Raw genomic sequence first — 279,330 nt, forward strand, 5'->3', positions numbered from 1 at the left:
TATGTGTGTTACTAAAACCGTAACATTCTGGGCCTGACCTGTGGTGGTGCAGTGGATAAAGCGTCGACCTGGAAATGCTGAGGTCGCCAGTTCGAAACCCTGGGCTTGCCTGGTCAAGGCACATATGGGAGTTGATGCTTCCTGCTCCTCCCCCACTTCTCTCTCTCTCTCTCTCTCTCTCTCTCTCTCTCTCTCTCTTTCTCTCTCTGTCTCTACCTCTCCTCTCTAAAATGAATAAATAAATAAAAATTTTTTTTAAATGTAACATTCTGTGCAAAAGATACTTCACTTTATCCGTCACCCTTCTATTGACACACTCTATTTCTAGGACTCCATGTCCTCCCACCTGAATCGCTTCACTAATGTTCTAATATGTGCCCCTCCTTCCTTCTCTTTTCCTCGGATCCATGCTGCCCACCCCGTCTGATTTCCCTTCCTGTCCCATGGCACCCAGAGTGTCATCCAGCCACTGAGAAACCTTTCATAGCATGAGAGAAGGAACACAGGTTTTAGAGTCAGGAACACTTGGGTTTCCTCCCTGAACCTCAGTTTCCTCACCTGTGAAATGGGCACAGTAAGACTTGCCTAATTTGTTGTCACTCAAAGTGCACTCATGGACCAGCAGCATCAGCATGGTCTAAGAGCCTGTTAGAAATGCAGAATGTCAGCCCCACCCCCAGACCTGCTGAATCACAATCCACATTTTAACTAGATCCCTAGGAGGTATGTGCACACATTTAAGTTTGCAAAGCTTTGCTTCACAAGATTCTTTTTTTTTTTTAACTTTTTTATTTATTTATTTATTCATTTTAGAGAGGAGAGGGAGAGACAGAGAGAGAGAGAGAGAAGGGGGGGAGGAGCTGGAAGCATCAACTCCCATATGTGCCTTGACCAGGCAAGCCCCAGGGTTTCAAACCGGCGACCTCAGCATTTCCAGGTCGACGCTGTATCCACTGCGCCACCACAGGTCAGGCAAGATTCTTGTTTGGAGTAAATAAAACGTAAAGTTTCTCATACATTATTGACTTAGGTAAAGATCCTTACCCTGTCCTTCTTCACACCCACAGAAAGGTAGAAATGCCACCCCCTCGACATTTGATCATGACGGGCCCTGAGGAGCTGGTTGTTAACAACAGTGCCTGCACTTGGTCCGCACAATCTCCCGTCATCCTCACAGTGACTGCTGGGGTAGAAACTGTTCCAGATGAGGAAGCAAATGCTCAGAGAGGCCCCAAGCTCACCGTTGTCAATGCAGGCTGTGGGATCAAGTCGGACACCCCAGCCCGGTTCTAACCACTACGCCTCTCCTTTTTCATCCGACCCCCTGCCCTTTTTTTTTTTTTTTTTTTTTTAAATTCCTAATCTAGGTATGAAGTCTTTTTTTTTTTTTTAAGATTTTATTTACTCATCATAGAGAGAGAAGAGAGAGAGAGAAGGGGGGAGGAGCAGGAAGCATCAACTCTCATATGCGCCTTGACCAGGCAAGCCCAGGGTTTTGAATCAGCAACCTCAGCGTTTCCAGGTTGATGCTTTATCCACTGCGCCACCACAGGTCAGGCGACCCCCTGCCCTTTAGGGTCCTAGGCTGCTCTCCTAACAGCCACAGCAGCTCCTGCTCTCGTCCATTCACTCGTCCATCCCCGGCTTCCACAGGCTGGGTGAGGCACACCGTCCCATGGGAATGCAGCCCCCCACCCTGCCAGTCCTGGAAACGCTGGACAAACATGCTCCCCAAGCCGACAAGCCAGAACATGAACAAAGAAACTCAGAATGTTACCAACTTGCAAATTTATGGGCAATCTGGTTGCTGGATTTGCATTTTTGGCAAAGTGTCCTTTTGTCCAGTCTGCTTGCTGAAATCACCCCATTCTGATGCTCTCATTCATGAGCGTAACTAGGACAATCACTGGGGCAGTGAATGTGACACAGGGCGGTGACCTTTCTGAAAAGAATGGCCAGTCCTCTCAGCATTACTGAGCGGAATTCCCCGGTAGTGGCTGAAGATCTCAGTACCATTTCTGGAAGCGCCTTCCTGAGCTGCTCAAACTCTCCTCTATATTTGGGAGTTCTAGCCTTTCCTGCACACATTCTCAGTTCCCTCCCAGTGTGGTGGCCTTTCTCCAGGACACCCCAGCCATTTCCTGCCTACTACGGCCACCAGGCGGAGAGGCAGGGGTGGGTTCCGACAATCTCATCATCGTGGGGAGGGATGTTGGGGTCTGGGGCCAGGAGCGGGAAGGAAGCCACACAGCTGAGTAGCTGCTGGAAACTGTCACTGCGGATGCTGCACAAAGAATGGGATCTTATTACTGAAATAACACCAAGGCTTCACATTCATGCAACAACATTATGCAGCGTATTCATTTGTTCTTTATGAAAACAACATACGGGTAACTACCCTAAGAAACGAAAAGCAAGAAATCACACACACTCATATATTATGTCGGGGGGTCCCCAAGACAACCCCCACATTCACAGATTCCCTAAAAGGATTCATATTTTCAGCATGTCGTTGTATTCATGGCTAAGATTTATTCCAGCGGTAGAGTCAGGATACACAGCCTCCCCATAGGGGAAAACTCAGGTGAAGTGTTACCAGCTGAAAGTCACCTCCCCTCCAGATTCATGTGTTGAAGTCCTGCCCCATCATCTGATGGCATTTGGAGTTGGAGTAAGTCAGAAGGGCAGGGATCCCATGATGAGATAGTGTCCTCATGAGAACAGACGACAGCTCCCTGGCTCCTCCATGTGGGGACACAGGGAGAAGGTGACTGTCTACGTGGCAGGAAAAAGGCCTTCACCGAGACCAAACCTGCTGGCACCTTGATCTTGTATTTCCAGCCCCCAGAACGGTGGGAAATAAATGTCTGTTGTTTAAGCCTCTCAGTCTATGGTATTTCCTTATAGCAACCCCGCCGACTGCAACATGGAGTCTAGCAGTGTTTTTCAATGATTATAGACTCTATACTGTATCTTCCTGTAACATCAGGGTAGTTAACTCTCTCACGGACTGGCACGGAGTTTCTGGCTGACTGGCACCTGTCTGCGGACTGGCAGATAAAAACCACTGGCCTGGAGGAATCCATGCCCAGGCTTCCCTTCTCTCTCTCTTCCCTGAGGGGTGATACAGAGCACCCCCTTCCCACAGCAACATGCCAGCAACCTTCCTGCCCAGGAAGCCCATTAGACTCCAGGTCCAGGGTTTTCCTGGGGCCTGGACACATAGGCATCCTCTGCCTGGCATGAACCAAAAATTCCAGGGTCCCATAAGGAAAACAGGTGTTCAGCATAAACCATATTGTTTGTGCAAACAGATTCGGTACAATAATAAAACTTCCTTATCAGTTAGGGAATGCAGGAAACCGTTCAAGTGCCTGGTTCCCAGATGCCAGCCAATGGCCAGCCTTATAAGCAGCCTTCCTAAGGAGAGTGTTGGGCAGATAAAATGTATTATGCTCACTTTGTTAAAGATAACACGAGGAGGCCGTCACCCAGGTGATATTAATGTGTGTTGGGGTGGGCTAAAGGCAGGCAGAATTCTTGTAGCCTGGGGCTTGGTTTTGGGATTAAGCCTTTCCTACCCTTTTTGATGTGGGGTGGTACAATCCAATCATGCCTCAGAAAGTGACTTTGTATTAGAGACTTCCCTACTTTGTATATTGGATTAGAGGTTGTGAAGCTACAGTATAAAGTGGGGGCAAAACGGGAGTTTGTTCTCTTGGTTCCTGGGATGATTAGAGGAGAGAATAGAGCCAGCAGCGGAAGGAGGCCATGTGGAGGAGGCCAGGAAAAGCAGCTAAGATGGCAGAGTGCTGAGTGAGATGCCAGTTTGTGTAGAGTTTGTATCTGGGATAAGGAAGGAGATGGGGAACATCTGGTGAGCTAGAAACCTTTGATTCTAGGAAACTTGGATAAGTCAGTAGCTTTGTGAGCACTGAATGTGACTGGCTTTTGGAGCCCAGTGTATGTTTTTTACTTGCCCGCCGGGTGCAAGCTAGAATTAAAGATGACAGCCCACCAGTTTTTGGCTCCATGGTTTCTTTACCGACTGTCCGAATCCAATGCGAACCTGCATGGGCTGGGCTGCTCTGATGGTGGCTCTGGCCCTGCCGACTGGCTTTACAGAGAGTCTCTCGGGTCACCATGCTAACTCTTTTTTTTTACACCTATACACACACCCATAACCTGCCCCTGCTAGCACGTCCACAAATTGCCCCCTGTCAACCCCATGTGAGATTCTGGAATGGATGGCCTAGGGCAGTGGTCCCCAACCTTTTTGGGCCATGGACCCGTTTAAGGTTAGAAAATATTTTCATGGACCGGCCTTTAGGGTGGGAGGGATAAATGTATCACGTGACCGAGACAAGTGTCAACAGTGAGTCTTAGACGGATGTAACAGAAGGAATCTGGTCATTTTTAAAAAATAAAACATTGTTCAGACTTAAATATAAATAAAACGGAAATAATGTAAGTTATTTATTCTTTCTCTGTGGACCAGTACCAAATGGCCCACGGACCGGTGCTGGTCCACGGCCCGGGGGTTGGGGACCATTGATCTAGAGAACACACAGAGAAGAAGGTGTTAGTATTTCTTAAGAATCAGCATAAAATAACAATGACAATAACTTTTCATTACTACATGCCGGGTAACTTTTTATAATCCTTATGGAAACCCGTGGGATAGTGTTGGGCAGATAAAATGTATTATGCTCACTTTGTTAAAGTGGCGCTGCCCACGTGGAGGCCATTGCCCAGGTGATATTAATATGTGTCTCTGTGGGCAGGCAGAATCCCTGTAGCCTGGGGCTTGGTTTTGGGAGTAAGCCTTTCCCACCCGTTTTGATGTGGGGTGGTACAATCCCATCATGCCTCAGAGAAGTGACTTTGTATTAGAGACTTCCCTATTTTGTATATTGGATTAAAGGTTTGGATTTCTACACTATAAAATGGGGACAGAGCAGGAGCTTGCGCTCTTGGTTCCTGAGATTATCATTAGAGGAGAAAGCAGAGCAGAGAGCAGAAAGAAGCCATGTGGCCAGGAGAAGCAGCCAAGATGGCGGGGTGTTGAGTGAAATGCCAGTTTGTGCAGTTTGATGCTGGAGAAGGAAGGAGATGGGGAACAGAGGTGAATAAGTTTGGTGAGCTAGAAACCTTTGATTCTAGGAAACTCGGATAAGTCAGTAGCTTTGTGAGCACTGAATGTGAGTGGGTTTTGGAGCCCAGTGTGTGTTTTTACTTGCTCGCCGGGTGCAAGCTAGGATTAAAGACTATGGCCCACCAGTTTTTGGCTCCATTGTTTCTTTTCCGACTGTCCGAATCCAATGCGAACCTGCATGGGCCAGGCGGCTGCTGTGATGGTAGCCCTGGCCCTGGCTGCTGGCTTTACAGATAGGAAATATTATTCCCGTGTTACAGCTGAGGAAAACTGAGGATTGGAAAGGATAGGTAACTCACCAAGGTCGCACAGCCCGTAAGTGAGATGCTGTGATTGACATCCAGCCCTCCACCTAGCCTGATCTCCTAACCATGACACTCAGGGCATCACACCGCTCACTTATTTCCTCTCCCAGCTGGATTCACGGGGCCATAAGTTAGGAAAATGCAACAGACACAGTGAAACTGGATGTGAAAGACCCCTCACAATTTCCTTAACATTTAACTCAGTGGATTCCAAAGTATTACAAGACAGCTCTCAACAGGAATTTATTGATGCATGGTGTTGGGCGGATAAAATGTATTATGCTCACTTTGTTAAAGATGGCGCTGCTCACATGGAGGCCGTTGCCCAGGTGATATTAATGTGTGTTAGGGTGGGCTAAAGGCAGGCAGAATCCTTGTAGCCTGGGGTTTGGTTTTGGGATTAAGCCTTTCCCACCCTTTTTGATGTGGGGTGGTACAATCCCATCATGCCCCAGATAAGTGACTTTGTATTAGAGACTTCCCTATTTTGTATATTGGATTAAAGGTTTGGATTTCTACACTATAAAATAGGGGCAGAGCGGGAGTTTGCTCTCTTGGTTCCTGAGATTAGCAGAGAGGAGAGAGCAGAGAGCAGAGAAAGGCCACGTGGAGTAGGCCAGGAGAAGCAGCCAAGATGGCAGAGTGTTGAGTGAGAAGCCAGTTTGTGCAGTTTGTGCAGGGAGAAGGAAGGAGATGGGGAACAGAGGTGAATAAGTCTGGTGAGCTAGAAACCTTTGATTCTAGGATACTCGGATAAGTCAGTAGCTTTGTGAGCACTGAATGTGAGTGGGTTTTGGAGCCCAGTGTATGTTTTTACTTGCCCGCCGGGTGCAAGCTAGGATTAAAGATGTTGGCTCGGCTCATCAGTTTTTGGCTCCTTTGTTTCTTTACCGACTGTCTGAATCCAATGCGAACCTGCATGGGCCAGGTGGCTGCTGTGATAGTAGCCCTGCCTACTGGCTTTACACACAGGCAGGACTGATGGCAACAAAGGGAGTGATATATCACAGGCTTTATAGGTTTGGTATGGTTCTCGTCAGCCAACCCCCCGCCTGCTTCACGCCCCTTCCGTCCCCAACACAGAGCCTGGAATGTGAGATGCTCCCCAGGCAGCCGACCAGCCAGCTATGGGAGCCTCTGTGGACACTGCCGACCTCTCCCGTCCAGTCAAGCCCTGACAGCTGTACTGCCACACACCGATGGGCTTGATCCAATTTGGAGAGTGAGGCGTGATATTTCTTCTTCTGGTAACTGGAAACTTTATAAAGGATTGCATGGGAATCTTTGACCTCACAATGGAGAATGAGAATAGCATTCAGTGAATTGCACAATCAAACATAACAATAAAGATTTTTTAGCCTTCTCCTTTGTTTTGCTGATGAGGCCCTGGGGGTGAAGAGAAAGGTTTTTCTCTTTGTTCTGATTTGGTCCAGGCTCCCTTCCTCCCTCGTAGCACTTGGGTTAGGCCCCTTTGGAGTTCTTGGGCTGCACTGCTCCACCCTGGAGCGTTCCTCCCACTCTGTCTGCACTCGTCCCCGCAGCACCGCCTCCAAAGGAGTTTGCTCCCAGCTCCCACCCCTCCCCAGGGCTCTCTGCACTGGGAATGCCCTTTTCTCTCACTTTCTTCGGTCGTCCTGGACTTCTTCTTTCCTCTAAGTTTTACTGGCCTGTGGCTGGCCCCTTGGATGCAGTTCTAGGAAAAACTGTGAAAAACTTTTCCTTCAAGTGGGAAGGCCACCTTTCCAAACAGTCTGTCTCACACAAGCTTCCTCGGCTGCAGGGCCCCCAAACCCGGAGCCAGGTCCGTGGGCGCACAACCTAGGTAGTGGCACAGGCTGCTGGCTTGAAAGGGGACCCCACTTGGTTTCATGCTCTGCTGTCACCACCTAGAAATTTCTAAAAATGTTTGAACAAGGGGACCCATGGTCTCCTTTCGCACAAAAGCCCCACACATTACTCAGCTGGTTCTGCATAGAGAATGTGGACAGGCACCACTGGGCCAGAAGCTGGGCCTAGAGGACCAAAAAGGAGCTCAGGCTGCGTTGCGCGCTCTCTCTCTCTCTCTCTCTCCCTCTCTCTCTCTCTCTCTCTCTCTCTCTCTTTCTCTTGCTGGCTCTGAGTGAGAGGCAACATGGATGGACCAGCCCCACCCAAGCTCTGACCTCCTCTGCTCCAGAATCAGTCCCGACGACAAGTTCATAGGACAGGGACGCTGGCTGGTCCGGCTTGGATTGGGCATCCAGCTCTGATGCAATCGGTTTCGGCTACAGGCACAGGATCCCTTCGTACCAACACAGCTTCCATATGAAAGCAGAAAACAGAGTCAGCAGTTGGCAACAAAACAAGCCTGCTGAGAAGCTTCCTGTGAAACCCATTCAACCACCCCAGCTGCAGCGGCCTGGCCCCGGGGCGGACTGCTAACCATGTCACCATGTTGTGCTCACTCCCCCGTGAGCCCCCATTCGAAGAAGGGGGTCCTCAAACAGGTTTGGTGATTGATAAATTGACCTTTGACCTTCGGTCCATTTCCAGCCAAGCTATTAATCTGGCGAAAACTCCATCTGCTCTCATCATTTTCTTTTTTTTTTCTGTTTAAAAACAAACCAGACCAACCAAACTAACAAAACCTCACAGAGGCTGGGAGGTGAACAATGCAGATATCAGTGAAAACGGCTGGCCTGGAAAGAAGCTTTGTGCGCACGCGCATGCGTGTACACACACACACACACACACACACACACACACACAATGGAATGTGGATTCTCTAAGACGCTGTGAGCAAGCTATATATCTTTGACCCTTCCAAGTCTGACCCTTAGATACTCAATACAAAGCATTCTCTGGTGGGTAGAGCTCTGTGCAGGACAGATAGCAGCCTCTCCAAAGGAAGCGGATTAGACTCTGGGAAATAAATCTTCTTGGCTTCCTTCCTCTCTGAGCTGATTGCGAGGAAAGTGCTCCCGCAGTCCCCACCGGGAACAAAGACCCTATGTCCGGCGGGGCACCCCACCTGACCTCTCATGCATTATGAATCACGACCTCATGACCATTTCATAAAGCCATCCGCGCTCTGAAACGGCCATGGCCCATGCTCACTGCACACTGCAGGAGCCTTCTTGGGCCCCTTCAAGCTGCTGTCCCCTGACTTATCCCCTTACCAGCCCCAGGGGACTGCCAACCCCCCTGTCGTAAGCTCCAGCTAAGCCTCCTGCTGATGCCGCCCTGACTGACGTCTTTGGCTGCGGGGTCCCTTCTCCAGGAGGCTCTTTGCTTCGCCTTGATGGGCTTACCCTCCCTGCCGGAGGGGCCTGGAACTGCAGGGAGGCTGGTCCCGTAAGGGGAGAATGGGCATGGGCTTTGGGGACAGCCTTCATTCAAATCTGCCCGATGCTCACTTCCCAACTACCACATGGGAGGGTCACTTCCCAGCCTCCTGCCTCCGGCTCCTTTGTCTGCCCAAGCAAGGTGATGACAGTAATGCTGATATCACAGGGGTGGCGAGAGGTTAAGTGTGATCACATGTGTGAAACACTTGGCAGTGAGTGTGGCCACAGTGAGTGCGGGATAAACTCTTAACAGATTAGGCCGGCCACCTAATCTGTGGGCCCAGGATAAAATGAAAATGTGCAGTCTCTCTCTCCTCTCTATCTGACTGTCTGTCTTTCCCTCTCTCAATCTGCCATGGTGGGTTTTTTTTAAAGTTGTCTTTTATTTTTTTGTGGCAGAGACAGAGAGAGTCAGAGAGAGGGACATACAGACAGGAAGGGAGAGAGATGAGAAACATCAATTCTTCCTTGTGGCTCCTTAGTTGTTCATTGATTGCTTTCTCATATGTGCCTTGACTGGGGAGCTGCAGAAGACCAAGTGACTCCTTGCTTGAGCCAGTGACCTTGGACTCTAGCCGGTAAGCTTTGCTCAAACCAGATGAGCTCGCGCTCAAGCTGGCGACCTTGGGATCTTGAACCTGGGTCCTCCGCATCCCAGTCTGATACTCTATCCACTGCGCCACCGCCTGGTCAGGCTGCCCTGGTGTTTTTATTATTTAATGGCATGCTCCCTTGGGCGCAGGGTGTTCCCAGGATGAATGGGTGGTGAGTAGCAGCGGAGGTTGGGGTGAGGGGGTTGGCACAAGAGCAGGTGGTTGCGACCTGCTCTGGGAGGCAGGGAGGCAGGAAGGTAGAAGCACACAGGACCGCCAAGCTCCCGGCGCATGCTCTGTTGTCCCATCACACTTCCCTTGCAAAACACGGGTGTAAAGATAAAATTATGGAGAATTTATTTTTTTGTTTGTTTTAATTTTTTTTTATTTTATTTATTCATTTTTAGAGAAGAGAGAGAGGGGGGAGAGAGAGAGACAGAGAGGGAGAGAGAGGAGAGAGAGACAGAGAGAGAGAAGGGGGGAGGAGCTGGAAGCATCCACTCCCATATGTGCCTTGACCAGGCAAGCCCAGGGTTTCAAACTGGCGACCTCAGCATTTCCAGGTCGACGCTTTATCCACTGCGCAACCACAGGTCAGGCACAAAATTATGGAGAATTTAAAGAGCTATCACAGAGCATTAAATCCCAAGCACAGGCCCACCTGAGCCAAGGGCTGATTGCTGACTGTAGTTATTATTTCGATTTATCCATCACTCTGGTTGTTTGAGTAAAGAAAGTTATTCATTGGATAAACGTTTTCTCACCATTTGGGAATATCAAATATAGCTGAACATAGGCATACACCTCAAGCCAGCAATTCTACTCCTCAGTATACACCCAACAGGAACATGTGCACGTGTCAGAACTTATGCTAGATGTTCTTAGCATAAGCCTCACAATGGAAACTACCCAAATGCCCACAGACAGTAGAATGGTTAAATAAATGTGGTCTATCCATGTAACGGCAACCACATAGAAGAATGAATGACTTGCAACTACATACAGCAAGAGAGCTGGATCTCACAAGCATGATGCTCAATGACAGGAGCCAGACACAAAAGATCACACGCGGTTCATGTATATATAAACGCAGGACCATGAATCGATGCTGGCAGACGTCAGGATGATGCTTACCACTGGAAGACACTCTCAGGGGCCACGAGGTGAGGCTGGGGGGCTGGTAATGTTGGGCTTCCTGATCTCAAGGCTGATCACATGGCTGTGTGCAGTGTGTGAGCAATTTGTTGAGCTGAACACCTGACATGTGTACACTTCACAGTAGAAAGTGAAATATTACAATCGCCTCTCCCAGGGGCTCCCAGTGGGGATGATTTAGGGGGTTAAGAAACTGACTTGGGACTCTCCCCCAGTGTCACACCCAAGTCCTAGGTTTTCTTTGCCTCATGCCTATCCCCTTACACTAGATGTGATTTTTGTGATGCTCAGACTATTTCTTGGAGTCCACAGTGATGAGAGAGTACCAGTATTTATGGTCCCTATTCAAGTTCAACTAACATTGGATGAGCACCTACTGTGTGCCAGTACTAGGGAGACAATGCTAAGGATATCCCTACTCTCAGAGAGCTCAGGATCTCGTGATTGAGAAAACTCCAGGGCTCAGGAACAGCAGGGCCTCGGTTGACACTGAGCATACCTACATGCCAATATTAGGATTCCTGTCACTCAGCTGCTGGGAACTTCTGATTTGTGGTATGGAAAGAGTCACATGAGAGCAAAGTTTAGCTCTTATACTGAAATATAAAATTAGCATGAATAATTTTTGGCAGAACTTACTTTCTCTAAAAGAAAGAGACTTTTGGCAGGACTTACTTTTCTAATTTCTTTTTCTTTCTTTTCTTTTTTTTTTTTTTTACAGTGACAGTGAGATAGTCAGAGAGAGGGATAGATAGGGACAGACAGACAGGAATGGAGAGAAATGAGAAGCATCAATCATTAGTTTTTCGTTGAGACACCTTAGGTGTTCATTGATTGCCTTCTCATATGTGCCTTGACTGCGGGCCTTCAGCAGACTGAGTAACTCCTTGCTCAAGCCAGTGACCCTGGGTCCAAGCTGGTGAGCTTTTGCTCAAACCAGATGAGCCCGCACTCAAGCTGGCAACCTCGGGGTCTTGAACCCGGGTCCTCTGCATCCCAGACCGACACTCTATCCACTGCGCCACTGCCCGGTCAGGCAGGACTTACATTTCTAAAAAGACTCCCTATTCCTGGCCTTGAGGCTGGCCTCCCAGACTGTGGCCTTGGGCTAGCTTTGCAAGGTTGCAGATATTCTCAGAATCTTTCTCCCTAAATTATCCCTATAGATAAGCATTGTAAGAAAGCTTGTTTCACTGCTTTATCCTACTGCTATGCTTCCCCTCCTCCCCATTCCCCAATCAGGATGTAATTTTGTCTTTAAAAGCTAGCCCCAGACCGTGTTCGGGGCCGCATTTGATTTGAACGACTTATGTCTCCGTGTGGTCACGCCGGCTTTAAAGACTCCTTAATTTGGCTTCTTGATTGTGTGGCAGGATGTCTGTTTCTTGCTGTTCCCATACAACAATACTGCTCATTGTAGCATTGTTTAAAATAGTGAAAAATTGAAAACAACTTATGTTCCCAACAGTGGAAAATTGGTCCAAAGAGTGATGGAAAAGCCAAATGAGGGAGAGCTGTGCAGCCACTGGAAATAATGCTGCGAAAACTAGTGAAGGGGCTCAAGGGCTGTGAATGAGCAGAGACTGTGCCCTACGTGCAAGCCAACGAGCTAGCCAGCATGTTCCAAGGCCGCTGGCAGAAGACACAACACTCCTGGGCCAGAGACAAAGGACTTTACTACTCACAGCACAGCAGGCAGTGTGAATTTTAGGTTTGCATCTGTTGCCCTTGCCCCAGATCCCAGGGGGCAATGTGAAGGAGTCCATGTGAATGTCACCAGAGGAAGATTTTTCTTTTTTTTTTTTCTTACAGAGACAGAGAGAGAGTCAGAGAGAGGGATAGATAGGGACAGACAGGAACAGAGAGAGATGAGAAGCATCAATCATTAGTTTTTTGTTGCGACACCTTAGTTGTTCATTGATTGCTTTCTCATATGTGCCTTGACTGTGGGCCTTCAGCAGACCGAGTAACCCCTTGCTCAAGCCAGTGACCTTGGGTCCAAGCTGGTGAGCTGTGCTCAAACCAGATGAGCCCACGCTCAAGCTGGTGACCTCGGGATCTCGAACCTGGGTCCTCCACATCCCAGTCCGATGCTCTATCCACTGTGCCACCGCCTGGTCAGGCCAGAGAATTTAACAGTGGGCGCACCAGGCATATGCCCTGGGCCCTAACTTCTGAAGGGCCCTGCAAAACCCCAACTTTACATTTTTTTTCTTTTTTAAAAATTATTTTTATTTATTCATTTTAGAGAAGAGAGGGAGGGGGGAGGAGCAGGAAGCATCAATTCCCATATGTGCCTTGACCAAGCAGCATAGAGTTTCGAACTGGTGACCTCAGAGTTCCAGGTCAATGCTTGATCTATTGTGCCACCACAGGTCAGGCCACATTTTTTTCTAATGTAGGGGGCCCAATATTTTCTTCTGCGCCTGGGGCCTCAACCAACCTTAACTGCCTCTAGATGTCACACACACAGCATGCTCCTCCCCACGGAGGAACGCTGAGTTTGGGGAACTCACATCTCTTCTGCTGGGCAGCAAGCCTGCCTGACCTTTGTCCTGGAGGGAGGCTCTGTATTACATGAGGCAGAAAGCGAACTTGCCCTTTAGTTTGGAGAAAGACGCCTATCTAACCGCCAAGGCTGTTTGCTATACAAGCATCCTTGAAAAGACTGTCAATTCTTCTGCTATAAGACATACAGAAACCTGAGAGACCCACAGAGGATTGTGTCCCATCAGTGACTTAGAGAGAACTGTTGGGGTCACTGAGAAACAGTTTACAAAACAGCCCCTCTGTTACCATCTTGAGTAAGGGGACACACACATGCATTTACGTAAGTGCTCATACAAGACTGGCAAAATACACCCACAAATGTTCACAAGGGTTGTCTCTAAGTATTCTGAAGTTTCTGTAAGGAACAAGTGTCACTTTTAAAAAGAGAAAAATAGGCCCTGGCCGGTTGGCTCAGCGGTAGAGCGTCGGCCTGGCATGCGGGGGACCCGGGTTCGATTCCCGGCCAGGGCACATAGGAGAAGCGCCCATTTGCTTCTTCACCCCCCCCCTTCCACTCTGTCTCTCTCTTCCCCACCCGCAGCCAAGGCTCCATTGGAGCAAAGATGGCCCGGGCGCTGGGGATGGCTCCTTGGCCTCCGCCCCAGGCGCTAGAGTGGCTCTGGTCGCGACCCAGCGACGCCCCAGAGGGGCAGAGCATCACCCCCTGGTGGGCAGAGCGTCACCCCTGGTGGGCATGCCGGGTGGATCCCGGTCGGGCGCATGCGGGAGTCTGTCTGACTGTCTCTACCCGTTTCCAGCTTCAGGAAAAAAAAAAAAAGAGAAAAATAAAAATAGTTACCGCTGTAGCTAAGAATGAATAGCTAGTCTTTATAACATGTCTGCAAAATGCCAAGCCCTGTTCTAAGCACATTCCCTCTATCACCTCATTTAATTCTCACAGCCACCTAGGAAGGCAGGTGTTGTTTTTTATTCCCGTTTCCCAGATAAAGCAAACTGAGGCCTGGGGAGGGCACAGAATAGGGAATCCGTACAGCCGGGTTCTGAACCTGAGTCGTGTGGCTGCAGACGTCATGCTCCTATAAAACCACTTTCTCATGCACCTCCAATAAAGCCTTATTATCATAAAAGAAAAAAACATGCCAGCCGTTTATTTTTATTTATAGATGTAATAATAAATTTAAAAATAAATAGGACTTGTTTCCTCTCCACCCAGAAAATTAAACAAATCAAAAACCGATCATAGTTGGATAGGAATACTGTGCAATTACATGTAAGTGCTTGTGATTAAGTCAAAGAGGCAAAATATATCATTTATACAGAGCAATATTGCGAATTTGTAGAAAAGAAAATACACAGGAAAAAGCGCTATGACACGATTTGCCGTATTTGTGTTAGGGGCTAAACCAATGATTTTTTTCTTCTCTCCATTTTCTGACTTTATTTTTTTTTTTTAGAGCAAGAGATGCAGAGAGAGAGAGAGAGACAGGAACATCGAGCTGCTCCTGTATGTGCCCTGACCGGGGATCAAATCGGCAACCTCTGTGCTCCAGGATGATGCTTCAACCAACCAAGCTATCCCGCCAGGGCTTAATTTTTTTTATTGATTGATTAATTTTTAGAGAGACAGAGAGAAGAAGGGAGAAAGGGGGAGGGGCAAGGGAAACATCCATGTGTTGTTACACTCAGTCATGCTTTCATTGGTTGCTTCCCATGACTGGGGATTGAACTTTCAACCTTGTTGTTTTGGGACAACGCTCTTTACCAATTGGGATAACCAGCGGGGCCCTGAATTTTCTATAATGTGATTATAGTTCTTTTATAATGAAAAAGTAATATCGGTTCGAAACCCTGGGCTTGCCTGGTCAAGGCACATATGGGAGTTGATGCTTCCAGCTCCTCCCCCCCTTTTCTCTCTCTGTCTCTCCTCTCTCTCTCTCTCTCTCTGTCTCTCCCTCTCCTCTCTAAAATGAATAAATAAAAAAAAATTAAAAATAAAATAAAATTTAAAAAAAATTTCTATAATGAAAAAGTAATAAAAATTTAAGAAGACAAAACACACACGAAGCTAATTGTAGGTAGGCTCTGAGGCTAATAGAGAATGTTAAGTCCCGTCCAGACCAGAGGTTGGAGATGCCGCCAGCCAGCCTAATCTGCCTGCAGAATGTTATCTTGGCTGAATCCTTGTTTAAACAAATATCCATTGTTTTCTGTCACTATAAACTAGGAAGATTTCAGATAAAATTCACCTTTCTCTGGACGCCTGCCTTCTTTTGACCCAGCAATTCCACTTCTGGGATAGAGTGGGTAGGAATGTATTTATGTATTCACCAAAGGCGTATTCTAGAATGTTCATATTCTATTCAGAATAGTCCACACAAGAAGCCACCCCAATGCCCATCATGGTAGAGCAGTTAAACAAATTGTGGTAGGTTCACACCATAAAATTCTGTACAGAAGTTGAGAGTGAATGATTAAAAACTTGTCCCCAAGATGTAATGTGGTGATAAAGAAGTCAGACACCAAAACCATCCTGTAGGTGAACTATTGATACAAACCAGCAAAGCAGGCATCCAGGCTGAGACAGTGGTCACCTCGAGGGATAGGATGGGGGAGGGAGGTCCGGAGACCAGGCACGCTCTGTTTTTTGGGTTGCTGTTTTTTTATTGTGTTTCATTTACAACAACCCATCCAGCTGTACACTTTCTTTTCTTTTTTTAAAATTTATTTATTTCTTTATTCAGTTTAGAGAAGAGAGAGAGAGAGAGAGAGAGAGAGAGAGAGAGAGAGAAGGGGGGCGAGAAGCAGGAAGCATCAACTCCCACACGTGCCCCGACCAGGCAAGCCCAGGGTCTTGAACTGGTGACCTCAGCATTCCAGGTTGACGCCTGATCCACTGCACCACCACAGTTCAGGCCAGCTGTACACTTTCAATGTGAACATCTTTTTAGGCAGGAATGTAACACGTTAATAAAATGATGCTTTATTAACACGACAAAAGTCAGTATGATAAGATTTTAACATTAACAAAAAAATCCAAAATCCTGGTTTCTCTTGAAAAATCCGAATCTCCAGAAACTTGAACCCTCATGGACCGGGAATACTGGCCCCCAGCCTCAGCACAACCTCCCTGTCTGCCGCCCCCACCTCCCTGGCCCTGAGAGAAGCTTGTGTCTGCAGTCTCTCCATTCTGAGAGGAAGTGAGGCTCAGAAGGAGGAAGAGGCCTGCTGGGGGCCACACAGCAATATGGCTGGCAGAGAGGCAGCTGGAGCTTCTGTTCCCAGGCCCTCGGGCCATCACCCCAAGCGTGACACTAACTTCATCTGGGCTGGGAGGAGGAATGTCACACTCAGGTTAAAGCTGATCTTGTTGTGACTGCCGTGAATGGAGACAGCTGGTCCTTGCCCTCTGGGTTCTAAATCCCTTGACTACAGGAAGGGGGCATGGTTTCAAGCCCTGTTGCTCTTGATTTTTCTCTTATGTTTAAAGTAACTGGGGCCCATTGAGAAAGGGTGCCGAATCCTCCACCCAGATGAGGCCTAAATTGAGGGGGACTTTGCCGAGAGCAGGAGCATTGAATAACCTCCCCCAAGACCTGGGAGACTTGTCGGTACTAATACAGGCAGGTGTCCATGGGCAACTCACAGAAACAGGGAAATAGAAAATCTCAGGTCCAACTCCTATGACCTGTGTATCCTCTTATTGAAACCAATTCTATGGGGACAGCAGCTGGAAGCAGACAGGAGGAGCTTAAAATATTCTCCCCTCCCTGATGCCTGAGATTCCACACGGAAGCTTCCATCCCCGCTAGCACTCCTCCTCCCTGGCAGGGCACTGCTCCGCTGTTACCAGCCTGGCCCTGCACTCAGAGGAGGAACAGCGCAGTGCTCCAAGGTGGGGGGCCAGACACCTGCGATCTGGGGGGAGGAAGGACTTGAGAACAGGGCCCAGGGAGCACACTGGTCCCCTCCACAAACGTGTATTGAGCACTTCCCACTCTCAGACAAGGTTCCTGCCCTCCAGAGAGGGCATTGGATAGACATGGGCCTATAACAGAGTGACGGAAAAATGTCCTGGGTACATACACAGGCGCAAAGAAGTTTCAAGTGGCTTAACTTCAGATAATGAAACATCAGTTTCATTATCTGCAAAGAGAGGCTAGTATGAATGCCCACTGAGGAAGACTGCTGTGAGCCTGGATGAGGAAGTCAGGACAGCATAAGCACAGTACCAGGCATGCAGTAGGTGCTCAATAAATGCCAGAGGGAGGAGCTGTTATGGTTGCCCCCAGGGCTGGCCCCAGCCTGGTGGCTCTCAACGACAATCTTATCAGATAAGTATTGTTGGCCTGAACACTGGCAGCTGGCTACACCTTCATCTCCACTTGGTCAATTCAGTCCCCTTGTCTAGAAGCCCCAGGAGGATGAGAACCTCGTCATCTCCCCAGTGCATCCCCAGCACCTAGAACAGTGTCTGCACATGGCTGGCACTCAGTATGTTTTTGGCTTGCACTGAATGAATGAATGAATGAAATGAATGCGCCTTTCAAGTCTAGCTCAAACAGCACCTCTTCTATGAAGCCTCTGATTGCTCCCTCCTCTGGGCTCCTGGAGGCCCTGGATCCCTTACATACCTTCATGCCTCAGAGATCTCTGAGAGCAAGAGCAGTGCTTTCTCACCCACTCAGTGCCTAGCTCTGAGTCTGGCTCAGAATGAACACATGAATGGAATGAGTAATGACTGATAAAGCTGGCGAAGCAGGCAGTGAATGAGGAGGTGAGTGATCAGTGGGTAAACCCGGTGAGAGCCTCTGGCTTGTGGCCACAGGGAAGCCTTGCTTCCTATCTCCTTTCTCCCCCACCCATCATCCACATCTACTTCCGGAGTCATATCTCCCTCTGCCTCCCTCATCTAAGGACATGTGTGATTACACAGGGCCCATGTGGATAATCCAGGGTAATCCACCCCCATGTTAAGAATCTCAATTTAATCACATTGCCAAAGTCCCTCTGGCCATATAAAGTCACAGTCCCAGGTTCCAGAGATTAGGACCCGGACACCTTAGGAGGCCATTATTCAACCTACCACAGATCTTCCCCAAATGCCCCAGATCTTGTATGGCCAACACCTCCTCAGACTCCAGATTTCAGCCTAAAGTTGAACATCCACAGGAATTTGGGGTCGGAGAGTCCTGAGTTTGGCTTCTGGATATTTCTATTAGTTCTCTATTTTTAACTTCCCTGAGCCTCAGTTGGCAGATAGTCCATATAATGTAATGTATGCAGTTAACGCCCATGAAACGCCCAGCATATCCACATGCAGGCATGCAATCAACCCTGGTTGTGGCCCTGTCCTGACTTTCCCCCACAGAACACCCGCAACTGGGCCCTTGCAAACAAACTAGTAGAGCTGGAAGGACTCAGAGAGCATGAGGCATCCGCAGACCTCTTCATCCAGGGCCACTTGGACAGATCTTCCCATTTCCAAGCACTACATAGGGCAGATTTCTAAAGTCTCCTTGTTTTCTATTACATAATGATAAGATCTTGAAGGGACGTGCATAAATCCAAAGTTTAGGTTGAGTTTGAGCTAGCACCTCTATTTAAAAGTCAAAGCCATAATCTGCATCTCAGACATCAAGAAATATTGTCTGAACACGTTGGTCCCCGAGTCCCCTGCTTGTTGGGCACTGCTCTCTTGACACAAGCCCCAGCTTATCCCTGGTGTGAACCTCCACCACTGCGGGAGTGCTTTGGGACCTCTTCTCCCAAGGAATGCACTCTCTTCTCTTATAAATAAATCCAAGACAGCCCATCTGCCATCTGAGCTAACTCTGTTGTCCGCCACACAGCAGCACTATTATTTAGTTCATATTATTTTTTTGTTTTTTTGTTTGTTTGTTTTTAATTTTTTTACAGAGACAGAGAGTCAGAGAGAGGGACAGATAGGGACAGGAATGGAGAGAGATGAGAAGCATCAATCATTAGTTGCGACACCTTAGTGTTCATTGATTGCTTTCTCATGTGCCTTGACCTGGGGGCTACAGCAGACTGAGTAACCCCTTGCTCGAGCCAGCGACCTTGGGTCCAAGCTGGTGAGCTTTGCTCAAACCAGATGAGCCCGCACTCAAGCTGGCGACCTCGGGGTCTCAAAACTGGGTCCTTGGCATCCCAGTCCAACGCTCTATCCACTGTGCCACCGCCTGGTCAGGCTAGTTCATATTTTAAAAGCAATCTACAGTGGCTTTTCTCTTCTCAGCCTTGCCCTAGGCAATATTTATGAAATTGGAGTTTGGATGAGCTATGTGTAGACCAGTGATTCACAGCACAAGGAGTGGATCCACAATGTCGAGGTGGAAAGCCTGGGCCCTCTACAGCTATGTGACTTTGGGCAAGTTATATTTCCTAGGCCTCCATTTCCACATCTGTAGAAGGTGAATAACAATAGCATGTACTACATAGCGTGATTGAAAGAAATAAATGAGTTTGTATACGTGAAGTGCTTAGAACAGCTCTAGGCTGTTTTAACAACTGGTTCTGAGGTGAGCTCTGATTTACAGTATTTGCTGATATCCAGTTTCCCTGGTGTGAATACTGCTATTAGGGTTGGTCTCAGCTACCAATGCAAAGTCACCAAATGTGGAACTGGGAAGAAATGAGTCCAGTTGGCTACTGTAAGTTGTAAGGACCAAGAGAAGATCAAAATGTTAGATTCAGGAAAGTGTGCTGGGATTGCCAGAGTGTAGGAGCAGAGACAGGGAGGTAATGATAGGGACCCTGTAAGGCTGAGAACAAAGGAATACAAACGTTTATATTCCATTGGTTAGAGACCCTTATCAGAAGTTTATGTTTGAAATTCGCCAATGAGCTAGACCCAGCCCCTGTTGCTATGCTGTGTGAGCCCCCCTTAGCGAATAGGTAACTGCCACATCTGCTTCTGTATAATGCTTGCTTACTTAGGATATATAAGGACCTAGCTGTAAGCGCCACGCGCGATTCCCGTTTGTAGCTCCTTGTGGGTATGGTGTCTCCGGACACCGGGGAATTCGCCCCTGCGCAGGTTAAACTGGCCAATAAAGAAACATCTATAGGCCCTGGCTGGTTGGCTCAGTGGTAGAGCGTCAGCCTGGCGTGCAGGGGACCCGGGTTCGATTCCCGGCCAGGGCACATAGGAGAAGCGCCCATTTGCTTCTCCACCCCCCACCCCCTCCTTCCTCTCTGTCTCTCTCTTCCCCTCCCGCAGCTGAGGCTCCATTGGAGCAAAGATGGCCCGGGCGCTGGGGATGACTCCTTGGCCTCTGCCCCAGGCGCTAGAGTGGCTCTGGTCACGGCAGAGCGACGCCCCGGAGGGGCAGAGCATCGCACCCCCTGGTGGGCAGAGCGTCACCCCTGATGGGCGTGCCGGGTGGATCCCGGTCGGGCGCATGCGGGAGTCTGTCTGACTGTCTCTCTCCATTTCCAGCTTCAGGAAAAAAAAAAAGAAAAAGAAAAAAAAAGAAACATCTATACTCCTGAAAGTCTCCGACGTCTGTTCTCATACCTGGTGCATGCTACATAAGTCAGTAGTAATAGCTTTCTCCAGTACATCATTGAGCACAGAGCACCTGGAAGTATTATGTTAGTAAGTTGTTCTTAAAGTGCAGTCCTTGGACCTACAGCATCAGCACCACCTGAGATCTTGCTTCTATAGAAATGAAGATTCTTGGGCCCCACCCAGACCTACTGGATCAGAAATGCTCAATGCTCAGGGTAGGCCTGAGGAATCTGCATTTTGACATGACCTCCAGGTGGTGCCATGAATGCTCAGGTGTCAGAACTGCTGATGGAAAGGCTAGCTTCTGTTATTGTATATTTTAATGCATTCCAATAATACATAGCCATTAACATGACAATTGTTCCTCTCTGTGTCCTGAAGTCTCTGCAAAAATCATCAGTCTCACGTTTGTCAGCTTTTGGGAAGATTGACCTAATCCTAGGGGACACTGAGAGCCATAGAAGCAGAGGGACAGCCTCAGGGCCGCATAGCTTGTCTGAGGCAGAACCAGAACCAGAACCAGTCCCAACACTCCCTCTGTTCTCTGCCCAGGGACCGTGTCTCCAGTGACTGCCTGGGGTTGATCTAACACCATTGGCTTACTGACTTTTTTTTAGTTGGTGAGTGTTGGTCAAATAAGTTTGTAAATATGATATATAGGTTTGCTCGCTTATAGTTTGCATTGGGTGTGGGAGACAGGCTGTAAGCAGGCAGGGTCGTTCTACCCTAAGGCTTATTTCCCACCCTAAGTGACTTTGTATCAGAGACTTCCTTGTTTGAATATTGGATTAAAGGTTTTGATTTCTACACTATAAGATGAGGCAGACCGGGAGCTTGCTCTCTCTTGGTTCCTGAGATTAGCATTAGAGAAGAGAGCAGAGAAAGGCCACATGGAGGAGAGGAGAAGCAGCCAAGATGGTAGAGTGCTGAAGGAGAAGCCAGTTTGTGCAGAGAGGAGATGGGGAACAGAGGTGAATAAGGCTGGTGAGGTACAAACCTTTGATCGTAGGAAAACTCAGATAAGTCAGTAGCTTTGTGAGCACTGAATGAGTGGGTTTTGGAGCCCAGTGTGTATATTACTTGCCTGCTGGGTGCAAGCTAGGATTAAAGATAATGGCCCACCAGTTCTTGGCTTTGTTATTTCATTACCGTCTGTCCAAATCAAATGCGAACCTTCATGGGCCAGGCGGCTGTGATGGTGGCCGTGGCTACTGGCCTTACAGTGGGGTTTGTTGGTTCTCATTAGCCCCCGGGGCGAAGGCAATGTGAGTTCACGTGAGACAGACAGCTTTCATGCGCTACCGCTTCTGGCTCTGTGACCTCAGATGGGTGGGCTGGCCGTTCCCAGCGTGGTTCCTCACCCAGCAGATGGGGACACCTCGCTCGTCCATGACAGGCCATGCCAACACCTGGCACCCGAAGGCTAAGTGGCCAAAAGGTCATCGGAGGGTTGAAATTGGAAACTGTAACCAGAGCCCAGAGCAGCATTTCAAGTTTGGAATAGGAGGATGCCATGAAAATGGCCTCTGGCATTAGCTTTTTCTTTTTTCTTTTTTTTTCTGGCACTAGCTTTTTTAAAAAACTGAAATAAAGTGCAAATCATGAATAATTAAAGAGCTATTGTGTCCTGTTTTTAAGATGGATTCCCAGAGCCCTTGGGGGTATGCAGAGGAGGGTTGTCACTACAGGGTCCCCAAGAGTGGGTTGTCACTACGGGGCCCCAAGGGGAACATTTATTACAAGCATCTGCAGCATCTTCCTCCCGACCTGGTGCCCTTTCCAATCCCCCACCCTCTCTTTCCAGGTTTATTAAAGATTCTTTTTACTTCAGTACAAATAACTGCTGAAGTCACCAGTTTGGCCTTGGGAGAAATCTAAACACAGCCCATCTCAGTTTCCCCAGTTTTTATGTCACAAAGCCTAATCAATGCAAGTTTTGAAAAATTTCCCACATACCCTCACAGGCCTTGTCACACTGCCACTATTTTAGGGCCAGGACAGTAGCCGCATTTACTGAGCACCGACTACGGCCCAGGTGTTCTTCTAGATGCTAGAAATAGAGAAAGGAAGGGAGCAGGGCCGTGGAAAAGCCATCTGAGGGGCAGAGAGAGCTGGAGGCCAGGGCTGGGGCCCTGGGAGCTGCACATGCCTCCTCCTTATTATGGACGGAGGGAGGAAAGGAAGAGGAAAGAGAGAGAGAAAGGGGTGGGAAAGAGGGAGAGTGGGAAAGAGGGGGAGTGGGAAAGAGAGAGAAAAGAAGGCGGCAGGGGAGCAAGGGGTGGAGGAAGAGAAGAATGGATGGAAGAGAGGGAAAAGGGGAGAGAGGAAGAAAAAAAGACAGAAGCATGGACTTTGGAGCCAACAGACTTGGGTGCAAATCTCAGCTCTGCCACTCCCTAGCTTTGTCATTTTAGGCAAGTTAGCGTCGCTTCTCTGAGCCTCAATTTCTTCACTTGTAAAATGGTTCCACAACATGGCATCCCTTATAGAGGAAAATGATGTGAGCTTGTCTCATAGTAGGCCCTCAATTTAAATGGAAGGTCCTCTAGAAAAGGGAGGGTTCTTGCTCCCCTTCCCCAGGCTACCCAACAATTTCTCAGCTCAGCTCCGAGGCTTTAAGGCTGAAGGGCTCTATGGAGACTCAGGGCTAAAGCCTTCCCACACAGAAATGAAATCAGAGATCCTAACTTACTGTGACTGCAGACCTTGGGGCCTAATGACTATTGTCAAGAGCCTTTCAGAAAAATTTCCAAGCAGGAGCCAGGTTTTAAGGCCCCTGAGGGCTTATTAGAGCCCTGGGAGGGCTGCCTTCCCCGCCCAGGACGCTCAAGCAGGTCCCTCCCTGACAGCTGGTGTGCCCCCAGCCTCCCCCTAAAGGCTGGGCCTTGTGTCAGGGTTTTCCCTCTCCCCCTTTCTCTGGGCCCAATAACAGTACATCCCCCAGTGCAATCTCAGCACAATTCACCAGGCTGGGAGGTCAGAACCCTTCCCTGGCATCTGCTTAGGGTGCTCATAAATCCGCTAGATTGATCTCCGCCTGGGACGTCTTCCTGTCAGAGGGGGTGGGAGTGCTCAGCCTACATTGAAAATTGACTAATTTTGTACTTTAAAAGGATTACAACATTAGTAAAAAAAAAAAAAAAAAAAAGCTCATGATTTAACCACTAGTTTAACGACTACATTTTTAAGTCACACAAAGGAAAACTGGTCCGCTCTCACAGGCCTTTTGATGTAATGATGCTGGGAGTCATTTTCAAGACATCTTATTATTTGTACTTTTGCAATATTCCTTAATTAAGGAAGGAAAAGTCAGGCCCCTTAACCCTGAGGAGGAAGACACAAGAAAAATGCAAGGGAAGGGAGCCTGCAGGGGTAGCTGAGTCAACCAATTATGGATTAACTACTTCCTATAGTTCTCTGAAAGGGTGCCTGGGGCCACTTGCTACACAGAGCAAAGAAGATAGAACTTATCTGAAAACCCCTTCCTCTTTTTTTTCTTAAAAGCTTTTAAGAGACAATGTTTATATACCTTAATTTAAAAAATTCTGCCTGACCTGTGGTGGCACAGTGGATAAAGCATGGACCTGGAACACTGAGGTACCAGTTCGAAACCCTGGGCTTGCCTGGTCAAGGTACAGGTGGGAATTGGTGCTTCCTGCTCCTCCCCCCTGTTCTATCTCTTTCCCCTCTCTCTCTAAAAATGAATAAATAAAATCTAAATAAAAAAGAATGAAGGAAAAAAGTATTCCAACACTTATGCTCTGACTCACCCTCCCATCCTGGAGTCATGAGAGTGACGTATTCTCCAGACTAGTGGTTGGCAAACCGAGGCTCACGAGCCACATGTGGCTCTTTGGCCCCTTGAGTGTGGCTCTTCCACAAAATACCACGTGCGGGCGCTACCTCGATAAGGAATGTACCTTCCTATATAGTTTAAGTTTAAAAAATTTGGCTCTCAAAAATTTTTCAATCATTGTACTATTGATATTTGGCTCTGTTGACTAATGAGTTTGCCGACCACTGCACTCTAGATAAAGGGATCACGAGCCCCTTGCATGAGAACCTGTATTCTGTAAAAGGTATATAACCTATAAGAAAATCAACTTTGGGGAGCACGTGTCTTTGGAGCTACTAGTCCCGCATGCTCCGCCGGCTTTTAATCAATTTTCTTTTCCTCTAATAAAGTTATCTGAGTGTCTACCCTCTGTTGGGTCGCTTCCTGCTACATAATAACTCTTTTTTTTTTTTTTTTTGTATTTTTCTGAAGCTGGAAACGGGGAGAGACAGTCAGACAGACTCCCGCATGCGCCCGACCGGGATCCACCCGGCACGCCCACCAGGGGCAACGCTCTGCCCACCAGGGGGCAATGCTCTGCCCCTCCGGGGCGTCGCTCTGTCGCGACCAGAGCCACTCCAGCGCCTGGGGCAGAGGCCAAGGAGCCATCCCCAGCGCCCGGGCCATCTTTGCTCCGATGGAACCTTGGCTGCGGGAGGGGAAGAGAGAGACAGAGAGGAAGGAGGGGGTGGGGGGTGGAGAAGCAAATGGGCGCTTCTCCTATGTGCCCTGGCCGGGAATCGAACCCGGGTCCCCCGCACGCCAGGCCGACGCTCCACCGCTGAGCCAACCGGCCAGGGTCAATAACTCTTGAACTTAGCACTCAGCAAGAGATTCAGGAATCAGAGTCTAGGGGTGTTGCAGTAATACAAGGTTATAGCAATTAAATATATAGAAATATAGAAAAACATGGAATATATATAAAAATTATTAGGATATAATTTTAAAAGCAATTAAGGAAATTAAATAAAGTTATGTTGTCTGGATAGGAATAAATATAGTGTGTACAGATATGATAAACAGACTCTGCTTTCGTGCAGGGCTCAGTTAGTGTGCGTGTGAGGTGACATATAAGATAAGAAGTGGCTTAATGTCATAACTCTGTGGATAGATGTAGACAGGAGGCTTCCCTAGGAACACCTTAAAAGTGGCTTGATGTAACATTTCAGTAGATTAACATAAAAAGGGCTCCCTGAGAGGAACTCCCAAAAAGGTGGTTTGAGATGATAATATTGTAGATTAACACCTGTTAGGAGGAGTTGGCCAGAAAAGGTACTAAAGCTAAGGGGCTCCCCTGTTGTGGTAGTCACCCAGACTCCAAAGGTGAACAGTGAATGGTGAACGGGGACTGTCTCCACGCTGCTCTGACCAAAGACAGCCAGATGGCCAAGAGAAGCACGCTGACGGGGCCTCTTAAGCTGTACCCAGGCATGTCGAAAGGATTTGTGAGTAATTAACTGCCTGTGTGATTCTTGCAACTAACTTGTGTGTGGTCGAGTCTTTCCTCCGGTGGCTGTTGGTGTGGCACTGATAAGCAGAATCCTCATGGCCGCCTCAAGAGTAGTCTCAGCCCTGGCCGGTTGGCTCAGCGGTAGAGCGTCGGCCTAGCGTGCGGAGGACCCGGGTTCGATTCCCGGCCAGGGCACACAGGAGAAGCGCCCATTTGCTTCTCCACCCCTCCGCCGCGCTTTCCTCTCTGTCTCTCTCTTCCCCTCCCGCAGCCAAGGCTCCATTGGAGCAAAGATGGCCCGGGCGCTGGGGATGGCTCTGTGGCCTCTGCCTCAGGCGCTAGAGTGGCTCTGGTTGCAACATGGAGACGCCCAGGATGGGCAGAGCATCGCCCCCTGGTGGGCAGAGCGTCGCCCCCTGGTGGGCGTGCCGGGTGGATCCCGGTCGGGCGCATGCGGGAGTCTGTCTGACTGTCTCTCCCTGTTTCCAGCTTAAGAAAAATGAAAAGAAAAAAAAAAAAAAAAAAGAGTAGTCTCAAAGAGGCTGCCAGCCCTGCTGATAAGCAGGGGGAGTGTCCCACTGCATGGGGAAGGCGAATCAGGGACGCCTGATCAACATAGAGCTTGGGCTCTACTGGGACAAGGGGGAACCTGGAACCACACGCTGACACAAGGAGGGGCCCCATCTGAAGGAGGGGCCCAAATGGCTCAGTGCAGCAGACCACAGTCTGAAGTGAGTTGTCTACACTGGAGGTAAGCAGAGCCCCTGAGACCAGAAGCAGTCTGTGAGTCAAGCCCCAGCTGGTGATGGGAGGTCAGGGCAGGCAGCCAGCAGGGATGGCTATGCTGGGAGGTGGCATGGGTCAGGCTCAATGCAGAAATGATCTAAGTATTTCCAGCAGAAAGCAATTCAGTCCAAAGTGTTAGGTGCTGGCCCTGGCCGGTTGGCTCAGCGGTAGAGCGTCGGCCTGGCATGCTGGGGACCCGGGTTCGATTCCCAGCCAGGGCACATAGGAGAAGCGCCCATTTGCTTCTCCACCCCCCCCCCTCCTTCCTCTCTGTCTCTCTCTTCCCCTCCCGCAGCCAAGGCTCCATTGGAGCAAAGCTGGCCCGGGTGCTGGGGATGGCTCCTTGGCCTCTGCCCCAGGCGCTAGAGTGGCTCTGGTCGCGGCAGAGCGACGCCCCGGAGGGGCAGAGCATCGCCCCCTGGTGGGCAGAGCGTCGCCCCTGGTGGGCGTGCCGGGTGGATCCCGGTCGGGCGCATGCGGGAGTCTGTCTGACTGTCTCTCCCCATTTCCAGCTTCAGAAAAATACAAAAAAAAAAAAGTGTTAGGTGCTTACAACACTGATGGCTGGAGTAGGAACAGCTCCAAGTCCATCTGTGGAAATCAGCCCCAGACACGGCAGAACTGACTCCCCCCCTCCCCCTCCAAGGAGCTGCCACAGCTGGCAAGGCAGAGAACCAGAAAGCTGCTGAGGACCCAGGTTTGAGACCTTGAGGTCACTAGCTTGAATGCAGGCTTACCAGCTTGAGCACAGGTTTGCTGGCTTGAGCATGGGATCATAGATATGACCCCACGGTCACTGGCTTGAGCCCAAAGGTCACTGGCTTCAGGTTTGCTGGCTTGAGCATGGGATCATAGATATGACCCCACGGTCACTGGCTTGAGCCCAAAGGTCACTGGCTTGAGTCCAAGGTCACTGGCTTGAGCGAGGGGTCATTGGCTTGGCTAGAGCCCCCTGGTCAAGGCACATATGAGAAAGCAATCAATGAACAATTAAGGTGCCACAACTATGAGTTGATGACTCTCCTCTTTCTCCCTTCCCTGTCTGTCTGTCCCTGTCTGTCGCTCTGTCTCTAAAAAAGAAAGAAAGAAAGAAAGAAAGAAAGAAAGAAAGAAAGAAAGAAAGAAAGAAAGAAAGAAAGAAAGAAAGAAAGAAAGAAAAGAAAAGATGTTTGCTGAGAGAAAACAGGCCACAGAGAGATGGCTTCCCCTATCCTGCTTTCCAAATCTCACATGAACGCATCTAATTGGCACAACCACATTTGCACCCAGACTCTATTTCTAAAAAAGTATGAGGAAGTAATTCATTTTTAACTTTTCAGCATCAGCAGCACTAGAAAAAGGTGAGAGCATGAATGCTGAGTAGCAAGGGTTATTACCCAGAACGGGGACTACACACCACAGAAGGTCAAGGACCTAGACGGAGTGAGGGGGCTGGGAGACAAGCAGAATCTGGCCCAAGACCCAACAATACATTCATAGTCGTGGCAGCAAGGAGGGCTATACCATGACCCTGGACTAGCTTTCTTGGATGACCTTAGTGGTTCTTCATAGTAATGGGTGTTAATGGCCATTCTGAATTGAATGACAGCCATTCTTAGCCAAGCGCTGTGCTGAGTGCTTCATGCATAATCACGTATCGGGTGTTCTGCAGCAACCTTATAAGGAGGGGACCATTGTTGCTATTATTATTTTTTTTATTTTTTTAAGACTTTATTCAATTTTCAGAGACGAGAGAGGGGAGAAAGAGAGAGAGAGAGAGAGAGAGAGAAGGGGGAAGAGCAGGAAGCATCAACTCCCATATGTGCCTTGACCAGGCAAGCCCAGGGTTTCGAACTGGTGACCTCAGTGTTCCAGGTCGACGCTTTATCCCACTGCGCCACCACAGGTCAGGCTATTATTATTTATAAGGTGATAAAACTGAGGTTCAGAGGGGTTTTGTAACTTGCCCATGGTCACATAGCAAGTGAATGGTAGAGTCCAAATTAGAACCCATTTACTTAACCATGACATGACATCAGCTACCCCTATTCATCTTTGATTTTCTTTTTAAATGAGAAACAAATCGGTGCCTCCCTGAGTGCAGCTTGTTTGGCAGACAGAATATGAATGCATGGGGAGGTAAATAATACAAGGAATCCCTGTACAGGGCTAGCATTCTATCCCAAAGCAAGCCTGCTTACCCTGCTCAACAACTGTAACTACATTCACACTGGAAGTGACGACTCAGAGGGTTAGGGAGTCGGGGTAGGTGGGAGGGTGCTGTTTCTTGGTGGATACTCTGATCATCCTGGAAGCAGTCTACTATATAGGGACCCACAGTTGCCATAGCAACTTCCCATCTGGGCTATTTAAATAAAATAGAGAAAGCATCCTCTGCCTCTTGGCAACTGTGGCTTTGAAGAGTGATTCCTTCTTTCATCCAATAAATATTTTATTTTTTTATTTTAAAATTTATTTATTTTGTGACAGAGACAGAGAGAGGAACAGACAGAGTGGAAGGGAGAGAGATGAGAAGCATCAATTCTTTGTTGCAGCTCCTTAGTTTCTCAGTGATTGCTTAATCATATGTGCCTTGACCGGGGGGCTACAGCAGACCGAGTGACCCCTTGCTCAAGCCTGGGGGCTATAGCAGACTGAGTGACCCCTTGCTCAAGCCAGCAACCTTGGGTTCAAGCTGGTGAGCTTTGCTCAAACCAGATGAGCCCACACTCAAACTGGCGACATCGGGGTCTTGAACCTGGCTCCTCTATGTCCCAGTCCAACGCTCTATCCACTGCGCCACCACCTGGTCAGGCTCAACAAATATTTTAAAGTGTCATCCAGGGGTGGCAAACAAATGCTTAGAGGAACCAGACCATTAACATGTCAAAGGACGGCAGGGAATTATCTAGAGAGCTGGGGGCTGCACAGCCCGGAGTGTACCCCACACAGTCTGTGGGGCAGCCAGGACTCAGTTCCAGCTCCTCCTTGCACTGTAAGAATGTAATCCGTGTGTTTTTGGATCTTCAGATTTGTCCAAAAAATTTGAGAGCTGAATTTTTATGTGAGATCTTTCCATTTTTTAAACATTAGCAACCAAGTTAAAATTTGGGGTGGGGCTTCCAAGTCCTGTTGGGCAGGTCATGAACTGTATATAACTCTGGCGTCAGCAGTCTCTCCTCAGTTCAAGTGAATAGTGTCCCCACAACTGTGCACTGGCAAACTGTGCAGCTGTACACGAGCAGTCCAATCACACTGGGGGGCCAGATCTGGCTATGAGTCCCCAGCTTGCCAAATCAAACTCTAAATATCTAGCCAGAGAGGGTTGGCTAAAATAACAATTGTACAACCACCCAGTCCAAGCCACACAAAAAATGATGACTATAGTAGTCCTCACGGATGTGAAAACTTGTTCATCATATATTGGTGAGCGGAAAGAGTGGGTTACAATAACATGAACACAATATAATCTCAATTTTTTTTTTTTAGAGAGAGACAGAAAGAGAGTCAGAGAGAGGGATAGATAGGGAAAGACAGATAGGAACAGAGAGAGATGAGAAGCATCAATCATTTTTTTTTTTTTTTTCATTTTTCCGAAGCTGGAAACGGGGCGGCAGTCAGACAGACTCCCGCATGCGCCCGACCAGGATCCACCTAGCATGCCAACCAGGGGGCGATGTTCTGCCCCTCTGGGGCGTCGCTCTGTTGCATCCAGAGCCATTCTAGTGCCTGAGGCAAAGGCTACAGAGCCATCCCCAGCGCCCGGGCCATCTTTGCTCCAATGGAGCCTCGGCTGCGGGAGGGGAAGAGAGAGACAGAGAGGAAGGAGAGGGGGAGGGGTGGAGAAGCAGATGGACGCTTCTCCTGTGTGCCCTGGCCGGGAATCGAACCCGGGACTACTGCACGCCAGGCTGACATTCTACCGCTGAGCCAACCGGCCAGGGCAATCATAATTTTTTCATTGTTGCACTTTAGTTGTTCATTGATTGCTTTCTCATATGTGCCTTGACTGTAGGACTATAGCAGATCAAGTAACCCCTTGCTCGAGCCAGCGACCTTGGGTCCAAGCTGATGAGCTTTGCTCAAACCAGATGAACCCACGTTCAAGCTGGTGACCTCAGGGTCTCAAACCTGGGTCCTCCGCATCCCAGTCCGATGCTCTATCCACTGTGCCACCGCCTGGTCAGGCTAATCTCAATTTTTGAAAATAAAATTGTACATGCTGTATTAAAAAGTCTGGAAGGCTTGACCTGGAATGCTGATGTCGCTGGTTCAAAACCCCAGGTTTGGCCCTGGCCGGTTGGCTCAGAGGTAGAGCGTCGGCCTGGCGTGCAGGAGTCCCGGGTTCGATTCCCAGCCAGGGCACACAGGAGAGGTGCCCATTTGCTTCTCCACCCCTCCCCCTCTCCTTCCTCTCTGTCTCTCTCTTCCCCTCCCGCAGCCGAGGCTCCATTGGAGCAAAGATGGCCCGGGTGCTGGGGATGGCTCTGTGGCCTCTGCCTCAGGCGCTAGAATGGCTCTGGATGCAACAGAGCGACGCCCCAGAGGGGCAGAGCATCGCCCCCTGGTGGACGTGCCGGGTGGATCCCGGTCGGGCGCATGCGGGAGTCTGTCTGACTGCCTCCTCATTTCCAGCTTCAGAAAAATGAAAAAACAAAACAAAACAAAAAAAACCCAGGTTTGCCCTGTCAAGGCACACATGAGAAGCAACTACTACGAGTTGATGCCCTCCCTCTCTCTTCTTTCTCTAAAATCAATAAATAAAATGTTTGGGGTTTTTTGTTGTTTTTTTTTTTACAGGATCAGAGAGAGAGAGTCAGAGAGAGGTATAGATAGGGACAGACAGACAGAAACGGAAAAAGATGAAAAGCATCAATCATCAGTTTTTTGTTGCGACACCTTAGTTGTTCATTGATTGCTTTCTCATATGTGCCTTGACTGTAGGACTATAGCAGATCAAGTAACCCCTTGCTCGAGCCAGCGACCTTGGGTCCAAGCTGGCGAGCTTTCTGCTTAAGCCAGATGAGCCCGCACTCAAGCTGGCGACCTCGGGGTCTCGAGCCTGGGTCCTCGGCATCCCATTCCGATGCTCTATCCACTGCGCTACCGCGTGGTCAGGATGTTTGGTTTTTTTGTTTGTTTGTTTGATTTTTTTTTTTTTACAGAGGCAGAGATAGACAGGGACAGACAGACAGGAACGGAGAGAGATGAGAAGCATCAATCATCAGTTTCTCGTTGCGCGTTGCGACTTCTTAGTTGTTCATTGATTGCTTTCTCACATGTGCCTTGACCGCGGGCCTTCAGCAGACCGAGTAACCCCCTGCTGGAGCCAGTGACCTTGGGTCTAAGCTGGTGAGCTCTTTGCTCAAGTCAGATGAGCCCGCGCTCAAGCTGGCGACCTCGGGGTCTCGAACCTGGGTCCTTCCGCATCCCAGTCCGACGCTCTATCCACTGCGCCACCACTTGGTCAGGCAAGATGTTTGGTTTTTTTAAGTGAGAGGGAAAGAAATAGACTCCCACATGCACCCTGATCGAGATCTACCTGGCAACCCCCACCTGGGACCAATGCTCAAATCAACCAACTGAGCCATTGGCTGCAGGAGGGGAAAGGGAGAAAAGGAAGAGAGGAAGGAAGAAGCAGATGGTCACTTTTCATGTGTGCCCTGACCGGGGATTGAACCCTGGATGTTGGCACACCGGGTCAACACTCTATCCACTGAACCAACCAGCCAAGGTCTAACAAATAAAATCTTTAAAAAAAAGTCTGAAAAAAAAAAAAGTCTGAAAGGCTGTACCCCCAAATATGACAATAGTAACCTCTGGAAGGTAGAGTATCACACATCATTTGTATCTTTATCTTCTCTATCTCTGTTCTCTAAATATTTTTATGATGGCAAATAATACGTAGAAAATGAAAAAATGTAAGTCCATTTCTAAAATTCTTCTAAAACGGAGTCAAAGTTTTGTTTTCAGCAAAAGGAGGAGAGTGTGGTCAAAAATAGCGGTCTCCAAACTCAAGCCAGCATCAGCATTGTCCTGAGGGTGTGTTTACACGCAGACTTCAGCCCACCTACAGAGCTTCTGACTCAGGAGCCGGGGCAGGGCTTGTGTAATTTGCCTTTAACCAAGTTCCCAGACGATGCTAATGCAGTCCCGACCAGACACATTAAGAACCACTGGCAAAAAGCCTCATTAGGCTGTACCCTCCATAAAGACCTTCTCATTAGACTATCTAAGAATTGTTTGGTAAACTTGTTAAAAACAGAGATTTGGCCCTGGCTCGTTGGCTCAGTGGATAAAAGAGTGTCAGCCCAGCATGTGGACGTCCTGGGTTCAATCCCTGGTCAGGACACACATAAGAAGTGACCATCTGCTTCTCTTCCCTCTCCTCTCCCCCTTCTCTCTCTCTTCCCCTCTCATAGTTAGTGGTTCGATTGGTCCAAGTGTAGGCCCTGGGTGCTGAGGATAGCTCGGTTGGTCCGAGCGTCAGCCCCAGATGGGGGTTGCTGGGTGGTTCCTAGTCAGGGCGCATGCAGGAGTCTGTCTATCTCCCCTCCTTTCACTTAAAAAAAAAACAGAAGATGGAGATCCTGGGACAATCCCTAAAGATCATGACCCAGTAAAGCTGGGGTGGGGCCCAGGAATTTGCATTTTAGCAACTGTGCCAGGTGGTTTTGCTGTGGGTATTTGAGAAGCAGGGCACTTCTTTGTGGTGCAAGCCCATTTAGGTGGCATCCATTTATTAAGTGAGCGTTCACTGGGCTCCTGTACGCCAGGCACTGTGCCCGGAGCTGTAGGAGCTGGACAGACACCAGAAGCAACAAACTCCCCCCGTGGAAGGCTTCTGAGGAGGCTGATGAGACGGGGTGCAGGGATTACAGGTGGCAGAGGCCAGGGCAGTGGGGGCCCAGGGTGTTAACAAGGGAGACCCCTGGGGGAGGGCGCTGGAAGCATCTGGGGACCTTCTTCCCCTTGATCTTTCAGACCAACAGCTTGGTCCTCAGCAGCGACCAGCCTCATTTAGATTGGCATCTGAATCTCCAAACTCAGAACTCGTGCTACTGAGCAGCACCTCTCCGGTTGGACCTCCACGAGCACACGTCTCTTGTTCCTCAGCTCCCGCCTGACTCTTGCATCAGTTCTACCTCAATGTCATCAGCTCCCGGGCGGCAGTCTGACCCTCCTCCCGGCGGCTGTGGGGTGCACTGTGTGAATTCTTTTGTTGGCCTCTTTCAAAACCGTTACTAAACTTCTAAGCCAACCGGAAAACAGAAAGTAATCGAACAAATTCCCACCTGCCCATTACACAGATGCTCGCATTTTACTGTATATATTTCCTTCAGCTCTCTCCTTTTTTTCCTTCCGCTCTTTTAAACTGAAATGAAATAAACAGATGCAGCTGGAGTCCCGTTCTGACACTACCTTCCCCCTCCCCCCCCCAGAGCTCACCACTCACTCCTATGGCATTGATGTCATTTTGCTCATGTGTATATATTTGTATTATCATATTTTGTTTGAAAATTTAGCTTCAGTATTCTCATTCTGTAACCATCATCGTTTTTGCAAGTTGCCGTTTATACCACCTTTGGGCTTTGGGATTTATCAGAAGAACCGCGGTCTGCCTTGCCTGTGCACACCAGTCACGGCTTTGCACGTCCTCAGCAGTGACAGGAGACATGGAAGTTTCCAGGGGTGAGCCAGCAAGGGAAGCACCATGTCGAGGTCTGCGCTAGTTCTCTTGGATTTACCAGAAATAGCCCGTGGCAGATGGTTAGCCCTCCACTCAAGGGGCCTCTCTCCTCTCTTACTGTCCAGCTGCAGGGGTAGCTCATCCAAACCAGGTCTCCGGTACAAGCAGTCAGAGCCTCCTCCCCAGGCTCACACAGCTGCGGAAGCTGTCCCCTTCCCAAGGAGATCTATGTCTCTGCAGCCAAGCCCTCTGTCATCCCAAACTCCCTGCTGCGATGCGACTCTTGGTCAAGGCGCCGTACGTGGGCTGGGTCCCTAGTGTCTCCAGAGAGTTAAAAGGGAGGTGGGACCAAAGTAATGGGTTCTAGCCCCTGGAGGTGGAGGAGCTAGACAGATGCTCAAGACAGGTGGACAGGTACGCAAGATCACACCTACCCCGGGGGAGAGACTGGGCGCAGCCATAGACGTGGGAGCCAGCTCCCAGCTGGAGGAAGCCGGGCAGCCCCTGGCCTCTTTGCCTAGTTCAGCACAGAACAGGTTTGATCCTGGCTTGAGAGGGTTGTGAGGGTCTGTGTGTGGCTTGGAGAGCCAGGCAGGGCCCCTCCTCCTGCAGTGAGGTCCCACTCACCAGCTGTTGACTGAGCACCCACATGCCAGGCACTGAGGACACGTCCCTGTCCTGGAGAGAGTCATAGTTAGGAGGGGAGGGGAGGGGAGGAGAAGATGCCAGTGAGGGAGGGGAGTTTCCTGGGGCTCCTGGAAAGCATGACCAGCTGGGGGCTGGAAACAACAGAAACATGTTTATGAAGAAAAGGTTCTATGGAAAGTAGCCCACAGGGTGAATGATCATAAACACCTAACCGGGCAGGTCAAGGTGGGTTGTCATGCCCCAGACCTATGACTTCTTTAGTGAAAGGTCTTAAGACACCCCTGTCCATTGTTCTTGTTACATCTAGGTTAACACACCTTTGAAACACTTCTCAAAGGGGGTATTAACCCTCCAGAGAGCACATAATCTTGAAAGCTGTCCTGTAATCCAATCCCTGCCTTGCCTTCTCCGACCTTATGTCCCTCCTTAATTTCAAACTTATAAAAGAAGCCGCAAAACTGTTATTGCCCAGAGCATTTGAGACCTTGCTTCTGGCATATGTCATCACTTTCATTCAAATAAACTCTTATAAAAATTCTCTACAGGTTTGGACATTTCTTACATCAACAAATGTATTCTTTCCCAATTCTGGAGGCTAGAAGTCTAAAACTAAAGTGTTGACAAGGCCAAGCTTCCTTCAGAAGATAGAAGGTCTGGGGAGGACCTACCTGCTTCTTCCAGTTTCTGTGGCTCCAGGTGATCCTGGGCTTGTGGCCTCATCACTTTAGTCTCCGCCTCCACCTCCATGTGGCCTCCATCTCTGGGTGGCCTCTACCCCTCGTGAGTCTGTCTCAAGTCCTTTTGCTTTCTCTTATAAGGGGTCATTAGATTCACGACCACCCCACCTCCACCCCCACCCCTGCCTACGTCCAGGACCATCTCATCTAGAGATCCTCAACTTATTGATATCTACCAAGACCCGATTCCAAATAAGTTCCCATGCACAGGTTTTGGGGCAAGGACATATCTTTTGGAAACCACCAACCAGCCCATTAAATGGGGTATGGGGGAACCTTCTAGAAGAAGCAGGTCAGAGCAGAGACCAGTGTCTAGAGAGTTGAGGGGCCTTCAGGAAAGTGAAGGAGGACGGCCAGATCAGGGGTCCACGGAGGGAAGTGGACCAAGTCCTAGCTGGAGAGAAAAACAGGCCCCCAGGCCCATTAGGAAGTTTAAACATGATCACTGGGCCAGCAAGAGCTGCTGGGGGGGAGGGGGGAGGGGGGATGAGCAAAGGGTGGATAGGGAGCTGCAGTTTGGGATTGAGATTGAAATTCTCTTCTAAATTAGGATGGACTTTTCTGATAGGCAAGAAAAGGCTCGAAATTAAATCATAATCTTGGGAAAAAAGAAGCTCTAAATAGGTTTTTTTCTTTTAGTTTTATGACTTAAGAATTTACATTCAAACAGGAACGGAGTGTTGCAGGCCCCCAGGCTGTGGGGTCCCAGGCTGCTCCAGGGGCTAAAAGCAATGCAGGGCGATGGCCAAGTTTACACGGGCCCTGACTAGGCACTGACTACCCCACGGCAGGATTCCCCTGCTTGACTTTGTGGCAGCTTGCAGCCCAAATGCCTCAGCCTCGTCTCCTCCTGTGTCCCGGAGTCCGGAGGTCCTAGAGGTTTTTGTTCTTTTTTTTGAAGGAGGGGCGGCACTCAAATTATGAGCTAATAAATAAATGCTTGAACCTAGGACTGCCTGGGTTCAAATCCTGGCACAGCTACTTACTAGGTATAAGGGGTAGACTGTATCTCTGTTCACAAACCCCTGCCCCACTGAACTTCAGCCTGGTCACATGACTTACTCTGAGTATACCTCAGAGAGGTCAAACAGTCCTACCTGAGGTCACACAGCCTATAAGTGGGAGAGCTGGGATTTGAACCCTTCCTCGTCACCCTGTGCTGGCATCCAGTGCCAGTCCCCTACCCCAGTGGTCCCCAACCTTTTTTTGGGCCACAGACCGGTTTAATGTCAGAAAATATTTTCACCGACCAGCCTTTAGGATGGGACGGTTAAATGTATCACGTGACTGAGACAAGCGTCAAGAGTGAGTCTTAGACGGATGTAACAGAGGGAATCTGGTCATTTTTTAAAAATAAAACATTGTTCACACTTAAATATAAATAAAATGGAAATAATGTAAGTTATTTATTCTTTCTCTGTAGACTGGTACCAAATGGCCCACGGACCGGCACAGGTCCGCGGCCCGGGGGGTTGGGGACCACTGCCCTACCCCATCCATCAGGGGACAGAGAGCCCTTCCCAAGGCTCATTAAATGTCAGCCTGCTCTGGCAAAACACATCCTTGAGGCATTTGTGTTCCTGACAGGATGACCGCCAAACCCAGAACTATAATGGTGGGCCCATGGGCGGTGGTGCTGACGAAACAGGGATAGAAGGAAAGCCTTGGTGTTTGGCTAGAAGGTGCTCACAGCCCCGCCCCGCCCCAGAACAAGGATGTGCTCTCAAGACTACAGAGAGTAGCCATCACAATGTTAACATAACATCGCGCTGAGGAGTCTGCTCAGCTCATCTTGTTTAGTCCTCATATAAATACATAAGGTAAGGCTATATGGTCTGAATGTATGTGTCGCTTCAAACTCACATGTTGAAATCCTAAAGCTGGGGGGCGGGGGGGAGGAGTGATCAGGTCATGAGGGTGGAGCCCTCGTGAATAGGATTAGTGCCCTTATAAAAGAGACCCCCACAGAGCTTTCTACCCCTTCCACCATGTAAGGACACAGGAAGAAGTCTGTGACATAGGCGAGGGCCCACCCCAACCATGCTGACACCCTGACCTCAGACTCCCAGCCTCGAGAACTATAGGAAATAAATTTCTGCTGCCACCCAGACTATGGTATTTTGTGATAGCAGCGTGACCACAGACAAAGATGTGGCCCTGGCTTACAGAGGAGGAAACTGAGGTTGACCACCTGGCTGGCCACCTCCCGCCCAACTCAGCCTTCACACTGAGCTCCCTCCTGACCCTTGATGAGTCATCTCCTCATGGCGGCCATCTTGCTTCTTGTTTTCACCTCTCTCTGCGGCTCACTGAGAAACAGAACAGGAAGCAGCAGGGATACTATCATGAAGACAACCCGTCCTAGGGGTGGGGACAGCAGGAGGCCTTCCCCCACCAGTGTGGCACCTGGGGCTGGGCCCCCCCTTCCAGCCTCAGATAGTTCCTGGGAGAGTAAACGCCCAGCAGGAGGGCCGGCAAAGTTGAGAAACAGATGCCTCCCCTGGGACCAATGAGCTGGGAACAGCCACGCCCGGAGGACACAGGGATACCCGCTGCAATTACTGGCTTGTTGTACTGTAGATCTCCCCTGGCCCATCCTGAGCCCCTTGCAGCCCCTGAGCATGAGGGCACCCCAGGCCTAACACAGTGCCTGGTCACAGCAAGTGTGGTGCTTTAAAAAGAAGGTCACACACGTCTTGACATTTCCTCCCATTGAGAGGTAAGGTCAATGTCCCCTCTCCCTGACTTTGGGAGCTCATGACCACTTCCCCAGTAGAGTGCAGAGGAAATACTGCCATGTGACTCCAGAGGCTTGGTCAGAAAATGCCACACGGCCTCTCCCTTGTCCTCTGGGACACCAGCCGCCCTATAGAAAATCCATATCCCTGACATTGTCATGCAGATGAGGCCATGTCAGGTGCTCCGACCCATAGGTCAGCTGGCACCCAGACGACTGCAGCATCAGCTGCTGGCCACATGAGTGGACAGCCTGCATTCCAGCCCAGTCGATCTGAATGCAGCCAAATGAGATACCCCAGCTAGCGAGAGCCACCGTGCCGAACACTTCCTGAACTCACTCCTCCTACCCCACAGAAATCAAGGGCAAAATAAAACGGCGGTGGTTTAACACTATCCAGTTTTGGGTAATCTGGAACAGCTGTCAAATGACCATCGAGTCAAATAATTCAGTCTGTCTAAGCAAGGAGACTTTAAGCTCCATCCCGAACCCCTGCTGGCCCTGATGAAGGCCACATTGGGCAGTCAGTCCTTGGAGACAGGAGCAGGTGGAAGCCAGAAAACAGCAGACACCTAGTCAGTGCTAGTTACAGGGGACAGAGATGTTAAAGACAAGTTCTCTCTGCCCTTGAAGACCTCAGGATCCCATCAAATGCCCTCTGCAATCCCAGCAAAGCCCCGAGCTGTAGCTTTTCATTAACACCAAGCTCCCTGACATACAAAGCCAGCTCCACTCCAGGTGTTAGAACCCAGGCCTGGCTGGCAGTGGCCGCAGTGGTCTTCCCCCCAGCAAACATCGCCCTGGAGCCTCTCTCCATAGTCCCCTTGTCCCTCCACCCCCTTTGCCTGTGTCACTCCTCTCTCCCAGTTCTCAGGTGTCACTTCCTTGGGGAAGCCCTCCGCGATGCCTCTGACCAGGCCTAGTCCCTTTGTATTTTTCTTTCACAGAACCTAACTTTTCTTCCAGAGGGGGAACTTATCCTTGTTTGTAATTGTCCCAAGTTCTCTGAATGGAGCTAAAAGCCCATGGGTTTAGCAGCGGGAGACCCAGTGTGGCTCCCTCTGTTCTGGGTGTAGGAAAACTGAGGCATGCAGAACTAACAAGTCCTAGTGGCAGGCATGATGTATTAACTAGTCCTTCCAGGCTCTCTTAGAACCCTGCTTCTTCTTAAGCTTTGCCACCTATCATAGTAGCTAATATTTTTGTTGATTTTGCAGAGGAAACTGAGGCTCAGGGAGGTTAACTAACTTGCCTAAAGCCACACAGCTGTGAGCAGAGTAGCAGGTGTTAGAACCCAGATCTGGCTGGCAGGGGCCACAGGTTGACCTTCAGCTCTGTGCCGTTATAAGGCAGCTTAATCATGGCTTTGCCTCACCTGGTGGGAGTCCTTCCTGCGCTGACTTTGGTTTCTGCCCTGTCCCTGCCCCCTTCCAACCCCACACTCAGCTCCTCCAAACCCAGTTGTTTGAGTCTGAAACTCCTCCGGCCTGATTCTGAGTCCCCACTGGGTCTGGCGTGCTGGAAGTCCAGATTTTATGCTCTAGGACAACCTCAGAAAGGATGTCACAGCCCAGCCAAGGAAGGGTATTCTCTCAGCTTTCCCTGAAGAGAGGGGAGGCTTCTGGCCACTCAGGAAATACCCGAATCCTGCTGTCACATCATCCTCAATTCCAGGGCCTCTCCCCTCCCCTCACAAGCCTCAGCACAGGGGCACCAGGAGACCTAGGTTCGAATCCCAGCTCTGCCTTTTTCTAGCTGGGTAGCCTCAGGAGATAACACATACTTAGTCTCTCTGAGCTTCAGTTTCCAGAAAATGGGCACACAGACAGCACCTATTTCTTAAGGTGGTTGTTAAAAACTAATTTAAGATTCTCAGTATGGCCTGACCAGGCGGTGGCACAGTGGATAGAGCGTTGGACTGGGATGTGGAGGACCCAGGTTCAGGACCCCGAGGTCACCGGCTTGAGCGCGGGCTCATCTGGTTTGACCAAAGCTCACCAGCTTGGACCCAAGGATGCTTCTCATCTCTCTGCGTTCCTGTCTGTCTGTCCCTATCTATCCCTCTCTCTGACTCTCGCTCTGTCTCTGTAAAAAATAAAAAAAATTGGCCCTGGCCGGTTGGCTCAGCGGTAGAGCGTCGGCCTAGTGTGCGGAGGACCCGGGTTCGATTCCCGGCCAGGGCACACAGGAGAAGCGCCCATTTGCTTCTCCACTCCTCCGCTGCGCTTTCCTCTCTGTCTCTCTCTTCCCCTCCCGCAGCCGAGGCTCCATTGGAGCAGAGATGGCCCGGGCACTGGGGATGGCTCTGTGGCCTCTGCCTCAGGCGCTAGAGTGGCTCTGGTCGCAACATGGTGATGCCCAGGATGGGCAGAGCATCGCCCCCTGGTGGGCAGAGCTTTGCCCCTGGTGGGCGTGCCAGGTGGATCCCGGTCGGGCGCATGCGGGAGTCTGTCAGACTGTCTCTCCCTGTTTCCAGCTTCAGAAAAAAAAAAAAAAAAAGATTCTCAGTATGAATGTGCCTAGACCCCCAGTACCTCCATAAATGCCTATTAAATCTGAAGATGACAATGGCTTTTGTTTTTAGAGGAAAGAAGCTCTTTAGAAGACAAATCAGACGAACTTGTTTTTTTGAAAAACAAAAACATTTATTTCTGTAAACTGTTTGAGTGCAGATGTTCTCACAACCCCAATACAGCACAGACTCCTCCCCCCGAATGGAACGAGCAAGGAAAACAGGAAAAAGAACAATATAAAATATGCTCATGAAGAACCAAGCCAATCTCATCTTTCTCTGAAAAACAAAACCAAACAAAAAAACAAAACGCTAATCCTTTGACTGTGGTGCAGACGTAGGATTAAAACCACAGGTGTTCGGTTCCCGGAGGCCAGGCTCCGCTGCGCACACAGCTGAGGCGGCAGAGGGGCGCTCTGGCCTGTGCTGTCCTGACTGCCGGCCGAGGACCTTCCTGAAAGTCAAGAATCAGTTTCCAATTCTACCTGAATTCCTGTTCCACATCCCAGACCTCTCTCCCTAACGTCATCGCTCTGGGAGCCTCTGAAATGAACCCTGAAAGACTCCTGTCAAATCTGGACTGAGACCTCTACCCCCACTCCATGCCATAATGAGACTTCAATCAAAAGGGCGGGAACAGGCTGTTTCAGACCCTGTGGCAAAGCTAATGCCCGGCAACTTTTAAGGCAAATTTTATCTCTTCTCCTTCGGTCTGAGTCAGGCCTAAACTTCTCACCACCGAGCACCATCCATCTCTGTAGCTTAGGCAACATTGAATGAGGTGGGTGAGGGGCCCTGCAGCACATTCTAGGAGGTCTGAGCCTGACATGTGGGGCGAATGCGTGTGCTTGTGAAGGCCGCCATCAATGGTGTGGCTCCCGGCACAGCTGCCTCCATGGCGGTAAGCAGGCGGGCAAGCCAAGGAGAACCAAGATGGCAGCACTGGCCCGGCTCCAGAAGCAACATGAGACCCTGGCGGAGGCCAGGCAGTCTCAGAGAAATGCCAGGAAAAGGGACCACCACAGGAGGTGCCTCCGATCTGAAGATGTGCATGATCTTGGCATCACAATGATTTTTTTCTTCAGAACAAGAAAGAGGGGGACAAAAGGAAAAGAAGGTAAAAGAAAGATGAGCCATGAGCTTTGCAAGATAGGACGTAATAGGACGTGTGAGGGAAGCAGGGGAGGGGAGTTGGGTGACAGGGCGGCGGGTGTTGCCTCTCATTGCGTCTCCTCTCCCTGGTGGGCTGGTGGGCTGGTAGCTGAGGCCGCGGTCCCCTCCACTGGAGAGCAGGCAAATGACTTTGGCAAGGGGCAGGGCGAGGGCTGGGGTTATTCCGTCTGGGCATCGTAATTGGCTCCCCCAGCCTTCTTGAGCTCGTTCTTGATGAAATCTTCCTCCAGCTCCTTCCGATCACTGATCACAAACTCTTTAGCAAAATTCTGCATGAATAAAATAAAACACAGAATTCCCAGTCAGAAGGGACAAGATCTAAGCATTGCTCAGGCAACCCACCAGGAAGTCTTGACACCTAAGATACTAAGAAACGATCAAAATAAAAATTTAGTGACAGAATGGTTAGGCAGAAAAAAAAATATGACTATAGATAATAAAATAGATATAGTCAAGGTATTGTGTAGTCCCAAAACCATGAAGACGAGCCGAGGTCAGATGTGGGTTTGAATCCTAGTCGTCATTTTCTGGCTATGTTACCTTGGACAAGTTTCTTCAATTCTCTGTGCCTCAGTTAACTCATCTGTGAAAAACCACCACCAGGAGAATAATAGGAGATAAAATTGGAAAGGCAGGCTGTTGTGCTGGTAAATGTTTAACACCAGGCTCTCAAAAAGAGAGAGAGGGAGAGAGAAAGGAGAGAAGCCCTGATCTGGCTTTTACCCATTGCCACGGTGTAAATACTCCTATGGTGGTTGATTTCAAGCTCCCAATATGACATCATTGTACATGGAGTTGGGAAGAGACACCTGATTGGCTCTTGCGAGCTAGTAGAAGCTAGCTTCAGGCACCCCTGGTCATAATGGTGCAGGGCTTACAGTCCCAGGTCTGAATGATCAGCCCAGGCACTGAACGCACAAAGTATGGACTGGGCTCTCCAGTCACACTCAGTTACTTGAGGGCAGAGGGTTTGTTTGCATTTACATTATTATTTAACAAACACCATACCATGTGATGGGGCTAAATGCAGTCACTGTGCCCTCTTAGGGTATAAAAGTTTCAACCACAAAGCCCTATAGGCCTGGCACACATGAGGCACTCAGTAAATACTTGTAGCATAAAGCAGTAAAGCAGGTGATCTGGCTTATCAGATAAATCTGAGACATGAGGAATCAACAGTTATTTCAATATGTGAATCATATGACTTCAATAAATAAAAAAAAAATCTCAGAATGGCGACAGATGCAGAAAATTTTCCCAAAATTAAATGACCAAGTCTGAAGGTCAGAAAATCAACCACATAAAAAAACTCCACAATTGGCCCTGGCCGGTTGGCTCAGCGGTAGAGCGTCGGCCTAGCGTGCAGAGGACCCGGCTTCGATTCCCGGCCAGGGCACACAGGAGAAGCGCCCATTTGCTTCTCCACACCTCCGCCGTGCTTTCCTCTCTGTCTCTCTCTTCCCTTCCCACAGCCGAGGCTCCATTGGAGCAAAAATGGCCCGGGCACTGGGGATGGCTCTGTGGCCTCTGCCTCAGGCGCTAGAGTGGCTCTGGTCGCAACATGGCGACGCCCAGGATGGGCAGAGCATCGCCCCCTGGTGGGCAGAGCGTCGCCCCTACCCCTGGTGGGCGTGCCAGGTGGATCCCAGTCGGGCGCATGCGGGAGTCTGTCTGACTGTCTCTCCCTGTTTCCAGCTTCAGAAAAATGAAAAAAAAAAAAAAAAAAAAAAAAAACCACACAAAAAAAAACTCCACAAGGAAATAACATAAACAAGTACCACCATTTATTAAGCACCTATGTGTACCAGATACTGCCATACACTGGATTGGAAAACTTTAATTCTTAAAACCCTTTAAATATGACCCAACAATTCTCCCAGAGATCTACCCAACAGAAATGAAAGCATACATCTGCACCAACACTTATACACAAATATTCCTAGCAGCATTATTGATAAAAGCCAAAAAGTGGGAACAATTCAAATGTCCATCATCAACACATGAATGAATAAGCAAAATATGATCTATCCGCACAACAGAATATTAGTCAGCCATAAAAAGGAATGAGGTCCTGATTCATGCCACAACACAGATGAACCTCAAAACCATTATGCTAAATGAAAGACATTGATATGAACTGTCCATAGAAGGCAAGTCCAGCCTGACCAGGCGGTGGCGCAGTGGATAGAGCGTTGGACTGGAATGCGGAGGACCCAGGTTCGAGACCCCCAAGGTCGCCAGCTTGAGCATGGGCTCATCTGGTTTGAGCAAAGCTCACCAGCTTTGACCCAAGGTCACTGGCTTGAGCAAGGGGTTACTCGGTCTGCTGTAGCCCCCCGGTCAAGGCACATATGAGAAAGCAATCAATGAACAACTAAGGTGTCGCAACAAAAAACTAATGATTGATGCTTCTCATCTCTCTCTGTTCCTGTCTGTCTGTCCCTATCTATCCCTCTCTCTGACTCTCTCTGTGTAAAAAAAAAAAAAAATTAAAAGAAAAAGAAAAGAAGGCAAGTTCACAGAGACAGAAGGTAGAGGAGTGGCTGCCAGTGGAACAGGGAGTAACTGCTAATGGGTCTGGGGTCTTTGAGGGATGATGAAAATGTTTGGGGACAAGAGAGGGGTGGTGGTTGCACAAGGCTGTGAATGTACTAAATGCCACTGAATTGTATATTTTAAGATGGCTGGTTTTATGTTACGTTAAGTTTTACTTCAATTAAAAAAATACAAAAATAAGTCACCATACCTCCAGGAAGAATGACTAAACCAGGAGATCACTCAAGGTCAAGTTTTACAGTATGAACAAAAACTGTTTGCCGTGTTGAGCCACTAAGAATATAAACAGGGAGGGAGAAGGGGGAGGTTAATATTTATCAGGTGACTAGTATGTGGCAGGCACTGCCTCACACATTTTCTCACTTAATCCTCCCTCAGTATATTAGCTTTTTATTTACAAGAAGACTGACGAGGTGGGCTTGGAGAGACTGTATAACTAGACCGGGATGACTAAACATCCTTCCTATTCCCTACTGTGCTGCTCAGGGTCTGTCTATGTCATCAGTACGAGTGGATGTAGGAGTCAGAAAGGAGAACCGAGAATGAATGTGTTTCTCAACCCTGAGCCCAGTGGCATGGGGGAGGGGCAGAGCCTCCAGCTCAAGGTGCCTGTAGAAGGAAGTCCAAAGTCTTGTTGCCTCGTGATAGCTATATATGGCAATCTAAAGCAATAGAACACTCCTGTTTGTGTCTGTTAGCTATTAGAAGACTCAGATTAAGAAGGAAGTTTGATAAGAAATCTACAGCGAGCACAGTCCAACCTAAAAATCCCAAGTATATGAGAAATCAAATTATGGCTAAAATAAGGAACAAAACAGGACAACAGAATTTAATAAAACATAACAATAAATGTTAATGAACAAAATTACCTTTAAAAAATGGCTGTCTCAAACTACAAAAGAAGCAACCTCAAATCCTAAGCCACATACCAGAGACATATTTAAAACCAAAAGATTAGCAAAAAAGTCTTCTATCAAACAAAAGTATATAAAAAAGCAACCTCATCCACTCCCGCTATGGGGACCAACACCCAAAACAGCAGGCAGGAGGGGACGGCCAAGCAGAGACAGTCCCAGTGGGCCTCACAGGCCTCCCCAACACAGGATGCTTAGGCCTCAGAGGCTTCAAAGGTGAGTTGATTCTTCCCCTCAGGGTGTGGACTCTACAAAAAGTCCCTAAAAGGTCTGAGTCAACCTAAAACCCAATTCAAAAAGACCCTCACACTTTTCCGCCTCCAGCAGTCCTGGCAGAGTGGGCCTTGGACTTGACAAGGAAGACGCCAGCACCTTCAGGTGTGGGCTTGATTGTGTGTGTGTGTGTTTTTTTAATTATTTTATTTATTTATTCATTTTAGAGGAGAGAGAGAGAAAGAGAGAGAGAGAGAGAAGGGGGGAGGAGCAGGAAGCATCAACTCCCGTATGTGCCTTGACCGGGCAAGCCCAGGGTTTCGAACCGGCAACCTCAGCAGTCCAAGTCGACGCTTTATCCACTGCGCCATCATAGGTCAGGCAATTGTGTGTTTTTAAAAAGAGGGAGAAACAGGCCCTAGCCCACTAGTTTGCAAGTTTATTCCTAGTCAAGACACATACAAGAATCAACCAATGGAGCCTTGGCCAGTAAGCTCAGTGGACAGAACGTCGGCCCGGCATATGGACGTCCTGGGTTCGATCCCCAGTCAGAGCACACATGAGAAGTGACCATCTGCTTCTCTTTCCCTCTCTCTCCTCCTCTCTCTCTTCCCCTCTCACAGCCAGTGGCTCGATTGGTTTAAGCATCAGCCCTGGGCACTGAGGATAGCTCATCTGGTCCTAGCATCATCTTCAGGCACTAAGGGTAACTTGGTTAATTCAAGCATTGGCCCAAGACAGGGGTTGCCAGGTAGATCACAGATGGGGTGCATGTGGGAGTCTGTCCCTCTATCACCCCCTCTTCTTACTTAAAAAAAAAAAAATCAACGCCCGACTAGGCGGTAGCGCAGTGGATAGAGCATCAAACTGGGATGCAGAGGACCCAGGTTTGAGACCCTGAGGTCGCCAGCTTGAGCACAGGCTCATCTGGTTTGAGCAAGGCTTACCAGCTTGGACCCAAGGTTGCTGGCTCAAGCAAGGGGTTACTTGGTCTGCTGTAGCCCCACGGTCAAGGCACATATGAAAAAGCAATCAATGAACAACTAAGGCGTCGCAACAAAAAACTGATGATTCAATGAACAACTAAGGCGTCGCAAGAAAAAACTGATGATTGATGCTTCTCATCTCTCTCCATTCCTGTCTATCCCTCTCTGTCTGTAAAATAAATAAATAAATAAATAACCAATGAAGGCATAAATAAGTGGAACAACAAATTGGTGTTTTTCTCTATCATTTTTTCCTCTTTTTCTAAAATCAATCAATCAATTAATAAAAAGAGGCAGAAACAAGCAAAAAGGACCCTGTGGGCAGCCAGACCTGAGCCTAGGGTCAAGGCCTGAGACAAGAAGGAGCCTGTAAGGACTTAACCATGTTGAAAACCATAAGAACACGTCTGTGCAATGCACGGCCACCTCCCCACCAAGCTCACACCTCCACATTCTCAGTCACTGTCCCTAGTACTCTCCAGGTGCCACCAGGCAGCTACTGGGGCAGGGAACACTACTCAAGAGGCAATTCCTGCCCTGGCTGGATAGCTTAGTTGGTTAGAGCACTGTCCGGATATGCCAAGGTTGCCGGTTCGATCCCCGATACAGAAACAGATCAATGTTTTTGTCTCTCTCTAAAATCAGCTTTAAAAAAGAGAGAGAGAGAGAGAGAAAAAAGAGGCAATTCCTTCCTATGAAGAACACTGTCAGGTCCCAGGACAGCATCAACACATAGGGAATTTCAAATTTTCTAGTAGCCCCTTTGAGAAAAGCCATAGAGAAACACGTGACATTAATTGTAATAGCATTTTGTCTAACTCCGTATCTTCAAAATGTTGCTATTTTAACGTGATCAATGTACAAAAGCATTAGCAAAATGGTCTGTATACTCTTTCTCCCACAGTAAGTCTTACAAAGCCAGTGGGCACTGCACACATGAGGCACATGGCAGTACAGCACGCCAAACTTCAAGTGCTCAGCAGCCGCACGTGGCCGGTGGCCGTGCAGGGCTGGAGAGAACAGAAGGGAGTCTGAAGGGATACTTGCTCAGCCAAGGAGAATCATTTTTTTTTTCCCCGAAGCTAGAAACGGGGAAGCAGTCAGACAGACTCCTGCATGCGCCCGACCGGGATCCACCCGGCATGCTCACCGGGGGCGATGCTCTGCCCATCTTGGGGTGTCGCTCTGCCGCGACCAGAGCCACTCTAGCGCCTGAGGCAGAGGCCACAGAGCCATCCTCAGCGCCCGGGCAAACCTTGCTCCAGTGGAGCCTTGGCTGCGGGAGGGGAAGAGAGAGACAGAGAGGAAGGGGGGGGGGGGGGAGAAGCAGATGGGCGCTTCTCCTGTGTGCCCTGGCCGAGAATCGAACCCGGGACTCCCGCACGCCAGGCCGACGCTCTACCACTGAGCCAACCGGCCAGGGTCTCAAGGAGAATCATTAATCAAAAAACATTACAGCTGATCGGAGTGGGAGGGGGTACCTTCCAGGGGCTGGAAATGTTCCAGGTCTTGATCTGGGTGGGGGTTTCAAGGGTATGTACAAAAATTCAAAACTTTAAAATTCAAAAATGTATCAATCTGTACACCTAGGATTTGTGTGTTTTCCCCTAGGTAAATTATACCTTGGTTAACAAAAAGAAAGGGGAGGGGATGGAGCTGAAAGAGCCTTTGAAACCCTAACATTCGCCCCCTCATTTGATAGAAAAGCAACAAGAGGATCATAGGAGGGATCAGCTCTCCTCGGGCACACAGCAACCTCAAGGCAGGGGCCGGGGGGTGGGGTGAGGTCCTGGCCTTCATCTCTCTCCTCTGCCACCTGCTTCCTGGGCTGCTCCCGGCTGCCCGGCCCTTCCCTGTCAGCACGTCATAGCTGCCTAAGCCAAATGTCAAACACTGCTAGGCAAAATGTGCCGGTCTGGGGACACTGTTATCTGTGGTTCTAGAAAGATCTTTGTCATGTCCTGGAATGCTTGTGACCCTGGCTAAAAGCTTCCAGGCAGGGGTCTTCCTTTTCTGCCCCAGCGGGACTTGTCAAAGGAAGACTCCTCATCCAGCTAGATATGACCCCCCGACGGTTTGGAAATGAGCACCAATCAAGTTGAGGACATATTTTGTCCCTGTGACTTTTCTCAAGTGCACATATGCTCCTGCTTCAAAAATGTGAGACAGACATCAGTCTGCTTCTGGGGAAGGCAGCAGCTCTAGGAAGGACTGGGGTTAGGAACCAGGGCTCTGCACACAGTTGAGAATCTAGTTGCAAGCCTGGTTTAAAAAGTGCAGAAATATTTTCTTATTCTTTGTTTTAAATCATCTCATTTTTTAAATGATTCGCAACTGCCTGAGTTTAAACGCGAGCGTTAGTCCTACAGCGTTGGGGCCAAATACAAATAAGGACAGCTGTCCATGTGCTTCTCCAGCAGCCTGGCTTACCTGCCCTGAGCCTAGGTCTCCTCATCTGCAAATGGGGACAACAAGAGGACCCACACCCTAGGACTGCTGGGAGGATCTGATGAGTGTGTGAAGGGCTAGGACGCTCTATGCGTGTGCCCAGTGCAGAACAAGTGCTCAAGGGTAATTAGATAACGATCCTAGGTTCACCCTCCTTCTCAAGATTGTTAGGGGAGTTTGAGATGCAAAGGCGTGTTCTGAAACCCTGAGATGAAGGCACAGGGAGTGGCTGGTTCCTCTTCTCTCACCCCACAGTGATTTCTCCATCCTCACCATTTATTTATTTATTTATTTATTTATTTATTTATTTTTGTATTTTTTCCGAAGCTGGAAACGGGGAGGCAGTCAGACAGACTCCCGTATGTGCCCAACCGGGATCCACCCGGCATGCCCACCAGGGGGCGATGCTCTGCCCATCTGGGGCGTTGCTCTGCCGCAATCAGAGCCATTCTAGCGCCTGAGGCAGAGGCCACAGAGCCATCCTCAGCACCCGGGCCAACTTTGTTCCAGTGGAGCCTTGGCTGCGGGAGGGGAAAAGAGAGACAGAGAGGAAGGAGAGGGGGAGGGGTGGAGAAGCAGATGGGCGCTTCTCCTGTGTGCCCTGGCTGGGAATCGAACCCGGGACTCCCACACACCAGGCTGACGCTCTACCACTGAGTCAACCGGCCAGGGACACCATTTATTTTTTAATGAAGGGAAGACTGTGTAATCCTGAGTAACCATGGCGGTGACACCACCATCTCCTTGCCCTTGCAGAGAGATGATGGCAACTCCAGCTGCACACCCGAAAGCTGGGGACAGGGTTAAGTCATGGGAGGACAAGGAAGAGGTCTGCTGGGCAGAACTGTCAGGTCTTCTCCCTGGAACATTATGTCAATGATGGGCTGCTGACCTATGCAGAGAATGGGGGGGGATCTAGGAGGGAAAAAATGAGGGGGGAGTGTTTGACAGTTAAGTCTGTGATGTCAGCAATGCACGTTTCTATAAAGTGGGGCCAGGTAGGAGATGTGACCTTCATTATATCCAAAGACAGTGTGAGCTAATGCAATTCATTCTTCCAGCAAACACATGCTTCTTGCACACCTATTATATGTCAGACACTCCAGTTCTGGGAAGTCAAAATTCCGGTTCTTAGGGGTCACTCTGAAAGCAGAAAAAGAGAAGCAGCGGCTGTAAAATGCCCTGAAGGAAGCAGTCAATGGCTCTGGGCCCTGATTTCCATCTCTGTGAAAGAAGAGGGCTGGACAACGGGTTCTTTCGGCCCTTTTCCCACCAGACCCGTGGACTTGCACCTAGAGCACGTAGGACAAACTTCCAACTTGGACACCAGAATCCAAGGGGCAATGGAGAAAACTAGCATAGAAAAGTCACCTTTGGGATCAGAGTTTGGCTTTCAAAAGGAAAGCTGCATGCTAGCTGCAGGCCCGTCCCAAACCCTTGCAAAAGAACGCAGGAGAGAGACTCCCCGACTGGTGAGAGACAGAGCAGGTGGCAGACAAGATACATGCTGGCCACAATAATGTATCTTTTCCCCAAGTGGGCAAAGATTAATTATAAACCAGAGACCCTGGTGTGCTGAAGAAAAGCACCGGGTCCCCAGCGGCTGGAACACGAGCCAGATGAAAATGCATAGCAGCAAACCCACTGGGCATTCAGCCGTCTACCCCGTCCTACGCCTGCCTCCTACAACTGTTCACAAGTGCTTCAAAGACCAAGGTTTTAAAAATCCTTCCAGTAAGGTGTAATTTACTCAAAAAAAAGAACAGGTTCTTACAATAGGCATGAGTCATCACAGAGAAGCGGAAAACAAACATCAAAATGATGTGGTCTCGTGTTTGACAGGTTCAGTAACAAAGGCATCTGCATCACCATCATAGTTCAGGAGTGATGAGACCCGACCTCACCAAGGAGAGAACGAAGGACAAGAGGGAGGCTCGCAGTCACATTTCTGATGGGCACAGGGATAACTGTCTAATGCATCCCAGTCTGATGCTCTATCCACTGCATCACCGCCTGGTCAGGCGCACCTGGCATTTCTTCTTCCTTAGCTACACCCACTTTGGGGAATTTTTCCCAAAGAAATAATTCAATTGCTTTTTTAAAAATATTACTCATACTCATAGCTGTTTATTGTCAGTAAACACCAGACTGTTTTCACTTTTAACAAAAGTTGAAAAAATGAGTCAGTAGTTACCTACATTGAACACATATACACCGGACACTTATGCACAGTATCTTATTTAATTTTTACAATTCCATGAGTTAGATATTATCATCCCAAATTTTCAGAGAGCTTGGTTAAAATAACCCTGGAGCACAAAGCTGGCCACAGGGCTCTGACTGACCACCCCACCATCTGGCATCTGATTCAACACTCCCCTTGGCCTTGGGACTCGTCCCTCTAAACCTGACTCCCTCATGTCTACCGGGAGTGTGACAGCATGTGGCTCGTGATGAACAAGCCTGGCCCTACACACATTACACCTGGCATCACCCTTCATGGGCTGCTGAGGCACTCTGTATTTGTCTTCAGATGGTTTGTATTTTAAATATATGACACAAGCAACAAAAAGCCCCGCTGCCTGAGCCCAGACTCAGGTGAAATGCACCAACACAAAAAGCCCTTGCTGGTTCTGAGAGCATAAAGGCCTTTCCATGAACCATGGGCTTGAAGAAGCATGAACACAAACAGCTGAAACCTCAGAAGAGCAGTGAGGAGGCAATGAATGGTTTCCAAATGCTGTGCAGCAACTGACGCTTTGCACGGGGGAGCAGCAGCCCGTAAATCTCATTAAACAGAGGTGTGTAGATTCTTCGGCAGACCCAACCAGTGCTCTGCTCTGCTGTCTACTGAAACAAAAGCAGGGCCTTTGGACATTCCAATCAGCCCTCATCATATCCCTCCCTGAGTGTAACTGGCTCTTACAATTTAATTCAACCCAAAGGACATTTATTGAAGATTTACTAGGCTCTGTCCCAGAAATACACAAAGAATAAGACACAGTCTATAGTCTATGTAAAGAGATTCATTTCTTCAGGGTCTATTTAAGCACCTGTTATGGGCCTAGTACATAATAAAATGGCCATGGTCCCTGCCCTCAAGATTACCTTTTAGAGACACCTATTTGAGGCTGGTAGAATGTGGGTAAAGAATTAGGGTTTTAAAGGATGAATAGGAGTTCACCAATTACCAAAATGGGAGAAACCCTTTTCACAGCCATTGCTTTTCTTCAATCCTTCCAACAGCTCTGTGGAAAATTAACAGCCGCTTTTTCATAAGTGAGAACAAATTCTAGATTTAAAATTACTTGCCCAAGGTCCTCAAGCTAACAGCTGCTGGAGCTGGAATATCAACTTGGGCCTCATTCCCCCTAAGCCCATTATCTTTTCTATTTAACACTGTAGGAATATTTATTTATTTATATTTTTTATTATTAAGTGAGAGGCAGGGAGGCAGAGACAGATCCCTGACCAGGATCCACCTAGCAAGCCCCTACCAGACTATGCTTTGCCCATCTGGACCACTGCTCTGTTGCTCAGCAACTAAGCTATTTTAGTGCCTGAGGCAAGGCCATAGAGCTATCCTCAGTGCTGGGAGCCAACTTTGCTCAAACTATTTGAGCCATGGCTGTGGGAGGAGAAGAGAGAAAGATGGGGGGGGGGGCGGTGGAGAAGCCGATGGTCGTTTCTCCTCTGTGCCCTGACTGGGAATTGAACCCAGCACTTCCACACGCCGGGCTAATACTCTACTGCTAAGCCAACCAGCCAGGGTCTGTAGGATTTTTTTAAAGAAGCACTGAGCAATCATGTTTAGTGACCACTTTAAAATTAAAAGTTCAACCACCAAGAAAAATTGAGAATCAGTACATTTCAAAATAAATGTAAAAAAGGCCCTGGCCGGAAAAAAAAAAAAAGGCCCTGGCCAGGTGACTCAATGGATAGAGTGTTGTCTTTCAGTGTTGTGAGTTCGGTCCTCTATCAGGGCACAGATAAGAAGTAATCAATGAGTGCACAACTAAATAGAATAACTGAGTGGAATGAGTTGATGCTTCTCTCTCTCTCCCCCACTTTCCATCTCTCCCGCCCTCAAATCAACAAATAAACAAATAAATGTAAAAAGTATGTTTCCTGCAGAACTTCTCAGAGCCTTTCATGTGCCACATAATTCTATAAAAGTAGAGTTCCCAAAACACATGTGGCCTCAGAACATTTTATTGAGAGCTGGACTTTGAGGGATGTGTAATAAGGTGAGATGATCAAGTTGGCTTCAGGACCAGAAAGTCTGGGCTCCAGGCAGAGCTCTACCATGACCAAGCGCTGGGACCTGGAGCAAATTACTTCAAGTTTCCCATGCCCCAGGCTTCTCATCTATAAAATGGAGACAATGACAGAACTGGCCTTGTTGTAGAGAATAAACGATTTAGTATGTGGCAAGTCCTTAAAAGTGTCAGACACATGGCAGGGATACACTAAAACTATTGATGTTACCATTGGGCACACAAAAGTACCCTCTTAGAGGAGTGTTGGGTACACCTGGCCCTGAGGGGTAGGAGGAGGGCCAGAATTTAAGCTGACCCTGCTCCTGGGGTTTAGAAGCCATCAGAACGCACACTAAACTGATAATTCCACATGTCACTGAACATGGTTCTAAGCACCCTCCCTATATATACTCATTTAATCCCACAACAACCCAAAGAGGCAGATACTCTATTACTCCTGTTTTAGAGCTCAGAGAACTGAGGCTCAGAGAGGAGAAGCAATCTGCCCAAGGCCACCCAGGTAAGTGGTGGGGCTGAACTCTGAGCCCATGCCATCTGGCTCAAAAAACTCCCCTCCAGACCACTGCAACATCCTGGGTTTTTCTATCCGACAAAGTAAAATAAGGTTCCTTTAAAGGTAACATAGTGTCATAAATAAAGCCCATTAAAAAAATGAAAAATTACAGAATATGTTGAAACAATATAATACAGCAAGTCAAAAAAAAAAAAAATACAGCAAGTCAACTTACTTTATAAATGGGGGAACTGAGGCCCAGGAAGAAGAAAGACCTGTTCATGATCAGGCAATGGAACCTTCTTGATTTCAGAGTATCTGCATCGATTCACATGCTCTACATTTCACAAAGCATAAGGATATGGGTATATGACTTCTATTTCAGAAAAAACCAAGGGTGTATTAATAATCTTAAACTAAAAGTCAATCCACTTATTCTTCACATGGAACTAGTGACAAAAGGCAGCTGGGAAAGTGATCCAGTTCCCAAAGCATGGAATCTAGAATGGCTCATCTGGAAGGTCCCTTAGGGGACAAGTCCCTATTAAACAAAGGGGAAACATACAAATATGCCAGAATCAGTATTTTATTATTATTATTATTATTATTATTTATTTTTTTTGTATTTTTCTGAAGTGAGAAGCAGGGATGCAGAGAGACAGACTCCTGGATTCGCCCAACCGGGATCCACCCAGCATACCCACTAGGGGCGATGTTCTGCCCATCTGGGCCGTTGCTCTACTGCAACCGGAGACATTCTAGTGCCTGAGGCGGAGGCCATGGAGCCGTCCTCGGTGCTGAGGCCAACTTTGCTCCAATGGAGCCTTGGCTGCGGGAGGGGAAGAAAGAGACAAAAAGAAAGGAGAGGGAGAAGGGTGGAGAAGCAGATGGGCTCTTCTCCTGTGTGCCCTGGCCGGGAACTGAAACCGGGACTCCCACACACCAGGCCAACGCTCTACCACTGAGCCAACTGGCCAGGGCCAGGATCAGCATGATTTTAATAATTGTCACAAGACATCATTATGGTAGCAAAACTGACTCTTTGTAACTTAAACGGCTATATTTGCATCTGTAGTATTGATATGAGGTCTTGTAATTGCTTCAGATAATAAACCTTTTTAAGTGCACAGGTGGAAATGCAAAAGGTAATGGTTAAAATATTACATTGCACCTGCAGTTCAAGATGCAACCCAGCTCTCCCACTGGAGTGGACATCTGTGCTTTTCATCTACAACCAGCACTCCTTTCTTTTCATTGAAATCATGCCAGAGCTGCCAATCATGAAGCCCCACCTCCCTGTCCCACCGGATGTGCTTGTGGCCTACTCTGGACCAATCAGGGTCATTTTAAAGAAAAGGCTGACACGGGGGGGGGGGGGGGGGACGACACACACACACGACTCTCTTCCCCTTCCCCTGGAATAAAGACCCAGAAGAAGCATCATGCCTGGACCATTTCTCCTGCTGTGCAGAGGCCACCTGAGGCCAAACCCAGAGAAAAGAGATGAAAAGGAAGACAAGGCTTCAGCCTTGGATCCAGCTACACCTAAAGCCAGCAACCCCTGCACTTCCCAGGCTGGAGAGCCAGAGAATTTCCCTTTTTGCTGCAATGCAATTGAGTTTGCAAACAAAATAATTATAACCAATACTCCCAACTGAAGGTTCCCGCCAAAAAAAATCACATTTCCCCAAATCACCCAACTTCACTGGTGCACTGAACCAAACTGAAAAGAGTGCTGGATTCAAAGGAACTCAGCAGGCTGCTAATGGGTACAGGGTTTTCTTTGGGGGCAATGAAAAAGTTCTGGAGCTAGACAATGATGATGACAGCACAACACTTTGTCCTTAATGCCATTGAACTGTATATTTCAAAACGGCTACAATGAGCCATCTTACATTACTGTATTTTATCAATACGGTCTGCAAGATTCAAAACATTGCCCTCATTGGACACATCCTGACAAACATTCTCTCCCTGCTGTTGTTCCCTTTTCTCCTGGCTCCCTCCGAGCTGGCCAACAGAGAGAGTTAACTAAGTGTGGATAGCAGAATTCAGCAGGAGACCTTGGCCAGGGAACGTGCATTCTTCTGCATTTTCCATTCTGCTGCCAAAAGAGAGCCTCCGCCTCGAAAGCTGTTTAGCCATTAAAACTATTTATTGAATACTTATTATGTCCCAGGCATAGTGCTAACACTTTTAAATTTTTTTTTTTTTTTAATATATTTTTTACAGAGAGAGTGAGTGAGAGAGAGGGATAGACAGGGACAGACAGACAGGAACAGAGAGAGATGAGAAGCATCAATCATTAGTTTTTCATTGCGCGTTGCAACACCCTAGTTGTTCATTGATTGCCTTCTCACATGTGCCCTGACTGTGGGCCTTCAGCAAACCGAGCAACCCCTTGCTGGAGCCAGCGACCTTGGGCTCAAGCTGGTGGGCCTTGCTCAAACCAGATGAGCCCGCACTGAAGCTGGCGACCTTGGGGTCTCGAACCTGGGTCCTTCCGCATCCCAGTCCGACGCTCTATCCACTGCGCCACTACCAGGTCAGGCGCATTGTGCTAACACTTTTAGAAGGTACTCTGACAACCCATACTTTTTTTTTCTTCTTTTCCAAGTGAGAGGAGGGGAGATGGAGAGACAGACTCCTGCATGTGACCCAACCAAGATCCATCCAGCAACCCCCATCTGGGGCGAATGCTCTGCCCATCTGGGGCCATGCTTGCAACTGAGCTATTTTTAGCACCTGAGGTGGAGGCTCCACGAAGCCATCCTCGAACCAATTGAGCAATGGCTGCAGGAGAAGAAGAGAGAGAGAGAAAGAGAGAGAGAAAAGGGGGAGGAGGAAGGATGGAAAAGCAGATGGTCACTTCTCCTGTGTGCCCTGACCGGGAATCAATCCTGGAACATCCACATGACAGGCCGATGCTCTACAACTTAACCAACTGACCAGGACACCCCCATACCTTTTTAAAATTATTATCAGCCTATTAATTCTAGAACCCCACCTCCTGAAAATGTACTGTAAAGAAACAATTCATCAGAAGATAGAAAGAAGCTGTGTGTATTAAAATAGTGGTTGAGCCTGACCTGTGGTGGCACAGTGGATAAAGCATCAACCTGGAAACACTGAGGTTGCCGGTTTAAAACCCTGGCTTGCCTGGTCAAGGCATATATGGGAGTTGATGCTTCCTGCTTTTCCCCCTTCTCTCTCTCTCTCTCTCTCTCTCTCTCTCTCTCTCTCCCCCCCTAAAATGAATAATTAAATAAATAAAATAAAATAAAAATTAAAAAAAAAATATTGGTTGAGCCGTGGCCCGACAGCTCGGTTGATTAGAGCCTCATCCCGATACATCAAGGTTGCAGGTTCGATCCCTGGTCAAGGCACATACAGTAACAAATTGATGTTTCTGTCTCTCTCTCTCCTTCCCTTTCTCTCTCTAAAATCAATCAATAAAATAATAATCAAAATAAAATGTTGGCTGAAACATTATTTATAAAAATAAAAGTGGGAAGCAACTCAAGAGGCCAACTTAGTACATTACAGTGCTCTTGTGAAATGGGACAGTCTGCCACCAGAAAAACATACATTACAGAGGTTCTGCAGTCACATAATTTATGAATTTATGTTAAGAAAAAAAAGAAAGAAAGAAAAAGAAAAGCAGCAGCCACCTAGAGCATGATTCACAGCCTGTGACTGCATCAGTGCCCAGGCGGTGAACTTGCCCATAGAGCTGTCGGGAAGATGGAAAGACAGGCCTTGATAATGGGATGACTGGGAGTTTCTATCTTCTTATTTTTTTAAATAAAAGTTTTATTTTGGGATAATTTTTGATTTACAGAAGTTGCAAGAGACAGTACCAAAAGTTCTGTACCCTGCACCGCAATTGCACAGTTATTAACAGCTTGTGTTACTGTGGTGTGCTCATCACAACTAAGGAGCCAGCATGGGCTAACTAAGCTCCAGACTTCTTTCTGACTTCCCCAGTTTCTCCGTTCCGGGATCCAGTCCAGGACAGCACATGGCATACAGCCTGGTTTTGTATGTGTCTTTTTTTAAAAATACAACAACAATTCAATGGCTTTGGTAGATGAACAGATCTGTACAATCACCACCATAGTCCACTGTAGAATATTTTCATCACCTGGAAAAGAAGCCCCCTGCCCATTAGCTATCACACCTCCCTACCAAGGGTTTTTGTTTTGTTTTGTTTTGTTTTGTTTGTTTGGGGTTTTTTTTAACAGAGACAAGAGAGAGTCAGAGAGAGGGATAGATAGGGACAGATAGACGGGAATGGAGAGAGATGAGAAGAATCAATTTTCATTGTGGTATTTTTTTAGTTGTTCATTGATTGCTTTCTCATATGTGCCTTGACCAGGACGGGGGGCCACAGCAGAGCGAGTAGCCCCTTGCTCAAGCCAGCAACCTTGGGCTCAAGCTGGCGACCTTGGAGTCTTGAACCTGGGTCCTCTGCATCTCAGTCCGATGCTCTATCCACTGAGCCACCGCCCGGTCAGGCTCCCTACCATGGGTGTTGAGAAATCTTTTTGCAAAATGGAGAACCCTTTGGTAAGGAGAGAACTCCCTCCCTCAGCTTTCTTCCCTTGGTTTTTCTTTCTGGAATTCAGATTTTCTTTCTTCAGCATGACCCCATGCCCTAGCCCCAACCTTGGAAGTCTCTGATCATGTCAATTTTCATTATGTCCAGGATGGAAAAAAAACAACTTGACTACAGAAACCACTACAAGTAGAAATGTTCAGAAGCTCAGAAACAAAACCAAGCCTTTCCCCCTTCCTTTTCAGTCATACAGGGACTTGGGAATAGGCAACCCAACTACCCAGTGTAGGAGTCTGTGGCATTGCTGATACAGCCTTTGTCATTCTATAGCCACCAAATTATCATAAAGCCCCTGCTGGGCCTCATAAGGTTGACATTTATTCATTCTACAGGTGTTATTGAGTACCTACTGTGTGCCAGGTACTGTTCAGAGAGGGCGTGCAAGAATTCTCCCACTGGGTCCTCATGGCCACCACTGGAAGTCAACAGTGATCATCCACGATCCGAACAGGTAGTAGCTGCCATTTCAGCCATTCCTGCAGCCCCCTACTCCACAAGCCACCTGTCCCAACCTCACTGGTAAACTCTCAGCTGCCATGAGAGTTCTATTAGGTTCTATTAGGTGATGGTCAGGATCACAAACACAGCTGCCTGCCTCCTAGCCCGCACACCGAAAACAATTCTGGTAGCATTTTACCGGTGGCTGTGGAGGTCCAGACACAAAGCACGGCTTGCTTGAAGTCACAGCTAAGTCACAGACTCAGGAGCCAAACTCGGCCCTCTCTGTCCCTATGGATGATGATCCTTTCCGAGTGTGACTCCCAGAGACAGAAGGAACACAAGGCCAATTACCTGCACGACCTCCTTCACCAGGGTCTTGTCTGTGCCAGTTTTGGCTCGCTGCAGCCCACTGACGTTCTCGCCGATCCATGTGATAAGGGCAAACTTGGACCTCTTGCTCATGGCATCGCCGGTGGTGAAGCGTACAAAGGCGAACAATCGGATGTCATCTGCAGCCAACAGCAAAAAAGAAGCCATAGGGCTCAGTTAAAACACCCCAAAATTATGTCTCCGAAGAGGGGCAAAAAGCCATGAGTGCACCCAGAGTGGCATGGCCGGGGCCCAACACTGACCTTGGCCAACATTCTGTTATTTAGCCTACATTCTGATACCAACAACGGCACCCAGGCTTTGATGCCCATTTCACAGACAGGAAACGGAGGCTCAGAGGGGTCACCTGACACTCTAAAGGTCACACAGGTAGTTAGTTGGAAGCCATGCTGGGCTGTGAACACACAGTCTCTCTGGCTACTATACCTACAACCCTCCCATCCCTTATATGGTCAAGGCTTAGGTTCTGGATCTTATTTAGGGAGAAGTTTGTCAACTCTTCTTATCCCTAATCTTTGAGAGCCCACTAGGAACGGGAACGCCAAATGGAGGTGGGAACTGGGCTAGGGGAGGGGTTGGGTGAGGAGGAAGTGGCCCTTATTTTGGCCTGGGATACTGGGCAGGTCGTGCTTACAGCTAGACAATGAAGGATTCTGAATATTCTTCCATTAGGTGTGTTCTGTGTGTTACTGCTTACACATTCATTTTTATTTAAATGGCTCTCGGGGGCTAGTTGGTCCACTGATCTGCATTTACATTTCATTTGATTATCACCGTTTTTGATTACTGTCGCTTCAGGATCTCTTCCGCAGTCCACCATGTTAATTAAGCTTCCCAACCACCGCCACTCTGTGTTACCAAAAGATTCTTGAATTTTTAAAGTGCCATTGCCTGACCTGTGGTGGCGCAGTGGATAAAGCGTCGACTTGGAAATGCTGAGGTCGCCGGTTCGAAATCCTGGGCTTGCCTGGTTAAGGCACATATGGGAGTTGATGCTTCCAGCTCCTCCCCCCTTCTCTCTCTCTGTCTCTCTCTCTCCCTCTCTCTCTCCTCTCTAAAAATGAATGAATAAATAAATAATTAAAAAAAAAAAAAGTTTTAAAGTGCCATGTGTGTGTCTGTGTGGGTGGGTGTGTGTCCTGCTAGGAGAGACTAGGATCACTCCACCTCAGCACTCCTGGCCTTTGGGGCTGGGTCATTCTTTGGGGTGGGGACAGCCCTGTGCACTGTAGGATGTTAAACAGTACACCTGGTCTGCATCTCCTGATTGCCAGTATCACACCTCTTCAACCAAAAATGTGTGTAAGCACTGCCCAGTGTCCCCTGGGAGGCAGAACTGCCCCTAGCTGAGAATGAATTTCTAGACCAGGGGTCTCAAACTCAACTCAGCATGTGGGCTGCAGAGCAAGATCACAGCCGTTCGGTGGGCCGCACTAGGTCTACAAAAGGCAACTGTTACGCAACACTTTTCTCACTGCAGTTGAAAACAAAAAAAAATCAGTACAACAAGCACAATCGTACATGCAGTTTACTCAGTGTCACAAAACGACCAGAAACTGTAGTTCACATCACAACTGCTGTTAACTAAGCTAATATCTAGCTAGGATGCTAGAGAAATGAAAAATACAAGTAGGCCCCTAGGCTTACTTAATTTTATCCAAAATATTTTGAACTTCGTGGATTAGTCTGTGGGCCACACAAAATTGTTCGGCGGGCCGCGAGTTTGAGACCCCTGTTCTAGACAGTTTGTGTCCCCATTTAATCTAGACCTCCTTTGAGTTTTCCACCAAAATTCTGCGCTTTTCATTGACAATCACATATCCTGGCTCTGCTTACTTCTTCAAAGTTCGTATTTTAATTGTGCTTACCAGTGAGCTCTCATTAGCGTCTTTCGCTGGCAAAGGCTGGCACACGGGGATGCCACTGGTTTGGCTTATTCATTTTGTACCAGCTGCTCTGCTCAGCACCGACGCTCTCAATGAATCTTGGGGGTCTTGCTAAAATACAGATTCTGACTCAGCAGATCTAGGATGGGGCCCCGGGGTCTGCACTTCTAACTAGTGCCCAGGTAATGCTGTTGCATTTAAGGTTTTAAAATTTTTTTAAAATTCAAGGTGCCTCCTTTTCTGAGTCTTTCTAGGTGCCTCCATGCTGAATCCCACACATCGTACAGGTTTACACTAAGCCCCACAAGCCCTCTGGGTGTAAAGGAGACACAGTATGGAACTGATCAAGTTCATTGCCTGGTTAGTACCGTTAAGCCTGAGAGAGGACTGTCGGACAACAACTCCGCTGTCTAACAGGGAACCCTGTCCCAGGGAAGCCAAGAAACAGTTCGCAGCAGGCCACAGCCTCCTGATTCACACTCCAGCGTCCAGGCCAGGGGACTCCACGGTGTTTATTTCTTAAAGGAACAGGTCATTATGACCGTTCACACACTGGCACAACAGCTCTCAGGTTATAAACCACAGGTATGCTCTACTCTCCCATTTGGTCTTCACTATGACACTGCAGAGTGGGTGACGGGGAAGTGGTTACTGTCATCACCTTCGTCAACACCCAAATCACCAACTGAGAGATGAGACTCAGAAGGCGTGTGATGTGCCCAAAGTAACGTATTAATGACAAAGCCAGGCTTGAGGCCAAGGATCTAGACAGCGTGGGTGTGTCTGCCCACCCAGCAACAGGAGTCTGGGGGGGTGCCCATCATGGGACCTGAGCAGGGGGGTCAGGAGATGATGAGGCAAGTGGGGACAGAGAAAAGAAAGGATGGTCTGGGGGACACTTCTCAGGCCAAATCAACTAACTTCGTTACCAGCTAGCCATGGGAAGTAAAGGAGTACAGGAGATTCCCACACGGGGGTGAGAGCTCTTGTCTCTCACTCCCAAGGACTCTGACTTAGTCCCCAAACTTAGTCAAAGCCATAGCCGCCTCATCTGTAAAACAGGGTAATCTTTTTGATCTTCCCACTTTTTTTCAAGTAAAAATCATATTATTTTAAAGCAAAAACATGCAGTGGCATTTGGTACATTCACAATATTGTGTGATCATCATCACTAATTTCAGAACATTGGCATCAACCCCTAAAAGAAACCCCATACCCAGGAGCGCTCACTCCATATCCTCCCCCCCCCCCCCTCCATGCCCTAAGCAACACTAATCTGCCTTCTGTCCCTGGGTCTGCCTGTTCTGGACATTTCACACAGCTGGGGTCCTACACTCTGGTCTTCTGTGCCTGACGTTCACTCAGCATGTTTTCAAGGTTCATCCAGATTGTAGCGTGGCCAGTACTTCACTCATTTTACAATTGAATAATATTTCATTGTATGGGTAAACCATAAGCTGTTTATCCATTCATCTTTTGAGGACATTTGGCATGTTTGCAAAGTAGGATGATTTTGTACCACCCTCCTCAGATCATCATGACGATTAAATACGAACGCTGTGAAACCCGCCTGGGTTTCAGGCCTCTAACATGCTAGAATCTCCCCTTGAAGCTGCAGCCACAGGGAGGAGCTGCCAGGTGTGTAGTGAGCACAGGAAATGAAGCTGGTGGGACTGAGGAACTGAAATTCACGCAGCCACGGTGGCTGGTGCAGACAGAGCGTGGGGGTAAGTTGCTGAGCATTTCCCAGCATTCACGGCTGTGTCTGGGAAGCCAGCGCACTGTTTTGAGTAGTGTTATTGGAGGGGAAAAAAGAACCGGCACAAAAGTGTTTAATTAAATTGCAGCCTTGACCTGAGGGGGAGGCGGGGCCACATATCAGATGCCAGGGCAACACAAGCAAAAGATCAGGCAGTCTGTTTCCATGGGAACCACTCTATTTCCCACTTCCACATGGGTCAGCCTTGAGTTTTGGATTCTGTGATGGAATTTGGATTCCAACCACCCCATCTCTGGCCAAAGCCTCCCTTTGGCAAAGTTGCAAATCATATGTCCCAAGTACGAACTAAGGACCTGGCACAAGGTAGGTAAATAAGTCACACCCCCACCGCCAAGGACATGCAGATCCTGGCCTTTGTGGACCTTCCAAAACCTCAAGCCAATGTCATTTCGATTATTATGGCAGGTGAGGCTATTTTCTTGAGTGGCTGTTGGACACTTACCTGACAATAGTTTGACCAACAGGATTGCTGACGTTTTTGAAAACCCAAGAGTCACATTATGCTTAAAAAATGTTTGCTGCTCAAGAGCTGGCCCAACACTGAAAAGTCATCCGAGTCTAAAATGAAGAATCCGTTCTTCTGGGCAACATTGTCATAGCTGCCCATGCAGACCTCTCTCCCCCATTCACCCTGAAGGAGCCTGTGAGGCCATTTTGACCTCAAAGTGGTCTGTGCAAGAGAAAGTTCCAGTTCTTTAACACTGGTTGGGCCACCTCCCCTCTTCTGGACAAACTAGGTAGTTAAGCAAACACACACACACAGCCACGGCATCACATCAGACATGGAAAACATCAAGCCCTTCATTTATCTTCTGCTAATGGTCACTCTCACCCACAGGAAAATGCAAGCATATCAACTGAGAAAGGCTTAGCCACACCTCATCATATACGTATATAGTGCGTATGTGTGTGCCTGTGTATACATGTATATATCTGCACTAACATGGCAAAACTGGCCATGAGATAGCTGATACTTGAGCTTGCTGTCACCCACATGGTGCCACTTGGTCCCTAATGGGACCAATGACACATCTTTTCAGGCTGAGGTTCAGGAGTTGAAGGTGCAGCTCTGGCTGACCCCAGTGGGAGAAGCCCAAACACCCCAGGAGAAGACAGCCTGAGCCCCCTGTCGGAGGCCTCAGCACAGCTGACCTCCACTGAGCACTGGGCCGTTCACCTCAGCCTTCGGTTCAACAGCATCCAAGTTCCAAAGTCCACTAGAAACTCATCCCTGCTTTGTACCAGCTCTGTGACTGTGAATGTCGCCAATCCTCAGTTTCCTCATCTGAAAAATGGGTCACATATCTTATCTCATAAAGTGGTGTGAGGATTAAATGAAAAAAAAAAAAAAAGGGACATGAAAGCCCTGGCTGATGGGATGGTTGTTACTTCTCTATCCCATCTATCCAGTGAGACTGCTCTTGGAGTCTGCAGGGCTCCGAACTGCTGAGCCCAACAGAGCGTGCCCTGGCCTCCACCTTCTTCCACGGCTTCCTATGCCCACCAAACTCATGTTTTCATAGCAGGGGCACTTCTGGGAGGACACAGTCATTTAGTCAGTCGTACCATGAGTATTTCATAAGAGCCTACTATGTGCCAAGCCCAGCTAAGCACTAGGAGGTACAGAAAAGACAACAAGATAACAGAGGCCAGCATTTACTGAGCACTTACAATGTGCTAGGCACCATTCTAAGCACTTACACGTTATCTGCACAGTTCATCTTAACCTCCCTGTGAGGTCAGCACCGCTCATAATCCCATTTTACAGGCAAAGAAACTAAGGCTCAGAGAGGGGAAGTGATGAGGAGCCAGACGACTCTCTCCCTTCCCAATGGAGAACTGGTTGAGTCTAGACCAGCAGTTCTCAAAGTGTGGTCCTCGGACCAGCAATGTCAGCATCACCCAGGGACACATTAGAATGTGAATTCAGAAACTCTGCAACTGGGGCCTGGAAACTGAATTTTAGTGAGTCCCCCAGGGGAATTCTGATGCCCCCAAACCTTGAGGACCACTAACCTAGAAGAGATGAGAAGAGGAAACGATGGGGCGTTGAGCATGGAGAACTTGCTCCACTCCTGGCAGGGCACGGAGGTGAGACAAAAGGTCTTGTGGGCAGAAAAGCTGAAGTGCCCGATGTTCAGCCTCCGCTCCTTCCCTCCCACCTGCGGGCCTTTTATTTTAAGGAAGTGATCATGTAAAAGGGCTTCCTGTGTGGCCCAGCTTCTCAGCAGTATAATTTACAGAATTAGAGGCATCTGAGTGTGGTTTCTGAGTATCTCACCATCAAAGGCCATCAGGACTGTTCCCCCAGAGACTCTCTCGCCACCCAAATCCCACAGCCCAAGAAAGAGCGACTGAACCACGGCCCTGGGTATCAGGGAGTTCTTTCTGTTACCTCTAAAGTGTTTATTGGACGAAGTTTCCTAAATGCATCACAAAAGCCCATGGAGTCTCATTGCAGGGAAGATGGGCACCAATGACAGAGCAAGGTCAGGAGCCTCGTCTTGGAGGACTGTCAACAACACTGTGCACTGCCTCTTGGCCTGCGCAGTGAGCTCCTAGTCCAGGTTGATTGCGATGTTAGGTGTCCTTGAGTTGAAGCTATGGACAGTTTCCCCTTCCTGACCTGTGAGAGTCCTTTGTTCATGAAAAGATAGTCTTCACGTGGCATTAATAAAACTCCACTCAAAATAACTTGCCCTTCAGTCGGTCTATGCATGAAAGGGCTCCTGGACCAGCCCCTCCCAGCAGCCCTAAGGACCCCTCAGGAACCCTACGCAAGGCCCACTTGGTTCAGTGTCTTACTTCTCCCTCTAAGGCTCCTCGCTTTCATTTGCTAAGTAAGTTAACATAGAGCATCAGGTCATCACAGGTAACGTTTTCAGACACTGCCTGGTACAGTGCTCACAAGCGCCGGTGTCATTGTGTTGAGTTCTCTCCCCTGCAGCCCCGTCCTCCCTCCACTTTTCCTCTGACCCTCCCTCCCTCCGTTACCCTACATTTTCCTTCTTTCTCTCCTGTCTTACCACCCTCCTCACTTTCTCCTGCCCCATCTGTGCCTCTTTCTCCCTTCTCTTCCCTCCTCCTGCACCCTCTGTCTAGGGCCAGAAAGGAAGGAAGAATTTAGGACGAGAGGTAAGAAGGCAGGGGGACCAGGGGAGTGATGCTAAACAGTTGTACAAGGGAACGTGGGAAGAAACAATCACACAACGAAAGGAGGTGACCACAAAGCGCAGGAGACGAAGGGTAAGGAGGAAAAGGGGCAGTCAGACTTCTCTGGAATCACCAAGGGCACCAGGACGAACTGCTTCAATATTTTCCCAAAAACTATAAACGGCATATGATCCACGCCACCCGTTCAAGGATTACCTTCTGCCTCCCGCAGACAGACTTGACATTTCCCAAGGCGCAGGGGATTCCTGAGGGGCAGATTCTGCCCAATCCTACCCATTATTCTCACCAGGGTGACCCTGACACAAGATCCACATTGACCGAGGGCCCTTACCTTCTCCCAAACAGGACCTGGCCTTCTCCTCTGCCTGCCCCCAACGCCAGCCCTGGCTACAAAAGGACAAAACCCAAAGGATCTGCAGTGGGCCAAGCAGTGTACACATTTTTTGCATTTTTGCAAATACTTGAAATAATTTTGTTACACACAGAACACATACTGGATATAGAATAATTAGAAGCAAAAATAAGGGTCTCATTACCTAAGTAACCTCTGGAAACATTTTGGTACCTGTCCTTTTGATACTTTTTTTTTTCCTTTTGATACTTTTTAACTAGTTTTATATTTGTCTAGTTCCTGTTCTATCCCACAGTGCCAAGCACATAGTAGGTACTCCAAAAATATCACTGGCCAACAGAAAGAAAAGAGAGAGAAATCATGTCATAATTTCCATCCAACACTGAACTTCAGAGCAAGACAGAGAAGGAAGGAGCACACAGGGAGGAAATTGCCCCAGAGCGCTACAAGACTGCAGCTTGCTCTAAAGCTGACCTGACCTTATATAGACTCCCTAAGAAGTTATGCAAACAAGGTTCATTTCAGTGAGGAGAAAACAACCCACACATCAAAAAGCTGAGCAGTCAGCTTCCACCCAGTGAGCTCCCTGGAGGAGGTATGAAAGGAAATGGGGAAGGACTCTAACATCCTGCCACCCAGGGCAAGGTGACAGCTGGACAGTTGCCACAACCAGCGCTTGCTTCCAGCAGGCTGCGAATGGGGGGAGCCCAGGCAGCGACAGAATGATAGGAGGAGGTCTTAGGAAGCAGAAAATGTCCTCTCAGGGACAAAGAGGACACAGAGGTCTTGTTGGGTGCCACACCTCCCCCCAGGAGGGAACTAAAACCAAAGGGTGAACATGAACGGAGCCGGTACCTCCCTCGAAAGAAGAGCTATCATTATTAAAAAGCGCTGTCTTGCCTGACCAGGTGGTGGCGCAATGGATAGAGCGTCGGACTGGGATGCAGAAGGACCCAGGTTCGAGACCCCGAGGTCGCCAGCTTGAGCGTGGGCTCATCTGGCTTGAACAAAGAGCTCATCAGTTTAGACCCTAGGCCCCTGGCTCCAGCAGGGGGTTACTCGGTCTGCTGAAGGCCCGCGGTCAAGGCACATGTGAGAAAGCAATCAATGAACAACTAAGTCGCAACGAGAAACTGATGATTGATGCTTCTCATCTCTCTCCGTTCCTGTCTGTCTATCTCTGCCTCTGTTTAAAAAAAAAAAAAAAAAGCGCTGTCTTATTTGCTCCCTTTTTCAAAGTGACTTCTATTATTCACCCGGTTGGGTAAAACAACAAAAAACCCTCCTGTCCCATTCAAAAAATTGTTTGAAAATATTAAGCCTGACCAGGCGGTGGTGCAGTGAATAGAGCGTCAGCCTGGGACGCAGAGGACCCAGGTTCGAAACCCCAAGGTTGTGCTGGTTTGAGTGTGTGCTCACCAGCCTGAGCCCAAGGTCCCTGGCTTGAGCAAGGGGTCACTGGTGGCTGGAGCCTCTCAATCAAGGTTCATATGAGAAAGCAATCAATGAACAACCAAGGTGCCACAATGAAGAACTGATGCTTCTCAAGGAAGCATCTCTCTCCCTCTTTGTCCCTTTCTTTGTCTCTTTCTCTCACCAAAAAAAAAAAAAAAAAAGAAAACATTAAAAAGTATAAAAAAATAAAGAAAACATCCCAGAAATAGAAGCCCTGTACACATTTTGGCATGTTCCTTCACGCCAGAGGATAAATGGAGATTTTGTTTACTGACGTGATCTATACTCTAGTGTACATGTGTAAACGTACAATCGGTGTTCAGCTCACACTGCACACGCACTCTGATACTTTGTCCCGCCCACTCCTCAAAGCACAGACTTCCAAAATGATTCCTTTAATTGAATTTACATTACACACAGAATGACCCAGCTTTCCTAGCTTGGCAGAGAACAGCAGAAAATGGAGTAAAGGATAGCCAGAGGAAAAGAAAGATGATTACTCCAGTAGAACCCTCTGGGAATGGGCTGATCTGGATTCCCAAATTATCAGGATAAGCTAGTGGTTTTCCCCCAGTGACGAAGCACCAGACCTTTTTTTTTTTAAATGATGACTTTTACTTCCTTAAATGGAAGTCAGTGTTTTATACTCAACTCCACCTTCTGACTTCAAGATCAGTGGCTGTAATAGTTCCCTGGAGGCTCTGAGTACATCAGTATAGCATCTACAGTGAGACACTCTGGGGTCACTGAAGTAGCCAGGGGCTGATCACTTGAGCACGGAATGCCCCTAGCGTGCACTGCTCTGCATTCTTGCATCAGTTTTGTCTAGTTCTGCTGCCTTTCCATTGCCGTCAGTTAGTCATTTGACACACACTTACTGACAAGCTGTAATCCAGAGACTCTGTTGAATAAAACACAATCCCTTTGCTCAAAAAATATACACACTAGCCTGGAAAAAAAAAAAAAGCATGTGAACACAATGTAGATGGTGCCATAGCAATGAGAGTTATCACAGGATGAGTGAGAACATAAAAACAAGGAGGAAATTAACTCTGCCTGGGGGTTGGTGATCAGGGCAGGTGATGTTTGATATGGGACATGGGGGATGACTTGGAATTCATTCAGCTCCCAGGGAGGGCTCATGTTACTGACTTAAGTGAGACAGATAGAGCTCCACAGACCAAAGCAACAGCCTCTGTGGGCTAGTTGAAATCGCAGGCTTCTACCAGCCCTTCTATTTTTGACTTGCCACGGCCTAGAGCATATAATTAGCTTATTATTACTGTGTGTAAAATAAGAATTCAAAGGCTCAGAACGACTTCCCTGAGGGCTCCACTGGCTTGCTCACCCCTACTCCAGGAAAACAGGAATCCTGCCCCCTACCATCTCTCTGTGTCCACGAAGGTGCACTGCCCATAACTATCGTATATTTCCTGAGTAAATGAAGAGCTTCTGCTCCCCTTTCAATCCCCCAGGCCCACCCCCATCCTGGCTGCATTCAGCTCAGTGGGAGATGTCATTTTATAGGAATAAAAGCCAATCTCCTTCCTGGATTTTAAAAGTGTGGCTTCCACCTATAGAGACAATAGACCCACAGAGATGAGCAGATGTGGACAGATGGGTAACAAATAACTGATTTGAACACATTTGCCCACTAAAAAAAAAGCATGTGGGAAGGGCAAACCAACAACAGGATGTTTCCCAGGGTTAGTGATGCCTGTATCATGTCAGGGTTGTTGACTCTCACACCCACATCGCCAGATTTACTACCCGGAAGAGCAAAGCAAACTCGAACCCTCAGCAGCCTGAGCGAACCAAAAGACAGGGCTCGTGTCCCAGCTGCCTCTTCCCTCTCTGATCCTCAGTCCTCTGGACTGGAGGGCGGCTTCTCCAGCTTGGCCTCAGAGCCCCTGGGTGGTGAGGACAGATACACAGACAGCTATCCATCCCCCGGCTATTAACAACATTCCCAGCCCTTGAGTTTGCCCACACATTTATGGCTGACTCATTTTATTCTATTGATTCACTCATTTATTAACCCACATGAATATCCAAGACAGAACATCCCCTTCTCTTTAAAAGTCCTCATTTCTGACGCAGGGGGTTAAGGCAATGAAAGACATTCTCAGCACCAGCTCCATACCGGGCTGGACTGGGAAGATGAAAACAGCTAAGGGACAGTGCTGTCTGGAGGCCAATACTCATCAAAAGTAGTAGACCTAACAGGGCGGTGGCGCAGTGGATAGAGCGTTGGACTGGGATGCAGAGGACCCAGGTTCGAGACCCTGAGGTCGCCAGCTTGAGTACAGGCTCATCTGGTTTGAGCAAGACTCACCAGCTTGAGCCCAAGGTCGCTGGCTCAAGCAAAGGGTCACTCAGTCTGCTGTAGCCCTGGGTAAAGGCACATATGAGAAAGCAATCAATGAACAACTAAGATGCTGCAATGAGGAACTGATGCTTCTCATCTCTCTCCCTCTCTCTGACTCTGTCACAAAATAAAATCTTCTTTAAAAAATTTTTTTAAGTAGTAGAGAGGTAAAGGTCTCAGAACCAGGGAAGTGGTAAAAAAACGCTAGACAGTGATGATGACAAGCACCATGGTAACTATTATGGAGCAAATGGAGGCAGCGGGGAACATGAGAACGCATGCGATCCAGTCCACGCAGAGCATGCGGTGCAAGGGGGCCCATGGCGTTAGTGGGTGGGCAGGTCTGAAATGAAGGGGAAAGTGACAGAACTAAAAATGCTGACCTAGGAAAGAGCCACAAACAGGACCAAGGTGCAATTCTAGAAGGTCACAGAACAAAAGTAGCGGGAATAAAACACATGCTGCTCAGTAAAACCCAGTGTCCTCACTGTGGCCTGCGAGGCTGGCCATGCTCGGGGTCCTGCCCCCGACCCCACCTCCCTGCACACTGGGGGCCACGGGCCGCCTTGATTTCTGTCCTCTTCCTCACTCCTTCTCTTCTTTACATTTAAAAAATTGAAATATTATTCATATACCATAGAACTCATCTCTTTTGTGAATTGTACCCTTTAGGCAGACAATTCATTGCTTTTTATTATACTCACAAGTTTGTACAACCATCACCCTGTCTAGTTCCAGAACACTTCATTACCCCAAAAGGAGACCTTGTACCCATTAGCTGTCACTCCTCATCCCCTGTCTTCCCCCCCCCCCCCCCCCCCAGCAACCACTAATCTGCTTTTTATCTCCATGGATTTGCTTGTTCTGGAAACTTCAAGTAAACGGAATCCTACAGTGTGTGACCTTTCATGTCTGGCTTCTTTCACTTAGCGCAATGGTTTTGAGGTTCATCCACACTGTAGCATGAATCAGTACTTCATTCTTTTGTACGTCTGAATAATATTCCATTGCATGAATGAACCACATTCTGTCTATCCATTCATCAGTTGGTAGACATTTGGGTGGTTTTCAGTTTGGGGTTATGGTGAAAAATGCCACAGTGAGCATCCGTGTACAGGTTTTTGTATGGACATGTGTTTTCATTTCCCTTGGTTATGTTAACCAAGGTTATGTTAACCTTCTCAGGAACTGACTTGCCACAGTGGCTTGTACCACTTTCCATCCCCACCAGAGGGTTCTGATTCTCTACCTTCTCACCCACACTTGTTATTACAGCCTTTTGGTATGTGGGACGTGGTATCCCACTGGGGATTGATTGGCATCTTCCTGTTATTTGTGACGTTGAGCACCTTTTCATGTGTTTATTGGCCATCTGCAGATCTTCTCTGGAGATACGTCCATTTAAAGTCCTTGACCATTTTTTAGTTGGGCTGTTGTTTTGTTTTTGTTGTTATTGTTCAGCTGTAAGAGCTCTTTATACATTCTGGACACCAGACCATTATCATATATTTGATTTGAGGCCCTTCCTTTTCATTGGGCTTACTCTTCACCGGGATATCCGTATGTCCAGCTCCTTCTCATTCAGGTCTCCCTTTAGTGTCACCTCTTCTTTCTCCCCAGACCAGCCTTGCTAATGGTGGCTTCCCTGCAGTCTGTCTGCAGCCATTGCTTCACTTACTTTCTTTATTGTGATCACCTCCTAAAATGATCTCACTTGACAGCTTGTCTATTATCTGTCCCTGCAGTTCAAACAGAATGTAAAGACTGTGACTTAGATCACTCAACTTCCCCAGGACCCAAAGTTCCTGCCATGTAGTATGTCCTTGGTTTAAATTTGTTGGATGAATGAGTAATTACAAATTGCCAAAGAAGAAAGTAAGTTAGTTTCTGGAATCAAGCACATGGCAGTAGGTTTTGTGAAATCAGGAACAGAGCAAGTGGCATCCAATTCAGGGCTGCAAGAGTTCTCTCAGGGTGTACACAGGCCCTCCTCTGTGGGCAGGGGGCCCGAGGGCATGTGACCGCCTGGGCTCACACAGGGGCTGCCCAGAGCCTGGCTCCTCTCACTCCTCCCCAGAAGCCCCAACGTGACCGAGGGGTCTCTGGCCTGCCTGAGGCTGCAGCTTCCTTCACTTGCAAACCATGAACAATATGCTCCATTCTATAGTCAGTGCAGAGTTACAGCCAAAAAAGGGAAGAAAACTACTTCTGGGTCAGAAGAGATGACCTCCAAGGGACATCCTTTCAGACAAAAGCAGTGAAGTCAGAATTTTACACAGGGAGGCCCTGGCCAGTTGGTTCAGTGGTAGAGCGTCAGCCTGGTGTGTGGATGTCCCGGGTTTGATTCCCGGTCAGGGCACACAGGAGAAGTGTCCATTGTCCATCTGCTTCTCCACACCACCTCCCCTTGCTCCTCTCTTTCTCTCTCTCTCTCTCTTCTCTTCCTCTCCTGCTGCCAAGTCTTGATTAGAGTGAGTTGGCCCCAGGCACTGAGGATGGCTCCATGGCCTCCACTTCAGGTGCTAAAAAGTGGCCCCAGTTGCAACGGGGCAAGGACCCCAGGTGGGCAGAGCATCGCCTCCTAGTGGGCTTGCTGGGTAGCTCCTAGTCAGGGCTCATGCAGGAGTCTGTCTCTGCCTCCCCTCCTCTCACTAAATAAAAAAAATTTTTTAAGGAAATAAATAAATAAGAATTTTACACAGGGAAGGATAAAGGCGTTTGAATTACAGAGTATCGCTCCTCAGAGATCATCAAAGGTTTTCCACTTCAACAAAGGCAGAAAAATGACCTCTGAGCTGTGTATATTCCCACAAATAAGACACCAGCCAGAGGCACAAGCATCCTTAGCGCTCAAAAAAAGAGCTTGTGAAACGTTGTTAGGAGAGTAGATCCTAACAGTTCTCGTCACAAGGAGAAATTATTTTTTCTTTTCTTTTTATTGCATCTAATCAGATGATGAATGTTAGCTGAACCTATTATGGTACTCATTTCACAATACATACATGAAAACTAAATCATCATGCTGGATACCTTAAAGTTATACAATGATATATGTCAATTATTTCTCAATAAAACTGAAAAGGCGAAAAAAAAAAGAGCTTGCCTGTGGTCTTCCCTCCTTGTTTCAAAAGAATTTCAGCAGCACGTGTCAGAAAGCAGCAGGGCGTCAAGAGTGGGGGCCAGGAACACAGGCCCCGGGTGAGGAACACTGCTCAGCCCCCTGTGCAGCCCTGGGCCAGTGCCTTTACGACTCTGAGCCTCGATTTCCCCATCTATGAAATGGAAATAACAACAAGGCCTGCCACACTAGGTCTTGGTGTTAATCATGATTAGATGACTGGAGCTGGCAAAACAGTGGCCCCAAAGATGTCTGCATCCTAATCTGCAGAACCTGTTACTATGTGACCCAACAGTGGCAAAAGGGACTCTGCAGATGTAATTTACAATCTCAACATGAAGAGATGATTCTAGGCCCTGGCTGGTTGGCTCAGCGGTAGAGCGTTGGCCTGGCGTGCGAGGGACCCGGGTTCGATACCCGGCCAGGGCACATAGGAGAAGTGCCCATTTGCTTCTCCACCCCCACCCCCTCCTTCCTCTCTGTCTCTCTCTTCCCCTCCCGCAGCCGAGGCTCCATTGGAGCAAAGATGGCCCGGGCGCTGGTGATGGCTCCTTGGCCTCTGCCCCAGGCGCTAGAGTGGCTCTGGTCGTGGCAGAGCAACACCCCAGAGGGGCAGAGCATCGCCCCTGGTGGGCGTGCCAGGTGGATCCCGGTGGGGCGCATGCGGAAGTTTGACTGACTGTCTCTCCCTGTTTACAGCTTCAGAAAAATACAAAAAAAAAAAAAAAAGAGATGATTCCAGATGCCCCAGGCGGACCCACAAGCATCACTGAAGGGAGAAGAGGGGGGGAGGAACATCAGAACCAGAGAGATGCACTGTGAGAAGGACTCAACCTGCCATTGCAGACCTGGATGACAGAGGAAGGAGCCATGAACCAAGGGATGCAGGCGGCCCTGAGAAACTGAAAAAGGCCATGAAACGGATTTTTCCTTTGAGCCTCCAGAAGGAACCAGCCCTGCTGACACCTTGATGTTTGCCCAGTGAGAATGATTTGGGCTGTTGAACCCCAAAACTATAAGATGATGAAATTATGTTGTTTTAAGCCACTACATGTTTGTGTAAATGTGTTACAGCTGCCATAGGAAATTCATACAATGACATCAGCACAATGCCTCGCACAATAAAGCTTCAGTGCTTACCATTATTTTTTGTTTGTTTGTTTATTTTTTTCAGAGACAGAGAGAGCATCAGAGAGAGGGATAGACAGGGACAGACAGGAACAGAGAATTGATGAGAAGCATCAATCATTAGTATTTTGTTGCGACACCTCAGTTGTTCATTAATTGCTTTCTCATATATATATATGTGTGTGTATGTATGTGTGTGTATATATATATATATATATATATATATATATATATATATATATATATGCCTTAACTGTGGGCCTTCAGCAGACCGAGTAACCCCTTGCTCAAGCCAGTGACCTTGGGTCCACGCTGTTGAGCTTTTGCTCAAACCAGATGAGCCCGCGCTCAAGCTGGCGACCTCGGGGTCTCAAACCTGGGTCCTCCGCATCCCAGTCCGACACTCTATCCACTGCACCACCGCCTGGTCAGGCTTATCATTATTTTTTAAAGTATTATTACCTATTATTGGCAAAACACACAAATACATCGAAGATAAAATAAGAATAAATATACAAGAAAAATAATGAGACAGATGAGCATAAACTAAGTCCAGAGCTAAAACAGGATCTAAAGCAAGTTAATTTCAAAATGCACTGATGAAATATAATCAAAATGCTGAAATCACAGTCCTCCCTTCAGACACAGGCCTCCGGGACCTGTCCCTGCTGAGGCCACTGAGCTGAATCTGAAAAGCCAATCGCATAAAATTAAATCAGTGAGGAATGCAGCCATGCGGAGGCTCTGGGCAGCAGACCAGGGCCAGAGGCGAGTGCGGGTGGGACATCAGTCAGGGAGCTTGGTGCCTACATCAGGGGACTGGAGCTCATCTATATTCACTCATCAATTCCACAAATACCTGGGGAGAAGGCCAGGTACTGTTCTAGGTGCTGACAGTACAGCAGAGAAGCGTACCAGGATTCAGGCCCCACGCCAGGAGCTGACTCTAACAGGGAGATAGATGACAAACAGGTACATGAATGCTCATGTGCATATAACTGGGGGAACTGGTAAGTGCTACAGCCCATGACTTGGAACCTCACAAGAGAGCTACACTGGGGGGGGGGGGGGGAAGAGATTAGGACTGGCTAACCATGAGGGGTGGGATTCTCTACTGAGGATTCTACTACCAGAGTGACAAATCCCTCTTTTCAGGACCTCACCGTGGAACTGAAGAAACGGACAAGCACACAGCAACTGCACAATGTGGTGGCATCACAAAGGCAAGGAAGGCATCTGGGCAGAGGGGACAGTCACACTGGGCTTTGGTGGACACATAGAAGTCCCCAAGAAAGCAAAATGATGAGGGCAGTGCAGGACTGTCCACAAATCTTAAGAAAGGGGGAGGGGAGGGTTGCAGAGTACAGGGGGACAGCTGGGAACCTTGGACACAGATCTGGGTCCAACGTCCAGTTTTTCCACTTCCTGTGCCATCTCAAGCAAGTAACTTTTGATTCTCCAGGGAAACCATCAGATTCCTCGTCAGTAAAGTGGGGATAACTCCTACTTACAGTATCTTTGTCCTCATTCCTTCCACACCCCTCAAGAATGAGAGAAGTTTCGGATGAGGTGATACATGCGAAGCATCCACAAAGTGCCTGGCATTCGGGCATCCATGAGGTCCGAATCCCATGTGTTAGGGACGTGCCTTTGGGGCGGGGTTTAGCTAATGATCATCTGTTGGGAACATTTCCCCACATGTGCTGGAACTGACCTCGAAAGGAGGACACAGCCAAGAGGCTGAAACCCAGAATTAAACCAAAGAGTTTACTAAGGGAACTCATGGGCAGCTTGGGCAGCAGCAAGATGATGGATCTCTACATCCAAAAGGGGATAGGGGCTTGATAGATGTGGCCTCCAGGAAGACAGACAGCTTGTAGCCAATGAGCCTGTGCTTGCTAAGAGCTATATATTCTGGCCCTGGCCAACTGGCTCAGTGGTAGAATGGCCTGGCATGTGGATGTCCCGGGTTCGATTCCTAGTCAGGGCACACAGGAGAGGTGCCCATCTGCTTCTCTACCCCCCTCCCCCTATCATTTCTTCTCTCATCTTCCCCTCCTGCAGCCATGGCTCCATTGGAGCAAAGTTGGCCCCTGGCACTGAGGATAGCTCCATGGCCTCCACCTCAGGTGCTAAAAAATGGTTCCAGTTGCAATGAAGCAAGGGCCCCAGATGGGCAGAGCATCGCCCCTAGTGGGCTTTCTGGGTGGATCCCAGTCGGGGCACATGCAGGAGTCTGTCTCTGCCTCCTCCCTCTCACTAAAATTAAAAAAAAAAAAAAGCCACATATTCCAAAGTCTACCCTTCCCGGGATGACCTGGAAGTCACTGAAAGAAACTTGCTTCTTAAGATGGCTCTGGTTACAGCAAGTACTAGAAACTATTTTGCCTAATAGCATCCCACCATAAGGAGCATCCACGTCATCTCTAAGTGTTTGAACCACATGGGCAAAAGCTACAAAACATTCTTAAGGGGAGAGAAGTTGATGCAACCTGATGTGTAGCTTAGAAAGCCACCTCTAGCCTGGACTGCATGTACACTGGAGTCAGGGAAAGTGCCCAACTTCGCGCTCAGCTTAGGGCTTGGCACACAGTAGGCACTCAACAAATGTCTTGCAGAAGGAAATATCACGAACAGGGGTGGAGCCCTGGGAAACACCCACACTGAAGGGGCATGAAGGGAAAGGAGAACCAGCAGAAGGAAGTGAAAATAAGAGAGATAAGAGACAGACTGAGAACAGAGGGAGCACTGCAGGGCAGAAGCAGAGGGAAGGAAATTCTATTTTCAGTAAGCAGAGGTCACTGACAAATGCTTCAGAGAGGTAAAGTGGAACAAAGACTAAGAAATGGCCACTAAATTTGGCAACCAGAAGATAATTATTCATGGGTAAGCAGGCGGAGATATCTATATGACCCACAAGCAATACTTTCAAAAAGTTTGTGTTAACTCCTAAAGATTTTCAAGAATCAAAAACTCAATTCAATTCAATTAACTGAACACTTTTTCTGAACAAGGGACATTCTACTTGCCAGGAAGATGAACATCTAGCAACCTGCCCCACATGAGATGTGCCCACCAACTCAAAAGCATGCGTAAGTATCACCAAGAGCCAATCCAAAAGAGAGCTCTCACAAGCCCGTGGACTTTATGGCACAAACCATGCAGTGTGACTCAGGACCTCCGGGTAATATGTGTGTGGGAAGAGAAGGCAATGGGAGAATGAATGTTGCAGAAAACTATGAAGGCAATAACTCATTAACCCTTCAGAGTTCTACTTAAAAATCATAGCCCAACAATGTTTCTGGAACAAAGCCAGCACTCCAGCAATATTTGTTAAATGCAAAACCGACAGACTGTTTAGCGCTTTACAATGTTCAAAGCACTGCCACAGATTCAAAGCTTCCTTTTGACCTCATATTTCCTTAGACCCACAAAACAATTTCTCCCCTCCCCTTGTCACTCAAATTTCTGAAATCCATGGGTGTGTGAAACAAGAGGGAAAGAAATTCCAAGTGCAGAACAACATGATACTCAGTGCCAATTGTACATGTGTTGTACTGACACACAGGCAGAGCCGCGAACAGCAAGTCTATCTGCCTCAGACCATGGAATCTCATCCCCCTTCTTCTGGTAGTGGCAAAGATTCTCAACTTGACCAAACTCTAGTCAGGCGCTTTTGAGCTCTTTCAACAGGTTTTAACTTGTGGACTTGTGTATTCATCTCTGCATTATTTATCTGATTTTAGCAACAGTCCTGTTATGCCAGAATCCCCCATATTCCGTATCTGATTGATCATCCTTGATAGCTGAACATGTTCACCATCCTCCACCATTCCTCGGATACTTGATCACCCTGGACTGCCTTTAGCAAGAATATTGTTAGGTTGCTTTAGCCAGAATATCCCTTACCCCTGATATTTCTTCTTGGTAATTTTCCATCTACTGACCCCCACCCTGCTCCTGGACTATAAATTCCCACTTTTCCTTGTTATATTTAGAGTTGAGCCCGATTTTTCTCCCCTACTGCAAAATCTCATTGAAGTGGTCCCAACACCTATCACAACAGTCCCCCTGAATAAAGTCTGCTTACCATTCTTTAACAAGTGTCAGAATAAATCATTTCTCTTTAACAGTAAACACCCCCCGTTTTCCTTATGAACCAGCACACTGCCACTCTCAGTACCTAGTAAGGCTGACCTCATCCTAGAGGGGAATCACCCAGGCCCATGTGAACACATTTTGGTACTCTTCCTGATGTAGCACAGACCAGACAAGGGAGCTGCGAAACAGAAGAGAGTGCAGCCAAGAAGGGCCTTTTTCAACCCCTTTCTAAACATCTATGTTAAATGGCTGAGCAAGCTATCCTGATATAACTTCTTTGTGTGGATCTTACTATCTCCAGTGACAGCCCATTCTAACTTGAAGACAGTTTTTCATCACATGAATCCAAAATCTATCCCTGAAATTTCTAACTGGTCCTCTTCTACCACATGGGGTTGAAGAAGTTCACATCTTCCAAATGACGGTCTTTCAAACATCTGAAGATAACACTCATGTCCCTTTGAGGTGTCACCCCTCCAGGTTAAATATGCCCAATTTCCTCAGTCATCTCACATGAGAGGTTTTGAATTCCTTGCCCAACTGGATTCTTTTCTTTTAGCCTGTTACCAGCTGTCTACCCTGGTGACTATGGCCAAGACTCTTTTAGCTGGAAATGATAAAGAGCTCAATCAAGATGGTTCAAAGAAAAGACAAATTCAATTGGCTGGATCCAAGATTTTAAGCCATGTCATCTGGTCTCCATTCCTCATCTTTGGGTCTGTTCCTGAGTTTTCAGACATGTTCTCTCTCCAAATGGGTCCTGTAAACACCAAGCCTTCACTATGCTCACAGCTCTTAAATCCAGAGAAAGATAAAGGAATTCTTTCCCAACAACTCTATCCAAAGTCTCAAAGATAAATCTGAGTGGCTTGACTCAAGTCACATGGGCCCAACCCTAAACCAATCAGTTAACAGAGGAAATAGCTTACTCTGATTGGCCAGGTCTGGATCATATGCTCTCCCAAGGGGGAGGGGTGGAGTCAGACACACTGGAACTGTATTGGCTGAGCAGGATTACTGTGAAATAGGAGGGAGAAGCTCCCCTAAAGGATGGGATGCTGAATTCACATCTCTCTGTGAGTGATGGTTTGAGCTGAACACTACAGGTTTACCAGAGCACCATAGGAATATCATCTTTACCGAGACGAGACTATCATCTAGCCAACATCACAGGGCATCTACTCCAAATCAAGCTTCATGTTAACAGTACCTTCTATGAATGCATCTTTTCTGGTAACCACCCCACACATCAAATTTATTTCAACTTATAATTGATGTGCAACACTTTCCAAGAAGGTGCTACATCAATAGCCACATTTATTGAGCACTAACTCTATACAACACAAGTTTTATATGTATCATGTCAATTTAACCCTGAGCACCATGTGTAATCATTATCTGCATCATACAAACAAGGAAACAGAGAATCTGGGAGATCTGCCTAAGGTCACACAGCACAAGGACACAAGTCAAGGCAAGATACCCTGGCTCCACCACTGATGCTCATAACAGATTAGCTTTAAAATTTGCACCAACAGAAAACTGGATTCATTCCCAGATGCCTGGATTCTTTCCAAAATAAAACTGCTTACAATGGAGTACTTCGGGATCCATCAATAGAGGAACTGTTAAACAATGTTACATTTATATGAGAGAACATAATGTAGCCACTTTAAATACTGGGCAATGATAATAAAACATCAGCTCCTTGAGGACAGGGGCCTCCTCTGTTTCTACATTTATTCTCAGTGCCTATAAACAGTACCCTCAGAGTAGCCAGTCCTGTTCATCGGAAGGAAGGAGATAAGAAGGGAGGGGAGGGGAAAGGCCTGACCTGTGGTGGCACAGTGGATAAAGTGTCGACCTGGAATGCTGAGGTCTCCGGTTCATAACCCCGGGCTTACCCGGTAAAGGCTCATAAGGGAAGCAACTACTATGAGTTGATATCTCCCGCTTCTCCCCTCTCTCTGTATCTCTGTATCTCTCTCTCACTCAAGGCATATACAGGAAACAACTACTACGAGTTGATGCTTCCCGCTTCTCCTCTCTCTCTCCTCTATCTAAAAATCAAATAACAAAAGAAGAAAACTAATAAAAAAATAAAAACAAAAAAAGAAGGAAGGAGGGAATGAACTAAGAAATGAACAAATGAATGAAGAAATTTCTGCATAGTAAAACTATATATGATTTTTATTCTCTCTTTTTCTTTAGTCTTGGTTTCTAAACATTCTACAGATAACAGGTATTTCATATAAGATGCATAAACAGAACAAGATTTCATAGATAGCTCAAGCCACTGCCCCATCACACGTATGTGATCTGTAAGCCATTTCTGCTTCGATCAGAGAGATCATATACCCAGCTAATCTGGCAGGTTGCCCTTTCCTGCAACCTTTGTCAGCTGAGCCCTAGCTCCTCCTGCCTCCCAGTGGCTCTGCCAGGAAAACCAGAGACCCTCCGGTAGCTTAATAACCATTTCCTCCCCATCAGCTCCACCCTCCCACCTCTCTGGTGCCGTCAGACCACATACACTACTCCAACATTGATTAAATTCCACCAATAAGATAACAACCATAGTAATTAACATTTATGGAGCACTTACTATGTCCTAGGTGCCATGGACTTGCTTCCTTACTCTTCCTAATGACCACATTATAGAAGAAGGATGACCAAGGATGGCCAGGTGGGTAACTGACCTGCTCCAAATCACATGACTGACAAGTACTGAAACCCATGCATCCAATGTAGCTCAAACATTTCATTACTGTGCTAACCATCTCTTACCATGCACCGAGTATCTACTGGATGTGGACCTGGATCAAAGTCTAATGCGTGGTGATCTGATGCCTACTGCATGCAAACCTAGGGCCTAGCACCTACTGTGGACTAACCTAGCGTTGAGTGCCTACTGCGTGCTGAGCTGGGGCACACAGAACAGAAAGCACAATGTCATCATAAATGCTATAAGAGTAAAAACAATGACATAAAGTAATAGTAATAATAGCCAATGTGCATCAGGAGCTTGTGCTCTCATTTTAGGTGTTATATTTCTAGCCCTCCCAGTCACCCTCAGAGGTAGGGACTGTCAGGATCTCCATGTTACAGACCAGAAAACTGAGGCACAGAGTAAGAAATGTCCTTGCCCAAGGCCACACAGTAAGCAAGAGGCAGAGTTCAGATGAGAAGCTAAAGCTTTTCTGATTCCAAAGTATCCTGAAATAAAAAGGGCTCGTACTAGGCTGGGTGGGTGGCTGCATCCTAGATGGATGGAGACAGAGAAGAGGAATTCCAGCTGGGGGAAACCTCCAAAATCAAAGTCCTGAAGACTGGGAATGTTAGAATGTTCGTGTCAGGCTGCAAGTGTACACAAAAGGGTATTGGGAGCTACCAGGCAGGAGATATGGGCGGAGACAAACTGAATGGAATGCCAATCAGATGGCCTATGCTTTAATTCAGTGGGCAGAGGGGAATCACAGAAGGTTAATGAGCAGAGGAGTGACTTGATTAGAGACGCGCATTAGGAAGAGTTAATCTAGTGGTGGGAGGGGAGTTAGAATGAATATAAGACAAGAAAGAGCAAGGGCTAAGAGACTGTTGCAGTAAAAGGGTGGGGGTGAGGGGCAACAGAGTTTTTTTGGTTTGGCCCTCTTCTAGAAGCAGTACCCACCACCATCCCCCACACTCTTCCCCTCCCCCCACTGTCTCCTGGTTTGGGAGTTGGGTGTGGCTGTCCCTCTCCCACTGCAAGAGTGGGCAAGACACAGGTCTAGCCAGCCAGAGTCCCAGGGACTGGTTCAGGATGGGCCAAGGAGAGCCTGTCCATCTGGAGACTTCCAAAATCATTGGCAAAGGGGCTCTCTCTCCCATCGGGATGGCTGTGCCCAGCGCCTGGAAGCTGGGGCAGCTGGTGGCCATCTGTATCATCGCTCAGGGAGGATATACCCTCCTGACCACAGGAAAGGCGATAAAGGAAAAAAGCAGAGCTGGGAGAAGGAGGAGCGGGGGCTGGAGTTTGGGCAGCTTCGCCTGCAGCTAGCACTTCCCCTGGACTTCCCAGCCATGGAAGCTACAAACAGATTTTTTTGTTTAATCTGCATAGGGCTTCTCTCACTGAACCTGAAAGATCTCTGACCACCCACACAGACTTAAGCATGGGGCAGACACAAGAGCAGAGATGGTGACAGAGCAGTTAGTGCGGAAGCGGGGGGGGGGGGGGGGGCAGGCATGCTCATGGATCAGAGGAGCCAGTGCAGGGCCACAGAGGATCCAAATCCTGCCAGCAGAAGGAAAAAGGAGAGGAGGGCCCAGTGCCTTTCCAGATAGGCGACCTTCCAGGAAACAGCTGCAGTGGTCAAAAGGTTGGGTCTGTGGGCCGAGGAGAGATGAGAGAGGGACGCTGGATAGGCAGATTCCATTCTGGAAAATGCTAGGGAAGGACAGGAGAAGGAAGACAGTAGTCAGAGAGGAAAAGGAAGGAGAAGGAGAGTGCTTCAGAGAGGTAATGACATAGGAGGGACTGTCCGGGAGGAGAGAGCCCAGGAGGAAGCCCGCACTTCCATCCCTGCAGCCCCAGTGAGGGAGGCAGAGACCGGGCGCACTTTCCAGACCTCCAAGTCCTCTGTGCACCTTGTGATGTTTGGGAAAAGGAAGCCTGTTCTAGAGGGGACCCTCAGGCCTGTCAGGGTACCTGGCTGGGAATTAAGGCCACAAAGAGCCCTCCCTGCATCATATAAGTGGGCAAACATGTCTTTTTTAACTGCAAACAGTCCCACGAGCCCTAATCAGAACCTGCTGTACCACTGAAGAAGACCTGTGGCTGGAGATGAGAATCTAAACCACTTCCTTAGAGTGATGAGGCCAAAGAGCATGGCCCTGGAGCCAGTTTTGCTGTGTGATCTCGGGAAAGTCACTTAACCTCTCTGGGCCTTGGTTTCCACATCTGTGGAAGGGGAACAATCTCAGTAACAAAGACAAGGCATGCCAAGTGCAGTGACTAATGTATAAAGTTACTAGCTGATGCTCCAATTCTTTTGTCACTGGGTTATGAGGACACAGCAGGGGGAAGGAACTGGCTTTTCCGAGAGGAACAAGTACAGACACAGCACCCATAACTCGCCGATACATTTGCCCAACAGATGGATGGGGAAGGAAGGCAGACTTCCCCAGCCCAAACAGACAGAGCCTTCAGATACCATGGTCCATTCATAAGATCAACAAGCAGCAGGGAAAAAGCATTTTTAGTTCCCCCACCAGACACTCCCCCACTCCCATCCCTGTTCTTGGGGGAAGGGTCAGAGTAGAAAACCACAAAGCCCAAGGGAGGAAGGAAGTGTTCTCTGACCCAAGCAAGCCCTTCCAGCTTTGCAGACCCAATGGCCAGGAGCATCTGTTAGGAATCTATTAACAGCATGGTCTGTCTTCCCCAGGTCACCTTCTCCTACTTGGTGGGGAGAACAATAGCTTCAGAGGCGGAACCCAGTCTGATGAGGGGTGGGATGAGGGATGGCCAGCAGGAGGAAAGAAACTGCTAGTTTACTGTCCCCAAGTTCAGGGAGGAAGAAAGCTGGCCTGTGAGACAAAGCTTCGGAGCTGGCAAGGCAAAAAATACTGCTGAATCTCCTAGCTGTGCACCAAATCAGGGGAAAGTCAAGAGTTTGTGCTTATTCTATTGCAAAAGCATTGACCACAATGGGAAGGATAAAAGTGGTTGAAACAGGGCTCCTGAGTCAGAGGCCTGGGTCCAAATCCTGACACCATCAACTCTTTACAAGGGACCCTGTGCGCCTTATGAAAGTGAGTTGTTAGAGCAGTTTATGCAACTGGTATTTTAAACCACTTCTTTACAAATGCAATGAGTGAATGTCTAGAAACAGCTCTCAGGGAGATATTTTAGTTGGAAAAGCATTTAAAAAAAAAAAAAAATCTAGTACCACCCAGCCCATAGCATTCTCTTCATAAATATTCTTTGAATTAGACTAAATGGAAAATATCATTTGATTACAGAAGCAGTTAAGGGAAGGAACAATCATGCAATGCTTGGCACAATTTTCTGCTTTTATTTAGTTCACAAACGACCATGTACTGTAGTTTGTATAGGCATGGTCCTGAGTGCCTGACAAACATTGACTCACTTATACTCACAACAGCCCTCCAAGATTACAGGCACTGAGAGGTTAAGAAACTTGCCCCAACCCACACAGCTAGGAAATGGGATTCAGACCCACCCACCATGCTGTCTCAGAGTCCCTGCCCTAACCTTCAGGCTGCACTGTCTTTGTCTGAATATATCTGTTTCCAAGTTAGAGACCAGAAGTCAGAGAACACCCGCTCTCCAAACTCAGCTTTAAAGGGTCCTATCACCAATAATGCTGAGCCTCCGCCTCTAATAAGGGGTTCACGGTTATACACACGTGTTCTTTTTTTTTTAATGATTCAACACACACCAGGGAAGTGCACAAAGTTTAAAAATCTTAAGTATTTTGCTTAATGATTTCTTACATATGTATACACCTCTGTATCCTCACACCCCCCAGCCACATTGTTATGCAGAACGTTTCCACCCGCACCCAGAGCCTTTCATGTGCCCCCTCCCTGTCAGTGGCTACTACCCCAAAATGTGGCCATTATTCTGACTTTTCAGACTTCAGATTAGCCTTGCCTCTCTTACAATTTCATATCAATGGAATCACATGGGGAATGCTTTCATATCTGGCTATTTTTCAAATAAAAAACACATACATAACCCACATACTGACAATGATTGTGGCTCTTGCAGTAAGCTCCAGGATTTTTATTCTGACTCAATGACCGATCATCAAAGCGGAAGACGGGAGAGCTGAACACTGGCATTTGGAACCTTGCGAGTTAACTGTAGAAAACCAGTGATCCGCAGGGATCAAAGGAGCTGTCCCGCCTGGAGAGCATACTGCGGAGCAAGGAAGCCAGGAGGTCACCTCTGGTTGCTTTGAACGTCCAAAGCAGGGAAGCCTTTATGAGGCTTTAAAACGCTCAAACCTGGTTTCTCCAGCGCCAGAGGCACCAAAGGTGGCCACAGGCTCCTCCCATTTTAGCCTTTGCCACTCCTCCCCCAGACGTTGACAATTTCCTCAAAGATCAGGAATTCCCCCAAAAGGCTCATCTCCTACCTGTGCACTGTTGGATGAAGTCCTGATATTCCGCTCCCTGCTCGCCGGGGACGATGATGGAACCGTCATATTTAAAAGTCACCCTTGGGATTGGAAGAAGAAAAAACACACACACATCAGCGTTGGTAGCCGCCTGGTGCCGAGCTTCCAGCAGGACAATCTAAAAGATGCTCTGGCTGGGGAGAAGCCAGCGCTGGCTTTCCACGCTGTCCTGGGTTAAGGCTGCGAAAGACAGCACAGCAGGACCCTTAATCCGTCCCGTCTGGAAGACGGCTCAGTGCACCAAGGCCCCTCGCGAGCTCGAGCAGCGGGGCCTGGAGAGCAATGGAAAGTTCCTCACCAGATGACGGCCGAGCCGTCGTCGCGCACCAGGTTGTACGCCTCTCGGCAAGCCTCTTTGTCGATCTTGGTGGCCATCGCCGAGGAGCCTCAGTGGAGACACTCTGTCCAGAGAGACCGAGCGCGCCCCGAGCCGGCCGCAAGGATCGGAGCGCGGCACGGACTCGCGGAAACCTGGTGGAGACGGCGGCGGCGAGAGCGAAGAGAGCTTGAGAGAGTTCCAAGCTCCCAGCACCTCCGCAGCTGCGAGTGCTAAGGAGCGCGCGCCTGGACCAAGGCCGCGCAGCCCCGCCCCCCGGTTACACCGCCCAGATTCCCCTCGTCATTGGCCGCGGGGCCTGGAGGGCGGGGCACCTTTACCCGCTCGCGACCAATCTCAGCCCCGGCGGGTTGCGCAACTCCGCAGTGGCTGCTGAAGAGGGGGGTTTCCTCCTCCCTCTCAATCCTCCCGCCTTCCCTTCTCTCTCCCTCTCTTCCCTTCATCTCTCTCTTCTCCCTCTTCCTCCCGCTCCTCTCCTCCCAATCCCGTGCCCGTTCTCCAACAGCCCAAACCCCTTCCCCCATTTCCTCCTCCCTAACCTCTCTTCCTCCTCCTCTCCCCTTCTCTATTCGCTCTCCCTTCTCCCCCTCCTTGTTTTTTCCCCTTTTTCTTCCCCCCTTTCTCCCCTCCTCTCTCTTTCTAGCTTCTGCCCTTCTCCCCCTACCTGTAGTATTTCCTCCGTCTCCTCTTTCCAGCGTCTTCCTCTCCCCTCCTTCTTTCCTCTCATTATCCCAACCCCCAACTCCTTCCTCCTCCTCTTCCTCCGTTCCTGCTCCCCTCCCTTCTCTTCCCTTCCCTTCCTTCCTCTTCCCTCCCCCACCTTACATCACCCTCGTCTTAATTCCCCCTCTTCCCTCTTCGCTTACTCCCCACCCAGAGCTGCAGAGCTCCACAGGAGACCTACAAGTGGGTGATTTCATGCAACAAACCAAAGGAGACAGCCCCGCCCCCACCCCAGTGTTTGGCTCCGAGATTTCTGGGTGGGGAGGAATTGGAAGGAATTAAGCATTTTAAATAGGAGGGGATAAAAAGTGGATTGCTTCCAAAACGCTGGTGGGATCACTGTTTACTTTGTGTTCTGATTATTTGCATTCAGGTCTTATCTCCCCCTTTGGGTTCCTCTGAGTGCAAGAACTGACTCATTCTGTCTTCCTCATTTCTTTACTGACTCACTCATTCATTCCCTCATCTAGTCCTTCCACAAAGACCAATTAACAGTATCAAGGCAGGTAAAAAGATGTGGACCCTGGAGATCTGCCTCTTGAATTGCATCCAGCACTGCCACTTTCTAACTGTGGGTCCTTGGGCAAGCCTCAAAAACTCTGAGATTACTTTCCTGGAATGAAATAATACAAGCACTGATACTGTAGGTTTGTTGAAATTGAAATATATGTAAACAAATATATTAGATATTTAATAAAGGTCATCGCTGTTGGTTACTAAGTAATTAAAATAAATCCTAAATAGAAACCCAAAAGGTCAGGGACAAGGTCCAATTAATAATAAAATTCTCGCCCCTGGCCAGTAGGCTCCGTAGATAGCGCGTTGGCCTGGCATGCAGACGTCCCAGGTTTGATCCCTGCTCAGGGCACAAACAAGAAGGGACCATCTGCTTCTCTTCCCCTCCCTCTTGCCATTCTCTCTCTCTTCCCCTCTCACAGCCAGTGGCTTGATGGTTCAAGCAAGCGAGTATGGCCCGGAGTACTGAGGAAGCTCTGTTGGAGCTCATCAGCTTCAGGCACTAAAAGTAGTTCAGTTCCAGAGCATTGGCCCTAGATGGAGTTGCCTGGTGGATCTTGGTCAGGACGCATGGGGGAGTCTGCCTCATTATCTCCCCTCCTCTCACCTAAAAAAATAATAATTAAAAATAAAATTCTCAGTGGCAAACAAACCAAAAAGTCAATCAGTAATCAATGGGTGGATGGGACCACATTTCCAAGAAAGTAGGAGCGGGTGTCACTATTTGTGGCTGTTCTAATAATCAAATAGACATAAGACAGTTTAACAAGAGAAAATAATCAAATTTAATATATATATGCATGGTGTTGGTCAAATAAGTTTGTAAATATGATATATATGTTTGTTCGCTTATAGTTTGCATTGGATATGAGGAACAGGCTATAAGCAGGCAGGGTCCTTATAGCCTAAGGCTTAGTTTTAAGACTAAGCTTTTTCCCACACCCTTGACTGTTGCAGGATAGGGGGTGGTACACTCTTATGCGGAATCCCATTTATGCCTCAGATAAGTGGCTTTGTATCAGAGACTTCCTTGTTTGTATATTGGATTAAAGGTTTTGATTTCTATACTATAAAATGGGGCAGAGGAGCCCATGCTGGAGGAGAGCAGAGAAAGCCCACGTGGAGAAGAGGAGAAGCAGCCAAGATGGCGGAGTGCTGAAAGAGAAGCCAGTTTGTGCAAAGTTTGTGCAGGGAGAAGGAGATGGAGAACAGAGGTAAATAAGGCTGGTGAGGTAGATACCTTTGATTCTAGGAAACTCGGATAAGTCAGTGGCTTTGGGAGCCCTGAATGGAAAGGGAAGTGTTTTCCCACTGTGTGTATTTCTTGCCCGCTGGGTGCAAGCTAGGATTAAAGCTAATGGCCCACCAGTTCTTGGCTCCGTTGTTTCATTACTGTCTGTCCGAATCAAATGCGAACCTGCATGGGCCAGGTGGCTGTGATGGTGGCCGTGGCTACTGGCCATACACATGGTAATCCAGCATACATGAGAGAGTCAGACCCTACATGCACAAGAAGTTCAGAGACAGAAAGGTAACATGGGTATATCAGTCATTCTGAGCTAGGGATGAGGCAAGGTGCCTTGGAGCCTTCAAAGGGTTATTGCAGGATGATAAGAAGAGCAGATGCTTGGCAAGTAGAAGTTTGTCCTGCCCTATCCATGGGTCAAAAGAGGTCATCTCTGATAATGGCTTATTATGGTCAAGGCCTTTAGTACAAGTTCTTCTAGGTAGTTAAGGGAGGTACAGAAGGTTTTCTTGAGCCTGAGGCTAGCATTGCCTTTAAAAACAATCTGCATAGCCTGACCAGGCGGTGGCGCAGTGGATAGAGCGTCGGACTGGAATGCGGAGGACCCAGGTTTGAGACCCAGAGGTCTCCAGCTTGAGCGCGGGCTCATCTGGTTTGAGCAAAGCTCACCAGCTTGGACCCAAGCTTGCTGGCTTGAGCAAGGGGTTACTCGGTCTGCTGAAGGCCCATGGTCAAGGCCCATATGAGAAAGCAGTCAATGAACAACTAAGGTGTCGCTTCTCATCTCTCTCCATTCCTGCCTGTCTGTCCCTCTCTGACTCTCTCTCTCTGTCTCTGTCAAAAAAAACAAAAACCAATCTGCATAATACAGAAGCATATCTTGTGAGTACTCCTTCTGACCCTCCACACTGTAAATAAAAAGACAAAAACAAAAAAGTTCCAATCTGATGTAGCCCAGAGCAGTTCCTACCTTGCTCCCTGATAAAGGTAATAGGACAATTGGCCACTGAAAAGAAAACCAAAAATGAATCTGTACATCACACCATTGATAGGATAAATTCCAAAAGGACCAACGATTTAAATGTAAATAATGGAAACTCCAAAAATTCCAGAAGAAAACATGGTAGGTTTACTTTATAAGTATGGAATGGGCAATCTTTCTAACCATGATCAAAACTCAAGGGTCATAACAGAAGATAAATACATTCAAATATTAAAGTCTTTTTCAAGGGAAATAAAATAGTACCTCATGTATAAAGTGTAAAAACAAAAGAGAAAACAATGAAAAGTATTTGCAACTCAAGTCACTAAGAATTAGTCTTGCTGACAAACGGAAAAGCCAACTTAAAGAAAAAGAAAACAAAATGGGCACAGGGTATAACCGGACAGATCAAATGCCCCTTTAACATATGAAAAGATGATCAATATTAACCCCTAATAACCTCTACGTAAAGCCAGTAGCCACAGCCACCATCACAGCCGCCTGGCCTGTGCAGGTTCGCATTTGATTCGGACAGACAATAATGAAACAACGGGGCCAAGAACTGGTGGGCCATTAGCTTTAATCCTAGCTTGCACCCAGCGGGCAAGAAATACACACAGTGGGAAAACACTTTTCTTTCCATTCAGGGTTCCCAAAGCCACTGACTTATCCGAGTTTCCTAGAATCAAAGGTATCTACCTCACCAGCCTTATTCACCTCTGTTCCCCATCTCCTTCTCCCTGCACAAACTTTGCACAAACTGGCTTCTCCTTCAGCACTCCACCATCTTGTGCTTCTCCTCTTCTCCACATGGCCTTTCTCTGCTCTCCTTTCTCTGTTCTCTTCTCTAATGCTAATCTCAGGAATTGAGAGAGAGCAAGCTCCCAGTCTGCCCCATTTTATAGTGTAGAAATCAAAATATACAAACAAGGAAGTCTCTGATACAAAGTCACTTAGGGTGGGAAAGGCTTAATCTTAAAATTAAGCCTTAGGGTATAACAACCCTGCCTACTTACAGCCTGTCCCCCACACCCAATGCAAACTATAAGTGAGCAAACCTATATATCATATTTATAAACTTATTTGACCAACACTTTAATAAAAGAAATTAAAGCAGGACCGAGAACTCTTTAAAAAGAAATTAGCAGGTTGGCAAAAAAATCAAAGTTTGATGAGCCTGCTTTGTTGGTGAGACATTGAAGAACCAGGCCCTCTTTCTTATACATAGCAGGTGGGAATGCAGTTTGGCACAACCCCCTCTGAAAATCGTTTGGCAAAATCTGGCACATTTACCAATATCTGTGCCCTTGGCCAATCAATTTCCCCAAAAGGGTCAGTGATGCCCATCCCTGGCTGGACACTGGAATCTCCAGGAAGCCCTGGACCCACTCTTAGAGATTCTGAAGTCATTGATCTGAGGTGTGGCCTGGGTGTTGGGATTTTTAAAGGCTCCCTAGGTGATTCTCATGTGCAGTTGGGGCTGACAGCCAGTGCTAGAGATACATTCATGTGTGTACAAAACATACTTAATATTATTCTCTGAGCTTTATTTCTAGTAGCAGAAGATTAGGAAACCCTGGATGCCCATCAGTAGGCAGCTGGATAAAGAGAAAACAATACAAGTGTGCCATGGAGAACTATAGAGCTGTAAGAGAGATAATGATGGAGGAGAGAGAGAGAAACTTCTCTATGAACTGATATGAAACGTTCCACAGGATACATCATGAACAAAGGAAAGCAAAGTACAGGACAGGATATTCAGAACACCTTTTGTTGTCACTACCTTTTAGATTAAGTGGAAGAAGGTGTAAATAGATATTTATATTTGTTTGTATGTGCATAAAGACCTTTGGAGAAGCACATAAGAGAAAAAAACAGTTGTACCTGAGGGGGAGGTTAGGTGGGAAGCCAGGCACGGGGAATAAGGGGTGAGGGAGTTTTCACCACATACTATTTTTTTTATTTATTTATTTATTATTTATTTATTTATTTGTATTTTTCTGAAGTTGGAAACGGGGAGGCAGTCCAACTCCCGCATGCACCTGACCGGGATCCACCCAGCATGCCCACCAGGGGGCGATGCTCTGCCCATCTGGGGCGTTGCTCCATTGCAACCAGAGTCATTCTAGCGCCTGAGGCAGAGGCCATGGAGCCATCCTCAGCGCCCGGGCCCACTTTGCTCCAATGGAGCCTTGGCTGTGGGAGGGGAAGAGAGAGACAGAGAAGAAGGAGAGGGGGAAGAGTGGAGAAGCAGATGGGCGCCTCTCCTGTGTGCCCTGGCTGGGAATCGAACCCAGGACTCCTGCACGCCAGGCCGATGCTCTACCACTGAGCCAACTGGCCAGGGCCACTATTTTATTTTTGAACATACAAATGCATTAACTACTGAAAATATTAAATAACAAACAAACAGCTTGATCAGGCGGTGGCGCAGTGGATAGAGCGTTGGATTGGGATGCGGAAGACCCAGGTTCAAGACCCCGAGGTCGCCAGCTTAAGCGTGAGCTCATCTGGTTTGAGCAAAGTTCACCAGCTTGGACCCAAGGTCACTGGCTTGAGCAAGGGGTTACTTGGTCTGCTGAAGGCCCACGGTCAAGGCACATATGAGAAATCAATCAATGAACAACTAAGGTGTCGCAATGAAAAACTGATGATTGATGCTTCTCATCTCTCTCTGTTCCTGTCTGTCTATCGCTATCTATCCCTCTCTCTGACTCTCTCTCTGTCTCTGTAAAAAAAAAAAACAATAAATAAATAACAAACAAACGAACAAAAAAGTGGGCTCACCCTGAATTTGACTCCAAGGTTCAGCATTACTGGGGGAAGAACTTGAATGTATTTCACCTGCAACTGCTGTTCTCCTATTTGTTGTTGCTGTCGCCCTCTGCTGGATTAAAAATGTAAAGGGTTAGGCCCTGGCCGGTTGGCTCAGCTGTTGAGCGTCCACCGGGTGTGTGGAAGTCCCGGGTTCCATTTCCCGTCAGGCACGTAGGAGAAGAGACCATCTGCTTCTTCCCCTTCCCTCCCCCCCCCATCTCTCTCTCCCCCTTACCCTTCTGCAGCTATGGCTTGAATGGTTGGAGCACAGTTGACCCTGGGTACTGAGGATGGCTCCATGGCTTCCTCTCAGGCACTAAAATACGTTGGTTACCACGCATTGGCCCCGACAGGTAGAGCATCGCCTGGTAGAGGGTTTACCAGGTGGATCCCTATTTGGGCGCATGCCTCCCCACCTCTCACTTAATAAAAAAAAAATGTAAAGGATTGGCTTTTGGCTTTAAGAAAACCCTGAGCCTGACCAGGCGGTGGCGTAGTGGATGGAGCTTCGAACTGGGATGCAGAGGACCCAGGTTCGAGACCCCGACATTACCAGCTCGAGTGCGGGCTCATCTGGTTTGAGCAAAAAAGCCTACAAGCTTGAACCCAAGGTGGCTGGGTCCAACAGGGGTCTGCTGAAGGCCCGTGGTCAGGGCACATATGAGAAAGCAATCAATGAACAACTAAGGTGTTGCAATGCGCAATGAAAAACTAATGACTGATGCTTCTCATCTCTCTCTGTTCCTGTCTGTCTGTCTCTGTCTATCCCTCTCTCTGACTCCCTCTCTGTCTCTGTAAAAAATAAATAAATAAATAAATAGATAGATAAATAAATAAATAAATTAAATTAAACAAAACAAAACAAAAAAAACACCTGATTTTGAGCACCCTGAAGTCAACTTGTCTAGTTATGGCAGAAAAATAAGCTGCACATCAGAAAGAAATCCTATGTAAATATTTGCTTAAATTGAGGTTCATGCAATATAAAAAGCGATCAAATCAATTTATTTCTTTAGAAAAGAAATAAAAATATTTGACACTATGTGCTATGGACTGTGTTGAGGATCAGGGGAGTAGCATAAATTTATACATTCATTCATTTCTGGCTCTGGGCCTATTATGTGTCCACGGGGTTTACAAACTCACTTGCCTGTAGGGGGCAGACATACATTACAAATGAGCCAAGATGCATCCTGAAAGAAAAAATTTTTCCCTAGAGGGTGATCCTCTCTGGTCTGCCCCTCTCTGGATGTCAGTTTCTTCTTTAGAACTGACATCTAAAAGCCCTGCTGGATTTCAGCTCTGCCCCAGTTGCCATGCAGGAATCTTAGCATGAAAGTGCTAAGCCTTCCAATGGTCTAAGAAATGCAAACAATCTGGATCTTTTTTTGAGATCTCTTGTTTCTTAAACTTGGGCAATAAAAGTTGCATATAAGAGCTTGCCTGCTTGCAAACTTGAAATAGACAGACACTTTGCTTGCCTTCCTGGGGCTTAAAGCCTAGTGAGGAGACAAGCAGTTACTTTGGTGTGGATACTATATGTTGTTAACAGAAGCAGAACACTCAATTCAAATGGACTTAAACAATATTAGAGGAAAAGTAATGGTAGTAACCATCTCTGTAACCTCCAAGGGTCACTCTCTGTCACTTTTTTTTTCTTTTTTTACAGAGACAGAGAGGGAGTCAGAGAGAGGGATAGACAGGGACAGACAGACAGGAACGGAGAGATGAGAAGCATCAATCATTAGTTTTTCGTTTGCGCGTTGCAACACCTTAATTGTTCATTGATTGCTTTCTCATACGTGTCTTGACCGCGGGCCTTCAGCAGACTGAGTAACCCCTTGCTCGAGCCAGTGACCTTGGGCTCAAGCTGGTGAGCTTTTGCTCAAACCAGATGAGCCCTCGCTCAAGCTTGTGACCTCGAGGTCTCAAACCTGGGTCTTCCGCATCCCAGTCTGACGCTCTATCCACTGAGCCACCACGCGGTCAGGCACATAATCTTTTTTTGTTTGTTTGTTTTCCATAGCACTCCTCACTGTCTGAAGCCATCTTTTTCATTTGTCTCTTTACTCCTATATTGCCTATCCACTTTCAGAACAATGTCAGGTCCATAAAAGCAAGAACAGTGTCCTTCTCACTCACAGTTACATGCCTGTCTTTAACTACAGCACCAGTTCCTTACAGATACAGGTATATGTGGATTGAGGGAGAGAGATGAGTCAAGGAAGGTGATGTTCACATTAAGATAGACATATAGATAAATGGAATGCAATTGAGAATCCATAGATATGCCCTTACATTTAGGGTTAATTGATTTTTGACAAGGGTGCCAAGATAATTTGATGGAAAAAGAATAATCCTTTCAACAAATGGTGCTGGAACAATAATATAGCACATGAAAAAGAATGAAGTTGGACCCTTACCTCATACTGTATACAAAAATTAACTCAAAATAGATCACAGACATTAAGGTAAAAGCTATTCTTAGAAGAAACCAGGCTTGAATCTCTATAACCTTGGAAAATTCTTAGATATAATGCAAAAAGCAGAAGTGACAAAGGGAAAAATATCGGTAAAATGGACGTCAACAAAATGGAACATTTTATGATTTAAAGGCCACCATCAAGATATCAACAAGACAGCACACAAAATGGGGAAAATATTTTAAAATCATATATCTAATAAAGATCTAGCACCAATAATATATTTTCAAAACTCTTACACCCAACAAAAAGACAAATAACCCAATTTTAAAATATGCAAAGGAGTTAAATAGACATTTCTCCAAAGAAGATATACTAATGGCCAATAGGCTTGTGAAAAGATGCTCAACAAGACTAGCCGTTAGGGAAATGCAAGCCACCCCACAATGAGATATCACTTCATACCCGCAAGATAGCTAAAATTAAAAAGACAGACAATAACAAATGGTGAAGATGTGGAAAAATTGGAACCTTATAGACTGCTGGTGATAATGTAATATGGTGTATCCGCTTTGGAAAACAGTTCAGCAGTTCCTCATTATAAATGTAGGGTTATCATATGGCCCAGTAATTCCAATTTTATGGATATACCCAAGAAAAAATGAAAACACATATACACAAAAACTTATCCTTGAATGTTCATAGAAGTATTGTTCATAATAACCAAAGGTGAAAACCTAAATGTCCTTCAGCTGGTGATGGATAAACAAAACATAGTCTATCCATAAAATGGAATATTATATTATTCAGCCATAAAAAGGAATGGCTCTCCTACAATATTCCTAAACCATGAAAACACCATGTTAAGTAAAAGAAGCCAGTTGCAGAAGACCATATAGTATTGGATTCCATTTACAGGTACATGAAAAGTTCAGATAAGCAAATCCATAGAAACAGAAAGTAGGTTAGTGGTTGTCAGGAGCTGTAGGAGGGGAATGTAGAGTAACTGATAATGAGTACGGAGTTTCTTTTGGAGATTGATACAAATGATCTGGAATAAGGTAGTGATGATGGTTACACAAGTTTGTATAAATATGAAAAATCACTGAAATGTACACTTAAAAAATGTTTAATGGCATTTTTAAAAAGAGTGAAGGAAGCCTCCTGGATTTGGGGCCTGAGCAACTGAGGGTAGAAGAGATGAGTCCAGTTTGGGACAGGTGGCATTTGAGCTGCCTGTGGGACATCTGAGTGGAGCTGTCCAGCAGAGCTGCAGGACAGAGACTTTGGTCAGAGATGCAGATCTGGAAGCCATGGTCTGCGGGTGGTGACTAGGCCAGGGGTGTTTGATATGGCCAAGGGAGAATGCTTAGGTAGAAGAAGAGGTCTATGACATAGTCCCAAGGGTCACTAGCACTTAAAGTAAAAGAAACCTAACAAGTAGACAGAGTGAACTTTCCAGAAAGAAAAGAGACCGTATGCGTGACTTGTGGTGGCGCAGGGGGTAAAGTATCGACCTGGAATGCTGAGATCACCAATTGAAAACACTGGGCTTGCCTGGTCAAGGTGTTCACAGAAAGCAACTACTATGAGTTGATGCTTCCCGCCCCTCCCCCCACCTTTCTCTCTCTCTAAAATCAAAAAGTAAAATCTTAAAAAAAAAAAAAAGAGTGAGAAAGAAAGAAAGAAAGAAAGAAAGAAAGAAAGAAAGAAAGAAAGAAAGAAAGAAAGAAAGAAAGGAGGCATCAGGAAAGGGGGGATAATCAGCCTCCCACAAGCTAAGACCACCCCTAGTATATTAGCCAAGGGAAAAGAGAGGGGTCAGCAAGTGGGGAGGAGGAAGAAGTCCACAAGTAAATGTTTAAATCTATATACTATCGACCCAGGAAGTGAACAATGGCCAGAGACGTGTGTGTGAGCACCTGAGCTCCCTGGTAGCATTGCCTGTTGTAAGCCCCACCGTCTGATCAGGTGGGCAAGTTACATAATATATATGGAAGCATGATAATATTATGTATTATTTGTAATAGTAATTTGTGTCATATACATTCTACAGTTAATAGATTATGCAGTATTAGTAACATCTTCCTGTGGATTGTGTTCTGTGTGCCGGGCACCATGTTTTGTCCGTTATTTACCATGACTATCTCAGATAAGTCTCACATCAGCCCTAGGAGAGGCTGTCACTAAACCCTTTACATAAACTGAGGTAGTCTCTAAACCCAGGCAGCCTGACTCAGGGATCTGAGCCTCCTCACCAAGTAGCAGTGTGGAGACCATGATATTTGACCCAGATAGCTCAGCTACCTGAGCTCTGAGACAACTAGAAAAATCAGTGCTGGCTCTTTAAGACCATCATTTTTACCTAGGCTTAATTTCTTTCATTGCAAAAACGTTACAGAAACGTTAAGGTCAGTGTCCTGGTTTCCACATTTTCCTTGGGTCTACAAATGTAAGAGAAAAAAGACAGAAATCCCACCTCAGCTGTAATTAGAGATGGGAATAAAACATAACCCTGAAACTTGCTGTTCTCAGCAAGGTGGTTGTCACTCTGAAGCAGGTGCCTTACACGAAGCAGATATTTATAGAAAATGATATTTATAGCATCGCGCAGAACTCACTGATCGTCAAATCTCTGCAAAGAGGTTCCCAGGAATGTTTGAAAAATGAAGATGCTGAGCCACCGACTGAGGGGATGTAAGACAGGGCTCCTGAATGATCTGTCTCAGGAATTAGGAGTCTCAGAGAGAACTCCATTTGGGTTCCGGAAATTCAGCTGAAAGACACTGGAAGGACTAATGGAACCTGGAGTGTTAGCTGCCGGTGAGTCAGGGCAGTGTGGTTCCAAGTCACTGACCAGGGCAATGTGGTCTCATGGTGACAGATTTGGACAGCAGCTTCCCCAAATCCTGGCTCTGCCAGACCTATCCTGAGCCTCAGTTTCCTCTTCCATGAAATAGCAATGATGGTGAGAGCACATGTAGGAAATGAATGTAGAAGGATATAACAGCTGCCAGTATTTCAGTGCCAGTCCCGCAGATCTATATGCAATCTTACACTGCATTACTAGAGATAGCACACTGCATTAGTGTCCATCGGAAAACAAAAATTATGAAAGTGTGGGCCTGGCCAGTTGGCTCAGTGGTAGAGTGTCAGCCTGGCATGTGGATGTCTCAGGTTCGATTCCCGGTCAGGGCACACAGGAAATGCGCCCATCTGCTTGTCCACCCCTCCCCTTCCCCTTCTCCTTCTTGCTCTCTTTCTCTCTCCTCCTCCTCCCCCAGCCATGGTTCGATTGGTTTGAGCTCATTGGCCCCAGGTGCTGAGAATGGCTCTGTGGAGCCTTCGCCTCAGGCACTTAAAAATAGCTCGGTTACAAGTATGGCCCCAGATGGGCAGAGCATGAGCCCCAGACGAGGGTTGCTGGGTGGATCCCAGTCGAGGCACATGCAGGCGGGAGTCTGTCTCTCTATCTCCTCTCCTCTCACTAAAAGAAATATAGGCCCTGGCTGGTTGGCTCAGCGGTAGAGCATCAGCCTAGCGTGTGGAGGACCCGGGTTCGATTCCCGGCCAGGGCACACAGGAGAAGCGCCCATTTGCTTCTCCACCCCTCTGTCGCGCTTTCCTCTCTGTCTCTCTCTTCCCCTCCCACAGCCAAGGCTCCATTGGAGCAAAGATGGCCCGGGCGCTGGGCATGGCTCTGTGGCCTCTGCCTCAAGCGCTAGAGTGGCTCTGGTCGCAACATGGCGACCTGGTGGGCAGAGCGTCGCCCCTGGTGGGCGTGCCGGTGGATCCCGGTCGGGCGCATGCGGGAGTCTGTCTGACTGTCTCTCCCTGTTTCCAGCTTCAGAAAAATGAAAAAACAAAAAAATAAATATATATACATAATGTAAATTTATTATATATAAATATAATATAAAATATATATAAATATTTTATTTTTTTATTTTTTTATATTTTTTATTTATTCATTTTTAGAGAGGAGAGACAGAGAGAGAGAGAGAGAGAGAGAGAGAGGAGAGACAGAGACAGAGAAGGGGGGAGGAGCTGGAAGCATCAACTCCCATATGTGCCTTGACCAGGCAAGCCCAGGGTTTCGAACCAGCGACCTCAGCATTTCCAGGTTGACGCTTTATCCACTGCGCCACCACAGGTCAGGCTATAAATATTTTAAATATATACATATATATACATATGTAGTTACAGTAGTCAAGTATTTAAACAGGAAGAATTGAATGCAAGATATTGGCAGCACCAAGGAGAAGCAAACTGAGAAGCCAAGCAGGTTAGTGAAGGACCCAGAAGTTAGCCACAGGAGAGACTGGTGACCAATTCCGGGCTGCACAGAGAGAGGAGGGGGGATACCAGAGTCCTGAGACTGGGGTTACCCAGAGGAAGCTGGAGCACAGAGGAGGTGTGGATGCTGCTGGCAATTTGCTCACAGAAGGGTAGATGTACCCCAGCCTTTTCTTCCCTCCCACTTCCAGTCTCTCACCTGTGTGTCTCCCTTTGGCTAAACCCAGTGACAGGAAGCCACTGACCAGGCAGCCTGCAAGGGAGGCCCTCCCCTCACTCCACCCATCCCCACAGTGATTCAGAGTAAAGGAGAGCAAGAGGGAGAAGATCTAACAGGCTCCAGAGCAATGCTAATACTCAAAACTTAGGGAAGAAATAAGAAAAGCTCTATTAGTGAGCTGGTCAAACCACACTTTGAGAATGTATTCTGATGTGACTGGTGGTCATGCTTAAATTAAAGCTGGACCCCGGCCAATCCAGGGCAGTGCTCAGGTCTGGGAGGGGATAACAAGCCACAGATGCATTGTTATCCTGCAGGAGAGAAACTTCAGGAACAACAAAAGAACTGCCTCTCCATTTGGAAGGGGCTCTCTCTTGCAGCCCATAATAGTCTCTTATGGAAACCCCATGAGCAGATCAAAACCAGTGACAGGAAGGCAGAGTTGGAGTCAAAAGAAAGAAGTTCTTTTGATGGACAGGAAATGGGTTCCTCTGTGAGGTAGTGAGTTCCCTGTCACAGCAAAGGAGTCATGAGAGTTAATTCTTTTTTTGTTTGTTTTTGTTTTTTTTACAGAGACAGAGTCAGAGAGAGGGATAGATAGGGACAGATAGACAGGAACGGAGAGAGATGAAAAGCATCAATCATCAGTTTTTTGTTGCGACACCTTAGTTGTTCATTGATTGCTTTCTCATATGTGCTTTGACCGTGGGCCTTCAGCAGACTGAGTAACCCCTTGCTCAAGCCAGCAAGCTTGGGTCCAAGCTGGTGAGCTTTGCTCAAACCAGATGAGCCTGCGCTCAAGCTGGCAACCTCGGGGTCTCGAAACTGGGTCCTCCGCGTCCCAGCCCGACGCTCTATTCACTGCGCCACTGCCTGGTCAGGCAAGAGTTAATTCTTGATCTAGTGACTGTTGCTATTCTGAACTAGTTTCTACTTTTGGTGTGTCAAAAAAGTTTCAGTAACACAGAGGATCTTGGATCGTCTGCTAACCTTTTCAACTGGCTTTGTAAAAAAATTTCTGCCTTATTTCCCTTTAACAGGCTATAAACTCCTCATAGACAGGAATGTGTAGATCTGCCTGACTTTAAGCAAGCACAATATATAAAAATCTTGGTTCTTGGTTTTACTATAAACAACCTCCCCCCAAAATATCTACCACAGAAGTCCTTTAAACAGGCATTTCCCCTAGAACATTTAAAATATTCAGCTCAAAATGGATAAAAGGCTTAAATGTAAGTCATGAAACCATAAGCATCTTAGAAGAAACCATAGGCAGTAAACTCTTTGACATCTCTCGCAGCAATATTTACGATATTTACCGATTTATCTCCACAGGCAAGTGAAATAAAAGACAGGATAAACAAATGGGACTATATCAAACTAACAAGCTTTTGCACAGCTAAAGACAATAAGAACAGAATTAAAAGACAAACTACACAATGGGAGAACATATTTGACAATACGTCTGATAAGGGGTTAATAACCAAAATTTATAAAGAACTTGTAAAACTCAACACCAGAAAGACAAACAATCCAATCAGAAAATGGGCAAAAGTAATGAATAGACACTTCTCCAAAGAGGACATACAGATGGCCAATAGGCATATGAAAAAATGCTCAACATCACTAATCATTAGAGAAATGCAAATTAAAACCACAATGAGATATCACCTCATACCAGTCAGAATGGCGCTTATCAACAAAACAACACAGAATAAGTGCTGGCGAGGATGTGGAGAAAAGGGAACCCTCCTGCACTGCTGGTGGGAATGCAGACTGGTGCAGCCACTGTGGAAAACAGTATGGAGATTCCTCAAAAAATTAAAAATTGAACTGCCTTTTGACCCAGCTATCCCACTTTTAGGAATATACCCCAAGGACACCATAGAACTGCTCCAAAAGGAGAAATGCACCCCCATGTTTATGGCAGCATTGTTCACAATAGCAAAGACCTGGAAACAGCCCAAGTGTCCATCACTGAATGAGTGGATTAAAAAGCTTTGGTACATATATACTATGGAATACTACTCAGCCATAAGAAATGACGGATCATTTACAATAACATGGATGGACCTTGATAACATTATACAGAGTGAAATAAGTAAATCAGAAAAAACTAAGAACTATATGATTCCATACATAGGTGGGACATAAAAATGAGACTCAGAGACATGGACAAGAATGTGATGGTAAGGGGGGGGGAGGGGCACAAAGAAAACCAGATAGAAGGTTATGGAAGACAATTTGACTTTGGGTGAGGTATACAACATAATCAAATGCCAAAATAATCTGGAGATGTTTTCTCTGAACATATGTACCCTGATTTATCAATGTCACCCCATTAAAATTAATAATAAAATAAAATATACATTCAGGTTTATATAAGATTTTTTCTGAGACACTTATTTCATGCAAGAGAAGAGAAACTATTATAGGTCCATAGAGTGGAAGAACTTAATATGGACACTATACAAATAAGAAGACAGAATTGGCCTGACCTGTGGTGGCGCAGTGGATAAAGCGTCGACCTGGAACACTGAGGTCGCCGGTTCGAAACCCTAGGCTTGCCCAGTCAAGGCACATACGGGAGTTGATGCTTCCTGCTCCTCCCCTCCTCCCCCTTCTCTAAAATGAATAAATAAAATAAAAATAAAAAACTTTAAAAAAAAAGAAGACAGAATTGTCTGCAGTATTTGTTAAAGTAAGCATCTCTTTGGCTTTAAGGGACCTATGACAGCAGGTTGCAGTGGATAAAGAAATATTGTTTAAGTTAGTTAACAGAGAATACTCCATTTATTTCAATAAATGTAATAAATTAAAAATTAAATAAGTTTAAAAATCAGTTTCATATTTGAACATTTAATAGAGAAAATGGAAGGAGAAATATAGCAAAGGAAGAGAGAAACTGAAAGAGTAGAAAAGAAAGAAGAGATGAGAACCTCAGAAAGATGAGGGCACTTTCTTTAATTTTTTAAAAATTTTTATTGATTTTTAGAGAGAGAGGAAGGGGAGAGAAAGAAAGAAGTATCAATTGGTTGTTCTACTTATTTATGCATTTATCTATTGATTTTCTTGTTTTAGAGAGAGAAAAAAAGAGGAGAGGAAGGTGGGGAAGAGAGAGATAAGCATCAACTCATAGTTGCTTCACTTTAGTTGTTTACTGATTTCTTCTCATATGAGCCAGTGACTCCTTGCTCAAGCCAGTGACCTTGGGCCCAAGCCAGCAACCTTGGGCTTCAAGCCAGTGACGTGGGGCTCAAGCCAGCAACCTTGGGCTTTAAGCCAGCAAACTTTGGGCTCAAGCCAGTGACCTTGGGATCATGTTGCTCAAGCTGGCGACCCTATGCTCAAACTGGTGATCCTGCGCTCAAGCTAGCAGGCCTGCACTCAAGTCGGTGACCTTGGGGTTTCAAACTGGTGTCCTCAGCATCCCAGGTCGATGCTTAATCCACTGTGCCACCACTGGTCAGACTCATTGGTTGATTCTTCTATGTGCTCACAACCTTGGCATATTGGGATGACACTCTAACTGAGCTAACTGGCCAGGGCCAAGGAAGCTTTCCTATCCTATAAAATCAGGACTTTGGTCAATTAGCTAACTGTGAATCTAACAAGTCAATTATCACAGAAAATTACCTTAAATTCATCCACACCCTACATTCTATGGGCACGGGCTGGCTGAAATAGGCCTTGTGTCTTTCTTCTTGCATAGACCACATCTATAACCTTCCTGCTACAATGTCCCATTTTCTCTTTTTCACATTGGCTGGAGAACTGAAAGATGCTTTCAATCTGGACAAACCCAGAGCTCCTGATTATAGAAAGATGCTGGAGAACAATTCTGCTAACCTATGTGGCTCTCAAGTCCCTTCCACCTAGTCTTCCACAGCGAATTTAATTTCAATTTCCTTATTTACTCATTCCAAGTCTTCCTGAGTGCCATCTTAGTTTTCATAGAGTTAATATTCCTTTTTATCCTCATGTTCCCACAATTTCTGTGACACTTAATTAAATCAATTAATGACAATGATAAGCACAATGTCATCAACAAGTTTGGGAGCAAACACAACTGATTCCAGATAAGCATGTAGGCCAGAGTGGTAAGGGAGGAGGTGAAAGTTCAGCATGCTGGTGTGTTTCACAGAAGAAATGGAACAAGTCTGTTAACATAGTGAGTCCATAAAGTGGAAGTTGGTCAAGAGAGCATCTTACAAAATGTGCTTAGGCCCTGGCCAGTTGGCTCAGTGGTAGAGCGTCAGCCTGGCGTGCGGGAGTCCTGGGTTCAATTCCCGGCGAGGGCACACAGAAGAAGCGCCCATCTGCTTCTCCACCCCTCCCCCTCTCCTTCCTCTCTGTCTCTCTCTTCCCCTCCCGAAGCCAAGGCTCCATTGGAGCAAAGATGGCCCAGGCGCTGGGGATGGCTCCTTGGCCTCTGCCCCAGGCGCTAGAGTGGCTCTGGTCGCAATAGAGCAATGCCCCAGATGGGCAGAGCATTACTCCCTGGTGGGCATGCCGGGTGGATCCCAGTCGGACACATACAGGAGTCTGTCTGACTGCCTCCCCGTTTCCAACTTCAAAAAAAAAAAAAAATACAAAAAAAAAGTGCTTAAAAATTACAATCTGATTGGACATTAGAGATAGAGGTGACTTTTTTGCATTATCTCATTTTGTTCAGTCATCCGTTCATTTTTTTTTCTTTTTCACCCATTCATTCTTTTATTCAATAAATATTCCTTCCTTGACTACACAATGCTAGGCACAGTGCTTGCTGCACATTGGTTGGCAAGGTCAGTGTTACTGTGACTATTTTATTGATGGAAAGATAGGTTCAGCCATTTGTCCACTGACACACGCATGGCAAGTAATAGTAGAGCCAGGCCTCAAACCCAGGGCCCCTGATTATAGACCCTCAGGTGCTTCCTATATGTAATGTTGTGGGTTCAGATTTATCTTTCTCTTGGACCAGAAGTTCAGGTTTTCCGTGTTGACAGTATGAGGTAGAAATAATACAACTAAAAGCCATTTTGGAAAATGACAGCTAAATGGATGGAAAGGCCAATTTCCCTATTGTAAAGGAGCCAGAGTGCTGTGAGCAAACAGGAGCCACATCAGATGAAATTCTTACAAGAATTTAAGTAACAGACTGTTTAGAGAACCAAGTTAGAAGACCCAACAAGACCTACTGGGCCACCCAGGGGCTAGCAAGAACAGAGCTGTCACCACCTTAGACCTAAAGACTAGGAGGCAGGAAAGAGTGTGACTGGAGCCGTGGATGAAAGATTGCAAAGACTCCTTCTTAACTAAACTTTAGTCCGGCTCTACTCAGCCCTCTTCTAGATGAGGTTTCAATCTTGGCTCCATTCTGTCCTGGGCCTGCTGAGCCCAGTTTTAGCAAAGAATCATGCTAAGTACGTTTAGAGAGAATCCCCCCAGCCTTGCTATCCTTGGCCTATCTTTAGCAAGAATCCTAATGAGTCAGTTTAGCAAGGATCTCCCTACCCTTAATGCAGGGGTCTCAAACTCATGGCCCGCGGGCCGCATGCGGCCCGCCGAACAATTTTGTGCGGCCCGCAGACTAATCCACAAAGTTCAAAATATTTTGGATAAAATTAAGTAAGCCTAGGGGATTAGTCTGCGGGCCGCACAAAATTGTTCGGCGGGCCGTGAGTTTGAGACCCCTGCATTAATGTCTCTTCCTAGTGATTTTCCATCCACTAGCCCAGCTGTCTCTGCTATATTCAGAGGTGAGCTCAGATTCTCTCCCTTATTGCAATAGTCATGAATAAAACCTGTCTTGAATCCTTAACAAGTGTCAGAATAATTTCTTTTTAACAGGATCTCCTGGCAGGAGGTGTGTCCATGGAAGGAAGCAGCCACAGTCAGAACCTCAGCCCAAAGCAGGCAGTGTGCAGGGGAAGAAATGCCCCAACCTCTCTCCTTCCACCCTCCAATCTCCTGTTTGCACCTAATAGGCAATCTTAAGGGAGGGACCTCGGATGACGCCATCCACCAAAGTCAGACTTCCAGGACACAGAGCAGGTAAATAATGGATCTGGGAAGCAAGTAAATAGGGAATAACCTGCCCACCCTGCTTGCCAATAGGTGGTATAATTTTTTTTTAATAAAGGCCAACTTTATTTATTTATTTTGTGGCAGAGACAGAGAGAGTCAGCGAGAGGGACAGATAGGGACAGACAGACAGGAAGGGAGAAAGATGAGAAACATCAATTCTTCGTTGCGGTTCCTTAGTTGTTCACTGATTGATTTCTCATATGTGCCTTGACCAGGGTGTTACAGCACACCGAGTAACCCCTTGCTCAAGCCAGCGACCTTGGGCTCAAGCTGGTGAGCCTTGCTCAAACCAGATGAGCCCACGCTCAAGCTGGTGACCTCAGGGTCTCAAACCTGGGTCCTCCACATCCCAGTCCGATGCTCTATTCACTGCACCACTGCCTGGTCAGGCTAGGTGGTATAATTGATAAGAATTCAATTTTCCTTTGCAATGTTCAGAGTTCTCTGAGACTGACCCAAGAGGAACTGGTAGAAGTATGCGGAGGACATGCCAGTAAGGGCAGTATTGGTGCCAACCCACCAAGGCGATCAGAAGGAGTAGGCAGAGGCAGGGAACTGGTAGGCAGACTCAGGCCTGCCAATCCTCTTAAATTCCAGAAGGTGATACCTAGAGCAGAAAAGGGACTTTGCAAGAGACTGAGGTTCAACAAGGGGTGGCAGAGACAACTCCCCAGTTCTCATCCTGATTAGAGAAAGTCCTGGTAAAGGTTAACTATGGGCTTCAATCTGTCAGATAAGAAATGATCACTTGGTGAAGTGCACGCCCTTCATCCCATCTCCCCATCTTCCACTCCTGTTTCTACACCATCAGCAATTCTGCACAGGCCTCACTATTTTGTGCAAAAGCAAAATTATGGGGACCCCCAGCCAGAACCATGTACATTTCACCTTCAGTCCCTGCACTTCTCAGACACTGTGGCATGAAGTACCACAGAGTCTTCTAGGGACTCGCGCATGCACAACCCAGAACTTGGCAGTGGGGTTGACTCCCATGGGCTACTGTTGACCGGTGGGAGTGCAAAAAATAATAAACAAATGTGTCCTCTTTCATCTTCGGGGTGGACATTTGAGATTAATTTCTTGGGCTTCCCAGGAGGTCCCACAGAATCTACCACACAGTCACCCCAGAATAGGACAACTTAGTATATCCCTGGCCAGGCAACCTCTGATTCCCTGTTTCACACCCCCATCCTGCATTCCTACTTCCTGGAATCATATGTATTATGTAACTTGGAAAAGAAAAACACGAAGCTTTCCAGTTGAGCTTGGCCTTCTGGGAACCAACAGCATGGGAATGGCCTGGCCTTCAGTCCTCAGACTCAAAATCCAAGCAAGATTGGTCAACAAATATGTATTCATCCCTGAAATGCTGCCACTTCTGAGTCTGAGGGATTAAAATATGAATAGACTCTGCATTAGTTAGGACTCACTTGTTACAAGTGAGAAAAAGAGAAATCACACCAGCTTAAGCCAACAGTTTGGGGGGGAAAAGATGGGGAATTTACTGACACATGTTTTGTACAGTAGAGGTACAATGGGACCATAGGTTTGACATCATCATTGTCATCTTTTCCCTCAGTCTCTCTCATCTCTCAGTTCTGTTTGTGTTCCTTCTGGCCACAGTCACTTCTTTGCAGATGAGCTACTTCCATGCAAAGAACTTTGAGCTCACCTCTTATGCAGTTATGAGGAAGCCAGACAGGGCCTGAGAAAGCCTGGCTAAGGGTGATCTTAGAGAAAAGAGAGAACTTCTCTCTCCCAGCAACTGTATAAAAATCCCAGGGAACAATTCTGATTGGCCCTTCTTGAATAACGTCCACCCCTGAGCTAATCACTGTAGCCAAGGAATCAGCTACTATGATTGGCTACACATAGGTCATGTGCACATGCTTGTGGGCGGGGTGTGTGGGGTTCTCAGATTGGCAGCTTCAACAGAAGCTTTTGGAAAGGACTTTGGGGAGGAAAAAGTCCCTAAAAGAAGGTGCAGTAGATGTTGTTGGTGTTCTATCCATATTCCTCGGGACTTGCTTCTCCAGCTCTGGGTTGAGGGCTTTATCCTAGATTCACAGAACATGCTTTGCCTACTGGCCCAGCGGGCAGGAAGGGTGAGCTGATTAACCCTGTGAGCAGTTGTCAGCCAGAGACAGAGAGTGAGTCAGAGAGAGGGATAGACAGGGACAGACAGACAGGAATGGAGAGAGATGAGAAGCATCAATCATCAGTTTTTCATTGCAGGCTGCAACACCTTAGTTGTTCATTGATTGCTCTCCCATACGTGCCTTGACCGCGGGCCTTCAGCAGACCGAGCAACCCCTTGCTGGAGCCAGCGACCTTGGGTTCAAGCTGGTGGGCTTTCTGCTCAAACCAGATGAGCCCGCGCTCAAGCTGGCAACCTCGGGGTCTCGAACCTGGATCCTCCGCATCCCAGTCTGACGTTCTATCCACTGTGCCACTGCCTGGTCAGGCGGATTCAAGTAATTTAACAACCAGTTCTCTGCCCTAATGAATGTTTTAAGTATATAAAAAATGATATACCAAAGTGGAGTTTATTATTTCAGGCTTTTAATACTTAAATAAAAACAATAAGAGTCCCTGGCTGGTTGGCTCAACAGTAGAGCATCAGCCCAGTGTATGGAAGCCCCAAGTTCAATTCCCACCCCTCCCATCTCTCTCTCTCTCTTCCCTTCATGCAGCCATGGCTCAAATGGTTCGAGCAAAGTTGGCCTCGGGCACTGAGGATGTCTCCATGGCCTTGGTCTCAGGCGCTAAAATAGTTCAGTTGCCAAGCATCAGAACTGCGGCCAAGCAGGGCAGAGCATTGCCTGGTAGGGGCTTGCCTGGTGGATCCTAGTCTGGGCGCATGTGGTGTGCCTCCCCACCTCTCACTTAAAAAAAAGAAGAAGAACGATAAAAGAGGTACACAAAACTAGATTATGTTATAAGAAAGAGTTTTAAAATATTAAATAATACTCATAATATCTCGGGGGAATTTTGCATGTAACACAAAGCTGAAAAAAATGACTGGCTTGTCGCCCCCCAGTTGTTTGGCACTTCTTTACATTAGATGTTTGTTTACTGAAGTAACAAACGTGAGGAAATTAAAATGCAGTATTTCATCAAAGGTATAGTGAGTTTTATGAAATGAATAAATAAATGTTAGAAGCATGTTCTGTCAAATTTTTTTCACCTATGGACAGAATGAACGCTACTACGGGCGCTTAGAATATGCTGTTGTGCAGATAAATGTTAAAATAGAGTGAGGAATGTAAATCTGTGATTTCCACATTGGGTGGCTGCCCAGGTGCCCACCTTAGAGAGAACCCTGATTACAAGTGCCATTGTAACAACCGGTTCGCTGAACTCAACAAAATATTAGGTATCGGTTATGCCGAACCGGTGCGAACCGCCTGAATCCCACCACTGGCTGGAAAATTTCAGGCATTCTAGGGTAGGAAGTGCCTATATTCACAGAGGGTAGGATCTGGGCGTCACCTGGACAGCTTGTGAATTGCAGGTTCTAGTTAAAAGGGGCATATTGAATGTGACAAAATATTAGAGAGTGAACCTCACCATCCCAAAGTTCATGATGCACTTGCGGAATTTTTAAAAAAGCTACCCTGGGGTGGGTTTGAAATTAATTAATCAATCAATTAATTAAAATAAAGCTGCCCTGTACCAGATACCTAGCTTAGTGCTGTTGGGTTTCTGTCCTCATGGAGGCCATGATCTCCCTTGTTGACCTCATTTCCCACTGCTCCCTGCAGCAGCCCATGTGCCAGCCAGCCTGAGCTCTTCCTGGACCCAAGCTGCTGCTTCACCCCTCCAGGCCTTTGCACACTCTGTTCCCTCTGCCTGAGATCCCCTTTTCTCTCTCATCTGCCTGCTGATTTCCCACTTATCCTTTCAAACACAGCTCAGCTTGACCAGTGGTTGGCACAGTAGATAGTGCCAACCCGGGACACTAAGGTCCCAGGTATGAAACCCCACGGTTGCCAGGTTAAGCGTAGGAAACATCAAAATGATCCCAAGGTCACTGGCTTGAGCCCAAGGTCGCCGACTTGGGCAAGGGGTCACTGGCTCAGCTAGAGTCCCCAGTCAAGGTACATATAAGAATCAATCAATGGGCTCTGGCCGGTTGGCTCAGTGGTAGAGCGTCGGACTGGCATGCAAGGGTCCCGGGTTCGATTCCCAGACAGGGCACACAGGAGAAGCGCCCATCTGCTTCTCCACCCCTCCCCCTCTCCTTCCTCTCTGTCTCTCTCTTCCCCTCCCGCAGCGAGGCTCCATTGGAGCAAGGATGGCCCGGGCGCTGGGGATGGCTCCTTGGCCTCTGCCCCAGGCGCTGGAGTGGCTCTGGTCGCAACAGAGCGACGCCCCGGAGGGGCAGAGCATCGCCCTGGTGGGCAGAGCGTTGCCCCCTGGTGGGCGTGCCGGGTGGATCCTGGTCGGGCACATGCGGGAGTCTGTTTGACTATCTCTCCCCGTTTCCAGCTTCGGAAAAATACAAAAAAAAAAAAAAAAGAATCAATCAATGAACAACTATAGTGCTGCAACTACAAGTTGATGGTTCTCACCTCACTTCTTTCCTGTCTCCCTCTTACAAAACAAACAACAAAACCTCCTCCCCCCACAGCTCAGACACTGCCCCAATAATTATATGTCATAAGCAGATAAGCTTTATTCCAAGGGTGCCAGGGAAGTTGAATGTTTGAAAGATCTTTCAGTTCATAGACTTTTCCATAGCAATAGAGTAAAAGAGAAAAATCTCTGGGAAACTGGAGACATACTTACTACAGCACCTCAGGCACCATGCTAAACTCTCCAAGCAACAACTCATTAAAACCTCCTTACAGCCCTTAGAGATAGGCTCTACTGTAAACCACATTTCACAGAGGAGGAAAGCAAGGCACAGAGAGGCTAGGTAAGTTGCCTCAAATCACACAGCTAGTAAATGGCAGAAGCAAGTGTTACACTCAGACCATTTACACCATGTGTCATTACAAAACACTGCACTTAATGAATGATTGAATGAATGACTGTGACCAACATAACCAAAATGATATAAGATCCAGAGGGGACAGCTCTGCTGAGTCAGGTCAGGCCATTCAAGTCCCCTGCAGTGGGGGAGAAAAGAGGAAGGAGAGGCCATTCAAAGGGTCTGGCTGCCAATGGTGGACAAAGAACCCAGGATGGACACCCCCTCCATGAAGTGGACTGCCAGGGATCCAGTGTTCCTTTCTCCCCTGGGTCTCCACAGCCAAGAGCCAGCCTCCACCCTCCCCCTTATCTCACCATATTGCAATTGCGTGTTCACGTGTTTGCCTCTCCCACTTAAGATGCGGGGCCAGGTTTCACTCCGCCCTTTTTGGCCAGAACTTGTTTGCCCAGCTTTGAAACAATCCATTTTTCGCGAATAAAAGAGAGGGACAGGATTTGAGACTCCAAGAGCCCTGGTGAGAACACGAACGGACCCCAGTCCAGGAGGCAACGAAGTAAGAAGCTAGTTACTGGAACGAGGTCGGAGCAGGACCAACTGCTCAACTGACAAGGTACTGACCGGGCAGTTGCTCTTTCCCTGAAGGAGCAGCAGACCCAGGCCTGGAGTCTGAGCTTCCGCAGCCTCCAGGATTGGAGGAGCCAGGCAGTTCGTGGGGGAACTCAGAGGTAATGTGGAAGAGGGTGATTGGGAGTTCTGAAAGGATGTATCTGCGAGTGCTGCCTGTTGCTCTGTTCCTAGACTCTCACAGGTACTTCTAAGGCTCTGTGGGAAAGTGTGCTGTGATCCATTAGCTATGTCTGTCATGGATATAGGATGGGAAGGGAGAGCATGAATGTTATATGTTTACCATGCTGGATAGAAGGGCTATGGGAGAAGGGAGTTGGGCAGACTGCTATTATTATTACTAGTAATAGCAGCTAGTATCAATTAAGCACCTAAACTGTGCTAGGCACCAATTTAAATGCTTTCCTGATTCACTTCATTTAATTCTCAAACTAATTCTGGGAGATGAGTGCTATGTTCGTCCCTCCTTTCGAAGGTCAGCTCCATGGGGGCCATGATTTTCTTTATCTGCGTAAAGTGCCATATCCCCAGTACCTAAAAGAGTACCTGGCACAGGGAAGGTAGTCAATTAAATATTTGCTGTTGAATAGATTAACTTCCATTTTGCTGATGAGAAACCTGAGGCCCAGAGAGGTAAGTAACTTGCTCGAGGACATGCAACTAGTAAGTGCTACTCTAGGGCAGTGTCTCCTCCGAAACTTTTTGCAACAAGGGACATGGTCTATAACTTCTGCTGTCCAACATGGCAGCCACTAGCGCATGTGGCTATTGAAGACTTAAAATGTGTTGTGGAGGGATGAAAAACTGAACTTTTAATTGCAGGTAATCTCAACTAAGTGGAATCGAAATGGCCACATTGCTGGCAATGCCCATTGGGCACAACACAGTTTTCTAGAGCCTGAGGGTTCGAACACCCTAGGCTGACACTAAATGTGGGATTCAGAGAATAGACAGCCCAGGTTCTGCACAGAGACGCTTCCGTTATAACTCCATCGGGGAGGGCAGGGGGCGTGATCAGTGCATGACTGTACAAGCAACTGTGTTAACGTTCTTCCAGCACAACAGTTCTGGGAAGGCTTTTATCCATCTCATCTAGTTTTACACTTGAGAGTTTGGAAGGTTCCAGAGGCGGACAGGGTTACCTGCTGGTCTTGGATCCCAGCCAAATTTGCAACCTTAAAACCCCAAACACGTCATTTTAACAGTTGGCAAAAGGAGAAGCACGTGGTCAGCTTGGCATGTTGTGCAGGAGTCAGGCTGGCGGTGACGACACCTTAGTTAGGGATCTCAGCAGTAAGGAATGAGCAGTTCTGACCCAATAGGTCCCATGGCAGATAGCTCCAGGTCAAACCATGACGTTCAGAGAGCCTCCTGTACATCCTATACCTGATCCCTGCTCCCCCTCTCTCCTTCTCTGAGCCTCTGTCTGGAGGCTGGTATCTCCCTTTCCCTCTAGTCACAGCGTAATCTTGGGAAAGATTATGTGCCTGAAGTTGATGAACAGGCAAAGGTGTAAATGATGAATAGAAAAGTGTCCATTTCCAAACGATTTCTATTGTAACAGGAAGCAAAGGCTTAAGCCAAAGGACAGCTCTTTAGCTGGAAGAGTGTCAGGCAGCATCAGCGAAAACTTGTATTTATATAGTTTCATGTACCAGGCACTATCAAAAATGTCATCATGTCTTAAGTCATTTTAATTCTCCATCAACACCATGAGAGGAACAAGTGCAACCCCATTTGGAAATGGGGAAACTGAGGTACAACAAAGCTATATAGTTGGTCTAGTTCATACAGCAGGGGAATAGCCAGGCCAGGGCTCAAACCCAGATAGAGCTGGGAAGAAACTATTGGGGAGGAGAAGGAAGGAGGAACCAGCCAGTGCCAATGGAGGGAGGCACTTGTTCTTTCATTTGAGATTAGAGACCAGGGACAGGCACCAGACTCCCACTGTGGCTCTGCCCATTGGCTGATCTGATACTCCCCAGGCATCTGCTGCTTCTTGTCCTCTAGTCTAAACAGTTACAAACTTACAGGAATGAGCGGGCCAAGAGTTCTGCTTATGGACATAATACAGGTTGGCTCCTAGGCCTGCTTGGGTTTTTGTTTTTTTGTGGGGTGTGTGTGTGTGTGTGTGTGTGTGTGTGTGTGTGTGTTTTCTGGGCTGCAATTTTTCTAGATTACTCAGCCTTTGGGAGGGAAGCTGGGCCAAGGACAACGTTTGGTGAGAACAGAGTGTTTAGAGAACAGGCCCCACCTCCTCCCCCCTCCCTTCTCCTCCAGGAGACCGGAGATCCAGGAAACTCCCTGGGGGGAGGGAAGTGTGCAGCTGCAAGTAGCAGTTCTCCTGGTTCCGCCTCTGTTGGTCATGGGAGCCTGGCTGGCAGCTCACTGACATCTCTCCCTGCCACCTTAGTGCCAGCTGCCACCTCCTGGGCACCAGGCAGATCAGAGCCAACTTGGTAGCCTGAAAGAAAAGCAGCCTGCAGCCCTTTGGTGACCCTTCCAGCATACTAGCCAGTTAATGGTTAGCTCTTTGGGTGCTGGCATACAATGGCCTGGGTTCCTCAGGCTGGTTGCTGCACTTCTCAGCTTATGATGTTAGATGTGCCATCTATATTTTATTTTCTTTAAATGTTATTCACTTTAGAGAGAGAAGAGAGACAGAGAGAGAGAGAGAAGGGGGAGGAGCAGGAAGCATCAACTGCCGTATGTGCCTTGACCAGGCAAGCAGAGGGTTTCGAACTGGTGACCTCAGCGTTCCAGGTCAACACTTCATCCACTGCACTATCACAGGTCAGGCCAGCCATCTAATCATTAAAAACCCCAGTTTTCTCATCTGTAAAACAGGGATAATAGCATGGACCCATTAGGTTATGGTAAGGATTCCACAGGTGATCAAGAGAGTATCTGCACGTGGCCGGTGCATTACCCACGATGAACCTAGACCTAGCTTGCCTCAACCCCTTCCCCCCGTTTTTGTGACACACACACACACACACACACACACACACACACACACATATATATCTTTATCTATATGCCTATTTATATTTATCTATTGTTGAGGCTCTTTAAGTATAACTATAAAAGAGAATACATCACATTCACCACACTCTGAATATAACTCTAACACAGGACGATAATTTGTGCACTTCTCTAAGATCCCTGAAAGTGTCTTCTTTCTATCCCTGGCATCTACCGCAGTGCCTGACACATAACAGGAATTCCTTACAAGTCTATTGAGTGAGTTAATAAATGAAGGAGTGCATGAATTTGTGTAACAGTGGAGATTTGTGTGTCAAGATACAGGCATAGAGCAAGATGTAGGAAATGCTTTGTTTGGGGTGGAGAGGGGTCAAGGAAGAGTTGAAGATGGGCAAGTAAGGCTTCAGAGTACAGACGATGTCTGAACAAAGTATTGAAGGATTGGCCCTGGCTGGTTGGCATAGTGGCAGAGTGTCAGCCTGGTGTGTGGATGTCCAGAGTTTGATTTCTGGTCCGGGCACACAGGAGAAGTAACCATCTGCTTCTCCACCCCTCCCACTCCTCTTCTCTCTCTCTCTCTTCTACTCCCATAGCTATGGATCGATTGGTTTGAGTGCATCAGCCCCAGGAGCTGAGGATGGCTCTGTAGACCCTCTGTCTCAGGCACTAAAAACAGCTCGGTTGCGACCATGGCCCTAGATAGGCACTGCATCGGCCCCAGACGGAGATTGCCAAGTGGATCCCAGTCAGGGCATATGCAGGAGTCTGTCTATCTCCCCTCCTCTCACTTGGCAAAGAAGAAAAAAAGTATTGAAGGGTAAATGTATATTTGTCTCCATAGAAAAGAAGAGAGAGATAGGGGACAGCAATCCAGGCAGTAACATCATTTAAAAGATCCTCTAGGTGATTTCAGGGCTAGGCTACTTTTACTCTCACTCCCTTTAATTAAAATACAAACAAACAAACAAAAAGAAAACTTTCTATACTTTTGTTTCTGAACAAACTAATGATATTTAATACAAAACCCAGTCATCAAAGTGAAAAAAAAATCCCATAAATGTAACACTTTTCAGAGAGATGCAGGGTATGAATGGGTAGTGGACTGAACGAGGAATGGGAATGTGAAGGAGCCCAGAGCAGGATGACTCTGCCTTATTGATCCCATTCAAGGATGAAGACACTGAGGCTCGGAGGCAAAGCTCACTTACCCCATGTCAATCTGCCCCTCCTGTAGCCTAGAGACACATAATCCTACCATCATTGCACAAATCCTCATTGCAAAGTAAGTTTGCACCAGATCTACCCACATCCCCAAACCAGAAGGCAGCAAATTACCTTGCTGGGAACCATCTAATGGAGAGGGCCAAGTTGAGTGTTGTGTCTAGAATAGAAGGAGCAAAGAAAGGCCTTGAGGATGTGTGTGGTCATGCTGACTCCCTACCCTTATCTTTTCTCCTTTTTGGCCCGTCTTCAGTGGCCACATCTAGCCATGCTTCATGCAACCCTGAAAGATGCTCTATCAGTGGTTCTCAACCTTTCTAATGCCGTGACCCCGCAATACAGTTCCTCATGTTGCGGTGACCCCAAACCAAAAAATAATTTTGGTGGCTACTTCATAACTGTAATTTTGCTACAGTTATGATTCGGAATGTAAATACCTGATATGCATTATGTATTTTCCGATGGCTTTAGGCGACCCCGCTGGGGTCGTGACCCACAGGTTGAGAACCGCTGCTCTAGATTCTTTCCGGAGAAGACAGGGAATAGAAAAACAGGAAGAAAGAGAAGTTTTTTGTTTGATTTTGTTACAGCTTCACTGAGATATAAATCACATATAACATTCACCCTTTTAAGTTGTACAGTTCAGTGGTTTTTAGTTTATTCACAGAGCTGTGTGATCATCAGTATATACTAATTTCAGAACATTTTCATCGCTTCAAAAAGAAACTCTTATTCTTTAACAGCCACACACACACACCCATTTCCCCCCTTTTCTCCCAGTCCCTGGCAACCACTAATCTACTTTCTGTCTCTATGGATTTGCCTGTTCTGGACCATTCATATACATGGACTCATGCAATGTGTCCCTTTGTATTTGGCTTCTTTCATTAAGCATGTTTCAAGATTCATCTATGCTGTAGCAGGAAATGTTTCACAATGGACAGATTGGTTAGTGAATCATTCCACAACGATTAAATTCATTCACTTCACAAATATTCACTGAGTGCCTACTGTGTGCTAGCCCTGGGGGCTCAGCCAGGCACCCTGCCCTGGAGGGTTTTAGTGGGGCAAAGAGACAATTAGCCAATGAAAAAGGAAATGATTTAGAATATTAGAAGATAGTAGGAGCTAAAACGTGGTACAAAGCTGGAAGTACGGTGAAGAGAGAGTGGATATGACTAAACAGAAGGGATAGCGAAGGCCTCACCCTCGGGAGAACGCAGGGGACTTTCCAGCTAAGACTGAAATGAGGTGAGAGAGCCAAGATAACATCGCGATGCCTCCTCCAGCGCTCAGCTCCTGCACACCTATCCGTTCCCCAGGGCCGAAACCTTGCCTGTCCCGTGCACGTCGTGTCCCCACGCCTGGCACAGTGGGTGACACCGAGTAGGCACTGCGCGCGGGCTGCCAGGGGCAGTCCGGAGGCAGCGCGCCGCCCGCCCCGGGCGCAGGCTCCGCCTCGGCGCCTCCTGAGCCCACCTCCTCCCGGCCGCCGCCATTGGCCGCGCGCGCCTCCGCCCTCGGCCTCGCACTTCCTGGCGGAGCCATGGCTGCGCACCCGGCCGTTCCTGGGGCTCCGGCGTCCGCGCCCCGCCGCCCAGCCTGTCCGGCCCCGCCGCCGGGGGTCTCCGCGCCGCGCCCGTAGCGCACCTACAAGGTGGGCGTCCGCGAGCCCGCCTCCGGCCCGGGAGCGGCCGGGCGCCGCGCGCCGTCGGGATCCGGGGGGCGGGCCTGCCTGGGGAGGACCCCCAGCCCCGGCGAGTGCGACCTCCGCCCGGCCCGCCCGCGGCGTCCCTTTGTGCTGGGGAAAGGTGCGCGGCAGACGGGGGGAGGGGCGCCGCCGCCCCCGGAGGCGGGACAGGTGCGGCCTGTGCGGCCAGCCCGCGCGGCCCAGGTGAGTGTCCCCGCGTCCCGCCGTGGGCGCCGGCCGGGGTTGCGTTCCGACTCCTCCTCCCTCAGCCTCCTCCGCCTCCTCGCGGCGGGCTCGAGCCTGCCGGGCGGCCGTTGTGCCGGCAGTTCCGCCAGGGGGTGCCGGGTCCGAGCGACCTACTGCAGCGTCTCCGGAGACTGGTGAGTGCTGGCAGTCAGCCGTGTCCATCTCTGCAACGTTCAGTCTGCCCGAGCGCTGAGGTCGAGCAGGTTCAGGGTCGAAACCCGGGGAAGAAGCTTGGAGAAGAAGAGGCTTCCTGGGGGCCCTCTCGCCCGGACTTGGCCTCTGTTCCCGTGTTTACAAAAAGATCCTTTAAGCATAACTGGGGATCGCCACTGACCAGTATATGGCCTTGACCCCCTCGTCTGCTTCCAGAAAGCACGGAGGCAGCAGACACCCAGTACTTGTAGAAATCGACCCCAAACCACTTACCCGGAGACAAAAGAGAACCGACACAAGGGGAAACTCTCTCTAGAAATCTTGGCCTAGAAAAGAAAGCTTTTAGCACTCAGGGCAAACAGAGCCTTGGCAGGCTGCCTGGAGTGGTGGAGAGAGAGACCTGCAGCTTTCTTTGATGTGACCTTGGATGAGCCCCTCCTCCCCTGGAGCCTAGGTGTCAGAAATGATGGTGCCACCTGCCTCTAAGGGCGCAGGTGAAACAAGGAAGTCCCGGGAGTGCGGTAGGCACTGCACGAATGTGGTTTCTTTCCCTTCCCTCTCAGAAACACCCCCACCCCTACCCCCAGCTGCTGAGGGTCTGTCAGAAAGGACAAGAGTGGGTATCGCTGGCCATTGTCTCAAAGTTGCTTACTTGTCAAGAAAAGTCTAGTTGTCCCTTCCTTCCCCGAGGGAGCTGGACAGCATAAACTGTGCCCAAAGTTGCTCCTCCCTTGGGAACATTGGAGCCTTCTCCGTGTGTTCCTGATTATCTTGAAATAGTGCTGACTTCTCCTTAACATTTTTGGGGTTTTTTTTAAATTAGCAAAGGCTGTTTGTTCAGTAGGTAACAAATTGACTCTTCTCAACTCACATAGCAGGAAAAAACATTTCTCCTTAAACTCTCAGTCCCAGTGTGTAACTTAAGCCCATACTGCTGACTTAGCCCTTCCTCTGTGTGCCCCCTTTTCTCCTGAGTCCCCCAAAGCCTGGCTCTGTGCTGTCCATGAGGTGCTTGGCATTTCAAAGCTGGAAAAAACCTTAATATCACCTGACACCCCAGCCCATTTCATAGACACCAACATGAGGTGTAAAGAGGTTAAACATATTTGTTTTTGCTGAATGTTCCAGGCAGGGCAAAGGCCCCAGCAGGTTTCCTGCCTATGGGCTTTTTTCTTTTTCTTTTTCTAAAAATGTTTTTAGGGCCAGGCGGAATAGCCTAGGGGTTAAGTGCATGGAAGCTACTTGGTTATAATCCCAACTCTGCCAGCTTCTTCCTGTGTGACGCTGTCTTGTTACTTCCCCTCACTGCTATCAGTTTCCTCCTCCACAAACAGGAAATAACAGTGCTGGTCTCCTGGGGTTGTTGTGGGGATTCAATCGGGAAAGCACTTACACCAGTACCTGTGTCTAGAACGTGTTCTATACGTGATAGTCATCCCTGCACCACATCCTTAACTTCATCACGGTGTTTTTTAGAAGTATGACACTCTCAAAGGCTGGAACACGTTCAGTACAGCATCACAATAAAGGGCTCAGGTTTGATTCCCAGCTGTTAACTAGCTTTGTGACCATTAACTCAATATCCTCATTGCTTCATATGAAGTGATAAAATATCCCCTAATTTTTGTGAACAGTATAGGATAAGTGACAGCAGCCTCGCCAAGTGGTTGTGGGGGTTACATAAGATAGAACATGTAAACAAATCCCTTAGCTTGATTCCAGGGTCATCATCAGGGCTCTGAAATGATAACCCTTGTCTTTATAACCTTGGTCTGTCCAGAAGGCTCAGGTGAAATCAAGTATCCGACGGTAGGTGTTTGTAGGAGGTAGGCTAAAAGACATGGTGTTGTCAGATTTTACATGCTAAAAGAACGTTTGTTAAATGTGCTCTCAGATTCTAATAACCTGAGTTTTTCAACTCATAGCATAAGAGGTCTTTGTAGTACTCTGCTTTCTTTCCCCCTGTCCTCCATGTGACTGCTTTCACCCTGGTTGTCATTGTTCCAGCAGAGCCTGCAATTAATGAATGACTAGAGTCATTACTATTACTGTGTGCTCAGAAACCCTGTTCTTGTTGTAGGACTGTGACCTCTTTTATGATGGAGGGAAGCCGGCCTACACGAGTGTCTCGACCCTACAAGATCAGCGAATCTTCAAAGGTTTGTGAATGGTCACTTACCACCTGTACAAATTGCCAAGGAAGTGTGATATTTTTGTTATGAGCTTATTCTTAGTGTACAGACTGGTCTTCTGTTCTTGGTGGTGGTGTTAATTTACTTAGAGGTACCCTGAGCCAGGAGTGGAAGAATCGTAAAATGAGAGAGAGATGGGAGCATGAGGGATGTTAGAGACACAACTCAACTCATTTATTCTGTACCTGTGTCCTGAGGTGGGTGGAACAGAATAAAAGCCATGGGAATGTCATTCCCTACGTGGAGGCTCAAACACTCCAAGGACAAGTTTATTGAGAAGCCAGCACTGACTTTCGAGTGGGGGCAGCACGTTGCATAACTAGATGTTAAAGGCCCAGGGTCTTCCCCCCATCATGACTCTCTGGGGCACTAGGAGTAAGTGAAGGTGGCTTCCCAGGGCTGGGCTACCAACCTGTGTCACACTGGTTATATCAAAATCGTTCTGGAAAAAGATGAGGATGTCTCATTAGAAATTCATATCTGGGCCCTGGCTGGTGGCTCAATGAATAGAGAGTTGGTCCAGCATATGGATGTCCCAGGTTCGATTCCCAACCAGGGCACACAGGAGAAGTGACCATCTACTTCTCTCCCTTCCCTCTCCCCCTTCTCTCTCTCTTCCTCTCCCACAGCCAGTGGCTTGATTGGTTTGAGTGTGGCCTTGGGCACTCTGGATGGTTTAATTGGTCAGAGTGCATCAGCCTCAGGCACTAAAAACAGCTCAGTTGATTCAAGCGTCACCCCCAGACAGAAGTTGTCAGATGGATCCCAGTCAGGGCACATGTAGGAGTCTGCCTCACTATCTCCCCTCCTCTCACCTAAAAAAAAAGAAATGCATATTTGACCCCACCCCAGACCTGCTCAATTAAAATCTGAGAGCTGGACCTGGGAATCTATAGCTTCATCAAACTCCTCCAGGGACTGGGAGCAGCCCCTGTCGCCACAGCTGCTATAAGTAGAGATTGAGGGACCAATTTTAGGGATAGTCCTGCATATACCTGCCTCTTTATACATATCAATAACACCCTCTTTTATTTAAGAGTGGCCCTTTTTTGAAAATAAATTTTATGGTTACCTTTGATGATCATTTTCAGTGAAGCCAATATTTTTCCCAAAGGAACGGAATTGTTTCTTGGGGTATGGGAAGAATTTGACTCCTTTTATGATTAAAGCACAGCTATGCTTATAGTACATGTGTGAATAAACAGCATATCGGTGGTGTTTACATTTCATGGTGGCTATTAGAAAAAAATATCTTAAAAGTATGTAGATTGAAAAAAAGATTGAGGAAAGACTGCATTAAGGTAAAGGGAGTTGTGAGCAGACTGTAGATTTGAGGATAAAATGAGAGGAAGAGGCTCTACAGATGTGCATGAAAGAAAAGCGGGGTATAATTTTCAGGAGAGGTTGGTTCTCCTGGGAAATGGTCTCCTGTTTCCATTTGCATTTGCTGCGAGGGCTCTGCCAAGCCTGGCTTTATCTGCTGTGAAAACCCAGAAAGGTCTCACTGCTGTCTCAAAGGGGCTTTGTCTCAGAGCTTGGCTGCGGAGACAGTGTAGCTTTCTAAGTCTGATAGCGCTAGAAATCTTTGTTCCTTAAAGCCAGATTCTGAGTTGCTTTCTTTCTGAATTGAAGCTTTTAGGTATAGAACTCTCTATCCCTTGGTTGATTGTATTTATGTTCCTAACTATAAGTGTCCCTTGATTTTTTTTTTTGTTACAGTATGTATATTTATTTATTTTAATGAATTTATTGGGGTGACATTGGTTAATAAAATTATATAGGTTTCAGGTGTATAAGTCTATAATACATCATCGGTATATTGTATTGTGTCTTCACCACCCCAAGTCAAGTCTCCTTCCATCACCATTTATTGATTTTCTAAATATTAACACACTCATGTAGCCTGTGCCCAGATTTAAAAGAAAATTACCAAACTCTTCCACTCCCTACATTTCCACTCTCCCAACTTCCAGCACTGCAGGCCTACCTGCCCTTGAACTTTCTGTAAATGAATCAGAGGGTAGGTGCTCTTATGTGCCTGGCTCCTTTCACTCAGCCTTGTGCATTTGAGATGCGCCTAGTTGCTCTGTGTAGCGGTAGATTATTCTCAGTGCAGTGCAGTGTCCTATTGTGTGGTGACCACTGTTCGTTTATCTACTTTAAAATGTGTCGATCCATTTTGATGCTGAGTTCTGTTTTAACGTGAAAAACTCCATTCCTGTGGTCTCTGTTCAGTGTTAGTGCCTGAGTATCTGTTTTTTCACGCACCTTGCCTTGCCTCTGATAAAAGCACTGACCTAGGAAAAGACGGCATAAACCCTGCTAAGCCATCAGGCAGTGTTGGGGATCAGGGCTTCGAAATTGTATGAAATGCTGTGACTCTGTTGCTACTGTGTCTTTAAAATTGGGAAAACATGTTTGCCCGGTTTTTTTTTTAAAGTTTTCATCACTACAGCTACGCTAAAATAACCAGAAATGACTGTATTGGATCCCCAGGTACGGAATTAAGAGTGCTCCTTAGCAGGAAGGCCCAGTTTTAGCAGCAGTGCTGCCCTTTTCCCTGTCTGGCTCACGGGAGCAGATGGTTCCCCCTGGCAGCTGTCATCCGGGGCCTTCCCTGATCCCTGCCCCTTGGGGCTATTTCCCTTTCTAGGCAGCAGCCTGGGGTCATGTGTACCCCCATTTAAGTGAGGAGTCCCAGCAACCCCACCAGCTTAGAGACAACCAAGGGCCCAGGGTGGGCAGACAGACCCACCTGGTGCCCCTCACGTGCTTCTCTGGGGACACTGATTACAAGAGGGCCTGCTGCTGCCGTGCTTTTTAATTTCCTTTCTTCAGTCCACACCCGAGAGGGGCCCCAAGCCAGCATGTGTCGGAGCCTACTAGACCATTCCTGCTTAATTAGAAGCCTAAACCAGGCCAGCCTGGCTCTCTCTGCTACTAACCGGAATAAATGGAGCTGTTCATGTATGGGACCTGGGGGAAACCATCCTGTAACATAAGAACAGTGGAGTCTGGCTCTCTAAACTTGGATGGGAAGGAAGCTTCCCATATCTGTCTGGTGTCTTATCAGAATGTGAGGTTGTGCCGTGCTTGTCATGGAGATAGAACAATTGATGTCAGAGTTAGCCCGCGGAGGCAGGCCCACAGGGAAATAAAGTATCTCAATTGCAAAATGTGTCGGAGGCAGTAAGGAGCAGATTTGGGGTGGGGGGGGGAGAAAGAAATGAAACCCACTGCTGTAGGACACAGGTTGATAAATAACACGCCACAATTTGGGGGCCTGTAAGCCAGTCGCACAGCTGCTCATACCTACTAAGTCCTCAGTCCAGCTTCCTTTCCACCACCTTCTCCTCTCAGGTTTAGTGCCCAGCCAGCCCTTTCCCTCAGTCACCCTCAAATCAACCAGCTCCCTAGTTGATATATATATATTTTTTGTATTTTTCTAAAGTTGGAAATGGGGAGGCAGTCAGACAGACTCCCGTATGCGCCCAACTGGGATCCACCTGGCATGCCCACCAGGGGGCAATGCTCTGCCCATCTGGGGCATTGCTCCATTGCAGCTGGACCCATTCTAGCACCTGAGGCAGAGGCCACAGAGCCATCCTCAGCGCCCGGAGCAACTTTGCTCTAATGGAGCCTCGGCTGTGGGAGGGGAAGAGAGAGACAGAGAGGAAGGAGAGGGGGAGGGGTGGAGAAGCAGATGGGCACTTCTCCTGTGTGTCCTGGCCAGGAATTGAACCCGGGGACTCCTGCACGCCAGGCTGACGCTCTACCACTGAGCCAACCGGCCAGGGCCCCTAGTTGATATTTCTGAGGGCCTGTTTTTTCCTATATTGAATTTTCATGTTTTTATAGTGAGGATATAAGGAAGTGTGCAGCATCCTGAAAGCCCAAAGCATAATTATTAGTCCTCCAAGGATTTAGAAACTGTTGTCTAGGTCTGACATATTTTCATATCCTCAAAAGCACAGGGCAGGCCTGACCAGGCAGTGGCGCAGTGGATAAAGCGTCAGACTGGGATGCGGAGGACCCAGGTTTGAGACCCCGAGGTCGCCAGCTTGAGCATGGGTTTTTCTGGTTTGAGCAAAGCTCACCAGCTTGGACCCAAGGTTGCCAGCTCGAGCAAAGGGTTACTCGGTCTGCTGTAGCCCCACAGTCAAGGCACATGTGAGAAAGCAGTCAATGAACAACTAAGGTGTCACAACGAAAAACTAATGATTGATGCTTCTCATCTCTCTCCGTTCCTGTCTGTCTGTTCCTATCTATCCCTCTCTCTGACTCTCTCTCTGTCTCTGTTAAAAAAAAAAAAAAAAGCACACGGCAGACATATAGCACTCAATAAATGTCTGCCAACCTGAATTTATAGAATTAGTTTATATTCATTATTCAAATTAATTGATATGTTATTTCCAGGGTAACATGGTGATTGCCGGTTTGGGTTCTAAAATAGACCTAGGTTCAAATCTCAGCCTTGTTGCTGTCACTGTGAGGCTTTGGGCGAGTTTCTTAGTCTCTCTGACCTTAGCTTTCCTGATCTGGAAAATGAAGTTTATAATAGATATTTCCTTGGAGAGTTTTCATGATGTTCAAATGAGAGTACATATCAGGTGCACTACGCAGTGCAGGTTATGTATAAGCCCCTAGGAAAAGATAGTGTTTCTGCATTTTACATATAGTATATCTCTTTTAACCCTGGCAATGGCTGGTGGAGCCGTGTTTCTGGAAGTAGGATCTCCAGAGCACCACAATTTGGGTCACTAGAAATGAGGGTGTCTGTAGCATGACCGTGTGCCTTTCTAAGACACAAGAGAAAACTGTATTGCTCAGCCCAGAGCCTCGGTGATCACAACAGCTTCCCTCGGGCAGGCTCTTTGCCATGACTGTCTCATTAACCTTCTTTCCGCTCCATCCCCGAACCTAAATGGAGAATATTCTCATCCTCACTTGTGAGATGAGCAAATAGAGGTTCAGTGCCTCCTGGTGGCTCCACCAAGCCCACACAGCTGAGCAGTTGCAGACCTGGAAGCAAACTTTGATCCTGTCTGGCTTTAGAGGCTGCTTCTGGGGCCTCTTCTCCATCCTGACAGGACAGCAGTTTTTCAAATCTATTTGTTCATGACCCACAGGAAGGAAGGAAGGAAGAGAGGAAAGGAAGAAAGAAAACTTTTAGGAATTTTATTTATGAAGAAGGAAAAGAGAGATGAGGGAGAGAGGAAAGAAAGAAGGAAGATTCATTTTAGGAACTTTATAAAGGGGAGAAGGAAGGAAGGATATATACAATACATACACACACACACACACACAAGCACCCTTATTTTCTGCAATGCGCTCTACTTTATTTTCCATTCTCTTTTAGTCTGTTGTATTTATTTTTTTTATTCATTTTAGAGAGGATAGAGAGAGAGAGAGAGAGAAAGGGGAGAAGGAGCAGGAAGCATCAACTCCCATATGTACCTTTACCAGGCAAGCCCAGGGTTTCGAACCTGCAACCTCAGCGTTCCAGGTCAACACTTTACCACTGCACCACCGCAGGTCAGGCCCACTCCGTTGTATTTAAATTGCTGGTCGTGTCCCATTAGATTTACTCCTGCAGCTGTGCTGGGAGGGGCAGGTTGATACACTTCCCCTCTCTGGGCCCGGGAGCGAGCGGAGCCCTGACCCGCGCTCTCCCATAGGTGTACCACTGGGCCGACCACTCAACCACAGTGCTGCAGCGGCTCAATGAGCAGCGTCTGCGTGGCCTCTTCTGCGACATTGTCCTGGTCGCCGACGAGCAGCGTGTGCCAGCTCACCGCAACCTGCTGGCCGTGTGCAGCGACTACTTCAATTCCATGTTCACCCTGGGCATGCGTGAAGCCTTCCAGAAGGAGGTAGAGCTGATTGGTGCCTCCTACATTGGCCTCAAGGCCGTGGTGGACTTCTTGTATGGCGGGGAGTTGGCGCTGGATGGTGGCAACATTGACTACATCCTGGAGACGGCGCACCTGCTGCAGATCTGGACGGTGGTGGATTTCTGCTGCGAGTACCTGGAGCAGGAGGTGAGCGAGGACAACTACCTGTACCTGCAGGAGCTGGCCTCCATCTACAGCCTCAAGCGGTTGGATGCCTTCATCGACGGCTTCATCCTGAGCCACTTCGGCACGCTGTCCTTCACGCCCGACTTCCTGCAGAACATCTCCATGCAGAAGCTGTGCGTGTACCTGAGCAGCAGCGAGGTGCAGCGGGAATGCGAGCACGACCTGCTGCAGGCTGCCCTGCAGTGGCTGACGCAGCAGCCCGAGCGCGAGGCCCACGCCTACCAGGTGCTGGAGCACATCCACTTCCCACTCATCCCCAAGAACGACCTGTTGCACCGCGTGAAGCCAGCCGTGTGCTCACTGCTTCCCAGGGAGGCCAACTGCGAGGGCTTCATCGAGGAGGCCGTGCGCTACCACAACAACCTGGCGGCCCAGCCGGTCATGCAGAACAAGCGCACAGCGCTCCGCACCAATGAGGAGCGCCTGCTGTTTGTGGGTGGCGAGGTCTCCGAGCGGTGTCTGGAGCTCAGTGACGACACCTGCTACCTGGACGCCAAGAGCGAGCAGTGGGTCAAGGAGACACCCTTGCCAGCCCGGCGGAGCCACCACTGTGTTGCCGTGCTGGGGGGGTTCATCTTCATCGCTGGCGGCAGCTTCTCGCGGGACAATGGAGGGGACGCAGCGTCTAATCTTCTTTATAGGTATGACCCCCGCTGTAAACAGTGGATCAAGGTGAGATTAAAGCCAGATTCTTTCTTTACTCTTGAGGACTTTTGATCTCTCTAACCTAGCTTTGACTGCCCCTCCCTTCTCCCTGGCCTCAGCCAGTTCCTGCTTCTGAACAAGGTGTGATGATAATGTGAGGAGCCACCTAATTTCTACCCTCCCCTGTGCCCACACCGTGGCTGGGGAGAATGAGGGCTGACCTTTTACAGGGTCCGTCTAGAACTTTTTGCAGCAATAGAAACATTTTACACTTGCGCTGTCTGACATAGTGGCCACCAGCAATATATGGCAACTGACCTCTTGAAATAAAGGACTGAATTTTCTATTTGATTTCACATTAACTAATTTACATTTGTGTGGCCATGTGAGGCTAGTGGCTGCCATATTGGATAGTGCCAGTCTAAAGATTGGACCCTTTGTTCAAATACTCCTCCCTGTGGCTCAGAGTCTTGGCCAGGCTCCTCTTTTAGAAAGGTTTGGAACTGTTTACGGAGGCCATGAAGGTTCATCATACCTTTGGCAGGTGTGGTGGCTAATTCCGGGAAGAGCATGGGTCTTGGTGTCAGACCTGAGTTCACATCCCAGTTTGGCTAAAACCTAGCTGGAAATTTCAGACCGGTTCCTTGCCCTGTCCAAATTTCAGCTTCTCCCTCTGGAAATTGGCCTTCCAGGGTCAAAGGTTGTAGCTCATGTTGATTGGCAGTGCCCGGCAGAGGGAAGTATTCCTTTCCTCCCACAGACACCGCTCTAGACCACATCCACAAAAATCAGCCTCAGTCTTTGTACTCAGACCTCAGTGATTTTACTTCAGTTGGTGTTTTTGTGAGCTCAAAACTTAGAATGGATGCTGGTGATTTTATTTTATTCTCAAATATAGAAAACCACCCACCAATGTATAAGTACAGTCACTAGAAAGAGGCTCCCAGCTTTGGAGCCTGTCCTCAAAGCAGTGGCAGCCTGAATGTATGGTCTCATACGAGACTGTGTTGATTTGTGTGCTCTGCTTGGATTACTTAAAAAAAAAAGTTGGGTCTTTGGCTTTTTAATTTCCTGTTGAGTGCCACTGTCTGTCTATTAACACAGATGGCAGTCAGCATTAATTAAAATGTTATCTGATGGGGAGGTAAGAGGAAAGATGAATATTTATTTCAAGAAATCACTAAATCAATAATTATGAACTGTGTGTCCAGCAGAACTCAAGTACACGAGGCTGGCCACATGGCTAAACAAGTTTGGGGGGCCATGTTTTTCAAACCCTTCTTGGGGATTGCAACATCTCATGGATCCTTGAGGACTCTGAGAAGTCCTTTCTAAGGAACCCTTCTTCCTTCAAGTTTGATCCCTTCCCCCAAACTCACTTGGCCACTGCCTCACCTTTCTGGGCTGAATGATCCGTGGAACACTTTTGGGAAGTGATTCTAGATGTTGACACTGTCCAGGATTTGGGGAAGGGAAGGTACAGGTGTCTTGCCTCCGCAGGTGGCCTCCATGAACCAGCGCCGTGTGGATTTCTACCTTGCCTCCATTGAAGACATGCTGGTGGCCGTTGGTGGCCGGAATGAGAATGGCGCTCTCTCTTCAGTAGAGACTTACAGTCCCAAGACCGACTCCTGGTCCTATGTGGCCGGCTTGCCAAGGTGATTAGGGGTTTTGTGGTAGACTCTTCAGATGTGACGACTTTTGGATTACAGTTCAGTCCACCTCATTTTCTGGATTTTTTTGGCCTTTAATTCCAGGGAAAATCTTCTGGCTTATAAATAACAGTGGGTGTACCACAAGGGGCAGAGGGCGTGGTGGCAATGAATCAGGGCTCCTGTTCTAGGCCGTCCAAGTGCCAGTGTCAGACATCCCCGTTTCTGAGTCTGTTCACTTCCTGAGTTGCAGTGTGTAAGTCTCTACCATTACAGAACCATACAGAATGGTTTCCCTGCCCTAAGAGCCCCGTGCTCCACTCCTTCATCCCTTCCCTCTTCCTCCTGACATTTTACTGTCCCTATAGGCCTGACTTTCCCAGAATACCTTGTGATTGGAATTGTACTTTGTTTCATTCCCCATTTGTCATATAATTTGATCACATGCATATGTGTGCCTCAGTAGCATGTTGTTGCTGTTTTCAGTCCTTATGAGAAGGATAGCAGTCTTGTGATTATGCCCACTTCTTAGGTAGGGAAATGGAGAGGGGACAGAGCTGGGAATTCTTGCCCAGGCACTCTGACTAACAAGCTCTCTGTAAACCCACCCTGCTCTGCCACTTCCTGTGCAGCGACAGCTGCTGTCTATGAAATATTCATAGGGTGCCCACTCCCAGCATTATTCCTTCAAATCTTCATGAGCCCCTAAGAGGACAGGTTGTGGCCATTTGGCCGAAGAAGAGACTAAGACCTCTCAGCCCATAGAGCTCAGGGCAGCACTGAGCTCCCTCTCTGTCTCTTTATCCATCTGTTCATCTCTTCACAGGTTCACGTATGGCCACGCAGGCACCATCTACAAAGACTTCGTGTACATCTCAGGGGGCCACGACTACCAGATTGGCCCCTACCGCAAGAACCTGCTCTGCTACGACCACCGGACGGACGTGTGGGAGGAGCGCCGGCCCATGATCACAGCACGGGGCTGGCACAGCATGTGCAGCCTGGAGGACCGTATCTACTCCATTGGGGGCAGCGACGACAGCGTGGAGTCCATGGAGCGCTTCGACGTGCTAGGGGTCGAGGCCTACAGCCCTCAATGCAACCAGTGGACCCGCGTGGCCCCACTGCTGCATGCCAACAGCGAGTCGGGTGTGGCCGTGTGGGAGGGCCGCATTTACATCCTGGGTGGCTACAGCTGGGAGAACACGGCCTTCTCCAAGACGGTCCAGGTGTACGACCGTGAGAAGGACAAATGGAGCAAAGGCACCGACCTGCCCAAGGCCATCGCTGGAGTGTCCGCCTGCGTTTGTGCCCTGAAGCCACAGCTCGAGGACAAGAAAAAAAAGGGCAAGGCCAAGAGGCACCAGGACCGGGGCCAGTGACCCCACCTGTGCCTGCTGGGACCTCATCCCCGCCACCGCCACCTCCCAGAGTGTAGACCAGCAGCAACTTCATAGAACCCTGGAACCATTATGTACCACTTAGTAGCTTTTTTTTACTTTTATGATTCTTGATATTTCTATGATACCGTAACTGATTAAATATTCTACATAACTTTACATATTATCTTGCTTGATAATTAAACCTGGGCCCAGTCAGGAAATACCCCCTTATGTCTATGCAGGGCTTCTCTCCACGTTACAGATCTTTGGGGGTGCTCCCAACCACCCCTCTGAGAGTAGATAGGGCAGGGTTTACATAGACATTTTTGTAGTAAAACTAAAGGCTTCAGCGGGACGTTTCGGATCCTCTAGTCTGAACCTCCCCAAATGTGGCTGGGGTTTTTTAAAATGCAGATTCCTGGGCCCCACCTCAGAATGATCGGGTCTGAAACTACCAGGAGTGGTGGGTGGAGTGACTGGGAACTGTTTTAACCAGTTCCTGGAATGATTGAAAATCAGCCACGGTTGGGAGCCCGTAGCAAGGTCACGTGCATTTGTTTTTGTAAGTGGGGACAGGGATCCCAAGAGGGTGAGAGAGTGACCAAGGGTCACCAACTCACTGGACAATAGGTGAGACCTGGGACTTCTCACGAGGGAGGTGTCCCTCCTGGGATTTTCTTCTCAGGTGACTGTCGTTTCTGAATAACTCAGTTTTCCTGGCTGGTAATCTCCCTGAATTCTAAAAGGGTATCTAGGTAATCAGGGAAGAAGTGGGGAGGGATGGGGTGGATGACGTTCTTTATAAACATTATTCTGTACTTTGTGCTTTTTAAACTTTTTCTTTTTTCTGGCACCCACTATTTCTGATGTCCTGAGCCCCATAGATACATTTATTTTTCAGAAAATAAAGAGGGAGCACCTTAGAATTTGCTGTTGTCCTCTGTGACTACAGCTCCTAGAGGCATTGAGAGCTTTTACATGAGTAAGCGCACATTAATCCATAAGAAGGTTGTGGAGTGTCTCCCCAGCTCACCAACCCAGTGACAGACCCTGGTCCCAGCCATTTGCTGCTAAGTAGTTTTGTGCTACTGGGCAAATTCTTTAAAAAGTCTAGAGCTGTTTCCTCACTTATTACATGACAGGGTTAGATGAAGTAATGGCCAGGCTCCTCCCAAGGGTTAATCTCTTCCAGTCTATATAAGCTATTAAAATAGTCAGCACTTCCTTTTGAGATATGTGACCACTCTGCATTGATTTCTACAGTTACTAGACCATCAAGAGTATGTGCCCTTTAAGGAAGGTTTGAGACTGCTACCCAAGACACTGTGTAACTCAAGGTATGGTGGGAGGAAAGGAATGGGATCAGTTTTAATCATGAGCCAAAGGAGGTATTAATAATCTTTACCTTGGCAGAAATCTGATTGCAGAGATGAGAAAATATCAAGATATATTGTTAATATTAGAATAAGAATCTGTTAACTTTTATTATATTTTTGTCTCCTAACTGCATGTTCTTTCCTTTCCTTTCCTTTGAAGTTTACGGTGATTTTGATAGCAACCAGGAGAGCTGAGAGTGGGCGCTGAAAGCTTCAGTACCCAGATCATTGCCCTCTATTGTTAGCTGGGCAAGCAGTCTGCATCATTAGTTAATTCCTTGTATATGGGACTCCCTAGACGTCTGAGAAGTTCTGCGAGGCATACAAACAGACCAAAAAACGACACTGTTCTTGTGGCTTGACAACCCTTCTGTGTATTAAAGGCTCTGAGAAGTCCTGCATTAACTGGTAACTTTCCATCAACCAGCATCTCCAAACTTTGCTGAGCCTAAAACCCCTTCTGACTCATACCTAGTCTCAGCCCCGCCACAAAACACGTTTTGCAGAACTTCTCTCAACTTTGGGATAGTTTAACCCTACTTCCTATTCCAGGAAAGGGTTCATTTCTTGAAGATGCTTTACAAAGCACAGAATCAATGATCTCTTCTCCCCTGCTCAGCCCAAGTCATAAAGAGGTGGTCTACCAGAATCCAGGGACAGGTGGGGAAGAGCTCATAGAAAAACTATTTGTGTTTTGGGGAGACAGATGACTCTGACCTTGGGGAGAGGACAGCCATCCATTTCTAGCCTAAGCCAGCCATTTTATTTTTTACTCCCAGGACATGTCCCAGGATGCAGGCCTCTGGCCTCTGCTCTGACTTGTGCCTTGGTTACTTCTTACAGTGTCTCACCCCTAATATTTTGTGATGTTTCTCCTGCAAAGAAGGCAGTTTGTAACCTACACGGCTTAGAAACTACTACTACTGAGGTTGAGGGGACATTTCTCTAAAGGTAGACTTGATAAATAAGTTTCTTCTTGTGGACCAACTTCAAATAATTGGTGGTGGCTCTGCTTATACTAAGAAAGATTTTTCAAGCTCATTGTGGTCAGTGGTGGAAAAGAGAGTCATGGCCAATGGGCCTGAGCATGGGAGAGTGGAGTGGCAGGGCCCGTGGCTGGTTTCTGCTGTCCATGTTTCAGGGTGGAAGTCGCTCTGCTGTGCAGTCCGACTAAGAATGAAAGAAAATGGTCTTTAACTCAGTTTGGCAGATGTACTTAGGCAGGTGGCCATTTGAACTACAAAATCTTGAAAGTGTTGGCAACATTTGCAAACTCTTAAGTGCTCCAAGCTGAACTTTGAGAATATCTGAATCTTTTTATTATTTTTTTTCTTATCTTTCAGTATAAGCATGGTGAGCTTCTACTCAGGTTTTGTTTTTTTTTCTCACTTTTAAAGAACTAGAGTGTTAACTTCATCTTTGTTGTAGGCTTTGAGTTTGATCCTCGTCCAAGTTGGAACCCTGTTTGCTTAAGACGTAAATGGAATTGTGGAAGAGGATAGGAAAGCTGGAGAAACTCTGGTTTCTTCTGGTGATCTTTCTGCTGTTGAAGACGTACAGTGATTGTCTGTCTCGGCAGCTTGCCTGTATGGATGGCTCAATCAGTATTTTTAACATTCTGCCATTTTAGATAGATCTTGACCTGGGCAGAAAAACCTCATGTGTGTATTATATTCTGAATGTTCCTCCCCTTGCCCCCGACTGAAAAGGCGGCCTGACCTCATGGTGACTTAATAGAAACCCCGGAAGCCAACACTAAGGGCTGTTCAGTTTTGGGTGCAAACCCAAATGCCAAAAGAAAGTAATGTCCCTCCCCTGAGGTCCAAGGTCACACTCTGAGTTCAGGTGAGGTCACCTGTGATTCACAGTATCTGGCTCCAAGTCCAGGAGTGACCTTTGGGTGATTTGAGCAATGTGTGATGGGAGAAGACCTCCCTGACCCCAGCCCCCTTGCAGAGTTAGCGGCCTGTCTCTACCCTGGTCCTCCACGGCATGCGGCTTGGCCAGCTCTGGTCTGAGCGGCATCTCACAGGCTTTTAGCTCTTGGAGTTTTTGTCTAGAATCTCAGACCACGGATCCCTAACCTGGAGTGGCAGTTCCAGCTGTGGTCTGGGTAGCCTCGCTGTCCCTGCAGATTCTGAGTGTCCTCAGAGGGCAGGGTCAGTGTCCTGGCCTCCGGGACAAACCTCTGGAACACAGGGCAACTCCACGGGTACTTGGAGACCTGCCAAGTGCGTCTGCCAAGCCTGGCAGTTTTTCAAGTTTTTTGAAATGTTTTGATACTTTTTGATACCATTTGCTAATAACCATTTTGTAGGTTGCCTGCCAGGGTTTTCCACCTCACCCCCTATCCCCACCCCCTCGAGCTTGCACTAGACAGCACGTGTCCTCTGGTCAGTGCCAGGATATCGCCCACCTGATGTGGCTTTGTCTTGGATCATGCTCTTCTCTGTGGCTGTGATCTGATACAACTCCTGAATTTTGTAAGTTCACCCATGAGCATGACCGCGACCATCTTAGGCCCCCAACTGAGCAAGAGGGCACTGATTTGCCAAGTGGACACTCTCACTCCCTTAAAACGTCTCACACTTCTTCCAAAACTCCTACCTCAGCAGTGTACAGAGTTGAGAAGATACCTGAGGACAGACCCATAGGTCACCTTTCTCACACGGGTCATTGCTCAACCCAGGGCGTGGCTGGGGTCCTGGTCCACTCTCGTCCATCCATTCTTTTAAAGAAATTTTAACATGACATCCACAAAGTCTGTAACAGTGAACCATCCTGCACTTTATAGAATTATTGCCCTCAGCATTGGAGGTTATTAATTTCTTTGTGGGTTGTTTGTTTGTTTGTTTGTTTGTTTGTTTAAACATGGATAGAATTTGTGGCTTTTGAGGATGTTTTAGGGATTTCAAGAAATTGTCTTTTGGTTGCCTTAGTTAAAAGCGTTAAATGAATGTACAAATTTGGGGGAGGGCAGCAGGGATAAACCCTTGCAGGTCAGCTTTCTTTGAGAAAAAGAATACCCTTTCATAATTACTTGAAGCCACCTTTACAGGTTTCCTGGCTATTGAAAGATGAATAAAGTCCTTAGGATCAATTGAAGTTAATCATTACCACCAGTCTTCTGTCAGAATTAGTAAGATATCTAACAAGTAATTCATTGGGTATGTTCCAGCTACTAATGTTACCAAAATCTGTAATTGTATGCTTGTATTTTAATTTGCTGCTTTTGTATTTGTAACTTTATGACATTTGGAGCTTTTCTGTGTCATTTCTTTTTAATCAATTTCCTGCACGTTGATTTTTTTTTTTCTTTAATTCCATACAGAGTATTCAATTCTTGAAACACATTAAAATGATTTGCCTGCTCGGGTATGGCTTATTTTATCATTACATTCCAAGTCTTGTGTGGTTATTGTAATGCTCTTCAGTCCTATTTTCTCTGCCCACCCCCACCCCCCCAAAAAAGAGCCTTGTATGTTGAGCCCAAATATAATTTGGAAATTAACCAGACTGTCTTTATGTGTTGTGGGATGCTGGGACATTTCAATTCTGCTTTCATTGTGCTTCTAATTACTGTATTTTGCCAGAAATTTCATTCAGATCCTTGATTGCAGCACTAAGTCCTGTGACCTGAAATGAAAGTATTTGCTTAAATTTGTGTCCATTTGGGGTAATTTGACTAGAAAAGAAAACTAGAAGCCAGGGAAATATAGCTTATGACAAACTATTTATTATCTTTATCTAGAAAGATACAATATTATCTCTATAAGGACAGAGTTCACTTATCTCCCTTAGGGTCCAAGAAGAAGAAGGTAGTGCCGCTGCCCTGCTGTGGTTTTGCAAGGCTGCAGACAAGCCCAGTCCCCCTTGGGCACCGATAGCAACTCAGCATTGGAAGGATGGTGCAAGGTCCTGGCCGGGCCCATCAAACCCGGAAACTGGATTAGAATTTGCCTCTGAGCCAATGAGCTGCCCCAAACAGGACAGTGATTGTCAGATGCTAAAGTTACTGGGATTCTTTCATTTCAACCTCAGAGTAATCTTAGGTTTGCTATGATCCCCACCTTTGGGATGAAGAATCCAAGGCTTGGGTTAATGATCTTACCCAAGCTGAATGACCTTACCTATCCAGCTGGTCCGTGCTAGAATTGGTCTGGGTTCTCTTGAAGGCAGAACCTTAGCCAGGGACTTGAAGGCAGGTCTTTTTTGGGGAGGTGGCTCCCAGGAAGCCAGAGTGAGACAAGGAAGGAGGAAAAGCTGATAAGGTGCTTTATCTATTGTCAAGTAGTGAATCAACCCCAAGTAGGTTTAAAACCTAATAACTAGGTCCTGGCCGGTCATCTCGGTTGGAGTGTCATCCTGAAAGACGACAAAGTTGAAGGTTCGATTCCTGGTCAGGGCATACATGGGAAGCAACCAATGAATGCACAACTAAGTGGAACAAGAGATGAATGCTTCCCTTTCCCCTCCTCTGTCTCTCTATTCCTTTCTCTGTCTTTCCAAAAATATAAATCAATAAATAAAAAAATTAAGCCCTGGCCAGATGGCTCGGTTGGTTAAGCATTATCCTGAAGCGCCAAGGTTGCCGATTCAAACTCAAGGCACATACAGAAACAGCTCAATGTTCCTGTCTCTCTGTCTCCCTACCTCTCTAAAATTTTTTTTTAATTAAAAGAAACAACTATTTTTTTATTTTTTATTTATATTTTAGTGAGAGAGAGAGGAAGGTAGAGAAATGAAAGGTATCAGCTCATAGTTGTGGCACTTGTTGTTCATTGATTGCTTCTCATATGTGCCTTGACTGGGGGGGCTCCAGCTGAGCCAGTGACCTTGGGCTCAAGTCAGTGACCATTGGCATCATGTCTATGAACACGCACTCAAGTCAGCAATTCCACACTCAAGCCAGATGAACCCGCGCTCAAGCTGTCGACCTCAAGGTTTCAAACCTGAGACCTCAGTGTTCCAGGTTGACACTATCTGCTTCACCATCACCTGGTTAGGCAACACCTAACATTTTTGCTGACAAATCTGAGGGTTGACTGGGTCATCTAAGCAGCTCTCAGTGAGTTTCTTGTACACTCGGATGGTGGCTCCTGGAGGCTCACTGCCAGATGGGGCCTGGGTGGGGGACTGAAACAGCTGGGGTGCCTCAGCATCCCTCTGTCCCTCACTGTCAATCTCCCTCTCTCTGTCTCCCCCCCACCCCTCTGGCTGCTTTGGTCTCTCTCACGTGGTGGCCTCACCCAAACTTCTTATGCTCCTCCTCCCAGAGCGAGTGTCCCAAATGGGTATAGCAACAGCCACATGGCTTTTTCCAACGCAGCCTGGGAAGTCATGGCGTGTCCCTTTGCTACATTCCACTCCTTGAGGCCATCACAAAGGCCCCCCAAGTTTAGGGTGAGGGAGACACAGATGGTATCTCTTGCTGGGGGAGTGTCAACACATTGAGGCAGCAGGTGTGTGCCTATGTCTTCTGCCAGAGGCAGGAGAGGCGGCACTTACTGGGCTCTGTCTCTTTGGACAGGGTTCTCCCAGAAGCCCGGATGCCCTCTATCCCTGGGCTGCTCAGTGCCCCACCAGCTATCTAGTGTCTGAGGGGCCTAGGGGTGTATGACAGAAGGATGCTGGCAGGCCAGCTGAGCCTGCCCAGAACCGCCACCATGGCTGTGGCTAGAATCGGGAAGACAGTGGGCCTGTATTGGACACCAGAGGCACCTACTATGTGTGGATCTGGATTTTAAAAACAAGTGTGTCAGCTCAGACCCTTCTCTGTCAACTACTGAAAAACGACAACCCTTTAAAGTGCCCACGTGGGGTTCTGTGACCCAGAACAACCCCCTAGGATGGAAATATGTGAGCTGAAGGGTTAACCAAGGGAGTCCTTAACTTTCACTGAACCGTCAGTAAGGATTGCTGTCCCCTAACTCAGAGATGGCAGAGAGGCAGCCGGTACAAGACAGGTAAGTCTGCATGGGGCTAGGCTCTGCAGAGAGGACCAAAAGAGAGGGCATCTCTTCAGAGCCCCACACAGACAGGGTCCTCACCACATGGCAGCTGAGGCCAGGGCCATTGTCTCAAAGACGCGACCATATCCTTGAATTAAGACCAGCTCATATAACACCTCCGTGGAGTTTGCCAAGTTTATGTTCACGACGGTGACACATATTCACCAGCTAGCAGGGCCAAGCAAGTACTGCTGCAAGTGCGGTGATATGGTGGTGACAAGGAAGCAAGGTGTCTGCCTGTGGGCTGACTCCTCACAGGGAGAAACAGACCCACACACACAGGAGGTAGGTAGGGATAGGTAATATGAATGGATTAAAACCCACTGAGCTGTACATTTTAAATGGATAACTTTTATGTATGTGAATTGTATCTCAACAAAGTTTTTTTCTTTTTCCCTTCTTTTTCAAGTGAAAGGAGGGGAGCTAAAGAGACAGACTCCTGCATGTGTCCCAACCAGGATCCAGCCAGCAACCCCTCTCTGGGGCCAATGCTTTGCCCATCTGGGGCCATGCTCACAACCAAGCTATTTCTTAGCACCTGAGGTAGAGCCATCCTCAACGTCCATGACCAGTGTGCTCAAAGCAATCAAGCCATGGTTGTGGGAGAAGAAGAGAGAGAGAGAGAGAGAGAGAGAAAGAAAGAAAGAAAGAAAGAAAGAAAGAAAGAAAGAAAGAAAGAAAGAAAGAAAGAGGGAGGGAGACGGGTGGAGAAACAGATGGTTGCTTCTCCTGTGTACCCTAACCAGGAATCGAACCTGGGACAGCCACATACTGGGCTGATACTTTACCACTGAGCCAACCGGCCAGGGCCCAAAGCTTTTTTCTTTTTTAAAGCTCCGTGTAGAGAGTGTGCACGGCAGGTGAGAGGAACAAAAGGCACTGGGGGAGAGAGAATGTGGTGAGAAATGAGAGCTGGGGACAAATCACAGAGGGAAGGAACCTGAGTCCCATTTCCAACATCAAAGGAAAGTGTGGCTGTTGCATAGAAAGGGAAGTGAACAGAAAGGAAAAAGGAAGGAGGCCCTCTTGTCAAGAGGCATCAGGAGACCTCTGCCTTCATCTGTGCCTGGATGATGCTGGCCTGGGCCACAGACTTCCCTGATAAATTCCTCTAGAGAACAGACCACAGCTGCGCCAGTTAAAACTACACCCAGACTTGGTGGCTTAACACAACAATTTAACTATATATGTAGGTGAGACCCAGCTAGGAGATTCTACTGCTCCAGCTAGGGTCTCCTGGGAGTATAGCTTCAGTCAAATGCTTACTTTGGAGAGAAGGCTGGCCTCAGCAGGAACCAACTGGACACCTGACCTTTCCCCATGGTGGTCGCAGAGAAGTCTGAGGAGTTTTCACCTGGCAGCTCAGGGCAACCTGAGAGAATGGTCCAAGAGACAGAAAGTAAAAGCTGCCTATGTCCTACTTCTAAACCTTAACGTACAGTAGCATGTACTCTGTGTGTGTAGTCTATGAATTTTAATAATAAACGTCCAGCACTGGATGAATAGATGAACAAAATGTGATCCATCCATACAATGGAATATTACTAAGCCATGAGGAGGAACAAAGCACTGAGACATTATAATATGGAAGAAACTTGAAGACAGTATGCTAAGTCAAAGAAGCTAGATACATAGGATGACATATTGTATACTTCCATTTATTTATGTATTTATTTATTTATGGGAAGGGTGATATGATAGTAAGACAGACTCCCACATGCACCCCAACTGGGAGCCACCCACAACCCCTGTCTGGAGCCAATGCTCGAATCAACTGAGCTATTTTTAGCACCTGAGGCGGATGCGCTCAGACCATCCAAGCTATACTCAGAGCCCTGGGCTGATGCTTGAACCAATTGAGCCACTGGCTATAGGAGGGGTAGAGGGAGAAAAGGGGGAGAGGAAAGGGGAGAGAAGCAGATGGTCACTCGTCTTGTGTGTCCTGCCTGGGAATTGAACCCAGGACATCCATACACTGGTCTGATGCTCTATCCAATGAGCCAATGGGCCAGGCCTGTATACTTCCATTTATACACAATGTCCAGAATAGGCAAATATATAGAAATACAATGTAGATTAGTGGTTGCTTAGGGTGGGGTAGGGATAAGAAGGGGTAGAGAGCAATAGCTAAAGGGTATGGGGTTTCTCTTTATGATGATGAAATGTCCTAAACCTGACTGTGGTTATGGTTGCACATATCTGTGACTATACAAAAAAATGATGGAATTGCACATTTTAAATGGGTGAATTGTATGTCATGTGAATTATATCTCAACAAAGCTGTTTAAAATATTACAGCAATAATACACCCCATTCTCTGAGTTCTGTGTGTTGGTCTCCCAGATAGCTAAAGGCTGAGAGCCAGGACCTCCCTACCTGGGTTCTAAAATTGGGGACAACATGGTGAGAATAGAGAGGCAGCATTCATTTTGGGCTGCTGCTGGAGCAATTCTATGTGTGCAGACCTTGGGGGATCCTCCAGGGGCGCTCTGAGCAGTGGTCCTCAAAAGGCGGTTCCAGAAAGAGCAGCATAACCATCACAGGGAACTTGGTAGACATGCAGGCCCCACCCCAGATCTGCTGAATCTGCTGAGCGGTCCCAGAGCAATGCATGTTTTTACAAGCCTTCCTGGTGAGTCTAAAGCAGGGGTCCCCAAACTTTTTACACAGGGGGCCAATTCACTGTCCCTCAGACTGTTGGAGGGCTGGACTATAAAAAAAACTATGAACAAATCCCTATGCACACTGCGCATATCTTATTTTAAAGTAAAAAAAAACAAAACAGGGACAAATACAATATTTAAAATAAAGAACAAGTAAATTTATTTTATTTTTTTTTTTAATTTTTTTTAATTTTTATTTATTTATTCATTTTTTTAGAGCAGAGAGAGAGAGAGAGAGAAAGGGGGGAGGAGCAGAAAGCATCAACTCCCATATGTGCCTTGACCAGGCAAGCCCAGGGTTTTGAACCGGTGACCTCAGCATTCCAGGTCGACGCTTTATCCACTGCGCCACCGCAGGTCAGGCAAGAACAAGTAAATTTAAATCAACAAACTGACCAGTATTTCAATGGGAACTATGGGCCTGCTTTTGGCTAATGAGATGGTCAATATGCTCTTCTCACTGACCACCAATGAAAGAGGTGCCCCTTCCGGAAGTGCAGCGGGGGCCGGATAAATGGCCTCAAGGGGCCGCATGCGGCCCACAGGCCATAGTTTGGGGATCCCTGGTCTAAAGCATGCTCCATTGGAAACTCCTGCCCGCTAGGAGGCTCTGTCTCCATCCTCCACCCACAGACCTCCCTGGGCTATGAGTCTCTTATCAAATCACCAACAGCTCTGCCAGGTTTGCACTGGCCAAAACCTGTTGGTTCAACACAATCTATGGGGAGCCAAAGCTTCCAGCTTGAAAAGGCTTGGAAGGGTCTTGGAGCAAATCTCTGCAGGGGCCACATACCTGCTGCTTCCCAGAGAAAGTGAACTGTGTCTGTGGACTTCCTGTTGACAGGGCAGGAAGCCCTGAGGCGTGACCCAACCCTTTGAATGGTCTCCAACGTCCGTTGTCCACTGGTTCGCCAACTTCGTGCTCTGCTCAATGGAATCATTTCACTAGGCAACCCACAATAGTGACTCATCCTCCCGGGAGTCAGGCCCAACCCCTGCAGTCATCTAAAGGTGCTAAAAATATGTGATTCCTATATGCAGTTCCAAACTTCTAAGTATGCCGATGCTGTGGGCCTTTTTGGTTCCAGACTGAGATTTTTAAAAAAAGAAAGCGGACTGAGACCTGCTTTCCAATCCAATGTTCATAACTAATAGCCTCAATCAACGTTCACTCAGTGTCTCCTGAATTCAGAACGGGAACCAGATCACATTTCTGTGATGTGGACAGAGCATGGATTGTGGGTCAGGAACCTGGATTTTAGCATTGGCTTTGCTGCATGCTACCTGGGCAAGGTACCTCATATCTTAAATGTTTCCTTCTTTCTTTCTTTTTTTTTGAAATAACACTTTTTATTGTTTTTGTTTTGTTTTAGAGAGAGAGAAAGAGAGAGACATTGATTTGTTTTTCCACTTATTTATGCATTTATTGATTGATTCTAGTATGTACCCTGATCGGGGATGGAACTCCCAAACTTGGCATCTCAGGATAATGCTCCTACCAACTGAGTTATCTGGTCAGGGCCTTCGATCTGTTTCTTAAGCTATGGAATGAGATGGTTGGAGACTAAAGGTGTGACCTGCAGAACCTTTGTCTCCTAAGCAGCTCCTAAAGGTCAGACTAGATGTTCACCACATTGACTCTGCAGGCCATGTTTTCTCTCCTGGAGACCTACATGAGGGTACATGTTTGTATATTATAACCTCTGAAAATCCCATCAAAGATGCCTATCTCAGCCCTGGCCGGTTGGCTCAGTGGTAGAGCGTCGGCCTGGCGTGCGGGAGTCCGGGGTTCGATTCCCGGCCAGGGCACACAGGAGAGGCACCCATCTGCTTCTCCACCCCTCCCCCTCTCCTTCCTCTCTGTCTCTCTCTTCCCCTCCCGCAGCCGAGGCTCCATTGGAGCAAAGTTTGCCCGGGCACTGAGGATGGCTCTGTGGCCTCTGCCTCAGGCGCTAGAATAGCTCTGATTGCGGCAGAGTGACGCCCCAGATGGGCAGAGTGATGCCCCAGATGGGCAGAGCATCGCCCCCTGGTGGGCGTGCCGGGTGGATCCCGGTCGGGTGCATGCGGGAGTCTGTCTGACTGCCTCCCGTTTCCAACTTAGGAAAAATACAAACACACACACACACACACACACACACACACACAAGATGCCTATCTCACTTTGCTTAAATTTATATTTCCCAAACTTGTGTTCCCCTGGCACGTCCCCCCTTGCCCTCTATTAATATTTATAACTAGAGACTGTGTGAGACACAGTGGCATATAGGAAATGGGCAGCTAAAAGATTTGTGTCCAGTCAGAGATTCAGTAATTGTCCCACCATGCACAGGGAAAGATGCCATGATGATATCAAAGAAGATGGTCTGCTGACTTTTTAGGATATATTCTCCACGGAGAACAGTGGCTTGATGTGGTTACTGTGTTTTAAGGTCTGGCTTTCAAATTTTCAGATCAAGCTTCTGGCCAGGTGGCTTAATGGATAAAGCATCAACCCAGCACACCAGAGGTCATGGGTTTAACCCCCAGTCAGAGCATGTAGGAGAAACAATAAGTACACAACTAAATGGAACAACTAAGTGGAACAACAAGTTGATGCTTCTCTGTCTCTCTCTTTCTCCCTTCCTCTTTCTCTCTCCCTTTCTCTCCAATCAATGAAGAAATTTAAACATTTTTGAAGAACAAAAATGTTGATTTAGTTAATGCATCTGTGATGTTTAATTTTGTGTGTCAATGTGGCTGGGTCACAGTGCCCAGACATTTGGTCAAACATTACCCTGGGTGTTTCTGTGAAAGTGTTTTTTTGGATTAACATTTAAATTGGTATTTTGAGTAAAACAGATTGTCCTCTATCATGTGAGTGGGCCTCATCCAATCCAATAGAACAAAGACTAAACTCCCCTGAGCAAAAGGGAATTCTCCAGCAAATGGCATTCAGACTTGAAGCACATCAGCTCTGCCTGGGTTGTCCAGGTTACTGGCCCATCCTGCAAATTTGGGGCTTACTAGCATCTATAATAGCATAAGCCAATTCCTTAAAATCTCCATATCTCTCTCTCTCTCTCTCTCTCTCTCTCACACTCACACACACACACACACACACACACACACACACACACACATGCGTACACACACACCCTGACTAATAAGGCATCCACAAGAGAACAGACTCACGGACTTACCACAAAAGCCAGACTCTGAAAGACAGCATTCAGAGGAACTTCTCCCAATGGGCAGACCGTGGCTGATATGGCTGGTCATCCACTTTATGGGGAAAGAAAAGTAGGCTAAGGTAAGAATGTGTATAGAGTCATGGACAGTGACAACTGGCTGGACTGGTTGGTCAGAGACCTGGAAGAAAAAGATGACTGGGGACAAACAGGACTGGAGAAGAGACATGTAGGTGGGTGTATGCAGGTGGATACAGAGCGTGTAGATCTTTGATCACATGTAGTATTCACTAGGGAGCATTCACATCACAAGAGGCATTAAGCAACTGAATAAACAGAATGACTTTGCCAGTAGATGTCAGCCAGTCTGTCCTTGGCCACCCCAGTGCTGGCACATGGGCACATAAACAGTGTAGTCATGGCGGCAGGGACAGAGACTCCACATGGGCTTTGCTCACCAAGGTTTATCCAGCTGCTGCCACTGCCAATGACACAGACCAATGTTGAGCTCCCAATATGGCACCATCCATCAAGGAGACCCACCTAGCTCTTGATGACCAGTTGGTCACCTTAGAACCCCTTCCACCCTGGAAAGCTCAGCAATTGATCTTGACTGAAATTGACAATATTCCGGGTGTTAGTTTTCCTTTCCTTCCACAGGGTCAGACTATATATTCACCACATTGGTCTATTCTCGGACTTGAACTTATACCATAGGCTCTCGTGGGTCTCCAGCTTGCAGATGGCACACAGTGGACCTTCTCAGCCTCCATAATCACATGAGCCAATTTCTTATAATAAACCATTTTATGTTTATTTCTATTTATATCCTATTAGTTCTGTTTATCTGGAGAACCCTGATTAACACAATGCAATGTGATAACTTAAAATGTGGAGAAGACCTTGGGCATGAAGATGTTTATTAATATTCTTCTTTTTATTTATTTTTTAAGCAAGAGAGAGAGGGACAGACAGACAGGAAGGGAGAGAGATGAGAAGAATCAACTCATAGTTGTGGTACTCTAGTTGTTTATTGATTGCTTTCTCATATGTGCCTTGACCAAGGGGTTTCAGCTGAGCCAGTGACCTCTTGCTCAAGCCAGCAACCTTGGACTTCAAGCCAACAACCAAGGGATTATGTCTATGAACCAATTCTCAGGCCGGTGACCCTGTGTTCTAATCCAGATGAGATTAGTCAAACTGGCAACCTCAGGGTTTCGAACTTGGTTTCTCAACATCCCAGGCTAATTCTCTATCCACTGTGCCACTGCCTGGTCAGGCTTTTTTTTTTTTTTTTTATAGAGACAGAGAGAGTCAGAGAGAGGGACAGCTAGGGACAGACAGACTGGAAGGGAGAGAGATGAGAAGCATCAATTCTTTGTTGTGGCTCTTTGTTGCAGCTCCTTAGTTGTTCATTGATTGCTTTCTTGTATGTGCTTTGATGTGGGGGCTACAGCAGAGCAAGTGACCCCTTGCTCAAGCCAGGGACCTTGGGCTTGATCAAGCCAGCAACCTTTGAGCTCAAGCCAGTGACAATGGGGTTATGTCGATGATCCCACACTCAAGCCAGCGACCTGCGCTCAAGCTGGTGAGCTGCATTCAAGCTGGATGAGCCAGCGCTCAAGCCTGAGACCTCAGAGTTTTGAACCTGGGTCCTCTGTGTCCCAGTCCAATACTCTATCCACTGTACCACCACCTGATCAGGCTAAATATTCTTAAGAATGAACAGTTAGAAATAATTTATAGCCCTGGCTGGGTAGCTCTATTGGTTAGAGCATTATCCCCATACTACAAGGTTGTGGGTTTAATCCCTGGCCAGGGCACATACAAGACTCAGCCAGTGAGTGCATAAATACATAGAACAACAAATCAATTTTTTAAAAAATAAGAGGCTCTGGCCAGTTTTCTCAGTGGTTAGAGTATTGGCCCAGTGTATGGACGTCCCAGGTTAAATTCCAGTCAGGACACAAAACAGAAATGACCATCTGCTTCTCTCCCCCTTCTCTCCCTATTTCCCTCCCACAGCAGCAGTGGCTCAATTGGTCTGAGTGGGTCAGCCTCAGGTGCTAAAAATAGCTTTGTTGATTCGAACATTGGTTCAAAATGGGGGTTGCCAAATGGATCCTGTTGGGGCACATGCAGAAGTCTGTCTCACTATCTCCCCTCTTCTCACTTAAAAAAAAAGAAGCTATAATTTACTCTTAAAAAAATTATATACATGAAACATGCACAGGACAGAATATTGTGCAATCACTTAAAATAACATTTATGAGTTTTTATTTTTAATCAAATGGAAAAATACTGGCATTAATGTCATAGGAAAAACCAAAATACAAAATCAGATATCCAATAATAATAGTAATAATAATAACACTCTCATTTTCTGAGTAGTAACTAAGTGCCAGGCACTGTCTTGGGTGTTTTATATGCATCATTGAACTAAATGAAAGTCTATTACTGTATATATATATGCTTGGAGATTATACTCCAAAAAGCCAACAGTGTTTTGTCTTTGAAGAAAAATGAGTATTTTCTCCTTTCTTCTTTGCTTTATCACATTGAACTTTTATTGTCTTTATAATTGGAAAGAATTAAAATAAACTAGATTTTTAAAAGTAGGATGGAGCCTGAGTCTCCTGCCTCTGACCCTTCATTCAGTTTGTTTGAGATCATGGTACTAATGGAGGTAGCCCATGACAGGCGGGTTGCCTCCTCCCTCTCCTAGAAGGCTACCATCCCCAGAATCTGCAGATGAAGTTAAATTCAAAATTATTGTACAACTAATGTATCAGTAGTGCTAACAGCAGCAGCAGCAGCAGCATCTTACATGCAAATCACTTTAATTGTAGAGCACACACAGCATAGTAATTACCTATCAAATGGTAATTAAGCTTTTATTATTTTTTTAACTTTCGTTAACAAAAACATCATCAATTAGAAAGAAATAATTCATGTCACAAACGAGTTGGTCCAAACTGTTTGTCTGTTTGGAGGTCCTGGAATGATCATCATCAGCTCAGCCCTTATGAAACACTTACCATGTACCAGGCATCGTGAGATGCGCTTTACATTTGATGTCTCAATATGCAAACCTCGCTGCTGTGCAGGAAGTTTGTCTTGTCATCATAAGATTACATATGGGGAAACAGACTGAGAAAAATTAAATCACAAGTTGAGGGGGCAAAGCTAGAATTCATGCTTAGTAGCATTTAACTTGGGAGCAGGAGATCTGAATCACCGTGCTACGTCACTGGTTCACAAAGGTGTGTTCGATGACAACGAAGAGAAAGACAAGATGTACTCTGTGCCTCCAAACAAGCGCTGCCATTCTCGTAGCTTGTGTTTCTCTCTGTCATCAGATTGAGAGTAACCAGAGAGGCTCTATGTGTAGTTAAACACTTCCTCCTGGACTGTCCCATCTACCCAGTCCAACGAATCAGAAATACGGCATTAGGTTAACATTGCCTCGATCTCACCTTTTATCAATACATCAGTTAACAAATTTTGTTCTCTCAAAACCTTTGTGTTCTTTCTCTGGTTCACCAGCTCCTCTGCCACATCCTATTCAGGATGGCTTCATTTGGGAAGTCTATGAGTTTTCTTTAGTTTCAGGCATGGCTGTATTCAGGAGTCTGCAAATTGCCTCCAGCTTGGGATTCAGCTACAGGCTGTTAACTAGTGACAAGTCCTCCTGTCTGTGCCCCTCCAGCCTCTCCACCTTCCCACCTCACCTCCCCTCGTTTCCATGCTAATGCATGTAATTATCCCAAATGGGAACACCAAATGGCCTTTGAGGTCACACCAGACTACTACAGCATTGTCCTGGAGTCTGCCCAAGGGTCATCTGACTCTCAAAGGAACTGGGATCCTGACCTGTGGTGGTTCAGTGGATAAAACGTTGATCTGGAATGCTGAGGTCTCCTGTTTGCAACCCTCAACTTGCTCAGCAAGGCACATGTGAGAAACAACTACTATGAGTTGATGCTTCCTGCTTCTCTCCCTGCCTTTCTCTCTCTAAAATCAAGAAATAAAAATATTTTTTAAAAAATGGCACTGGAAAACCATAAGGGGATGCTACGAGGAAACCGAGGCTTCCAGCACTGAACTTACCCAAGTTCACCGACTGCTGAGTGCAGGAGCTGGGATCTGGGCATGGACCTCTGAGACTTCCAAGTCCACTTTGTGGATTCTGATCGCATCCATGTTAACAAGCTCAGCAGTGGTAGGAGATTTCAAACAATAAAAATGTTGTGCCAGACTGCTGGAGTCATGGATTATTTTTTCAAAATCTCTTGACTTCTGTTATAATCAACCTTGCATTTAAAGTAATAAAGATACTTGTTTTTGTAGGCTAAAGGTGATTGAAAGAATGCTTCCTCCTCCTTCCCTCCCCTGCCCTAGCTGTCTGTCTGGAAGAAAAGAAAAACCTACATTAAATGAAAATCAATGAAAGATAAGAAATTCTTGGGTGAATGGGGAAGGGAAGGGTTGTAGGGGTGATTAGATTAAGAAAAATGAAAGAGCATTAAGTAGCGATGTTGCCACTTTAACTCATTAATAATGTGAATGCATTGCAGTTAATGGATTGTTTTATGTGGCTTAAATTGTTGTCACATTCATCATCCCAGTTGGTCTTGGAATCTCTCTTATGAAGCAGGAAGGACACACTGGATTTTCCCCATTATATAGGAGCCAAGTGACAGAAAATCTGAATCTTCCAAAGTCTAGAGTGATTTGGAATTAAAAATGAATTAAAAAGGCAATCAAGCCTGACCTGTGGTGATGCAGTGGATGGGGCGTCAACCTGGATGCGCGTCAACCAGCGTCGCCGGTTCGGAGTCCTGGTCTTGCCTGGTCAGGGCACATGTGGGAGTTGATGCTTCCAGCTCCTCCCCCTTTCTCTCTCTCTCTATCTCCTCTCTAAAATGAATAAATAAAATCTTAAAAAAAATGCAATCCAGACCCATGATACTTCTCAAGTTGCCAGTTATAAAAACAGATATGTAAAGTACAGCACAGGGAATATAGTCAATAATATTGTAATAATTATGTATGGTGTCAGATGGGTACTAATCTTACTTGGGTAATCGCTTCATCATGTATAATAAATGTTTAATCACTATGTTGTATACCTGAAACTAATACATTAAATGTCAACTGTAATTGAAAAATAAATTTAAGACTGACCTGTGGTGGCACAGTGGATAGCGTGTTGGCCTAGAATGCTGAAGTCACTGGTTCGAGGCTCTGGGCATGCCTGGTCAAGGCACATACAAGAAGTAACTACGAGTTGGTGCTTTCTGCTCCTCCTAACCCCACCTTTCTCTCTCTCTCTCTCTCTCTCTCTCTCTCTCTCTAATCAACAAATAAAATCTTAAAAAAGAAAAGAGAAGAAAATCCCTGACTGGTTGCCTTAGCAGTAGAGCATCAACCTTTTGTGTGGAAGTCCTGTGTTTGATTCCTGGTCAGGACACACAGAAGAAGCGATCATCTGCTTCTCCATCCCTCCCCTTCTCTCTCTCTCTCTCTCTCTCTCTCTCTCTCTCTCTCTCCTCTCTCTCTCTTCTCCTCCTGCAGCCATAGCTCAAATGGTTTGAGCAAGTTCCACCCCAGCGCTGAGGATGGCTCCATGGCCTTGCCTCCGGTGCTAAAATAGCTTGGTTGCCAAGCAACAGAGCAGCAGCCCCATATGTGCAGAGTATCACCCCATAGAGGGCTTGCTGGGTGGATCTGGTCAGGGCATATACGGGAGTATGTCTCTGCCTCCTTGCTTCTCACTTAATTAAAAAAATAACCTGACCTGTGGTGGCGCAGTGGATAAAGCGTCAACCTGGAAATGCTGAGGTCGCTGGTTCGAAACCTTGGGCTTGTCTGGTCAAGGCACATATGGGAGTTGATGCTTCCAGCTCGTCCCCCCTTCTCTCTGTCTCTCTCTCCTCTCTAAAACTGAATAAATAAAATAAAAAAATAAAAAAATTTGCCTGACCTGTGGTGGCACAGTGGATAAAGCGTCGACCTGGAAATGCTGAGGTCGCCGGTTCGAAACCCTGGGCTTGCCTGGTCAAGGCACATATGGGAGTTGATGCTTCCTTCTCCTCCCCACCTCCTCTCTCTCTGTCTCTCTGTCTCTCTCTCTCTCCCTCTCTCTCCCCTCTCTAAAATGAATAAATAAAAAAATTAAAAAATAATAATAATGATAATAATAAAATACAAATAAATTTTAAAAAATTTTAAACCAATAGAACTTCTTACACTTTCTTTACTCCCTTTCTTTAGTAATTCCCCCCCTCCCCCCCGGCCAAGGTTCTTTTAGATGGTGGTGTCTCCATGCTGGTGTGCTGGCTGGGGACAGTGCCAGACCCTGGGAAGGGCAGAGACAAGGAAATAAATGCAATGTACAACTGAGAAACTACATTATACAGATGTTTTACTTAAGAAGAGACTTCATATATATGAGTTCTGCAACCAAAAATAAAAGAGAGCAAGAGGACAAGAGGAAATAAAAGGATGAGCAAGCCCACTCACCATGCTATTCATGAGAGGATGGATCACAGTGAGACTAACACAAGAGGCAGCCATCTGCATTCCTCCTGTCTGTTCCCTTCCCTCGCAGGCCAGATTGCTAGGCTGAGTTTGATGTTTCTGTTCATCAATAAACAGATTTCAGATAACATGCCCTGCAGAGCAAGCTATAATTTAGGGCTCAAGTGGACAACCTGAGATTTGACTTGGCTCTGGATGAAAACACCCTTTGTGTTGTTTTTATCACGTGAACAGAGACAGAGTCACACAAGGAAGAATTCCATGTGACAATGGAGGCAGAAATCAAAGTGATAAAACTATGAGCTGAGAAACGCCATGGATTGCCAGTAACATCAACAGTTGGAGAGAGGCATGGAATAGGTTCCCCCTCAGAGCTTCCAGAAGAGCGGACAGCTTGGCTTCAGATCTCTGGCCTCCAGAGCTGTGAGATAATAACTGTCCATTGTCTTAAGCCCCCCAGTTTGTGGCCATTTGTCACAGCAGCCCCAGAACACTCATACAGTGGGCTACTAGGCAGGATCTCCCCTGGGACACATGGGACTTCTCTGTTCAAGGATTCCCAGATTCCCAGACAGCCATGCTGAAACTTTGAAAGACTGCTGTATCTAAAGATTCTTCCTATCCAGCCTTTCCTTCCTTCTCCTTATCTGTCTTCCACAAGGGACAGCCCTATACCCTACTCCTGAGGCTCTAACAATTTCCTACCTGGGCAGGAAGGAATTGCTTCTCAGAGGACCTGAACTAACACTCCCAAATCTCAGATTCAATGGTTGTCAAGATCTTGCCATGTTTTCTTCACCTATTCTTTTTTTCTTTCTTTTTTCCCCTTCAAATATTTTTAAAGCAAATCCCATACAGCATGTCATTTCACCTTTATGGATTTCAGCGTACATCTCTTTTTTTTTGTATTTTTCTGAAGCTGGAAACTGGGAGGCAGTCAGACAGACTCCCGTATGCGCCCGACCGGGATCCACCCGGCATGCCCACCAGGGGGCGATGCTCTGCCCATCTGGGGCGTTGCTCTGTTGCAACCAGAGCCATTCTAGCGCCTGAGGCGGAAGCCACAGAGCCGTCCTCAGCACCCGGGCCAACTTTGCTCCAATGGAGCCTTGGCTGTGGGAGGGGAAGAGAGAGACAGAGAGGAAGGAGAGGGGGAGGGGTGGAGAAGCAGATGGGCGCTTCTCCTGTGTGCCCTGGCCGGGAATCAAACCCGGGACTCCTGCACGCCAGGCCGACACTCTACCACTGAGCTAACCGGCCAGGGCCAGCATACATCTCTTAAGACAAAAAATGGTATTTGCTAGCATCACCACAATGCTGCTAGCATGCTTGACACATTTACTGGTAAGTAATTCCTTGGTATCTTCCAGGCCCTACTGAGACTCCCAGATTGTCTCAAAAGTGTCTTTTTATGGTACTGGTTTGATTGAATTTCCAAGTAAGATTCTAACTCTGCATTTGGCAAACCTATTTTTTTTTTTTTTTAGGTGAGAGAAGGGGAGATAGTGAGGCAGACTCCTGTATGCACCCCAACCAAAATCCACCTGGCAACCCTGTCTAAGGCCAATGCTTGAGTACCAAGCTATTTTTAACACCTGAGGCCAATGTACTTGAAACAACTGAGCTATCCTCAGCGCCCAAGGCCATTTTTTCATCAATCAAGCCACTGGCTGGGGCAGGGGAAAAGGAAGAGAAGGGGAAGAGGGAAGAAGGAAGAAACAGATGGATGCCTCTCCTTTGTGCCCTGACTGGGAATTGAACCTGGGAGGTCCATATGCCAGGTCAATATTCTATCCACTGAGCCACCGACCAGGGCTGACAAATCTATTTTTAAAAACCCAATCTGTCTTATATATAAGAGATGCAACATTCACCAAGTCATGATTTAGGCTATCTTCTTTCAGTTTTCTCAGCCCTAAAATGTGGAAACCAATAGTCTCCACCTTATGGGTTTTGTGAGAGTTCAGGGAGGTCATTCGTTCATTCATTCATTCTTTCATTCAACAACTATTTACTGAGTGGCTGCCAAATGTCTGAAACTGTCAAAGGTGCTGGGAAAATATCAGTGAAAAAAGCCAAGTACCTGGCTTCATGGGCTTAGAATCTGCTGGAGGAGACAGGCAATGTCTACATAAGATAACTATACCATAGACCAGTGGTTCTCAAAGTGTGTGCCAGAGTGCACTGGTGTGCCCTAGAAGATTTCCAGGTGTGCCCAATGGTATTCCAGAGAAATATGTGCCTGTTGGGGACCAAAATACCAACAGGGTTTTTGGAGTTTAGATTTTGGGGGGACAGAAGTGTGGGGAATTGGCTGTAAGCTGACAGTCTGCCCGACCCCCCACCTCACTTTCCTGATTAGGTTGCAAAAGGCTGTTAAGCTGTGGTGCTGGATTGTTCACACTACCCCCCCGCCATGTTCCCCGGAAAGACTGGAGGCAAGTTTCTTCTATCCTTTGTTTGGTGTAAAGTTAAGATGATATTATGGTGGGAGTTTTCTGCACTCAACACAATTAAAAGTAAAAAGAGGAATTCTTCAATGTATTGACGAGTAAATGAGAGTTTGCCTTTCAAATATATGCCCAAACATTGAAGAAATCGCTAGGACACATTGGGCTCATGTTTCTCATAAACACAAGAATGAAACAACTTAACACATTCGCACTGGGACCTGCCGAATTTACTAAATCTTACTAAGAATATATCTATATATATAAAAAGATAACTTTTTTGTCGTTCTTTAATTTTTTAACCCCTCTTTTTTATGAATTCTATAAAGCATAACAAAAAATGTAACATAAAAATGTTTTTTAATGTCAGAATAAATTTAATTTTGTCATTTTTATTTCATTTAATTACCATAAAAGCACACTTGGACTTTATAATTTTTTCTTTAATATTTGACTTAATTATTATAACATATTTCTCAGAAATTTGTATATAGTGCGCTTACAATTATTTGTAGGATTTTAAATGCATTCCGACTTCAAAAAGTTTGAGAACCACAGCCATGACCATCAGCTTGGGATATGTTCCACAGAGGAAAATAAAGCAGATAATAAGAGGAATGTGGCGGGCAGTCATAATAGACAGAGTGGTCAAGGAAATCCTTCTAGAAGAGGTGGCCATCAGAGGCCTGGGTGGGCATAGGGGACAGAAAGCCTTAGGCAGATGGAAGGGCACCTGCAGAGTGAGGTAGGAGCCTGCCAAGTGCCTTAAAGCTGTCACTCTCAAACTTCTTCGTGTGGGGTCTCCACATATTTTTTTTTTCCCCCACATATTTTTTTTTCAAAATTATTACTCACACCCGCCCTGGCCAGTTGCTCAATGGATAGAGCATCGGTCCAGCATGCAGATGTCCTGGGTTCAGTCCTCAGTCAGGGCACACATGAGAGGTAACCATTTGCTTCTTTTCTCCTCCCTCTCTTCTCTCTCTCTTTCCCTTTCTCAGCCAGTGGCTCTATTGGTGCAGGAGTCTCCAAACTTTTTACACAAGGGGCCAGTTCACTGTCCCTCAGATGGTTGGAGGACCGCCACATACAATGCTCCTCTCACTGACCACCAAAGAAAGAGGTGCCCCTTCTGGAAGTGTGGCGGGGGGCCGGATAAATGGCCTCAGGGGGCCACATGTGGCCCGCGGGCCGTAGTTTGGGGATGCCTGGTAGAGCATAAGCCCGGGCACTGAGGATAGCTTGGTTGTTTTGAGTGTAAGTCTCAGGTTCTAAAAATAGCTCAGTTGATTTGAGTATCGCCCCAGATGGGGGTTGCTGGGTAGATCCTGGTTGGGGTGCATGTGGGTATCTGTCTCTCTAGCTCCCTTCCTCTCACTTAAAAACAAATTACGTATTACTGATACCCAAAAGCTTTTGTTTTTGTGAGATATCTACTGTTACTTCCCATTTAGGAAGGAAAACTGAGACATTTAGAAAATATGCATGACAATTTATTAATCATAAACTCATTGTACATCAAGATATATAAAGCATTTTTAACGAAAAATAACTATTTTCCAAAACAAAAAGTACTTGGTGAGAAGAGTTGCATTGTTAATATTATTATGATTTTTGTAAAGCTCTTGAATGTCTGGAAAACATTTTCCTACTGGCTACTGAATCCAGTCTATAGTGATATGTTGTTTTGACTGAAATAAATGATGAAAATCCAGACTCACACAGATAATACAGTTGGGAAAAGGAGGGATAGTTTCCTAAAAGTGTATTCCTCAGGAGGAATGGCTTTTTAAGATAATTGTGGATATTTTTCTTAGTTGCTGTGCCAAAAGAAGATCAATTTCTTAAGAAAAAATTGCAAAGTGGAGTGTAACATTGTATGAGTGAACTTTTTGTACTCTTTTCCATCAAAATCCATTGGTCTACCTTTTATGTTGAATGGACTTTTTACTCATACATGATTTTATAACATCCTACATCAGTCATTTGGAAAATATTTATTCACTAAGTTATGCGTATCTTCCAAATGTTGAAACATTGCATTACTCATTTTTTTTTTTTAGTGTGTGGGGGGGTGGGAGGCGGACAGACAGACTCCCGCATGTGCCCAATTGGGATCCACCTGGCATGCCCAGCAGGGGGTGATGCTCGGCCCATCTGGTGCACCCTCTGCTGCAACCAAAGCCATTTCTAGCGCCTGAGGCACCTGAGGCGGAGGCCATGGAGCCATCCTCAGCGCCCGGCCAACTTTGCTCCAATGGAGCCTTGGCTGCAGAAGGGGAAGAGAGAGACAGAGATCAAGGAGAGGAGAAAAGGTGGAGACACAGATGGGCGCTTCATCTGTTTGCCCTGGCTGGGAATCAAACCCGGGACTTCCACACGCTGGGCTGACACTCTACCACTGAGCCAACTGGCCAGGGCCTCAATTACTCACTTAAAAAAAAATTTATTAGTTACAATTACCACCAATCTCATCAGAAATTTTATTTTATTTTTTATTTTTATTTTTTTTTCATTTTTCTGAAGCTGGAAACAGGGAGAGATAGTCAGACAGACTCCCGCATGCGCCCGACCGGGATCCACCCGGCACGCCCACCAGGGGCGATGCTCTGCCCACCAGGGGGCGGTGCTCTGCCCATCCTGGGCGTCGCCATGTTGCGACCAGAGCCACTCTAGCGCCTGAGGCAGAGGCCACAGAGCCATGCCCAGCGCCCGGGCCATCTTTGCTCCAATGGAGCCTTGGCAGCAGGAGGGGAAGAGAGAGACAGAGAGGAAAGCGCGGCGGAGGGGTGGAGAAGCAAATGGGCGCTTCTCCTGTGTGCCCTGGCCGGGAATCGAACCCGGGTCCTCCGCACGCTAGGCCGACGCTCTACCGCTGAGCCAACCGGCCAGGGCTCATCAGAAATTTTAAATATTGGGAGGCTGCCCGGATCACAGTGGTGGAGATGAGTTTTTCAAAATTCTAATTTTTTTTTGAAAGCTTAAATTTTATCATGGACAAGTAAATCTTGTCAAATGCACTGAGCCCTTTTTGTTCAAACATTACCTTCCTTACAGGAGTCTGGGAATAATAATGATAAATTCCACCATTTAGTAAGCTCTTGTTGTATGTTTGACTGCTTGCTAAGTTATTTGCATACGTTATCTTGGTATTATACTTATTTTTGCTACATCTCTGCCAGGTATCTTTTCTCCATTTTATAGATGAGGAAATTGAGATCCATCGAGGTTAAGTAGTGGCCCAAAGTCACACAACAGTGGTATTCCTCTATACTACCAAAATTCTAGCAAAGAATTTTTCAGGTAGGACAGGCCTAATTGAAACATTATGCCTTCTTGGGGGTAGGAATCAACTCCTGCTTGTCATTGATTTAGATGGGGGAAATATGGATCCCTTCTGACAAAGACATCTCATCAAGACTTAACTCAAATGTTACCTTCTTGGGGAAATTTACACCCTCCCTGTGCCATAATGAAAACACTGTTACCACTTCTTGAATGGTAGTTAAAAAGTGTTCATAAAAAACTAAGAACTATATGATTCTATACATAGGTGGGACATAAAAATGAGACTCAGAGACATGGACAAGAGTGTGGTGGTTAGGAGGAGGGAGGAGAAGGAAGGGGTTGGGGGAGGGGAGGGGCACAAAGAAAACCAGTTAGAAGGTGAGGGAAGACAATTGGACTTTGGGTAATGGGAATGCAGCATAATCAAATGTCAAAATAACCTAGAGATGTTTTCTCTGAACATATGTACCCTGATTTATCAATTTCACCCCATTAAAATTAATAATAAAAAATAAAAAGGAAAAAAAAGTGTCAGGCGCAGTATTCCACATGCTAGACCCATAACTTCATTTCCTCTTGGCAACATGCTTGCAACAGTAGGAGGTATTAACCCTATACTAATTTCCTATGGCTGCTGTAACAGATGGCTACAAATTCCCTGGCTTAAACCAAAAACAAATTATTTATTTTACAGATCTGTAGGCCCCTGAGATTCACAATGTTCCTTCTGGAAGCTCTAGGAGAAAACCTGTTTTATTGCCTTTTCTAGATTCTAGAGGCTGTTTGCATTCCTTGGCCCTTCCCTCCATCTTCAAAGCCAGCAGCAGAGCATTTTCTTTTCTTTCTTTCTTTCTTTCTTTTTTTTTTTTTACAGAGACAGAGAGGGATAGACAGGGACAGACAGACAGGAACGGAGAGATGAGAAGCATCAATCATTAGTTTTTCGTTGCCCCATTGCAACACCTTAATTGTTCATTGATTGCCTTCTCATACATGCCTTGACCACGGGCCTTCAGCAGACCGAGTAACCCCTTGCTGGAGCCAGTGATCCTGGGCTCAAGCTGGTGAGCTTTTGCTCAAACCAGATGAGCCCTCGCTCAAGCTGGCGACCTCGGGGTCTCGAACCTGGGTCTTCCGCATCCCAGTCTGACGCTCTATCCACTGCGCCACCGCCCGGTCAGGCCGGCAGAGCATTTTCATCTCTCTCTCTCTCTTTTCCCTTCTCCTCCCTCTCTTTCTTTTCCTCTCTCTCTCCCATCTGTTTCTGTTGTCATATCTTCTTGTCTGATTGACTCTCTTGCCTCCCTCTTATAAGGAACATTCTCTCACATGAGCACAATATCATTATAACACTATGAAAATTACCAATAATTCAGTAAAATTATCTATATCCAAGCCATACTTAATTTTCTACAACTGTCAAAGAATAGTTACTAAACATACACACACACACACACACACACACACACTGGGGTCCATTTAAGATTCACATATTGTATTTGATTGTCTTTTTAGCTCTTCTGTTTTAGGACAACCTCGCTCCTGACATATTTTTCATAGTGTCTTTTTTTTTAAGATAAGGTGACCAACTTTTTTACAATGAAAAGGACAATAATAAATTGAAAACAATATCATAAATAAAAGAAACATTTTATTCATTGCAACCATAATACACTATAATATGATAAATGCATAATAAAACATTTGTAATATTTTATATTATAATTATGCTTACATGCCTATTAATTTTAAATAATAATTGTAAGAAAAAGTACTCATTTAGATACAAATACGTCACATCACATGCAATGGATCGACTGCATTGATCGAATACAGACTTTTACAGATTAGTCTTCCAATATCAAAAAGGAGGACGTGTAGGAGGACACTTTTCGAGGGAGGATAGAATGTACAAAAGAAGGACTGTCCTCCCTAAAGGAGGATGAATGGTCACCTTATTTAAGACCAGGCTTCATGTCCTATAGAACGAAGGAATAAGTCTTTCGATTGATCTCTGTGGCTTAGCACAGGGTCTGGCAATATTAGGCTCTCTGTAGGTGTTTGTTCATAATGGTTATGAATAATAATCACAGTAGCTAATTTTCACTGAGGGCTTGCTCTCTTCGCCAGTGTGTCCACACTCATCTAATTTGATCCTCACAGAAATCTTAGAAGACATTTTATTAGTTTCATTCATAGATAAGGAAACCAAAAGCTTAGGAAAGAGAAGTAGCTTGCCTGAAATCACTCGGCAAGACACAGGACCAAACTAGATGGTAAACTGCATAATCAGAAAGGGGGCTCACTGTTTCTTGAACCAATGACCCCAAAGCGGGTCTGTTTGGATACATGCAGTACGTGTGTAATAGGTAACACTGAGTGTGCTTACTCTTTGCCAGGCCCCAAGAGCGTTTGTTTGTTTTTTAATATTCTCCAATTACCTAGCAAAAGGCATGGCACAGTTAGCTGTCAATTGTGGAATGAATGAAAAGTGAAGAAGTGAATAAATGGATGAAAATGTGATCGCCATAAACCAGGGGACATGTCCGGGTCTTCCGCGCTCATTTCGGAGACCCTAGGGTTCGGGAGTCCAGGGCCGATCTCAGGCTGCAGCTCCCGGGCACCGGACGTCCCAAGTCCCGCCCATCATCTAGGTGGCCTCCCGCCAGGTGAGAAGCCCAAGCCAGCGGGCTGCTTTGGCGTCTTGATCTCTGTCCCCTGCCCTTTCCCCTTCCTGTACTGCGGCGGCACTCCGAAGACTCCTTGTTCTCTCCCAACAGGCCCGCATCCGCCCAAGAGCCGCGGGCTCAGAGTCCACCAAGCGCCAGCTCCCGCCGCGCACGCCCACCTGTCGGCCGCGCAAGCGCATTCCGCTCCCGGCGCGCCCGGCCTCCCCGCGCCCCGCGGTGCGCGGTCAGTGCGCAGGCGCGGCGGCCGATGCGAGTGTGTATGTGCGGGCGAGAAGATGGCGGCGGCGGGGGAGACGGCGTGAGGAGTCGGACGAGCAACGAGGCTCTCATTGAAACGGGCCAACATGGCCCTTCGTGGCCCACAGGTAGCTGCTGGCTCGTGCCTTCGGCAAGAAGGGACCCCGAGCCGCGGGCGGGTGGGTGGGCACTGGGGCGGGAGGCGGGCAGGCGCCCGCACCCCGGCCCCGAGCGAGCGTGTGGGAGTGGGGGAGGGCGCCGGGACACGCTGCCCGGGACTAGGCCCCAGCCTCCCGCCGCTTCCGCGCCTCGGCCGCCCGCAGTCGCGGTCTGCCCGGCGCTGGAGCCCGCTGGCCCCCTGTCTCGAGGAAGCGGCGGAGAGGGGATGCTGGGGTCCGCTTGGAGAGGGTGTGGAGGGCGCGAAGGGGTTAATCTCCCGGGCTGGACCGCGCCGACTGTGGAAATGGGACTCTTGTCGCCCGAAGAGGCAGCCTGGGGGTTTCGGGGGGCTCTTCGGGGCAGCAGAGCCATCCAAGCACTCCGGAGCCTCTCTGTCCGGAGCGAGCCACTAGGATTTGGGGGTGCCTCATCTCCCCCATGTCTCCATAGGTTGCTCTCTCAGCTTGAAATGACCACAGAGGGTTGTTTGGTTTTCTGTATTTTAGACTGAAGTCGTTAAGGAGCAGCCTTAGGTTACTGTTGCAAAGAAAACTCGAAATAAGTCGCTACGGTCATGCTTTCACTTGCATTTGAGTGACATTTTTGCACGAATCCATCACAGCCTGGCTGACACTAATGCACTGTGTCACAACGGTATCCAAAGCTTGGGGGACGTTTATAATAACCCATAGTGGAAAGAGTAAAATTCACCTTTCGATTTTGGGCAGATGTATGTGTCGAGTTGAACTTGTATCACACTGTACTCCCTCCCTCGCCCCCCTCATTACAAATACTCTGGATAAAAATCGGCATGTGGTATTATTTGTCAAGCTTGCTGTAGACTTCTGGTATGTTAACATCTAATCTGTAGAAATTATTGCACTTTTATACCATCTCATTGTGTTTTTGTATTAAATATGGGGAAATGAAACAAAGTAGCTGTTTGGTTAACTGGTGGCTGGTAAATCCTAACCCTTTATTAAGCTGTTGGTTTTTGTTGCCCTTTGGGAAAAGGAGTCGACTTTAATAACTTGTAATTAATGCGTGTTGTGGAATTTAAAACGTGAAAACCTTTTTAAAAATTAGATCTTTACAGGGAGGTGCAATTTCATGAAATTTTTGGTACTTTAGTTTGAACTAGAAGTTTCCTCTTTTTGTTCACAAATATATGTACTTTCCAGTACAGTTCTTTGTACGAAAAAGCGGCATAGTAGTTGAGTAATTTTTACAAATGTGTAATTTTGTAAATATTAAGAGACTTAGTATTTGCCTTTTTCTCATGTAAATAGATTATTAAAATAAGATGGACAGCCTGACCAGGCGATGGCGCAGTGGATAGAGCACGTCGGACTGGGATGGGGAGGACCCAGGTTCGAGACCCCGAGGTTGCCAGCTTGAGTGCGGGCTCATCTGGTTTGAGCAAAGCTCACCAGCTAAGACCCAAGGTCACTGGCTTGAGCAAGGAGTTACTCAGTCTGCTGCAGCCCCACGGTTAAGGCACATGTGAGAAAGTAATCAATGAACAACTAAGTGCCGCAACGAAAAACTGATGGTTGATGCTTCTCATCTCTCTGCATTCCTGTCTGTCCCTATCTGTCCCTCTCTCTGACTCTCGCTTTGTCTCTGTTAAAAAAAAAAAAAAAAAAAAAAAGATGGACAGGTACAAGTGTCATTGTGAACTAATGTGTAATAGAATATTCAGTGATTTTGAAATGAAAAAAAAACATGGTTAGGCACAATTCACTTCCATTATTATCAGTACCAGTAACAATGCAGAATTGATTTAAATGTTAATTAGTGGTGTTACTATGTAAACTTAATTGTAATAGTTTCATTCATTGTCTTAATACTGTATTTGTTTTATACAATATGACTTACACATTTTTAGATAATTACAGTAGGAAAAGTTAGCTGAGCATAAATGTTAGCAGGTGCTTTGGGATTATTCTTTTAAAGTATGGTTAAACGATAGTAAATTTTACCGTGTAGAGGTTAGCAAAGGAAATAGTATGATTTCTCAATTTTTTTTTAAAGTATAGTAATGGAAACAAGTAATGAAATTATGTATGATGGGATTTAATGATTGAATTCTGCTTGAGTCAAGTTGAGCATTTTAATACATTTGTTTTATTCAGTTACCTGCTTCCCTAAGGGTCTTTTATCTTAAAGGCCATTCATTCATTCAACAAATATTGATTGAATGCTTAACCTGTGCTAAGCACCATGATGTGCATATTGCTGTGGGGAGTGACAACCACAACCTAACAGTAAGGGTCCTGTTTCAAAATTGAATTAAGGTTACAGTTTTAAAACTTTGTATAGGTTATATCTTCCATATTGTTGATTAAGTCTTATTTCCTTGCTTGACATGAAACAGTGCAAAACTTGGAAGCTTTTCTAATGCCAATAGCTTTCAATATTTTAACAAGTACAAATGATGAACTTTGACAATTGAAATGTAAGTATGTCTCTAATTAATGAATATTTGTTGTCATCAAGGAACTTATTAAATTATTTGGGATAATTAATTTGAACAGACCAGTTCTGTCTTAAACCAGAAGAAATTTTTGTGGTTGTTGAAGTCCTTTATGTGACATTCCCCACGATAATGCTTACCACACCCTGTTTAGATACCATTGTGGCTGCTGCTGTTCTGGTGCTCTGCAGCAGGCTCACCCCAGTCTTTATATTACCTTGAAATAGTGGGGCCCGCACATTTTACACTGTGGGATTTCTTGAATCTAATTTTCAGCATATGGCAGTGTACTGTATTGTTGAATCTTTATATCTGACAACTGTATTAGTAATTCTTGAGACATTTTTTATTAGAGTCTCACATAGTGAGCAGCTGAAGTAAATAACATTATTTGAATACAAGATTGTTGGAGATACCTTTTTTCCTTTGCATAGTGGCAGCAAAATATTGAAACATGTCCTAAAGACTAATTACATTATTTAAAATTTGTGAGTTGCTGTTTGCTGCCTCAGTGGTTTTGCAGACCAGCAGTGCAGAGGAGCTAAATCCGGGATGTGCTCACCCTCATGCTCTGCATGCTCTGGAGCCCATTTTGTTGGGACTACCATGTACTGAAATTACAGGGAATAAGTGGACCCACCTCATTCTAAATTTCTGTGTAGAGCAAAAGTTAGGATATGTATTCCAGGGCTTTTTTTTTATGTGGAACTGACATGATTTAATAATGTTCACATAGGCAAACTTAAGAAGAAAAGGATTACAAAGCTTAATGCATAATACCAAGCCTAGTGGCACAATTTACTTTGTGCTTTGCTCAGAATGTAGTATTCAAGTAATTAAGAAAAGTTGTATCATTTCTACCTTTTTTATTTTTATTTTTGTGGGAGACAGAAAGAGAGACAGAGAGAGGGACACATAGGGACAGAAAGACAGGAAGGGAGAGAGATGAAAAGTATCAACTCATAATTGAGGCACTTTAGTTGTTCATTGATTTCTTTCTCATATGTACCTTGACCAGGGGGCTCCAACTGAGCCAGTGACCCCTTGCTCAAGCCAGCGACCCCGCCCTCAAGCTGATGAGCTGGCAATCTTGGGGTTTCTATTCTGGGTCCTTTGTGCCCCAGGCTGATGCTGTATCCACTGCACCACCCCCTGATCAGGCTCATTTATACTTGAATTAGTTACTATTTGATTTATACTTGACTCAAAGTTATTATTTGTTTTTGTGATTTTACAGATTTCAGACATGTAAGTACTTGCTAATAATGGATCTGGTTTTTCAAGTGGCACATGAAAGGTGGTTGTTGAGGACGTTTCTTACTGAAAATATACTAAGTATGAAAAATAGGAAGCATTTGTTTTTGAATTTGTAATTAGCCTGTTACATTTCTATTTGCTGCCACACATACAAGAGTCACTGTGGCAGAAAACAGATAAATCTGTTTGCAATGGAATTCACTGGCCTTGGGCCATCGGATTACTGTCATTTGTCACTTTAGTGCTATTTCAGCAGGGTAGATGTTCATTTCCAAAGACTTACATGTGCTTGGACTGCAGTTTTCCTGTTTGTTGAAGTGATCTACCAAAAAGCCTTTCTGTAACCATTTCTGTCTATACAGGCTGGATTAAGAATTTTTGTGGGCATAATAAAGGTAGCCCAAGGGGAGTGAATGTTCCTAGTATTTGTTTCAGGAATGAGAAATTGTAGAATCTATCATAAACCTGGATGTGGAGTCTTCAGAATGTAGACTTTTCATGAACTGGCTACTTTCTGACTATTTAAAAGTTCTTCAGCTATGACCTCTTTTTTAGCAGAAGACGTGAGAAACCAGTAGCTGCCAGCCAGTTCACTCCATCCTGCCCCTTATTTTGAAACATGCCATGCTGTGGTGGCCCTCGCCTGTGAATAGCGTAGGTGTGAGGAATAGAAGTAGAAGTGTCGTTTGAGGCTAGAAGAGAAAGGTAATGCAGAGAATTAAAGCATGTATTCCTAGACTCTTTTTTTGTGTCTTAACTTGAGAATTGTTAGATGATAATATGCATGTAGAGTGTTGGTCCACTGCCTGCCACCAAGTGTTTATGTGCCATGATGACTACCCTTGTGATTTACAGGCCCATCCCGTTTGGTTTTTGTCTATAGCTTTATTGGTTGTCATTCAGATCAATTCTCCATTTATTTTTCTGGTGTCAGCTCGAGGGCCATCTCCTAGCCTGCACTCTCTCAATTTAAGTGTCTCACAACTAGCACATTACAAATGAGAGTGCTTCATAATAGACAGGCTGGGGTCTCCAATGTTCTTCCTTCTTGATATTTATATCTAGCCTCTGTTTCCCCCCCACCTCATACCTGATGGTGGTACATTTTTGTATTTCCATTTATTTTTGTGAAGAAATGCTCCGTTTATTTGTGTTTACTGGATGCAGACAAATGGTAGGCCCTTATTCTTTTCTGGCAAAGTAGTCTTAAAAGTATCAAAAAATTCACCACATCTTCAAAGTTACATTCTTACCGGAACTACTGTAGAAAGAAAGTTTAAATGTTAATAGAATAATGTTAGACTTATCAGGTATGCTCTGCTGTAAAGATACAATGTAGGAAAGAAAACAGGCATTAAGACTTGTGGACTGCATATTGGGGTAGAGAGTCCCATGAATATTGTAGCCTCCCACCCCCACCCCAGCTGTAGTCCCTAGCTGAGATCCACTGGTTGCACTGGAAGTAGTGGGGATGGCTTGGACCATTTTCTCAATTTGCATTCCTCCTGTTGACAAAAATAGAAGCTTACCATTGTAAATGTATGTGAAAATTACTCATTTTTATGTTAATGTATTGAGTAAAGCTGGATATTGGTATAAGCTACATTTTGCAAGTCATGGATCTAGAACTGTCCTGGAGCATTGAATATATGGTTCTGCATAGAAATTTTGAGTTGCCTTTTGGTCTAATGAAGTGTTAGAGTCTGCATTAATTGTTTTCACATAAACACAATAGTGTCCTTTGCCCTGGAAAAAAGCAGTGCATTTTTATTTTTATTATATTCATTTAAATTTAGTCAGGACCAATTAACTTGTGAATTTATTTGGTGCTCTGATAACTGTCAAGAGGATTTCTAATGTTCTTTTTCATTTGTGTTTCTCCTATTTTTAGACAGTTCATAACTCTAGACGAGGGAAGCAATGCCTCTCCTGAGAGACTTTCATCTTATTAAAATTATACTCTTCCCTATTCTTTCTGAAAATACCAATCTTTTTCCTTTTCATAGGGCATGTGGGAGCTTTGGAAGAATAGAAGAGAATTTGAAAATAAAGTTTAATTCTAGAGTTTTGGGAGATTTTTGCCCAATGTGGTAAAACAAAACAAAACTTAGGTTGCTATTTTAAAATATGGTTAGATGACTGCTAAGATGTATATTTATTTGAGACCTGGAGTAGGCCTTCTGGGTAGATCTGATAATTGAACAAAGAAGAACGTATTTGTTATAAAACACTAAGCATTGCAGTAACTGACAAGTGGAGAATGTTGTGCACTTTATAAATTGCATGGTTTATCAAGTGCCATGGCTGGTTTGACCCTGACAGCAACTTTATAACATATTGTTACCATTTTACATAAGTAGAGTGAGACTCAGAGGTTGTGACTTGAAGTCACATGGCTTTTTTTTTTTTTTAATGGAGACAGAGAGAGTCGGAGAGAGGGATAGATAGGGACAGACAGACAGGAACGGAGAGAGATGAGAAGCATCAATCATTAGTTTTTCATTGTGACACCTTAGTTGTTCATTGATTGCTTTCTCATATGTGCCTTGACCATGGGGCTACAGCAGACCGAGTAACCCCTTGCTTGAGCCAGTGACCTTGGATCCAAGCTGGTGAGCTTTGCTCAAACCAGATGAGCCTGTGCTCAAGCTGGAGACCTTGGGGTCCTCCGCATCCCAGTCCAGCACTCTATCCACTGCGCTACCATCTGGTCAGGCAGTCACATGACTTTTAAAATGATCAGGGACTGAAAAGCAGGTGTTTGGACTTCTAAATTCTTTGCCTCTTTGCCTTTTTTTACTTTGCCAAACTGCTTTTCTTAAAGAGACCGATGATAACATTTCACATTATGACTTCCCATATTCCTCAGTGAAAGTTTATGATTGAGGAATGAAGTAAAGATTTAACTGTATAAAGATATGTTACTATTACTGTGTTACTAATGTTACATGGCACTAATATGTTACTAATTATTAATTCCTAAATATTGGGTGGGCTGCATTTTGATATGTTAATTTTACATACAAAATAAAGACATGCTATTTCTAAAACATACAGACAATACAGAAGTATTGAAGTTAAAAAGTATAAGTCACCTCTTCCTCTAAGATGCTTGATCTTCAGTTTGATATATATTTCTATGCTTTTTGGTGTTAGGACATTTTTTGGGTTGTTCCATTGTATCATAATACAGTTTATTCTAACCAGGTAGGCACTAAGCTGAACTTTTTGGAGCAAATCTTGCTTTTAAAATTACTGAAGGCATCTATTCAAATACAGTAAGTTTAATTATTTTTACCTGATTTTGCCAAGGAATGGAGCAGATATACTGGAGGTTTAAGTGGCCCATTGAGATGCAGTATACCAAGAATTGTGAAAGTGCTATAGAAATTTCTGAGTAAGAAGATGTCCAAACATTTTTATTTAAAAAAACCCAATATTTTGAAGACATTTAGCCCCTTAATTACAGCAGTCATGCTTTCCACTTATTCCATTGTGGAAGAGGTTTGATTCAAATTCAAATTCTTGTCTATCAGGCACCGCTACTCTAGAGAAGATTACTGAGAGGATGAACCTTTTGTTGGTTGGAGAGATTGCTAGGTCACCAACTTGAGTGAAAAGTGGGGAATGGGGTGATTAACCTGGGTGTTCCCATATCTTCTCCAAAATTAGGTTTTCTTCTTCTCCCTCTTTTTTTTTTTTTTTTTTTTTTTGGTGACAGAGACAGAGAGGGACAGGTAAGGACAGACAGAGAGGAAAGGAGACAGATGAGAACCATAAATTCTTTGTTGCGGCTTCTTAATTGTTCATTGATTGCTTTCTTATATGTGCCTTTACCTGGGGGCTACAGCAGAGTGAGTGACCTCTTGCTCAAGCCAGCGACCTTTGGGCTCAAGCCAGTGATCATGTCTATGATCCCACACTCAAGCTAGCAACCCCGTGCTCAAACCTGTAACCTTGGGGTTTCAAACCTGGGTTCTCTATCCCCAGTCTGATGCTCTATCCTCTGCACCACCGTCTGGTCAGACTCTCCTTTTTTGTTTTTATCAAAATACTGCAATGATAAAAAAGAAAGCCCTCTCTTTCCACTTCCCACCTCAGGTCCACCTCCCCTGAGACAACCATATTCAGCCATGCACTTCTGACTAATAAAATGCAAAATAAGGTCTTCCAAGGGTAGCATTTGATTTTATTTGGAATAATTTGCAAAACATCATACATTTACTAAAAAGCACATATAAAGGACTTTATATTTTTTGTCATTGTTCAGAGATTTTTGGTGGCTGGGCATTAGCAATATGGAGCTGAGAAGAGCGTTACTATGCTTTAGCAGTTCACAGAGTAGTGGGGAGATAAACCAGGTGAGTCCTGTTTTAAGGTGGTAATTCCTGTACAGGTGTGAACAACATAGTTAAGACACTCATTTGTTCATTCATTTATTCACTCATTCAGCAAATAGTTATTGAGTAGCTCCTGTGTACCAGGCACTGAGGATGGAGGGATGAGTAAAAATAGTCCTTGTCCTTCTTACCAGCGGGCTTGCTGTCTAGTGTGGGAGACAGTGCTAATCAGATAATCACAGTAATGCATGTATAATATTATTCCAAACAGAAGTATGTTTAGAAGGAAGGGAATGCAGTCTGTTGGCATAGCTTGGGGAAGTCAGGTAACGTTCCCCTGGAATTGGTGCTTTGGCTGAGAGCATCAGAAGTTGGGAACAGCATGTGCACTGGCCCTCTGACTGGAGGAAGTTTGGAGCATTTAAGGAACTCAGAGAAAGCCAGTGTGTTTTGAGCTCAGTGCTCAAGGTGGGATGGGAGGTAGACAGGGTCTGTCCAACTTTGCAGCCTTGCTTGGAAGTTACTGTCCGTATACTGAGAAAAGTGTGGAGGAGGGTATGACATAGCATTTGATCGTAGAACCTCATAATCAGATTGTGTTTTGGGCTCATACCCTGACTACCCCATGCAGAATAGACTCAAGCAGGGTCGCAGTGGCAATGAAGAGTTCCGTAGGAGGGTTCTTGGACTTTTGACTAGGCAGGGTGTGGTCAATAGAAGTGGCACAGTCCAAGAGATGTTTACCTGTAAGATGTGGATTGAAAAAGGAAAAGTGTGACTGAGTGTCAGGGTAAGCTGGGAAGACGTTTTTTCTAGAAAGGTGACATTTAGAAAGAGAAGCATCAGAGCAAAGCATGTAGGGGAGAACATGCGAAGGAACAGTCTCAAGGCCTGCGGCTTGTTTGGGAACCCGAGATAGAATTGTAGCTGATTGATGTATAGGGTGAAGTGATGGGGCAGGAATTGGAGGAGAGGTGAGGGATCTTGACAGTCCAAGCCAAAGACTGAGATCTTGTAAGCAGGTGGGTATCTGTGGGAAACCACAGGTTTTAGGACTAAAACCACAGGCTTTAGGAAATGGGTAGTACCACTCTGTGTTAGCATTGCCAATTGAGATGAAGGTCACTCTTTGGGCTGTTCTCTAGAGTTGTCCACTCCTGTATTTTGAAATGCTTCCCTCGGTACCTTTTGTGGTAAATTTTAGACATTTGGGATCATTTTATGTAGTAGTATTTAACTTATGATCCTTGGTCCTGGTCTTCACCCATGAGAATCACCTGGCACCTGATCGTCTTCCAGACATACTGTGTAGGCCCCAAATCTGTGTTTTGGATGACTTCCACAGGTTAGCTTAGCCACACTCAAGTTTCAGAGACTCCATATGGTTTTGTTTACAGCTTATTTTGCTTAATCTGTTGTCCACTTTCCCATAAATGGGATTAACTAAGTCATATTTTGAACAAAATTTTTTTTTAACTTCTCCAGTCTAGATTAGGTGTGAACAACCAAAAATACAGGTTTGCACCACTCTGAGAGGTGACGTTATTTAATTATAGCACTGAGTGGAAACAAGCGCTGAAAAACCTGAAAGTTTTGAATGTCTACCACATTGTGTCTGTACAGTGAGGTTTTAGTTTTGTTGAAATAACTGAACAATTCCTTTTCATCAAACATTTATTCAACTCTTGCTGTATGATGGGGGCTATGTTGGGGTTTGTAAAAGGTAAAACACAATTACAAAAAAATATACAAGTGCGAAATGTTCCCCAAAGCCATGAGATGCTCAGCTGACCCTCATGAACCAGGACCCTGATGGACAGACAGTATGGGAGCAGCTCAGACTTCACCACAGCTCCTTTTGACCATGAATGTTCATTGTCCTAGAGAGTTGGAACTAACTCTTCATTCATCCTAAAGCCTGGTTGTGGTCAAAATCTCTTTGGGAATGTGTGCACACAGCCAGCCAGCTTGCCATCAGAAGTTCTTGCTGCCTTTTTGGTTACTGCTCATGGCTTTATCAGCTTAACTAATTTCTTGCCTCCAGTTTTCCACAAACTGGTGCTAAAATAATTATTCTTGGTTCTTATAGAACTCTGGGCTTTTTCATGTCACAACTACACAGTAGTTAAGTACCAGGAGCATAAACTTTTCTTTTTCGTCTGTGGCTAGAGTTCTATTCAGTGAGAAAGATAAGAGTAGCTTAAAAAAAAGTCTTTAAAAGCATGCTCTTTAGTTTTGGCTGGAAGTTTAGCTGACTAGGACTTGAATTTGACACACAGTACTTCTGTAGCAGTATTCTAGCAATGAGTAGATGAGACACAGAGTTACCCGGGTTTGAGTTTAGAGAGAGTTTGCCTCTCATCAAAGGTACATGTTGAACAAATTAGTTTTTTTCTTTTTAAGGTGGACACAGATACATTGCCATTTTGTTTCTTTGCCATTGATTCCTTCTTGAATGATAGATTTGAGCTAGCTCTGTTAGTTCATCACTTCTCTGTGAAAGAGGAAAGATATCCCATGTATGTGGTGTGCATGGTGAGCTTTGAGGGCCCTGTGAACTTCTATTCTCTAGGTGCTCCATCTTTTCTCCTATGATCGGTCGGCCAGCCATTCAAGGAAGACATGGCCCTGCTTGGCGAAGGAGAACATCACCAGATGGTTGTCCAACTAGAGCTCTGGCAGGTGCTCTGAAGTAGGAGTTCAGGGGCTCTGGGAATTAACTGATTGGCTCAAGAAGGGTTTTTTAAAATTTTAATTTAATTTTTTTTACAGAGACAGAGAGAGAGTCAGAGAGAGGGACAGACAGACAGGAACAGAGAAAGATGAGAAGCATCAGTCTTCAGTTTTTTGTTGCAACACCTTAGTTGTTCATTGATTGCTTTCTCATATGTGTCTTGACCGTGGGGCTGCAGCAGACTGAGTAACCCCTTGCTCAAGCCAGTGACCTTGGGTCCAAGCTGGTGAGCTTTGCTCAAACCATATGAGCCCGCACTCAAGCTGGAGACCTTGGGGTCTCAAACCTGAGTCCTCCACATCCTAGTCCGATGCTCTATCCACTGCGCCATCGCCTGGTCAGGCACTAAGCTATTTCTATGGTGGACAAATCTGTCCCTCATGGCGGCCTCGGGGTCTCGAACCCGGGTCCTCCACATCCCAGCCCGACACGCTATCTACTGCTCCACTGCCTGGTCAGGCTATTTTATTTTTTTAAAGTATCCTGTGGTCTGGTTCTCCTCCAGCACCCCCACTGCTTAGCACAGCATCTTGCCTTAACTATGTGTAGAATGGATAAGTTAGTTGACAGAGGGACCAGTTGAAGGAAATAAAGAAAAAACACCTGGTGGCATTGAGTACAGGCAGTCCCCAGGTTACGAATAAGATAGGTTCAGCAAGTTTGAAAATAATTTAAGTATTTATATGCACAGAAAGGTAAAAATAAATACTATGTTAAGACAAGTATCTGTGTAAATTGCATTTAATAGGTAAATGTACCTGTTCCAATTTACACACAAATTCAACGTAAGAACGAACCTACAGAACCTATCTCATTTGTAACCTGGGACTGCCTGTATATTCAGGACTTCATATGGGTTTGTTTGGGGTTTCTAGTTCTGGCCGTGAAGACCAGTACCACAGTATACAGAACCACGAGGGACAGATTTGTCCACCATAGAAATAGCTTAGTGCCTGACCAGGCAGTGGCACGGTGGATCGAGCGTCGGACTAGGATGCGGAGGACTCAGGTTTGAGACCCCGAGGTCTCCAGCTTAAGCGCGGGCTCATCTGGTTTGAGCAAAAGCTCACCAGCTTGGACCCAAGGTCGCTGGCTCAAGCAAGGGGTTACTTGGTCTGCTGAAGGTCCGCGGTCAAGGCACATACGAGAAAGCAATCAATGAACAACCTAGGTGTCGCAATGAAAAACTAATGAATTGATGCTTCTCATCTCTCTCCGTTCCTGCCTGCCTGTTCCTATCTACCCTTCTCTCTGACTCTTTTTCCCTGTAAAAAAATAATAAAATAAAATAATAAAAGAAATAGCTTAGTAATGAGAGCTGATTAAGAAGAGCTGGGCTGCTGCTGTTGAAGTATTCAGATTGATTATAATTTCTGCATTAAGAATACATGGGTGACCTAAGCTTCCTTTAAGACTTTTCAGAGTTCTCTTTAATCTCTGTTATATAGTTTCTTGAATCCAGGTGCTGACTTGTATATCAGATGTCAGAGGACAGTTATGGATGCAAATAAAAAGCTTTCTCCATAGGCCCTGGCCAGTTGGCTCAGTGGTAGACCATTGGCCAGGACACACAGGAGAATTGCCCATCTGCTTCTCCACCCTTCCCCCTCTCCTTTCTCTCTGTCTCTCTCTTCCAGTTTCACAGTCAAGGCTCCATTGGAGCAAAATTGGCCCAGGCTCTGAGGATGGCTCTGTGGCCTTCACCTCAGGCACTAGAATGGCTCCGGCCACAACGGAGCAACGCCCCAGATGGACAGAGCATCACCCCCTAGTGGGCATGCTGGGTGGGTCCCGGTCAGGTGCATGCAGGAGTCTGTCTCTCTGCCTCCCTGCTTCTCACTTCAGAAAAATACAAAAAAAACCAATAAAGAAATAAAAACTTTCACCATAGTTTTCCTGTGCCCAGTTGGTGGGCTGTGGCAGTGAGCCTTTTGGACCTGGCCAGAGCAAATGTCCTTATCCCCCAAATTTGAGAGCCATGGAGGCGTCAGCCTTTGGGTAGAGCCTAACTGTGTGTCAGTGATGAGCTTGGAAAGAGAACTTTTCAGTTGACTTACCTCCGTTATTTTTTTATATTTGCCACCTTTGTCACCATAGGTATCTCAGCTCATATCGTCATCACCACTAGTTATTTTCGAAGTTCAGCTGTGTGCCAGGCATTGTGCATACAAAAACGAGTAGCAACAAGTCACCTCTACCTGAGACATGCTCCTTTCCCTGTCGGCACAGATTGCTCCCTGGTTGTCAGTTACTCTGTGTCTCTGACGTTTTCTCAGGGAGGCCTGCTTTACTGCCCTCTTCAGAATTGCACTCCTTCACTCTTGCCATCTTCTTGCCTTCCTTTGTCTTCATAGCATTTACCACCTTCTGATACCCCGCATGTCTGGTATTGTAACATAGTTATTTTATTCATTTTCTGTCTACCCTTACCAGAATGTAAATTTAATGAGGGCAGAAATTTGAATGTGTTTTTTTTTCACTTATATGCTTCCAGAGCCTAGAGCATATGTGTTCAATAAATATTTGTTGATGACCTAATTAATGAAAGCTATAACAGTTCATATATTCAGGAAGTCCACCATTGAGTGTGGAAAAGAGGCTAATCAACTGTTAAAACCCAGAGAGAGTAACTCAGAAGTTTTTTTAGGAAAATAAAAAATTCGTAAAGATGAGACTCTGGAACTGAGTTCTCTAGCATGAGGAGCAGCCAGCCAGGCCAGTGGGGGCCAGAGAGAAGGTACTCAATGCAAGAGATCCCATGTGCATAGCAGCGTGAAAGTGCACAGAGACAGCTGCAGCACAGGGCTATAAGGGGGATGTGGCAGATGAGTCAGGAAGGGTAGAAGGATGGAGCCAATTCCTGAAGGCTCTTGTACGCCTTTGCTTGAGCCTTTTATCCCGAAAGGTTCTGGGAGCCTTGAAAGGCTGTTTCTAGGGACTGAAATAATCAGATTCATATTCTAGAGAAAGCTCTGTGGTGGCCACGTGTGGTTTGGAGGCTGAAGGGTGAGGCTGAAAGCAGGAAGACCAGTTCCGTCCGCACTTGCAGTGGTCCCGGTGAGAAGTGCTGAAGGCCTCACTCAGCTCAGGCAGCAGCAGCAGGCGGAGAGTGTGCAGCTTTGGGATAACCAGAATGCATAGGAAGCTAGGCAGCTTCATTGTAATGTGTGTGTAATAGTGCATTTTCTTTTTTAATAAATAGGATTATACCATGTGCTGTTTAGTAAAGCATCCCCCCACTTCTTCTAATGTGAATATTCTTCATTATTAAACAATTTTCCTCATTATTACTTTTAAGTGCTGCAGAGTATTCAGAAGTTATACCAAAAACAGTGTTGTTTGGTATTTTTTATATTTCTTTTTTAAGTGAGAGAAGGGGAGATAGACTTCCACATTTGCCTTGACTGAGATCCACCTGGCAACCCCTGTCTGGGCCGATGCTCTGCCCATTTGGGGCCATGTTCACAACCGTGCTATTTTTAGCACCTCAGGTAGAGGCTCCAGTGCCCAGGGTTGATGTGTACAAACCAATCTAGCCATGGCTGCGGAAGGTGAAAAGAGAGAAAAGGGGTAGGAGGAGGAATGGAGAAGCAGATAGTTCCCTGTCCTGTTTGCCCTGACCGGGAATTGTACCTGGGACTTCCACATGCCAGGTTGATACTCTACCACTGAGCCAACCAGCCAGGGCAGGGTCCTTTTTTAATTTTATTTTTTCTGTACATTTTTTTTCAATTACAGTTGACATCCAATATTTTCTATTTGTTTCAGGTGTTAGTATCCAATTTTTGTTTCTAATTGTGAATGGTTCTCTTCTCAGAGCTAATTAAAGCAAAACATAGTAAACTGAAAAAGAAATATCTTTAATTCATTAATTATTTTGGGAGAAGCCTGACCAGGTGGTGGCGCAGTGGATAGAGCGTCGGACTGGGATTCAAAGGGCCCAGGTTTGGGACCCCAAGCTCACCAGCTTGAGCGTGGGCTCATCTGGTTTGAGCAAAAGCTCACCAGCTTCAACCCAAGGTCGCTGGCTCCATCTCTCCATTCCTGTCTGTCCCTATCTATCCCTCTCTCTGACTCTCTCTCTGTCTCTGTTAAAAAAACAAAAACAAAAACATTATTTTGGGAACACAGCAGATGTATTTTGCTTAAGTAACATAGAAAAATAATTAGTGTTAATTTAAAACACTGCTTCCTCAGTAAATGTGGCTTAGCTATCAGCACCCCTTTTGCATTCTTTTATGTTACGTGGACAGTAATTTTGCAGCTTTTATTGCTTCTACCAATTCTTATATGTAACCTTGGTTTTCATTAACAACCAAAGCAACTCATTAAGGGGAACATTCTATACTTCCTCCTTAAAATTGGGAGGAGAGGAGTGTATGTACTACCCAACATAAATACTTCTTGTTAGCAGCTCTAGATTTTCCAAGGTATTTGAAGAGATCATTGGCAATGGCCAGCAAAATAGAAGAAAATCATTTATGTAGCAACATTTCTTTTTTCCTGAATGCCTTTTAACATGAACCTCTGATTTAGGGATGTACTTTCCTTTCTGGCAGGTGGCCTTAGTAGCCAAGCTTTGGTTGGTTTGGTTCCAGGATATTTCGTTAAGTGAAAAATCCGGTAGAACAGATGCACTTACAAGTTTTTGCCCATGTAGCACTCTGTTTAATGAAACACTGGGTTGTGATTCAATGTTGTTGGCAGTAGTTGTCTGTGCATGCAGTATGGGGTTTGAGTAGGTGGTCAGGGGATTCAGGCAGTTATAAAGGCTGAACCAGGCACCAGCACTCTAAGGTGGTAATTGAGAGGTGATGGCATAGGAGTTTAAATAAGGGCAGGCATCCTTACAGTGATAACATGGAGCAAATTACAGTTATTGTGCACAATAGTTTAGGTGGTGTGTGTTGTGTACCACTAGTAAGAGTATTTGAACCAAGGAATATGAAATAGTTTCTTGGTTTTTTTAAAATTTATTACTGATTTTGAGAGAGAGAGAGACATCAATTTTTCTGTCCCACTTATTTGTGCATTCATTGGTTGACTCATGTATGTGCCTTGACTGGGGATTGAACCTGCAATCTTGGCAAATTGGGACAATGCTCTTAACCAGTTGAGCGACCTGGCCAGGGAAGGAACATGGAATACTTTCTTTTTTAAAAATTATTTATTGATTTTTACAGAGAGGAGAGAGGGGGAGAAAAAGGGCGAAGGATGCGGCCGGAAAGGGGGCCGCCCCCTCGCCTGTCACGCAACGCATGTTCATGGGGAACCTGGTGCTAAACCATTCATAGACGACCTACTTCTGGGTCGGGGTTTCGTACGTAGCAGAGCAGCTCTCTCGCTGCGATCTGTTGAAAGTCAGCCCTCGACACAAGGGTTTGTAAAAAAAAAAAATTAAAGAAAAAAGGAAGGGGGCGAAAGAGGAGGAAGCATCAACTCAGTGTTTGCTTCTCACATGTCCTTGATTGGGTAAGACCAGGGTTTTGAACTGGTGACCTCAGCATTCCAGGTCAGTGCTCTATCCTCTGCGCCACCACAGGTCAGGCCATGAAATCTTTACAACAACAACAAAAACCCCAAAGTGTGGCTGTTTACAAATACAGAGTACTTAATTCTATTTGTGTAAATGAAAGAATAATACTGTGGTCCTTGATCTTCAAAAGCTTTTTTAATAGTACAGCTTCATCCTTCTTATTTAAAGATGTGCATCAGTTAATTTGTGCATGAATTTTAAAAATCAACCAGATTGTGGTAAAACTTAACTAACAGTGTAGCCATTTTAAGCTTGCAGTTGACAAATGTATACACCATGATAACTACTACCACATTCAATATATAGAATATTTTTACTTGCCCAAAAAGTTCCTTTGTCCCCCTTTGCCTTGAATCCCCACCTATATCTGTTTTTTTTTTTTTTTTTCAATTACTGATCTGCTCTCTGTCACTGTAGACTGTTCCCTTTTTCCAGACTTATGTTTATGTGGAAATGTACAGAATGAACTCTCCTATCTGGTTTCTTGAACTCTGCATCACATTTTTGAGATTCATCCATGTTGTGTGTAAGCATTCTTTCCTTTTCAGTTCTGAGTAGTACTCAATTATAGGGGTGTATCACAATTTGTTTATTTCTTCACCTCTTTTTTTTTTAAAGTGAGAGGAGGGGAGATGGACTCCTGCATGTGCCCCAACCGGGATACACCTGGCATTCCCCATCTTGGGCCAGTGCTCAAGTCATCCAAGCTATCCTCAGGGCCTGAAGCCAATGCTCGGACCAACTGAGCTATCCTCACACCCAGGGCTGATGTTCAAACCAATCGAGCCACTGGCTGCAGGAGTTGAAGAGTGAGAAGGGGTAGAGGGAGGGGTAGAGAAGCAGATGGTTGCTTTCATGTGTGCCCTTATGGGGGATCGAACCCGGGACTTCCACACACCAGTCTGATGCTCTATCCACTAAGCCAACCGGCCAGGGCCATTTTTTTTGCCTCTTGATGGACATTTGTTATTCCACTATTTGACTACTGTGAATGAAACTGTTGACTACATTCACGTACAAGTATTTGTTGGACATAGGTTTTTATTTCTTGTGGGTTAGTTACTAAAAGTGGACTTGTTGACTCATATGGTAAGTGTGTATGCTTTATTTTACAAGAAAGTGCCAGGCCTTTCCAAGGCAGCTGTATCGTTTTACATCTGCACCGAGCAGTGCATGAGAATTCCCCTCTTCACATCTTCAATACTTGGTATTGTCAGTCTTCCTTTATTGTTCATCAGTTTAGGAGGGACTAATTTTTTGTCCATCGGAATATGAACCCATGTTTGTATGACAGAGTGAATCTGACTTCAAATAGGTAGTTCTTAATGAAATATGTTCCTTTTTAAAAAAAAAAAAAAAGTTTAAGCAAGAAAGAGGGGAACAAGAGAGACTAGGAGAATGCTCTCTTCACATTGGATACTGGTGATTTATCCTGTATTTATTTATTTATTTATTTTTGTATTTTTCTGAAGCTGGAAACGGGGAGAGACAGTCAGACAGACTCCCGCATGCGCCCGACCGGGATCTACCCGGCATACCCACCAGGGGTGACGCTCTGCCCACCAGGGGGCGATGCTCTGCCCCTCCGGGGCGTCGCTCTGCTGCGACCAGAGCCACTCTAGCGCCTGGGGCAGAGGCCAAGGAGCCACCCCCAGCGCCCGGGCCATCTTTGCTCCAATGGAGCCTTGGCTGGGGGGGGGGGGGGGGGAGACAGAGAGGAAGGAGGGGGGGAGGGTGGAGAAGCAAATGGGCGCTTCTCCTATGTGCCCTGGCCGGGAATCGAACCCGGGACCCCCGCACGCCAGGCCAACGCTCTACCGCTGAGCCAACCGGCCAGGGCCTATCCTATATTTAAAAGTGAAGATTTTGCTCCTGGCTGGAACTTCTCTGGTGATAGTTTTAAAAACAATAAAAACCAGTCAGTCAAGTTAAAATTTTGTCAGCCTACAGTGGGTGTTTCAACTGTTGGTGTGAGTATGTAGACATTATCATTCCTTATCCCTAGAACTTTATTTGTTGTGGCTTTTTTCTTTTATTTTTTTCTTAATTCATTTGTTCAACAAAGCTATTTTAAGCACCTACTACATGCCAAGTACTGCATTAATTGCTTGCAATATAAACATGAATTTACTTGGTTCCTGTTTGGCGGCATAACAGTATATGTCCATTGAATTTCACCCATTTAAAGTATATTATTTAATTAATTTTAACAAGTTATATATTTGTGTAATCACCTCCACAGTCTTGATAACCGTTTTTACTATTTCCGCCACGACTAAAAGTTCCCCAAAGTTTTTCTTGTGCCCCCTCCCAACTGTCCCTAATCATCCCTGGCTCCAGCAAAGATAGAATGAACTACAGTTGGCTCTTGAACAATGCAGGAGTTATAGGTGCTGACTCCTGCAGTCAAAAATCCACGTATAACTTCTGACTCCCCCAAATTTAAGTTGTCTCTCGGCTTACAGTCAGCCCCCAGCATGGGAGGACTCCCAACCACAGACCAAAACACTACAGGTATTTATTGGTCACAACCTCCCCCCCCCCCCCCCCCCATGTAAGTAGATGTGCATTTCAAACCTGTGCTGTTCCGGGTTAACAGTACTGTTTCAGTTTCTTTTGTATTTCCCTACTGCTTTTTTTCCCTCCCTTCTCCTTCCATTCCCTCCTCTCATTTCCCCTGCTTTGTTTAGCACCAAACAAATGGAGTAAATTTGTTTGTAATGAAGTAAATATAAGTGGAATCTTGAACTTCTAGTGGGGCTGAACATGCACTGAATTCATTTTCTAATTTATCAGCTGTTCCATGTGATAAAAATTCTAGATAGCAAGTTACTGAATAATGAAGGCTGTCTATTATCTTGCTGTTTAGAACTAGGTTAAAATTTAACTGCCATTGCATAATCTAACTAATGTGAACATGGGACTGGGAAGTTGGTAAAGTGGCATTCTGTTAAAAGAATCATGTTTTCCAGTTTGCTCAGAATCTCCATGAGAGCACCTAAAGTATATATATATAAAGCCAACATTAAAAACTCTACTTTGAAAGATGAGAGGATATCTTTTGATAGGACTTTAATAATCAGAATAAAATATACAACTCATGAAACTAGGCACTAAATTACAGTACTTTTCACATTTAAGTCCTAAGAAGGAGGGATTCTGTCTGTGGGAATAGCTTTGTTACACAGTTGACCCATTTTCAGGACTACTGTGCCCCAAGAAAGTAAAACAGAATTCTGCTACAGCCCGGTTAGTTGAGGAACAAGCCTTTTTCTGCCTTCTTCCTTTTTTCTCTATTTGCCATTTGTAACACTCATTGCAATTTGCAGTCTACTTGCACTGTGACAAAACTGTAAATTAACCATGTCCTGAACCCTGTGTTTGTCTAATTCAATGTTTATTCTCATAATCTAGCATAGTTCACTGTGGATAGTTGGTGCTTAGTGCGTAATATTAAATCAATGCAATTCCTGCTGTGCATTGACTGACTGTTTAAACAGTGTCATTCTTGGGGTCTCTAAAACCATCCACACCACTTTGGAAAGTTGAAAGCACCCTGTGATTGTTCAGGAGTAGTTCAGTAAATATGAGTTAGCATCCATCAGGTACGGGACCATGATCAGTAAAATTCAGTAAAGAAGTTAGAATGTTAATTTTTATGCAAGCATTGACAAGATTTTTTTACTTAATTTATTTTATTGAGATATAATTCACATGCCATAGAATTCATGCATTTAAATAACTACATTACAGTGGTTTTTAGTATTGACAGAGTTGTGCAACTATATTACTACAGTCGATTTTGGAGCATTTCATTCCAAAAATTTCATACCTGTTAGCAGTGGACCCCCCCCCCCCCCTCTATTTCCTCCCTTCCCCCTGTTCCTGGCAACTACAATCTACTTCCTGTCTCTAGGGATTTCCCTCTTCTGGACATTTCATATGAATGGAATCATACAACATGTGGCCTTTTGAATCTGGCTTCTTTCACCTGGCGTCATGTTTTCCGGGTCCATCCGTATGGTAGCCTGTATTAGTCAGAGAACATTTCTAGACCCGTGTTTCTTAGTCCTTGTTAGATCCAGGAGATCCTTTTGTAACTGGGAGGAAGTTTGAAGGTTGTCTAGTCCAGCATCTCTTCATTTTAGAGATGACATTAAGGCTTTTATTACTCAAAACAGTTTACTAGTCCTTAATGTTTCTGGATCCCTTGGGTCCAGAAACTAGAGGAGAAGACTTTATTTCTCCTAAGTTTCTTTTTTGACTGTGACTTGGTTCTGTCATTTTACCCTGTGAGGCTTGGCTTTGGGCCTGTACATGGAAGTTCCTGGATATGGGGTCACAGTTGTCTGACTGCCTTGAAACCTGTGAATTACGATGCACATTCAGCAAAGTGAGTACTGATCACTGCCTTTGCATCTTAATTTTTACCTCAGAGGCTGATCTATTTCCATGAGTCTTTTTGAAGGCAGAGAACATTGATTTGATGGCACCCTGCAAATTTATTCACACTTCTAGAGAGGAAGTTTTAGAAGCTTGAGTGAAGACTCAGCATGTTGTACTCCACCGCCCCCTGGTGCCACGTTGTAGTGATAGTCCTCCATTTCTGCTTTGCAGAAAGTGGTGTTTCCTGTGGCCTTTAAATCTGTGGAGAAGGTGGTGCATTGGATAGAGTGTTGGACTGGGATGCAGAGGGCCTAGGTTCGAAACCCCAAGGTCGCCAGCTTGAGCGCGGGCTCATCTGGTTTGAGCAAAGCTCACCAGCTTGGACCCAAGGTCGCTGACTCGAGCAAGGGGTTACTTGGTCTGCTGTAGCCCCACGGTCAAGGCACATATGAGAAAGCAATCAATGAACAACTAAGGTGTCGCAATGAAAAACTAATGATTGATGCTTCTCATCTCTCTCCATTCCTGTCTGTCTATCCCTCTCTCTGACTCTCTGTCTCTATAAAATAAATAAATAAATAAATCTGTGGAGAAGGTGTAGGAAAATGGGAAACATCTCTCCTTCTCCTCGCTGCCTTCGGACTGAAAATCTTTGCTTTTCCTTGAACAACATAAACGCTGGTATTTCCAGTTTTGCCCAGCCCTTTCCTCAGGCTGTATGGACAGACAGTCTTGGGTCATGAAACCCAGCATAGTTTTGCCCAGGGGCTGTGCTTCAGTGAAGTGTCTTGTTCCCATCTTAACTGTGTTGTGGGTATGTCCCCTCTCTCCTGAAGTTTTTCTTGTATATGTATTTTTTCATGCCCTCCCTAAAAAGGATAAAAAAATAATCAGACATGAGAACATTGGGAGTTTCCAAAGCCTTGAGAACATTGGGAGTTTCCAAAGCCTGAGCTGGGGTCAGTTGGAAATGAGAGTAACTGAGCTTTGTTCCTGGTGGTGGTGAAGAGCTGCTGTACCTCCCAGGCTCACTTCCTTAAGGGGAGTGGGGAGGGTTGAGGGCCTGTGGGCTGCTCCCCTGACTGCAGGCCTTTCCCATGGGCATCATGGCATCTGGTAAATGGAGCACTTGTAGCTTTTCTGACTCCATTCATTATTCTTCTACCACTGGTGGGCATTGCTTAAAACCTAGGGCAGTTTCCAGCTTTGCCTTACTTACCCTATTTGATATGCTATTAGAAGAGTAGAGTTATTAATGACAGTATGGACATCTCCATGATTCATTGTGGCTGACAGAAACTTTTTTTATCCTCACAGCACCCACTTATTGAGCATCTGTATGTGCTAAGCCCTGCACCAGGCCTTGGAATTGTACTTGTTCCTGCTATTCTCCAATGCAGACTTAATTGTCCTATGTTGTCTCTTACAGGACAAACTAATTCATGTAGTCAGCGGCATTTTCTATCCCACTGATTATAAATTCTGTGAAATCAGGCACAGAATCATTTTCATCTTTTTTCTTTTTTTTTACCCAAACAATATTTTTCCCCTAAAAATCGACTTTAAAATATACTAATCCCTGACCTGTGGTGGCGCAGTGGATAAAGCGTCGACCTGGAACACTGAGGTCACCTGTTTGAAACCTGCACTTGTCTGGTCAAGTCACATATGGGAGTTGATGCTTCCTGCTCCTCTCTCTCTCTCTCTCTCTCTCTCTCTCTCTCTCTCACACACACACACTCTCTCTCCTCTCTAAAAAAAAATGAATAAATTAAAAAAAATAAAAAAATATATACTAATCCTAGAGAAAGGAGAATGTTGCATGCTTACATAAAGAGAGAAATAAAGGTTTTCCTCAACTGTTTTCAGCTGTAGCTTAAAAAAATATTTTTGTTTCAAATAATTTCAAATTTACAGAAGTTGCAAAAAATAAAAATAGCACAAGGATGCTCCCATTTCCCCTCAATTTCTTCCATGACTGTATGGAGGATACTCATTCTACAGAAATAGAAATCCTGCCTGACCCAGGTGGTGGTACAGTGGATAGAGTGTCAGACTGAGATGCAGAGGACCCAGGTTCGAAACCCTGAGGTTACCGGCTTGAGCGCGGGCTCATCTGGCTTAAGTGCGGGTTTTACCAGCTTGAGCACAGGGTCGCTGGCTTGAGCCCAAAGGTTGCTGGCTTGAGCGAGGGATCACTCACTCTGCTGCAGTCCCAGGTCAAGGCACATAAGAGAAAGCAATCAACGAACAACTAAGGAATCTAAGGAGCTACAATGAAGAATTGATGCTTCTCATCTCTCTCCCTTCCTGTCTGTCTGTCCCTATCTTTCCCTCTCTCTGTCTCAAAAAAAAAAAAAATAAAGAAATCCTAACCAAAACTCCTCAGGGTGGTGAACACCTTGCAAAGATGCTAGTAATTGTTGGTATCAGCTTTAGCAATCCCTTCTGTTATCTTGGTCATAAAATTGAAATGACTGTATTTTATATACTGCTCACAAAAATTAGGGGATATTTCAAAATGAATATGAAGCAATAAAAGAAGCATTTGAATTTTTTAATTAAACAAGAACATTAGGAAAGCAAACAAGTCCAAGAAAGTTGCTCAATTATGCAAATGAGATGCAAAACCAACTTTTTTTCCTTTGGTGAAAATGCATTTACAAAAGCTGAAAGTAAGGGAGTATCTGCACATTCCCTGATCTTCTAATATAGGGGTCCCCAAACTTTTTACACAGGGGGCCAGTTCACTGACCCTCAGACCATTGGAGGGCCAGACTATAAAAAAACTATGAACAAATCCTTATGCACACTGCACATATCTTATTTTAAAGTAAGAAAACAAAATGGGAACAAATACAATATTTAAAATAAAGAACAAGTAAATTTAAATCAACAAGCTGACCAGTATTTCAATGGGAACTATGCTCTTGTCACTGACCACCAATGAAAGAGGTGCCCCTTCCGGAAGTGCGGTGGGGCCGGATAAATGGCCTCAGGGGGCCACATGTGGCCCGCTGGCCGTGGTTTGGGGACCCTGTTCTAATTCTTGTGAGCAGTTTATTTGCGAAGAACTCACTTTCAGAAACTTGTGCGTTTTAAGGATTAAAAATAAATCTGATTATGGCAAGGGGATATGATTCATGTGTATTTTGATGGAGTTGTTATTGATATACATGAGCCAGTATTAAAGGAAATTACGTTGGAGTTTAAAACAAAACAGTTATGGTTAGCCATTTATCAAGGTTAAGTGATATTTTAGCATTGCATTGTTGGTAATTAGCAGTTGCTTTATGGCGTCTCTTTTGGATTAAATGTTTCGTCAAGTCCTAATCTATTGTCAACGAGCTCTTGGAAGATGAAAACATAAATTCTCGGCAAAATGAGTATATTTGAATAGTTGTACAATGATTTCTGTTGTTTACATTGGCTTTTTACAATTAATTTTCTTAACAGATAAGGTGTTTATATGATTCAGAACTGAAAACTGAAAGGATATACAGTAAGGAATCTCACTGTTTTACTACCTTCACTTGCTTTCCCTGCAGCTCCATTTAGGTCATGGTTACATTCCTTTTGTGATTCCCTTTCAAGAATCTCCTTATGCAGACACAAGTAGATATTTCTGTTTTCCACTCTTTCTCACCCCAAAAATGTTTTCTTTATTTACCAGTATCTTGGAGATTTCTCTCTACCCATACATGAAGCACCCCCCTCCCCCGTGAATTTTTAATTAAATTGAAGGTGTGTCTCTGTGGAGAGATCATTGACATGAAGTTGCAATACAAGTACACTTAAAGTCTATAGCAAACTTTTTCCAACAATACTTTAAAAATAAAGAATTAAATAAAAGTAGTTGAAAAGAATAGGATAATTGAAAGTAATGGGAAAAAATCTTCCCCTGTAAACTTTCTGAGCATTCTGACTGTTGGCTGGGCCATCTACTACAGTAAGTCTTATGTGTGTCAGTTGTTTGGGGTCAGGCTTCCTCCTCTTCTCCCTCTTCACTGACAGGATTTTATTAAACTATTTGGAATTTTAGTTCTTATTAGATTAACAAATCACTCTTTTAAAAGACTTTATAGACTGTATATGAACTCAAATAAGAAAGTGTGCTTAGAATTAGAAGTATGATATAAATGAGCATTCCATTTTTTATTTTTTTTATTTTCAGTGTTCTAGGAAGAAAATTTGCCTAAATAAAATAACTTAACAATCCTGTAGAACATTCTGGTTATCATCCTTATATTTTTTTCAATTCTGAATTAAAGTTCACAGGTTTCTTATTCATAAGAGAAGATAAAATGGAGATCTTTTCCCATAATATTTCTACTCTTTATATTAAATAAGACAATGTGATTCTAGTTTAGTGATTCTTAGTAACTTAAATTTAACAGTCTTTTGATTTCTGTGAACACTTCTTGTTTTCTAATAAGTCCTTTCTTATGGCTTATTCTCTCTGCCAGAATCTCTTTAAGGATACAGAATAGAGTATTTTTAAAGTTCTCTTCTGTTTTTTGTTTTTATCATGTTTATTTATTTTCCTCCTCACTTTTAATACTGAATCTCTATTGCTTTTAATTTTTCCTTCATCTGTCTTGTGATCTTTGGTGTCCGTTTATATGTGAGGACTGAAATAATTAGCATTTTAATGGGTGTGTGTTTCCTTGGCAAATAGGAAGGTCTCTTTTTTCCTACAGGCTTCCCCTGTGATAGATAAATGTTTTCACCAGCCCAAAAAGTTACCTTGTGCCTCTCTGTAATCAGTCCTTCCCCAGACTTTAATAACCATTGATCTGTTTTCTATCTGTATAATGTTGCCCTAGAATGTTTTGTAAGTGTAGTCATTTAACATATATGTAGCCTTTTAAGTGTGACTTCTTTCACTTAGCATGATGCTTTTGAGAGTCATTAATTAGTATTTCATTGCATAGATGTACCACGTCCACCTCTTGATGGACCTTTGGGTTGTTTCTAGTTTTTGGTGATTCTGAATAGAGGTGATGGAAACATCAGTATACAGGTTTTCTTTTTTTTTTTTTCTTTTTCTTTTTGATGGACATAGGTTTTCATTTCTCTTGGGTAAGAACCTAGGAGTGGGATTGCTGGGGTCATATGGTAAGGAACTTTATAAGAAACTGTCATACTGTTAAGAAACTGTCATAGAAAGTGACTGTACTGATCTGCATTTATGTAAGCCCTGAAGGGAGTTCCACTTGCTCCACATCCTCGTCAGCATTTAGTATTGTCAGGAGTATTTTTTCCCAGTCTGTGGTGTGTGTTTTTGTGTTCTCCAGAGGAAATTTTGAAGTTTATATTTAAACTTGAAGATCTCTGTTTGCAGTAGGACTATGAAAGAGTATCAGTCAGCAGTGTCGTTTCTTTACATACATCATCTTCACCTTTCTCTGCTTTGTTTTCACACACAGATACCTTTCCCGTCCATTGTTTGGAGTTGTGCCTGAGTGAAATTAACGTAAGCTTTTTCCCAATGTTGAAGACAAGATCAGAGAGCTTACTAAGCTCAAAATAAAAGTATTTCAGAAGGCCATTTCTAAATTGTTTTGGAACTTGGCCTATTTTCACTGTTACCTTTTTTTTTTGCAGTTTTATAACTTTGACAATCAGCAATTACTTCTCATCCACATTAACTGTTTGTAGATTTTTGAAAGTGGTGACAGGTACCTAGGTAACCAATGCGTAGAGCTTGTTTGGTGACTCTTCATCCTCATTATATTTTCTGGGCAACCACACCGGATATGCTGTGGGATATCCTATTCCTTTGGCTTGGGCAGCTTTGTTGAGTCTGGTGTCACTGTGCACATGAGGAGCTCCTATCTCCTTCATGGCGAATTTTTGGATCTGTTTAAGTGCCTAAGGATTATGCTTCTTGAAACCCACTCCATGGATGCGCTTGTGGATGCTGATGGTGTGTTCTCTGATCACTACTTCATTGATGGCAGAATAACCTTTCTTGCCATCCTTTGTGGGAGCCATTCTGCTGGGCCCTGGGAAGAAAGGAAGAGCTTCAGAGCATCACTTTCAGTGTAGTTTCTTTGTGGACTTTTGCATGTATATATATATATATATAAATATTATGTCAAGATGTTTTTGTTTTTTAATATTTACAATTTTGATAGCTACTGCAAAAGAGCCATCCAGAAATGTTTCCCCCCAGAATATCAGTGCATTCTTATCAACAGGTTGTGAGAGTTATTTGTCCTTTATTCACATTTACAATAATGGGTAATGTTCATTCATATATTTAGTTACTGGTTATTTTTGAATCACATGCTTGTACATTTCCCTACAAGATTCTAGACTGTCAGCTTCATTATAGCACAAGAATCACAACTCTGTTTAACATTTTTATTCCCAGTACCAATCATGGTATATAGCATTCAGTGGGTGCTAAATAATTATCGATTAAATGAATAGCTAGTGAGTGATTCTCATTTTTAGAAATCTAGTCACACTGATTATTGTGGCTTGTTTCCTGAAGCTCCAGGGAGAATACAAATTGCCAGGAACTTGTTAAACTTGTTCCTTGCAGGTTAACCAATTGTTTGTCCAGGAAGTCACATTCAGAATTCTATGCAATGAGGGTTCACAACTAGGTTTATGTCTATCAAATAATATGTTTATCTGTGGGTTTCAGTGCATTTTTAAGATAATAATTACCTATTTTTAAAGACCATTCATTAAGATCATTAGGATTTTCTTTTTCTTTTTTTTTCTTTTGATTTTCCTATCTTCCCATTTGAACCACATTTTCTGCTTTTCTTTAGTATGTATGGCAGAGAAAACTGAAATGGAGGTAGTGACATGAGTCAGCAGAAAGGTAAATAGAACAACGGGAAATGCTTGTTAATGAAAGAATTCTCCTGCAAGCGGGACTCTGTTTCTGAGTTAGTTTGGTGTACAAAATTGACCTGTTTCAACATAAATGTTAACAATTTTAGAATATTCTTTGACAGTTTTGTAGAAAAGGTTAAGTAGTACTTTCTTGTTTATAATTGGAAAATATGACACCTAGAAATCTCTTTGCAGACCTTTGATTTATTTAATTAAGAAAGGGTCTTTGGGGTTCTAGCCCAAATATTTCATTGGGTTGTTTTAATATACAGCATGTTTTTTTCCCCTGAAAGTATATAATTAATATAGTTTATGTTATAAGCGATTTTGTCTCTCTTTTTTTTTTTAGTATATTTTTGGAGATTTTAGCCCTGATGAATTCAATCAGTTCTTTGTGACTCCTCGTTCTTCAGTTGAGGTAAGACAAAACTCTGTTTTATTGATTGTGTATATCTATCTCTATCTCTATATATAGATGTAGATATAGTTATGGTTATGTTTTAGTTTTGATTTTTAAAAATTTGTTCTTTTTGATAAGGAATGCCAGTGTATGGCAGAGACTAAAATGAGTGATGCTTGAACCTACCAACCAGATTTGACTAATATTAACATTTTGCTATATTTATAAATAGCAGAACATTATAGATAACAGTTGAAACTTCCATCATATTACTCTTCTATCTCATTTTTCCTTCCCCAGAGATAATAACTCTGCTAAAATTGGTAGTTTTCTTTTTTTTTTTTTTTAATTTTTATCATTTTAAGGAGGACATTTTTTTTAATTTAAAAATTATGGTATATTTATATGCTGTAAATTTTACCTTTTCAGTTTCATGTGTACAACCCAGTGATTAGACATGATATAATTCTTAAGTGATCATCCTGATAGGTCTCATAGCCATCTGACAGCATACATAGTTATTATAATATTGACTCTTTTCCGTACACTGTACTTAACATCTGTCCCCATGACTATTCTGTAACAACTAATTTATACTATTTTTGTTTTTGAGAGAGAGAGAGAGAGAGAGAGAGAGAGAAAGAAAGAGAGCACATCTGGCCTGTATTGGCGCAGTGGATAGAGCACTGATCTGGAACAATGAGATCACAGGTTCAAAATTCTGGGCTTGCCCAGTCAAGGCACACATGAGAAGTAGCCAATGAACAGCTAGACTGAAGCAACAACTTCTCCACCGCCCTCCAACCCCAGAAATCAATAAATAAAATCCTTTTTAAAAAAAGAAAAAAAAAGAGAAAGCTTTGGCCTGATGGCTCAGTTAGTTGGAGCACCATCCTGGGGCATGAAGGCTGCCGGTTCTCTGGCCGGTCAGGGCACATGCAAGCGGCTCATGTTCCTTTCTTTCTTTTTCCTATTCCCTTTCTCTCTTGCTGAAATCAATAAATAAAAATTTAAAAAGAGAGAGAGAAGCATCAACTCATTGTTCTAATTATTGTTGTGCCATTGATTGCTTCTCATATGCACCCTGACCAGGGCTTGAACTGGAGACCTGGGGAGGGAGTGAAGGTTGAGCCCATACCCTTGGGATAGATCCTGCTCAAACTAGGGGCCTCGTAATCCAGCCAGCCAGCAACCTCGGTGCTCGGGTGGTGTTCTATCTACTGCGCCACTGGCTATGGCAAATTTGTACTTAATCTCTTTACCTTTATCACCCATTCCCCCATACCCCCTCCCTTCTGGTAACCGCAAATTGTTCTCTGTATCTATGAGTCTCTTTCTGTTCTGTTTGTTCATTTACTTTGTTTTTTAGATTCAGTTGTTGATAGATGTGTATTTATTGCCATTTTATTATTCATATTTTTTTTATTTTAATTTAATTTAATTTTATTTTTTTCAGAGAGAAAGAGGGATAGACAGGGACAGACAGACAGGAATGGAGAGATGAGAAGCATCAATCATTAGTTTTTCATTGCGTGTTGCAACACCTTAGTTGTTCATTGATTGCTTTCTCATATGTGCCTTGACTGCAGGCCTTCAGCAGACCGAGTAACCCCTTGCTGGAGCCAACGACCTTGGGTTCAAGCTAGTGGGCTTTTTGCTCAAACCAGATGAGCCCGCACTCAATCTGGCGACCGTGGGGTCTCGAACCTGGGTCCTCTGCATCCCAGTCCAACGCTCTATCCACTGCACCACTGCCTGGTCAGGCTATTATTCATATTTTTATCTTTATTTTTTTCTTCTGAAAGAAGACCCTGGCCCTGGCTGGTTGGCTCAGTGGTAGAGCATCGGCCTGGCGTGCAGGAGTCCCGGGTTCGATTCCCGGCCAGGGCACACAGGAGAAGCGCCCATCTGCTTCTCCACCCCTTCCCCTCTCCTTCCTCTCTGTCTCTTTCTCTTCCCCTCTCGCAGCCAAGGCTCCATTGGAGCAAAGTTGGCCCGGGCGCTGAGGATGGCTCCATGGCCTCTACCTCAGGGGCTAGAATGGCTCTGGTTACAAAAGAGCAACGCCCCAGATGGGCAGAGCATCACCCCCTGGTGGGCGTGCTGGGTGGATCCTGGTTGGGCGCATGCGGGAGTCTGTCTGACTGCCTCCCCATTTACAACTTCAGAAAAATACAAAAACCAACAACAAAAAAGAAGACCCTTTAACATTTCATATAGTACTGATTTATTTGTGATGAACTAAGTCCTTATCAGCTTTTTCTTGTCTGGGAAACTCTTTATCTGTCCTTTGATTCTTCCGTGATGGCGAACCTTTTTATAAAAACCGCCCACTTTTGCAGCGCTGGTCAACCTGGTCCCTCCTGTCCACTAGTGGGCGTTCCAGCTTTCATGGTGGGCCAATTGCTGTGCCGTTTGGTTGCTCTGCTACCACCCACCATGAAAGCTGGAACGCCCACTAGTGGGCAGGAGGGACCAAGTTGACCAGCGCTGAAAAAGTGGGCAGTTTTTATAAAAAGGTTCGCCATCACGGTTCTAGATGATAGCTTTGCTGAGTTACCTTGGTTATAGGGTTGGTATTGTTTTCTGACTGTGGTTTTTACCATTTACTACATGTGTATATCAACAGATAGTACGTTGTATTGTTTTATATGAAATGTCACATAAATGGATTCATACTATATTCATCATTTAGTAGTTTATTTTAAGCTAATGTTCTTTAGATTTATCTATGCTGATGCATTTTATTTTTATTCTTTGATTTTTTAATTTTTAATTGATTTTTTATTTTTTTAGTGAGAGACAGGTAGGGAGAAAGATCAGAAGCACCAACCCATAGTTGCAGCACCGTAGTTACTCGTTGATTGCTTTCTCATATGTGCCTTGACAGGGGGACTCTAGCTGAGCCAGTGACTCCTTGCTCAAACCAGCGACCTTGGGGTCAAGCCAGAGCTTTGGGCTCAAGCTAGCAACCATGGGGTCATGTCTGTGATCCCACGCTCAAGCTGGCGACCTTGGGGTTTCGAACCTGGGTCCTTAGCATCCCAGGCCAACACTGCGCCACTATCTGGTCAGGCTCTTATTCTTTGATTTTAATTGCTAAATACCATTGATTGAACACTGCACAATTTACTCTTACTCCTTTAAAGGACCATTTAAGTCTTTAGTTTTCCTCCACTATTACAGAAATGTTGCAGTAAACATATTTGTCATGTCTCTTCATGCTCCTCTGTGTTTCTCCACGATATAGTCTAGGAATGGAACTGTTGGTTGCACAAGGGGTAGACGTCTTTAGTTTGATTTAGAGACTGCTAACCTGCTTTCCTTTATTTATTTATTTTTAATTAAGTGAGTGGCAGGAGGCAGAGAGACATACTCCTGCACGCGTTCCGACTGTAGGAATCTACCCCTGACCGGTCAGTGTTCTGCCCATCTGGGTCCGCTGCTCTGTTCAGCAACCTAGCTATTTTAGTGTCTGAGGCAAGGCCATGGAGCCATCTTCAGAGCCCGGAGCCAACTTTGCTTGAACCATTCAAGCTATGGCTGCAGGAGGGGAAGAGAGAGAAAGAGGGAGGAGGAAAAGGAGTGGAGAAGAAGATAATCACTACTCCTGTGTGCCCTGACCAGGAATTGAACCCTGGGACTTCCACAAGCTGGGCCGACACTCTACCCCTCAGCCAACCAGCCAGGGCACTGATCTGCTTTCTGAGGGGTTTTAAACAGTCTGTATTCCCATCAGTGGTACTTGAGATTTTTCTCTATCTCATTTAAAAATAAAATTTTTGCTAATTCTCAGTATAGGCATACTTAAAATTTTTATTAATCTGATGGATTATAAATAGATTCTCTTTCCCAGATTACAAACAGTTTTGAGGACTGTTTCATTATTTTCATATCTCTGTTGGCAATATCAAGTTCCACTTCTGTAAATTACCTGATTTTTATTCCTTGTCCATAATTTTTATCAAGTGGCTTCTTGTCTTTTTTTTTTTTTTAATTGACTTATAGGATTAGTAATCTTTGGTTTTGCATATTACAAAACTTTTAAACTTCATATATCATGTACTTTTTTTTTTTTTTTTTGCTGGGTTGGGGGCATACCCTTTCCCTTTAATGTTAAATGTATTGACTTCTCTCCCTGGTTTGTGGATTTTGGTTTTTGAAAAAATATCATTAAGAAATTCTTCCCTTCCCTAAAAGAATAAAGATATTTGTTTTCTTCTAAAAGTCTTATGTTCTAGAACCATTACTGAGAACTTGGTCCTTAGGTATAATAGTACCACCCTGTCAGGTCACATCTTCATATATTTTTGGTTGATTGAGGGTCCCTGTTCTGGAGGCCTCATCTCTGTATAAATATCATACGTGTATGTGTGTATTTTTATTTATTTTTTGTGACAGAGAGACAGAGAGAGGGGACAGATAGAGACAGAAAGGGAGAGAGATGCCAGTGACCTTGGGCTTCAAGCCGGTGATCTTTATGCTCAAGCCAGTGACCATGGGGTCGTGTCTATGATCTAATGCTCAAGCCAGCGACCCCACACTCAAGCTGGTGAGCCTGAGCTCAAGCTGGCGACCTTGGGGTTTCGAACCTGGGTCCTCTGCATCCCCGTCTGATTCTCTTTTCACTTCACCACCGCCTGGTCAGGCTTGTGTATGTATTTTTTAAATTATTTTTTTTATTTTAGAAAGAGAGACAGAAGCATTGATCTGTTTCTGTATGTGCCCTGACCAGGGATCGAACTGGCAACCTCTGTGCACCAGGATGGGGCTTCAGCCAACTGAGCTATTCAGCTCTTGGGCAAAATACCATATCTTTTAAGTGCTGTGATTTTATAATCAGTCTTCCAGCAGGACACATACCTTCTTTTTATACTTACATGTTATTTTGGCTCACTTTCACTCTTAACTCTTCCTTAGAAATTTATGCCAAGTTCCATGGAAAATCCTATTGAAATTTCAATTGGAATTTTATTAAATTGTCAGTTAATTAGTAGGAGAATTAACGTCTTTATGATAATTTTCCTAAACATGATTGTGGTATATTCGTTCATTCAGGTCTTCTTTTATGTTCACTCTGTATGTGATTAGTGGTTTCTATTTTAGTTTAATAAAAATTTAGCTGGAACATTTTTTCAGATTTATATTTTAAAAATAAAACTGTTGAAATTGCATTGGAAAGGAAAAATCAGGGAGAAGTATAAAGTATACAGTATATCAAGTAAAATCTTAACTTTTTAAAAATTTTATTAACCAATGTCACTCCAATAAATTTTACTTATTTATTTATATATTTATATTTATTTTTACTTTACTTTTTTGAAAGAGACAGGGAGAGAGAGAGAGACAGGAACATCAAGCTACTCCTGTATGTGCCCTGACCAGGGAATCAAACCGGCAACTTCTGTGCTCGACGCTCCATCCAACCGAGCTCTCCAGCCAGGGCTTTTTTTCTTTTTCTTTTCTTTTTTTTTTTTTTTTAATTTTTATTTATTTATTTATTTTTTACAGAGACAGAGAGTGAGTCAGAGAGAGGGATAGACAGGGACAGACAGATAGGAACGGAGAGAGATGAGAAGCATCAATCATTGGTTTTTCATTGCACGTTGCAAAACCTTAGTTGTTCATTGATTGCTTTCTCATATGTGCCTTAACCGCGGGCCTTCAACAGACTGAGTAACCCCTTGCTGGAGCCAGCGACCTTGGGTTCAAGCTGGTGGGCTTTTTTGCTCAAACCAGATGAGCCCGCGCTCAAGCTGGGGTCTGGAACCTGGGTTCTCCGCATCCCAGTCCAACGCTCTGTCCATTGCGCCACCACCTGGTCAGGCTTTTTTTCCTTTTCTTTTTTTTTTTTTTTTTTTTTTTTTTGTATTTTTCTGAAGTTGTAAATGGGGAGGCAGTCAGACAGACTCCCGCATGCACCCGACCAGGATCCACCCGGTACGCCCACCAGGGGGCAATGCTCTGCCCATCTGGGGCGTTGCTCTGTTGCAACCAGAGCCATTCTAGCGCCTGAGGCAGAGGCCACAGAGCCATCCTCAGCGCCTGGGCCAACCTTGCTCCAGTGGAGCCTTGGCTGCAGGAGGGGAAGAGAGAGACAGAGAGGAAGGAGAGGGGGAGGGGTGGAGAAGCAGATGGGCGCTTCTCCTGTGTGCCCTGGCCGGGAATCGTACCCGGGACTCCCGCATGCCAGGCCAACGCTCTACCACTGAGCCAATCGGCCAGGGCCCTTTTTTTTCTTTTTAAAGAGGAATCTTTTATTAGTTTATTGGTCCATTACTTTAAGTTAATTGGGGTAAGGACACCTTGGAAATTTATAAGCTAACATTGATCAAGCAATATAAATTATTTTGTTTACCTCAAAATGTAATACTAGGCCCTGGCTGGTTTCTCAGTGGTAGAGCATTGGCCCAGTGTACAGACTTTCTGGGTTTGATCTCTGGTTAGGACACACATGAGAAGCAACCATCTGCTTCTCTTCCCCTCCCTCTCCCTCTTTTCTCTCTCTTCCCGTTTGCAACCAGTGGCTTGATTGGTTTGAGTGTTGGCCTCAGGTGCTGAGGATAGCTCGGTTGATTCGAGTATTTTCCCCAAATGGGAACTGTGGAATGGATCCTGGTGGGGGCACATGTGGGAGTCTGTCTATCTCCTCTCCTCTTACTTAAAAAAAAAATGTAATTCTACTCCCATAGTAAACAACAGATAGAATTTTTTATACACAGTTATGTGAAAAAGGGTACAAAAACCTCATGCCAGCATCAAATGTACAACAAAAAGCTCTTTTTTTCTTTTTACAATCTCTGGGTTTTATAGCAAGGAAAAGAAGGTGACATTCTTTTTAAAATTTGGTAGCTTCATTAAACAGAGACTTGGATCTGTAAAAAAATCACTTTCTCATCTACACACATTTTTTCCCCCACAGGTTTCAATTTGGTTTAATGGCAGCATAGAGAGAACACATATACACAAAGGACTTTATCAGTATCTCAGAAGGGTTTTTTTTCTTTTTAAAAATTTAAATGTAAAGAAGAGTAATTTCTAAATAATTGATCTTAGCCAAAAGGCCAAGAAGTGGTGATGATTTTTTCCAAACATAAGAAACACAGTTTGTAATTTGGACATGACTAAACAAAAGTCTTTTTGTCTTTTTCAACAGTTAAAATACAGGTTAGAAAGTCTGCTGGCAGTTTATTCCACGTGTACATCATTTCTCCGTGCTTTCCCAACGCACAGAAGCAGGGAGCGGGCACACAGACATACAGTGAACTGGTTGTCCACTGGACAGGACACAAGCCTCAGAGGTGTCCGGGTGAACAGTACTGACTGGCAGAGCTGCTGGTTTGTTACTCGATGAAGGCCCAGAAATCTTAGTTAACTTGTAATAAAACCTAACTAGCTTTTTAGATCCCTTAATTTTAGGTTTTTAAATAAATATACACAATTGTACATTTTTGTACACATTAAATGTGTGTGATGGTGTTTTATTTCGTAAAATGGGGCAAGAGAAGCTAATTCCTTAGAATAGGAGTCAAAAGACCAGGGTTGGGATCTGGCTGGGCCACTTACACATGACGTGGGCAAGTTCTTGACTCTTCACCTTGGCTTCTTGGATTTGGAAAAGTTTTTAGAGTTATGAAGTTTGAGATTAAATGAGGACATATTGAAAGCACTATTTAAGCTTAGAGATTAAAGGAAGATTTGTTACTTGTTTTTTTTCTCTCATTTTTTTAGGTGAGTTTAGGGGACATAGTGAGGCAGACTCCTTCATGTGCCCCAACTGGGATCCACCCGGCAACTCCATCTTCGGCTGATGCTCGAGTGCCAAGATATTTTTAGTGCTTGAGGCTGACATGCTTGGATCAATTGAGCTATCCTCAGTACTCGGGGCCACGCTCGAACCAGTCGAGCCACTGACTTCGGGAGGAGAAGAGGGAGAGAAGCAGATGGTTGCTTCTCCTGTGTGCCCTGACCAGGGATTGAACTTGGCACGTCCATGCGCCAGGACGATGCTGTATCCAGTGAGCCACTGGCCAAGGCCGCCGCCTTTTTTTAATTTTAGGGGAAAAAAAATTCGTTTTTATTTTAGAAAACGAATAAATTTAGTTCAGTGCCATCTCCATCTCTTGTAATTCATTGACGTTAACAGTAATGATTTTAAGGAACCTAAAGATACAAGCTGTGGTATAGTGCCAGCTAAATTACATTTCTTATGGCAATAAAATGTATCTGTGCATTTTTAAATTCTGTAGAGTTAAGGATTGAAATTTTAGTGTTTTCTGATAAGAAAAGAATTAATTAGGAAAACATAATCAGGTCCATATTTCCCAAGCATTAGTGCTAATTGAGGTTCTACTCTGTATATTATACCAGTGATCCAAGTTTTAAATAATTTCTGTCTTTGAATCACAGTAAAATGTGGTGGTACTTGCCAAAACACCACAATCTAAAAGTGTTCTTTGCGATTAAGGTTTTAAAAAACAATAAGGCCCAACTTTTGTACTTCATAAAAGCTTTTCTGGTGTGTATCTGTGGGGTTTGTGTGTGCCTGTTTGCAAGTAAGTGTCAGAATAAAATCTTGGGTTCCTATGATATGAAAGTGGAAATTGTACCACATTTCAAGTCTAAAAAGCTGGTTCCTTTTTCACTCTGCCACTTAGACTGATGGTCTTGGGCAATTTCCTCCATCTCATTGTTCCTTTAAAAAAATTTTTTTAAACTATTGAAAATGGAGGATACTTATTCACAGAAATGTTGGGAAATCATTAAAGTACGGTGTGATACCTAGTGTGTACCATGTTAGTAGATGTGAAGGATTCCAGTGATAAAGTTATGTCAGACTTAGAGAGAGAGAGAGAGAGAGAGAGAGAAATGTGGAGGAGCAGGAAGCATCAACTTCCTGTGCCTTGATCAGGCAAGCCCAGGGTTTCCAACCGCGGACCTCTAGGTCTATGCTTTATCCACTGCGCCACCACAGGTCAGGCCCAGACTTTCCATTTGCGGAAGTAATGGCTGTGTCTCATCAGAATGAATTACAGCCAGAAATTGTAGTGTGTCTGGGCCTATTTTGGGGTCTTCATTTTAATTTTAATTTTTTGCTTTTGAGCATTGGGTATTTGGGTAGGCTCTGGCAAATACTGTCTTAACAAAATCACATTTGGTTCATAACCTGTAAAAAGAAAATATAAACTAATTAATATGATTGAGTTGAGTTATTGTTAAAATATAGTTACTACAATTCAGGGGTTTGGATTATAGTAATATCATCCATCATATAGGACATGACTAAAGTGATGCATGGTTAGATTAGTGGGTATGTGCGTGATGTTATCTTGTTTCTTCATAATTGTTTCACCTTTTACCTTGCAGCTAAAATAATTGCACCTACTACCTCCACTGTTCCTACCATGTAGCATAAATTAGAATCCAGCCCTAGTCCTCATATACTTGATTGGCTATTAGAAACTTGATAAATTTTTTTTCTTTACTTGGGTCCAGTAACTGAAATCCAAAATTTGAGAAATGTAAAATATAAAGAAATGTTTCAAAAATATAAACAATTTATAAAAATATAAATGTTAAAATATTAAAACATTCTTTCTACAAAAGCATCATTCCTCTCATCTGAGTTTTTTGTTTCTTTTAGTTTGCTTGTTTGAAAAGCTTGCCACTGGCAGGGTAGGGTGGTCAGTAGTTCAACAGAATCAGAAGAAATGAATTCAGCTGATGTGATCTTAAAGGCATACTTTGGAGATATTGCAGGTTCCCTTTCAGACCACTGCAACAAAGCAGATATTGTACAAGTAAAAAGGGAGTCACGTGAATTTTGGGTTTCCCAGTGCACATAAAAGTTTACACTAGTCTGTTAAGTGTGCAGTAGTGTGGTCTAAAAAAATGTACATACCTTAATTAAAAAAACTACCTTATTTTAAAACCCACTAAATATCATGTGAGATTTCAGTGGGTTATAATCTTTTTGCTGGCGTAGGGTCTTGCCTCGATGTTGTTTTCTTAACAATATCCGTGCAGAGCATTTGTAAGACGAAGTGCAGTAAAATGAGGCGTCCCTATATAAAAATTTTAAAGGTAACTGATATCTTTTGTAAAGCTATGCTCTAGTTTAGAAGCCAGGGTGATTTAAAAAGGAATTTCTCCAACTGGAAAAAATACAGTCAACTTATGAACAATAATGTTTTGAACCCCAGTCATAATTATGTTATTGGTGTTCAGAATAGGGAGAGAATGCCAGTTGTTCTTGTAACTTCCCAGACTCTTATCTTTGAAGGCAACACATAAACCTCAACCAGCTACTGAACAACAAACCCAGGATAGCATGGTATAGACAGTAGGTGCACATGTGTGCGTGTGTGTGTGTGTGTGTGGGGGGGGAGTGATAGAATTAAGACAGTTAATCTCAGTGGTTTGGTATTTTAAGATTTCAGAGGAGGCCCTGGCCAGTTGGCTCAGTGGATAGGGTGTCTGCCGGACCTGAAGATGTCCTGGGTTCAATCCCCAGTCAGGGCACTCATGAGAAGTGACCATCTGCTTCTCTTCCCCTCACTCTCCCCCTTCGCTCTCTCTTCCCCTCCCATAGCCAGAGGCTTGATTGGTTCGAGTGTTGGCCCTAGACACTGAGGAAAGCTAGGTTGATCTGGGCGTTGGCCTCAGGCTCTGAGGATAGCTTGGTTGATTTTGGGCATCGGCCCTAGATGGGGGTTGCTGGGTGGATCCTGGTTGGGATGCATGTAGGAATCTATCTCCCCTCCTCTTATTTAAAAAAAAAAAAGACATTTCAGAGGAGAGATTTACGGTTTGTGAGGGTCTTTTAAACAGAACAAATGGTGGCGGCAACAAAAATATTTTAAATCATTACCTGATCAAAGGCCCCTAGTCTTGTCTTTACAAGACTTAGCACTGTTTCAGACTGATTTGATTGCATCTAATGTAACTAGTTTTTATATTGCTCAGTTTTGTGTGTGAGATTTTATGTTCTTGCTTTGGTTTTATATTTTACATTCTTATAAATAACTGTTTAATGAGGGAACTTTAAACAGTTATTACAATTTATTGTGCTGTGTATTTATCCTACCCAATAATCACAGACTAAAGGTCTTCTTATGAGTGGTGGAGGTTTTGTTGAATTAAAGGTGCTGTATGCTTCTAGAGTAGAAAAGAAACCCACACATACAGTCAATGTCGTTCTTCTCTTTTATTAAATGTTTATTTTATTGATTTTAGAGAGCAAGAGAAATACAGGAACTTCTGTTCCTATACGTGCCCTGACTGGGGAGTGATCTGGCAACCTCTGCACTTCGGGACCATGCTCTAGCCAACCGAGCTATGGGATCATGACGCTTTCTCTCATTCTCTAGCTCTTTCTCTCTTTCTCTCTTTCTCGGGCCAGAACACATTCCAACATTCAGTAATTCCCACAATTACGCTCTTACCACATTATTGTATCAAAATAAGTGTTTGAAACACGCTACAGAAAATGGCAGTATTGCCCTGGAGTCTGCTGGGTGGTCTCTTTCAGGTCCTGCTTCGACCACTTAACTAGATTTGAAATACAAGGAGATTAAAAACAAACAAAATACTTTTTTGATGCCTTAAACTTGTATTGATTTTTGTCACCAGGGGGCACTCCAGTGTCATTGATAGAAAAACAAAGGCATTTTGTGTATGGGAGTCTGCTAAACTTCTTCAGTGACTGCCGAGGGACATGACCCTGAATTGTGGCTTCCTCAGACGCTCCTTTCTGCTCCGTTTGTTCGGGCCAGCGGTAAATGCTGGAGAGCACCTGCCGCGAGTATTTGACTGGTGTGTGGAATAAATGGTCTTTGCACTTCACGCTCAAGGCCAGTGTAGATCATCTCCGCACACAATGCTTTCTCCTTTTGTGTCACTATGAAGAATACAGGGGTGCCCCCATGTGGTGGAAATATGTGCAGCTCGCAAGTACTGAAAGACGGCAGTTGCTTTTGAAGAGCACTGCATTTTCTTAGCTTCTTGTCATTAATTCTCTGGGGAGAGAACTTGACTTGGAGCGATAGCTTTTAGCTCTGATTATTGAATCAATTTGCTAAGAGTTAATTGGAGAAATCAGCTGAGGAATTCCCTTAAGCAGTAATTCTCAACAGTAGTGGGCATAGGAATCACGTGGGTCCCTCTAAATATTGCAGACTCCAGGACCCCATGCAGGTACAGGGCCGTTGACTGCAGTGCTGCAGTGAGCAGACTGTGAGAAACTGTTTTTTGTTCTTTTGCTCTGCCTTCAGGTAACACATGCTCATGTACTTGCCTTCCCTTCCCGTCCTAAACTCTTCTTAAACATATCCATCTGAAACATTTTCAACTCTAGATAATATGAAATAGCTGGGAAGGAGAAAAATCTGATGTATTTATGATACCTTTCTGCCTTTTACAAGGAGGTCAGACACTTGTCATTTTGCTTGATCTCTTCCAAAAAAGGAATGTGATTTCTAGCCCTTAAATGGTTATTTAGGGCATTGCATTAAAAAGGGAGCCATGATTCCCAGACTTTTCCTTCCTAGTGGGCTTTCTCCACTCCCGTCCATGGGCCCGTCTGGACCTCTGCTGGCTGTGCTGACATGTAGTTATAATGAACACAGCGGTCACTGAGAGTCATTTTATTAGTGAACAAAAGATAGGTGGCTGTGGTTAACTAAGGGCAGTCACTGACATCCTGTGAAGTAAAGGATATATCATAAGCATTTTATTGCAGCTGTCAATTGGAGCTTAATTTTTTTTTTTGGCCTCATTTTTGGATCTGTTAAATAACAACAAATATTTAAAAGCATTCCTGTGGTAGTTTTTCTTAAATGAAGATAGTGTAATTTTCTCTCTCCATGTGTGTTATTTTGTTAAAATGTCATGAGAAGAAGTTACGTGGATAAGAGTTTTTAATGAAGTAGCATGTGTCAGGTTTTAACATTTTGTGGAATTAAAAGTTTTTCAATTTCCCCATGTAGCTTCCTCCATACAACGGAACTGTGCGACAGGCTACAGATGAACTACCTGAAGGTAAGTTTGTTCTCTCCTTTACTTCCTGATGTGAATTCTGGCCACATGTGCTGAGTGGGTAGGTACCTGGAAAGTGTTTTTCTGTTTGTTCATACTTTTTAAATAAATATTTCCTTCCAGCGTGGTGTTTTTGCTGTAAACTATAGTAGATTTAATCACTGAACCACTTTGACGAATGAATTAAAGTTTATTCTGTGCTTCAGTATCAGCCATTGAAAATTTAGTTAAAGAAATAGTTGTTGACTTCTATTTTTTTCTTAGCAATTCTCAGTGCACATGTATGTTCATTGTAGCCAGTGCTTTTTGTCAAGGTTCTAAGCAAGCTGGGTGTCTGGGCACAGAGACTGCTGGGCCCGGAGCTGATCAACCTCTGGACCTGTGCTCTCGGCACGGCTCCATGAAACTGGAATCTATTGTTCTGCAGTTTTATGTTTATGATCCCATCTGTCACTAGTGCTCTTGGGAATTTAGGTAACTTCTTTACCTCCTGGTTTGTTACTTTTTTATTTTTATTTTTTTGGTTTCTGTCATAGACAATGATCTGATTTCTGGAGATGGTGCTTGTTGAGATGTATTGTTTAAGTGCTCGCTGTTTAAATAGCAGCAGTCTTTTAATTATTGCAGGCTGCCATTGCTCAGGTCCAGTCTGATTAGACTGTTTTTCAGTTAGGTTCATATCGGAGGTCCTGGCTGGCCTTGGAGAAGCTGAAAGCTAGACTTTTTTTTTTTTTTTTGAGAGCCTGGGATTTGGTTCCCTGTTTTGTTAACATGGTTAGACCTGTGAAATGGGTGTTACTTATAATCTGGGTTTAAATATAAGCCTTGAAAAGACTATCCAAACTCTTCATAGTAAAATCAGAAAGTAATTATATTTAAAATTATTGGCAGTTTTATAAGAAACAGTGATGCAGGAAGTCATAAGGGAAGGAGCAGTTGTAATGATGGCTTAGGTGGGGGATGAGAAATGAAGTCAGAGGGATCCAGAGGCCCATGCCCTGCCCATGTCCTCTGGGGGAACTCTCTTATCTGCTTGTTGGATTTGTTTCTGTCCGTGTACTTTGCACATAGCCTGCTGCAGACAATTACTCAGTGCTCTCAAGTGTTTCATTATTTTTCCTTTCATACTACACCTTTCTTTCTAGTTCTAGTGGCCCCACCCTCTTCCCGGTGGCGTAGGCTAGAGATCAGAGGCTTTACTGTGAGTGCGGCAGTGAGCAGACTTTGAAAAATGCCATGTGAGAATGCAATGGTTTTATCTGAGCTGGTCTTTCTTCTCTCAACGTACCCACTGCCTGCCTGACCTGAGCACTTTGTCTCTGTGTACCCAGTGTATTGGTTGGGTTCTTCAAAGCATGAGTTTACAGGATTTCCATCAGTCCTCCAGCCTGACAGATGGGGCCCTGTGCTCACTTTTCTGTCCAGCAGTGCAGTGTACATGGGTGATCATGACAAGTGTTCCTGGGTGAGAACAGGAACTGTTCTGGGTAGGGGTCTGCCTCCCAGTGACAGGATCAGATGCCACACTGGTTACATGTTTTGATAATGATCATGGCATATTGTAATGGTTCCATTAATGTCACATCACATTCTAGAATGTTTTGTGATATGATAAGATTAAGAATTGAGATGTGGAAGGCACTGTGTCTATTGGAAATAATCAAAATCTTGAACAGGCTGCATGATGCAACACATACCAATTATTTTTTTTAATTTTTAACAAATTTTTTATTCATTTTAGAGAGGTGGGGGAAGAAAGAGGGGGAGAGAGAGAGAGAGAAGGGTAAGGGGCGGAGTAGGAATCATCAGCTCCCATATGTGCCTTGACTAGGCATCCCAAGGTTTGGAACTGATGACCTCAGCGTTCCAGGTTGACGCTTCATCCACTGCGCTGACACAGGTCAGGCCAACACGTATTAATTTTTACTGTGATTTCACAACATGCACCACAGTCTGCAAGGAGTAGCCTCCACATGGGGAGACTGTTTTTTCACATCTTTAGATACAACAATTTCAATCCATATAGCAGCATTGTACCCTCTGAACGTCAGAGAATAGGTGATGCCTGCAAGCAAGGTGGACAGTTCACTTTTGGGTATAATAATAGAGATATTAACTGCTCTTTGATGATTCTTTTTAAAATAATGAAACAAAAAAAATCAGTGCTTAGGGGCCAAAGGATTCAAGTTGTCATATTGGTGGCTTTATATGTAAACTTGCAGTTAGGTTTAATTATTGTCAGTCTTTTTTCAGGAACTTTTTGTTCTTGTGCAGGTCTCTCTCTGTCCCCACCCCACCTCCCACTCCCAAGGACCCCCGCCTCCCACTCCAAGGAAGGGGTGTTTTGTCAAAATGAAGAATTAGCAGACTAGGTCCCTGTCCCCCACTAACTTACACATAACTGCCTTCTCTCTGGAGCAGTTTTTTCCTTGTATGAAAAGACTTCCAAGGTAAAATATATTTAGTTCTCTGTAATGAAACACAATTCTTTTGGTATTATGATGTGTTTTTTTTTTTTTTTAATAAATGCCTTAGAGAAAAGTGGGCCTCTTGCACTAGACTTGGAGAGATCTTCAGTATATGCTAAAAATGAATTATAAGTCATATGTTCTTTTTTTAACTTCAAAAATTTGTTTATAATTTTATCAGTTATAAGCTGACATTGATGCTTAGTGTCTGTTGAAAGACACAGTTGATTCTAAAACTCAATTTCAGAGGTATGAACTATGAAAAAATGTACAGCTTAGAGTGGGTAGAATATATAGATTGTTGTAAACTGGGAGGAGGTATAGAAGGGTTCCAAAGAGATTTTTAAAGGTTTGTGGGCCTGACTTTATCTTGTGGTATGTTAGGAGGCACCTTCACCACTCATGGACTTAATGCAGATGAATTTCTTCAGTGGGTAATACATGTGCATTCAAGTAAGGCTGTATCAGCCTACAGTTAAGGTGGTTAGGGGGGGAGATCAGGAGATGGATAAGTCAAACAGGTGCTTCTGAAGTATACTTTTACATAGAGGATTCCATGCCTGGTATAGTTTATACTTTCTGAGTTATAAAATTATACTCACTAGTGAAGCCATAAATACAGCAGTGATTTTAAGTCTTAAATTTGTTGCCATAATTTTTTAATTGTCTAAAAAACTTATATACATTGCGATGAGGCATAAAATAAGCTAGTAAAGTCAGATTTCACTGAGGGGTGTTTTTAGACAGGCAAAATATTATTTGCTTTTTATTATAATTTCATTTTAGTTTTTACTTTCTGAAAGCCTCCAAAAGCTACCCCGAGAGTAGAAGATAAATACAGGCTGTTTTTTATATCCCTAAATTAAATATAATTTTTATAGTTATTGTTACAGCAAATTATTTATTCAACACAGAAATAAAATACCTTTGCTAATTAGAAGACTTTAAAGTTTCAGTTTTCAAAGAGAAAGTAAATAATTATTGATCTTTTATAGTCTGTATAGCTGTATTCTTTCTTAATTTATGGGATATGTACTGACTGTTTTCTTTCTAAATAGGACAAGAATATCAGAGGATTGAATTTGGTGTTAATGAAGTAATTGAACCCAATGACACTTTGCAGAGAACTCCCAACTACAGTATTTCAAGCACATTGAATCCTCAGGCTCCTGAATTTATTCTTAGTTGCACAACTTCCAAAAAGACCCCTGAAGACATAGATAAAGAAGGGAACTACAGCTCCATTGACTGCCAGTACCCAGGCTCTGCCCTTGCTCTGGATGGCAGTTCCAACACGGATGTGGAAGTTTTGGAAAATGATGGCACCTCGGGTGGTCTTGGACAAAGGGAACGTAAAAAGAAGAAAAAACGTCCACCTGGATATTATAGTTACTTGAAAGATGGCAGCGAGGGTAGTGTTTCCAGGGAAGCCCTGGTCAATGGCCATGCCAATCCAGCAGTCCTGAACAGCGTAGGAACAGAGGACGTCGAGTTGATGGGCGATATGCCCTTGCTGGGGACACCCAGGACTTGTAGCAGCCCTCAGGACTCCACAGACTTCGGCAGTGAAGCTGTGCCTGGTGGTTCTTTCCCCGGAGCCCTGGACAGCAATGGTAGGACTGCAGGGCAGCCTGAGGGCTACCAGGGGCCCGACTTTGACCAGTCCTGCCTCCTTGCAGAGGCTGACAGGGACAGCCTGTTGAGGACAGCTGTGGCTCACCCTTACATTGGGACTGATACTACTGAAAACCTTGGAGTTACTAATGGACAAATACTTGAATCCTTGGGTGAGGGCTCAGCTGACAATGGGGTAGAGTTACACACTGTGGAAAGCGTGGACTTGGACCCAGCTAAAGCCGAGAGCGCTCCCCCTCCTGCCGATGCCTCCGCCTCTGTGGCGGGCACCACTCCCGTCAGTCAGCCTAAGTCATGGGCCAGTCTTTTCCATGATTCTAAGTCCTCTTCCTTCTCACCTGTGGCTTCTGTGGAAACTAAGTATTCCCCTCCTGCCACCTCTCCCCTGGTCTCTGAAAAGCAGGCTGAAGTCAAGGAAGGGCTTGTTCCAGTTTCAGAGGATCCCGTAGCCATAAAGATTGCAGGTATAGTTCAAAAGATACAGGTCAAAAGTGAAGAGGGGAGCAGATCTCATCGCCTGTTGAGTGAGACATTTGAGACGGTCTGGGCTTATAAACTATGGTGATAGATTGTTGCCCAGAGCAATAGTAGATTACCTTTGTTTTAATAGAAATTTTTGAACAATGTCTGTACTTTACATGTTATCTCAAGCAAAATAATATATAAGCAAAATGGGAGGGGGTTGTCATACCTTTATGTTAAGTGAAAAATCTGTGTCTGTTATTAGTCCTTTTCTATTGACAAATGACATTTTCATTTCTTGCCTTTTGATCAATTAATTCTGCTCCATTGTAACTGTATAATGTCCTGTTACACCTATTGTACACCTTTGGTATGATAATCCCTGATTTAGACTCACTTTGCACTGTTTCTTTTCTATATTTTTTAAGATATAAAAAAACAGTTGGGCCTTTTCTTTTTAATGTCTGTTTTGGATTGAGTAAGTGGATTTTACTTAGTTTTAGCACATCAAGGTCAGCTCATGACACAAAGAAAAACTGTCATAGTTTGCCTCAAAGTTAACATTTTATTTTGAGGTGCTAAAGCTCAAAAAAGTAGAACCAGTTCACAATAAAAACATAAAGCTGCATAATTTGCAGTTGTTTTTAAAGTAGAAAGTCAAATACAGAGGAGTGTGTATGGTTATATGTACCTAAGAAGCCAGAGCTGTTTTTTCAGGTTTCACTGTACCAAGTTTAGTAGCCAGTTTTGAGATTCGTACCCCATTAGCCAAGTTAAAATAAGCTGTCTTATTTAGGCTTTTTGTGATAAGTTCTGATTTAACATTTTGGAGCACCTGACATCATACCAGAATGAGAATGAATGTGAAATGCTTACCCTTTTGTGAATGGGCAGAATTCTGTCAAATATAAAACATTCTTTTGATGGCAGTAAGGTGACAGCAAGCAGTGCTTTTTTTAAAAAGTGAATGTTGTGTTTCTTTTTTTTTTTAATTTATTTATTTTTTACAGAGACAGAGAGTGAGTCAGAGAGAGGGATAGACAGGGACAGACAGACAAGAATGGAGAGAGATGAGGAGCATCAATCATTAGTTTTTCATTGCGCGTTGCAACACCTTAGTTGTTCATTGATTGCTTTCTCATATGTGCCTTGACTGCGGGCCTTCAGCAGACCGAGTAACCCCTTGCTGGAGCCAGCGACCTTGGGCTCAAACTAGTGGAATTTTGCTCAAACCAAAAGAGCCCGCGCTCAAGCTGGCGACCTCGGGGTCTCGAGCCTGGGTCCTCTGCATTCCAGTCCGACGCTCTATCCACTGCGCCACCGCCTGGTCAGGCTGTTGTATTTTTTATACATAATATATTATTTTGAATACTCCTGGTATCTGGAGTTCTCTTAAAATGAGGAGATAATTGCTAGGCCAATCATCATTTTGGACTTCATTATCTATTTTTAAAACTCAGATGATATCTTTAATTACAAAGTTTTAGAATGTATTTATTATAAGGGAAAGCTGGCCACTATCCGGGTAAAATAGCATTAGTCTTTGTATAAATCATTAAAAGTTTGCCTGACCAGGCGGTGGTGCAGTGGATAGAGCGTTGGACTGGGATGCAAAAAACCCAGGTTCGAGACCCTGAGGCCACCAGTTTGAGCGTGGGCTCATCTGGTTTGAGCAAAAGCTCAACAGCGTGGACCCAAGGTCGCTTGAGCAAGGGGTTACTCAGTCTGCTGTAGCCCCACGGTCAAGGCACATATGAGAAAGCAATCAATGAAAAACGAAGGTGTCGCAACGAAAAACTGATGATTGATGTTTCTCATCTCTTTCTGTTCCTGTCTGTCTGTCCCTATCTATCCCTCTCTCTGACTCTCTGTTAAAAAAAAAAAATCATTAAAAGTTTATCTTAATCTATAATGAGAAATGCATGGTGGGATGCTTTTACAAATGTACATTCTAAATTGAAAGTCTGGAAGGCTTTGTAATTATACTCATGCTCCTAAAAATTACTTCACAAAGGAAAACCTCTCATTCCTGTAACATTTTTTTATCTTTATTTACAATAAGAAAGAAAAGCTTCATTTTAATGTTTCAAAACATTCTACTCATATGAATTTAAATGTGTTTGATACAGTTTGCTTTGTTCTACATATGTTAAAATCTAATTAACCTGCTAAGTCCAATGTTATTCTGTTTAGTAAAATACTGTGAATGTAGGGGCTCTTAGTTATGTGAATCAGTGGAGAGCATTGCTACAATCCAAGTAATTATTTTTGAATTGATGCAATGGGTTTCCAACCCCCCCCCCCATATTTATTTTCATAATCCTATTTTGATTAGGCCAGTCACAAAAATGAGTTAATGATCTGAACAAAAGTTTATTTCCTTTTAAAATACTTTATTCTTTTGAGCCTGCTTATTGAGTCTTAGAAATATAGAATGTAGTTGCTGACAGTTTTTGTTTTTTGCATTTTTCCGAAGCTGGAAACGGGGAGGCAGTCAGACAGACTCCTGCATGGCCCAACAGGGATTTACTCGGCATGCCCACCAGGGGGCGATGCTCTGCCCCCCTGGGGCTTCACTCTGTTGCATCCAGAGCCATTCCAGTGCCTTAGGCAGAGGCCACAGAGCCATCCTCAGCGCCCGGGCCATATTTGCTCCAATGGAGCCTTGGCTGCAGGAGGGGAAGAGAGAGACAGAGAGGAAGGAGAGGGGGAGGGGTGGAGAAGCAGATGGGCGCCTCTTCTGTGTGCCCTGGCCGGGAATCGAACCTGGGACTCCTGTACACCAGGCCGACGATCTACCACTGAGCCAACCGGCCACGGCTTGCTGACAATTTTTGATATTATGATACTTTCTTTAAGATAATGCATTGATTGTAGTCAAACCAGTTAACACTTGGACTCATATAGAGCTTAGGTAAAGTGGTATTGTTTGGAATGTTTTTTCCCCTTTGTCATATTTTCCTACTTATAGATTTATAAAAGTAATAAAAATATATTCAGTTTGTTGTGTCAGATCCACCACCACAAACTTCCCTTCAATGAGCATACTTTTAAGTGGAGGCCCACTTATTTTAAGCAGTATTTAACTGAAATTCTAGCTGTATTAAAAGATCTGTTGATTTTGGATATCCTAACATTTTGCCCTATACTAGCGTCTAACTGGTTCTACTGAGAGTGATTTTTATGTTTATTATTATACTTACTAGCTTTTGGGAAAGAGGGAGAAGGGAACAGTTCAGACATTGTCAACACTGTTTTGCATTCTTAGAATAATATCAATATCCACTGCCAGTTTTTCTTTTCTTTTTCTTTTTTTTTTTGTGACAGAGAGAGGGACAGATAGGGACAAACAGACAGACAGGAAGGGAGAGAGAGATGAGAAGCATCAATTCTTCATTGTGGCACCTTAGTTATTTATTGATTGCTTTCCCATATGTGCCTTGACTGGGGGGGCTACAGCAGACTGAGTGACCCCTTGCTCAAGCCAGCGACCTTGGGCTAGGCTGGTGAGCCTGCACTGAAGCTGGTGACCTCGTGATTTCAAACCTGAGGCTTCCGCTCCTCAGTCCGACGCTCTATCCACTGCGCTACCGCCTGGTCAGGCTCCACTGCCAGTTTTTAATCTCAGGTTTATTTATTTTGGCTGTTCACATTTCTGGATCATCTTCCCTGTCATTAAGTCTGCTTAAAACGTCAAATCATTTTTTTTTTTTTTTTTTTTTTGTATTTTTCCGAAGCTGGAAACGGGGAGAGACAGTCAGACAGATTCCTGCATGCGCCCGACCGGGATCCACCCGGCACACCCACCAGGGGCGAAGCTCTGCCCACCAGGGGGTGATGCTCTGCCCCTCTGGGGCGTCGCTCTGCCATGACCAGAGCCACTCGAGCCACTCTAGCGCCTGGGGCAGAGGCCAAGGATCCATCCCCAGCGCCCAGGCCATCTTTGCTCCAGTGGAGCCTTAGCTGCGGGAGGGGAAGAGAGAGACAGAGAGGAAGGAGGGGGGGAGGGGTGGAGAAGCAAATGGGCGCTTCTCCTATGTGCCCTGGCCGGGAATCGAACCCGGGTCCCCTGCACGCCAGGCCGACGCTCTACCGCTGAGCCAACCGGCCAGGGCCACGTCAAATCATTTTTGTATAATCACAAGTGAGATACAAATTAGGTAGATGAATGAACTGTAAGAGAATATGAATCACATGTAAGGCATTTTGAAGTGAAATGCAACCAACTCTTGATTGCTTGTAAACTGTTTATCCTTTACAATAATGGGTTTAGCTTTCAAGTTCTAGGTGGCCCGGCCATCTTCACAGTATAGATTGTGATTGTCAACATTTTGTTCCATTGGCTGTTTTCTTCTTAAATATTAACTATTTAAGGAGGTGAAAGGGAAGAATACTTCAATTGAAACACCAGTAAGGGCCTGACCAGGCGGTGGCGCAGTGGATAAAGCATCGGACTGGGGTGCAGAGGATGCAGGTTCGAGACTCCGAGGTTGCTAGCTTGAGCGTGGGCTCATCTGGTTTGAGCAAAAGCCCACCAGCTTGAACCCAAGGTCTCTGGCTCCAGCAAGGGGCTACTCGGTCTGCTGAAGGCCTGCGGTCAAGGCACATATGAGAAGCAATCAACGAACAACTAAGGTGTTGCAATGCGCAATGAAAAACTAATGATTGATGCTTCTCATCTCTCTCCATTCCTGTCTGTCTGTCCCTGTCTATCCTTCTCTCTGACTCATTCTCTGTCTCTGTAAAAAAAAAAAAAAAAAAAAGAAACGCCAGTAAGGGAGAGGGCAACAAAATCATTACAAGTTGGGCCTGCTCAGGAAAGTGAATTCCTGCCTCCATATTTAGTTGAAATGTGAACAAAAAATGTAGCCTATTATTGATCTTTGTTTTGGTGGTTTATAAATCAGATTTATATACTCCCCCTCCTTGGGAAATTATTTCTCAAATATTTGCCATTTTTTCAAATTCTCTGAAGCAGTGATAATATAGCATGCCCTAAGCTAGAAACAGGTACAACACCTGTTGTCAGGAACCCACCCTTGTGGGTCAAGAATTCAGTCCATATCTGATTTGATATGTATATATCCTTGCCGATATTTATGATGTCTGTATTTTATAGGACTAAACTGAGACTGTTTCACTTAGTAAAACATAAGTTGATTTGTAATCAGTGGATAGTGGTACATTTGGCCTGCTTTGCTGTCCTCTACATTCTGAGATAACCAAGATAGCATATATTCTTCCAAAGTGATGTAATGAGGAAAAGAAAACATTGGGAGCATGTTCTGGACAGTTAGGAAGATGACAGAAAAGCAGGTCAAGATATCAGAATGTCAATCATGGACCAGTTATTGAGACTTAAGAATCAGCAAATGTTCTGTACCTTGTGTTTTCATGGCTTTAAAGTGGTAGTCTGACTTTTGAATACTAATCTTATGAAAACAAATTTAATGTGTAAAATGTGCGTAATAGGAACAATCATAGCTGATACTGACTTAAATGTTTACAATGCTAGTATTGCCACTGAGTTTATAAATCATTTCATTTGAATGGTATGTTGCATCATGTGAGCTTCTTTGTATGTCTTAAAATACAAGAAAGGATATTAACCACTCAATTTATCTGTATGTCAGATTTCATACAGTTGAACTTTAATTTTGCAATGTAGTGTTTGAGCTATTACAAAAGTTGAAGATACCAGTTTTAATTTGTCCTCTTTTGGAGTCTCTGGAGTCATTCTGGTATTTTGTACCAACCCAATACCGCTATTTAGGGGAGACCTGCCAACTCCTGTGAGAAAGGGGGCTGGGAAAGCTGTCTTCCTAAAGTTGCACTCTGAATGGATCTGAGTAGTAAAATTCCACCAACAATGATGAATTGAAAAGAAGGGAAAAGTTTGTTATTACAGTAAACTTGTATATGCCCTAAAAGAAAGTAAAATAGAGTACCAACAGTGCTAACTTGGGACCACATGCCATTTAAAGTTTCAGCCTGAGGAAATAATCCTGCCTTCTCTCCTTTATGGCTCTTTCCAGCTTTGATTCTTTTCACTTCTGTAGTTAACAGTGCTTGTTGGACTGGAAGCTAGGAAGAAAATAATGGAAATGGTGATACTGCTATAAAAGGAGCTTAGTTAAATAGAGCCAAGAGTTATATGAAAAAATTAAAAGCAGTATTCTTTTTTTTTTTTTTTTTTTTTTTTTTGTATTTTTCTGAAGCTGGAAACGGGGAGAGACAGTCAGACAGACTCCCGCATGCGCCCGACCCCGACCGGGATCCACCCGGCACGCCCACCAGGGGCCACGCTCTGCCCACCAGGGGGCGATGCTCTGCCCCTCCTGGGCGTCGCTCTGCCGCAACCAGAGCCACTCTAGCGCCTGGGGCAGAGGCCAAGGAGCCATCCCCAACGCCCGGGCCATCTTTGCTCCAATGGAGCCTCAGCTGCGGGAGGGGAAGAGAGAGACAGAGAGGAAGGAGGGGGGGTGGGGGTGGAGAAGCAAATGGGCGCTTCTCCTATGTGCCCTGGCCGGGAATCGAACCCCGGTCCCCCACACACCAGGCTGACGCTCTACTGCTGAGCCAACCGGCCAGGGACAAAAGCAGTATTCTTACTGGCTTGTCTGCAAGTTACAAATAATTAATTGACTTGAAGCAATAGGATTCATTCATTTTAACATGATGCAATAATAGTGACAGGTGACTACAGGAATGAAAACGGCCTTTGCCTCTGTGCTATTCCCTAGGAGGGAGAAGAGCTTCATCAGGAGCTGGTGTCTGGCTCACTTTGTGGTTATTGAAATTATGTGGGGGGGCTCAATGTACAGTGTGTTACAAAAATGAATGTTTAAATTGTTTGGAGTCTGACCAGGCAGTGTCGCAGTGGATAGAGCATTGGACTGGGGTGCAGAGGATCCCATTTCGAAACCCTGAGGTCACCAGCTTGATTTGAGCCCAAGGTCACTGGCTTGAGCAAGGAGTCACTCAGTCCACTGTAGCTCCCTGGTCAAGGCACATACAGGAAAGCAGTCAATGAGAAACTAAGGTGCCGCAATGAAGAATTGATGCCTCTCATCTCTCTCCTTTTCAGTCTTCTGTCCCTATATCTTTCCCTCTCTATCTCTCTGTCTCTGTCACCTAAATAAATAAATACATACATACATACATACATACATACATACATACATTGTTTGGATACTTGGTTTCATGAAAAAATCCTAGACAATAAGATTAATTTTTCAATCCTTTTGAAATGTTTTATTAATGCATATTGACAAAACTTAATTTTAAGGAATTTAAGCTAATTCATTTTTCTTTGTAGTACTGAGAATTGTTGACTCTCTAAAACTCTTCCATACATTAATATTAGCTATTTATTTATTTATTTATTTATTTATTTATTTATTTATTTATTTATTGTGACAGAGAGAGAGACAAAGAGGGACAGACAGACAGGAAGGGAGAGAGATGAGAAGCATCAATTTTTTGTTGTGGCACCCTAGTTGTTCATTAATTGCTTTCTCATATGTATCTTGAAGGGGGAGGGGGCTACAGCAGAGCAAGTGATCCCTTGCTCGAGCCAGCAACCTCGAGTTCAAGCTGGTGAGTTGTGCTCAAACCAGATGAGCCCGTGCTCAAGCTGGCGACCTCTGGGTCTCGAACTTAGGTCCTCTGCGTCCCACTCTGACACTCTACTCACTGCGCCACCGCCTAGTCAGGCAGCTCTTTATTTTCTCATAAGGATTATAGAGGATCTGTAATGAACTGACAGTCATACTAGGTGTTTTCTGTACACGTGTTACATTATCACACACTAGCCTCCCCAGACCGAGCATGGCGTGGTCTGTTACAGATAAGGAGTGAAGTCATCTGCTCCAGGCTGCGAAATGAATGAAGTGGCAGAGCCAGGGTGTGGACCCAAGAGTCTGCTTTGTCTTCCTGGGCTTTTGCCCTTGTCTGCCTTTCCACAAGGCGCTTGTAGGCTTTCTAAGCTATGTGACAAAATGACCTTTAACTTCACTGGGTCATTCTGACAAATTGGAATGCAATCATTTACTATACCAACAACTTTGGTCTCCAGGTGTTTAATTCATTAGGCAGATGTTGCTGTCTAATATGCCTAACTGTATGCCATCCACTATCTAGGTCAGTGAGTAAAGATTGGCCTTGTCTTGAGGATTGTCTACAGAATAAGACAGGAAAGGAAAGATGGCAGCTTTTATTAGCAGAAAGAGAAGGAATCATTTGCGGAGGGGTGTGGAGAAAGGTGTGGAGGAGACTTGATGTAGCCTGATGTAGAGATGGCACTATCAGGCTAGGGACAGGCCGTGAAGTCCTGTTACCTTGGGCAGGGAAGACCCAGCCAAGGAGTCAGTGTGAAGGTATTGTCTACAAGGAGCTTCCTTTCTAGGGAAAGAGCTACACACCCCTAATACCGGGTAGACCCTGATAGTGTTTGTTGCTATGAAGATACACAGTGAGCAACTCTTAGATGCCTTCAGGTGAGACTATTTCCAGTCGCTAATCTTACTTTGAGAGTAGTGTTAGGGTCTTTGGAAGGCAGGAATAACAGAATGATTATGTGTTTTAGCTTGCCACAGTAGAGAAAACTTTTCTAGAATAATAACATAACCATTAAGGAAACTCTAGATTGTTTAGTGTCTCCATTTCCGAAGTCTATAAAGACTTGATTAATCTACATTTATGACTGTTGTACCAGAAAAAAGGCTGTTTCAAAGAATGTTAAAAACTTGAAGCTAGTTTTATGCATTTGCTAATAAATATCAATACTTTGGTTCTACATGATGTTTCAGAGTTTTCCGCCTTTTTAATTTTGTAGATATGTTTACTTGGGACGTTCTCTTATTTGCAGTTATTGAACAAACCACTAGATGATGCTAAGAGACTTGAACTTCATATTGTAGAAACTGCTTTTTTACGTGACTGCTCCATAAAATAAGCAAACCAACATTAATTGCCGAAAGCTGACATTGATTCAAGGAAGGGTTGGTGTAGAAACTAAAGGTTTCTGGTCAACCAATACGTGCTGTTTCCCAGCTGAGTGTTGGAAAGAAGTCAGCTAATAGTTTTAAGTTGGGTCTAATCTCTTGATTCCATAGGGTTTGACTATTTCTTTTCTTTTTTTTTTTTTTTTACAGAGACAGAGAGTGAGTCAGAGAGAGGGATAGACAGGGACAGACAGACAGTAATGGAGAGAGATGAGAAGCATCAAGCATTAGTTTTTCATTGTGCATTGCAACACCTTAGTTGTTCATTGATTGCTTTCTCATATGTGCCTTGACCGTGGGCCTTCAGCAGACCGAGTAACCCCTTGCTGGAGTCAGCGACCTTGGGTTCAAGCTGGTGGGCTTTTTGCTCAAACCAGATGAGCCCGCGCTCAAGCTGGCGACCTCGGAGTCTCGAACCTGGGTCCTCCGCATCCCAGTCCGACACTCTATCCACTGCGCCACCGCCTGGTCAGGTGGGTTTGACTATTTCATGCTCCAGGTGTGCAGACTATTCTGGGCATGTAGCTTCATCAAGGACATAAGAGGAGATGCATTTTTCAGAGGAGCTTAGAACAGTTCTTGATGTTTTTGCACCTGCTTGCCTTTTGAGAGTGGAGTTAGCCTTGTTGTAAATGATTTTTGTTTAACCAGTTATGAATTTAAAGTACTTTTTCTTTCCATTTTCCTCCAGTGTCTATATGGAACAGGAATTATGCCATCAAGCCCCTTCCCCCCACCCTGGAAGACATTGTTTCCGATGCTCTTGAGCCCCTGCAACCTGCTTCTGCCCCAACTATTTCAAACTGCCTTGTCCCTCCGGGTCGTTTTACAGGTTCTTCTCGGCCTGCGCCTCAGACATGGTGCTGCTTAGGGTTCCATTTCTGACCCATCGCTTTTCTTGCTGTATGTGTTGTCAGAGTACACAGTTCCAGCCCAAAGCTGCAGGGGACTGTGTAAGTTTAGATATGGTACTTGCTGGTCTGAGTAGAAGTATACTGTTTACTGGTGCCATTGGGGTACCTCTTATCAGCACCTCTAATGAGTAAACTCATTATCTCATCACAGCACAGAACAAAAAGTCACCCATTCCTCCAGTTATATTTCTTCTCTGGGTAGAAGGCACCGTTACCGCAGCTGGGGATGTTCTTCTGGTATCAGCCATTTATTGTCATCCACCCCTGGCTGCCTCAGGGTTTCTCCAGTCCTCAGGTTGGGCTGAGCATCTCCTCCCCAACCCCCTTTCAGCTCTGCCTGCCCTGGGCGTCCCTTCTTCCCCATCTTCTAATGTTCCTGCAGTGGGGCCACCCCTTAATCATCTCTGTGCCTCAGGCACTAGTTCCCAGACAGGGCTCTGCAAATGGGGGCATGTCATTTAATAGAGGTCCTGGTGGTAGGAAGGCAATTGATTTTGGTTCTTACAGTTCTGTAAAACCTTAATTGGTTTTAGATATAAAAGTACTGTAGCAAAGATTTACAGGTGTCATGCTGGGTATTCATTCACCATAAGATTGGTGCTTATTTGAAAGTGCAGGGGGTTTTGTAGTGTTTATATCAAATGATTGCCATTCTGTGGCACACATTGGAAATTATGGACTGTTGTGATAAAATGGCTCAAAGACAGATGTAAAAATCATTGTGAGTAGAAAAGTGAAGAAAAGTTAGTATCTGAAACCTTAGCAGAAAAGGATTTTAAAGTGGAACCTGTTGTCTCGGAGAAGAGCAAGCCCAGCTTCTGGAGTCAGATAGACACGGGTTCATGTGTCAGCTTCGTTATGTGACTTAACACCAATTACCTAACCCCTTGGTACCTCAGTTTTTTCACCTGTGAAATGGTAGTGATACTGGCATATGTCTGACAGGGTAGTTAGGATGATTGCGAGTAATACAGAAGAAGCTCCTCGCCCAGTGTCCGCCGCATGACCAGGACAGCCTGTGCTGCTGTTAGCACATGGAGCTTGCGGTTCAGTTCTGTAACTGATCTGTTACTCATCAAAGGCCCAGGACTGTTCTGTAGTAGGGGAGGTGAGAGGAATTTTGCAAGCTTAGTCTAATTGAGCAGATTCCATTGGGTTCTCTTGAGCCTGTACTGTTCTACTTTTTACAAATGAGAAAACTATTTCCTGTAGTTGCTCAATTAGAGTAAAGGACATTTACTCACAGGAGGGAGGGAAGGAGTGTGTGTGTTGACATTAGAATTTTGCAAATTAATTCATTTATTTAATGCTTAAATCTGGGACCTGTCAGTCTAGCATTGTTTAAAAGGCTTCTTTTGTTTGATGCCTTGGACAGATGCCACCATCAAATGTCTGCTCACCTAGTGCTTCTCTTTTAGTACACAATTTAGAAGTAAAGGAAGGCTGTGTGGTCTGGCCATACACAGATCATGCGTTTCAGGTGCTGGCTGTGCTGCCTTGCTTCTGTGTGATCACAGGTGACTAGTTAACATTTCTGAGCCTCAGTTCCCTTATTGGTGGGAGGGGATAGTGGTGGTACTCCTGGATTACCAAGGATCGGGTACAGCCAGTTAACAGATGTAAATTGTAAAGCACTTGCTAAGTGTAGATGTCCATAAATTGCAGCTGTCACTGTTACAAGTTTCATAACAGGACATTTCTGAAAAAAATATTTAAAGCATTTAATATTTTAAATAATTGTGTAAAGATGGCATTTGCAACTATCTTAAGACTGTGAAGAAGAGTGATGTCCAAGGGTGACATCCAAGGATAGGAAGCTTATTTTCTAAATAGAATTCCAATGGACAAAACAGTCCCCACACTCAACTTCTAATAAGAGATAGTGGTCCCAGAAAGGAGTGTTGTCACTCAAACAGTCATTGAGCACCTGCTGTGCTGTGCTGTGCTGTGCTGTGGGCTGGAGTGCTTGCTGCGGATTCAGACATGAAGGACACAGGCGCGGCATGGTAGCACCTATATAGCCAGGGTCTCAGGGACCGCGCTGTTACCGAGGCGGGCCTCGCTGTCAGTGTTTAAGGAAAAGCCCAATGTATCTTTTAAATCTATTCTTTAATGCTGACATTGTTTTTGAAGCTGTTTCTGTTTCTTATTAAAATAGTTCTCATGCTCCCTAGTTATACTCCCACAAGAAGACAAATAAAGGTTGGTGTTTGGAGGGGAAATAGTAACAATTTTTTAATCATTAAATAATGTATATGATGTTGAGTGTAGCTTGATCACTATATGCCTTTTCTTATTGGAAGGATTTAGAACACTCCCAGAGTAGAGCATAAGAATTTACTTCACTAGAGGTCATTAACTTCTTAAATATGCTTCTTTACTCTTTCAGAGTTACTGGAGAATGTAACCCTAATACATAAACCAGTATCATTGCAACCCCGTGGACTGATCAATAAAGGAAACTGGTGCTACATTAATGCTGTATCCTTCTCAGATGCTGTCCCCACGCTGGCCGCCTGCAGTTTGCTCTTCCTTGGCCGCATTGACTTAGTTCAGCTTCCAGGGGACATCTACCCCAAAATTTAAATCCATAAACTTGGTTCCTCACTTAGCTGCCTACCTTGCTTATAAATAATGTTATTCCTGACCCCTTGCTCAAAAAAGGATTTGTTGACCTGGTAATGACAGAATCAGGAAAGTTTTATTCTCAGTAGACTGGTTGCAAATAATAGGGCAGAGTGACCACTTACAACTGGGAATTTTGTTTTCATTGATTTGATTATCTTGGTTGAATCAAGTTCTTGTATGTAAACTGCTGATTGCAGAGTAAACCCTTATGTGGCTATCAAAAGGCACTTATTCCCATGATTATTTGGTTTATTCCCTTTTGTGTTTACATATCTGAGTTCTTCAGCGTCCTTGGCTTACTTAGTTTTATATGCTCTTGTGCTTGATGTGCCTTTTGGAAATTTGGTGTGTCTGTTTCATTTCCTTTACACTTCCTTACTGCCAATGTTTAGACACTGCAGGCACTGGTCGCTTGCCCTCCGATGTATCACCTGATGAAGTTCATTCCTCTGTATTCAAAAGTGCAGAGACCTTGTACATCAACACCCATGATAGACAGCTTGTAAGTAAGGTGCTTAAAAATGTGTTGAGGAAGTGGGTTTCTCCCTCTGATCATTAGAATTCGAGTAGATAGAAAGGTTTTTGATTTCCTGCAAATGAGTCTTAGAATTCATTTTTTAAATTTAGTATTCATGATTTTGTATGGAAGTTAACCAGAAATGAAACTGGAGCATTATTTATCTGTTTTCTTTTGTTTCAGTGAAATAAATTGTAGTATTTACCAGTTTATCACTTTAAAAATACCAAAAACTTACATAGAAAGGATTTAAGAACTTACTATTATAACATTAGTTGCCTAAAATTTGCTATCTTCATACTAATTAATATTCTGCTTAGCTATCAAGGCTTTTTAGTAAAAGTGTGTCTTTTAAAACAATGTACTACTAAACATTTTTCCCCCTGCCCTTGTTTAGTGTTCGGCTGATGAATGAGTTTACTAATATGCCAGTACCTCCAAAACCCAGACAAGGTGAGTAAAAGTGAGGTCTTCTGATGTCATTACATATTGGGAGTGGTGAAGTCAGATGACTGAATAAACTCAGCGTTGTTGGAAAGAAAATGTCTTTAAATATGTTACTATACCTATGCTATTTTCAACATGGGGTAGGTGTGGGAGTTTTGATGACTTTGCATTTTGTCATTTTAAGACTTCTATTTGTTTCGAAAATTTGTGTCCTGTTTCCATTGCAGCTCTTGGGGATAAAATCGTGAGGGATATCCGCCCTGGAGCTGCCTTTGAACCCACATATATTTATAGACTCCTGACAGTCATCAAGTCGAGCCTGTCTGAAAAGGTTTGGGATTCCTCTAATGTGGCCAATATAAAGGGTTGCCTTTTACTCCATTTTGTGCTTTAACTGATGCTTAGTCAGTGCTTGCCTTCTGCTTTAAGTGCTGTGACTGGTGGGTTTGTTCAGTAGATTTATGCTTTTACAGATGATCATCATAGTCAGAGCCAACTCCTGTATGATTTACTGTGCACCAAGTACTGGTTGAAGTTCTTTATTAGCTTAACCTGGGAGCAAAGTATGATTATTGTCTCCTTATTACATTTGAGAAAAGTGAAGTCATTGTTCAAGGTCACACAGCTAATAAATGGTAGAGCATGGCTTTAGAGTCAGCCTTTCAGGTAGCAGTGGGGTGACTGGACCTGGAATAGTGGCAGCATTCAGAAGAGTTTCTACCTGCATTAGACTTGCAGACTTTAGCAGCCCCTCAGGTTCTTGACCCACAGGAGACGTTGGGGCTGCTCATGTCACCACTCCCACTGTGAATGAGAAGCTGAGTGTGCGCACTGAGGTGACCCTAGACAAGTCATTCTTGTTCTTGTGTTTCATTTAACAAAACAACTTTCGAATAACTTTTTCTTATGAAGGTAATGTATATTAGAACATTTCAGAAATGCAGAAAAGTATAATAAAGAAAATCTCCATTAGTTCTGTCACTTAGAGATAAGTGTTTAATTTGTTCCCTCTTTTCTCCCCCTTCCCCTCCCCATCTCACCTGTCCAAAGAGAAACTCACATGTTTCGAGTGGGAAAGACTTTACATGAAAATATGTTGAAAATTTAAGAGGAGGCATAGTTTGAATATGCAGGCACTAGACTCCTTGCAGGTCTTAGCTAGTAATCAGTTAAATCAATATGATTGTGTTTGCCCTTTTCAGGGCCGGCAAGAAGATGCCGAGGAGTACTTAGGCTTCATTCTGAATGGACTTCATGAGGAAATGTTGAACCTGAAGAAGCTTCTCTCACCAAATAATGAAAGTAGGTTATGATATATTTGCTACAAGTTGTGGAAAAACATTTTTTTTTAATTTTAGTAAGAGGAGGGGAGGCAGAGAGAGAGACTCCTGTATGTGCCCCAAGAGAACATTTTTTTACAAGTTATTTTAAAACAAATATATGTTATATATTAAGTTTGCCCCCCACATCATTTGCCCTTTAGAATCAATTATTTACTCATTAGGATAACTGTAGTTATTTTTACATTGCCTATTATATACCATTCAGAATGTTAGATTTGTATAAATCAGAATTTATCGAGAACCTCTGCTTTTTTCCTTCAACTTTTAATTAGGAAAATGATCAAACAGAAAAACTGAAAAAATAGTTTGATGGATGAATACCTGTATAACCCCTGGATTCTGAGATTGTCAACATGTTGTCATTCTCTTTTCTACACACACACTAAGTGCATGTATGGATTTTTTCTACATGACTTAAAATTAAGTTGCAGGTAGCAGTTTAGTTCGCCCCTAAATGCTAAAGCATCCATCTCCTGAAGGTAGGAGTATTCTTATGCTGTGCTAGCTTGTAAAAGAGTTAACCACCCTGTCTGATGTTGTGTGAATCTCTTTTGTGGACCGCACAACATTTCTGGCAGAGCGGCGGTTGAAAACCCCTGTTCTACACGACCAGTATCCTTATCAAATTTGGGAAAGTAACTGTTACTATATTACAATAATATCTACTTTCCAGTTTGTCTTCAAGTTTCTCCGATCGTCCTAAGAATGTCATCTATAGCAGTTTATGCACGCAGGGATCCAACAGTCCCACACGTCGCTTTTGTTATTGATGCACCTTGATTTTGTTTTTATTTTTTTATTTTTTATTTTTTTAATAAATTTTTATTAATGATAATGGGATGACATTAATAAATCAGGGTACATATAGTCAAAGAAAACATGTCTAGGTTATTTTGTCATTAAATTATGTTGCATACCCCTCGCCCAAAGTCAGATTGTCCTCCGCCTCCCTCTATCTAGTTCTCTGTGCCCCTCCCCCTCCCCCTAACTCTCTCCCTCCCTCCCTCTCTCCTTCCCTCCCATGTCCTCCCTCCCCCCACCCCTGATAACCACCACACTCTTGTCCATGTCTCTTAGTCTCGTTTTTATGTTCCACCAATGTATGGAATCATGTAGTTCTTGTTTTTTTCTGATTTACTTATTTCACTCCGTATAATGTTTTGATTTTGTTTTTAAAACCATAAATGACGAATCTGTGTAGGTGACTCATGTAGAACTTTCTTATTTTAGTTTTTTGCTGTTGTAAATAGTAGCCTAAGCAGACTGTCTACTTTGCAGAACTTACTATTTCCAATGGACCCAAAAGCCACTCGGTGAGCGAGGAAGAGCAGGAAGAAGCAGGCGAAGGAAGTGAGGACGAATGGGAGCAAGTGGGCCCCAGAAATAAGACTTCCGTCACTCGCCAGGCGGACTTTGTTCAGACCCCAATCACTGGCATTTTTGGTGGACACATCAGGTTTATGCTTTTCTGGAATAATTTAGTATTTGCCTTTTTCAGGGTTTTGAGATTTTGCTAAAGGGGGAAGGTATAATACTTGTCCTAAGAAATTTTGAGTTGATGTCAAAATGTTCACCTTGACACTCTGTGCCCTCTCTCTTCTTGGACTGCTAATGCTCCTTGCAGGCCTCACTGCTTTCACTCCCCATCACGGCCCCTCTGCAGAGGGCACTGCACCCTGCCTGCCCGCGCTCCTCGCGCTCCTCGCGCCCCTCGCGCCCCTCGCGCCCCTCGCGCCCCTCGCGCCCCTCCGTCAGCACTCACCTGCCCTCGGCCCAGTGGTTCACAGCAAGTAGGAAGGGAAAGACAGGTTAATCAAAATACACGTTCTGTTAAGAGAAGAAATTCATATATATGATTGGAGGAATTTTAGGTACTGGGACCAGGTGAGTTAGAAAGTTAAGGGAATGTGGGAGCTCTGTAAAGGAGGTCATGTGACGCAGGCTGGGGTACCAGCACATCCTCTGCCACAGTTCCTTTAAACCAGTTGCTTTTCACTCATTCACCAACTGCTCCTAAAGGGTTTTGTTTATGTTAGACCATTTGGTAACAGCATGATGGGGAGGTTTGCTCACCCAGGCTGAAAGAACCACATTATAGCACAGTTCCTCTCCGCAGGCCTCAACACAATCTACCAGGGTGGTGTTTTAGTGAGACTCTTAGCCTTTCGTTGTCCCAGATGCTGTATACTCACAAGAGATAACACCCTCTCAAGGCTTCAAGGGTTAGTTCAATCTCTCTTTGCTCTGAAGCAACAGAGGACCTTCTAACAGGCTAATGAAAACCTCAGAAAATCTTATCTCCCCTGCCCAAGTTAGTCCGTGGTGCTGGAGGACTGGGTTTAGAAGCCAGTTGTGTAGCCATGTAACCTTGAATGAGTCATTTCTGTTCCCTTCACTGTAAGGTAGACTCCCAGAGCCCCTTTCTATTCTGGAATCTTTGTCAGCCGGTGGTCAGGTGTGCTCTGGGGAATGCCCAGCCTCTGGTCTTTGCTTCTATAACTTGTTTTTGCCAGATACCGCTCCTTGGGTTGGGCCATGCTGGAGAAGAAAGGCAGGACCCAAGCTGTGAACAGCAAGCAGTGAGAGGAGGCTGAATGTGCCCTGAGCTCTCCATGAGACTAGCAGCCTGATGTTAGCATTCTTGGGCACTCACTTAGGGATGGGGGAGAGGGGTGATGAGGGAACAGCACAGACGGATGTGAAGAGAGGACCATGTTTTTGTCTGGGTGGAATATCAGAATCATGATTCCACTGATGGCCAACATACCCAAAGGTCCCGAATTTGAGAATGACCAGTAGGAAAAACCAGAACCCACTTTGGGGCATTTCTAGCTTGGCCTGAATGGCTCTGCCATGGTCCCTAGCCTCAGCCTCTGTGGGTTCTTTGTGTTGAACTTGATTATTGATATGTCTTTTTGAAAAATAGTAAAGGAAGCCCTGGCCAGATAGATTGGTTGGTTGTAACATTGTCCCAAAGTGCAAAGGCTGCCAGTAGATCCCTGGTCAGGGCACATACAAGAACAGCTCAGTGTTCCTGTCTCTCTCTGTCCCTCTCTCTTTGCCTCTCTCTAAATAAAAAAATTAAAAATGAAGAAGAAGAAAATGGTAAAGGGAAGAGAAGGAATTGCTTCTTATAATTTAGGAACTTTTTTCTTTGTATAGTAGCCACCATTAAGTGTGATTCTTTATTCAGACCACTTGAAAGATTTTCTTTTAAAATTCACCCTCTTCTGGTGGCTTTTTAGTTTCCCCAGTAAAATCAGAACCTTTCCCCACCTTTTACCCCTGGGACACTTGATAAAATTTAGGACCTTTGAGCTGAGAGGACCACTTGATTTCTTCACCAACTTTAATTAGTGGTTTTCCCACTATTCCTGTTCAAAACCAAGGGAGTGGCTGTCATTCTCAAGTTTTTACACTTAGGAGCGTGCAGATACTTCCTGAGACTGTGGGGAAAGCAGCGTATGAAAGTTCAACCCTAAGCAGAAAAGCTTTTAGCCTGCTCTTCATGCATCTGCTCTAAAAAGTCCATTCGGCCACACCCGTTTCATTTCGTCTATAAACTAGGTCACTCTGGCTGCAGAAATAGAATCCCTTGTTGAACTCTTGGAATATTTCCTTGCTGAAGCTAAGTGAGCGATGGGCCGAACACACAAGTTTTACTCAGAAAAACTTAGAAAAAGAAAAATGAAATGAAAAACCAGCTAAGAAAACAAGATTGAGTTGGCAGCTGTCTTCTTGAGGGAGGTAGCCCTGTTTCCTGGAATGTTAACTTGTTTTTTATTATCCGCACTCTGTTCCTCTTCTTTGTAAGTCATTTTTATGGGGGAAAATGCCATTAAAAATACTCTGTTTACCTTGAGGTTTCCTCTATTTTATTAGAGCAGGCTGTGATACTTTGAGAAAATGAAAAGTGTCAGCATTTTGAGGCCATGGCAAGATTGTCACATTTATTAACCGGTGCGTTGAGTAAAATGTGGAGGTGAAGGAATTTGAATGTGAAATATCTTTTCTTCCGAGCACTTGAACTGGGGAAAAATAATCAGCTGCTGGATTTAGTTGCTAGAAATACTTAGGAGGTGGTATTCAGGAGAAGTATTTTTAAACTCAGTATATTTTTGGCTTTTCTGTTCTCTGGTTTTCTGAAAGTGATATTGAATAATCTTATTTTCAGTATTTATTCCTCTTCTTCTGTTGGATAATCTTAAGAGAAAGTGGGAAGGAGTGGTCTCTTAATTTTTTTGTTTTTGTTTTCAATTCTTAGGTCTGTGGTTTACCAGCAGAGTTCAAAAGAATCTGCCACTCTGCAGCCGTTTTTCACGTTGCAGTTGGATATCCAGTCTGACAAGATTCGTACAGTCCAGGATGCACTGGAAAGCTTGGTGGCAAGGGAGTCTGTCCAAGGTTATACCACGAAAACCAAACAAGAGGTATAGTCATGGTTGATTTTGAACCTTTCTGCTGCAGCACTCGAATGTGTAGAAAGAACACAGAATCAGGAAGGAGGACACGTGGGTTTGAGTTCTGCCTCTTAAATCAGTTGCTTAATGTTTTTGGACTGAAAGTTTCCAAAATTTTTAGATGAAATGGTTGAAACAGATGATCCTACCAATCTCCTTTAGCTCTGACTCATGTTGCACAAGGTAAGAGTTTTGCAGATTATTTATCCTGAGCTACATTTAATTTTCTGACAACCTAATCATGATTCTACAGAATCAGTACTACCCTTATCAGAGGCTAAATGGCTTATTTACATTCCTGATATCATAGAGTACAATTTCATGAGATTAGGACAGAAAAGAGGTTCATAGCACATCTGTTTTGCATTTGATTGTAGGTCTTCAAGGACATTGAAGTATAGGAAGTAATTGTTCTGGTGCCTGTTGCTCTTTGATTTGATCTGAAAAAGATAAGTCAGTCTTCAGGAACCAAAACAGATTATGCTTTAGTGTGATATACTTGTCAGCTGAGTCCGGAGAGCGGAGAGCGGGGCAGAGGCCGCTCCTTCAGAGCGTGTTAGTTCCTGGCTGTGCAGTAGTGCCGTTCCTGCCCGATTTCAGTTCTGAGGTTGAGAACGTCCTCTCCATTATATCCCCTAGCTGGTGGCAGGGAATTCATAAACGTGGTGGGGAGGTGAGTGCCGGCTAGTTATGGGCTGTGCTGCTTTAAACAGTTTTTAGTATTACTGTGAAGCTTGATGTTTTTAGATTACTGTGAAACACTGATGTAAATCAGTGTTTTTCAAGTGCTGGTTCGTGACCTGGTCTCCCAGAAATTTTGTTCCAGTCTGCCAAAGAGTAAACCACCATGATGTCATATGAAGTTGTAGACCCAATGGTCTTAGTTAAATTTGCTTATGCTGCCCAAGTGGTCCCCAAGTGTAAAAAGGTTGAAAACCACTGACTCAAATAATAGTGTGTAGTAGCTGCAAGGCAAAGAGAGGCGTCCGAGTGCAGAAAAGCATTCAGCTGCTCGCAGCGATGGCTGAGGTGGATGTACCCTGGCCTTGTGACTCGTGCCCTGAGTGAAGGACCAGAGCAGGATGTGTTCCTCTGGGGTCTTCAGTGCATCTGGGGTCTCCTGTTTTGGATTGGTCAAGCCAGCCTCTTGGTGGATTTGCAGAACTTCTGCCTAATCTTCCACCATATTTTCTGATTGCTTCTCATGGACAGTTCTGTTTAAAAAAATAAAAGTGGGCCTGACCAGGCGGTGGTGCAGTGAATAGAGCGTCGGACTGGGATGCAGAGGACCTAGGTTCAAGACCCCGCGCTTGCCAGCTTGAGTGTGGGCTCATCTGGTTTGAGCAAAGCTCACCAGCTTGGACCCAAGGTCGCTGGCTTGAGCAGGGAGTTACTCAGTCTGCTGTAGCCGCACGATCAGGACACATATGAGAAAGCAATCAGTGAACAAGTGCCACAATGAAAAATTGATGCTTCTCATTTCTCTCCCTTCCTGTCTGTCTGTCCCTGTCTGTCTCTCTCTCTGACTCTATCTCTGTCTCTGTAAATAAAAAAATAAAATAAAAGTGGTAGGAGCCAGTGACAGAAACTTGACAGTTGGCTTTGTGAATAAGTAAGAAGATTCTGGTGGTGGAACTTAGTAGAAGAGAGATAGTGGATAATTGTTTCAGGGAAGTTGGTTTGTATGGCAGGGTTGTGAACGTGGCTGTGGAGACTGTCCACTTGGCTTGTTCTGTGGCAGCCGTGACACCAGAGGCAGACTCGCTGTGCTGGCCCCCGTGCCACTCCCCCTGCTCTTTGCTGTGGGCCAGCTGTGTGGGTTGCCCACTCGTCCAGCTGCCAAGGCTGTCCCTGGGCTCCCAGGAAAGCCCTTGTGATGTCTGTTATGCTCTCTTTTGCTTCTGCTGCACTTGAACTTGCAGTTTGAGGAGGATGTGGATCTTTTAGATTGAGAGAGAGGTAGTTGTTGGCCTGTTGTCAGAGAGTGGTAAGGGAAGATGATTTATTCCAGATAGCAGGTTTAAAGGAAGGGTTCAGGAAAGGAGAGGCATTTTGGTAGAGTCTTGAAGATGAAAAGAACAACGCTCGCTGTTCTGACTCTGTCTTGTGATGGTTGGTGATCAGATAAGAGTGGGGCACTCAGGACAGCATGTGTTGGAGGAAGGAACATTTTAGACAGCTTGCATATCTGTGAAGAGCAAATATATTTTCGGGAGTGTGGTTTTTTTTAAATTTACTTTTTGAAATACTGAGTGTAATTTTTGTTACATTTTTTTTTTCCTGAGGGGAACACAGGATGATGGCCCATGGGAAAATATGATTACTCAGAATATTTGCTATATAGAAAAGGTCTGCTTTAGTTGAGTGATAAGAAAGTGTGCCTCAATATGTTCAGAACACATTTAAGAATCTCATATTAGTCACCTAGTGAACTACTTGAGATTTAAGGTCAGAATCACAGATCACTACACTGAGAAGCATCCAGAGACACTTTAGTCCAGCTCACACAAATGAGTGAACCGGAGCCATCATTCCTAGTTTCAGCCGCAGACTGGTGGTTGAAAACCACTGATTTAAATTTAGGAAACACATTGGCCTCAGTTTTATCAATACTGCAAGAGTATTATAAAACACGCTAAGCCTGATCAGGAGGTGGCGTAGTGGATAGAGTGTTGGACTGGGACGCGGAAGACCCAGGTTCAAAACCCCGAGGTCCCTGGCTTGAGCGCAGGGGTGCTGGCCTGAGTGTGAGATCACAGACATGACCCCAAGGTCACTGGCTTGAGCAGGGGGTCACTCGCTTTGCTGTAGCCCCCAGTCAGGGCACATATGAGAAAGCAGTCAATGAACAACTAAGGAGACCAAGGAGCCACAACGAAGAATTGATGCTTCTCATCTCTCCTTCCTGTATGTCTGTCCCTATTTGTCCCTCTCTTTGTCTCTCTCCCTGTCTTTGTCACACACAAAATAACAAAACAAACAAACAACCACACTAAGCCTGACCAGTGGTGCCGGCATTGACCTGGGATGCTGAGGTTCCAGGTTTGAAATCCCAACGTTGCCAGCTTGAGCACGTGCTCATCAGGCTTGAGCGTAGGATCATCAGCATGATCCCGTAGTCACTGGCTTGAAGGGATCACTGGCTCTGCTGGAGCCCCCTGGTTGAGACACTTATGAGAAGCAATGAATGAACAACTAAAGTGCCACGACAACAAGATGATGCTACTCATCTCCCTTCCCCTTTCTCTCTCTCTCTCTCTCTCAAAAAAACCCACAAAACCCAAAAGCTAATAAATACATAACTCAAAGTACACCAAGTTAGCTTTTTTATACTTATGTCAATTTGTCATTAGTGCCACAGAGCAAAGGTTCTTAATGTGAGTTCACAGATGGGCCAAGGGACCCATGGGATCCTCTGCCCGTTGTATTTACAGGATGTTTGCATTTTTCTCAGAATAGTGTCAGTAGCTTTCTGAGCGTTCAGGAGATCTTATGACCCGGAGAGGTTGAACGCGACCATGCACCTTAGGGAGCCCTCCCTCCGAGGGGTCCCAGGAGGAAGGCGCTAGCTCCGCGGCCTGCAGTAAGACTCTGGGGTGTGCTGTGTGTCGCAGGTGGAGATCAGTCGGAGAGTGACGCTGGAAAAGCTTCCCCCTGTCCTCGTGCTGCACCTGAAGCGATTTGTTTACGAGAAGACTGGTGGATGTCAGAAGCTTATCAAAAACATTGAGTATCCTGTGGACTTGGAAATCAGTAAAGGTAATAAATATATAATGCAAAAGCGTTTGTGGTGACTATACTTCTGGCAGTCAGTGAGCTCCACATTTTAGCATTTCTGTAGAAGGTCAAGATGAATGGATTTTTTTTGTTATTTCTTTTTGTTTTAAATTTCTTTTAATAGACCTTTATTAAAATTCTCATTAAGATGGCTTTTTAAAAAATAAATAAACAATGTAATCTTATTAGATTAGGAAAAGTGAGTTTTATTCATCAAAATGGGTATATTTTTATAAACAATTTATAGATTAATGGTACAAAGTAATCTTCCTTATCCTGCATATTAAAACTGTGTGGACCAGCCTCGTTCACTGGACTTTTTCTAGTGAATTGAGATTATTTCCCATAGGCCTCTGGGGGTTACTCTGACCCAGTTGCAGCAACATGCATGTTAGATGTGTGGCACGGTCAGCTGCCAGTCTCCTCTAGTGATCGGTGCATTCTGGTGAAAGCATCAACTTCAAGTTAAGCTTTCTTTGAAAGCTTCAGAATTTGTGACAAACGTGGAATAATGGAGCTTGATCAGGAACATAACAAGTAGAGGGGAATCTTAAGATAACAAGACACAGGAAGGAGGACATGGAATGGTGTTCCTGGGTCTTGTAGAGCCCACGCGTCCCTATCATTGTCCTCTTCCCTCCTCTACCCACAGCACGGCACCCACACTCCTTGCCTTTTGGGCCAGGTGACTCAGGACCTAGGAGGTGGCTGCCTTGTATTAATGATCGCTTCTCCTGCACCCCAGGGATGTTCCATTTCCTCCTGCTTAAGACTCAGACTGGCTCTTCAGGCCTGTTCTCAGGAGTTCCCACCTTTGGCTCACAGGTTGGACTCCTGTGCTGGTTTATGGTCCTTTTTTCCTCTCACACATCGAGCTGTTTCATTCATAGGCAGCGTGTTTTTCTGATCCCACCTAAGGACAGAACAGGGAAGAAACTCCAGCTGAGAATCCTGTACTAGGCCATGTGGCCCAGTGGGCATGCTTTTTTTCAGGAAACAGCTTACAAACTCAGTCCAGCAGGTGTCCTTTGACCTGCTCTCCCATCGATCCTCACCGCCAAATTAACCATCTAGATGGGCTGACTTGTGGTTTTCTACACACTGATTTATTTGCAGTTTTTCTTGTGACATGTATTTTTATATCAGCTGCCATCTCTGATGCTTTCTAGAAAGAGAAATGACAGGTGGGCAGTAGGGAAGAAGCCAGTGATCTGCAGATGAACTCTTCCTGGCAGCTGAGTGGTGCTCTGTACAGGGGGCTCCGGCCTGCACGGCTGGTGGACAAGTGCCTCTGGGAAAACCGTTCCACTGCTGTGTAATTGAAGTTTTGTGGTCTGGCTTTCATGTAGAACATTTTAATTGAGGTTTTCCAGGACTGTCTTGTTTTGTTTTTTGCCTTTAGGTGAGTAACTCCCCCGCCCCCACTTTTTAGAATCTCTGCTTATAAGGGGTAGAAACCATGAGCTTAATCAGTTCGGTATATTGGTCATATTTCATTAATGGATTGGCTGCTATTTATGTCTCTCACTACACTGCCAGCTAATTTTCCTCTTGGGTCATTTTTAATACAAATAAAGGGATGGAGGTTTTTGGGTATTTTTGGTACACCAGGTAGTTTATGTGAGTGGAGACTCTTACCCCTCTGCTTCTGTTACTCTGAGCCTTTCTGTAAGTGCTTTTATGGATTGCAACTGTTGATATTTTGTTTTTCAGAACTGCTTTCTCCAGGAGTTAAAAATAAGAATTTTAAATGCTACAGAACCTATAGATTATTTGCAGGTAAGTACATTTGCACACTATTTTCCTATTAAAGCAATGATAAAAGGGTTTCTATCCAGGCACAATTTTGCCATAGTACCACTTAACATAGAGAATAGATTTTACTATTGGTATCTCTGTGGACTTTTTAAGTCAAGAAACCATTTGAAAATGTGTATTTTACCTGGAATTGGGTGCTTAGTATTTGACAGTGTATCCTCCTGGCTCTAAGCAGAGCCCAATAAGACCTTCTTTGACATGATCATTTCTGTCACTGAGACAGAGGAGTGGGTTTAGGCTGCCAGGCTGACAGTTTGAGAATGTGACCTTTTCCTGCTGCAGTTGTGGTGGTACCTGTGCTCCATGGTGTTTGGAGTAGCCATGACATGGAGTCGCCCAGCTAGGCTGGAAGTCCCAGACTGGTGTTCTATGTCTTCTGTGTGTGGCGCTGTCAGGTGTGCTTGAGAAGGTGGCCTGAGCTCATAAGCTCTTCATTCAGTCACAGAAACTCCCTGTGCATGCACAGGGGGTGCTGGCACATTCCTGTCCCAGAACCAGGGCCCCACCACGCCCACTCTTCCGGCCTGGGGCTCCGGCAGCGCCAGCTTGTCCTCTAGGCCTCCTTCTAGTCTTCGTCTTTGTTCGCGCTCCACTCTTAGGCCTGGGAGGCTTTCATCCCTTTTGACAGTTGTCGGTCACAACACTTGTGTACTTTGTGACTGTTTTTATTAGAACTTTCTAGCTTCTCTACTCCTCCTTTTGTGTTGCCTTTAGTGAGGCTGTTTGTGGTTTAAAATGATACTACTTGCCCCCTACACATTAGCCTTTCTGTTACGTACCATTCATGTATCTCATTTATTCTTTAGAAACTGTCCTGATAGGTAAGTGGTGGTATCTCCCTTTTGTAAAAGATTAAACGGAAACTTTACCCAAGAGGATCATTCACCATTGTGAGTACAGAGCAGGGCTTGAAACTCCTCTGCCTTCGGCACACTGCCAGGGTTTAAGATGTTTGATTGCTCCTGGGTCGGTAGTGACGCTCTGTGCCACGTTGGCGGGTGTCTGGCCCAGTCAACTTTCTCCCCACCTGTCCCTGTCCCTATTGCCTTTCTCTTCTCCCCCAAGGAGAAGATCATGGCGGTCCCAGCCTGCTGGAGCCCAGACAGGGTGGCTCTGGGCACTTTGCTCTTGTGGATGTCTCCACCCTTTTTGCTTGGCTGTAGGATGGAGGCCCTGAGGCCTCAGTTGGCACTCAGGCTCTGCAGCCTACCTCTGCGACCAGAGGAGCCGCCAGGGTCAGCCTGGCTCCCTGGGGTCTGGCACCATGGTCCCAGTGGGTGATGGAGTGTTTCTTTGCCGTCTCCCTGCAGCTCTCTCCCTTGGGGCCCTTGCAGGGGAAGGCTGATGATCAAGGCCAAGGTTTAGGAATTTCTTGTCTCCCAGTCAGAGGACCCCTGTGAGAGCGCATGCTCCACCCACCCTCTGAAGCCCGGGGTTCGGGATTCGTATCTGAGCCTTCTCGCCTGCTTTTCTGAGCCCTCATTCGAGTCTTCTGATCTCAGAAATAAGGTCATTGGATTAGTTGGAATTTTCTGTAAAATGATTCTGACTGGGACCAAAGAACAAGTTAGTAAAATGCATGAGCTTTTTAAAAAACAAAACAAACAAAAGCCCTCCTTCTCAGTTTTGTTCCTGTCAGGTGGGCTTGCACCATCCCAGTTCCCGGGGCACTGCTTAACAAACCTGACTGCGTGCACAGTCAAGTCTCTCTTGAATGTTTAGAGTGGAAGTGTTTTATAGAAAATACAAATGAGTTAACTTACAGGTTCTTTAAATCCTACTGACAGGCTCACTTTAAAAAAGCTCTTACCCAAGTCAGTTAGGTCTTGGGGGTGAAAATCCAAGACAGCACCCCAGAGTAGATTCGGAGTCAGAGTGTCTTCCTGCCCCGTGGCAGCCTCTCGATATCTGTGACCTGCAGTACATGATTCGGCTCTGACTGGTGTTGGTCTCATTGTTGGTTTCCCACCTGATTGTCCTACAGGCCTGCTGTCCTGTGCGTCCAGTCATAGTTATCATGTGGCTGGCCAGGGCTAGGGCCACAGGGTCCTCCGAGCCCTCGGCATAGAGGCTTCTTTGTGCAGAGCCCAGGAATCTGTTCAGTGGTGGAAGCTGGAAGCACTGTGCTGTGACTAGCTGAGGTCACTGGCCTGGAGTAGGTTTGGACCTCCCTAGAAGTGACAGCTGTTGCTAGAGCCCTGTAACATTTGGGCTTAGTTATTGCTGCAGTCCCCCACAAGCTAAGTATTGTGCCTCGCCAGTTACTGTCCTTTATGCCGCTGCCAGTCATGCACAGCTCACCTTGCTGCTGCAGAATTTCACTAGATTGTTCCCCTGGCCCAGGCTCATGTCTGCTATTGGCCAGGCTTCCTCAGCCCCTCCTCTTCTTAGAAGGGGACTGATGTGTCCTTTGGCTGTCTTTTAATATATTCATTGCATCTTTTTTTTTTTTTTTTTTTTTTTTTTTGGTATTTTTCTGAAGCTGGAAACGGGGAGAGACAGTCAGACAGACTCCCGCATGCGCCCGACCGGGATCCATCCACCCGGCACGCCCACCAGGGGCTACGCTCTGCCCACCGGGGGCGATGCTCTGCCCCTCCGGGGCGTCGCTCTGCCGAGACCAGAGCCACTCTAGCGCCTGAGGCAGAGGCCAAGGAGCCATCCCCAGCGCCCGGGCCATCTTTGCTCCAATGGAGCCTTGGCTGCGGCTGCGGGAGGGGAAGAGAGAGACAGAGAGGAAGGGGGGGGGTGGAGAAGCAAATGGGCGCTTCTCCTGTGTGCCCTGGCCGGGAATCAAACCTGGGTCCCCCGCACGCCAGGCCGACGCTCTACCGCTGAGCCAACCGGCCAGGGCATTCATTGCATCTTTTAAGTTACAGTTGTTTCAGGCCTTTGACTAATACTTCTTCATTGAATTATAGGATTTTTAAAAGTAAATAACTTTTTTTTTTCTGTTCAAACATTGTTGTAGAAAAAATTTTAAAAGAATAAAAGAGTAATGAGTAGTGCCATCTCGGAGGGCTGTTCCACAGCTACACACAGCCTGGCTGACAGCCCTCGTGTCTCTCCTGGTCCAGATGCTAGGAGTCGTCATGGAAGACAATTCTCATAAAACCTGGGATTCTCAATTTTTCATGTAATACATGAGGTATTCCTACCTCACAATCAATTCTATGCAAATCCATCTTACTGTAATGTATATAATTTACTAATCATTCCTTCTGGTGGGTATTTAGGTTTTTCCATTTTTTCACTGTTATAAAGTCTAAGATTCAGATAATCTCTTTAGAACGGTCTTGAAGTGGACTGGTCTGGGTCAGAGCATGAGCATTTGCAGGTCTCTGGGTGCATTTTCAGACGTTGATAAGTATACTGTGGGCTCTGTAGCAGTGTCTTTCATGGTCTGATTTCCAGTGTTCTCTCAAGTATTAAAGATTCAGATGGTTGATAACACTTGCCTAGAGGGCTGACAAATGGAACTCCCTATTTAGTCAGCATTTGTTTTATTGCTTGTGATTAATTAAACATTTAAAATATGTTATTAAGATGTATATGTATAATTTTTATTGTGAATTGTTTAATGTTTTTGTGTTTGAATAAATTGCTTCGTATAATTACATTTCTCTCTCCCACCTGTTTTGGTAAGGTGTTGCACAAGAAAGATTTTTGGTGGTAGTCAGGTGGGGGCCTTTAAGCTGTTGGTGTGTAGTGCTTGTCTCACCAGGTCACCTACTGGGCCCTCTCTTCCAGTGGTCTACCATCACGGCAGCAGCGCAACGGGTGGTCATTACACTACAGACGTCTTCCAGATCGGTCTGAACGGCTGGCTGCGCATCGATGACCAGACGGTCAAGGTGATTAACCAGTACCAGGTGTTGAAGCCCACCGCAGACCGCACCGCCTACCTCCTCTACTACCGTCGAGTGGACCTGCTGTAATGCCTGTGCACTGTGTGCCTCCACCCGCTTGTAGAACCAGCTCTCACTGACGTCCTTCCTCTCTCTGGTGGCTCTTTAGAGAGAAACTCTCCTTTTGCAAAAACGGGCTAGAATGAAAAGGAGATGCCTTGGGGTTTATGCACAACATAGCTTATGTTGACTTCTAACTTCCAAATCAAAATCATTTGATTGAAACAGACTGTCGCCTGATTTAGGAAAATAACACAGAAACCCATTATTCTGAAATAATGCTCATTCCTGAGTAAGAAGGGGGAACTTGCATTTGATTCCCAGTCTGATTACTTAGTAGAATAAATTCTGCACCAGCAACAGTACTTGTAAATTTGTGAAAATGAATTTTATCTTTCCTTAAAAAATAAATTTTTTAATCCATCATACTTGCCTTCCCCATCCTTTAGTTTTTGATAAACAATAAAAATGAGCCAGTTAGCAGAGAAGAAATAGTTCTTCAAAAGAAAAATAAACACAAAAAATAAGTTGCTGGTTCCTAACAGGAAAAAAAAATACATTTTAATAATTGTGCGATGAGAAACTGCTTATGTACACATTACAGATCAACTATTTGGAGTTAAGGTATTAGTCACATAGATGGGTGATTGTAACTTTATTGCCATTAAAAGATTTCAAATTGCATTCATGCTTCTGTGTACACATAATGAAATATGGGCAAAATAATGAAGATTGACCGACCTCTCCTTAAGTCTGCTCTGTGTAATTCTGCTGCCTGCTCTTCTATAATGCTGCGTCTCTACTCGTACACAGTTTAGAGATCCCTAGGAGTATAAAGTTGTCATCCATCAATAAAAATCATAAAGTTGGTTTAACATTGTGTGTGGTGTTTCTTCGACAGCGAGCGCCTTTTCCTACCCCTGGAATTCAGGCCCTTGAATCAGCTGGACGCATCTGTGAAAGCAGAACCAAGACTCGGGCCAGGCTTGTTTACTGTTTCCAAAGTCACAACTGGAGTGCGCTGGGGAAATGGGTTTATTTGAGTCTTCAAATAGCAGAGGGGGGTGAGGTCTCCCTCTGCTGCTTCTGTACCCAGCATTTCCAGTATCACCGAGCAGTGGGTGTCAGGGGTTGCCTTCCATCTTTCAGTTAGGGCCAGTGGGTCATCTTAGAGCACTAGTGCTGCCCTCACTCGCGTTGTGGACAGGGAGTTCTCTGGACAGGGGAGGTGGAGAGGAGAGACGCAGGCACACTCGGTTCAGGCCACCCCGGTGGCTCTTGTGGCACTGGTATCCCAGCTCCCGGCCCTGTGCATACAGTTCATAGAAGTGTCCTTGGATCTCCAGAGGTATTTTCCCGGCTCCTCCTTGTACCATCTGGTTGTTCCCAGTCATAGCTTGTGCCCCTCCCACATTCAGAGCTTTTATTATTATTTATTTTTATTTTTTATTTTTTCCTGAGAGCTTTTATTTTTTAAATTTATTTTATTTTTTCTTTTTCCAAGTGAGAGGAGGGGGGATAGAGAGATAGATTCCCACTTGTGCCCTGACTGGAATCCACCCAGCAACCCAGCCTGGGACTGATGCTCTGCCCATCTGGGGCTATGCTTGCAATGGAGCTATTTTTAGGGCCTGTGGCGGAGGCTCTAGAACCAATCAAGCCATGGCTGCAGGAAGGGAAGAGAGAGAGAAGGGGGGGCGGGGAGGAATGGAGAAGCAGATGGTTCAGAGCTTGCTTTTAAATTGCAGTCCCATCACTGGCCACATAGCCTACTCACCCTGTTGTAACCTGCCTCTCATTCATTTGGCTGACTTACAAGTCATATCACAATAATGGACAATTCTTATGGAAGACATGGTGTTTGGAAGCCAGGTTAACTTTGGGGGAAGCAATCCACACCCAGCTGAATATGAGATAAGCCCTGTTCTGAAGCACTTCATTGAGTGCAGGGTTGTCATCCTGTGAGCCAGATTGTGTCTCTTCTGTTGGAATGGCTTGTCTGCCCTGCGTATGCACTCAGCCTCCATCACTGGTATTGGTCATTCTCACCTAGCTGGATAAAGTGACTCTTTATCATTTAAAACTATTAAAGTGTCCCCTGTGAGTCAGATTGAGCACCCTCTGAAGAACAGAACCCTCTGATCTGGAATGCTTTGCACAGGAATCACAAAAGAGGCCAAGCAGAGGATGTTGGTACACCAGTCTGCTTCCAAATCTTAGAACATGTTCTGTGTATTTAGATGAGAAGTTTTCCCCTCAAATATCAGGGATTTCTATGTAATCTTTAAGTTGCTAAGGTGTATATTTTGTCAAGCCCAAGCTACGCTGGAAATGACTGAGATACTGAGAAACTTCCTTTGAAAGCTCAAGCCCCTCTCAGATGTGGTCGAGATGAACTGGGTGCAATAGGACATACAGGTGTCTTAGTCACCGTATACTGGGTAGTGATACTGATCCACTCTTGAGTTGCTGTCCTCTGTGGTACACCCAGACTTTTAGCCAGCCAAAGGCTCGACAACTCTACCCCTGAGTATGAGTACACTGGGTTTCAAAGGTGGAAGCTCGCTTTGTTTGAGAGAGGCTGCATAACCCCATACCACCTAACAGCTCCAGTTGTGTTTATGACAGATATAGCTTCCCAGCTTTGCTTAAGCCAGATCAGCACACCTGGCCGCAGACAGAAGAACAGAACTCGGGAAGGGACAAAATATATAGCAAGGGGATGCCGGCTTGGAATGATGAATTATCTGCGTTTGCTCCCTCAAGCAAATAATTGGACCATGATTAGAGAATCATCATTCTAGTAAATCCAGCATTTTCTAGGGTCCCAAGTGAATTGCGAGCTTATCTTCGTTATCCATTCTTGAGATTTTGAACTCAAATGTTTAGTATTTTGTGCTGCAATGTCTTAAGTTTTTTGTGAGTTTTCAGACTATTGTCTGACTTGAGGTCGTTTACACTTAGAGCTTTGCCCAGTAACCTTGGTGATAGAGATATAAATTTAGTGATTTTCCTGCATTAGCATTTGATTTGTCTGTATAGATGGCTCTTAAACTAATGTGAATGCTGAGTTACTGTTAGAAGTATATTATAGGGAGATTTTTCTTTAATGTGTAAATTTATTACTAGACCTGGAAGTTCTCTTACAGGGAAGAATGTAAGGTGGTTTATTGCTTGCCCTGTGGCCAAGAAAGTGCATGAGCCACTGTGGGTTCTATTCAGAATTAAAAATGGCGCTCATTTCATCATCTTATTTGAGTAACGGTAGTTCAGCTGCTCAAGTGGCTCAGAGCAGCATTGTGCTGATCTAATTAATATGTGGGTGACATGAGTGGGAAGTTGGTAATCAGCAAATGCATCATTTTATGTCTTCTCCTCAGTGGAAATTTCTTAAGCTCTCATCAGCTGCTTGTACTTGACTAGGCCAACTGGTTAGAAAACAGATTGTGATCAAAGTCAGTTACTTTGAATTAACCAAATAAACCTGTGAGTTTGGTATTGCACAGCTGTTAGCTAACTTGCATGAATCAATGGTAACCATTGTGCAGGTATGGCTACATCAGTCTGATGGTTTGTTTAATCCATCAGGGGAGACAGAAGACCCAAAGAAAACAACCTCATTGACTGTCCCAGTGAGGGCCATGTATCCACTACACCAGTGGTTTTCCTTTTTTCTCTTTTTTCTTTTTCTTTTTTTATGAAGCGAGAGGCAGGGAGGTAGAGAGAGAGAGACTCCTGCATGTGCCCTACCAGGATCCATCTGGCAATCCTACTGGGGTGACGCTCTGCCCATCTGGGGCCACTGCTCTGTTGCTTGGCAACAGAGCTATTTCAGTACCTGAGGTGGAGGCCATGAAGTCATCCTCAGCACCTGGGGCAAACTTGTTCAAACCATTTGAGCCATGGCTTCAGGAGGTGACTGGAGGGGTGGTGGAGAAGCAGATGGTCGCTTCTCCTGTGTGCCCTGACTGGGAATCAAACCCAGGACTTCCACATGCTGGGCTGATGCTCCTAACACTGAGCCAGCCTGCCAGGGCCACCAGTGGTTTTCAACTGCCAGTCCACCAGAAATCTTGTGCAGGTCTGTGGAATAGTTAACCACCCTGATGCTGTAGGAAGATTGTAGAGTCTATGGACCGGCAGTTGAAAAACACTGCATTACACCACTTTCCTGAGGGTCAATGGACTTAGAAAACATTAGACTAAATCTGAGTCTTCAATTTAGTCACAGCAAATAGGCAGGCGTGCTTTTCCCTTCGCAAACGTTTTTGCTTGCTTCCTAGGATAGTATATATATTTTTTAAATATATATACTTAAATATATAAATATATATATTTTAACTATTGTTATTACTTATCTTCTGCTCTGACCATTTCCATCTTATTTGTACCTTGTGGAGAAAATTTATTTGCTTGAGAAATGAAATGCACTTCATAGCCTGGCTTCACCTTGTGGTGATGTTTGTTCTTTTAAGGAATGACTAAATGAACCAGAGAACAAATGCTTAGTCCCCTTTTCTGATCTTTCTCTTTCCTTACCCCCTGCCCGAACAGGAAAGGGTATATTATCTTAGTGAGCAGGTGTGGGTTTCTTTAATGGGATTTAAATTGCAAATTGGTTTCTCAGTTGTACTTTTCCTTTTGTATCGCACATTTGGTCGAGTCTCCAACTGTGCATTGATTATAATTAGGGATTGATTTGGGCAACATTTTGTCAGGTGGTCTTTTGTTGGAAAAGACTGGAAGTGAGCTCTAAAGTCACTGTATTTGCATTAAAAGAAATTACCCACTCCTGGCTGCTGTGGTATGTGTGAAATATTTTGTTTTGACTGGGCTTTCATGCTGATACTGTTACTTATTATTATTATTTTGTATGTTTCCAAAGTTAGAAGTGGGGAGGCATCAGACAGACTCCCGCATGCATCCGACCAGGATCCACCCGGCATGCCCACCAGGGGGCGTTGCTCCGTTTCAGCTGGAGCCATTCTAGCGCCTGAGGCGGGGGCTATGGAGCTATCCTCAGTGCCTGGACCAACTTTGCTCCAGTGGAGCCTTGGCTGTTGAGGAGAAGAGAGAGACAGAGAGGAAGGAGAGGGGGAAGGGTGGAGAAGCAGAAGGACGCTTCTTCTGTGTGCCCTGGCCAGATATCGAACTCAGGACTTCCACATGCTGGGCCGATGCTCTACCACTGAGCAAACCACCGGCCCCGGCCTTGCATTTTTTTGTAAAATTCATTTTGTAATAGACTCCCACTGAAGTGCTTGTCCTTAGTCTTTATCATTTATTGGGAAAGGATTGTTTTCTAGCAAGTGAAATACTAAGGTAGCTGTGTTGATTCTACTGTATCAAGCTGATAAAATATGGGTGTGCACATTTGAAGAGTTCCTGGAGAAACTTTCTGCGCGTTTGGGAACCGGGTAAATCTCAGCCTTCAGATTTTGTTTTGTCTCTTTTTTATAGTTTTTTTTTTAAACGTCTAAACCTATCTGTAGTGTGTTTTGTTTTATGTTGTCGCCATCTGCATGGTTTCCAAAGTGTCGGTGGCCTTGGGATTAAGGGGTTGGGCCCAGTAAACATGACTGTGGGTTTCCCACCTGTCCTTCAAAGATCGCAAATCTCTCCATATGCCTTCTGAGTATTTTGGGATTCTCTATATGATTTAAGGGGAAAAAAAAAATCATTGCTCTGCTTTAAAAAAAATGATTGAAAATCTTTTGTGTTGAGGTGTGGATTTACTTCCTGAGCTGAGAATGGACTCTTGATCCTCATTCGTTCCCCATTTTCATCCATGGGGCCCGGCTCTGGGCTCTGGCGCAGTTGACAGGTATGTCTGTCTTTGCACAGGCAACTGCTTATTTATTGTGGCTTAAATAAGGGCACCCGGTTAAAGCAGGGTACTCCTATCCCTCTCAGCTTTCCAGCGAGTACCCACCCTTCACATTTGAGGTGAGTGAGTGGGTCTTCCTAGGGAGTGATGCGATGATGTGAATCCTATTCTGATTTTTGAAAAGGTGTTAATTAACTGCAATGAGTAGTATTGACTTTCTAGGAAGACATCCTCTGTTTCTTGTGGCTTCAAGTACTCCATGTCACTGAAGGGCCCTACCTCCCACTGAGATAAGCACAGACTCCATTGGTGCCCTCTGTCCTCGGCTTATAGCCTGGAGCATGTCCATGAGTGTTGGGACCAGTGGCTTGCAGCAGTGGCCACCCTTAGGGTGCTCTTGCCACCTCCCTCAGGATCTCCTCCTGCTTCACCGCCTCCCCTCCCCTCCCTAGGACATCGTTTCTGTTTTGGTTTAGAGCTTGGCATGCCTTCTTTTTAAGATGTTCACAGTGGCTAAGACATAGGGCTTTCTACACACCAGGCCCACTTCTCAGCTCTTTATAGGCAGTGGCCCCTGGACGGCCCCGTGAGTACTTCTCTGTACAGTGTGCCACTGGAGGATTGGCAGCGGCTTCAGTCTGCTCGGAGCCCCGACCCGGCTATGCACAGACACTCACCCTGCGTTCCCAGGCGCCTGCTTGCCAGGTCAGCTGCTGGTACTTGGTGGTACACTGGAAGGACAGGGGGAAGCTAGTGGGTATTGCAGAGAAACAAGGGGGGAAGCCGATGAGCTCTCAGTGCTTATAGCATCAAGACCAAAACAACAAAGTAATGAAATGATTAAAAACTGGTTGCAAAAGCCACACAGCCTGTGTTCCAAACACTGCAGAAATCAGCCATGTGACCTTGGGGAAGTGGGCCAGTGTCTCTGAAATGGCTGGAGTTGGCATTTGCCACACCCTGATCAGGGACAGGGTTAGGCAAGGTAATGGGTGTGGTCTGTTAGCACAGTGTCGGGGCTCAGTGAGCCCTGGAAACTGGTGGATCCTTCTGGTGCCATCACGGGGCCTGGGGCTGGGTCCCTGTTTCTGGCAACTTGCCTTTTGAATTTCTATCATTTACCTGCCTTGACCTTGCTTGCCTGTCGCCTCATTTGAATTCCTGCTATCTTGTTAGTTCTGAATACTTCTGTTAGTTCAGACAGCTGGGCTTTGTTTCTTGCCTGGTCAGGGCCCCCCAGTGTAGGGAGATGTTTGCTGCTGGCTGAATTCCCACTAAAAATTGGTGTGTCTCTTTTTATGTGTGTCTGGGTAGTGGGTGACCCTGTCGAGGACCTCCACGGGGTCCTGGCCACGGGGAGTGATCCTGAGTAGCACAGGGGAAGAGTTCATACCCCCGCTGTCTCCCTTTGACTCGGCTGCGCAGCCAAGGGCGGGCTGCTTGCACACGCCTGCATTTTTCTGTTACTACTCTTCTTTACAGCTACAATGGGACTTTTATTAAAAACTAAACGTCACCAGTGCACAGGACAAATAAACCAGTCAAAGATGGATCCAACCTAAGATTTGGAGCAGCCCAAGATTTGTTTTCAAAGAAATAGAAGTATAAAACTTCAGCTCACCCACAACTCAGCTAAGAAGGAAGCTTGCACTTCATTTAATAAATACGGCCAACACCTTAAAACTGTGCTGTAATTCTTTTTTATTTATTTATTTATTTATTTTATTTATTTTTTTTACAGAGATAGAGAGAGGGATAGACAGGGACAGACAGACAGGAACAGAGAGATGAGAAGCATCAATCATTAGTTTTTTCGTTTCGCATTGCGACACCTTAGTTGTTCATTGATTGTCCTCACATGTGCCTTGACCACAGGCCTTCAGCAGACCGAGTAACCCCTTGCTGGAGCCAGCGACCTTGGGTCCAAGCTGGTGAATTTTTGCTCAAACCAGATGAGCCCACGCTCAAGCTGACGACCTCGGGGTCTCGAACCTGGGTCCTCCACATCCCAGTCCGACGCTCCATCCACTGCGCCACCGCCTGGTCAGGCTTATTTTTTATTTTTGTATTTTTCTGAAGCTGGAAATGGGGAGGCAGTCAGACAGACTCCTACATGCGCCGACCGGGATCCACCTGGCACGCCCACCAGGGGGCGATGCTCTGCCCATCCGGGGCGTCGCTCTGTTGCGACCAGAGCCACTCTAGCGCCTGAGGCAGAAGCCATAGAGCCATCCCCAGCGCCCGGGCCATCTTTGCTCCAATGGAGCCTTGGCTGCGGCTGCGGGAGGGGAAGAGAGAGACAGAGAGGAAGGAGAGGGGGAGGGGTGGAGAAGCAGATGGGCGCTTCTCCTGTGTGTCCTGGCCGGGAATCGAACCCAGGACTCCTGCACGCCAGGCCGACGCTGTGCTGTAATTCTGTATCACGACCAGTCAAGGGCACAACAGGGATGAGGCTATGGGAAGGGAAGGGAGATAGAGGAGAAGAGAGAGGGACAAGGCCCAGGCGAGTGCTTTGCTTGAGCCTGGTCCTCCCAGGGAGGCAGTATGAACCGAACCGTGAGGGGCATCACTGCCCTAGGCTGGTCTTAGTCGCCACCAGCCACTGGACAACTTCATGCACACTAGCACCCTCATCTCTACAGAGTAGTTATTCTGTCTCTTCTGGAAACCAAGTTTACTCTGCAGTTCTGAAGGTCTCAGTTACTTTTGATAGGGTTTGCGTTTTAGAAATTCGTTTTGGACGTTCGGAGTTGTCCTTTCACTGGGCCTGTGCGATGCTCCCAGGCCGGCGGGCTGCCTCACTCCTCGGGTTAAGCCCCGGTGCCTGGCGGTCGCACTGTAAACCCACGTTTCACGCTGACTTCTGAGTCTTGTTTTTCTGAAAACAAATCTATTTCAGTATTTTGGTCCTGTTAGTCCTAATGGCGACAGTACATATTATGAATCCAAAGGAAAATGAGATTACTGAAAAAAATAGAGTAAATAGACGGACAGTTCCTCACCACCTGGCTCAAAGCCTCAGAATCTCACTCTCCCTGGAGTCGTAGCCACAGTAAGATGTCCTCACAGGGTCTGGCCAGAGCGTCACCTCGACGCAGTCCTGGATAGAATTAAGCTGTGGCTCAGAACTTGAGCACAAGCCAACTGACCTCCTAGCCCACTGAGCAGGTGACCCATTGGGTCTCTGAACAATGCTGGCCCCCTTCCCCTGCATGTTTGCGGCTGATTGAGCGAAAGAGGTGTGCCAGGCCCTGCCCTTTTCACGGAAATGATGAGCTCTCCGACTTGGAGGTGCCAGAGCAGTAAAACCTGGGGGCGGGCGGGGGCCGTACACTAGAGGCTGTGTGCTCCGCTCGCTCGCGACAGACGGCGGTGGTTTGGAAAATACTGGGAAAGAGCGAAGTGGCTACCATGAGTCTGCATGTTCATATGGTTCATATTTGACTTGGAATACCCGAAAACCAAACCCTTTAATTTTCCTTGAGTAAAAGTGATACATTGACTAAAATGTCTCATTCTACTTAAGTGAGAGCCGCGGTGAGGACGATGATGTAAAACACTTAATTGGGAGCCGTGACTGCGCTGGAGCGCCGCTGGCTTTCGGCTCAGGGGTCGAGGCATGACTTACACACGGTGAGGCGCACGAATTGTAAACGTTCCGCTCGGTGGGTTTTGCATGTTTGCACAGCCATGTAAATGTATAGTGTTTCCAGCACCCCAGGACCTCTGAACTCCCTCCCTGTCACTGCCCCTATCCCTATGGGTGACCAGTACCTGGCAATTATTACACATCAGTTTCTCACCTTCAGCACTGTGGACATCTGGGGCGATAATTCTGTGTGTTGAGGGCTGTTCTGTGCGTTGTAGGATGTTAGCAGCATCCCCCTGGCCTTGACCCCCGGGATTCTGGTAGCACTTTCCCATCCAGCTGTGACAACCAAAAATGAGTGCATACATTGCCAACTCTCTGCTGGGAGACAGAATCACCAGTTGAGAACCACTGTCATGGATCATTTTGACTGTTTGGAACTTCATGTAAAGGGTGCCGGACAGTATTCACTCTTATATCTTTCACGTAGCATTATTATTATTATTTTTTGAAATGCACCCACGAGGTGATTTGTCCCAGTCAGTAGGTTGTTCTTTTTCATTGCCGAGTAGTATTCCATTCTGTGAATAGACTGCAGTGTACTGATGTGACTTATTGTGGATGGACAGTGTCATTTCCAGCTGGGGCTGTTGTGAATAAAGCTATGAAGTTTCTCCCACTTCTTTCGGTACACATGTGCACCTGTTTCTCTTGGGAACATTAGTAGACACTGTCACACAGTTTTCCAAAGTAGCTCTACCAGGTTCCAGTCCCACCAGTCAGGGGAGGGGATGCTAGTCATGGGGCTGTGGTCAGGGTTTTAAATGCCCTGCAGTCCTTTTAACGTGTTCCAACTCACTTGGTGTTGAAATTCACAATAAGGGGATTCAGGCTCGCAGAAACATATTCAGAGTTTATCGGTTTTAGTAAGAGTGTATCCACTGATAAATTATTCTCAAAATGATAAATTTCAACGGCTGATTGATCTCACACCTCCATTCATAATTCAGAATGATGTTAAAACCCTTTTCTCGTGATTACCATTTATGAAACGCCAGGCAGGTAACATTGAGTCTTTGCACAGTATCTATCTCCTTAATCCTCACCAGAATCTTGGGGGGGTGGTAGGATTGGTCCCAAATATAAACAAGGAAACTAAGCTTAGCTGGTAGTTGTTTGCAAAGTCACCACATTTTATCCGCCATGACATACATCCTCTCTGATTTGCTTCCATTTTCACAGCTTCTGTGAGGTGTGCAGAAACGGATGCCCACATTTTCTGGAGGAAGTTTGTGTGAGTGACAGGTGGAGGAATCCTGGGCAGGAATCCTGATCCTGGTCTCCAGGTCCCGCCCTCTGGCTCGCCACCCCTCACCTGCTGCCCAATAGGGCTACCCAGCTCTACCTGAAGGGCCAATGGCTGATTCATCTCGTAGCTCCCCTTTCCATATCAGCCACACATTTGCTACCTTGAAGTCAATTCCTAACGCCCAGGACAGAAAAACGTGAAAGCAGGTACCCTCGTCCAATATATCACCAGGGCTTGTCTCTGTAGGTTGGGGGTACCCCCCCCCCAATCTTATATTTGTATATTCCAAATTTTCTACAATGGGCATTTTTTATTTGCAAAATTTAAAAATATTTTCCCCTCTGTGTCTCCCATGCTTAGCAGTGCCAGCGCAGGGTAGCTGCTGGAGCCCCTCCCACCCCCCACCAAGGGCCCCAGCTTCTCCACGACCCGGAGTTTGATCGTGGTGCCACTCAAGGAAGGGACTTTATCTTGATTCCAATAACTGGGGGACACTTCTGCCAAGTCTGTTCCTTCCTGGAATTCCAGTACTGGTTTGGTAATGTGAGATTCAGTAGCATGCACTCGAAATGCAAGTACTGTATCTAATTCCACTTTCAAAATACAGAGAGCACAAGCCCCCGTGGTATTGTGTGCCATTCCGTCGGGATGAGTTCATCATAGACAGATCCGAAACCCAAGGATTAAATTCTCTTTTAAATATGTATGAGTTTCTAACTTCTGGGAAAAATGTCTTTGGGGTTTCTTCAGACACTTAGAAAATAACCTGAAAACATGTTTCAAACCCTGAATGGTTCCAGCCTGAATCCTAATTGATACTTAATAACTATGTCTATGGGGACTTTCTCAGTCTGTGCTTATTGTTGTAAATAGCGAAGGAGATCCCTCTCTGTGCTGAGAACTTATACTGGTGCAAATGGGGATCACCAGTAATGCTGCTCTGGCCAGTCTGTCTCCATCATCACAAAACAGCCTCCCAACCCTCACGGAAATACTTGCTCCAAGTTCGCCATTAATCTTTATCAGAATCAGATCTCGGGTCAATTTCAAGGGTATTTATTCATTCATTACACCGTTCTTGAGCATTGACTGAGTGCCGGGTTTTTCTTGTAGTTGCAGGGAGATAAAAAATGAAAGGAGGTGAGAATTTTGACAACTCCAGTCGAGTTCACAGTCAGTGGGAGAAAGCAGGACCCAGGTATAGGAATAATGTGGTGAGTGCTTGAGTTAGGGAACATACAAAATAAAACATGGAATCATGCACAAGTTTTGTTAGATTTCTATCTAAGTAAACTTCATTTGGGGGGAGCTATTGTAACCAGTATTACTTAAAATATTTCAGTTATCAATTATTGCTAGTATGGAGAAATATGATTTATTTCTGTATGTTGACCTTGTATCCTGAGACTTGCTAAATTCATCATTTCTAATATAGGTTCCTTAAGATTTTCTACATAGACAATGATATATGCAAATGGGGACAGTAACATTTTTGCCTTTTCAGTCCTAATGCCAATTATTTCTTTTTCTTGAACATTTCACTGGCTGGGCCTTACAATGAAATGTGGTATTGGAATGGTAAGAATGCATATACTTGCCTGTGTCTGATCCGAAGGGAAGGTATTCAGTCTCACGCCATTAAATAGAATGCTGGCCATGGAATTTTTATAGATATTCTTTATCAGATTAAGGAAGCTCCCTTGTACTCTTTGTTTTTTGAGAGCTTTTTTTTTTTTCTACATTTAAGGTTATTATTGATGTGTAATTGTTTATTGCCATTTTATTCTTTAAAACTGTATTCCTCTTTTGCTATATTCTTTTTCTCCTTTGATCTGTTTACAACAGGCCCCTTAGCATTTCTTGCAGCCTTGGTTTAGTTGTAGTGAATTCCTTGAGGTTTTTTTTTGTCTGTAAAGCTTTTTATTTCTCCTTCAATTTTAAGTGATAGCCTTGCTGGATAAAGTAGTCTTGGTTGTAGGCTCTTGTTCTGCATTACTTTGAATATTTCTTGCCATTCCCTTCTGGCCTCAAGTGTTTCTGTTGAGAAGTCTGATGTCATCCTTATGGGGGCTCCTTTGTAGGTGATAGTCTTTTTTTCTCTAGCAGCTTTTAATATTTTCTCTTTATCACTTAGCTTTGATATTTTAATTATGATGTGTCTTGGTGTTGATTTCTTTGAGTTTCTCCTTAATGGAGTTCCCTGTGCTTCCTGAACTTGTGAGATATTTTCCTGCCTTAATTGAGGGAAGTTTTCAGCTATGATATGTTTGAACAAAGTCTCTATCCCTTGTTCTTTCTCTTCTTCTTCAGGAACCCCTATGATGCGGATATTATTTCTCTTCATGTTGTCCCAGAGCTCTCTTAGAGTTTCCTCAGACTTTTTGAGTCTCTTTTCTTTTTTCTGCTCTGCTTCCATGCCTTTATTTATTGTGTGCTCTAACTCACTGATTCGATTCTCTGCTTCATCCATCCTGCTTTTAATTCCTTCCATTGTGTTATTTATTTCAGATATTGTATTTTTCATTTCTGACTGATTCTTTTTTATTATTTCAATGTCCTTTTTTATATTTGCTATCTCTTTATTTAGGTGTTCGTAATGACCATCTATTGTTGTTCTAATATCTTTGAGCATCCTAACAATCATTATTTTAAATTCTGCATCTGGTAATTTGGTTATATCTGATTCATTTAGGTCCTTTTCTGGGGATTTCTCTTGGTTCATTTGTGTTGCATTTCTCTGCCTTTGCATTTTCTCTGTGTAAAGGGAGGTTTTGGCCACTGGAGTCCACTGGGTATGGCCTCTGTTCCCTAGGTATGGTCTGTCTGCAGGCCCGTCACCCCCTCTTCTGTTGCTGCCAAGAGCTTTTGGGTTTGGGTGTTGCTGGTGCCTGCCCACTGGGGCTGTTGCTGTGGTTTTTACCTCTCCTTCATGGGAGTCTGAGAGCTTTTATCATGAATGGATGTGGACTTTTGTCAAATGTTTTTCTGGACCAATCAATGTGTTTTCTCATCTTCATTCTAGTATAATATGATGGATGACGTTGATTGATTTTTAGTACTCCATCAACCTTGCCTTCCTGGGATACACTCCATTTAGACATGGTATAACATATTTTTTTATATAGTGCTGGATTCAGTTTGCTAACATTTGTTGATGATTTTGGGGGGGTGTCTATGTTTATGATGCACTCTGGTCGGTACACGTTTCTTGTACTCTTTTTCATTTGGTTTGAGTCTCAGATTAATTCTGGCCTCAGAAGATGAATTGGTAAGTATTCTCTCTTCTTTTATTTTCTGAGAGACACTGTGTAGTATTGGTGTTATTTCTTCTTTCTTTCTTTTTAAATTTTTATTGATTGATAGATTTCAGAGAGAGAGAAGAAAGGGGGAGAGAGAAAAACATCAATTTGTTGTTCCACTTATTTATGCATTCATCGGTTGATTCTTGTGTGTGCGTCCTGACTGGGGATTGAACCTGCAGCTTAGATGTATCTGGATGATGCTCTAACCAACTGAGCTACCCAGCCAGGGCCTGTTTTTTCTTCCTTAAATATTTGGTAGAATTCACCAGGGAAACAGATCATCTGGGCCTGATGATTTTTTTTTAGGAGGGGGGGTTAACTTTAAGTTCAGTTTCTTTAATAGATAGAAAGACTATAGGATAATCTCCTCTGGGATGAATTTCAGTCATGTTGCTTTTCAGGAATAGTTATAATTCATCTAAGTTGTTGAGTTTATATGCATAGAGATGCTCAAAGTGTTCCTTCATTACCCTTCTAAGGTCTGTGTGGGCCATCTCTGCTGGTAGCTCCTTTTATTCCTAATATTGGTGGTTGTGTCTTCTCTGTCAGTCTTGCTAAAGGTTTGTCAAATTTTATTGGCCTTTTTAAAGTACCAGCTTCAGGTTTCACTGATTTTCTCTGTTTTTCTGTTTTCAGTGTCATTGACTTTTGCCTTTCATCTTATTTTGTTTCTTCTATTTGCTTTGGGTTTATTTTACTCTCATTTTTCTGGGTTTTCAAAGTGGGATGGTGGATTAAGATTTAATTGACGGTTAAGATTTAATTGGGGAGACCTATTCTTTTCTTAGTTTTCTCAAATGCTTTAATTTCCCTGTAGACAAGGCTTTAGCTGCATCTCACCAGTTTTGATACTTGGTATTTTCATGTTCAGTTCAAAGCCATTTCCTAATATTGCTTGAGACTTTCATGCATGTGCAGCTCAGAGATGAGCCTAGGAGCTCATGTACCACTTCCTGGGCCATTTTCTTGAGCTCATCTCCATCCCCATCTTCCTAACAGGTCTTCCTTCCCCCTTCAGTGGCCAGAGAGTGGGGCCCTGGTTCCCTGCCCTGCTGTGTTTTTTCCACCACTGCTGCCTTCAGAACCAAGTGGCAGACAACAGAGGGAGGGAAAAGCTATGGGGACCAGCACATTTTTGGGACCACAGGTTTTTTTCAAGTGAGAGGAGGGGAGATAATGAGACAGACTCCCACATGCACCCTGACCAGGATCCACCCTGCAACCCCCATCTGGGGCCAATGCTCTAATCAACTAAGCTACCCTCAGCACCTAAGGCTGACGTTCAGACCAATGAAGCTATCAACAGCACCTGGGGCCGATGCTCAAACCAATCAAGCCACTGGCTGCAGGAGGGAAAGAGAGGGAGGGGAAGAGAAGCAGATAGATGGTTGCTTCTTATGTTGGCCCGGACTGGGGATCGAACCCGGGATGTCCGCACGCCAGGCCAATGCTCTGTCCACTAATCCAACTGGCCAGGGCCAGAACCACAGATTTTCTGATCAGAGAGGAGCCTTCTCATCTTCAGAGTTTCAGGTACCACTGCCCAACTCTCTCCCTGCTGCATTCTACTGGAGCCAATGGAAAAAAAAAACACAACGAAGAGAAAATATCAGAGGGCATCCATACTCCCCTCTGAGTCTTCAGAGTCTCTTTGGCGTGGCTTGGTCCAGAAACAGAGGAGTGCTGTTGGAGCTCACTCTGCCTCGCTGTTGCCCAGGCCCGTCCAGCTGCCTGTGAGTTCAGGCCAGGAGATAATGGCGGGCAGGAGGAGCATGGAAGTGCCCCGCCTCTGCTCAGCACCACTGCCCCGGGTGCTTTGAGTTCTGACTCCTTCCTGTCTTTCTGCCTCCCTCTTCTTCTCAGAGTCCCAGAGAACTGCCCCTTGCATGCCTTCAGGGGTTGTGGCTGCATTCAGTGGGAGAGCCAGGACACAGTGCTCACCCGTCCCAAGAACGCAAATCTGCACAGTTTTATTTTTAACAACCACCACGTTTGGGAGCCAGTGGCAGCTGAGGGTGTTGTGGATCTCAGCGCATCCTGGCGCATCCTGTCATTGCAAGGACCCGGGAAGTCAATCACATTTAAAACGACAAAAGTCATTTTCCTTTACAATAGTGCAAGTTTTCACCCTGATTTCAACTTTTCTGGGCACGTGTGTTTGCTCAGCTTGAGCCCACATTCTGCATGTTGAGCTGAATTTTATTCTGCTCTTCACTGGAAATGTGGAGATCTTCAGTGTTGGAAGGGTTCTTAGGGAACTTGTCAAGTCCTGTCAGGTTATAAACAGAGAAACCAAGGTGCAAGGAGAAAAAGTGTGGCCGAGCTGAGAGTCCCGCCTGGGTTGCCTGCCTCCCAGGGCTGTGTTGTGGTGCCCCTGGGCAGTGGTATGCTTGAACCCCAACTGACCTGAAGGACGCTGCAAGGGTGCTTGGGGTCTGGGCTAACTAACGGCTAAGAGTGTGACTCTTTTTTTTTTTTCATTTTTCCGAAGCTGGAAATGGGAGGCAGTCAGACAGACTCCCGCATGCACCTGACCGGGATCCATCCTGCATGCCCACCACGGGGAGATGCTCTGCCCATCTGGGGCGTCGCTCTGTTGCGACCAGAGCCACTCTAGCGCCTGGGGCGAGGCCAAGGAGCCATCCCCAGCGCCCGGGCCATCTTTGCTCCAATAGAGCCTCGCTGCGGGAGGGGAAGAGAGAGACAGAGAGGAAGGAGAGGGGGAGGGGTGGAGAAGCAGATGGGCGCTTCTCCTGTGTGCCCTGGCCGGGAATCGAACCCGGGACTCCTGCACGCCAGGCCGATGCTCTACCGCTGAGCCAACCAGCCAGTGCCAAGAGTGTGACTCTTCTAGTGAGTGTGTTTGGGTCAAGTACACACAGCCAAGAATCTGTATTTTAAATATGAATAATAAGCACTACCATTTATTAAACTCCGACTGTTCAACACCAGTAACTAAGCACTTTAAAATCCTACATGGCCCTGGCCGGTTGGCTCAGCGGTAGAGCGTCGGCCTAGCGTGCGGAGGACCTGGGTTCGATTCCTGGCCAGGGCACACAGGAGAAGCGCCCATTTGCTTCTCCACCCCTCCGCCGCGCTTTCCTCTCTGTCTCTCTCTTCCCCTCCCGCAGCCAAGGCTCCATTGGAGCAAAGATGGCCCGGGCGCTGGGAATGGCTCTGTGGCCTCTGCCCCAGGTGCTAGAGTGGCTCTGGTCGCAACATGGCGACGCCCAGGATGGGCAGAGCATCGCCCCCTGGTGGGCAGAGCATCGCCCCATGGTGGGCGTGCCAGGTGGATCCCAGTCGGGCGCATGCGGAAGTCTGTCTGACTGTCTCTCCCTGTTTCCAGCTTCAGAAAAATGAAAAGAAAAAAAAAAATACTACATGGCCCTATGAGGTAAGATCATGCTTACCACCCTCATTTATAGATAAGAGGAGCGCAGCCCAGAGAAGGGAAGCAATTTTCCCCAGAGTACACAGCAAGGAAGTACTATGGTAAGGGCTTGAACCCAGGCCCATTTTTATGATGTGTTTTAGCCAGGGTAAACTGAAAAAATTCTGAGTCCAGGGATGGCTTATCTTTCAATGACATGCTTTGAGAATTTCAGTCTTCTGCCAAGCACAACTTTGCTAACGAAGAACCAGCAGATCCGCCACTGAGTCAGGACTCTTCACGGAGACCTCATCAAGTGGCTAAGTAGCCAGTGCTGTCTAAGATGACTTTAATATATTGTTGGGAAACATTAGCAAAGAACAGTGACCCTTAAAATGTTTGTACGTTTATGGTGTTCTGTTTTGATTAAGAATTCTGGGAAGCTGGAGCTGTCTTTCTGCGTAGAGAGCTGCCACTTCCCTGCCAATGTTGGCTCCTTCTACAGATGGAGCAAGATGACATCACTCATGGAGACTTTATGACCTTCTCTTCCGCTGACCTGTTCCAGTCTCTGTCAGCGAGACTGACTCAGAGGTCCGAATTCCCGCCCTTTCGTTAGGGCTTGTGAGGAGGTGGAATCTCCCCAACTCCCGGTCATTTTGATTAGCCTCAGAAACGGGCCTCAAGGGGGCTCCCCTGAGAGCCCGTTCAGGCCGTGGGTGTGCACCAAACACACTCCGCCCCTGCTGGGTGCTGGCACACTCATGCAGCTGCAAGAGGTAGATTTGGTGGTGGTTTTCAAATAATAATGAAGTAACAACACACTTCCATCTGCCCTCAGATCATAATGAGGACAGGCCATTGGGCTCCAGGTGTGCACTGTTTAACAGGTACATTCCTTCTGCTCCAAGGTCATAGGATACCCTGCTTTCAAGTCACTTGCAGTCTCTGTCCTGCCTTAGAGGCTCCTCTCGGCTGCATGGAATTCTCTGTCAGATGCTTCTCCGTCCTCCCTCATGCCCTTCCTCCCTTTTTCTTTTTCTTTCTCTTCCCTCTCATATTTCTTTCATTTTCCTGTTTTGCACATTCCCCCCTAAAGTAACACATGCTTGGTCTAAACATTTTTGTTAGGCGTAGAACAGTAGGGGGAAAAAAACCATCATTTCATCATTCACATTTGTGCATATATATATATATATATATATATATATATGTGGTTTTTTGTTTTGTTTTGTTTTTTACACAGACAGAGAGTGAGTCAGAGAGAGGGATAGACAGGAACAGACAGATAGGAACGGAGAGAGATGAGAAGCATCAATCATTAGTTTTTCATTGCGCGTTGCAACACCTTAGTTGTTCATTGATTGCTTTCTCATATGTGCCTTGACCGTGGGGCTACAGCAGACCAAGTAACCCCTTGCTGGAGCCAGCGACCTTGGGTTCAAGCTGGTGGGCTTTTGCTCAAACCAGATGAGCCCGCGCTCAAGCTGGAGACCTCGGGGTCTCGAACCTGGGTCCTCTGCATCCCAGTCCAACGCTCCATCCACTGTGCCACCGCCTGGTCAGGCTTTGTGAATATATTGATATATATTTTTTATTTTAGTGAGAGAGAGCGAGACACACACAGACAGACACAGAAAAGGAGAGATGAGAAGCATCAGTTTTTCGTTGTGGCACCTAAGCTGTTAATTGATTGCTTTCTCATACGTACCTTGACAGGGGGCGGGGGTCTCCAGCCGAGCCAGTAACCCCCCTTTGCTCAAGCCAGCTACCATGGAGTCATGTCTATGATCCCACGTTCAAGCCAGCGAGCTCATGAGCCTGCGCTCAAGCTGGCAATCTCGGGGGTTTTGAACCTGGGTCCTCAGCATCCCAAGCTGATGCTCTATCCACTGCGCCACTATCTGGTCAGGCTGTGCATATTTGTTTTTGGTGTTTTTATATTCCTTTCTTTATATATTCAGGATTGTACCCTCAATACGATGCTGTTTTCCTGCTTTTGCTCAGTTTTGTTCCCCAGGCCATGAAAAACACCATTACTTTTAGTGGTGGTTATAGAGATTTCTTTCTTTTTTTTTTAAATTTAAGTGAGAGGAGGGGAGATAGAGAGACAGACTTCCGCATGTTCCCCAACCAGGCTCCACCTGGCAAGCCCTGTTTGGCGCTGATGCTCTGCCCATCTAGGGCCCAAGGTCCCAAATGAGCTATTTTTAGCACCTGAGATGGAGGCTCCACAGAAACATCCTCAGTGTCTGGGGCCAACAAGCTGAAATCAATTGAGCCAAGCTGTAGCTGCAGGAGGGGAAGAGAGAGGGGGTAGGGTTGGGGGAGGGGAGAAGCAGATGTCTTTCTTCTGTGTTCCTTGACCGGGAATCAAACCCCAGGACTTCCACATGCCATGTCAACACTCTACCACTGAGCCAACTGGCCGGGGCCTGTTCTAGGGATTTCAAAGTGCTTCTTTTAACTTATCACAACCCGTTTAGAATTAATATTAAATTACATCAGGAAAATAAAGTCTTGTAGCAATAGATTTCCATTTACCCCTCCCCCAGACTTAATGCTATTATAGTCACATATATCATTTCTATATACATTGTAAACCCAGCAACTCAGTGTTGAAATATTTGCTTTAAACAATCCAATTTATCAATTTTTTCTTTTATAGATTATGCTTTTGACATTGTAACTAAGAAGTTTTTCCCTAACTCAAGATCACAAAGAATTTCTCCTGTTTTCTTCTAGGAGGTTTATAATTTTCAGTTTTACATTTAGGTCTATGTTTTGATTGAGTTAATTTTGTATGTGGTGTGAGGTATAGATCAATGGTAATTTTTGCATAAGGATATCCAGTTTTTCCAGCACCTTTTATTAAAGTTACTTATCTTTCCCCATCAAATTTGCCTTTGCACCTTTGCAAAAACAATTGACCCTATATGTGTGGGTCTATTTCTAGATTCTTTATTCTCTCTTAATCTGTTAGTCACTCGTGATACCAGTATCACACGATCTTGCTTGTTTTATAATAATCTTGAACAGGAATGTAAATCTAACTTTGTTCTTTTTCAAAATTGTTTTGCCTATTTTATATTCTTTGTATTTCCATATGTATTTTAGGATCAGCTGGTTCATTTTTACCAAAAAAAAAAAAAATTTTTTTTTTGTTGGTCTTTTGAGATTGCATTTAACATATAGGTCAATTTGGAGAGATCATCAAATTATGGTTCATTAGTGTAGTGTATTTCTCCATCTACTTCTTTCTGTAATTTCTTTCAGCAACATTTGTAGTTTTTAATGTGTAGGTCTTGCTTATTTTCTGTCAGATTAAAGCCTGTGTTATTTCATATTTTGTATACTAATGTAAATGGTATTTTTTAAATTATTTTTTTAAATTTATTCATTTTAGAGAAGAGAGACAGAGAGAGATAGAGAAGGGGGGGAGGAGCAGGAAGCATCAACTCCCATATGTGCCTTGGCCCAGCAAGCCCAGGGTTTTGAACTGGGGATCTCAGCGTTCCAGGTCCATGCTTGATCCATTGCTTTACAGCAAAAATGGTATTTTTAAAATTTCATTTTTTTTCGCTGGCCATGTAAAAAGTGTTTGAGCTAATGATAGGCCAAGGTTGCAGGTTTGATCCCTGGTCAGGGCACAGACAAGAATCAACCATTGAATGCATAAATGAGTGGAACAACAGATCGATGTTTCTCTTTCTCCCTCCCTTCCACTGTCTCTAAAATCAATAAAGTAGAAGAAAAGAAAATTTGACTCTTTTTCTTTTTTTAGTATATAGGAATAGTTGATTTTTGTATTTGATCTTGTAACTTGCAATCCTGCTACCCTTTCTTATTAATTCTAGGCCCTATTCTGTAGATTCCATAGGATTTTCTATACAGGTGATCATGTTGTCTGCAAATAAAGAGTTCTACTTCTCCCTTTCCAACTTGGGAGCCTTTTACTTCTTTTTCTTGCCTGTTACACTAGTTACCATCCTCGTTACAGTGCTGAGTAGTAGTGGGAAAATGAACATGCTAATCTGGTTCCAGATGTTAGATGGAAGTATTGAGCCTCTTACTGTTTATTATGATGTTTACAATGTTACATGTAGACTTCTGTAAGTGCCTTTTATTATACTGAGTCAGTTTCCTTCTATTTCTAATTTACTGTGAGTATTTTTTATCATGTTTGAATGTTGAATTTTGTCAAAGGCTCAATCTGTGGAAACGATCATCTGTTTTTTCCTCTCTAGTCTGTTGATATGAATTACATTGATTTCTTTTTTTCACAAGAGACGAAGGGAGTGAGATGAGAAGCATCAGTTTGTAGTTGCATCACTTTAGTTGTTCATTGATTGCTTCTCATACATGCCTTGACTGGGGGCTCAAGCCAACGACCTTGGGCTCAAGCCAGTGACCTCAGCGTCCCAGGTCAGTGTTCTATTCACTGCACCACCTCCAGTCAGGTTACATTGATAGATTTTTAATGTTTTTACAACTTGGAATAATTTTAGATTTTACAGGAAAGTTGAAAGATAGTGCAGAGAGTTCACTGTACTTTTGGGCTCATAATCCAATGCTATGTAATTTTGTTGTTCATGTCATTACAGATTTGGTCATAAAGTCTTTGAGACCATTCCTGTGTCCCTTATGTACATGCCCCTGTCCTTTCCCACACCCCCTCCCTGTCCCAACGCTGCAAGCTTGGCTTGCTTTTTCCCTATCCCAGCCATAGAATTAACCATTTTCCCGAGGATCCCTGGTTTTCTAGGTCTGAAGGCTGGGAGGGCTTTTTTTTTCTTTTTTCTTTTTCTTCTTGCTAGATTTGGTTTGCTAATATGATATTTTGCTAAGGATTTTCACACTTATTCTTAGGTGATATATTGGTCTGTTATATTCTTTTTTCTTTTTTCCCCCCCTGTAACGTCCTGTCTTGTTTGGTATCAGGGTAATGCTGGCTTTGTAAATGAATTGAGAAGTGTGTCTTCCTCTTGTGTCTTCTGGAAGAGTTGACATTAGAAATGGTATGATTTCTTCCTCAAAGGTTTTGTTGGGGCCTGATCTGTGGTGGCGCAGTGGATAAAGCGCCGACCTGGAAATGCTGAGGTCGCCAGTTTGAAACCCTGGGCTTGCCTGGTCAAGGCACATATGGGAGTTGATGCTTCCAGCTCCTCCCCCCCCCCCCTTCTCTCTCTCTGTCTCTCCTCTCTCTCTCTCTCTGTCCCTCTCTCTCCTCTCTAAAAAAAATGAATAAATAAATAAATTTTAAAAAAGGTTTTGTTGAATTCACTAGTGAGTCATGTGAGCCATGAGTCTTCTTTATAGAAAGGGTTTTAACTACAAACTCAATTGCTTTAAGTGTTATGAGACTTTAAGGTTATCTGTTTCTTTTTAAGTAAGTAAGCATTGGTAGTTTGGCTTTTCAAGAGATTTATCCATTTTATATATGTATCAAATTTATTGGCATAAAATTGTTTGCATTGTTCTGTTATTGTCTTATTAATGTTCTAAGGATCTCTAGTAATGTTCTGTCTTTAGTTACATTGGTCTGTCTTTTCACTTTTTGTCTTAATTACTCTGAATAGAAACGTATCCATTTTATTACTGAGATTTTCAAAGAAGCAGCTTTTGGCTTTATTGGTTTTCTGTAAGTATTATTATTTTGTTTTCAATTTCATGTATATTATTTCTTTCTTTTCTTATCCTAAATTTAATTTGCTCTCTTCCCTTTTTTTTGGAAAAGAGAAAGAAAGAAATTTATTAAAAAGGGGGGGATTCCACTCTGGCTGGTTGGCTCAGTGGTAGAGTGTCAGCCCTGCATGTGGATGTCCCGGGTTTGATTCCTGGTCAGGGTGCACAGGAGATACGACCTTCTGCTTCTCCACCCTGCCCTTCCTCCTGCTCTGTCTCTCTCTCTCTCTCTCTCTCTTCTCCTGCAGCTGTGGCTCAATTGGCTCTAGCGAGTTGGCCATAGGTGCCGAGGATGGCTCCATGGCCTCTGCCTCCGGTGCTAAAAAATGGTTCCAGTTGCAACAGAGCAGTGGCCCCAGATGAGCAGAGCATTGCCCCCTATTGGGCTTGCTGGGTGGATCCTGGTTGGGCACATGCTGGAGTCTGTCTCTCTGCCTCCCCTCCTCTCACTAAAATAAAAAAAAGAAAGAAAAGAGGGGGAGGACTCCAATATCCTTTTTCTAGTTTTATAAGGTAGAAACTTAGATAATTGATTTGAGACTTTCTTTTCATAATATAAGCATTTAATGTCAATTTCTCTCTAAGTGCTACTTTAGTTGCTTGCCACAAATTTAATGTTATGTTTTAATTTTCATTCAGTTAAAATACTTTATATTGCCCCTTATGATTTCTTCATTGACCCATGGGTTAATTTTTTTTTAGTTTAATTTCTTTGTGGTCAGAGAACATATGTATAAGATTTAAAAATTGAGGAATTATACTACCTATTATCAAACTAGACTACAAGACTATAGTAATCAAAACAGCATGGTACTGGCATAAAAACAGACATACAGATCAATGGAACAGGAGTGCCATAAATAAACCCATGCCTTCATGGTCAATTAATACTTGACAAAGGAGGCAAAAATATACGATAGAGTAAAGGTAATCTACTCAATAGATGGTATTGGGAAAAGTGGACAGATACATGAAAAAAAATGAAACTAGACCACCTTCTTATACCAACACAAGAATAAACTCAAAAGGATTAAAGACTTAAATGTTAGACTGAACAACCATAAAAATCCTAGAAGAAAACATAGGCAGTAAAATCTCAGACATTTCTCATAGCAATATTTTTCTGATATATCCCCTTAGGCAAGGGAAACAAAATAAAATAATAAACTATGGGGCTACATCAAACTAAAAAGTTTTTGCACAGCAAAGTAAACCATCAACAAAATGAAGAGACAACCTACTGAATGGTAGAACATATTCACCAATACATCTATTAAGGGGTTAATAGCCAAAGTTTATAAAGAACTTATAGAACTCAACACTAGAAAAATCCAATTTAAAAATGGGCAAAGGACCTGAATAGACATTTGTCTGAAGAGAACATACAGATGGCTGATAGACATATGAAAAGTTGCTCAATGTCACTAATCATCAGAGAAATGCAAATTAAAACCACAATGAGATAATACCTTACTCCTATCAGAATGGCTGTCATCAGTGAATCAACAAATGTTGGTGAAGATGTGGAGAAAAGAGAACCCTCGTGCACTGCTGGTGGGAATGCAGACTGGTGCAGCCACTGTGGAAAGCAGTATGGAGTTACCTCAAAAAATTAAAAATAGAACTGCCTTATGACCCAGTGATATCATTCCTGGGAATATATCCAAAGAAACCCGAAACACTAATTCCAAAAAATATGTTCATCCCCATGTTCATTGCCATGTTATTTATATACAATAACCAATATCTGGAAGCAGTCTAAGTGCCCATCAGTAGATGAGTGGGTAACAAGTCTGTGGCACATTTACACAATGGAATACTACTCAGCCATAAAAAAGAGGGAAATCTTACCATTTGCAATAGCATGGATAGACCTGGAGAGCATTTTGCTATGTGAAATAAGTCAGTCAGAGAAAAACAAGTACCAGATGATTTTACTCATATGTGGAATTTAATGAACCAAATAAACCAACAAACAAAATAGAAACAGATTCATAGAGAACAGGCTGACAGCTGTCAGAGGGGAAGGGCATTGTGGGGCTGGGTTAAAAACATGAAGGGATTAAGCAAGAAAAACCAAAAACTCTTAGACCAGGGGTCAGGAACCTGTGGCTTGCGAGCCAGATGTGGCTCTTTTGATGGCTGCATCTGGCTCGCAGACAAATCTTTAATAAAAAAAATAATAATAGGCCCTGGCCGGTTGGCTCAGCGGTAGAGCGTTGGCCTGGCGTGCGGGGAACCCGGGTTCGATTCCCGGCCAGGGCACATAGGAGAAGCGCCCATTTGCTTCTCCACCCCCCCCTCCTTCTTCTCTGTCTCTCTCTTCCCCTCCCACAGCCAAGGCTCCATTGAAGCAAAGATGGCCCGGGCGCTGGGGATGGCTCCTTGGCCTCTGCCCCAGACGCTAGAGTGGCTCTGGTCGCGGCAGAGCGACGCCCCGGAGGGGCAGAGCATCGCCCCCTGGTGGGCAGAGCGTCGCCCCTGGTGGGCGTGCCGGGTGGATCCCGGTCGGGCGCATGCAAGAGTCTGTCTGACTGTCTCTCCCCGTTTCCAGCTTCAGAAAAATACAAAATAATAATAATAATAATAATAACGTTAAAAATATAAAACATTCTCATGTATTACAATCCATTCATTTCCTACCACTCATGTTCATGGTTGCGGGTGGCTGGAGCCAATCACAACTGTCCTCTGGGACAACACCAAATTTTTATTGGATAATGCCTAACGTACACAGGTTGTTGTATGCCTCTTGCGGAATTACATTTTAAAATATGTGGTATTCATGGCTCTCTCAGCCAAAAAGGTTCCCGACCCCTGTCTTAGACACAGACAATGGCATGGTGATTACCAGAGGGAAAGAGGGTGGGAGGGAGGCAGAAGAGGGTAATAAGAGATATAAATGGTGATGGAAGGAGACCTCACTTGGGGTGGTGAACACACAATACAATATACAGATGATATATAGGTTTAGGTTGTACACCTAAAACCTATTTAATTTTATTAATCAATATCACCCCAATATATTCAATTAAAAATAAAATAAATTTTGTGGAGATACAGATTTTGAGTTAGATTATTATGATCTAGCTTAGTGAATCAGCTGTGTCTGGGTAGAGTGTTCTTAAAATGTCAATTAGATTGGTTAGTTGGAAACTTTATTTAAACTTTCTATAACCTTTCTGTTTTCTGTCTACTTGTTCTATCAATTAATGCAAGAGGAGTACTGAAATTTCTAACTGTGATTTGGATTTATTTATTTCTCCTTTCAGTTCTATTAGTTTTTGCTTTATATATTTAATATAAATATCAGGTTAAAACCTGTTTGCTATTTGTTTCCTATTTTTCTTATCTCTTCTTTGTTTGTTTTCATTTTTCTTATCTTCTTTTAGATTAAATTTCAGCTTGTCTTGACACCAGAAAGAGACTGGGACTGAGGCAGGTCTGCCCGGACATAGTCTGGAATGTGTGAGTTCTTGACTTCATGCAGGAAAGATTTCATGATACCAGTCCAGGTGATTTGAGAGTATGTTTATTAAAGCTGGGGATACTGAAACAGAGGAAGGGTTTAAGATAGAAGAGGCAAGACTATAGTAACAGTAGGCAGGGCTGCCTGGGCCCTTTAGAAAGAAAGTCACAGAGGCAGAAGAAATGAGCCAGCTGGGCTGTGTGTTCTCAGGAAACAAGTTACAGAGGCAAAAGGAGGGCTCTTAGAGACAGGTTCAGGGCATTTGCCCAGAACGAGCTGCCACTGCCCATTGCTCCTCTGGTTGTAAGTGTACTGGGAACCTTTAGAGCTTAGGAATGAAAGCAAAGATACAGACCTGAGGAAAGAAGGTGTGGGGAGGGCACAGGTGTGAGAGAGAGAGAGAGAGAGAGAGAGAGAGAGAGAATATGCATTGGGTCCTTTGTCTTCTGTTTGTTTGTTTATTTATTTAAATTGAGAGGTGGGGAGGCAGAGAGACTCCCGCATGTGTCCCAACCAGGATCCACCTGGCAATCCCCCTACCAGGCAATGCTCTGCTGGGCTGGGCCATAGCTCAGTTGCTTGGCCACCAAGCCATTTTAGCACCTGAGGCGAGGCCATAGAGCCATCCTCAGCTCCCAGGGCCAACTTTGCTTGAACCATTTGAGCCATGGCTGCGAAGGGAAAGAGAGAGAGATAGAGAGGGGGAAGATGTGGAGAAGCAGGTGGTTGCTTCTCCTGTGTGCCCTGACCGGGAATGGAACCCAGGACTTCCACATGCTGGGCCGATGCTCTACCACTGAGCCAACTGGCCAGGACTGTCTTACGGTTTTTATCTGTTTTCTGAAGGCCGGTATTTTAGGGTTGGACTCAGGGGAGGATCTTAGTAGAATATTTCTCAACTTTACAGGTGTGTTCTGTAATATGCTGATTCATCAAAATAGCATATAGGATCAGGATCATTCTCTGGTCAGCTTTACCTTCAAAGAATGTCACCAAAGAGGGACCAGGACCGAGGCGGGTCTGCCCTGGCATGGTCTGGAATGTGTAAACCCTTTGCTTCTAAATGCTCTTGGTTAGGGAAGGTAAGACCTTGTGATTTATTATCTGGCTGTAAATTGCTTGGCTTTTCATCATCTGTCTGGGTTTTCCTTGCTTCTTACTATCCTGCTTTAGTCTGATTCCAATTTATCTTTATTGTTTGCTCGCAGGTATTTAAAGATGTGAAAAACTCATTGGAGATGTATAGAAAGTAGAGGTTTTTTTCTGATGACAGCAATAATGAGACGACTGGTTAAGGAAAAGGTCAAGAACAAGAATATGTTTGAACTGACCTCTGTTTACCTACAGCAGAAGCGGAGTGCGTGCTATTCCCTAAGTTCACAATTGTGTTGTCGATGATTTGAATCATCAAAGGAATAAAGTGAAGAGCTCTAGAAATTTGGGAGAAATGAGGTAATGGGCTAAAAGCCCAGCCATCTGGCATGACGTGCTCACCTCTACTCCCCTTTCCTGTGGTTCTCCTTCCTTCCCTCCCTCATGCTAAGTTTCTTTCTCTCTGGAGCTTCATATGTCATGCTTCAAAACTTTCCTCTCCAAAGGGACACCTCCCTTTAACTAGTGTTTTCCAGTTCTTATCTTTGTTAGTTAGAGTTCTTGGGTTAGCTTGCATGTCTCTGCAATATGTCAGTTTTAGGGTAGAATTTGGAGGGGCTGACAATGTGCAAGGCACTATACTCAGAGCTTTACTTCCGCTAGTTCATTTGCTCCTCCCAGTAACACTGTGAGCTTCATGATATTATTAGCCCCGCTGTATAGCTGATGAAGCTGAGGCTCAGGCCTTTAAGGAAGCTGCTGGAATCTAAGCTGGGCTGTCCAGCGATCAGAATCCATGCTGTTAACTCCTAAGCTGTCCCAGAGAAGGGCCTGTCGTGCTTGGATCTATTTCTGTCTTTCTTTGACGTGGCTGAAATGAACAGTAGGTGGTTGCATAAGACCTTCTGAAACGTCTTCCCCTTCAGATGTCGGCCCTCTGCTGGTGCTGGGGTGACAGAGGGAGTGAGACATGGTCTCTGTCTTACAGATGCCTGTCATTAAAAGAGCTGATGAAACCACTGTAACAGTTAGCTATTGCCACAGTGATGCTGAGTAACACACTACCTCTAACTGGCTCCCATGTCTGCAGGGGTGGGGGACAGGAGCAGGGTTACCTCCAAACTATAGGTTGGATCCAGTTCTACTCCCCACATCTTCATTCTGTGCCCAGTCCTCAAATGTGACCTGGCCATGGCAAAAGCCCATTGGTCAAAGCCAGTCACATGGCCACAGTCAAGAGGTAAGAAGTACTCTCTGCCCACTATGAGACCATGGTAATGCCCCAAGGCCTTTGAGTGTAGAATAGTTTTCTAGTACAGTGAAGGACTAGGACCAGTATTTCAATTTACCTCATCCATTTTGGCAAGAGAATAAAGTAAGTGATTTGCATGATAAATGCAAAAAATGAGGAAGAAAAAAATGCTACTTCTCAGAGGAGGTGGCATTTGTGTTGGGTCTTGAAAGTGGGGGTGGAGTTTCTCAGGCGAAGGACAGTAGAACATATGCAAAGGCCCAGGGGCACAAAAGGTTCCTATGAGCTCAGAAGGCACTGAGGCTGACACAGAGGGTGGGTGTGTATTGGGTCTTGAAAGTGGGGGTGGAGTTTCTCAGGCGAAGGAGAGTAGAACATATGCAAAGGCCCAGGGGCACAAAAGGTTCCTATGAGCTCAGAAGGCACTGAGGCTGACACAGAGGGTGGGTGGGGGGCAAGGAGATGGGGGCAGTGGAGGGGGCTGATCCCAGAAAGCAGCCAGTAGTGAAGCTGATGAGGTGCCCTGGTTAGGCTTGCATTTTCAGGTGGTAATTCTGGCTGCAAAGTGGAGAACAGAGAGTAGGCACAATAATGGCTATCATTTAAAAGTTTTTAAGTAAGTGCCTGGCACTTAATGTGCCTAATTGCATTGGAATCACAACAACAATCTATTGAAATAGATATTTATTTTTTAACATCCAAATCAATGCATTTTTATTTATTTTAAAATATTTCCTCATTGCTCAAGCTTGATGAGCTAGAGGCTTGAATGTGCTCTTCTATAGGGGAAGGGAAAGGTCAAGAGCAACTTCTAGTTTGCTGTATGAGTTCATTCATGTGACCTAGAACAGACAAGGCAAGGCAGGGGGAAGGGGGTATGGGAGGAGCGAGTGTTGGCGGAGAGGGGTGTGAGATGATGAAACATTCTATAGAGTGATTGCGGTCAAACTGGTGTCGGTGTTTGTCAGAGCTCATGAGTCTGTGTGTTCTTTATTGTATATAAAATCGACTAACCAACATAAGGCTGATTTAAAAAATGCCTCTGAAGCCTCCTGCTGGTGAGATTGGGTCAGTTTGGGTGCTATTAGTCCACCAAAGGGGATTGGGTTTTTATAACACATGTATGTGCTTTCCTCTTGTATTTGGGGGTATATGACCTTTATCTGCCAGGCTAGGAGCAAGAACTTAGCAAGAAGGAAGGAGTTTTAGTTTAGCTTTTAAAATTCTTTTTTTTGCATTTTTCTGAAGCTGGAAACAGGGAGAGACAGTCAGACAGACTCCCGCATGCGCCCGACCGGGATCCACCCGGCCCGCCCACCATGGGGCGATGCTCTGCCCATCCTGGGCGTCGCCATGTTGCGACCAGAGCCACTCTAGCGCCTGAGGCAGAGGCCACAGAGCCATCCCCAGCGCCCGGGCCATCTTTGCTCCAATGGAGCCTTGGCTGCAGGAGGGGAAGAGAGAGATAGAGAGGAAGGCGTGGCGGAGGGGTGGAGAAGCAAATGGGCGCTCCTCCTGTGTGCCCTGGCCGGGAATCGAACCCGGGTCCTCCGCACGCTAGGCCAACGCTCTACCGCTGAGCCAACCGGCCAGGGCTAAAATTCTTATTGAGATCATAGTCCAAAAGACAAAAGGGTTTTCTAAACACCTTTAGCTCTCAGTCAATGCATCAAGGGCCAGGCCTCTTGGATTTGACCTTCAAGCTGATTATCAGCCAGAGGAGAAATAAAATTCAAGGCTTCATGAAAGCGGCATCCTTGCAGCACATGAAGGCAGGATATTCTTCCGTCCTAGCTCCAGCCTGGTGAGTGGGGAGATGGACATTAAAGAGAGTTGGAGAGGGGGGAAGCATGTCCTGAGCTGCCCCCCTGCATCTGAGTCCTGGAGTTGAGGGAGGGAGCAAAAGGCTGACAGCAGGGGGCTGGGAGCCACCCCCGATGTGATATGGGCTGGCTCAGAAGCAGGTCGCTGGTGTGGAATGGCCACAGTGAGCCTGAGCTTGATGCAGGGTGTTGGGGGGGAGGGGCTCTGCAGTGATATGACCAAGTGCTGACCTCCAAAACCTGTGACTGGGACCTTGTCTGGAAAAGCATTCTGAAGATGCAATCAAGTAGCACATCTCAAGATGAGTCATCTAAGAGTCCCTGGCCGGGTTCTAAATGCAATGACAAGTGTCCTTATAAGTAGCAAGCACATGGAGGCAGATTGGGGTGATGTGGCCGCAGGAAGTGCGTCGAGCCGCCAGGAACTGGAAGAGGCAGGAAGGATTTTTCCTTAGATGCTTTGAAGGGAGCGTGGCCCTGCTGACACCTTGATTTCAGACTTCAGGTCTCCAGAACTGGGAGAGAATAAATTCCTGTTGTCTGAAGACCCGTTTGTGGTCATTTGTTACAACAGGCCTAGGAAACTAATACTGGCTTTTGTGTCTTATAAAAGGATCTGGGGGAGGGGGTGGACTTCCTTCCCTTAGCGAAACCATGCAGACCCTAAACGTCCCTCCCCGCCAGGTGGCATCTGAGGAAAAGGAGAGTGGAGGAAGACAGCCGTGAGAGGCTGCAGATGGCACATCGCGGGGTGAGTGGCCTGAGGCTTTTCAAACGAACAGCGATGCTGTCAAGTGAGAAACTGAGACACTGCTTATTGTCAAGTTTAAATGAAATACAGCTCACTGCACCACCTCCCGACCGCCCTGTTGTAGAAAACAAACACCCGTCCCGGAGCAGCCGGGGTGTGAAGGTGGCCACTGGCCGTGGAGATGAGCAGTGCCCGCAGGAGGACAGCTTGGGGAAGACAGGATGCGTTGGGCTCTCTGCCCATGGCCTCGGCCACTTTCAAGTGTAGCCTGGTCAGAGCTTCTGCAGGCATCTCTGGGCTCCCTCGATGGCGGCGGGACAGCTACTGCCCACAGGGCTCTGCAGGCTCGGAGGGCACTGGGGATGCCGTGACGGCCACTCTGGCCGAAGTACGCTGCTGAGGGGCCGTGTGTGGATCCCCAAAACACACGAAGTCTGAGACTGGCCACTGTCCAATTTGTGCATCTGGAAAGTGTTACTTGATTACTCGAAAAATAATCAGGGTGAACCCAGGGCATTTCTGGTAAAGAGGTTCTAAGGAGGCGCCTCTTGGAGCCAGATGACTCAGGGCTGTGCCGAGTGCTGTGTGGTCTGCGAGCCGGCGGCTGCCTGGAAGCCTTCGTGCGCTCTGTCTGATTCATAGTGGTTTCCCCTTTGAGGGGCAGCACAGGAGCCTGGGCCCAGCTCTGCAGCTGCCCTCATGCCCTTTTGCAGACACAACTGATCCTGGCTCTGTGTTAATGTCCTGTGGCTGCTGTAACAAGTGACTACAACCTTAGTGGCTTAACATAAACTTGCTATCTTATAGTTCTGGAGGTCAGAACTCCAAAATGGGTCTCACTGGGCTAAAATCAAGGTGTCAGCAGGGCTAGTTCTGTCTGGAGGCTCCAGGAGAGAATCCATTTCTTTGCTTTTTTCAGCTTCCAGAGGCTGCCTGCATTTGTTGGCTTGTGGCCCCTTCCTACATCTTCAACGTGCATCATTCCAACCTCTGCTTCTGTCATCATATCACCTTCTCTGAGTCTGACCTCCCTCCCCACCTCCCTCTTTTTTATTTATTTATTTATTTATTTATTTATTTATTTATTTATTTATTTTATTCATTTTAGAGAGAGGAGAGAAAGAGACAGAGAAAGAAGGGGGGGAGAAGCAGGAAGCATCAACTCCCATATGTGCCTTGACCGGGTGAGCCCAGGGTTTCGAACCGGCGACCTCAGCGTTCCAGGTCGATGCTTTATCCACTGCGCCACCACAGGTCAGGCCTCACCTCCCTCTTTTAAGGACCCTTGTAATCATACTGGACCTGCAGAATAATTCAGGGTAATATCTTCAAGATCCTTAATTTAATCACCTTAGCACCATCATGGGTTGAGCCTGACAAGGTGGTGGCACAGTGGATAGAGTGTCGGACTGGGACGCAGAAGGCCCAAGGTCGCTGGCTTGAGTGCGGGCTCACCCAGCTTGAGTGCAGGCTTACCAGCTTGAACCCAGGGTCGTTGGCTTTAGCATGAGATCATAGACATGACCCCATAGTCTCTGGCTTGAGCCCAAAGGTCACTGGCTTGAAACCTAAAGTCTCTGGCTTGAGCCCTTGAGCAAGGGGTCACTCGTTCTGCTGTAGCCCCCAGGTCAAGGCACATATGAGAAAGCAATCAATGAACAACAAAGGTGCCTCAACAAAGAATTGATGCTTCTCATCTCTCTCCCTTCCTGTCTGTCCTTGTCTGTCACCAAAAAAAAAAAGAATAATGAATCATGGGTTGAAAAGTGTCTCCCCAAAATTTGTGTCTACTTAAACCCTCAGAATGTGACCTTATTTAGAAATAGTGTCTTTGTAGATGTAATCAAGTTGATGTCATACTGGATTAGGGTGGGCCCTAATCTAGCCACTAGTGTCTGTGTAAGAAGGGGGAAGTTTGGGCACAGACACACAGGGTAGATAGCCATGTAAAAACAGGCAGAGACTGAAGTGATGTGGCCACAAGCCAAGGAATGTCAGTGATTGCCAGCACCACCAGAAGCTGAGAGATAGGCATGGAACCAGTTCTTTCCTAGAGCCTTCATAGGGAGCAAGGCCCTGTTGACTCCTTCATTTTGGCCTCCAGGTCTGTCAGAGCATAAGTTTCTGTTGTGTTAGCCACCCCAGTTGTGGTCCTTTGTTATAGCAGGTCTAGAAAACTAATGTACTATATGTCGCTCCAGGGATTAGGATGCGGACATCTTTGGGGGCCGTTATTCAGCTGAACTCTGTGCTGGGAAAACCTGGAATGCTGGAGACTATGATGTGGGAGGGGGCCTGCCTGGGGCCTCGAACCCCAGCCCACCACTTAGCCGTGTGCACATGGGGAGGTTGGACAGCCCCTCTGGGCCTCCGTTCCTTCACCTGTGAGAGGGGGACAAAAATAGCACATCCTCCTGCAGAAAGCGTGAGGGTTGGCCAGAGGCTACGTGGCCTCCACATATTGTAAGCTCTTGTTTAACAGGCATGGAGTGTTAGGTGGGCTTGGGCTGGGGGCTTTATCTTGGCCCTTGGGGAAAGGAAACAGTTCCCTCTCCTGAAATGACAAGGCAGGGCTCGAGCTAAGGTCAGTGCATATTTCTAACTCAGAGGTGGAGAAGGTGGAGGCAGCCCTCAGCCTGCGCTGGTAGGATGTTGCATCAGCTTGTGAGGGCTGCTATGACAAAGGGCCACAGACTGCAGGGCTTGAGCACAAGAGGGACTTTTCTTACTGTCACAGAGGTTACAAGTCCAAGATCAGAATGTCAGCAGGGTTGGTTCCTCTGAGGCCTCTCCTTGGCCTGTAGATGGCTGCTTTGTCCCTGTGTCTTCACATGGTCTTCCCTCCATGCGTCTGTGTCCTAATCTCTTCCTATATATAAGTACACCAGTCATACTGGATTAGAACTCACCCTGATGACCTCATTTTACTTTAACCACTTTTTAAAAGACTTACCTATATCCATCCAATCCACTGCGCCACCGCCTGGTCAGAAGGCCTACCTATATCCAAATACAGTCACGTTTTAAAGTGCTGGGGTTAGACTTTCAACATAGGAATTTGGGGGGCACCATTCAGCCCATGACAGAAGTACAAAGTATTCTCAGGAGTGTTCTCTGGGCAGCTGGCTGTTTGGAGGGAAATATGTAGCTTTCTCTCCCAGACGAGACTTAGCCTTATATGACACGATCTGTTAGTTAATCTTTGCTGTGGAACAAAGCATCCCAAATTGTAGGGGCTTCAAACAGTGACAGTGTGTTATGCTCATGGCCTCTGGCGTGAGTCTGGTGGTCCCACTGTGGTCTCGCCAGGGCTAACTCATGCCGCGGTGGGTGGCTGACAGATTTGCTAGGGCTGAGGGTCCCAGGCTGCTCACACATGCCTGGCAGTTGGTGCCGTCAGCAGACGCCGTGGTTTGCCTCTGTGCGTCCTCTCACCCCTCAGTGGGCTAGACTCAGATTCCCTATATCTTTCTATCTTCGGGTCTGCGAGAGTAAGACCAGAAACTACAGACCTCTTGAGTTCCAAGGTTGGGACAGGTGCCCCATCACTTCTGCCATCATCTATTGGCCAAAGCAAATCACATGGCCAACCCAGGAACAAGGGGGCAGAGAAGTAAACTCCACCTCTTGACAAGACAAGGAACAGAGTCACACTGCAAAAGGGTGAGGACATAGAAGAAGGACTCATTGGGAGCCACCATCATAATGATTTACGACATTGTCATTACTCTTGAAGAGATATTTTCAGCTTTGGCCCGGGTTGAAAGCAGGACCCAGTGAGCAACAAACCGCAGTCCTTCAGTGGATCACAATGATCTGGAGTGTGTGCATGCAAGATGAGCTCATTCTTGCAGTTGTCCTTAGGTCAAAGCACCCACTAGGACTTCCACATCTACACGTCTCATGCATTCACGTATCCAGCCAAAGCCTGCCAATGACTCCAGAAGTTCTGTCTTCCATTAGAGGCCAGTATTGCTTATTTAACAGGAACCCTAAAGCCACTCCATCTTTGAAAATAAACATCTCAATTTATCTTGGTTTACTCAAGAGGGAAAACAGAGCCCTGGCACGTTCTATTTAATAGATCACTGGGTATCGATGACTTTTGTTGTTGCCACTGTTGAGCAGTTTCTTGGAAGTCAGAGATGATTCTGTTCCAGGCAGCAAACATTTGGTGAGCAACTGCTGTGTGCCCAGCACTGACGTAAAAATGAACTGATTGATTGCTCGTATTCCTGTTATGTGTTGCTGCACAAGAAACCACCCCAGAACAACTTAGTGGCTTTGAACAACAGCAATAATTTCTTTTGCTCATGTATCAGCGGGTCTGAAGAACCCATTCGGGATGGCGCACTCTCATAACTGCGAGTTGGTGCTGGCTGTTGGTTCCTCTCCACACGGCAGCTTGGGCTTCCTCACAGCATGGTGGTGGGCTTTCAAGAGTAAGTTTCCCAAGAGGAAGAAGTGGAAGCTGCCAGTTTCTTAAGGCCCATCACAGTGTCACTTCTGCCATATACTTGGCCCTGTAGTTCAAGGTCAAGGGAATAGTGTCTTCCCAAAATGCATGTCTACCTGGAACCTCCAAATGCATCCTTATTTGGAAACAGGGACTTGTAGATGTAATAAGTTAAGATGAGGTCATACTCAATCAGGGTGGCCCCTAATCCAATATGACTGGTGTCCCTGTAACAAAAAGGATACAGGAACAGTTCAGAAGCTGGAAGAGGTAGCAAGGATCCTCCCCTGCAGGCTCCAGAGGGCACTGTGAGAGGACGGGTTTCTGTTGTGTTAGGTCCCCCCAGTTTGTGGTCATTTGTTCTGGCTGCCCCAGAACACTAATGCTCCCATTTACCCTGCAAACTATACCTGGTCACAAACTATACCTATTGAGTTGCTTTCTGGGGCGGGAGTGATTAGGGAGGGTATAGCTAGGTGGGGATTCTTGTCAGGGACAGAATATATAGAATGGAAGAGGTAAGAACTTGGAGAACAGAGATGGAAGGGATGGTATTGCCTGAGAATTCTCAACAGTTAACTCACCTACTACAGTAGCACTATAGGCCCTGGCCAGTTGGCTCAGTGGTAGAGTGTCAGCCTGGTGTGCGGAAGTCCTGGGTTTGATTCCCGGCCAGGGCACACAGGAGAAGCGCCCATCTGCTTCTCCATCCCTCCCCCTCTCCTCCCTCTCTGTCTCTCTCTTCCCCTCCCGCAGCCAAGGCTCCATTGGAGCAAAGATGTTCCGGGCGCTGGGGATGGCTCCATGGCCTCTGCCTCAGGCGCTAGACTGGCTCTGGTCGCAACAGAGCGACGCCCTGGATGGGCAGAGCATCGCCCCCTGGTGGGCGTGCCGGTTGGATCCTGGTCGGGCACATGCGGGAGTCTGTCTGACTGCCTCCCCGTTTCCAGCCTCAGAAAAATACAGTAGCACTATAAGGTGGGTCTGTTATTCCCATTTTACAAGGAAGAGACTGAGGGGCAGAGAAGTCGAGGCACTTGTTCAAGGTCTCAAGCCAGGAAGTGATGGAGCTTGAATTCAAGGCCCAACAGAGGATCTGGAAGCTGAGAGCCATGAGGAGATGTATGAGATCCCCTCCCCAGCAGGAGAGGTGGGGTGCTGTGATACCCTTCCTGGGGGCTGGAGGGGAGACCAGTTTCCATTCTGATAGTCTTCCCCTCCCCCAGGCTGGCATGGAGAAGTCCAGCTCACACCCCTGGATGGGGGTAGGGGGTGGGGAGAGGCTAGGTTTCCTCCCAGGCTGACAGAAAGGTTTAGAATCTTCAGGAAACACCACACCCAGGGCCCAGCCTCCCCTGGAAAAGCCTGATTGTTACCCAGGGAGAAAGCAATCACTGTGGCAGCATTTGCCAGAAGAGCTGGGTTTCTGCAGAAAATGCAGTCATGGTCATCAGTGTTTGCTGACTCCTATGCTTGGTTATTAGAGAGAAGAGAGGGGTCAGAAACCCCGGTGCAGTGGGAACCCAGGCGCATTTCAGACATGGGTTTGGGCTGTTTCGAAGTTAATGATTTCAAAGAGTGTGAGCAAGGCGTCTCTTAGGAAATTGTGAAATAGAGTCTCCCCATTCTTGTAAAGAGATAATCATACTTTCATTTTGTCATTTCCCCCCCAAAATGAAGAGGTGTCAGATAGATGATTCAAAGGAGAGAAAATTTTTTATTTAACATCAGGTCTCTTTTCATTTTTAAACAGAAGATTTTTATCAGGATTAGCTACTATGAGGAACAAAGACCACACCCTCCCCTTTCCACATAAATAGGGATAGAACTTTATTTCTCTCTATTGCTCTCTCTCTCTCTCTCTTTTTTATTAAGTGAGAGGTGGGAGGCCGGGAGGCAGAGACAGACTCCTGCATGTGCCTGGGCCAAATTATTCGAACCATTCAAGCCATGGCTGCAGGAGGGGAGGAAAAAGAGAGATTGAAAGAGAGAAGGAGGAGGGGAGAAGCAGATAGTGGCTTCCTTCTCCTGTGTGCCCTAACTGGGAATCAAATCTAGGACTTCCAGATGCTGGGCCGATGCTCTACCACTGAGCCAACCGGCCAGGACCTATTTCTTTCTTATATGTAAAAGAAGTCTGATCTAGGAACTTAGGTGCCAACATTTCTGGCTGCCGTTCCCAAGGTACTTCATGGTCCAAGATGGATGCTGCACTTCAGACATCATACCCATATTCCAGGCAGGAAGGAAGAAGAACAATGAGAAGCAATTCTCCCCTATCCTTTAGGGAGACTTCCTTGAAGCCTCACACAACTATTCCACTCACTTCTCTTTGGCTAAAATGTAGCTCTATGGACAGGAGAAGCTATAAGGCAGGCTGACAAGTATAGTCTTTTAGCTGGGTAACAGTGCACTCAATTCGAACTCAAGAATCTTTCTGTTTTTCAGAAAGGAAAGAGAGAAGGTATCAAGAGGCAACTTGACCGATTGGTGCCGCTACCAAGGAATTCTGTGGCGAAAGGAGTCTAGCACTGAGATGGAGTATTGGAAGCTGGCATTATTGTCCCAGGGCAGCCATGAACTGTGTCACCCCAAGCATCACTTTTTATAAACTTTCCCCTGGCTGAGGAGGAAGGATTTGTAAGTGTCCTAGGATAATTGTTTGTATTTCAAAGCCATAAAAACATTTCCATCCCAAGTCTTGTGACAAGTTCCCTGAATGTTCCAGTACTTTCCAACCAAAGACATCAATAAGATACCCTCCTGACCACCCCACTGCCTCAGCAGGTATCTGTTACTAGACAAAAAGCTGATAGCTAGAATTCAGGACTTGAATAGATTAAGGAAAAGAGAGAGAACGAGGGGTGGGGGGCTTGTACCAGACTTAGTAACATTTAATAAACAAAGCACAAATTTTTTCAGATCTCAGGTTTTGGAGTCCAGTGGGTTCACACCGTCTGTACCTCTTGCTGTACAATCCTGGGTAACTTATTTGTGCGTGCAAACTTCAGTTTTCTCCTTGGTGTAAATGGGGATGCATAGATCCAGCCTCACAGCGTTGGCATGAGGATGGAATACTCAACAGATGATGAACCTGGAGTTCCTAGTGCCCTCCTGTGAGCTCAGGGCTCACAAGGGGCCGAGAAGAAGGGAGCTGTTCTGGGGGCTATCGCTGACCATCCTTTTTGGTGCCAGGAGCTCTCCCCAAAACACCCACTCCAGCTTCCCACCACAAGCCACTCTCCCCACGGATGCCTACAGTTTGGAAGGCTTGCCTTTTTGGGGCTCCCACCTTTCTCCCTCCAAGTTAAAGTCTGTGTTGCTTAGCCAGCCTCGCCCTGGGCTCTCCTCCCCACTCTGATCCGTGTGTGCACACGCTGGGGCTCACACTCATGGTCTTTGCATGCGCTGCCCTCTGCCTCGAGAGCCCTGACCGTCTTCTGTTCCTTCTACATCAGTGGTAGTCAACCTGGTCCCTACCGCCCACTAGTGGGCGTTCCAGCCTTCATGGTGGGCGGTAGCGGAGCAACCAAAGTATAAATAAAAAGATAGATTTAACTATAGTAAGTTGTTTTATAAAGATTGATTCTGCCAAACTTAGCGAAAATCCTACATAAAGTACTTGGTAAGTAATTATTATTATATGCTTTAACTTGCTATAACTCTGCTTTATAAATTTTATAAAGTAAAGTTACTTCCCTACTTTATAAATCACCATTACTGTGGAACCGGTGGGTGGTTAGAAAATTTTACTACTAACAGAGATACACAAGTGGGCGGTAGGTCTAAAAAGGTTGACTACCCCTGCTCTAGATCGACCTGTCTTGGCTGTCTCTCTGCCTAGGCCCCTTTCCTGGGGCCCGTCCTGAGGTCCTGTTTCCCACCCCCAGGTTTGTGTCAGTGGCTGGATGCCTTCCTTTTGGTTCCCCCCAACAGACTCTGAGACAGGAAGTGAGTACAAGTAGTTTCTTGGGGGAGAGGGAGGATCCCAGGAAATAGTAGGAGGAGCGTGAGGAAGTGAGACAGGGACAGGAAGGAGTCAAAATGGATGACTGTTGACCAGCTACTGCTATGGCTCCTGGAACGTGATCCCCTGGGGTCTCTGAAAGCCAGTGTTGTTCCACCTGAGAGATGAGGAAGCTGGGGTGTCTGTACTGCAGTTCTTATTAAATATTGGCGGATGCTCTCCGAGGGGTATGATTCCATGTCGGGCTTGGCCTGCTGGGAACTCCTGTGCCCAGAATAAGCTCTGAGACAAAGGAATGCATGTGCCAGCAGCTGGAAGTCAGGCTGGTACGTACCATGGCCATCGTGGTTAGAGGACCAGGACGGGCATGATGACACCTGCCAGAGTGGGCGTGTGGCCTGAACCACACCAATCCTATCTTTCCCTGGGAATTTTGTTTCTCATTTTGCAGCCAGGTGGGAAGTGCTGGCCTATTGGGTCACACAGGGTTGAATTATAGCTACCAGTGGCCACCTTCTCTACCTTGTGGACCTACTGGAGGGAGCCAGGCAGAGCCCAGAGAGGAGTGGGGAAGTCAGAGGAGGGGAAGGAGTGAGATGTGACCATCTTGTGTGAGGTCACACCTGGGCCCAGGTGTGCCTGAAGTTCCTTCCCTGACTTCCCACTTACAGAAGCTGGTGCATTGCCTCTTTTTCTTCCTCCGGGCCATCCTAGTTAAGTTTCTGTAACAAGCAACAAAAGAGTAGTGGTTAACACAATGGCCCCGCATCACGTCTGTGATGCCTCAGTCCACCTCTGGGTCCAGACACCCGCCCCTCTCCTGGAAGCCTCTAGATGCCTCTGTTATTGCATGTAGCACAGAAGACTGTATTGAGTGTTCACCCAGGGTCCCTCCATTAAGAGCCTTGTCTCATGTCTGCCTTATTCATTTCTTTTTTTTTCCAGAATGCCTGCTGCAAAGAAAGTCCTCAGTAAATGTCATCAAATAGAATTGAAAATGAACTTCAGCATTCATTTGTTTTTAAAAGACCTATTTACATTTTCTGCTTGTATTACTTCTTGTGGGATAACCCGAGTTGGGTAAATTTGCTATTCACTGTTGAATGAAGAATTCCTTTAATTTGCCCTAAACTACCGCTCTCAAACTTTAAGGGGATGCCCATCATATTCTGGGATTTGCTTTCCACTTTTCCTACATGAGTCATAGTTTTTATGTAGTTAAATAAGCCCACAGCTAAGCCTTGGCTTCCCAAACTCTTCTTGTAAAAAAGCCCTCCTCTTTATGTGGCTGTTTGGACTTTGTCAGTTCTCTGCTGTTTTTCTCTTATATTTGTCAGCATATTCTGTGGCACGTAGTAGATGCTCAATAAATATTCCATGCGTAGATGAATGACTGTACAGGTATCCCAGGAGAATAGAGTGACTCCTGGGACCCTCTCTCCAAACTTCAGGGTCCTTGTCATAGTTTTGGTTCCTAGAAGCAGACCCTGACTTGAGGGTTTGTATTTGAGAGGTGTGAGGAATAGAGGGAAGAGGTGGGTTAGTGATAGAGGGAGAGAGGGGACCTGATAAACGGTGCATCATTATGCCAGCTACCACGTGGCCGACTAGAGAACTTTTCTGGGAAACACCCACCTCTGAAGCTTCTCAGCTGAGATCATGGAACCTGGGGTCTTTCTATCCCCAACCCTGTTAGCTATTATTAGCTGATGCCCCTGGGGGTATTAAATCTTAGGCAGTTTGTGGCCACCATGGGCTTAGTGGGTTCTGACAGCTCAGGGGTAGCCCTCCACAGACGCAGGTGAGGCTTTTGGAAATCAGGTGGTTGTATACAGAAATGGTGGGGATGCTAGGGGCATGAACGGGACACTGATTAAGTCTGCTTCAGCCTTATAAGTATAGAGTTTTTTACTGCAAGCTGCTGTCCCCTGAATCCTGGGCCTTTTCCTGGCTGTATCCACAGACTCTTTGCTGTGGGTCATCCCCATCCATCTGGCCTTTGGGTGTGTCCACCCAGCTCACAGTGCCTCACCATCAATTTCATGTTGCCTGGTGATGTCCCCTTGGTCTCATTTGATTGACCGGGGGTAAATATCTGCTCCTCACAGGGCCAATTAGATCCTCCTGTTAGAAAGTTAGAACTGGGATATGGCTGGGCACAGCCTGAGCTGGCCCCTACAACAAGGGAGATGAGAACCCCCATGCTGGTTGGATGGTCATGTTCTCAGGGAATAAGTGAGGCCTGGCAGCAGAGGGAGAAGGAAGGGACCCCTATACTGAGGGGCGGGGGATATGTGGTATTACCAGGATGCTTGATGCTCTTCCGGGACTAATTTTAGTTCTTTGAGAGTCTAGATTGGCCTTGGGTTACAAATAACCCAGTATCCTACCAAGAAGCTTGTACTAACTTGAGTGTGTTTTTGTTACTTACAACTTTTGTCCAACAATATCTTTTCTTTTTTTTTTTTTTTTGTATTTTTCTGAAGTTGGAAACGGGAGGCAGACAGACTCCCACATGCGCCCAACCAGGATCCACCTGGCACGCCCACCAGGGGGTGATGCTCTGCCCATCTGGGGCGTTGCTCTATTGCAACCAGAGCCATTCTAGCACCTGAGGCAGAGGCCACAGAGCCATCCTCAGCGCCCGGGCCAACTTTTGCTCCAATGGAGCCTTGGCTGTGGGAGGGGAAGAGAGAGACAGAGAGGAAGGAGAGGGGGAGGGGTGGAGAAGCAGATGGGCGCTTCTCCTGTGTGCCCTGGCCGGGAATCGAACCTGGGACTCCTGCACACCAGGCCAATGCTCTACCACTGAGCCAACCAGCCAGGGCCTGTCCACTAATATCTTGCCTGAGATCTTCCCTCCAGCAGGTCCTGCACTGCCCCCAAAGTGTCACCTGCCAATAGGAGGTGTGGAACCCACCCTTATACCCTTTCTTTCCAATAAGTCAAGCCAATCCATCTCCCTGAGATCCTGGAGGACCACACGACTGGTATCTGTCAACGCAGAGGCGTCCCATCTTTTTTTTCCTTTTAGTTCCCCTTTCTAAGCCATGCCCATGACACAGTGATGCCCATGTCTCCTTAGCACAAATCGTTGTGGTCTTTGATGCCAAATTGAGGCTTAGTGACATTCTGCAGCTGTTGAAAGGGTGTGTCAGGAACAAACGAGAAGCTGGAACTCCTCAGCCTTGGCTCTTGATGTCTGGCTCAAGAGACTCCAATGAAAACAAGCGGTGAAGAAGACCTTGGTGTGAGTTCAAGACCCATCAGCCCTATGACAACCACATTGCAACAGGAAAGAAAGACCTTGATCTTTGCTTCAGATAATTAAACCATCAGCCCACCTTGGTTCTGAGAGAGCAATTGGGAGAGGGGTGGAGCCTCTCCAGGATGTCATGGCCACGCCCACATGTTCCGTTTTGCAGGCTGAGCTTCATTATGGTTCTTCAGAAGGACGCCTTCGTTTGTCTCAAACTCTCCATTACTTAACCTGCCTGGGTAGCAGACAGAATCCTTTGCTGGGATTTCCAAGGATATCAGTGGCCAGTCCCTTCCCACGAGAACTCTTGGGTGCATCTTGGTTCTTTCCCATCCAGGACCTCCCAGGAGCCAATGTTGCCCATAATACATCATCTTATTCAAAGTCAGATGTTAATTTTTGGAAAATCTTTGGAAATCTAAAATTACACAATGATGGAAAAGTTGATCAAAGTTAAACTTTTCTGTCTCTTTGTAGGCTCTGTTAATAATATTGATTAACACTTGCTATGTGCAGGTCTTATTCTAATTATTCTATTTCTTTTCTATATATTAACCATTTAATATTTTAATGACAGTCCTCGGGGAGAAAGGGGTCACCTCCATTTGCCAATGGGGAGCTGAACACAAGGCCAACAACTTGGAAGTGGAGGACGCAGGACTAAAACCCAGCCCACTGGTTCCAGACAATGGCATCAACCAGCTAGCTACTGGCTCAGTCAGCCCCGGGGATGATCCAGCCTGGGAGGCAACTGTAGCTCAGACACGTCAGGTCACTTGAACCCAAACACATACCTGGGGATTGGTGAAGTCAGGATTCAGACTCCTCTGTCTAGGTGCTCCGGTGCTCCTTCCACTGGACTAACTTAGCCCCCTGTGAAGGGTGAATTGCCAGGCACTGAGCTAAGTGTTTATACATATCTTGTCTGCGAATTCTTTGATCTCCACCTGTTGAGAAGTGAAGTGTGGTCTATGTCCTCTCTCCTTGACTCTAGACAGACTCTGTGATTTGAACAAAGATATAGCAGAGTGATGCTCTGTGATTTCCAATGACAGGTCATAAAAGGTCATGCACCTTTGTCTGATTTTCTGTTTTCTTGGGAGGCTTGCTCTGGGGGAGGTGAAAAGTCTGGCTGCCCTGGGGCCGTCTTTCTGCAGAGGCCACATGGGGGCACTTCAGTTGAGAGTCCCAGCAGAGCTCCCACCAGCTAGGATGCAGCTCCAGCCAACATCTGAGTGCAGCCACACGAGAGACTCTCATCTAACTCGGCGTGTCCCAGATTCCTGACCTACAAAATTATAAGCAAAACAGAGTGGTTGTTGGAAGACGCTATGGGGATAATTTGTTACACAGCAGTAGTAACCATAACATCCTATTTGAGACATTTTCACCCAGCTGGGCCACTAAAGAGAAATAGCTCAGAATGCACAATGGGTTCACACTACAGCAAACCCCGACTCCCTAATCCCTTCAGGTTACCTGGTTTAGAAGCCAAGGTCATGCGCTCTGAGTTTGGACCAATTAAGTTGTAGTCCCAGTCCAATAACTCAGTAGCCAAGTGACCCTGGGCGAGTACCTTCACCTACCCAAGCCTCAGTTTCACCATCTATAAAACAAGCCTCTTCCCTCATGGGGTTGTGAGAGGTTCACAGGCTGATGCTGGTCAAGCCCCCAAGTACAGTACCTGGCACAGGTGAGTGCTCACTGGAAATCGGCAGGCAGGGGTGGGCACAGCCAGATGCCATGCCAGGGAGGCTCAGCAGGGTAGACAGAAGCAGTGGGGCAAAGGAGGAGACCACAGAGGGAGAGAAAAGGAGAAACTGAGGGGAAGGAGGGGATGAGGGTCTGGAAGGTTCTTTTGTGTGCAGGGCAGTGGCTGTAAGGCCAGAGGGAGTTGGGAGCCCATCCAGGGAATGACATTATTTAGGTGCCTTCAGGTTGCAGCTCTGCCTGTGGTGCCCTGGAATGCTTGGGCTGGGAAGGGTGTCCACAGAGCTATCCTGGGTCAGTAAGGAGCCTGTAGGGTTGCCATGCAAAGCACCATTAAGAAGGTGGAAGTGGCCCTGGCCGGTTGGCTCAGCGGTAGAGCGTCGGCCTGGCGTGCGGGGGACCCGGGTTCGATTCCCGGCCAGGGCACATAGGAGAAGCACCCATTTGCTTCTCCACACCCCCCCCTCCTTCCTCTCTGTCTCTCTCTTCCCCTCCCGCAGCCAAGGCTCCATTGGAGCAAAGATGGCCCGGGCGCTGGGGATGGCTCCTTGGCCTCTGCCCCAGGCGCTAGAGTGGCTCTGGTCTCGGCAGAGCGACGCCCCAGAGGGGCAGAGCGTCGCCCCAGAGGGGCAGAGCGTCGCCTCCTGGTGGGCAGAGCCTCGCCCCTGGTGGGCGTGCCGAGTGGATCCCGGTCGGGCGCATGCGGGAGTCTGTCTGTCTCTCCCCATTTCCAGCTTTAGAAAAATACAAAAAAAAAAAAAAAAAACAACAACAAAAAAAGAAGGTGGAAGTCTGAGTTAGAGCTGCGAGCATTTAAGTATTAACCACCCCCACCATCACCTGTAATGCTGGGCTCATGAGAGATTTGATCCTGTGTAGCTTTCCTTCTCTTCCACTGGGCTGGGGACCCAATTTATTCCACTCTCCGATGCCCAAGCTGTAATGGTCCACGAGGTGGTGGCAGCTGAGTGGATAAGATCACCAGGCTCAAGCTTGGAAAGGTTAAAGGAACTGAGCTCACGTCCCAGTTCCTCCACTCGGGAGCTGTGTGGCCTGGGGAAAGCTGCTTACACTCTCTGTGCCCAGTCTCCTGATGATTACAGTAGCAGCCTCAGAGGATTGCTGTGGGTGGACAGGATGATCTGTGTGGGGCTGGGTTCCCGAGAGGCATCTGTTAATTATACGAGCCTTCTCCCTTTGGGTTTGCTCTTTGTCAAAGTGAGGACTATTATTCTGGAACAAGTTGGTTTACCCTTGAATACTTCAATGCTTGGAACAGAGCCCAGTACATAAGTGATTAATAAGTATTGAATGAATGAATGTTGAGCTGAGAAAGACGCTTCAAAAATTGAGAGAAGAAAGAAGAGGAAAAGAAATGAAAACAGGTAATAGAGGATGTCTACATCATCCTTTATCAAGCATTTTAGCTGCACCAAAATCTTGGACAAGAGTTTCTGGCTTAACCTGACTGGTGGTGGCATAGTGGATAGAGCATTGACCTGGGACACTTGAGGTCCCAGGTTTGAAACCCTGAGGTTGCCAGCTTTAGCATAGGCTCACCGGCTTGAGTGCAAGGTCGCTGGCTCGAGCCCAAAGGTCACTGGCTTGAGCAAGCAATCACTGTCTAGGCTTGATCCCCTTGGTCAAGGCACATATAGACATATACGAGAAGCAATCAATGAACCAGTAAAGTGACACTCATCTCTCTCCCTTCCTGTCTGTCTGTCTGTCTGTCTCTCTCTCTCTCTCTCTCAAAAAAAAAAAAAAAGTTTCTGGCTTTCTGAATCCATGTGCCCCACCAGTCACCTGGGGATCTTTTTCCTCATCCCTGCCCTATGCATTCTCCATCTTTATTTTATCATATGCTCTGACCTGTCTTCATGCCCTAGGCCCTGAGATCCTAGAGGGGACTTGTCTGAGCCTGCTCACCACTGCATAGCACAGGGTCTGCTGCAGAGTTATTCAGTGGGAGTGTGTGAAGGAATGAGTGATGAATATCTTCATGCAGTGGGCAGACAGGCTCCTC

The 279,330-nt window shown here is 45.5% G+C and overlaps 3 protein-coding genes, 1 non-coding gene and 1 pseudogene across 12 annotated transcripts in view; 3 read left to right on the top strand and 2 right to left on the bottom strand.

Moving 5' to 3' along the window:
• The window catches only part of LOC136381459 (large ribosomal subunit protein eL32-like), a 2,085-nt gene extending 792 nt beyond the window's left edge, over positions 1-1,293 (top strand). The window contains 2 exon segments of the mRNA XM_066350202.1: positions 1-19; positions 1,068-1,293. The exon segment at positions 1-19 is cut by the window's left edge and continues 105 nt beyond it. Coding sequence (XP_066206299.1) covers positions 1-19; positions 1,068-1,293 — 245 coding nt within the window.
• A 39,252-nt stretch (positions 1,294-40,545) lies between these two features.
• Positions 40,546-40,621, top strand: TRNAT-AGU (transfer RNA threonine (anticodon AGU)). The gene has a single exon. It is a non-coding gene; the product is annotated as a tRNA-Thr (tRNA).
• Positions 40,622-41,058: 437 nt separating this feature from the next.
• Positions 41,059-92,692, bottom strand: COTL1 (coactosin like F-actin binding protein 1). 2 transcript variants are annotated; one of them, XM_066350100.1, is made up of 5 exons: positions 92,603-92,692; positions 86,310-86,482; positions 85,970-86,052; positions 59,424-59,581; positions 41,059-42,392 (listed from the first exon to the last, which is right to left on the bottom strand). In XM_066350100.1, exons 2-5 carry the CDS (start codon positions 86,384-86,386, stop codon positions 42,282-42,284), a joined length of 429 nt encoding a protein of 142 aa, XP_066206197.1. In that variant the 5' UTR covers positions 86,387-86,482; positions 92,603-92,692; the 3' UTR covers positions 41,059-42,281. The 2 variants fall into 2 exon arrangements, with proteins under 2 accessions (XP_066206197.1, XP_066206196.1); XM_066350099.1 differs by lacking the exon at positions 92,603-92,692 and having other exon boundaries at positions 86,310-86,587.
• Positions 92,693-111,164: 18,472 nt separating this feature from the next.
• LOC136381402 (kelch-like protein 36) lies at positions 111,165-233,315 on the top strand. 8 transcript variants are annotated; one of them, XM_066350085.1, is made up of 15 exons: positions 116,914-117,306; positions 119,582-119,660; positions 185,973-186,041; positions 199,010-199,061; positions 202,585-203,625; positions 215,932-216,023; positions 216,563-216,672; positions 217,085-217,140; positions 217,362-217,465; positions 218,337-218,436; positions 219,756-219,933; positions 222,742-222,907; positions 226,552-226,696; positions 228,428-228,493; positions 232,283-233,315. In XM_066350085.1, exons 2-15 carry the CDS (start codon positions 119,598-119,600, stop codon positions 232,468-232,470), a joined length of 2,430 nt encoding a protein of 809 aa, XP_066206182.1. In that variant the 5' UTR covers positions 116,914-117,306; positions 119,582-119,597; the 3' UTR covers positions 232,471-233,315. The 8 variants fall into 8 exon arrangements, with proteins under 8 accessions (XP_066206190.1, XP_066206186.1, XP_066206182.1 ...); XM_066350086.1 differs by having other exon boundaries at positions 116,958-117,069; XM_066350087.1 differs by lacking the exon at positions 116,914-117,306 and adding an exon at positions 117,363-117,482.
• Positions 184,393-184,765, bottom strand: LOC136380924 (large ribosomal subunit protein eL31-like; annotated as a pseudogene).
• Positions 233,316-279,330: the final 46,015 nt, after the last annotated feature.

The sequence above is a fragment of the Saccopteryx leptura genome, chromosome 9, assembly GCF_036850995.1.
Source record: "Saccopteryx leptura isolate mSacLep1 chromosome 9, mSacLep1_pri_phased_curated, whole genome shotgun sequence".
Lineage (NCBI taxonomy): Eukaryota > Metazoa > Chordata > Mammalia > Chiroptera > Emballonuridae > Saccopteryx > Saccopteryx leptura.

Coding starts and splice junctions, on each gene's coding strand:
- LOC136381402 (XM_066350085.1), top strand. CDS start 119,598: ATGATGGAGGGAAGCCGGCCTACACGAGTGTCTCGACCCTACAAGATC. Junction 216,024..216,562: donor ACTGGTGCTACATTAATGCT/GTATCCTTCTCA, acceptor GCCAATGTTTAG/ACACTGCAGGCACTGGTCGC. Junction 218,437..219,755: donor TCTCTCACCAAATAATGAAA/GTAGGTTATGAT, acceptor TCTACTTTGCAG/AACTTACTATTTCCAATGGA.
- COTL1 (XM_066350100.1), bottom strand. CDS start 86,386: ATGGCCACCAAGATCGACAAAGAGGCTTGCCGAGAGGCGTACAACCTG. Junction 59,582..85,969: donor CTTCATCCAACAGTGCACAG/GTAGGAGATGAG, acceptor TGTTGGCTGCAG/ATGACATCCGATTGTTCGCC. Junction 42,393..59,423: donor TGGTGAAGGAGGTCGTGCAG/GTAATTGGCCTT, acceptor TTATTCATGCAG/AATTTTGCTAAAGAGTTTGT.